Source organism: Lethenteron reissneri, chromosome 46, assembly GCF_015708825.2.
Source record: "Lethenteron reissneri isolate LAM-NWPU_2019-01 chromosome 46, ASM1570882v1, whole genome shotgun sequence".
Taxonomy (NCBI): Eukaryota; Metazoa; Chordata; class Hyperoartia; order Petromyzontiformes; family Petromyzontidae; genus Lethenteron; species Lethenteron reissneri.
The window spans coordinates 7,443,821-7,732,178 of NC_083824.1; the positions used below are offsets into that span (position 1 = coordinate 7,443,821).

Below are 288,358 nucleotides of genomic sequence, written 5' to 3' on the forward strand. Positions count from 1 at the left end.
GACCGCTTTGAAGAGAAACTCTACCAAAAATAAGTAGCGCATTTATGTAATCGTATTTATTTGAAGATAAAAAAACAATAGTGAAAAGCAAATAGCAAGTTCACAAGCATTTTTGTTTTTTAACGATGACGACGTCGACGACGACGAAGAAGACCACCATCATGGTCTCGGGGGGAACATAAAAATGCGCGAGTGGCGGTCTTCTGATACCACAGCAGTGTGAACTTTTCACTCCGCTAACAGCATAACTCACGCGCGCTGTACGGAAATCTCGAATGAACGAGCACGGCATTTGGGAAGGGGAGCAAATGAAGCTTACGGCGAGACCCCGGGGTCCCGAATAAACGAAAGTCAAAATCGTAATTAATAAAATTTATTTTGGCGACTCCGTCCCACAGCGCACATAAACGTCGCGACCCACCTGGCGCGGATCGTTCTGTCGTCGTGTTGTGTCAAAGCGCAGCGGCGAGGACGAATGCGCAGAAGAAACACAACGTTGATTAGCGCATCGTGTAGAGCTCGTCGAGAGGAATCGATTGCCGTGTCGTTCGCCTTCAACAGACATAAAATGACGTCGCAACGCAGTTCATGCGAGAGCCGTGGGCTTATGGGACCCTGGGGTCCCGCCATAAGGTTCATTAATGAACAATTATCCATCACTCACCTGCCGTTTTTTTCTCGCCCTCCCGCAACTTTTTTGCGACGTCCTTCTTCAATCATTGCATTTCACGAGGCAATAAATGGGCCACAATTGGCCGTGATTTAAATCGGTAAATAATTAATTAGCGTGCATTCACTCGCGCCTCCATTGGCAGTGCACTCACAGCTCTCCATGTAGTCTCGGTGTGAATGTCGCCGATTGAGGTGTGAAATGCAGGAGCAGCTCTTTAGAGAGCTAGCCGCATACCTCCCACGTAGAATGTCGGGATGTTGAGAGGTGTGAGCCGTTAAGCACCGTGACTCAAACTCAGAGTTGTCTCATTATTATTTTTGAGTGTTTCTGCTGCCTGAGTGCAGCTTGCAAGATCTGTCCTTAATATATCTGAGGTCAACAGGCAGCAGGTGAACGGGTAGCTCAAAGGTCAAGAGCCCTGAGCTCACCGCTGGAATCCTGCATTATTAACGGGGTTCCCAAGTATATTGAGTTTCACCAAGTTCTCCAACTCAGACATCGGTGCAATTTGGTTCCGCATATAATTAGTTTTAAAAAATTCCAGCTATGATAATTAAGAAAACAGATTGTTTTGACGATTAGGGGGAAAAACTGCTCCACCTTACTCCGAGAACCAGAAGGCCCTTTAAAGTGATCTCAGAAATAGTTTTGTAATATCTGCTTCTGTGGGCAATTTTATAACATAAAGGGTTTGCATTGGATTATTTGGAATCGTGACCATGGAACCAATAAAAAATAATTTTAAAATTTCGTGAAAATCATCTATATTTATATGACTGAGAAACTTTGAGGCCAGATGAAACCAGAAAAAGTAAGCTGCCCTTGCCATAAAAAAAAAGAAACCATGTTTTAGATGCCTCCATAGTTTGACTTGGCTTTGATACGAGTTAAAAATCAAAGCTTTGAAGCAAACACTGCCGAACAGTACGAGTTTTCAAGGCAGCCCATCTGATGTCGATGAAAGGAAATTAAAAGTTACCCGATGTTTGTTGAAATGTTTCATGTATCACGCAAAGTACAAAGATGAGAATGGGACTCTAAAATAATAATAAAAATATTCCGTGGGTGGCTTAACATGTTTAAAGTTATTCACGACAACATACATTTCATATGCTGGATGCTGTTAATGTTGAGCTCATAGCTTGCAACGTGTAGGTCACTGATTCGACCTCCTGGCAGGACAGTTGAAACAGCGAAGAGCTTGATAATTGTTTTTTTTTACCCTTTTATCTGGCAACAAAACTGACACCTTTTTTACAAGGAGTCATGTTTGCATAGTCCACAATACCTGCAGTCATTATGCAAACAAAAAACATAACTCTGATAATGTATGCACTGTCCTTAAAGTTGATTGGTCCACACCTGAGACAGCTTTCCTTAGAGCCTAGTCTCACATCTGGTCCAACACCATGTGAGACTAGGCTCTAAGGAAAGCTGTCTCAGGTGTGGACCAATCAACTTTAAGGACAGTGCATACATTATCAGAGTTATGTTTTTTGTTTGCATTATGATTGCAGGTATTGTGGTCTATGCAAACATGACTCCTTGTAAAAAAAATGTGTCAGTTTTGTTGTCAGATTAAAGGGTAAAAAAACTATTATCATTTTTTTTCTTCTGGCAAATGAGGTTCCAATGGAGCGAAGAGCTTCTTAAAATCCCCTCGCCTCTGTCCACCCAGCCGTGTAAATGAGGACACTATAGTAAGTCAACCGATGATAGGTTGCACGTGGAGAGGTAAAGCGTCGTTACTCTCATTTCTCTCCAACACATCTGGCCAGTATGGACGACTCGGCTAAAATACGCTGTACAGGGATTGAAAGCTCCTTCTGGTGGAGAACCTTCCAGCAGCAGTGACATGAGCAATGCAATTAAGGGCTGCACCTTTACCTTTGCACTGAATGTAAATCAACATGTCTCATTCTCGCTATGTGAAGTGACAAGAATCGCATCCGGGAGTTCTACAATGATGTGAGCAGAGCACAGACGTGCCACATCATTGGTGTGCGATACAATAGGCAGGAAAAGGTGCACGCGTGTAAGTGTACACACGCTTCAATTCCAAGGTTCATATTCGTCATCGATGCAGCAGGGCAGACGCACCTGGTATGGGTCTTCAACAGGTCAACTCTGTCCGAAATATACCCCCATCTTGATGTCTGACTGGAGTCTACTTGGACTCTGAGTTGTGGCTTTGGCAATCCAAGCAGTTTAACAAGCGTCACAAGAAAACCAACTGAGAGTACTGTATTGTAAAAGTATTTTCAATAGAGAGGCGGGGGGGCAGTGCTGGTGCGGTGGCTTGCATACACCGCTATTGACCTGGTGACCGGAGTTAAATGTGCAGCCACATCACGATCATTCGTGGCAAGTAATATCAGAACCGACCCTGGGTCCTCCCCATTCATGCACACACGCTGACCAGGAGAGTGAAGTACGATGATCAAACGCCCCCCCCCCCGTCCCCTGCCCGCCTCCAGAAAGCAATATGGCGTGGGATGTGCCTTCATCCAGCACAAAAGAGGCCTGTAAATTGTTATTATTTTCCAAAACAACGAAAAATTGTAGATAGAAGCCATTACTGCAACTAAAAGGGTCGGTAATTGCGTTGCGAATTATCGAACCTCCAGCAATCATCTTTTCATTTCAACAACATTTTCGAATCCAAAGAGTTTCAGCAATCTTTGCGGCTACTTTCCTAAAGTGACCGCCATTACTCGGATTGTGAATTATTCACGGCGGCATCTGCCGTATCTTTCCCCGGTTACATTATTCAAATTCTGAGTCCACCTAATCGTTCAACACTACAGCAGGCAAACCACACATCATCGCGGTGTGTAATACGCACTAAACTCTTGCCCAGCGTAAATTCTGCTGAACAACGCAAAGCCTGGGTGGTTGGTAAATATTTGAAGAGGGAAATAATGAGCCGCTGTACGGGACTATATTTTACATTTTCATTTAGGAACAGCTTACGGGCACCGAACGGTGAACAGAGTCTCATTTATCAGTCACTGTGATTTAAATCTCTCCACAAAGAACGGTATTTGTTAAAGACTCAAAAACAATATTGCGCAGAATTGAACTATACATCACCAGGGCAGTCTCGGCCCAGATACGGCACGGTTGAGATATCCGCACTGTTCGCCTGGGAATCTAAAAAAAAAAATTGCCTTCCTAATCCGCACAATAAAACGCCACATAAACACTCATAAATCTACTTTGACCTTGCCATGTCCTCTAATCTTGGAGCTTGTGCACAAACGTAATGAGTTCACTCACCGGTACGATGGCGTGTATTATTATCGTTGCTATTATTTAAAACAAAAAAACGTTTAATGGCACAAAATCCGTTCACTTGTGCGCGTGCGTCAGAATCGGGCAAGAGCGGTAGATCACGATTAGTGGTGATGAAGGCTCGCCGATCATTGTTTTCATCATCACCGCCGTGACAGCCGCCGTGTAAATACGATCGATAATTTATCATCAACCCCTTTGCCAAAAAGAACGGGCACGCACTTGAGCAACATCACCATCGTGCCACCGCCGCCGCCGCTGTCGCCGCAATGATCGTGAATTATAATGAGGATCAAAACAATACTTCACAGAACCTTTGTCGATCCACCGCTATACGAAGGCCTTTGCAGGATGTGCCGCTCGTGGATTTTGTCAGAGGAGACCGCACCAAGTTGTTCAGCGTAGGTTGGTGAATTGACGGAGACCAGGACCCAGGTTCCGGTGTCACTTGCCTGCGATGTTAGAAGTGTCCCGGAATCGAACTACGGTCCATGCGGGTTCGTAGTGCAGTGCGTAAACCGCTGAGCCACCGTTCGATCGCAACAATCACAATTATTTGCATGCAACATAATTGCCTGTATCATCATCATCATCATCTTCAAAGTGATAATAATGTTCATAATTACATTTTTGAAGCAATGGAAATAGCTTAAACGTTATATCCTGTCCACTCCAATCAACGTGATCGTCACTTCATCATTACCATCGTAGTCATCGTAGACGGCTGATAGAATTAACAATGGAGCAGCGGCTTCATTGTTGACAAGGAAAGAGAATAAAAACAAGATTATTCTATAGTTACTAATTATATATCGGCAATGTATGCAGAAAAATGCTGCAATTATTCAAAGGAAAGGCCGAAATAATGAGGACACGGTTAAGACACTTTATATTGGACTATGAAGTATTTTATCCAACTTGAAAGCGTACAAGTATTTTTGTATTTTTTTCCGAGCTCTTATCACCATAAATCATCATCAACATGGTCATCATTCATCCTCATCTGAAACATCAACATCATCAGTTCTCATCAGTGTTATTATTAACCTAAATTAGCATCAATCGGTAATGATTTCACGACCACTGAAGCAAAGAATGATCCAATATCCTCGCCATATTAAGAGTGGCAATTGCCTTCGGTTTAATTAATGTTCGAAATTAATTAAGCCGGAGTGGGGGGGGAGGGGAGGTGAATTCAATTGGGCAGACATACAACGAGGCAAGCGTTCGCTGATTTTCAAACTTTATTTTGACGACAACTCTTATAACACATTTCGAATTAGCGTGTGCTTTACAAGTGTGCGCAGTCGTAATATATTCAAAACTTCTGTTATTGTAGGAAAGTACTGCATACGGGACTGTATACAGAAGATTTGTTTTAAATACACAAAAGAGTCAATAATTTAATATTCTCTCATATATATACCGTATAATCTCGCACTACAAAGAGTCCAACAATCCGGGTTTTTTTTCTTCACAAAAAACAGATGTCATCCGCATCCAGGGAGAGAAAAAAAATCGTCGTTGGCCAGTCCAGCGGCATCCATCCTGCACCAACCCAGCCACCCACCCACCCATCCAACCACCCACCTCACCCCCCACCCGGCATCTCTTCTAAAACATTTTCATAAAAATCCGCTGGTGCGGCTGTGCCCCGGCCTGGGGCGTGGCGCTGCCCGCCTGCCTCTTGGGCACGTACGTGATGTGGACGCTCTGTCTGTGCTTGCCCTTCCCGCGACTCCACGTGAACACGACGAGCAGGCAGAGCAGCACCACGCCAAGGAAGGTGAGGCAGCCGATCGCGATCGCCACCAGCACCGTCTTGATGTCTCCGTGCGACATCCCGAGGCCCCACACGTCATCTTCCTCGCCCGCCGACCCGTTGTTGTTGCTGTTGCTGTTGGCGGAGGCGGCAGCTGCGGCCGCGGCGGCGCCGCCTGCCCCCGCGCCCGCCGCCGTCTCGTTGATGTAGAGCGGCTGCGGCGAGAAGCCGCGCACCGAGAGCAGCGTGCGCGCGCTGTCGTTGCCGCCCGCGTTGCTCGCCACGCACACGTAAGGGCCCCCGTCCGACGCCTGCGCGCGGCGGATCAGCAGCGTGCCGTCGTGCAGCACCGCCAGGCGGCCCGTCGACCGCCGCGCCGTCACCCGCTGCTTCCACGGCGCCAGCCACGCCACGTCGGGCGCCGGGTCGCCATCGGCTCGGCACGTCAGGTGCACCGCCTGGCCCTCGACGGCCGTCAGCTGCTGGGTCCGGCGAGGGGAGATGCGCGGCCGCCGGCACGCCAAGTAGCCCTTGGGCAGCGGCTCGGGGAGGTCGGCGAACTCGGCACCGCTCACGGCTTCCGGGGGTGTCGCACGACGGCTCGCTGCCGTCGAAGCTCAGCCCGCCCCGCCGGTTCAGCGCCACCACCCAGAGCAGGCGACAGTCGCACGCCAGCGGGTTGCCGTCCAGCCGCAGCACCTCCAGGAGGCCGGGCGACTCGAGCGCGCCCTCCTCCAGCGTGCGCAGGCCGTTGCCGGACAGGTTGAGCAGGCCCAGCTGCTCGATGCCCTGCAGCGCACGCGGCTCGAGGACGAGCAGGCCCAGTGCGCTCCATGCGCAGCTCGCGCAGCCGCGTCAGGGTCGCGAAGGCGCCCGCCTCGACGCTGGCGATGGCGTTGAACGACAGGTCGAGCGTGCGCAGGTGCACGAGCGGCTGCAGGGCGAGGCGCGGCACCTGCGTGATGTTCGTGTTGGTGACCGAGAGCGACGTGAGGTTGAGCGACGAGAAGCTGCCGGCGCCGAGCGTCTCCAGCAGGGGCCAGTGGTCGATCTCGAGCGAGCGGAGGCGCGGCAGGCGCTGGAAGGCGTGCGGCTTGACGGCGGCGATGCCCAGGTGGCGCAGTCGAAGCGACGAGAGCCCGTGCAGCTGCGCCAGCGCCTCGGTGGGCACCGACGTCAGGTTGCAGCGCTCGAGCGCCAGCTCGCGGAGGGCCGCGAGGCCGGCGAAGGCGTGCCGCGTCACGTACACCAGCTCGTTGTCGCCGACGCGCAGCTCGAGCAGCCGCCGGAGGTCGCGGAAGGCGAAGTCCAGCAGCACCACGATCTTGTTCTCGCTCACGTCGAGACGCGTCAGGTTGCCGAGCCCCGCGAACACGCCGGGCGGGATGAGCTTGATGCGGTTGCCGCGCATGCCGAGGGCGCGCAGGTGCGGCAGCCCGCCGAAGGCGCCCGGCTCGACGCCGGCGATGACGTTCTCGTTGAGCTGCAGCTCCTCCAGCTGGCCGTGGCTCGCGAAGTCGCCGGCCGAGAGGGCGCGCAGGCGGTTCTTGCTCAGGTCGAGGAGGCGCGTCTCGGTGGGGATGCCCTCGGGGATGGACACCAGTTTGCGGCGGTGGCACACGACGGAGCGCAGAGGCGCGGAGCAATCGCAGCGCGCGGGGCAGCCCATGGCGCTGCTCTCCAGCACGGGCAGCACCACCGTCACGAGCGCGAGCAGCACCTGCGAGCAGCCCGGCGGCACCGGCAGCATGGCCGCCCGCAATCGGCATGTCTCGCCTCTCCTCGCCTGCGGAGCAAGCAGAGCAACTGGCGTTAATACCCTTTCCCGTTCCGAGACGTCTGCAAGTTTGCAGGGTGTGGGCCCCGTTCACCGCTGAATCTGGGAACGCGCAAGCGACTCGGCAATTAATTATGTTTAGAGAGGTGTAGCGCCGTTGTAGCGGCACGAGCGCAATCTATAATAGCTGACGACAAACTCGGCCACCACGCCCTCCCGCATGGCCCTGCGGGAGCCTCGGCACCGATAAAGTTATTTTATTTTTATTTCCGGTTTCGTTTTGTTGACGTACACATACGTCATCGGAATGGGAAAAGGTTAAAGGGGCGTTCTCCAGATAGTTTGTATATATATACGTGTGTGTGTATATATAGCAATGATGGTCTTTACACCAGCAGTGTGCAACGCACAACTTGCAGGCCGTATCTGGCCTGTCATGTACTCTCACGTGGCCACATGAGGCCTTTTCTTCTTCTGAGCCATGGGGGATTGCCACTTATTTGTCTCTACGTACTCCTAGTCTGTGCCCATTCTCTGGTCACACCCACTGTCCTGACATAGATATCCACAGACTTACACAAAGACGCACGGACTCGCATACACTTAGATGATACGCAGCATTGCATAGGTATCCACATATGTATGCAGAGACCCATGAACTTACATTGACTTTGCGTGACTACCCATACACTTGTTCCGAGCCCAAAGTTCACATCATTGCATGCTGTCAGCTGTGTCAATTTTCTCGCTCACGAACTTTTTTCTCCTATGTGCCTCTTTTCTATCCGGTCCTCAGGAAGGAGATGGTTCTCCGGCTCTGCTTTAAAATCTAAATGCAGCATGAGGCAGCGCTTGCAAGAATAGCACCTCCTGCTTCTGCAGGGCTGGTTTACTATGCGCGACAAACATCAACGCTTTTGGTTTCAAACTTCATCTCGCACCAGCGCTTGTCCACGCGTGTGAGTTTTAGCAGCCGAGAGGGCGATCTGGCAAATTCCCTATCAACGGTCGGTGTTGATAAAAAAATCAAAGGTCGTGGCAAACAGCATACGCTCAGCCACAGTTGCCCATCCCAGTTGATTTCAGAATCCGAATCTTCATTTATTCTGGAGGAATCCGATGACCTTTCAAGCTCCTTTTCACAGATGTCCAGTAGGGGCAGGTCATAAAGTTACAACAACAAGCAATACAGAAATGTATGTATGTTGAACTTCTTTCACACCGTACATAACCAACCATGCTAATTGGAAGCGTGGAAAATACAACAGGAGTGCAAAGTATAGCAAAGGTAAGCAAATCACGATTTATTTACTGACCTATTTTATTATTTTTCCGAAGTGACCTGGCCACAAGTGATAGCTCAACGAAGTGGCTTATCATGTGGAATTTCCTAGCAGCCAAGCAATGGAAATAACCTGGCCCACCTCCCAGTCCCGCAATCTGAAATTGATGCCGTGTATTTTAATTGCCATCGGTTTAAGCAAGCCGGTCTTTAATTGCTTAGTACAATTCGATAGCACCCTCCGATGTGCCTTTCGCGCCGCACTGCGCGTTGTTCCGTCCGATACTTCGCCACACGCTCTGAGAGCTGCTACGTCGGGGAAGAGAATTCGTTTCAGAGATCTATGCCAACCTACGCGGCGACACGGCGTGATCGAATTCGATATTTTGTTTCTTCAAATTGTGAAAAAATCTAAAGACTGGGGGGAAATCTAAAGCGGTTTGGCGAGATGTCTACGGAATGGAGAAGGTGGATAGAATTCTACAAAAGTGAGTGGAAATTTAAAAGACATTATGATAACAGTTACGTTTTAAGAGTTTGATTGGTACTCGGTATATGCTCATGGAAAGCTTTTCATGTGTCACGACAAAAACTTGTAGACGGGTCAATTTTTCTCGTTTCATCAACGGCCCCACACGGTCATCTCTCTTTGCCATTCTAGATTTGAAGCTTTCGTGACTGCAAGGATTCATATCGGGTAAAGTCACGTAGGTAAAAAATGAAATTAAAATTAATAAAACAAAATAAAATTTATTATTTTATTTGATTAATTTTAATTTCATTTTTATCTCTTTGCCATCTGTCGAATTCTGAAGATGTGACGCCACCAAAAACACATCCGTGAACATTATCGTCGTCGTGGTCCCTCCACTGATAGTTGAAGATCTTCCCGACGCCATCACCATCCCTCGTGGTCCTAAAACGCCACCACAATCTATCTCGCTCGTGCCCACGAGCGGCTCCCGTCACGCCGCCATCTCCGCCACGTGTCCAGTGAAGCCCACTCACTTTCCTGAATATGCACACACGTAGGCTGAACTTCTTTCGCACCGTACGTGGCCAACCGTGCCAACTCGGAGGTGCGGGGGAAGGCCAACAAACAATAGGTGACATTCTAGATTTGAAGCTTTCTTGACTGCGAGGATTCAAAGTCTTAGGTTTTTTTCGGTAAAGTCACGTAGGGTAAAAAATTAAAATTAATAAAAGTAAAATAAAATAAAAAAATAAAATAAAAATCACGACGTTTCGGGGGCAACACAAGCTTCCGTCTTCAGGTGGAACCATCACAGCACGCTTGCTGTATTTATTTTTATTTTACTTTTAATTTTAATTCTTTTACCTACATGACTTTACCGAAAAAACCTAAGAATAGGTGACATTTTGGGAAATGGTCCTTCTTCATAGGACATGTCTGTCCTTTGAAGGCAGTGTTATTGACGAATGTGTCTGAGTTTTCTTCTTGTCAATGGTGCTTGTACAGCAATTGCCAATGCAGCGTAACCAAATAATTAGTTTTCAATATATTTCCCACTGCGTGGCAGGGTTTGAGCAGTGACAAATGTGGTGTGTTCTTTTATATCAATAATAATAATAACCTCGCTTGGGTGATGAGATCTCACTGTTTCAGGGTCACTATGGGGAGGAGGAGGAGGAGGGGCGATTATAAATCTCAAAATAGAGGTGATGATCTGGCGAGGTGTCATCACGAGTCACAACGTGTCAACGTGAGCGGCAACATGCGGGGAGAGTCTGGGAAATGAATAAATAAATAATAATTAAATAATAAATAAATAAGTCGAGACGGGTGGGAGGCAATGTCCAGCCGAGCGACAGGAATCAGCTGTTTCCCTCCCAGGCCCTGCTGCTGCTGATGATGATGACAGTTAGACTTCAGGAGACTTAAATGATTGCAGAAAATGTTGTGTGCACAGGTACAAATAAAAGTTGCGGACCTTCAATTTCCGTACTGTTTGTCTGTCCTTCCCCGCATCCCCAACGAGCACGGTTGGGCTACGGTACGGTACGAAAGAAGTTCAACAGACATTACCACGCCACTTCTGACAGAAGGGATTCCACTTGGGGGCCGTCCATAAATGACGTCACGCGATGTTGGACGATTTTGACCCCCCCCCCTCCTCGTCACACGGCGTCACAAAAAGTTAGACCCCCCCCCCAAATATGACGTCAGAAAGATCTGCCCCCCCATAAAAAATATATAAAAAACATGCTTTAAATCGCTTTAAACTATTGTCATTGTAGTGCGTATTTAATGTGCCGCTGCACTCTGATGTTGTAGCGGAAAACATTTATTAAAAAGTCGATTTAATTAAGTAGAACGTGTTCTCTATATTTATTTAAAGTTGCGCATTTTGATGTGACGTCACACTTCTCAAACCCCCCGTGTCACACATCGTCACAAATTTCTGACCCCGCTCCCCCCTAGGTGCGTGACGTCATTTATGGACGATCCCCTTGGAGCACTTAAGGGCTTGTCCAGCTCGTGTTGGCAGAGGAGGGAGTACCCACACCTGCCACGCTCCACGCAATCTCGTAATAACATTACTGGCCGAGACCAGCGAGAGAATCAAACGAAATTGAGAAGAATTCAAATTATTTCAACCGCTGTGAGAGCTACAGTCTCAGCGCAGCCTGGAAGCGTATTATTAAGTAATACACAACACGTTGTTATTACTTCTAGAGGAGTCACATGCTAAGCGGCTGATGACTGATCTATTACATAATTGCAATACCCCCCACCCACCTCCGCCTGTGATCTCTAAACGTGATGGGGTTCAACAATTATGACGTTATCCTGCACTATTTAACACCGGAAGCAGGTGGATGTCTTCACTATTCTGGCAAATCGTCCGATGATGCTGTATGTAATTACCAGCGAAAAGTCGTACTACTCAAATTGTCAATGTTGTGGATTCACTCTTTAACACACCGGTGGGCTGAAGTTTAAAACAATTTGTCTTTTTGTCAACGTGACACATTATTTTTACTGATTGGCCATATCTGGTGGTGGAGGGTTGCGACACATTTATAAATAACGCGATCTAACCCAAAAACTTTTATTATGAATAACACTGGTCGCGAAAGCCTACGTGTTAAACTGCACGCAATCTGCTGATCGACTAACCGTGAACAGAGGCAGGTGGGATGTCTTCTCGGACTTCCTGCCTATGCCTTCAACTCATCTCCAACAAATACAACATTCCCCAGCCCATATTTTTCACCTTTCCCACAATTCCCACACTTCTGCTTCCCCTTCCCAACTCCACTGGCTCCCTGTCTACGCCCACTGCCTTTTTAAAATTCTCACTGCTGAGCCTTCAAATCCCTCCATGGTCTAGCCCCGCCATGTTTTGTTTCTCTCATCTCTTACTGCTCTGTGCCTCCATCGACCTGCGACGAGTCTCGCTTCCATTTCCTTCTTGCTCCCCTTCACTGGAACCAACACCCACTGCATTTAAAATAATCATGTTCACTATAACCTGCTTCTGTTCTTCCCTTAAAACAACCCCCATTTCTTCTCCCTAGCCCATCCTGCTACTGCTACGCCCTCCGAGCTCGGACCAGGCCTAGCCCAACCTCTTATCACTTCCCCAACCCCTATTACTACCCAACCCCTATCACTACCAAACCCCAATCACTACCCCAACCCCTATCACTACCCCAACCCCTATCACTACCTCAACCCCTATCACTACCCCAACCCCTATCACTTCCCCAACCCCTATCACTACCCCTACCCCTATCACTACCCCTACCCCTATCACTACCCCAACCCCTATCACTACCCCAACCCCTATCACTACCCCAACCCCTATTACTACCTCAACCCCTATCACTACCCCAACCCCTATCACTACCCCAACTCCTATCGCTACCCCAACCCCTATCACTACCCCAACCCCTATTACTACCTCAACCCCTATCACTACCCCAACCCCTATCACTACCCCAACTCATATCGCTACCCCAACCCCTATCACTACCCCAACCCCTATCACTACCCAACCCCTATCACTACCCCAACCCCTATCACTACCCCAACCCCTATCACTACCCCAACTCCTATCGCTACCCCAACCCCTCCTTAACCACTACACCCTATTCTCCTCACCGTCACCATAGCTACACAACCATCCTTAAGAACCCCACTCTTTATTTTAACCACTAACATCTAATGTACAATTTCAATTTTTCTATTCTTGGTTCTTTCGGTAAAGTCACGTAGAAGGGAAAAAATAAAATAATAAAAATCTAAAGCAATAAAATTCTCACGATGTTTAAATCAAAATACAATGGCATTGTTACCGAAGAAGCGTCTTGGACCCCGGCGCAATATACATCGATGCAAGATAAGAGTCACAACTGCCGCGACGGGAGATCAAACTGACGACCTCTGGATTGCAAGTCCGGCACGCAGACCACTACACCAGGACAGCATCCAGTACGGGGCGCCATGGTGGCGAGATGGCAACTCCCTCGCCCGGTGTGCAGGAGGTCGTGGGTTATAGTCGTGGCCGTGACACCTGCTGTATATCTTCTTGGTTCTTTCGGTAAAGTCACGTAGAATGGAAATAATAAAATAATAAAAATAAAGCATAATAAAATAATTCTCACGACGTTTCGGCCACAACGTAAGCAGCCGTCCTCAGGTGAAGAACAGGTCTGTCGAGAAGACAGACAGACTCTGTCTGAAGAACAGGTCTGTCGAAAAGACAGACAGACTCTGTCTTCTCGACAGACCTGTTTTCACCTGAGGACGGCTGCTTGCGTTGTGGCCGAAACGTCGTGAGAATTATTTTATTATGTTTTGTTAATATTATTTTATTATTTCCATTCTACGTGACTTTACCAAAAGAACCAAGAAGATGAATCCCTGCAGTCACGAAAGCTTTAAATCGAAATTTAACCTGCTGTATACTTGGAGGTTGTATGTTCTCCCGGTGGTTGCGTAAATTTCTCCGAGTCCCCCGGTTATTCTCTCCACATTTAGAAACATGTGTTTAAGAGTATTTGGCTACTATATATTACCACGTGATAATAAGCAAATTCGTTGAGCTATCATCTGTGGCCAAGTGGCTTCAAAGTGGGCATTTTCTTGTAAAATAAAAGTATATTTTTTTACATCTCGAAACAGGTATTGAGATGTATCGATTTGTTTACTGGCATGTCTTCCCTATATATTCAAAGGGCTATGGAAAATAATCTATCACCTTTATCGACACTGAACAAAAAACTAAATGTTTCCTTGTAAAAAATGAATCTAACATGACAGCGTTACAATGATAGAGTGCACGATAATGTAGACCTGCCAAAATAAAAAAATAAAACGATCAACAAAAAAACAAAGACTGACGGACAGTCTTTATTTAACTGGTGATGGCAAAGTGATTTTTAAAAAATCAAAACGTCTTTAAACAGCCATGCTGAGACGTTACACGTTGTTGAATTATACTAAGGCGGTTCAGAAAAAAAAACGGCGTACATATCGAGAGGTCCGATTCAAGATTCACCTCCGCAACAGCCCGTGAGAGTGCAGCCTGATGCTGTAATCCATTAACGGCCAGGCGGGGCCTTTCGCATTGCACCCCACGACGCAGCACAGACGAGCAGAGGAGCCCTCTGGCCTCACCATCTCGCGCCCTCTGCGGCCTCGCCCGCTCTGCCCTCTTCCCAATTGCTCTACTTTACGCCGTGATTAAAGCCAACATCGATAATAAGCATCTTAATAATCGCGTAATTACCGCAAAAACGTACATTTCCCCCAGAACCGTGAAATTATCGTTACGGAGACGGAGCAAAAAAAAAATGCACAAATAGGTAAATAACCATAATCAGATTATTGCCATGGCTTTATTAATAGTAATGGGTTATAGATTGCCGTGCGCAATCTGATTTGCAGCAATGCGTCAGCACAAAACGACGAGACCCCCGAATGTGACGACCCCAACCCCACCCCGCTGACCAGAATCTCCCAGCGCGTTGGCCGCTTCCTCGCGAGCCGAGCGTGCCAGCTGCGCGTGTTGATGAAGACGTTCGATGCGGACTGCACAACTGCATAAAAAAGAAAATTCATTTTCGCGCGTGCGCCGATGTGTGTAGGAGGTGGGGGGGGTGGGTGATACTACGGTGAGGATGGTCAATGCGCCCGTGCGGTTACAGCAGAGTCCGCTCGTGAGCGCGAATGAAATGCAGCACGTGCCTTTTGGGGATGTCCGGAACAATATTCTTCATCGACATTGCTTAAGCAAGCAAACTCTGGACCGGTTTCAGCTGTCTGGATCTCGCCAGCAGCCACCATGCTTGTTCAACAAATGCTGCCGGTCTATCTCAGATTTCAATGGCAAGAGTAGTCCGTCTAACATATGCGGCGCTGTTTGACAAATTGAAGCGGCATTGTATGCACAAAGCCATTATGCGTTTGCCGGTGAAGTATTATGGGCAAACGCCTTTGTCTACATAGAAGGTGCAGTGGGCTCGCTCACTGTGCTATGCACCCGGTGACCTACGTTCAATTCACTGCCTTGGCGAACACCGATTTTGATATCTTGACCGGTCCCGGATCTCACCATTCACCAACCAATGCTAACAATCCCCATGACTGCCGATAATAGCATAAATGAGCCCCTCATCCAGCAGTGGATTGACAAATGGGATGACTATGAGTGTCCAGGACCGTAAGCTATATTGAAAGCCAAGTTAATTTACGCGAAAATATATCTGCAAATGCATTCCGCTGTATAATAAAACAATTGTAAGAATAATGCGCAGACCCAACAAGCATGCTAAAGCAAAGTGCCAACAATGGCTGCTATGAAATCCAAAAGCAGTCCCAATAATGGGCTTAGCATAGCAATACCCAACCTGATTGGCTGGCAAAATGACTGAAAAGCCTTAAAAATTGACAAAACGATAATGGCATGCCATTACCAACATCCATTCCGATCCCTAAATATGCCAGTGACTTTCATTACCTCTCCAATAGCCCCCAGTGACCCTTGCTTTGACAACGACTCGCCATTTCTTGAGTGTAATCACAATTGGTGCTTCAGGAGCTCTAGGGTAATAAAAGATAAAATAAGGTAAAGGTGCAGCCCTGCAATTGCCTGTTCACGTCACCCCTGGTGGGCGGAAGGGCTTCCACTAGATGGGAGCTGCAGAGTGTCCCATCCTCGAGTATGTTTTGGTCTACTCTTCCACCGCCGTTGTTTCAACTGTCGCCGCTGGCAGATCGAACCGGTGACCTCTGGATAACGAGTCCAGTGTGTTTGCACACTTGACCATGGCAGCATCCACCTGCCCCTTCTAGGACATCGCGATGATTTACGTCGCTCGAGTCACTCACGAACGTGGTAACAATATGGGAATCGCTGGCTGGGAGAGATGCCGTGATGTCACGGAACAGCTGGTTCAATTCCATCTTCTTACGCAGCTGGTGAAACAACGGCGCACGTTTATTTTCATCTCCCCTACCACCTCTGCTCACCCAGCAGTATGAATGGGTACGGCCACAGTTAGTCGATCGGCACGTCAGGTGCGGTGGGTTAAAGTGTGGGGAGCTACTCACCTCTTCCATCGCGTCTGGTCAACGTGGAAGAGGAGACCAAATACACTGTAGAGCTCGCTCTAATAGAAGCCCTTCCGCAAGCGGTTGGCATGGAGAAGTAACCACAGGGCTGCCACGGTGGCGAGATGTTAACTACCTCGCCTGGTATACAGGAAGGTTGTCGGTTTGATGCCGACCCTGACGCCCGCTGTATATTTGGACTTTGCATGTTCTCCCCGTGGTCGCGTGGATGTTTCTTCGGATCCTCCGCTTTTTCTCTTCACATTTCTGCTATTAATTTACACGTGATCAGCCACTTCGGTGAGCTATAATTTGTGATTAGGTCGCTTCTGAAAACGAGCTATATAGCTCAGTGGGCATTACCTGGTAAAATAAAAAAAAATGGCTCAACAGTGCTGGGAAATCAGAATTGGTCGTAGAAAGGACAAGCCTGGCTCCAGCGCCAGCATGAAGACACACAAGGCGAATGAGCACCGCTGAGGACTCATTAGCGTAATGGGAGCATCGTGACCTTCATCAACACCGTCTAATTACGTGTCTGTCCTGTCGGAATGCTAAAACTAAATCTCCGCCATCGCAACAATTTATTCTAAAGCAAAACCCCCGTACCGGTTGAATGAATAAAAATTAGATAACACGTAACTCAAGTTGATGGTCGTTTAGTATTTAGGCTTGCGGTGCGCAATCAAATCTCATTTTTGGATGAACACTTCAGATGCCGAGTGCCGGTTCTCCGCATGTCAATCGCTGTGAGCAGTGCAGACAATGACACTTCAGGTGACTCGTGGCCGGCTTGCCGGCGGTGACGCTACCAACGTGTGTGCAGTGAACCCGGCGCTCCGGCTGTAGCGCGGCCAACGCGGAAAAGTGGCTCCGCGGGCTCTCGCCCTAAGGGGCCGTCCATAAATGACGTCACGCGATTTTGGACGATTTTTGACCCCCCTCCCACCTCGTCACACGGCGTCACAAAAAGTCAGACCCTCCCCCCCTCAAATATGACGTCACAAAGCTCTGCCCTCCCCCCAAAATAAAACATGCTTCAAATGGCTTTAACTATTGTCATTGTAGTGCGTATTTAATGTGGCGCTGCACTCTGATGTTGTAGGAGAAAACATTTATTAAAACGCATATTTAATTAAGTAAAACGTGTTGTCTATATTCATTTAAAGGTGCGCATTTTGATATGACGTCACATTTCTCAAGCCCCCCCCCCCCCCCCTCGTCGCACATCGTCACAAATGTCTGACCGCCCCCCCCCCCCTTAGGTGCGTGAACTTCATTTATGGATGTGTGCGATCAAGCAACCGCGAATGCAGCAGATTTCATAGGACCTTGACAAGCCAAGCAGGTATGAACCTGCTTAGCTTCTAAAGCAGGTGTGAATCTGCAGGTGTAAACTTGCTTCGCTGATAAAGCACGTGTGTACCCGCTTAGTTTCTAAAGCAAGTGTGAATCTGCAGGTGTAAATCCCGCTTAGCTTCTAAAGCACGTGTAGGATCTGCTTAGTTCCTAAAGCAGGTGTGAACCTGCAGGTGTGAACCTGGTCAGCGCTCGGACACGAAACTGCTATGGAATACCGGGTGTTGATTATGCTTGGGCTCTGCGAGGTGGCCAGGAGATGGCCGTACAGCAATGTATTACTGAGTCAATCTCCCTGTGGAGATCAGAGTATTCAATCTAGATTTGTGACTGCAGGGATCCATACTCTTTGGTTCTTTCGGCGAAGTCACGTGGGTAGATCTGAAACACGGCAGAACTAATTCCTCCGCCGTGGCTGACAATTGCTACAACGCTGTGGGCTCTCATGATATTGTTTTTTTCCGAGACCAAGGTGCTCTGCTAACCTTCTGGCTACTATCAATCATTGGAAGGACGTTATTAACCAGGTAAAACCATAACTGCTTTTTGGCCTGCCTTCATATCCGCATCTCCAGTTTCCTAACCCTCCCACTCCCAGCCGCGCCCACTTCCCCTCCCCACCCCGGCATTTTTTGCCGAGCTTGAGTCTTAATTGTAGCCTCCACTCCCCCTACCCCACACCCCCTACCACACACCCCCACCCTCCCTGTCTCTCCTCCCTGGTTCCCCCCCCCCCCTTCTCTTGCCTATATGGACTCTTGTTGCAGCAGCTCCTTTTGCACACTTCAGCAATTGTTTCTTGCTGTGGTTGTCCCACCTGATGATGGACGCTTGTGTTGCGCCTGAAACGTCGTGATTTAATTTAATTTATTTTATACCTACGTGACTTTACCGAAAGAACCAAAGAGTATGATTACAGTATTATTGCTCCCTCACGTGCGTGGATTTTATCCGGAAACTCCAGTTTTTCTCAAGCATGCCAAACATTCATAAATGGAATCGGCCAAACATCCCCAATGCGAGCGTGATTTGGGCTTGGGCTGCAACGTGGCCAGGCGATGAAAGTACAGCGGGTGCATTATCGTAGATGCGTGTTGAACTTATTTAGCACCGTACGTAGCCGACCCGTGCTAATCGGAGGTGCTTGGGAAGGACAACAAACTAATCACAGCCTCTTCTTGGTTCTTTCGGTAAAGTCATGTAGAAGGGAAATAATAAAATAATAAAAGTAAAACATAATAAAATAATTCTCACGACGTTTCGGCTTGCGTTGTGGCCGAAACATCGTGAGAATTATTTAATTATGTTTTATTTTTATTATTTTATTACTTCCCTTCTACGTGACTTTACCGAAAGAACCAAGAAGATGAATCCCTGCAGTCACGAAAGCTTTAAATCGAAATTTAAACACAGCCTCTGTGTGTACAGAGCTCTGAGTGTTACCCTCTGGCATACTCGTGGTGCTCTGGTTTTCGCCACGACCACGGCTAAAATACTCCCGAATGGGGTCACGTTATCACTGGAACGCGTTCCGCGAATTTGTGGCGTTCTCTCGCAATTCGTTTCGCGATTCGCGTCACGCAGCAATCGGCCGAGCTGAGGAGGGAGGGAGGGCCTTGCGGACGCACAATTACGCGATCTTCAACGCGCCGAGTCATCACTAAAACTGAACAGAATTCGTCAGAAGCACAACTTGGAAAAGCGTCCCACCATAATGAGGCGATGCGCATGAACTCTAAAATTGGATCCGCACAAACGCAAACCACAAAATCGGCATTTTTTTGGGGGGTTTCTTTTCATTTCATCCCCTGCCGCTGCTGATTTCGTAAATGCCTCAAGGAAGCGCGATGATTGCGTTCGCTATTTTACATCAATCCTTTGAAAATTCCGGCATTTAGGCTGAAGGGAAAGACACAACCTCGCGCCATGCAAAGGCTCCTTTGAACGCCGTTGAGCTCTGAGGAAACTCTCACCCATGGAGTTTTAAATCCAACGGCGTTCCACCGTGCTCGGTTCACTTTATCCTTTCAGTTGCAATATCCTGAACACAGACCTGAAATGATTACATTACGCCCAATGTAATATAGGTTTAGCACCACGGCAGCTTTGAATCATGGAGCTCTAAGACAGCACACTGCGCTTTGTGCTCGGTGCGACGACAATTACGATGCCAACATCGGCTTTCAGTCATTTCTGTCGCGTGATGGATTTTTGACTGCAGGGTTCTCTTTGTAAAAAAAAAAAAAATCAGTTGCAACAAAAAGTAAATCCATTAATAGAGGAGATTATTTTTTTGCGGAATGTATTTATTGTCAGTAATCCGAGTGAAAATTTGTTCATTTGTCACTTGAACCAAAACTTTATCTGGAAAAAAACGACCCAGTGCTTGAAAAACATCCTTTAATTCACTGAGGCAATGATAACGTAAAATATTCACCGCTTTAGGAGTCAACAGAGGTCATTGTCTCCTTTGGAGACAATGACCTCTGTCATTGGAATGTGGAATTTTCTCCACTCATCCAAAGGTGACAAAAAAAGAATGAACACTGCCCCCATCTGCTCAATTGAGCAGGGAGACATGTTTACTCTCTGTAATCATGCAGCAGCATATCTAATATTGTCCACGGCTAACATCAGTTGCCAGTGATATCCAAACCAGTCCTGAGCCTTCCCCCAATGCCTTAACTAACCCACATTAGCCAGTGTGGTGGGGCGCCGCGGTGGCGAGATGTTAACTACCTCGCCTGGTAGACAGGAAGGTCATGGGTTTAATCCCGACCCTGAAGCCTGCTGCATATTTGGAGTTTGCATGTCTCTCTCCCCGTGGTCGTGTTGATTTTTTCTCCTCCGGTCTTTTCCTCCACATTCAGAAACATGAAAATTCGACTATTTGGCTGCTATACAGTACATTTCCACGTGATTAGCCACTTCATTGGCCTATTACTTGTAGCCAGGTCACTTCTTGTGGCCAGGTTACTTCTGGACCTTACTTGGTAAAATAAAAATCTTTGAATAGTTTCATATGTTTTTACTAACTCAACGACTGATACGGCGTGCGAAGCTCCTCTTTAATAATAATAATAGTTCAATTTGTAACGCGCGCAGATTTGCAGACGTAGTGGCCGCAACTCAGAGGCGCGGAGCCAAGCTCAGAGTCGCTCAAAAGCACGTGATTGTAGAGGTGAGTTTTTAAGTGTCTCTTGAAGGAGGCGATTGATGTGATGCTGCGAATGTGCAGAGGGATAGCGTTCCAGACTGTTGGGGCTGCCACCGAGAAGCGGCGCATAGACATGACCATCCTGGTTCTCTTTGAGCGTTCGATTGACAGAGAGCTGTAAATGATTGTTGTTGTGACATAATACACGGAGACAAGCTGGACTGAGTAACAGATGCAAGCTCCGATTATATTCAAGATGGGCTGGAATAGCTGATGGAAAGCCGAATGGCGGTCTAGCTGAAATTATCTGGCACAAATATATCAGCATCTTGCTTCTAAACGAGAACAATCCAAAACCCAACATTAACATTTTTTGCCCCTAAAGAAATGACAGCCGAAAGTTGAGTTTGTTTCACTCACGCGGAGGGACGACCTCAATGCTTCGAGTCTCGTGCATGATTCCCATCATCAGCACACCGAGTAATTTCACCTCTGGGGGAATGTGAGAGTGCGCTGTAAATTGGGCAAAGCCTGCTTACAGTAACCGGTAAACTATTACAATTCATGGGGGGGAGGGAGGGAGGGATGGGCTTTGTTGAGAATTCAGTTTTGTCATCTGCACAGTGGAACTGCTTCCACTTATCCGAGTCCCCCACCGCCCCCCCCCCCCCGAGGTTCTGACAGGACCGCTTAGAGGAGGAAGTGGAAGCAGGTGGCAGACTCAGCGCCCTACCTGCCCTTTGTGATCAACCAAGCCGGTTTCATCACCACTGCCCCCCCCCCACCCCGAGGCCACCGTCTCGCGGTTGTACGCACTGGACGCATCCGAAGAAAATCCCGCGGCATTGATGACTCAATCTACGTTGTCGATTAATTATTCTGCTGCCAGTACGCTCACTGAGTTTAATAACCATTGCTACAGTCCACATCATAGACTGCCAATACGCTCATCAGCTTAAAAGCCAGGCTACAGTCTACATTATAGACTGCCAGTACACTCACCGAGGTTAGGAACCAGGCTACAGTCTACATTATAGGCTGCCAGTACACTCACCCAGCTTAATAACCATTGTTACAGTCTACATTATAGACTGCCAGTACACTCACTCCGATTTAGAACCAGGCTATAGTCTACATTAGTATGTTTTTGTTTTTTTATTTTATTTTTTATTAACTTTATTATCATTAGTTTTCTATCTACGTGACTTTACCGAAAGAACCAAAGAATACGAGTACCTCAAATCTGTTGTTATTAAATATGATGTCATATTTGGACTCAAAACCACTGAAATCCTCCAGATTAAAACCGTCATAGGCTTAGGTTTCATATTTTTTAAGTTCAACATTTTTATTGAAAAATCTAACATTTTTGGGTTTTTGGATTTTAAATTGTAAGCGGAGACCCGGCTACATTTGTGCCAAATTTTTGATTTCTCGCCCTTCTGGTTGTGCAGCCGCTCAAGAAGCCTTCTTAGGACGATGTGCAATTTTAATGACTGCCTTTCAAAGCCACTAGTAAGCAACCCATCCATATGGGCACGGGAGAGCCGGCGAGTTAGACCCACGACGGCCGTAGCCTCGCGAAAACAGTTCAACAGAAGTATTGGGCATTTGACTGAAATTGAATCGGACTTGTCAACAGTTCACAATACGAGGCACGGATGTGTCCGGGAAGCCATCTAAAAATGCAAAGCGGCGTCGTGCGGCGCGGGCATGCGGTCCTCCCGAGAGATGAATAGCAATGCATCGAAATCCACGCGAGCACGTCCACTGGTGCTTTGAGCCCCAGCGCACGGGAAAGGAGAAATAAGGTGCATCGAAACAACAGACGCAGCCGTCGCGCAAATCCACAGCGGCGGTGGCGATGGCTGCGGCACCATCATCATCATCATCGCAAACACGCCGCGCCTTGCATTCAAATTCGTCACCCGCTCTCCGGCTGTCAATCACCCGACGATTTAAGCAGAGCAGGGTCTGTGATGAAAGCATTTTTTTTTCTGTCGGTGCCCCCTGCGAGCAAAAAAAATAATCCAAGGCTTAGCAAAAAAAGCCAGCCAAGAACTGCAATTATCCAGCCATTTCAAATAATGGTTTTAGATAAAATGTACACTGCTGGCTTATTTGTAACTAGGGAATTTGTATTGTCATTCCATCACCCTTTTGTTACTGTAAGAGCTCAAGCCACCGTAGGTTCATCCCTACCCCACTACACACCGAAATTAGGGTGTAAATTGAATGTAATTCTGCATAATGACACGTCCAGCTATGCTGCAGAAACACAATGGCTTTAAAGCATTTGAGAGCCTTATCTTTGGGAAAGTCTTTTTTTTTGTGTTGGCAATCGCCGAGTGAGCCAACATCAATTATCAAGGAAAATAACGGTGCCGTCATCCACGATGAAGAATTATTATGCAATGTAACAAACAGTTGTGATGGAAAAAGAGTGGCAACTGAATTATGCTATTAGTTTAATTTAATAGTTTTTTTTTTACATACAAAGGAGAGAGAGCACTGGGTATTTAAGAGCAGAACAACTACTTTTAGCACCACATCCCAGTAAGTGAAAATGTTCTAAGTGAACGCTACTTAGCAAAATGAGTCAGATTATGAAGACAGGCAAATTATCAAGAAAGCGTTCTTAGCACTGGTGGTAAATACTGTGTGTGTGAAATGCTAATGCTTTATCCTGCAGTTAAGCTGTTTAGCGGGCTTAGCAGTTTAGAAGCAGCGTCATCTCATAAATTAAGGTTCTCTCGGCTCAAAACCACAGCATCTGCGGCCCTAAGAGAGGTTGAGGTCACGCTGTGTAGAGAATCTTTCAGAGAAAATAATTACACAATGGACCTCGTGTGGAGAACTTCTCAGCGCGTGGCAGCGATTACGCGAAGTACCTGCTTTGTCAAATCCGGGTCCTAAAATATCCACTTTTAAGAAATTACATGTGAACCCTTCTCGGGGGGTGCTTACGGTTCAAAAGCAGGGTCATTAACAACAACAACAACGACGACTGAAACTGAAAATGTGCACAAAAAGGCGTGGAGAGATGCACTCGAACCCGCATTGCGAGAAAGGCAGAGGGGCACGTGGATTGGAAAACATGTTATAGGCTACTTGACATCATTAAACCTGTGAAGGCAAACGTGAGAGGGCTTGGGCGGCACATATCGTTGGAAGGGATGACGGTCAAGAATATATGTTAAAGCGGCAGACGAGGAATGGAAAGCGGTCGAGAGGGCACGTCCATCGATGGAGATGGAGCAATGAAATCAGCTCGTGCCGCAGGCACTGTGGATCATCACATCGCCCTGATCACGAGAGAGGTGGCAGCAGATTTCGGGAGGCTGTCATCCAGCAGTAGATTGCCCGTTGCCGATTTAACAGAGCGCAGTGATGTTATGGTGTCAGTGTGACAAAATGATTCGAGGATATTTACAACAGATTTGGACTCGTTTTACTGGTTTATCATGCCCAGAGCCAAGGGGATGGTGGTGAATGCCAGAGATCCAGAACTTTGGAGGCAAGGGCTGTTGGATCGCAACAACATATTCGTGAAAATCTGAAACCGGGCTGCACTGTGAGATAGACAGATGATGGAAGTACCGCAAATTGCTTGAATTATTTTGTTCTGCTGCGCTATCTTCTGGCATGCGTGTTTTTTTTATTTTCTCTGGGCACTCCGGTTTCTTCCGACATGCCAACCACTTATTATTGGAGTTGATAAGACCTCCCAATGCAGGGCCCTCCTACAAAAGGAATCTTGGAACTTATAGATAAACGAAGGGTATTATCGTTTATTAGAGTGCGAGACAAACTACCGGCAAGGACATTCAATTGTAAATTGTTGTGGTTTCACGCTTCAACACACCGGTGGGCTAAAGCAGTGAACTATTTGTCTTTTGTCAACGTGACACTTTTTTACTGATTGGCCGTGTCGGGTGGTGGAGGGTTACGACACATTTATAAATAACGCGATCTAAACCCAAAAACGTTTATTATGAAGGACATTCATGTGCCTGTATGAGGCAGTACAGCAACTAGGATCTTGACCTACACATCGGATTTAAGTGTTCTCCTTGCGTATGGATAATATAAAAAGCACATTAAATCAACTTTTAGATGCCCATTGGCTATCTCTATTATGCAATGGCATTTAAAAACGAGCCACTTCACGGAGAAATAAAGGGCTGAAGAGTAAACCCGAAGAAGCTAACCAACAGCGAAAACCTTCATGAAGGAGAGCTTCACTGAGTCTTGGGGCTCACTCTCAGGAGGTTCCTGCAATTGGAAGTTTGGCCAATTCCATATTAATGTGCTTTGTCATCTGGGAGGAACCGAAACCAACAAAAACCTCAGCTCTAAGCCACATCGCAGCCGAAGCCGAAAACACATGATATTTACACGCAATCCAATCGCGAACCGGGCATGAACCTGCTTAGCATCTGAGATCTGGTGAGATCGGGCACATTCAGGGTGATCTGGCCATAGACAATGCAATACCTTGCCTGCTGTGATATTCATGCGTGTAATAAGTCGTAACATGTGAGTCTCCCATATATATTTAAGATACACAGTAGGCGAAAATAACTTCAAATCACAGTCGTGAGGCACGGTGTCAATTATATAAGCAATATTTTGCATTGCATAAGCAACGTTTTGCATTCTATAAGCGTCATCTTTTGCATAATACTTCTTCCGTGATTGCCAATAACACCTCTGTAACCCTCGCTTAGCGGTGCCTCGCTGCCCGTGAGGCCTGCGTAAGCTACGAGGAGGCATCGCAGAATTGCTTCCAAGACACCGCGGTGCCACGGTGGTGACATGTTAACTACCTCGCCCGGTACGCAAGAGGTCGCGTTGGGTTCGATCCCGACCCTGGCGCCTGCTGCTGTATATTGGGAATTTGAATGTCTCACTTTTTGCATGCGTTAACTACCTCGCCCGGTACGCAGGAGGTCGCGTTGGGTTCGATCCCGACCCTGGCGCCTGCTGCTGTATATTGCGAATTTGAATGTCTCACTTTTTGCATGCGTTAACTACCTCGCCCGGTACGCAGGAGGTCGCGTTGGGTTCGTACCCGAGCCTGGCGCCTGCTGCTGTATATTGGGAATTTGAATGTCTCACTTTTTGCATGCGTTCGCGTGGATTTTTCTCCGGGTCCTCCGTTTTTTTCCCCTCCGCGTTTAGTACCAAGGTGCGTTCTAGAGTATATTCATATTCTTAGTTTTTTTCGGTAAAGTCACGAAAAAAAATAAGAATATGAATCCTTGTAGTCACGAAAGCTTGAAATCTAGAACGTTTTAGAGTAATTTTGCTGCTCTACGTGTTCACGCCGCGATGAGCCACTTCGTTGAGCTATCATTTGTGGCAAGGTCGCTTCTGAAAAAGAGCCCTACAACTCAGTGGGACTTACGCAACACAAAACTAAAGTTTAGTGTTTCAAGTCGGGTCAGTGACGTGGCCCAATGGCAGGTAGCGTGCGTTGCCGAGGTTTAATAAATACACACCTTCTACTGCACGGTGGACGTTAAAGATACCCTGACGTCATTCAAAACGAGGAGGTCACAGCGCGCCGGTGTTATTCTCTCAACCGAGATTGAATTGTTCAAAATTGGGGTTGGTTACACAAAAAAATTATCGCCCCACCCCTACTAGTGCCACTCATGCCCGCTTGCAGGCCAGATGCACAGAGACACCTTGTGCCCACGGGGGGGGGGGGCAGCTTTCTCACTGGGTACGCACTTGCAGGGGGTGCCGGACAGCAATTGGCGATCTTCTAGAGAACCTCTTTTCATTCCTGGTGGCTGATTACTGGATTTGGACCCACGTTCTCAGCCGCCCTGCGCACCTCTCTCTGAGCACGTGACGAGATGAAGTCCCGAATGCTCGCATCGCTTCCAAGACTTCTCTGGCCAGCGGTGAAGAGAAGGCCAATACCCTCTCGAGGGTATTTACCCTCTAAATGGTAAATGGCCTTCGCCACACCTACGATTAGCACAGTTGGCTACGTACGGTGTGAAAGAAGTTCAACATACATACATAAATACAGAGGGGTGCTCCAGCATTGTCCTGCCAACAGTGGCGTGAGCAGGCAATTGCAGGGCTGCTCCTGCACCCTTTAAACTATTGTTTCACGGTACGGTGGTTTATGAAACCAATAATTTTCCGTGTTTCTTTTTGGCACAGACTATCATCACAATGGATATACATTAATAGATGAAATAATTGTTTAAACACGAGAAGAGGGAGTTTAGTTCTCGTCCACCAGCGGCTCGTAAAATTGTTGAAGTCAAACGCACAAAGCGCGTTGGTCGGAGACTTGTGGGGAAACACAGCGAAGTGGTTTAGGAATGGGGTGAATAATGGGGGGGGGGGGAAGGAATGTGGAGGGGCCTGCCCCCCCCCCCCTCCAGCTCCTCGGCTTGTATCGATGATGCTTGATGGGCTTGACAACAAATCAAGAATAAGCGGGCCGCAGCGCAGTTGTGTCACACGTGGTGCAACACGTGGTGCTCAGGCCCTTGGGGGCAGATGCGTGACCACTGCGCCCCAGGAATTCAGCTACCGAAGTCCACCGCCGGCAATGCGTGTAATGGGCGAACATTAAAGAGGTCGAAGGTCAAATGAATGAATCAAAGTACGGGGCAAAGGTAAAAGGATGGCGTTTAAGGGAATTTACTGTACTTGTGGCTTCGCGTGCTGCTATGCCGTGGCGCTGCCATTGAGTGTGGAAGAGCGATGCGTTAGTGCAGACGCGTTGCCTGTGCGTGCCGGGAGTTGCACGTGCAATCCACGACGAGGACGTGATGATTTGAAGGGAGGAAATAATTAGGGCTTCGTGATAGCGTCGTCAAGAAGTTAAAGAAACATTAATTAGGCGTAGAGGAAATGGCATTTCTTCTTATTCGATAATAATAATAGGTGTTGGATTTCGTTGTAAAGCTAAATTATAGACTTGTTCACACTATTAGTCAATTACACTTGCAGTTTACTTTTAACCTAAGCATATGTATGCAAGTATATTGAACTTATTTCGCAGCGTACGTAGCCCAGCCGTGCTAATGTTCATTAAGCGAAAGGGAACTAACTTATGATGAAAGCACACTTCTGATATAAGAAGAGCACTTGCCCTTACTCCCAAGGGTTAGGATTGCCATCTTTTCCACAGAGCAATCCTAGATTTCCAGTCCTGTATTTGTCAGCCACGAAAAAATATGGCCTATTACTATTATTATCAAAACTGCTGCAGTTTACTGCAATAAAGTTCGGCACAATACCGGTACAAGATCTTGGTACCAATCGATTCCCACCACCCGAGCAAACATGCCAATTCCTGGACTCAACCGGGGCAATCGTACACAGGTGGCAACAAAAAATACAAGAAAACCCCCAAGGGGTGGGCTTAGATCCAGCTACTTGCGTTTCACACGTGTTTTTTTTCCTCCCCGATTTTCCCCACTCATTTGACGCGGCGATGATTTGTATATCCTGGTTTCGCGTAATGCAAGACACCCATCCTTGTATTTCTCAGAAACCTTTCAGGGTGAGCTAAATACAGGGAGAGAAAAAAATCTAAAACCTCCAAGCTCATACCGAACACCGCCGCTACTTTATTCCACAATGTAACGTGAAATCTTCACAAATTCGTAATTGCTGACAGTCAGTAATCTCTGATTACAGTTTTATAGTGAATTTGATGCATTGCATCGCAGCCCTCTGCACATTTAATTTCGCCGACGAGACATACACAATGGTAATGTGACCTTTTATTTCACAGCCCAAAGGCTCCGTAAGTAGATACGATCATCTCGCGAAGATCATATTTCTATACGCTTGAAAGAAAGCCATCAGATTAAAAATGTGGTCCGTTAGCCTAATATAAGTTGATGTAGTAATGAAACCCACAAACCGATGTACGGGTGTGCGCAGTGTTGACCCGAGGTGAGGAGGTCATCACAGCCAATGCCGTTGGTGCCACCACACCTCGAAATCGCTCCCTTCATTCTGCTAGATCCATCAGCTGTTGTGGACGTTTGACGCCCGACTTCCGATGTCTGCCCTCACAGTCCCATTACCACCACCGTTTGTCTGGCTTGTGGTCAACAACTTCTGGGTGCCAAGCAAATGCCTGACGTGATGGCAACCTGCCCTTCCTTCATCCTGCAACACATGGTGTGTCCCACCCATCACAACTTCCTCTTCCTGAGTACATCTGCAGAATCAGCATCTTAATTTATTCTGGACGAATCCGATGAGATATGAAGCTCTTTTTCACAGATGGCAAGCACAATCGGCAACACATTCTTGCCATGTGCTATTCCGAATTGCCAAGTTGCTTAACGTATTATGCCATTCACTGCATGTGCTCATCCACCATACACTTATAATCATGCACCTTCTATGCTTTTAGTTTCACAAAGCAGTGTTGGATTAACACGGAATATGTTTAATGTATTCATACAATTTCACATTTAAATTGCTTTTTTATATATGAGTAGATAATAATAATGATGCGTTGGAAGGCTGCCAGGCAGTGACCGGCACCAACAACTCCGCAAGCTCTGCAGTCCTCTCTATATAGTATTATGTGTTCAGCTCAATCACTGTGCCAATAAGAGCAGAAGTCTCTTTCAAAGGCGGTGTGGGTGAAAATAAATATAATATATCGGAATAGCAAAGCAAAGGCTGTAGTGCAACACAATTAAAAGGCAAGAGTTAAACATAACAGCAGGGACCCCCCACCCCCAGCACCCCCCCCCCCCCACCCATGTTTCCCTTTAACCATGTGTCCCTTTTCCTCGCCTTTCCTTCCCCATATGAAATTACAAAAAAAAGAAAAACTGGCCGCATCTCGCTCGCAAGTCCCAACGTGAAGTGGGGCAGTGAGCCCCAACCTCTTCCCCGTTGCAGAACCACTCAGGAAATCTGACTTCGGTCGGAATTTCTGTAACCCCCCCCCGTATTCTCTTATTACAGTTCGTGCCTTTTACAATGCAACAACTAAAGTAATAAATAAATAAACCGTCAGAGCAGGAATCGTAAGCTTGGAAAACAAAGTTGTGGACAGCTACAAATGAAAAATTAATAATTGAACATCACAAACAGTAACATCATGACAGAAAACAGAGAAGCGCAACAATAATTTTTTTTCAAAAACAACAACGCGCATTGAAATAATTAATCACCCCATACATGATGAAACCGCCATTACTTTTGATGACTTTTCTGTCGTATTTGTATAAACTAATAACAACAAGCATAAATCAGCTCAGACATCAAAGCAAGCAAGCTTGTGCGTGGGTATATATATATATATATGCGGTATATATAAGAATAATAAAAACTGCTTCTACATTAGCACGATCGTAAATTAGTCTTTACTCTACGAGCATTACACTCCCAGGGAAAAAAAATATACGCGACAATATTGAGAGCTTGCGGAGAGATGAAACAAATTGCTGCTCACAATGCTTCCACTGGCAGCGAACACGAAGTCAAATGAAAGTTGATAGCCAGGCACCGCTCCACACTCCGCCTTCCTCCGCAATTGCTCAGCCATTCGTTTGACGGCGAGCACGACCCTGGGATGTGCCGTCTCGAGTGGAGCTCATTCCAGGACCGAGTTGACCCCGGCGCAGCCCGTGGCCGATGCTGGTATCGCGGCGGGCAGGGTCACGACAGTCACGTGGCCGTAACCCGCGTCGCGCCCATCGTTCTTCGCACTAACGCAATCCACTCGCCACTGGGTTACGAGATGGGATGCGAGAGATAAGCGAGGGACGGATTGCGCCGGGCGGTAGCTTGAGACACGGGGGCCAGAGTGGGAGTAGATGTTGTCTCGCCGCGAGAGATAAGCGCTCCGCGGTGGAGATAGCGTGGACGGCGAGAGTCAGCTCCAATGCCAAGCTCGACCATGACCACAACGTGAACCGTCGCGCAAACTCCGGCGGGCCGTTTGGCGAACTAATGAATCGGATGCGCTTCTGCGGCCGTGCTGGAATGCTCTTCCTGTCCGATGTTAGGAAAGCCACTGGAGCTATGTGCTTTTAAGTCATCTAGATTGTAAACTCATTTCTATAGAATTGCTTTTTTGTGTTTTGGTGCGTTGTCCTTCCCCCGCATCTCCGATTAGCACGGTTGGCTACGTACGGTGCGAAAGAAGTTCAACGTACATTCACACACTGCTCTGCTTAACAGACAACACAGGCGCTTATAAATACGCGTATAAAACAAGAAAATAAAGGTGCAGTCCTGCAATTGCCCGCTCGCCCCACTGTTGACGGAAGGGCCTCGGCGAGAGGAAGCTCAAGAGAGCCTCTCTACAGAGTGTTTGGTCTTCTTGTTTTTTTCGGTAAAGTCATGTAGAAGGGAAGTAATACAATAATAAAAATAAAACATAATAAAATAATTCTCACGACGTTTCGGCGACAACGCAAGCATCCGTCTTCAGGTGAAGAATGAGACACTGCCAAGCTAGGAGCTTATATATAAGCTGGGTTGGAGGTGGAAGAAGAGCGCCTTAACAAAAGAATGTGCATATCAAGAGTAAAATCTTAAAACGTACTTTTTTCAACTTGCTTTTACTTCAGATTGTTTTATAGTGTTATTTTAACTTTTTTAACATGCCTTTGCTAGCAATTTATTATAATGCGATTTTATTTTGTCTGGAAATTGATTTGTATTGTTCTTGCGATGTAGTCTTTTTACAATGTTTTTATTTTACCTGTACAGCAATTTGAATTGCATCTTTTGCACGAAACAGTGCTATAGAAATAAAGACTTGATTGATTGATTGACCTCTGAATTGCAAGTCCAGTGGGCTGACCATTGCCACCAACAGGGGCTGTATCATTTAATTATATTCATGCACCGTTGGAGCGGTACGTTCTCGGAGGACATTCTAACCACGTTAATAATTAAAAGAAATAACATGAAATTCACACATTGTTAAGTATACTAGGCACCCAATAGCCGAATACATGTTAGGTAATGTCTTGCATTACAAGGTAACAAATGGCCTAAAAATGGTGCACATTTCCAAAAATGTGCAAAATGCAAAATTTGCATTCTAGCGCAGCCCAACATATACCAAACATTGCTCTTGCAAAGGGATCCCATTAGTACGGCAAATTAGTGAGACAAATCACCTGGCCGGAGTTTGGAAGCTAAGCTGGGTTGACCTTTGTTAATGTTACGACACGTAGGTTTTCATAGCCAAAAACAATAATCCACGTTTTTTTTCCGGGCGTTAGGCCACGTGGTAGCAGTTGGATGCCCAATTGCGGTCATTAACCCACCACCGGCCGACAAGACTGTCACGTTTACAAAGATATCATTAGTAGTATTATTATTTATACTTGGCCAAAGTATCGGTCAAATTGTGATTGATAAAACTCCTCCTCCATCTAGATTTGAAGCTTTCGTGACTGCAAGGATTCATACTCTTAGGTTTTTTCTTCGGTAAAGTCCACGTAGGTAAAAAAATTAAATTAATAAAAGTAAAATAAAACAAATAAAAAAATCACGACGTTTCGGAAGCAACACAAGCCTCCGTCTTCAGGTGGAACCGTCACAGCCATGACAGCTGTATCAAGTAAATGAGAGATCACAAGAAATACTACCCCGTATATATAATGGTTGAGGGGGGAAGGGCCAAGAACGGCACACTTTTTAAATCCTTTATATTAAGTTCGCGTGCTTGCTTGCTTAGGACCGTGCAAATCTTTCGGTCGTTTTTTAACCCACTTCCCGTGATCCAATCGAGCTGACATTTTCCACACAGACTCGTTGTGCTAGACAATTATTGTTCGTGAAAAAAAATTCCCAAAATTTTAAAGTTTTAGGCAAAAAAAATGTATTTTACATATATTCAAATAGAACGCATTCATGGCTTTGGCTGAACATCACAGTGCAAGAGCCCAGAGCGTAACCCCTCCACAGGCCGTGGTGGAGTAGCGCAGTTAGTAGCGCCCTCGCTTCCCATGCTAAAGGTCGCGGGATCGATCCCTGCGTCCTCCACAGGCGAATATATTTTTAAATCCTTTATATTAAGTTCGCTTGCTTGCTTACGACCGTGCAAATCTTTCGCTCGTTTTTTAACCCACTTCCCGTGATCCAATCGAGCTGACATTTTCCACACAGACTCGTTGTGTGTGACAATTAATTTTTGTGAATTTTTTTTCCAAAATTTTACACTGTTTAGGGAAAACTAATTAAATATTTAATTAACAATTGCTTAATACTGGCAGACAATCATCTGACCCATAGATTGCAGCCATCTCAAGCCAGAGGACGAGAGAACTCTAGCCGCCACGCATATAAAGGATTTAGAGTGAAACACTTTGTTTTTACGGGTTTACTTGTTTATTAATATGGTAAGGTGATGCTTAAGACCTCCTCCTCCTTCTCACCAGCGGCCTGAGACTTTGCACGACTGAGTTTAACGTCAACGCACAGCAATGACGTCTCGCTCAGACCCGCTCTGAGCTTCAGCGGGTGGCGATACCCCGGGAATTGAGTTGGAAGACCGTCTGGAAAAGGGGTCAGGAGGTGGCAGTACGCCATGGCATTCTTGAGAATCATCTGCGCGGAACTATCAGTGTCGGACCCTTCGCGTGCACGGGATTCACTGTGGATGCCACCCCTGGTTTCCTCCTCTTACGTGAAGCAACAAATTAATGAATTGGCCAAACGTCGCAGTGCAGCATCCTCCTCGAAAGGAGTCTTGAGGCTCAGCGAAGCAGTGATAAATACACGAAGGGAATTGTGTTTTTATTAAATCCTTTATATTAAGTTCACTTGCTTGCTTGCTTGCGCGCTTACGACCGTGCAAATCTTTCGGTCGTTTTTTAACCCACTTCCCGTGATCCAATCGAGCTGACATTTTGCACACAGACTCGTTGTGCGTGACAATTTATTTTGGTGAAAATTTTTTTCCAAAATGTTCCACTTTTTAGGAATTTTTTTTTCATATTTAATTTAAAATACCAATGTGATAAAAATGAAACTCTTACTAAAAAAAAACAGAAATGAATAATAAAATAAAACCGATGCCACGCATATAAAGTATTTATAGTGAAAAACTTTGTTTTTACGGGTTAATTTTTGGAGATTGTTTACTACACAGCTAGCATTCTAATACCTGTACTGCACATTGAATTCATAAAATTATTCACGATGCATGGCAATTGAAAGGATGTCAGGCCATATCATCAGTCCTCAGAATGCCAAACTATATTCGTCTAAATTATGCCATCACTTGTTACAATGTTATGGGTTTAGCTTTTTGACTTTCCTCAACTTTGCAGTCGTTCAGCTCGTAAATGAATAGGACACGCACCCGTGACTAAACCTTCGGTAAACCAAGCTTCTAAATTCAAGCTATAAAATCTCCAAAATCGATAACGTCTGCGCAAAAAAAAGACCGTTAAAAAAAACATGCGTTGCTGATCACAAATCAGTTCCCAAATCTCACTTCCTGGACCCAACTTTAGTTTTTATTCGATTCCGAGAAAAAAAAATTGACGAGCTTTTTCGGAAACAATTTTGATGGAGTTGTTCATCAGGCACGTTGGCCACATCAACAGCATTGCCGACAACGCCAATCATATATCCAGGGAAGCGTCACTGAGTCTCAAGAATGGTTTGCATTTGGATGCATATCAGCAATACCGTTAATGAGCGTTCGGCGCGTGGAAGAAAGCCAGAGAACCTGGAAAAACGTCATACTTATGAGGGGGATAACATCCAAAACAGATTAATATAACACTCCATTTATTCTGCAAGGGTCCATACTCTTTGGTTTTTTCAGTAAAGTCAAGTAAATAAATAAAAATAAATTGAATAAAAAATAAAATAAATCACGACGTTTCGGAAAGTCGTGATTTAATGTATTTTTATATATTTTTTTACCTACGTGACTTTAACGAAAAAAACAAAGAGTAACAATCCATTTGCCGAGCTAGTTACTAAAAATTCCCACGTGATAAGCCACTTCGTTGAGCTCTCATTTGTGGGCAGTTTGCTTCTGAAAAATAACTAATAGCTCAGTGGGCTTTACTTGGTAAAGCAAAAATTAAAATGTTTTTGTTTTTAAAATTGATTTTAGTGATTTGCTTATCTTTCCTATGCGTTATGGGGACCTCATTTGCCAGTAAAAATATGATAATTGGTTCTTTACCCTTCTATCTGGCAACAAAAAAAGGTGTCAGTTTTGTTGCCAGATAGAAGGGTAAAGAACCAATTATCATATTTTCCTATGCGTTTTTTGTATTTTTATTGTTGTAACTTTCAGCCCCACCTTCTGGACAGCTGTAAAAAAGAGCTTCATAGCTCATCAGATTTCTCCAGGATTAATAAAGACTCTGATTCTGTCACCGGCCACTGCGAATTAGGGAGCTTCATGAATCTGCATGACACACCAATCAATTTATTACATTTTTGACATGCATTTTTCTGGATTTTGTTGTTATTCTGTCTCTCACTGTTCAAATAAACCTACCATTGAAATTAGAGACTGATCATTTCTTTGTCAGTGGACAAACGTACAAAATCAGCACGGGATCAAATACTTTTTTCCCTCACTGTACGTTCAACCTTTACAAGTCTCAGTGCCGAGAAGAAGAAGGCAGGAATATTTGATGGCCCTCAAATAAGAACACTCATCAGGGATCCACACTTTGTTACAACAATGACTGCGGCAGAGGCTTGAGCTTGGAATGCATTCTCTGATGTGGTGCGGAATTTCCTTGGGAACAAGAAAGCGAACAACTATCGAGAGATTGTGGAGGAGCTGTTCTTGAGTTTCCAAGCACTTGGATGTAGAATGAGCATCAAGGTTCACTACTTACATAGTCACTTGGCCCAGTTTCCAGAGAACATGGGTCACGCGAGCGAAGAGCAAAGTGAACGTGTCATCAAGACATTAAAGTTATGGAAGAACGTTACCAAGGCCGATGGGAATCAAACATGATGGCAGATTACTGCTGGTCCTTGATGAGAGACATTCCACAAGCTGTACATCGGAGATCGTCAAAGAAGAGGTCGTTTATGCAAATGTAACATCAATATTGTGAATGACCTTTTTGTACATATTTTTCTTATCTTCACAATTCAATTCTTACATGGTAATATGCATTCACTCACATTGATATGCAGTCACTCTCACAACTTTGTGCTACGGCTCATTAAATGTTTGTTTCATTATTATTGTATATTGTATCATATCTTATTATTGTATGGATGTCTGTTTGGCTAGTCGTAAATGAGCATAAATTTGCAGTTTTTATTGTAAATGCAATATTTGATATCTCAAAAACCTGATGTGATAGACAACAACTGATGTCAGATTTGGAATCAGCACCCAAAAATTACATTAAACCCGTTGGAATATCTTATGCCAGAAAACGTGTGTTGGCCAGTCTTATTTGAGTTCGGTTCCTCGGATTTCCTTTTTTGTTGCATGCACTTCTGATGTTATACCTCTATTCTCGTCACGTTCACCACGAAAGATACAACAACAACAACAACAAAACGTGAAAAATTGCGGGTTTAATATGCAGATTAAAAGATTGACAAAGGGGATTTGATGGAAATAAATAAATCAGCAAGATAAGCGTGAGCTGTAACACTTACGGCTGCGCGCGTTTTTTGCAAAGGCACGCTGCTCACAAAAGACACCCATGAGCCGGCTCTTAGCAAAGACGATCTCCTGTTGTGCACTATTAGGGTACCGCCATTCAGCCTCCCCCAGAAATCCTGAATTTGCACAGAATTTTCTAAAGAACTGCAAGAGAAAGGATCCTGTGGAGTTTTTTTTTTTGCAGTGAAAAAAACATCACTGGATGACACTTCTGAATGTATAATTCACGAGCATCACCCCGTTGAAATACAGCAAAGTTATTTCTGGCTTTCGGCGCTTTAGCACATTCAGCGCACAAGTGAAATACATCTTCGACAAAAAACTAAAATCATGATAATAGTCCACTGCATCCGAGAACAATTTACTTTTTGGCCAAACACACTGTAGTTAAAAACATCTCTATTTCTCCCAAAGGATCGTACGGGTCAACTGCTCGCGAGCGCATATTTGGCTTACACATTGCACAGGGGGATTGGAGGTGGTGTAGGTAGCAAAGCTTCTGTCTGGTCTTACTGGATTTATTTTTGGTAGATACAGCTCAAACTCCCATGCACAATGTGTCTGCCCTTGTGCTTGACCAGGAATTAAAGCTAGATTAGTGAGATTGCATGACAAAACACTGATCGCCATGCCACCAATTTCACATTTCAACACACAAAGACAAAGATCCCCCGTATAGCCTCAACAGGCTGCCGGGGCAAGTGCTGTTAGCGAGCACCTATGAAGTCCGACAACGGGACACGAGGGTGGTGGGTGGCCAGCACCACGCCCGGCCGCCTTTGTCTTCCACACACCTCACAAGGTACTTATTTGAGGCTGAGTCGACCTCGGGGAGGCCCAGGACCAGTTCAGATAATCATCATTGTTGTTGGCCGCTAGTTGAAATCAAATTCGGGTTGTCGGATTCGTAGCACAGGGGCACTTAGCGCTGCGCCACCGCTCCTTACCTTTAAACACACAGCCACACACTCGCAGACACAGGTCCCACTCTTTAACTGCACAGACTTCAGTGCTCACATGCTCTCATTACTCGCGGTATAACGATGCATATAAAACATACTCTAGTTTTTTGCACGTGGGAATGAGGTATGTTGCCTGAATATGTATGGAGCACATTATCGGAATTGTGTATATATATGTGTTAGCATGTGTGTATTTCATATATATGTCATGATGATAATAAGTGCTTGCGAACAAATACATTTGAGGAGAGCAACGGAAAAAATCATCATTGCACCACACTCGGAATCGCGGCAACCTAAGTTCAACTTCTGGTCACGGCTAACATCAGTGGCGAGCGATATCCGAACCAGTCCTGGCTTCCTAATTCCCACGAGGCCGCCTCGGCCTTCGACGAGTGTCTGACACGGGTCGGTGTGAAGACACCAGCACTGGGGAGACAAATGCGGCGGTGTGTTTTTTCTCCTGGCCTTAATAGGAGCTTGCTAACATCGCCCCCCAACCCACACCCCCCAAGGCAGTAGTAGGTGAGGGAGGCAGGGGAGATCTTTTCATACAACGCGGGTATCCAATTGTGCGCGTGACAACAGCGCCAAGTCATTGATTAATTGTGCAAACCTGTGTGGTGGCATGAGAAATGTTCTGCAGCTGCATTTAAATGGATTGCACGAGTCAAACATTATATTCTCATTCGACTATAACCGTCATAATGGATCCAGCGTACACTATGTTCTCCTTCATCAAACCAATTTGATCAAACCTTTCATTGGAAAATCCTTTAATGAAATCCGTCATGCTTAGCCAGGGAGTTGGCATTCATTCGTGGCTTCCCAGCTGCCAACGTTTTTATTCCCTCCCCACCCACCACCCCCCGTGATCGTGATGGGAAGTGGACACATGCTCCTTTCTCGTCGTTTCATTGTAAGGTATTTCACAAATAAATCACACGCAGCTTCACGCATAGCATCATTGCCACCAATCTCTCCCCACCGCTGCCTGATGATTCCAAGCGTGGACCGCCGCACCAGGCGAGCATTCAGATCCGAACTGAAATGTCCCACGAGCAAATCACCCGTTGGACGAAATGTAAACCCCTCTGGGTTGAAAAGACGCGGCGATGGTCGGAGAGAAACGAGTTGAGAGACCACGGCTAGGAGATGTAGCCCGTGAATGACCTAAATGGGGAAGGCCCAACAAACAACTCAAGAGGCCACGGCGGAAGAAGAATCCGGTGATGGGACCTCCCTTGCCAGTATCAAAATACAGGGTGCCTCAAACAAAAAGCGTATAACACTTCTGAGAGTTTAACACGTAGCAGGCTTTCGCGACCAATATTATTCATAATCAACGTTTTTGGGTTTAGATCGCGTTATTTATAAATGCATCATCTGGCGAATTGCCCGATGATGCTGGATGCAATTACCAGCGAAACGTCGTACTCAAAAATGGTAAATGTTGTGGTTTCATGCTTCAACACACCGGTGGGCTAAAGTAGTGAACTATTTTGTCTTTTGTCAACGTGACACTTTTTTACTGATTGGCCGTGTCGGGTGGTGGAGGGTTACGACACATTTATAAATAACGCGATCTAAACCCAAAAACGTTGATTATGAATAACACTTCTGAGAATTTGCAACAACACCACAAGAAATGTGCCTCCGGGCTCTGGAGACCACCTGGAAAAGATTCCAGGCACGTGTTGACAATGATGGCGAACAAATGGAGACTCTTTGACTTTTTGAAGCTATTAACATACATTTTGATTTGAAGCTTTCGTGACTACAGGAACCCATACTCTTTGGTTCTTTCGGTAAAGTCACGTAGGTAGAAAAATAATAGATAACTACATTTCGATCGCCATACAAACTATCGTCTTCAGGTGGGAGAGAGAAACAGGCTGCTGAAACAATTCCTTATTTCTAGAGCCGAGAGGGGGCTCTATATCCGTTCTTTTTCCATTAAAAACGATAGTTTCATGTAAATGGTAACATTTTTTTTGAAGCAACCTGTATAAGAATAGGTTTTACCATTTCTGGTTAAAACACCAGATGTTAAGATGTTAAAACACCAGATGTTAAGATGTTAAAACACCAGAGACAGCTTTCTTGAGAGCCTAGTCTCAAACAGTGTTAGACCAGAGCACGCCACAAGGTGAACAGCCTCTGGTCTAACACTGTTTGAGACTCGGCTCTGAAGAAAGCTGTCACTGGTGTGGACTAATCAGTTTCAAAGACAATGCATATTTTACCAGAGCACGTGTTGTTTGCATGTTCACCACATGTATGTGTGGTTAATGCAGACATGATTCCTTGCAAAAGGTTTTTGTTTAGTGCTTTAACATCTTAACACAACTGTTTTATTGCCAGAATGGGTAAAACCTATTCTTACAAGAAGCCAGTGTTGCTAAAAAACGACTGCTGTTGAGCTTACCACCCCAAGATGTTTAATATGAGTCAAGTCACAATGCAACATTTGAACTTAACAACATTCCAATGACAAGCCGGGCTCTCTCTCTATCTATCTATCCGTTGCGTAACCGTAACCAGAAGTTAAAGAGTCTTCGATCAATTTAAATTATCTGGCAATCAGCAAAACGTATGTTGTACCAAATCACCCTGAACGTGCCTGGATCTGTGGGCTATTGGACGCGAAACAGGACCTGGTTAGTGGTTGGATGGACGCGAAACAGGAGTTGAACCTATACTCTTTGGTTCTTTCGGTAAAGTCACGTAGGAATAAAATCAAATTAAATCACGACGTTTCGGGCGCAACACAAGCGTCCGTCATCAGGTGAGACAACCACAGCAAGAAACAATTGCTGAAGCGGGCAAAAGGGGCTGCTGTAATCCACATAGCAACGCTCCACTCCCCCGACTCTACACCCCCTCTCTATCTCTCCTCCCTGGCTCCTCCCCCCCTCTCTTACCTATATGGCCTCTTGTTACAGCAGCCCTTTGCCCACTTCACCAATTGTTTCTTGCTATGGTTGTCCCACCTGATGACGGACGCTTGTGTTGTGCCCAAAACGTCGTGATTTAATTAAATGTTATACCTACGTGGCTTTACCGAAAGAACCAAAGAGAGGATGGATCCCTGCAGTCACGAAAACTTCAAATCAGGAGTTGAACCTGGTTAGTGGTTGGATGGGTGACCCATGGTGCTTTGCAGGTGTTGTCAGCGGGGCGACTGTGGGTGCTGGGTGCTATCCCTCTGGGACGCACGGCGTATGGGTAATTTGCTGTAATTGCGCAACACTCACAGGTTCACTACATTCGTAAACAACGATGCCGTGTCTTGTTTTTGGACGTCAACGGTACGTTATAATTACACTTTTAATTGTTTTCCCTTTAAAACTATTCATGGCCCGGGCGAGTCAATTAGTTTATAATTTCATTATCGGCTGCTAATTTATGCAAATTGCACATGTACGCAGAAACGGAATGGACAATTTTAGAATCGTAAATTTAATTTGATCTGGCCCCATGTCAGGTTGCATTGCCCAGCCGTTGACAATAAAACAAAAACCCAGACTGCTTTGAACAAAAATAAACACAGGTCCTGCAAAGGTATTGTAGATATTTTTGTTACAAATCCTTAGCTTATTCATTCCCACGCTAACGTGCTCTTTTAAGAACAATTCACAGCCTTTTTTGCAAATCCACTACCGTTAATCAGATGCAGTGACATTCATGCAGCTCAATAACACACGTGGTTACACAAACCATGAAGAGCCAATGAAGACGTTACTCCGATGTAGCAGCCTATGACTAAATCACCTTGAATTTTCATGATATCACGAGTTGGCAAAAATCCTCGTTTGTACTTGCATGGGATAATCGCCAGAAAAAAATAACATAAATTGCAGACTTGGTCTACGGAGGAGGCCAGGTGATGCATAGATGCATTCTTGAATTCATCTGTATGGGGTGTGCCGTGCTATGCCATTGTATGCGTGAGTTTTCTCTGGATGTTCCAGCTTCTGCCCACCCATTCCAGATTTGAAGCTTTCGTGACTGCAAGGATTCATATTCTTAGGTTTTTTCGGTAAAGTCACGTAGGTAAAACATTAAAATTAATAAAAACACAACTTGCTTTTAAGGGATTACATCTTGAATCATTGCCTCACTTGATGCAGCAAATCTGGCTGTGACGGTCCCACCTGATGACGGAGACTTGTGTTGCCTCCGAAACGTCGTGATTTTTATTTTATTTTACTTTTATTAATTTTAATATTTTACCTACGTGACTTTACCGAAAAAACCTAAGAATATTCTTCCCACCCAATTTTAATGGAAAAGTCTGCAAACGCAACGAGGGCTTCTTCCCCGTATAAATGATGGAAGAGAATCCTTAAAACACTTCACAGCTGATTTCAAGTAATCTGCTTCGAGTAAAATAAAATGTGATACTCTGAAACTAAAAATTACTCCAATAGAAATTAATAAATGCGGTAATAAATAAATAAAACGGTTCCATGTAAAAATAGAAAGACCTGGTTCTCAGCTCTTGTTTACAGGCCTTAGCTGGTGATGGAAATTCCACATTCCCATGGCATGGGTCAGTGCACAGTAAAACCACTCTTAAGTTCCCACAAGCGATTATAACAGAATGTCAACCCACAACCGGAGTTTTAACTTGCAAACTGCACGTTGCAAGCTATTTGCTGTCGCCAAAATGAGCATGAATACAAATCAGGCAGACTTTAAAGATACGCTTTCTCTTTAAAGTAACGGAGAATAAAATCGACAGCTGTGATGGACACAGGAAGTTCATTGAAAAATGGTCACACACAGAGCCAATAACGACCCTCAATAGAAAATGTTTTAGACAGATTCCTGGCACCGCTAGCCTCACCAGCTGTTTCATACAAATGATTTCCGCAATCGCTATTCTTCTACCAACCTCGTAACCCTTCTGTAGGGAGACAATATAATCAATAAATAACTGTAATAGCAAGTGCATAGAAAAAGATTGAGCGATACAACCGGTGCTGTTCCAAATGGTACAGAGGCGTTGGGTACTGTTCTCATGAAGAAACGAGAGAATGCATGATAGGGCAGAGCTAATAATGCTGAGATGGCTGTTGGGGACATCTCAGAGGGAAAGGAGGTGGAGTGAAGAAGATGTTAAAGCCTTAGCTGGGGTTAGTAATACTCTTGAGTTCAGCGATAGGTTGGGCTTGTGGTGAGACAAAGAAGATGCACAGAAGGACTTGGAGATGTCAGAACAGGGCAGGGGGAGTAGAGGGAGACTGTGGATGTCGTGAAACAATGTGATCCATAATATAATGTTTTTTGGGGGTGGGGGTTAAATCGCATGAATGTGTCGTTAAACCCGCCACCACCCGACACGTACACAAAACATGCCAATTAGTTACTACCCAAGCACACCGGTGTGTTGGAGAGTATACCCACGGCATTGACAATTCGAGTAGCGTGACGTTTCGCCCTTCTAATTATAAATGAGAAAAGGTACAGTATACAGGAGAAATAAAACAAAATGAAAAAAATCACGACGTTTCGATCGCAACACAAGCAATCCTCATCAGGTGGAACAACGAGAGTAAGAAAAAATGCTGAAGTAGGCTGTGGTTGTTCCACCTGATTGAGGATTGCTTGTGTTGCGATAGAAACGTCGTGATTTGTTGAATTTTGTTCTATTTCTACCCACGTGACTTTACCGATAGAAGCAAAAAGTATGGATCCCTGCAGTCACGAAAGCTTCAAATCAAGATCGCACAGTAGAAGTTGATGGGGAGAGAAAGAAAATAGAAGCAGCCGACTTCATGCAGCGATGCGACTTCTCCCTTTGAAGACGAAAACGAATGTATGATGACTGCGGGCGACCTCCCAGACACACGCTATCACAACCTTGGCTGGCTCTGGCTGTCGGTGTCACTGGATGTTTGAATGCTTCAAAGTGACAGTGGGGGGGGGGGAGGTCTAGTGGGGGGGGGGGGGGGGGTGGGGCACTTAGCCCCAAGGCACGGGCTACCTTTTCGCTCACGTTGAAGTAAAATCGCGCTCGAGAAATGCCCCAAAAACCAAGACTCTCTTTTAAAAAAAAACTTGTGCCGGAGTTTGTTTTCATTTTCTCAGCAGAGCTAAATCTACTCCCGCCCCCTGAAGGCTCGCTCATATAATCAGGGGTTAAATTGCAGTGCGGCGGGGGGGGGGGCTGCTTTTGAGAATTGCCCGAGTCTAATTTGAATAACTCAATCTGAACGCATTAAAACAGGAGCCGGTACACAAGCGAGCGTCTCCGGCACGATTCATTGCGCTTCAGGTCTGATGAATCCCAAAATGTGCCTCGATGGGACTAAGCTGGCAACGTCCGGGGTATCGTGGGAGGCAGTGGGTTTGAAAAAAAAACACGCCGTGTGCACATCGTTGCATGGCGAGGACGTACGCAGAATAATAGTGTTTGACCAGGGTGGTGTAATGTTGCGTGTGTGTGTGTGGAGCAGTAGTAGTGGAGCGGGTAGCCTCGCTACGAGCCTGCGATCCGAGTTTGATTTGCCCTCACGGCAAAGAACGGTGACGATTATTTGAACCGGTCCTGGGCCTCCCCTAGGGGGGCGTTCATAAATGACGTCACGCGATTTTGGACGATTTTTGACCCCCCCCCCCCCCATCGTCACACGGCGTCACAAAAAGTCAGACCCTCCCCCTCGAATATGACGTCACAAAGCTCTGCCCCCCCCCCCCCAAAAAAAAAAACATGCTTCAAATCGCTTTCAATTATTGTCATTGTATAGCGTATTTAATCTGGCGCTGCACTCTTATGTTGTAGGAGAAAACATTTATTAAAAAGTCTATTTAATTAAGTAAAACGTGTTGTCTATATTTATTTAAAGTTGTGCATTTTGATGTGACGTCACATTTCTCAACCCCCCCCCTCGTCACACATCGTCACAAATGTCTGACCCCCCCCCCCCCCAGGTGCGTGACGTCATTTATGGACTGCCCCTAGATCGACTCACCATCAATTGAGTACCTGGTGTCATATGTAAAAACATTGTCACGAGGGAGACAAAGGCGGCCGGGCGTGGTGCTGGCCACCAACCCCGTCATGTGCCGTGCCGGCCTTCATAGTTGCTCGCTAACAGCACTTGCCCCGACAGTTTGTGAAGGCTACACTGGTGATGGATCTTTATTTTTATATTCACACACACACACGGTATACGTCACGATTTTACTCTAAATGCAATGCAATGTCCTTCCATTTTCTAATCAGGTGTAGGTTCACGATGGCTCGACGGCTCTTTTGGGAAGAAAAAAACACCCAGCTAAATAAACATAGATCAGCGTTGTGATTTTAATAATAATATCAAAAGGAAATAGCGGTACAGTCGTCCATCGGTTAACGTTTTTAATCCGTTCCGCGAAATTTACTGTTAACCGAAATAACTGTTAATGGAATATAGGAATTACATGTTAAAATAATTACTCCGTTCCATGTTCAGCCCGCTTATGAGCACTCGAATTGGCCAAAATTGGCGCCCGAGTGCATAACGCAAACTTACCGTTAATCAAAATTTTAACGTCATCCGAAACCATGGGGTCCTACGGGAGGCGAAACGTTCACCGAAAAACCATTAACAGATGTCACCGTTATCCGAGGGACTACTGCACAGCAATGAATGTTACAGCCCTACGTCAATCCACTGCTCGATGCGGCCCTTCACCGCGCCATGCCCAGTCACGGGGTCCATTTGAACATTGTTCATCACGCTGGCAGTTTGGATGTCAGGCCCCCAGGCTCCCGATGCCAAGCCGAGTGACGGCTGGGAGGCGACCAGGCTGAGGCGAGTGTCAAAGAGCAGCCCAGGGCATGCGGTGGCGGAGCCACGTGCAAGGCGTGCAATGTCATCGCATTGATCGGTAAAGCCGAAATCCTCGAGGCATCCGGATTTAATCGTCAAGTTAAGGGGCAAACCCTTCGATGAACGTGGCCTGTTTTCTGTTGTTGTTGTTGTTGTGTGTGTCTTGCGGTATTTCACTGAGGGCAACGTGGTCCACTCCCTCTTACATTAACGCTTCTAGCCCCAAGTTGCACGTGAGAATTTTGAAAGCCCACCGGGTACTTGAAAGTCCTCGGAGACGACGAACGCCCGGGGCTAGAGAGCCCCCGAGGGGCGAGGTCAAGGGAGAATATTCTCAAGAGGGCCGTGAGGCAGATGCGCCGAGAGGACCCAACACCGCACGCTGGCCAGGCAAAGAGCCATTGCCAGGCATCTGGGGTCAAGGTACCGTCCCCACATGCACCCCTCCCCCCAATCCCAATCCCGCCCACCCGTGACCCACCTACCCCCACGAAATATGTGACACAGCAGCCGCCGCTGCACCTCCGATTAGCACGGTTGGCTACGTACGGTACGGAAGAAGTTCAACGTTCATGCGTACTGCACGCTTCGCTTCCATGAATCCTCAAATTGGGCTACACATTTGGGTGCCTGCCCCCCAAACCTACCCAGCCCCCCCCCCCCCCGAGAGAGACGCCCGCACTGGCCTTGCTGGTCTGCATGAGCCGGTGGAGCGGCCGATTCGGATACGATCGCTGCTTCCACTCACAGCCGCCCCTACCCCACGCCACTCGCAGCTTAGTCCCTCGGTGTGGGAAGGATGGAAATGAAGAGCCCTCGTTGTTTTCACACCACTACATTTTACGTCTAATCACAATGTGATGCCATTACGATGGGTCCCCGGAGCCCAACTTGCCTCTGAAGAGAGAGGTTTTTTTTTTTACGAATGTTTGGAAAATTACTTTCCTGAATGCCACAAAGTCGTTTTGCAAGTTGGGCAAGCGCACACTTTTTTTCTTTTGTTGCGGAGCCAGCCGTTGCTGTTGGTCTGGGTTTCCATGCTATTTTCCAGTGCATTGTAATTATAATTATTATAAAAACTAGCAGCTTGCACGTCGTTTGGAGGCGACCGTCTGTCCATCCTCTCCTGCCCAGGCAGCGAGCCAGTGAGCAAAACTTTTTTCAAAAATAATACGATTATAATTACACAGCAGTTTGAGCTCGATCAGCATGTCTACACACACCTACACATTTGGTAGTACCAGTTCCCACACAACAAAGCAAAGACAAAGATCCCCCGTATAGTCGCTAACAGACTGTAGGGGCAAGTGCTTTATGCGAACCCCTGTCAAGGCGGCACGACACACGAGGTGGGGGGTAGCCAACATCACACACGGCCGCCCAGTGGTGATGTTTACACACCGCACCAAGTACTCATTTGAGGCTGAGTCGACCTAGGGGAGGCCCAGGACCGGTTCTTATGATCGTCACTGGTGTTGGCCGTGAGCGGGAATCGAACTCGGGTCGCCGGGTTTCTAGCGCAGCGACGCTAACCACTACACAACCGCTCCCCACCATTTCCCACATACACACTCACGCACACAATTCACTGCGAAGCCCCTTTTTCCATCAATCTGCCCTTCCAAACCCTAAAACCCATCGCTCATAACACTAAAAAAATAACCGTTAAAAACTGAAATTAATTTTTATAGCTCACGTTAGACTGACAATTCGGCCGTATAAAGTACTTAAATCTTTTTTTTTTTAAACTTAGACATCCGAAGGCATGCTGCGGCAGTGTCATAGTCAGCACAACTGGACTTGGAATCAAAAAGCCGCCGGTTCCATCTCCCGACGAGGCAGTGCGAGCTTCTCGGTGGATGTTTCACTTCCACGTGAAAACGAGGATGTCGCTATTGATTGATGCATTTCCCGTTACTCATTGTCACGAAGGTTATCATCAAACCAGAGGGACGGCCCCAGTCGCAAACACGCAGATTGTTTCAACGCATTACATTTCCAAGCCTTTGTCAATCCATTGATTGATGTAGCCCTCTCTGTGCCTTATCGGTCATCGGGGTTGTTTGACCATACTTCACCACACTAGTCCAATGCAGTATGGTAGAGGGGGGGGCAGGATCGGTTCACCACTGATGTTAGCCGCGACTGGGAATCGAACTTCAACGGCCGGGTTCGGAGCCTCGCGCGCTCACCACTGCGCCACCGTTGCCAGTTTGATGCACTTATGTGAAAATAGCTCAGACATGTGGGGATGTCTTAAACCCACTTAGGCTCTGTGGGACATTTAAAAGAAAGAAAGAAAAAACATGTTTGGCTCTGTCCCATACTCGTGCAATCGCCATCACAACCTCCAAGTCGGCAGATGGGACATTCCCTCCGAAGAATAGTGCGTTCACTTGATGGGGTCTCCTGCCGTGCATTGGCATTGGCTGAGACTGGTTGCTGTAAATGTGGTTTCAACCTCCCCGTATCCCTGTGGGAGACATTCGCCACGGTGACAAAGATCCTTTCAGGACAAGATGCACTCTGGGAGCGGTGCCCGACCTTTCGTTCGCCGTGTAACCGCCTACCACTCGTGCCCACTGTTTGCGTACATCGACCAACTTGCTCAGAGGTGGCTCGGTGGCTCAGAGGTTGGACATCAGAGGTCGCAAACGGATTTTGATTCCTTACCCGTACCCATACCCGGCCGCACCAGGGTCGCAAACGGATACCCGTACCCTAACCGATACCCGGCTACCCGTACCCGGCCGGGTATCGGGTAGGGTACGGGTACGGGTACCCGATTGCGACCTCTGGGATGAAGCCATGTTGCAGGCGCGGGTGGGTTGATTCTATGAACTTGAATTGTGAGAAGAGACAAGACGTTGGGAAATGAGGGGCAAACGGTTACTCACCAGTGACTCACGGCTTACCCGTACCCGGCTGCACCAGGGTCGCAAACAGGTACCGGGTATCGGGTAGGGTACGGGTATCGGGTACCCGATTGCGACCTCTGTCGGACATTGAGCAAGCGCCCGCTGAGATCCTGGGTTTAAGTCACGGAAGCCACCCGTGATTGAACTGAGTGCTCAAGCGCGGTTACTAATCACTCTCCAAAAGAAAACCGTCACGATGAATGTGGTCGTGTGCCGAATAGGGATATGTTCAGTAATGACAATCAAACCATATTGGGGCAATGCAATGCGATTAAAGCTGAATGAAGTTAAAACGGCGCTGTGCCAATCAAAAAATGGGAAAAGGGGGGCATATTTACAGCGCAACGGTGGCGAGATGTTAACTACCTCGACTGGTATGCAGGAGGTCGTGGCTTCCATCCAGAACCTGATGCCTGTATATTTGGAGTTTGCATGTTCTCCCCGTGGTCGCGTGGATTTTTCTCCGGGTCCTCCGGTTTTTCCCTCCACGTTAAGTAACACGCTTTTAAGAATATTTGGCTGCGATAAATCTCCACGTGATAAGCCACTTCGTTGAGCGATACATTGTGGCCAGGTGGCTTCTGAAAAAGAGTAAAATTGTTCATTGGGCCTTAAAATAAAACAATAGCTTTTTTTTGTTTTAATATTAAATTACAAAAATGTCCTTAGTTTAAAGACATGTTTGGGATGACTGTATGAAAAGTAGTTGTACACTTAGGGTGTGTGAAGACTAATATCCTCTACCACAGCGACATTGGTGCCCTTCTGATCGCTATGTCCTAGCATCACGACTGGCGCTGTCCCACACTCGTCTGAGAAGAGAGACACTTGACCTTGACGTTCATAAGACAAAGGTGCAGACCTGCAATGACTCCACTTGCTCACAAACAGTCCTAGCTAGAGGGCTTCCACTAGAGAGCTCCTTTCGAGAGGGTATTTGGCCTACCCCTTCACACTGGCCAGTCTTGGAACAGGTACGAGTACTCTTCCTTTACCCCACCGCGTATGACCTCTCGTTCAACCGAGTGTAATGTATTCATAATCAACGTTTTTGGGTTTAGATCGCGTTATTTATAAGTGTGTCGTAACCCTCCACCACCCGACACGGCCAATCAGTAAAAAATGTGTCACGTTGACAAAGACAAATAGTTCACTGCTTTAGCCCACCGGTGTGTTGAAGCCACAGCATTTACAATTTGAGTACGACGTTTCGCTGGTAATTGCAACCAGCATCATCGGGCAATTCGCCAGAATGGTGTAATGTAACCCACTTGTACAGCCGTACGGACAGAGTTAAGTTGGAATCGAACCGGCGACCTCTGAATCGTATGTCCAGTGTGCGGAGCATTTAGATTGCGGCAGTGGCTGTGACAGTGACCTGCGTTTGGAGCGGACGATGAACAGCCGCTAATGAAAAAAAGGAAATAGTATTAGCCAGGGGTCACGGGGTCCGGTGCTACCATCCCGGGCTGCTCGCCTCGGCGTGATTGCGTGAACAGTACCGCGCGGCGGTGGGATGTACGTGTGTACGTTGAACTTCTTTCGCACCGTACGTGAGCCAAACCACGCTAATCGGAGGTGCGAGGGGGGGGGGGGTGAAGAACAACAAACCAAACGCAAGAAGCGGTTCCAAATAAACGAGTTTTCAGTTGAGATTTAAAAGTGCATGGCTCCCAGGCGGCTTCTTAACATCGGAAGGAAGGGCGTTCCAGACGGCCACGGAAGCGCATCTGAAAGCGCACGATGCGGTCGGTGACAGCCGTCTTTTTTCGATGGCTGAGCCGGAAGTGGCTGCTGAGTTCGCGTGATGGTGGTTTATGCTCGCGCCTAAGCCCCACCGAGCGTGCGTTCTTTCCCCCCTGTAACGACGCGCCTGTGACAGTGATTGCCCCGATTGAGATGCCAAAATTGCGACGGCATTCGCATCGCGAGCAAAAACCCGGGCGACAGCGATCGCACACACGTGCGCGCGCGATGCGGAATTGCCCGCGCTTGCCGTGGGGCTGTTGTTTAAAAAATCAGCGGCTTGAATTCGGAGTGATTGACTGAATACCGCTCCGTTTTAAAATCACGCGAAATATTCTTCACCTGCGATTCCGTTCGAAGGGCGCTGCTGTTATGCACAGCTGTAGCATTCTTTAGAACTCCATGCCGTGCCCCCGACCGTATCACCCTAAATGCACCCGGTTGTGTCGGATCTTGGAAGCTGAGAGTCAGTTGAGTCTGGTTAGCATTTGGATTGGTGACCACTACCAATGATGGCTTTTTGCCCGCTGTTGTTCGTTTTGATTTGCGAGGTGGCCAGATGATGGCAGTGCAGAGTGTCACCCACTCGTGTGCGTGGCTCTTTCTCTGGACGTTTCGCTTCTGTACCACAAAACAAACGCTCATTTGTGGAATTGGCCAAACGTCCAAGCAGCAAGACCCCTCAGCAAAAAAAAAAAAAACTCATTTGGCTTAAAGAAGCTTTTCTGTTTTTTTTTTTTTTTATAAAATATTTGTTATTTTACATCCTCTCTCATGTCATACTTTGCAACATCCTGAAGTTCGGGACGGCATTACCAGGGGCATCAACGGTATCAGGCAAACTGGGCTCATCAAAGCGGACAGGGCAGGCGTGGAGGGGAGGTTGGCCAGGTCATTGCCCTTCTGGGCTCAGGTTCCAAAGATAGTTCTAAGGTTTAGGAATGGACCCCATGTACGTGTGTATTCTTCTTCCTATAGAGGCTTTTTTGAATAACACATTTTCTTTATAATTCAATACTATATTATCACAATCGAGCCACTGCCATTTACTTAATTGCAATAGGGATCAAGTTTCACCATTTGTATTGCAAGGGAGACCTGGAAATGGAAATTGCAATTGAATATCCATTATTATTGTGTTGTTATCATCATCATGATCGCAAATAAATTACTTAAATGAGTCCAATTTTACATGTTTTAATCTTGGAATGTGTGTCCTTCATAGTATTGTACTTCTGCACGATTTCCCAGCGATGTATATGGAGCATCTAATAAAGTAAGAATTTGGCCAGGTGACTCAGAGGGTATGGCACTGAACTTGCGCGACTAAGATCATGGTATTTAATCTGGGTTTGAGCCAGATTAGATACCATGATCTTAGACTGAGTCCTCAAGTGTGGTGAGCTAATGACCTCAACCAATCACTATAGAAACCAAACCATCATGTTAAATGTCGTTTGTTGTTTCACTTAATTTGCCTAAATTCTGGCTCTGAGAATCAAAATATGGGTCTGCCTTCTGTGCAACAAACATTTCTCTTTGTAGCAGGGCATGTGAGAAAAACGATACACTCCCATTGCACAGATAAACATGTTCAAAGGGACCTCAGACTCAGAAGAGGTCTTGTGAAATCTTACTTCCGCAGGCTATTTCTCGAACACATGGGCCAACGCACTGCTGGGCAAGAGATCTGAATGGACAATGTGTCTAATGAAATGACGCCGATGGCACAGTTGGAATAGTATTGATAAAATAAAATAAAAAGATATACAGGAGCGTATTCATCTCAGCGAAGGATATCTTCACTGCATGGTTTGGCCCGTATCTACCTGCAAAACCGCATCTCCCTGCACTCCTCGGGCGCATACAACACACTCCGTTTCACGAGGGCTTCGAGAGACTTTGCCCAGCCCACGAATGTGGCTACAAACATCTGGAACAGCCTCACCCTGCCTGCATGCCTGCCTGCGACCGGACCGCCCAAAACACGCCGGGCGTGTCTCTCAATCCCGTGGTGTGTGCGAAACTCGCCTCTCCGCAGACTTTCCTTCCCGTAGCATCAAAACATCTAAATGAAGAAAAGTAACAAAAAGTAAAAACGATCTCTTTACTTTTGATTTATTTGTATTTACAAGTCACCATTCTCACGCCATTCGTTGCGAATCGGTGCACTTAATTTTTTGCGCGCTGTTTGCAATTTACTCTGCTCGGTTGGTGTTAGCCACTGAGGTCGTGACGTGTGTATTTTTTTAATCCTTTATATTAAGTTCACTTGCTTGCTTGCTTGCGCGCTTACGACCGTGCAAATCTTTCGGTCGTTGTTTTAACCCACTTCCCGTGATCCAATCGAGCTGACATTTTGCACACAGACTCGTTGTGCGTGACAATTTATTTTCGTGAAAATGTTTTTTCCAAAATTTGACACTTTTTAGGACAAAATAAATTATATTTAATTACCAATTGCTTAATGGTGGCAGGCAATCATCTGACCCATAGGTGGCAGCCATCTCAAGCCAGAGGACGAGAGGACTCTAGCCGCCACGCATATAAAGGATTTATAGTGAAAAACTTTGTTTTTACGGGTTAATTTTTCGTCATTCCTGTTGACTACGATGCCCCCTGTACCGCACCCGTTCTGCCGCTACTGTGCGCACTGATGCCCACTTTTTTTGAGGGCGATATTGGCACGAAAAATAAAGATCGCTTTGACGATGCCTGCAACGGAACGCAATCGTACACCGTGGACGTATTCTTTGCTCGTTTTTGCCTTGCGCTGCTACGTGCTGCGAGGAGACACCGGGGAGAGAGAGAGAGGGAGAGAGACAAAGAGAAAACGTTACCACGGGGGACAAGCGCTTGTGGTCGCGTGCACTGACGAGACTCTGCCGAATTGTCAATACCTGCACTATATTTAGCAGGCATTTGTCTTTCAGACACGGTTAATCTATCAGCTGATCGGATGGGGTGGGGGGGAACAACCCTGTTAACACGATGTTTACAGCAAAAGTAACATTGTAAGGGCAGGTCGTTTAAACAAGCACGTCCTTTCATTACTACATTTTACGTGATTAAACAGTTAATTATGGGTGGAGCAGCAGTTGCTGGTGGTTCATGTACTGCGCGATGAACCGTTTATTAGTATTATTATTCTGCTCGTTTACCCAAAAAAGCCTCAATGAGCCTCAAGACTCTTTGCAGGAGGGTCCTGCCAATTGGAGGGGGGGGGTGGGGGATGTTGCTCGTGTATGATTCCAACTGGGGAATTTACAGGGATATTTAATCAAAAACCAGTTACATTGTACGCGTTGTTGTTGTTGTTGCTATGGGAGGAATCCAGAGAATCTGGAGGAAACGCATGCAGGGCAAGGGCAGAACACACACAAACTCCACGTGGAACGGTACCTAAGTTGGGAATGGAACCCAGGTCCTTATTACTGTGAGGTACACCTCCGATTAGAACTGTTGGCTCCGTACGGTGCAAAAGAAGTTCAACAGACATACATGCAAGTGTGACCGCTCCACCACTCTGATACCATTTGAGACACTGCGGCATCTCGAAGGGCATGATATAACAAGGCCACGAACCCCCGACACCTGAGTTTGATCCCCGCCACGAATAGCACAAGTGGCGTATCATATCTGATGCAGTCTGGCTGCCCACCCCACTCGCTGAGCCCAACTTACTCACCAGACCGTGTCTGGAAATATTATCATTCAGTGTATATGCCAAGGGCTCCAGCAGCCAAGCTAAAGAGACGTATCTTATCGAAGATCCTGCGAGTAACGGGAGAAACGTCCCAAGCCATCTGCGGCACGGCTTTCTTCGCCACAGCAACGGTGGAGTGAATATCTTGATGGGGCACGAGCGGCATTGGAAAAATATGTTGGCTAAGCAAATGCCACTGCTTGGCTTAGAGTGACCGCCTTTTACGTTGCCCTTGCAATTTATTTAATTCCAAGATGAGACTGATTGTATTACATTGTTGGCGTTTTGAGTGGCACTTTTTGCTAATGCCCCTGAAAACGTAAAATAATTTTATTTAACCATCATTGCCATCATCACGAGCTCAAAAGGACTGCGCAAACATTTGCATGCTACTGAGCACGTATCCATTGGCCAGCATGAGAGGGTGGTAGAAATTCCTCATTCCTATGGAGTAGGAATGTTTATTCAAAGAACAACAAAAACAGCAATTGGCTGTGCTTGCGACAATTTGATTTACCTGGAACAATAGGCAAACAAAATCACCCACTATCACTCATTTTTCGCAGCGCGAAATAATACAAAAAACATTTCTGGATGTCCCCGCAGCTGCCACCTCACAATAACGTATAGGCTTGACCTCTGAGCCCATCCGAAAAAATGAAATGATCGCTATCGTGATATTATTCTGAGTGACAAAGAGGCCTGTCCATGGCTTTGGCAATGAATGAGTTGCTACGCCAGCGCGCGGCTCTCCCCCGCCCATCGATAGCAGGACGCAGCGTTCACTTGTGCTTTTATCTGGCATTTATTGACGTTCACATTCTCAGGGATGCTGCCGCTGCAGTGAATGCGGGTGGTCGGCGCGCTGGACTTTGCGATCCACCGATCGCCGGGTTCGATTCGTTTTAAAAGGGGCGCGGCAGTCAGAACAAACGGTGCAAGTTTATTAAACCCTCCGCCTCTGTCGCCCCTCGTGAGTGCACGTGATGGGCCACTCACGGCTGGTTGACCAGCAGTACCGTCGCTTCCAATACGTCCGGCCAGCGTGGAAGAGTAGGCCAATCATCCCGTAGAAGGAGTCCAATTAATACATTTCGACATTTCTGACCTCCGACTCTCTCGAGGCTCGCTCTGTTGGAGGTCCTTCCATCAGCGGTGGCGTGAACAAGGTAATTGCAGGGCTGTGCCTTTAACTTTTTACACGGATGTCCCAGGTTAAACCGGAGCGGGCCACAGCTTTCAACATGTCTGTATTTCATTAGACCTCCTTTGCCAGTACCAAAATATAATAATAAGGGGAAAAACCCTATTATTATATTTTGGTACTGGCAAAGGAGGTCTAATGATGTAGATGCTCACCCCAAGCCTTCATTACTTTGATAGTGCATTGTCTTTGAGCTGTACGCTTTTTGGCGTCCTCTGGTCGAGCACCAATTGAAACGAGGCTCAAAATAAAGCTGTCTCTGGTGTGAAGTAATCAGTTTCAAGGACAATGCATTTATTATCATAGTGTGTTTTTCTTTGCATTTTGACTGCAAGTATTGTGGTTAATGCAGACATGAATCCTTGTAAAAAGGTTTCAGTTTTGTTGCCAGAAAAAATGGCTGGATTTCTCATCAGATGTTATCTCCCTCGTCCTGTATGCAGGGTTCGATCCCGACGCCGACGCCTGTGCGTTTGGAGTGTGCATGTCCTTCCTCTCCGTGGGCAGCGTGGATTTTTCTCCGGGAGAAAAAAAATGCCGCTTCGTCGAGCTCCCGTTTGCGACAGCCAAGGTCGCTTCTGAGAAAGAGCTGCATAGCTCAGTGGGCCCTTGCCTGGTTAAAAAAAAACTGTTTTACTTTAATGGTAGATGGCAGCCGTACAACTGGGAACGGAGAGTGGCTCGGGGCAGCCGCTCTCCGCGGCCGTAATTGCGGTCACGCGCTTAACCGCAGCGGCCGCCCATCGAACGGAACGCAGCATCGGACGCGGCGTAGGGGGACGGGCAGGCGGGCGGGCGGGCGGCAGCCACGCGGCATCCGTAGAGGGAAAAGCCACGGGCAAAAAAACGAAGAGCGCAGCAGTAAACCCCGCAGCGGTTGACAAAAACACCGATCCTGTCCCCAATTAATGATCCACTGCTGGACGATGAAAATATTCCCTCCACCCCTCACCCCTCCCTCCACCCCCATGACGTTGGAGATTGTGGGACTCGTTTGACCATACTTCACTGCGCTGGTGCAAATGTTTAGAACCTTAGCGGGGCACCCAATCGATATGATTGAATTATTAATTCTGTTATCGGAGAATATGTGCCGACAATACGCGACCACTGCCACAATGTATTGCTCAATACTTTATAGCCATTCGTCAATCCACTGCTGGATAAGGCCCTCTGCCCATGTCATGTCAGTCAAGGGGGTTGGATGTCCATACTGCACCATGCTGGTCAATGCGGGTTGGTGAACTGGGGAGGGGGGGGTGTGTTGGGGAATCAGGACTGCTTCAAATATCTCCTGCTGGTCACGATAAAGACGGCCAATATGCATGAGCAAAGGGAGACGCTACAGTAAAAAAAAAATATTCGTGAATATTGCAAAAGCTGCGAATATTAATGATTTCAACTCTCCGCTCGCGCGCACTGTGGCCAGGAATCGAAACCCGCATCGCCAAGTATTTTATAGCACAGCGACGCGAACCCATCTTACAACTGCTCCACCCACCCAAAAAAAAAAAAACATGATAAATTACACGTAAAAAATTTGCATACTCTGCAACGAATAAATACACAGATCTCCGAATGAGCTACACGAGAAAATCACACGTGTATAATTGTGTTTTTTGAACCCGACAACTTTACTGTTATGTTGCCGAACATTAATTAAGGCCTGTCATTTTGCCAGCACAAGTTCAACGTTCAGGTCCGTGGCATCCTCGTGATTATAAATTACCTGTGCTGCTCTAAACAATAATAACGTTAATTAATCAACTCCGACGCACAAAGAGAGAGAGAGAGACGTGGCCGAGTAGTGCAGCACACCACCGCTCGCATTCCACAGCAATTAATTTGATTTTTTCATTGTTCTATGACAATGCTACAAGAGCTGAAGTCTACGATCTACAACTATCAATGTTTTGTGTACACACACAAATACAAAGACCCCCCCACCCGAATAGCCTTAACAGTATGTTGGGGCAAGTGCTGTTAGCGAGCACCTATGGGTGGCCAGCACGACGCTTTTGTCTCTACAGTGGCGATTTTTACACACCCACACCAGGTAGTAATTTGAGGCTGAGTCGACCTAGGGGGAGGCCAAGGACTGGTTCAGATCATCGTCACTGGTGGTATCTGTCAGCGGGAATCGAACTCGGGTCGCCGAGTTCATCGCGCAGCAAGCTAACCCTCTACACTACTGATCCCTACATATATACACACATAAAAAATTAACCCGTAAAAACAACGTTTTTCACTATAAATCCTTTATATGCGTGGCGGCTAGAGTCCTCTCGTCCTCTGGCTTGAGATGGCTGCCACCTATGGGTCAGATGATTGCCTGCCACCATTAAGCAATTGGTAATTAAATATTAAAAAAAATTCCTAAAAAGTGTAAAGTTATGGAAAAAAAATCTCACGAAAATAAATTGTTACGCACAACGAGTCTGTGTGCAAAATATCAGCTCGATTGGATCACGGGAAGTGGGTTAAAAAACGACCGAAAGATGTGCACGGTCGTAAGCGCGCAAGCAAGCAAGCAAGTGAACTTAATATAAAGGATTTAAAAATAAACACACACATGTGTTCATATGCACAGTACATATATGCATATATACATATCTCTCTCTACAACATAAAACATTGAAAAAATTACATGCTGGTACATCTGTCCTTTGGAAGTTTCACCTTCCAGTGGTGATTTGCAAAGCTCCTAAACCAGTCACATTTGAATTGTATTTGAGCGATTTGAAATTGCTGAATCCTGAGCGAACCCGATTATTTTAGTGCCTTCCCTGTGCGATTTTGTGACACGTATTAATAGGTGTCCCTGATTTATTTGAGCGGGGGCAGAACATCTCATGAATTACCAATCATGTGGTGATAATTATTGAGCTTCAATCAGGTGACACCGACACATTCAGATGACAGAGTTGAATATCATTGTTTTTTCATATATATGGATAAACGTGTCCCTGCCATAAGAATGTGGAATTTCCAAAACTGTCTGAGAGCCACGCAGCAGAGATGGACATCAGTGCCCATCTGTGCAAAGTAAAGCGGCGACTTTGCCTTGACTAGTTTGTCTCAATTCCAATCAGCATAAATCCATAAATAAACAGGTGACATGATCCATAAGACAATAACACTATGTAGCACGACTTTTTGTTCCTGGGTCAGTAAGTGTTATTTTTTTATTGCTGGTGCCTAAAAAGTATAGAAAATGACTATTATTCCCCATGAAACTTTGCTTTCGCGAACAGGACTTTACGTGAAGGAATTACACAAATGCACACCACGTTTTCTCATTGAAAATGGGTAAATTTCAAAATATCAATGTCCTGGTCACAAAAGCAAAATTTGTGGGAAACAATAGCAATTTCTGTACTTTGAGACATAAGCAATATGGAAATAACACTTACAACCCAGGGACAAGTTTTTATTTTATTACACAGTGTTATTGGCTCGTGACACTGTTTGGCCTCGATAGATGAGTGGCAGATTGTCAAAGTGTTAAATAAATCACAAAGCAAATTAAATTAATGCGGGCACCCTATTATCCCTTGGTGCGCCTACAAGTGCACCACACAAGTAAAGTGCGCGCGAAAATAAACCGTCAAATCATTTCAATTGCCATCATCGCCAACGCTCATCAAGCCCCGCACTGCGATAGAAGTTGTTCGCTATGAGTAGGGCGCTCTAGCTGTTCCATTAGGGTCTTACTTTTTGCCATTCCTATGCTGTTAACATTTGCGCTACGGCGGCGCTATGCTGCTGATGCGGCGGTACAGGGAGCCGATGGTAGAGGCGATGGCTCAGCCCTGCAATTAGCTTGCTCGCGTCACGCGGCTGACGCGAAGAGCCTCCCGTGGAACGTGAACTCCAGCGAAAGGGGCACGTGGTCTGCTCTTCTTTCGCTGACCGACACGTGTTGGGAATGCGTGGGCGTACTCACGGCTAAGCACCCCCCCCCCCCACCACGCCACACGTGACCTAACGCATGGCCATACCACACGTGACCTGACAAATGGCCTTCACCACACGTGACCTGACAAATGGCCACACCACACTTGAACTGATGCATGACCACAACATACATGACCTGACACGTGACCATCTCATCCCATTGGCATCGAGGTGCCATACCCTGCCCAGCCAGGAGAAAGCGCAACAGCAGTGAGTGTTGAGTCCGGCTGTCCCCATCTGTATGAGATTTAGTGTTGGCCCCTGGCACCCGTGGGGCTTCTCCGGGCGCTCCAATTTCCTCCCAAATATTAATGCTCATTGACTTACCAATAACATTTCGATTTAAAGCTTTCGTGACTGCAGGGATTCATCTTCTTGGTTCTTTCGGTAAAGTCACGTAGAAGGGAAGTAATAAAATAATAAAAATAAAACATAATAAAATAAAATATTTTATTTTATTATGTTTTTTTTATTTTATTATGTTTTATTTTTTTATTTTATTACCAATAACACCTTGCTATATAGAGGACCGCAGAGCTTATCTGTGGTCCCACCTCCCTCGTGCCTCCGAGTCGCTCTCTCTCCGTATTCCAGAGTGAACGAACACCGAGCGGCGGATCGCAAGTCGAAATCATTCATGTGGGCAGATTGTTTGCAATATATATGCACACACGCATATTCATTACTGCAGCGTCTCCCTTCAGCTAATGCACATTTGGCTGCCTTTATCGTGACCAGCAGGAAGTGTGCCGTTAATGAAAGGGGCCTGAGTGGCAAAACAAACGGGGGGGACGCAGCTGTTGTACGCGGCGCATTTTCCATTCTCCACGAAAGCGAATGTCTACAAAAAAGGAATTTATATATTTTTTAAAACGCCAATAACAGAGGCGGCGTGTTCAAAGAACAGCGCCACGGGGATGAGCGTTGACAAAATTATGAAAGCATTTTTTTACATTGGCGATCTTCGCTAGATTCATTATTCTGCGGTCCTAAAAAAAAAGAGGCTTCACGCCGCGCCACGCCGAACACAAAAGCACGTGGAGACACAGCGTGGGTAGAAACCAATGTTGTAGTAATAATTTCATCTTGTATAGCGTCGTTCATGCGAATAGCATCCCATAACGCTGCACATTAATCATACATATATGAGGGCCATATTCCATATAAAGCCGCTATCAATAAAATGAAAGCCCTACGACTATCAAGAAAAATCTAAAATGAATAAACAAATGAAGAAATGGCACCAAAACAAAGAGCACAAGCAACAATAGTCATCGCAACTCTATTGCCCCCCCCCCCGCTTGAGCGGACATAGAGTAAATGGCATTCAATATTTTTCATATCGCATGAATACGACACAAACGGCCTCATAACTAGTTCATAAAAGCCAGACCATGTGTCCTTCAAAGGGGCAGTGTAATCAATGAGCCACCAGGATACCATATCTTGGGCTGCAGTAGTTAAACTGTTCAAGGTCATAAAGTCCCAAAAAGGTGTTAACTAGGATGACTCCCACAAGGTAGTGAATAGTAATACAGTACCACATCGCATATTCCGTCACATATCCTCCCTCATTAGTTAACCACCCACACGCAACTTGGTATTTGTGCATGCCGTAACTGCCTATTTTATCAAAATAGATGTTCACAAATTTGAACTTTTCAAATATCAGAATCAAAGTGTTTATTTATACCGGAAGAAATCCGATGAGCTATGAAGTTTTTTTTTCGTAGATATCTAGATAAATAAATCCTCAACACCTCGGATGTGCTATATCGTACTTTCAATTAAAAAATCCCAGCCCAATATTTGTTTCAGTCTACTGCCTACGTATTGGCCTTTCAAACGCATGCTAACCAACAGCATCTGTTTAAACATACAAACTCTGCATCGGTTTCACCATTTAGGGGCTAATTAGCGAGAATCAGGCAGCCCTCACAAAAAAACTTCCGGTTTAACCGCTCAATCAATTGAGTCACGTCTCATCAGTGATGTCCAACAGGACAGCACCGCTGACATCCTCCGTCTCACAGAGGCTGGACCTACCTACTGACTTTTGACACTACAAACCACTCCATCTTCCTTGAGAACCCTCCATAACTATGTGGATATCTCACACTTGTCTTCCTGGTTCCACTCTTACCTCTCAAACGGCTCCTCCAATATGTCCAATAATGGAGACGCCTGTGCTACCGTTAGCCTCCACCCTTCTCAATGTGTCTTATCTTGCTTGGCACACCCATCCAGTTTTCACGTCGATCGCTACTTCTACGCTAATGACGCCCATCTCCGACATCACCATAAAGCCCCGTGAAGCCAACCACCCCGTGTCAACTCTCACACCCTGCCTGCCTTCACACCGTCTCGTCTTGGATTGGTTCTAACTCCCTCGAGCTAAATGTTGCCAAGACCTAAACGAAACCTAAACACTCCTCAGCGGCAAAAAAGTCCACCCTCATTAAGGCCTCCAGTCTGAGCATGCACCTCCTAAACTGGACCATTACGCTGGAAAAGTGTGTTAAACACCTCGGACCTGCTATTGATCATGAGCTCTCATTTGTCTCCCCACATATCTCGACTCTGCAGGACCTCATTGCTCCATCCCTGCACGATCCTCCACATCTGCAATTCCCTTAGCCCTGCCGCCGCAGAGACTCTCATTGACGCCATCATCAAATCCTTAGTCGACTATTGTTACTTTCTCCCCTACGGCCTCCCAACATCCCTCACCTAACAATTCCAGATGATCAAACATCCCGCTGTCAGACATCTCACGCGCACGTGCAAATGAGACCACCACACCCCAACGCTCTCAAATGCCTCCACCAGTTCCCAATCCAATCCCAGACCAATTTCAAGAACCTCTGTGGACTCACCCCCGCCTACCTCTCCCTTCACATCTCATTCTACTCCCCTCCATTCACACTCTCCGCTCCGGCGACCAAGGCTTTCTGTCAATGCCCCCAATGAAACTTTTGCTCAGTGGGAGGTCACTCATTCTGCTCTGCTGTCTCCATTGCCTGGAAGTGCCTTCCCCCAGCCATCCGCGCTGTCAAATCCCTGTCCCTGGTCATGTCCAGGATCAATACCTTGACTTTGTTTTGCTCTGCCTATGAACGACTTCTGCTTTGAGTTTTTCACTCTCAGTAAAATATACGTCCACTGTTTCTTGAGATGCAGTTTTCATGATATGACAAAACATGTAAATAACCTTTATGCATGAACCGTCAGCGAAAAACAAACAACATTTTAGAAAAATAACTCACCACGCACTACGGTGGAACATTTCTGGATAATACATGTATCCTCTTCTCTCGTTTTTAACATGTACAGTAGTTAAAAATTACAGACTTGTCAGGAGAGGTTGGTATAGGAAGGCCCAAGACTGGTTCAGATATCACTCAATCCCTGATTTTGGCCATGGCCAGAAATCAAATTAAGGCGTGTGAGTTCATAATTCAGTGCGACAACCACTGTGCTACCGCTCAACTCGAACAGATCGTTTTAATATGTCGATTTAATGTTTTCTCTGTACAATGTCTGTATTGGAGCGCACACTCGTGTAAAATGTGCATCATTGTCATCACCAGTCTTGGTCAATCCACTGCTAGATAAAGGCCACCCCAAGCTGCATTCATCCGCCCTGCACCTATGCACGAAATGCTTTCAATGCTCCAACTTCTCGGAGGAAAAACAAAAAAGTTTTGAAGAATTACCAAATGTATTATGCATGCACAGATGCCAGCGGGAAAACAAACCCAAAACCATTCCAATAATTCATCTTTAAGTGGGACATTTCTTTTTTACTTGGGAAGCATGTCGCATTATGTATGTCCAATGGCAGCTTCCCACTCAATCTGGACAAGATTGGCTTTTTCGTGCGCTCTGATTTTTATGAGGCTGCACCTATTTAATGTTTTAGCACATCTAAGAAAACGTTGGGCAGCTTAGGGCTAGAATGGTTTCCTACATTTGCATTCGTTTTCATAAAAAAAAAGAGTCTTACATATTCCATCTTCAGCAGCGAACGAAGGCGTCTCGCGCGTTTGGCGAGACGATTCAGTTCGAAAAAGGTCCCAGCTCTTGCACGAAGGCAACCGCCCCTAGTCGGGCCGGTCGCCTTCCACAGACGGCGAATGTAAACGCGGCTCAACTTCCATCGGCGAGGCTCCTGGGCCAAACCCTTCACCGGGAACCCATGGGTCGGACGCACCGCCCAGGGCCGACATGTGGCGAGCCAGGAAAGCAGCATGAGAACAAATTGCCTGCAGGACACGGTGGTATTTGTCAGTCCATCTCTATCTCAAGTCTGCCTCTTTACCCTGGTATACAGACAGGTCGTGGGTTCGATCCCGACCCTGACGCCTGTGTATGTGAAGTTTGCATGCTTTCTCTCCCCGTGGTCGCGTGGGTTTTTCTCCGGCTCATCCAGTTTTTTTCCTTCTTCACATTTAGAATCAACGTGCGTGTAGAGCATTTGGCTGCTATAAATATCCATGTAATAAGCCACTTCCTTGAGCTATCATTTGTGGCCAGGTCGCTTCCTGAAAAAGAACTACATAGCTCAGTGGGCCTTACCTGGTAAAGTAAAATAGTAATAGTGGAAGATTTAACCCTTTCCCATTCAGAATGGAATTGGTAGTAAAACGAAAATAAAAACAAGTTTGTCACTGCTGAGGCTACCACAAGGCCATGCAGGAGAGCGTGGCACAGTTTGGCGCTAGTTATCAGTGTGGTCGTGTCGCTATGGTTCTCTGCGGTGAGTACAATGTATTTGAAATCAACTGCACTATGCCTCTCGAAATGAATTTCACACTACCCTGCCACTTGCAAATGTCTCAGAACGGAAAAGGGTTCACCTCTTTGAATATAGCAACTCACGACCAGTGGTGCACGACAGTCAAAGTTAAACTACATTTAAATAAACAACGCGAGTAAACAAGATGTTCTTCATTTGCTTATCATGCATTCTGCTCTCACCCCCTCTGGGTACGTGGAAAGGCCGGCAGAAAAAAAAATCCACTGGTGTTAAACATCGGACCAACATTTTTTTTACATGACTGTAAAGAAATTATAAACTACTTGAATATGTAAGTCTCCAAGATGTTCAATAACAACGCAGCACCTTGGCGAACCGTACGGAATATGCCGCTCGCGACGGCATTAATACGCTGCGGGAATCATCCAGGCAAGCTGTGAAATGAGCTCTGGGTTTAGGGGAAGATTGTGAATGTGGCTCGGTGGCTTACAGGGTTAATGACTATGCCGTGGTGCACAGCCAGCAGCATCTTTGAGATACTCCACGAGTTGGCAAATTGATAGGACGAGCTGCCGATTGGCGGTGAAAGGGCTCGCAAATGAAATGGGCTCGATTATCTCGACCGATGCGAATCAAGACGATGCATCTAGCCGTCTGATTGGGCTATGAAACAGCAGCCCTCAGTCTGCCCCCCCCCCATCCCCGCTATGGAGGGGGGGGGGCAGACTGAAAAAATGTTGTTGGCCAAACCGAGACCAGATGTGAACTCTGCTCCTCTCAATGGGGACAAAAGATGGCGGCATCCAATCGGATTGCCGGCAGAGGTCACATGACCCACCCGAGGTTGTGTGATCTGCAGACCCAATGGCTGGGCAGAACTCTGTCACTCGACACTATTGATGGTGCAAGTTGCCATCGTTCATCATCATCATCAGCTATGATCAATTCACTGCTGGATGAAGACATCCCCATATCACCCGTTCCTCGTTCTGCTCTCTCAGTGTAATTCCGAACGTGCATCTCTCCCCGCCTATTGGTTCACTTTTCATACTTTTGCTCCGTGAATTATCACGAAGACTCCACAATGGCTCATTGGCAAATAACTTCGCGGCATCAACAATCGCCCTCGAATTGCCACAGGGTTGTGCCACGTCCTTTAAAAATGTCAGCGAATGTAGTGTTTGACGGCAGAGATTGTGAGCCGTGGGGGAGGGGGCGGGGTAGACGGGTGAGTTGGGGGTGCGCTGACTGAACGGCAATTCGATTGATTTTTTTTATGGAGCTCTTTGAGAAAACTGGAATTTGAGCTCCATCTGATTGCGCTGACCAATGTGCCATTCTACATCATTTCTGATATGGAATGGGCGGGAGGGGGGGGGTGTCAACGGTCCATCCTCCCGGTGGCAACCTCTCGGGATCCATACATGAAACTGAGGCGCTGTCATGAAAAGACCTTTAGATAGCTGTGATATTATTGCACACACGTGGAAACTTGCAGTCCGCCAACACTTGCACATTCACTTGATAGAGTCCGCGTTGCGCTACTCTGGGAATTTCTACAAAAGGTTGATTCATTTCTGTTCTATTTTTCTTTTTTACATCTTTGTCTTGTCTCCAGAGGCTCTCAGAATGTTTAAAGGCTTGTTACATGTACAGAATTAAAAAGGCTGGTGAGATGGACGGTGGACGCGGACGTCATTAATTTGTCGAGCCAAGAAAGGCGAATCGTGTCTGGCTGCCAATGTTGGGTGGTTCTCTCTTCCCTGTTTGCGTTGCTGAGCCAAGGGTGGAAATTCCACATTTCTATGGTGGATTGTAGTACATGTTATTTCCATAGCAAAGCGATGCTCATTTACTTCCGTAAGTAATAATAACACTACAACTGTCTAGTGCCCTACGAGCCAAGCAACCTGAGTTAGATTTCTGGTGACAGCTAACGTCAGTGGTAATATCTGAACCAGTCTTGGGCACCAAACTAAAATCTATTAACCGGCAATGACCAGTGTGGTGAAGTATGGTCAGGCAACCCCCATGCCTGATATAGTGCTCAGGGGGCCTTCATTCAGCAGTGGGTTGACAAATGGATATTTTTGTACGACAAAGACAAAGATCCCCCGTACAAGCAAAGCAGACTGTTGGGGCAAGTGCTGTTAGCGAGCACCTATGAAGGCCGGCACGGTACATGAGGGAGTGAGTGGCCAACACCACGCGCGGCCGCCTTTGTCTCCCCAGCGGTGATGTTTTTTCACACACCGCACGAGGTACTCATTTGAGGCTGAGTGGACCTAGGGGAAGCCTAGGACCGGTTCGTAGCACAGCGCGCTAACCGCCACGCTCCCCACACTACACTACCGCTCCGCAAAGGCAAGCACACAAACTCATGCACACACGTACATTTGTTAAACTCACAAACCTGCTGAGGCCTTGTAGTGGTGGCCAGGAAGATGGCAGTACAGCAAACGGGATGGGATCATGAACTCCTCTGTAAATTTTTACTTTGAGGGTTATGCTTCTAGAAGCCAGGTGTGTTTTCTCCAAGTATGTTTGTTTCATTCCCACACGAAATAAAAAAAATATCATAGCATAAAATATCGCAAAGCAGGAACCTCCTGAAAACGAGTCTTGAGACTCGGCGAGACTTGCCTGCATAAAAAAACGTCATTATTATTAATAGAAAGTTGTTTTAATAACGTTAAAATGAAGATTGTTAAGGTTACAGTGATTGGCGAACACGATTCGACTCGCTCCAACAATGAATATAAATTTAATGTATTGAAGTACGTTCGTTTAAAATTTCTTCAGAATTAAACAATTCAATTCTAAACGATCAAACGCAGGATTAGAAAGTAATACACTTCTTAACGATTGAGAGGTTGAAAATAAAATATTAAACTTGCATGACAAATTGTAAAATGAATACATTGATAACATTTGATATTACATTTTGACTTTTAAAATGTGTATAATGTCATCATTCAGATGCTTGAGTCTCGGTTAAGTTTTTTTTCTGCATAAACAAATGGCATTAAAGTATTACTGTGCTTTAACCATTTTAATTCATAGGATTTCACTGGTGCACATTATTTTTACAAACTCACATAGAGGAAAATCATAGCATTTTAGGAAGCTCATGTTAATGAATATCCTATATCTGCCAGATTCAACTGCTCACTCAAAGAAGAAGTCAGTTAGCGTGCAGGCACTGTGTGGATTGTTGCATCACAGAGTCGTGAGAGGTCGCAGTGGCTTATGGGAAGCCTTCATTCAGCAGTGGATTGACCAAGTCCGATGAAAATGATGATGATGATTGAAGGAAACTGAAATATAGCCCAGGTGGCTATGATGACGATGGCGTAGGTAGCACGTAATCAAGACGCATCGCTTGAAGTGTGACAGCGCCGAACGCGAAACATAATTTAAAGATAAATGATCCATTACGAGGCGACGAATACTTTCAGGTCACTTAGGAAACATTATTAAAAAATGTGGAAACGACATGTCTTCTAATTAAGGCGGGTCTTTTTTTTTTAAACCATGACTCATAGGATTCCTGAGACTAAACGAGAATGCCTGAGGCAGTGAGAAGGCGAGGCAAGGCGTGTGCCTAACTAATGAGACAGAACAACATGCGCGCGATACAAGAAGCATTTGTCACCGCATGGAAATGAGACATGTGCCTGCTCTCTGTTCCAGCTAACCTTCAAGTTCGAGGGGGCCCGTTACGCGGCAGCTGGCAACGTTTGCTCAAACCCAGCCACAGTCTATGTAGGAGTAACAAATACCGAAGACAAAGATCCCCCCATACAGCTTTAACATACTGTCGGGGCAAGTGCTGTTAGCAAGCACCTAAACGTCGTACTCAAAAACTGTAAATGTTGTGGTTTCACGCTTCAACATACCGGTGGGATAAAGCAGTGAACTATTTGTCTTTTGTCAACGTGACACTTTTTTACTGATTGGCCGTGTCGGGTGGTGGAGGGTTACGACACATTTCTAAATAACGCGATCTAAACCCAAAGCGTTGATCATGAACCTTTTTTTTTATGCCGGGACGGTACACGAGGTGGGTGTTTGGTGAGCACCACGCCCAGCCGCCTTTGTCTGCCCTAGTGATGTTTGTTTGCATACAGCACCAGCTACTCGTGTAAGGCTGAGTCGACTTTGGGGAAGCCCAGAACTGGTTCAAATATTCTCTTGGTTCTTTCGGTAAAGTCACGTAGAAGGGAAGCAATAAAATAATAAAAATTAAACATAATAAAATAAAAAAATTCTCACGACGTTTCGGCCACAACGCAAGCAGCCGTCCTCAGGTGAGGACGGCGTTGTGGCCGAAACGTCGTGAGAATTATTTTATTTTTATTATGTTTTATTTTTATTATTTTATTGCTTCCCTTCTACGTGACTTTACCGAAAGAACCAAGAAGATGGATCCCTGCAGTCACGAAAGCTTTAAATCGAAATTTGGTTCAAATATTACCCACTGTTCTTGGCCGAGAGTGGGAATCGAACTCGGCTCGATGGGTGCGAAGCACGTTGCGCTAACCTCTGAGCCACCACGCCTCAAAAATAAGAAAGACGAAGGACCAAAAAACCGTATAGCCTTGACGGACTATCGGAGCAAGTGCTGTTAGCGAGCACCTATTGAAGGCCGCCACGGCACGCAAAGGATTGGGTGGGCAGCAACACGACCGGCCGCCTTGCAAAGAGCACCAACCATCTGTCGTGCATCGACACAAATTCAACGTTTTTCAGGCACGTGATAGCAAAATTAAGAGTGCATCCCGAGCCGTGAAGCGCTGCACCCGTGCTCGCATGGCTCGCAATAAATAAACCCGCGTTTGGCAGGGGCGAGAAAACATTTTTGTTTTATTTCGAGCCGAAGAAAATAAATAAGCGAAGGTGCATGGGGTGAACGGATGTGTCCACGTTTTGATCGTTTATTTGCTTTATCTGTGGCTGTATCACAATGAAAAAAAACATTCATTCTTTGGTAATCCGTACTGTAGCTCGCCTATCCATCCGTCAATCCATCTGTTCGTACGTCTTCATGTTTTAATCCACTCAAGAGCGGCCGCAATGACCAAACCGGCGTATTTTCTATCTTCTTTAACATGAATACAGAGAGACACCCTTCGATCCAGCGCCCGCCGCGGAATGCGGTCACTGATGGGAGAGCTTGTGACATTTATTGCTCGGGATTTGTGGCATTCACAGAGCCGTTGGCCATCGACGACGCATCAAATGCCTCTGTGTTCACCTGCCTAGTCGACGAGCCGATGAACGCCCCGAGGAAGCGCATTGCATGCAGGCAACACGCAGGCACGCGAACTCCAAGGGCGTTGCCGCAAGAAAGCGGCTGCTGACACTGGCGATTGCGTCTCCCGTCCCGCTTGGGCGACTTCTTGGGGAGCAGTCCCCAGAGACTGCGGTGAACATTCCGCGCTGCTCTAAAAGGGGCACCAGCGACCAAGCCGCTGTGTTCACACAAATGCATTATTTTAATTCCGCACGCATTCTGTCATGGGTATTGCAAGCCGGACTTGCAATACGGAGGTCAGCCGGTTCGATTCATTCACCCCGATGCGGCAGTTGACACAATGGTCAGGGCCGGATTAAGATTGTGTAGGCCCCTGGGCTGCAGGTCCTGTGAGGTCTCCCAGCGATATGTTCAAAAGGAAAACAAAGTTGAAAAAAATAAAAAAAATTTACAATGCTAACAACAAATAAAATTCAGCATTCACACATGAAATAACTTTTCACTTCATCTCTGGCGGAGGCCCCTGGGCTGCAGCCACTAAAGCCCCCCGGTGCCTTGATCCGGCCCTGACAACGGCGCACGTGTCACAAATCCCTCAAGCCTGTGGCCACCCCAGCAGTATGAATGGGTGCAACCAGAGTTAGTCGTTTCAGCAGGTCGAGTGTGGTGGGATAAAAGTGTGGGCACTTCCACCTCTTACCAAAACATCTGGTCAAATACCCTCTAGAGTCCGCTCTAGTGGAGTTCCCGTCTGCCAGCAGTAGCGTGGGCAAGCGATTGCAGGGCTGCACCTCTAACATATTCTGCGCAATGGGCCATTCTGGCGAATTGCCCGATGATGCTGGATGTAATTACCAGCGAAACGTCGTACTCAAATTGTAAACTTTGTGGTTTCACGCTTCAACACACCGGTGGGCTAAAGCAGTGAACTATTTGTCTTTTGTCAACGTGACACTTTTTTACTCATTGGCCGTGTCGGGTGGTGGAGGGTTACGACACATTTATAAATAACGCGATCTAAACCCAAAAACGTTGATTATGGGTCATTCACTTCTGCGGCTAGGTAGAGACGCTGCCATTTACTGCCGTGTTTCGAAAATGTAAAGACTCCTGAATCAGAAAATAAATCATCGATATTGCTGATGGGGAGTGAATCACGCCCGACAATCCAAGCGCTCTAACAAGGCAACCGACAAATGACCTTCATTAACCAATGGAGAGATGTTTCCCATGCTTGAAGCGTCTTCAGGAGATGAATTAAATTTCTGCAGAAGCTGTCAGAGCTGTGGGTTTTGCGGGCATAATGTTACACATCATTGACTGCCAGAAACTGAAAAAACATTATTTATCCATCAGGAATACCTCATTGAGTCCCAAGACTCATTTTCAGCAGGGTGGTAACAATTGCTATGCATTTCGCAAATAAGTTGTTTATCATGTTCATTTATAAATGTTGGCAAATGATGCCGGCACAGAAGGGGCGACTCTTCTTCGAGTGACATCACGGGATCTTGAAAGTCACCCGTGAAGCAGACGTCCCGTAGTTTGTTGCGGTTAATACACCCAGGAAGTGTTAGCAAGGACGCCCTGCTCGATTCGAAACAGCAAACCTCGCGCTACCGCTGGGCCACGTGGCCGCTTTGCGTTGGGTAATCTAGGTGACCACTTAGTTTACGTTTTTATTATATATTTTTTTCAGAAGCGACCTGGCCACAAATGATAGCTCAACGAAGTGGCTTATCACGTGGAAATCTAGAGCAGCCAAATACCCTAAATGCATGTTTCTAAATGTAGAGGGAAAACCAGGAGGACCCGGAGAAAAATCCACGCGACCACGGCGAGAGAGAAACGCAAACTCCAAATATACAGCAGGTGTCAGGGTGGGGATCGAATCCACGACCTCCTGTATACCATGCGAGGAAGTTAACATCTCGCCACCGTTGCGCTCCCGGGGACGATACGCCACCATTCAAGAGGGCACTGCTGCATTGCTCCAGAAGCGTTGCGACGGGCGCAATTGTGAATAAGTGCCACAGCGCAGCGCAAGACTGCGAAGGAGCGCATGCGCTTACAAGGGGGGCAAACATGATCCCGCGGCCCTGAACGTCAACCCGCTCAGCCAGCCACCCCACAGTCTCGTTACAAAGCGACGTGCGACACCAGACGTGGATTCAGCGGCCGCGAGATAACGGCCACTTGTGTGCCGAGATCACACAAAGCGCGATCGGGGAGGGAATCTATTTGCGTTCGTATCGAAGCCCCAAACCCACACATGTTTTATATAGACACGCTGCACAGTGGAGTGAAAATGGATCCACATTGGTGTGTGTAGGGGGGGGAGGTCATATTTATCTACACCTGCCCAGAGAAATAATTTGCCAAATATCCGTGCAGTTGTCCACGGACGAATGCGGATAATCATATTAATTTACTGCCACTCCTTTTACCCCCCCCCCCTCCTCCGTGTAGGTAAGACTGTTTTGCCAGGCTTCATCCTGTTCGGCTAACGAGATCTCATGATCTTCTTGGTTCTTTCGGTAAAGTCACGTAGAAGGGAAATAATAAAATAATAAAAATGAAACATAATAAAATAAAATAATTCTCACGACGTTTCGGCCACAACGCAAGCAGCCGTCCTCAGGTGAAGACAGACCGAAACATCGTGAGAATTACTTTATTATTATTATTTATTTTTATTATTTCATTATTTCCCTTCTACGTGACTTTACCGAAAGAACCAAGAAGATGAATCCCTGCAGTCACGAAAGCTTTAAATCGAGATCTCATGAGTTTGGTCCCGTCGCGGAAGATTTTGTCATAGGCATAGACACGGATAATGGGATGAATTTGGGACCTTCGGAAGCCCATTTCTGCATGAGTCTTATTCATGAAAAACATGCGTACACATTTGCCACTCGATTCATCTTAAGCATGCCTCTTAGGAGTGGTATAATGATTGGAACACTCGACTTGAATTCCGGGCGCCACCCGTTTGATTCCATATTCCAGCACAGCAAATTGAAACAATCGTGGTACTTTATTAAATCCGACCTCGGTTAGTCAATCGACTGCTCGTGTGTGGCGAGGTAAAAAGTGTGGATACTGGAACGAGTTTGGAGTTTATAAACAGTCGGGTAAATGCCCTCTCTAGATGGCTCCTCATAGTAAAGGCCCTTTCCACCAGATGTCGCTTGAATTAACCATAATAGGGGCGGCACCTATTAGCTTTATTCTTATTGTAGAGAAGGAAGCATGGATAAGAGGGAGATTGTAGCTCTTCTCGGAGGCCACTTTTGGCTGAATTTTCTTATCCGTTTATGCAAATGTATCACGAAAATGCAATCAAAGATAACAGAAGTCCATTAAATCGACTAGGAGTGTGGATAACATGCATAACATAAAATAGGGTTCATAATCACCGTTTTTGGGTTTAGATCGCGTTATTTATAAATGTGTCGTAACCCTCCACCACCCGACACAGCCAATCAGTAAAAAAGTGTCACGTTGACAAAAGGCAAATATGATAATTGGTTCTTTACCCTTCTATCTGGCAACAAAACTGACACCTTTTTGCAAGGAGTCATGTTTGCATAGACCGCAATACCTGCAGTCATAATGCGGTCTATGCAAACATGACTCCTTGCAAAAAGGTGTCAGTTTTGTTGCCAGATAGAAGAGTAAAGAACCAATTATCATATTTTTACTGGCAAATGAGGTCCCCATAGAGTAGAAAAGGCAAATAGTTCACTGCTTTAGCCCACCGGTGTGTTGAAGCGTGAAACCACAACATTTACAATTTGAGTACGACGTTTCGCTGGCAATTGCATCCAGCATCATCGGGCAATTCGCCAGAATGGTGAATAATATTGGTCGTGAAAGCCTACGTGTTAAACTCATATAATAGGGTCACCAATAAGAAGAGTTTCACTCGGGATACATGCAAATGTACCCGTGGTATTGGAGAGCTTCACATTGTGTCATTGCTTGTAAAAGCAGACAGCAGCTGACAACATGACGTTCCACCAAAGATATCTTAATCATTGATACGCAGGCCTTAATGTGACTCTGTGGACTTAGCGTCGCGTCTGTCGCGCGCAGCGGCAGATGAGAACAAAGTGAAGCCATGTTCGAACTTCGTGACGTCGGAAATTTGATGTCTGGTTTTTTTTTCAACGAAATCCCCGATTTATTTCAAGACCCGCATTAACTCTGCGCTGAGATGTGACTTTAGCTGATAATAATAATAATAATAAAACGGCGCTGAGATTCCAAAGAACACAGGATGAGATGTTACTATCCTTTGTGCAAGCACTTCCAAGAGTTCATGAACAGTGAGCCTGGTGAAATTTGGGGAGCGCATCGTCAGTAGTGACCCTTTGGGTCCTAGGGTGTTTCGGCCTTTCATACTATACACCCTCCCCAAAGGCGGCCAGCGACAGGGTGATCAATCCTACGCTTGCGTCCCATTCCCAATTAGTCATAGGAGTTGCCTTGTTGTTGGTAGCTTCAGTTGGGGAAATATAAAAAAAATGACACTCGGAAAAAAAGAGCGATACAAAAACAAAAAGCTCGCGCAAAGATTCCATGTGTCCCGAGAAACCCAACATCGTTTATCAATCAATTCGTTTTGAACTATCACAACTATTGCCTTTATTAATTTAGAGCCGCCTTAGGGCGATCTACTATCAGCCCCGGCTTAATTACCAAATCTAAATTCAGCAAGACAAAATGTTGAGTCGTTCAATTTTTAGCATCACGTTAATGATAGGCTTTTGGGGTCTCGGAAGCAGAAACCCGCGGTGGTGGCAATGCGTCCCCTATCTAGAATCTCATTTGTGCCACACACAGATTTTGCTGTTACAAACGCTCAGCAAATGTATAAGTGAAATGAGCATTGAGGCATTGCTGCTCATCTGATGTATGTACCCCTGAGCAAGTGGTGGAAAATGTCACTATTCTGTGATGGGAACGCAGAAAACCACTTTAACACGTAGACTTTCGCGACCAATATTATCTATGACAGAGGGTTTTTTTGTTTTTAGATCGCGCAAATATAATTATGGCGGTCGCCTGATGATGCTCGTTGTAATTACCGGCAAAACGTCGTACTCAAATTGTAAATGGTGTTGGTTCTCCAACACACCGGTGTGCTGAACTAATATCTAATTGGCATGTTTAGTTTACGTAACAAACCTTGGCTGCATCACGTGGTGGCGGGTTTAACGACACATTTGTATTCATGTGATCTATCCCAAAAAAAACCTGTATTTGGGATAACCACTGTGGACTTTCCCGCAAAGCAATACTCATTTAATCAACCCGGAGGGGGTAAATGGAACTGTCCGAAATAGAAAACAATCGACATTTTCTTGGTTCTTTCGGTAAAGTCACGTAGAATGGAAATAATGAAATAATAAAATTAAAACATAATTAAATAATTATCACGACGTTTCGGCCACAACGCAAGCAGCCGTCCTCAGGTGGAGAACAGGTCTGTCGAGAAGACAGCGTCTGTCGAGAAGACTCTGTTACAAACGCTTTACTGAAAGAACCAAGAAGATGAATCCCTGCAGTCACGAAAGCTTTAAATCGAAATTTAATCGACATTTTGTTAACGGCTCTTCTTCTTCATCTCTCTGCTCTGAAAAAGGGTCATTGCCAGAAACGTCGTCTGTAATATATATATATTTCCTCTTCAGGAAAGTGTTATCGATACAAAAAGAAGTGTTCAGCGTAAACTGTAAGACTATACGCACAATCTTGAAACGCAATGTAAAATAAAACCTTCACAGATAAGCGCCACATGTTCTGTAATCCTATAAAGTGCTCCAATTCAGCTAAAAGCCTCGCTGTCACTCATAAGTGAAGGCTGGGCATGGTTTCATTCGTAACAATGAGCATGATATGTGAAACTGTTATTTTTTGTTCAATGACCATCTGTCCGTGAACACTGCCAACATCCGGATGCCAAGCCAAACTCACATTTCATGAGTCTGGCGAAACACAATAACTTAATTACTCCCTGGCAACAACCAATTGATGCCTGCGCTACACTCCGATGGTTGTTTGCGACAATTACTGGAAGCCTTTGTATAGCAACGCATTTTTTTTTTATCCTTTATATTAAGTTCGCTTGCTTGCTTGCGTGCTTGCGTGCTTGCTTGCTTGCTTACGATCGTGCAAATCTTTCGGGCGTTTTTTTAACCCACTTCCCGTGATCCAATCGAGCTGACATTTTGCACACAGACTCGTTGTGCGAGACAATTAATATTCGTGAAAATTTTTTTCCAAAATTTTACACTGTTTAGGGAAAACAAATTAAATATTTAATTGCCAATTGTTTAATACTGCAGACAATCATCTGACCCATAGGTGGCAGCCATCTCAAGCCAGAGGACGAGAGGACTCTAGCCGCCACGCATATAAAGGATTTAGAGTGAAAAACTTTGTTTTTACGGGTTATACTTATTTATATTTTCTTCTGCAACGCCCTTGACAAAAATACATTCTCGGAAAAGATGTCCGTACACTTTTGTCTGTACATTAAAAAGCCTTAACAGGGTTATGGGGCAAGGGCTGTTAGCGAGCACCTATGATGGCCGGAACGGTACACGAGGGGGTGGAATGGCCAGCACCACACCCCACCGCTTTTGTTTCCCCAGTGGCGATGTTTACACAAAGCATCAGGTACTCATTTGAGGTTTTATCGACCTAAGGGAGGCCCAGAAGTGGTTCCGATGATTTTCGTCACTGACGTTGGCCGTGGGCGGGAATCAAACTCGGGTCACTGGGGTTCGTAACGCAGCACGCCAACCACTATGCCACCGCTCCCCCATGTATGTGCATCTAACACACACACACGCACAACTATTACTCTGCAATGAATAATGCATTGTACATTTTTCATTAAATAAATATGTATTTGTACAAAAGCTGCCAATGTAAATATGCATCTCTACATGTTACACATTCCACATTTACACTATTAGATTGCACACTAAATACATACTGCACCATTTGAATGTTTGTGCAGGTGTGGACATACTGTAGAGCGTGGGGAGCGGTGGTGTAGCGGTTAGCGCCACGCTGCGTTAACTCACCGGTGACACACGATCGATTCCCACTCACAACCAACACCAGTGATGATTATCTGAACCAGTCCTGGGCCTCCTCTAAGTCGACTCAGCCTCAAATGAGAACCTGATGCGGTGTGTAAACATCGCCACGAGGGAGACAATGGCGGCCGGGCGTGGTGCTGGCCACCCACCTCCTCAAGTGCCATCCCGGCCTTCATAGGTGCTCGCAAACAGCACTTGCCCCAACAGTCTGTTAAGGCTATACTGGGACCTTTGTCTTGGTTTTCCTTTATAGCGGTAACACACATATCCATTTGTTCCCGGATTGACTAACGAGGCAACGTATATTTGCAAGCGACCATTAAGGCCGGTCCTGTACACGAAAGATAGCCATGCTCTGGCAGGTAAGTGTCTCCACAGCCCATACCATGAACACAAATAATCAGGATAGTTTACAGCCCTCTGTAAGTACACACACTTCCGATTGAAGGCATCCTGGCCCCGTGGCGGTCAATGGACTTACGCGTCAATACTCTTCAACCACACTCGCCAGCGTGGGTTGGTAAAGCGGTGGTGGGCAGCCAGGATAAGTTGAGATATCACTCGTCACCGATATTAGCGGCGGCCGGTAATCAAACCGAGGTTGGACGGGCTCGTAGCGCCACTGAAACCCCCCCCCCCCTTCTGCCCATATTAAATTAAAATCGAGAAGAATATCGTTGACGTTGTTCTACAATGAGACTCTCAAAGCTGTTCTTTAGATCTTCCGAGACCCGACACCTCTCTCAAATGACATCAACCTACCGCGCAGTGTCAAGAAGACTCACCAAATTGGCAGTGTTTCCATCACCATCATCGTTATTATTCCGTTATCATCCATGGGTGCGGAGAGTCCTCCCAAGACGCTTGCATCGGTATCATCCTCCCTCCTTCAACGAGCGAGCCACGGGGCCATAATCAACGGGGGTAGGGGTGATTTAGTCAGCCCCGGCGGTGGCACGGCGTGACTAAAATGGGAATATAATTAACGAATGACGACAAGGTCCCGTGGCTACCCACCCGGGAGGACTGCAATACCACCGGCAGGTTGGCATTGCCAAGTGTGGTCAGGCACACGGCCCGGTGGAGCCGTGGGGTCAATCCGCCAGGCTGCCAATGTTGTCGAGCGCGCGAACCGGTGGAAACGATCAACCACGCGGTCGGCCAAGATGGCTTTGCTCCATTATTTATTTTACCCCCCCCCCCCCTCCCCCCCCGGGGCAGCTGCCCAACTTTTTCGGCAAAAAAAAATTGGTGGAAATGTGAGCTCGCGAAACCCAATTCTCTGCGAGTTTAACTAAACTGTACTCGAGATGTTACGTGTCCGATGAATTATTAATGCTGCCATTCCTGTTGCAACGCAACCCAGCAAAGCAAATGATGCGTTTGCTGTACCGTAGGCATGTTTTATAAATTTTGCAGGACTTGGTCAAACGTTAATGCCTCGAAAGTTAAGCAACTAACTTCTACATCATACGCCAGATGCCGTTGCAATCACAACTGTCTGCTAAGGGTGAGTCGCGTGTTTATGTACAATGTTGCCAATTTTTGTTTAATCATTGCATTTTTGATATTTAGTTATATTGGATATCCGATTAGTTAAGTAATCGAGCACCCGACACATCTTCAGTTCGATTGCTCAACTCACCCTAGGACATGAAAATCGCGTGTCAAAAAAAAAGCCAAATCTATGTTCCCCACGTGTGCTACTGAACGGGACGTGACGGGACCAACTTGTTGACATCATCAGACGCGTCACGCTGAGTGTGACTCATCGGGGGTTTCCTGCCTTCGGGAGAATTTCCAGGCACCGTCCCATACCCACTCCCCCAAATGTCAATTAGTCGACCTCCCCCAATAAAATAGATTACGCTTTAGTCGACTGAACTGACTTATCGCCCCAGCGAGTGATATTTGAATGAGTCCCATGAGCAAAACTTTCAAACAATGCTACCCAATGGGGAGAACCCACGCAGTGTGCCCTGTGTATGGCTCTCCCGTTTTGGACATCGAAATTCAAACGCTCGTTGAGACGCGGTACCGGGGTGGGGTTGAGTAACCGTACGATCAAACAGCCTCAACATCTCAGAGCCAAGAGAGGGGGGGGGGGGGAAATGACAAAATGCAGAAGTTAATGCAGCGGCGCCATAATGCATTAGAAAGTTTGGAATGTCATGAGCAGGCAAGTCGGAAATTTATAAAGCACGCAAGAAGGTGCTCGCTTGTTCAGTAGTGACGAGTTGCTGTGTTGGTTTTATAATTTAAATACGTACACTGTCAAAGGCCGAGAAATATTAAATTTTTTATAGAATGTCTAGGACAATATGAGGAACCTGTGATCTAGTTTGATCCCATTAATATATAATGTGCTCCTGTCGTAGATCACAAAGCGTGGGTCTCCAGTATCACCCACCTTTATTCTGCTCTGCTGCTCCTTGTCACTGCGTGTGTGTGCAGGTTGTGAGGCGTGCCAAGTCACACGTGGCACGCCACCGACACCCCTGACGATTATCTCTACTGGTCCTGGGCCTCCCCTAGGTCGACTCGGCCTCAAATGAGTAGCTGGTGCGGTGTGTGAACATCGCCACTGGGGAGACAAAGGCGGTCGGACGTGGTGCTGGCCACCCACCCCCTCGTCGTGTACCGTGCTGGTCTTCATAGGTGCTCGCTAACAGCACTTGCCCAAAAAGTATGTTAAGGCTGTATGGGGGATCGATGTCTTCGTGTGCCAAGTCAAGTGTGCATCATTACTTTAGTTCAACATTACATATATTAACATTGAACTTCAATGAAACGTTCTTTACCTGTGTAATTTTCCCAAGATTTTGAACTATTTCCTAACTCACAGTGGCTATAACCACTCATTGAACAGTGTATTAACATTGTCATCGCTGGCAAGTGATATTTGAGCCAGTCCTAAGCCACACTTGCAAATATTTTCAATACAGTAAAGCCTCAATGTATGTATTTATATAAATTATATAGCAATGGTGAAGTAAGGGTGTGCTTGTGTTAGGTTTTATGGGGAGCAGTAGTGTATAGGTTAGTGCACTACAAACCCAGTGACCCGAGTTCGATTCCCATCCACAACCAACACCAGTGACAAATATCTGAAAAAGTCCTAAGCCTTTTCTAGTTCAACCCAGCCTAAAACGAGTGTATGGTGTGATGCATAAATATCTCCACGAGGAAGACAAAGGCGGCCAGGCGTGGCGTTGGCCACCAACCCCCTCGTGTGCCATGCCGACCTTCATAGGTGCTCGCTAACAGCATTTGCCCCAACAGTCTGTAAATACTACACAGTTTGATGTTTGCCTTTGTAACGTCTTCATCTCATCACTGCTCGTTTCCATTGTAACGCCGTGCGCTTAGCCACCACTGCAATGTCACATTTTAATGGGTGCAAGGTTACAGAGGGTGAGAGAGACAAAAGGGGCGGAGGGAATGGCAACAATATATATTATTTTACATATTAACCGTTTTCAAATCCATGCTGATGTATGCAATGCATACATCGACGCGACTGTGCGCCTCCGATAAAATATGCAGCGACGCGATATTAAACAAAACCTGCAACTGGATTGACGTCATGCACATTGGACTGCCGCGCAAAACGAACAAAGAATCTCCCATCATAGAGGGGGGGGGGGGGGGGTTTGGGTAAAATCGCATGAACATAAATGTGCCGTTAAACCCGCCGCCAATTAGCAAAGGTTCGTCACGTAAACAAAATGTGGCAATTCGTTGCTCGTTGAGCACACCGGTTGTGCGTTTTTAAAGTAAAACCCACAACATTTACAATTCGAGTACTTTTCGCCAGCAATTGCAACCAGCATCGTCAGGCGGACACGCAGAGTTGTGGAGAAATCCTCCTGCGTCGGTCTTAAAGATAGGGATGAACGTATTCTTAGGTGTTTCCGGTAAAGTCACGTAGGTAAAACATTAAAATTAATAAAAGTAAAATAAAATAAAAATCACGACGTTTCGGAGGCAACACAAGTCTCCGTCATCAGGTGGGACCGTCACAGCCAGATTAGCTGCATCAAGTGAGGCAATGATTCAAGATGTAATCCCTTAAAAGCGAGTTGAGGGGGGAGGAGGAGAGGGGGGGGGGGGCTCATCAGAATGTGGTAGCCAATGAATGGAACGTTCCATTCAATTGATGCAGCAAATCTGGCTGTGATGGTCCCACCTGATGACGGAGACTTGTGTTGCCTCCGAAACGTCGTGATTTTTTTTTTACTTTTATTAATTTTAATGTTTTACCTACGTGACTTTACCGAAAACACCTAAGAATATGAATCCTTGCAGTCACGAAAGCTTCAAATCTAGAATTAAGGGATGAACGTGACGTCGTCACTTGTGAGCCAATCACGTGCGACGGCCAGAGGGGGCGGGGCCAGTGCAGGATTTATCCCAGTAGCACAAGTAGCTTACACGTGTAACTATGAGCCCCGCACTTTCAAGGGCCCCGCTCTAAATGCTTTCAAGCTATCAATTCTGGTAAAGTCACGTAGGTAAAACATTTTAATTGATAAAAGTAAAATAAAAATAAAATAAAAATCACGACGTTTCGGAGGCAACACAAGCTTCCGTCTTCAGGTGGAACCGTCACAGCACGATAGCTGTATCAGCTATCGTGATAGCTGCAAGTTGGTGTTTCCATTTCAAAGCTGATCGCTGTCATCAATCTCGTCGTTTTCATGAGATGAGGGCAGTGTTTATTTGTTTGTATTTGTCTTTAATAAGACATCTTCTGGCGCAAACTGCATCACATTAATACACACGTGACGCCTTTGCCTCACTGATTAAGCATTATCTCTGTTTACCCAGGAGAATATCATGATAATGTCATGAGAATATCACGCTATTCATGAGAATATCATGAGAATATCATGAGAATTCCATGACTCGTTCTCAGGAGTGCCCTGCTCAGGGATGCTTGGCAAATTTCATTTGCGAGTGTTTTAGCTTCACGCAGAAAGAAACCGAAAACCCAGAGACATCCCGTGCATTTTTAATAACTCATACATCGACTCATTACAGCTACGTTTGAAACCTACCCGTGATACTATTTCATATCGACAGCCAGTTATACATAGACATTTAGACGTGTTATTTAAGCTGGAAGAAACCCGATGAGCTGTGAAGCTCTTTTTCACAGGTGTTCAGCCCAAGATGGGGGTGGGCCATTACAGAACACGTTACATGGGTTCATAAATGTAACTGTCGTGCTTAAACTCGAACAACATGCCTACTGGGTTAATCATACATACACCCTGTCGGTGCGTGTGTCATGCACGTTCCCTCTTTATATAATCCATCAATCCATAATTCAAGTCACCGGGACTTCTCACAAATAACTGCACAAAATAAAAGAAACCCCATCATATGACATGTGTGCCACAGTGGCGAGATGTTAACTCCCTCGCCTGGCATACGGGAGGTCGTGGATTCGATCCTGACCGTGACGCCTGTATATTTGGAGTTTGTATGTTCTCCCTGTGGTCGCGTGGATTTGTCTCTGGGTCCTCCTGGTTTTTTCCCCTCCACATTTAGAATCAACGTGCACTTAGAGTGTTTAGCTGTTTAAAATGTCAACGCGATAATCCACTTCGTTGAGCCATCATTCGTGGCCAGGTTGCTTCTGACAAAGAGCTGTATAGCAGCTCAGTGCGCCTTACCTGGTAAAATATAAATAGTTTTAAAGCTTTTAGTACGTTGTGTTTGTTAATTAATTTGTCGAAATGCCGCCTTCCAGACTCACAAATGTTGGTTTTATTGAGCAATCTGTTCTGGGCAAACTTTAAGAGGACGAGTCTCTAATGTGGATGAAGAGGATCAGAAATTACTTTTAAGACACGGCAAAGAAAACATGATAAAAAAACAGCATTACAAGGCGCCTCGTGCAGTGGGAAACGCCGGCGGGACGTGGGAAAACATGGTCACAGTTGATCTTGCCATCTACTCTCACCTCTGGTCGACGTTTCCAACTGCACGAGGCGTCTTGCAGTGCTAGTTTCATCACGAAAAGATCAACGGAAGCAACTCGGGAAGTAGTGACGTGCAACATCATTGTCTGTGCAATACTCCAACACAGAGTGATGCACTGCTCGCTGTAAAAAAAGTTTCCAAATGGGAATGTTCCCCATCTCATAATACAATGCCAATGATGCAATTTGAATACAGTTGTGGGGAGGAAACATTTTAAAACATAAAAGATATATTTAAACATTCCAAACGTAATATTAATGCTATTTGAAAATGCCATCTGTTCAAATACTGTTATAAAAGAAGCCATTACATTTCCGCTCCAAGTGTTAATATAAAAGCTCCAGCTGCTAAACGTTCAATCTTATTAAACGCTTTTGGAATGAAATGATAATCAACTTAATCTCACGGTTTTAATTAGTTTTTTTTCTTTATTAAAATTAATGGTTATTAAAGATTACCCATTGATATTTATCTATGGCCATGTTCTGTTTTCATTACCGTTATTATTATATTTAAAAAATTCAAAGCTATGTGTCACGTAAACCCACATGTAGTTTGCGTCAAAGTCCATATGAACACTGCTAATTAAAAAAGGCAAGTAGTCATAATCAGACATTTGGCAATCCACTGCTTGATGAATACCCCCCCCCCCCCCATCTTCTTGGTTCGTTCGGTAAAGTCACGTAGAAGGGAAGTAATAAAATAATAAAAATAAAACATAATAAAATAATTCCCACGACGTTTCGGCCACAACGCAAGCAGCCGTCCTCAGGTGAAGACCAGGTCTGTCGGGGAGACAGCGTCTGAATGTTTATTTTATTACTTCCCTTCTACGTGACTTTACCGAAAGAACCAAGAAGATGAATCCCTGCAGTCACGAAAGCTTTAAATTGAAAAATACCCCCCCCCCCCATGTCATGACCGCCTTATGCAAGGGTTGCCACTTGTCCTGGTTTTCCCAGGATCTTCCTCTTTTTGAAGAAGCAGCTGTCCTGGAAAATATGTAGTTTTCCCAGTCCTGGGAAATCTGTAGTCTTCCCAGGATATAAAAATGTTTGTATATGAACGTTCCGCTCCTAGTCACGTGTGTGTGTGTGATAATTCACCGCTGAAGACAATGCATTGACATTCAGTTCACTCTTCGACTGCTTACAATCGCATGCATACAAATATACTGGGTTTTTTGATTGTGTATTGTATGCTGTGCTATTTAGTAAATACACATGAATTCGTTTATAGGCCACTGTGCCCCAAGATAATAATGGGAGAGTGAGGATGATGAAATTACTTATAAATATAAACACTATAACATGTAAATATACACACTATTACATGTAGAAATATAAACACTATAACATTTACCCAAGACGAAACAAACAACAAAATACAAACATGTTATTGTCACTTAATAATCTGTTTTTCTGACCTGTGGATATAACAAAAAATGCATTTGTTTTCAAAAAACCCGGGAGGTAAAATATCACAGAACAAACCACCAACTGTGCAAATTATGTTCTGCAATAATAATTTGTTGTGTCGAGAAAAGTTGAACAAAATGAAAATCTTCTTGGTTCTTTCGGTAAAGTCACGTAGAATGGAAGTAATAAAATAATACAAATAAAACATAATAAAATAATTCTCACGACGTTTCGGCCACAACGCAAGCAGCCGTTCTCAGGTGAAGACCAGGTCTGTCGGAAAGACAGCGTCTGACAGACCTGGTCTTCACCTGTGGACGGCTGCTTGCGTTGTGGCCGAAACTTCGTGAGAATTATTTTATTATGTTTTATTTGTATTATTTTATTACTTCCCTTCTACGTGACTTTACCGAAAGAACCAAGAAGATGAATCCCTGCAGTCACGAAAGCTTTAAATCGAAAATGAAAATGTTAAATGAAAGGGTTCAATTACTTCGTGCGCCTGTGTGTGTGCGCACGTGTGCTGCGGCAGTCCGGCAAAAAAAAACAACCGCCCACCTCCTCGCTGGTGCCGGACAGTAACGCTCTCTCGGCTCTGAGCAATGCCATTTGGGGAAGGCTAATTTATAATCGGCGTTTTCCCCTTCATAGCACTCGTAGCCACCACAGACGCAAATGGGGCTCTGGATGGGTGCGAGGGGCTGATGACCCCTCCACCTTCAATTAAATTCCCACAAGACTATTTCAATATCAAATTAAGCTTGTGCCGGAGGCCCCGGGGGAACAGCCATCTATGACGTCTTCTGGCCAAACCCATATGGCAGAGCATGGAGACTCAACCCGCACCTTTGGGGTTGCTCCAGAAATGGTAAAAAGTCACTGCGAGTGACCACGTGGTATGTTCGAATGCTCACTGCGGAGGAGAGGCTGCCACTCCTCTTGTCGGGAACTGGACTGGTACCACCTAGATCTCTGTAGTATTCAGAAGGTCCAGATACAATGGGAGGCTGATCGATGCCCGAGTGTAGTCAAGGAATGGCTCCCAATTGGTTAAGAATACTATGTCGTGTTGATGATCTGTTGATTGCTGGTCGCTCAGAGAAGGAGTTGGAGGCGCTGCTGCTAAACCTGGAGTGTGCTACTAAGAAGTGGGGCCTTACCATCAGCGCCACCAAAACTAAGCACCTGCCTGGGTATTTTGTGTCATCAAACACTCCCCCCTCTGAACTTTACATTGGTGATGGGTCAGTTGTGAACATAGTGGACAGCGTACTTATGACCAGCTCAAGTTTTCTACAGCAGTGGTCTCACTCCAAATCAGTCGAGCGGCATTATCTTTTCATTGGTTGCATAACACTGTGTGGAAGCTACCTGGTCTTTCGCGCCACACGAAGCTTCGGATCTTCTCGGCCACAGCCGTGCTTACAAAACATGAACCTCCCCTAATTGAACATCTGCACTGGTTAGAAACATTGAGGCTGGTCTGCCTACGATCCATCTCAAGTTTAAACAGTCTGGATTGCTCACAAATCCTTGAAAGTTCTGGACACAGTCCCATCGGAAAGCTCCTCCGGCAAGCAATTCTGAATTGGCTGGTGCATGTAGCGGCCATGCCGAGCCACCGCATGCCCAAACAGCTTCTGTTTCGCTGGACAGAGCGGGCTAAATAGCCACAGCTCGGGCTAGAGAAGAGATGGACTGATGTTGTACAAGAGGATATGGAGCTGAGTGGACTTGTCAATGACTGGTATCAGCTGTGAGTTCAATTCCCGTCCATGGCAAAACAACAGTGACGATTATCTGAACCGGTCATGGGCTTCCCCTAGGTCAACTCAGCCTCAAACTGAGTACCTGGTGCGATGTGTACTCATCGCCATCAGGGAGACAAAGGCGGCCGGGCGTGGTGCTGGCCACTCACCCCCTTCTTGGTCGTACCAGCCTTCATAGGTACTCGCTAACAGCACTGTCCACAAATTTACATTAAGGATTTAACGGGGTATCTTTGTATGAAAAAGAAGAATATATTTTACCCTTTCTGGCAATACAACAGGTGTTAGGATGTATCTTTGTCTGTGCGTGCATGTGGTAGAAAGGAGTCTCGCAAAGCACACGAAGATGACTCAGATGGTTAAATAAAAAGACAACAATGGTGCATTGATACATGTGCGCGTACGACTGCGTATCTGGGAAAAACGTCGTTCACGCACTTCCACCAGTCTCACCAAGCATGGGTTTCAATTACTGACTACGCACATCAAAGCCGAAGGGCCCCGAATGACAGCTCTATCATTCTGCCCAAAAAGTGATGGATTTACAGGTATCTCCAGAAAAGATTGATATGACCAATTTTTTATATATATAATAATAAACAATTTATATCAGGCGCATATTTCGTGAATCGGGCACAATTTTCAATCGAGAAGCGTTTGAAAGAGAAATGGGTGCACTCGAAGCTCATCTTTATTAACTTGAACTCGACGCTCATCTTTATTAAGTTGAACTCGAAGCTCATCTTTATTAAGTTGAACTCGAAGCTCATCTGTATTAACTTGAAGCGGTTTGTGGTGGCTATGCAAGTGACTGCCTGCAATCCGGCACCGTAGAGGCAGCGGCAAGGGTCGAGGTCTCACCGCACAAACGTCGTGAAAGTCCCTTCCCGTGGACATCGAGGAGGTGCCACACCTTGGTTTTGCATGGAGAATGCAGTTGCAGCAACTTCTTGGTTCTTTCGGTAAAGTCCCGTAGAAGGGAAGTAATACAATATTTAAAATTAAACATAATAAAATAATTCTCACGACGTTTCGGCTGCAACGCAAGTAGCCGTCTTCAGGTGAAGAATGAGACACTGCCAAGCTTGGAGCTTATATATAAGCTGGGTTGGAGGTGGAAGAAGAGCGCCTTAACAAAAGAATGTGATATGCACATTCTTTTGTATAAGCTCCAAGCTTGGCAGTGTCTCATTCTTCACCTGAAGGCGGCTGCTTGCGTTGTAGCCGAAACGTCGTGAGAATATCTTATTATGTTTTATTTTTATTATTTAATTACTTCCCTTCTACGTGACTTTACCGAACGAACCAAGAAGATGAATCCCTGCAGTCACGAAAGCTTTAAATCGAAATTAAGTTGCAGCAAGTGGACTATTGCCCTCTTGTTTCCATCTGTATGGGGATGGAGCCTTGCCCCCCCTCCCCCGCCCCACATGCGTGGGTTTTCCTTGGGTGCTTCGGTTACCAACCCACGTGTACAAACACTCATCATCGATTGTCTGTAACCGTCTTAAAATAAACAGCCAGTGTAGGACACTCCTAAAAATACCGATGACTCGGTGTGTCTCTCTGGGACAAATGAGTATCGCAGATGATCTTACTGTGGCATTTAAGTAGCAAAATAAATAAACAGATGATAACTCGCCTCCTTCACACATCTGTTCCCTCCACGCATAACAAAAAATAACAATACATTTTTATACATTCCTGATTTATTTTATACATCAGACGCATGGCCTTCTGCGAGTGCATAATTTCCACATCACTGGTGTAATACAAGCAAACTCTGGGACCGTTTCAAAATTCAGTGTCTCATCACTCATCAGCAGAGTCAGGCTTGCTTGAACCAATGCTAGCAGCTGCCAAATGTTTATAGGAAAGGACCCCCTCTGTTAGATATGAGCTGTGTGGCTGATGTGGGATGTGTAAAATACCTTTAATATTCACACGGCAGGGACAGACATGTGAAGGAGGAGTATTGTATAGGATGATTACTGAAACGCTCTGACCCGCCCCGACCGTACATCTGTGAAGAAGAGCTTTTCAGGTCATCCGATTCCTCCTGCAGTATAAATAAACATTCTCATTGTGACTGGGCCCTTATTTTGTTCTTCATTCTCTGCAAAAACGACGCCCAGGGATGGTTTGTCGTGCTGCCGTGGCATTTCAGCTTGACGCGAAGACGCAGCCGCGTATTCTCCCAGTTAGCAGAGGTACACCTGCCGGCAACATTAACGGAGGGAGGAGTGATTCATAATTTACTTTACGCAGCGTCGCGTAAAAAAGGCTTTCATCGGGAAGCTCCGAGTTCCTGGCGAATGGCCACTATCTCCGCTCGCCCGGTAATCCGCAACTCGGAAAGAAGCCTTCGTGTTTATTTATTTCCTTTTTTCAAAGTGAAATTGTACCGAGCTGATGTTTAATTTTTTTGCCGCTCCCTGCTTTTGGTCATGCTGTACGGATGTGCTTTATCCTTTCATAATGTACTGGCAAAGCCCTGAAATTAGTTATGCGCCGAGCACAGTCGCCTCTGTGAAAACATATTCTCGCTCGCAAGGCGTATTTAATCAATGGTACAGGCATCCAAGTTTGCTTAATTGCTTTCTAAGCACCACTGGATGCTCCGGTTGAGAATTGTCAATGCAAGGCCTTTGGCACCACGTGGTGGACTTTGACCGACATCATCACGGCATGACTGAAAAGAGCGATACTCACTGGCTTTACTCAGTCATGCGGCCTAACGGTACGGCATGTCAAGGCTTTAAGAATCGCTCCTGCTATGCACAGGCAAGCCCATTCACAAGGCATTGGCCGCTCATAAATGTAATGACAATTATTCACTCATTACCATATTTAAAGCATTAATTCTGCATAGTTCCACTGAGATTCATGCCTCGCATTTGCACATTCTCCTCCATAGGCAATGAGTTTGTTTTCCATATCAATTGCCCTTCACCATATAATTTCCCACCCCCAATGTGAACATGCCCAATGTCATTGGAAGTCAAGAAAAGGCTGAGCCTGGTAAGTACCTAGATGGGAAGATGGATCTGACAATGCCACGTGTCGTGGACTTGGGCTAACACGTGGCCAGGAAATGGACCAGGGCAGTGGATTATTGAGTCTGTGCGGAGCTTTCGTTGTTACCACCTCGTTCATGAGGCTGTGTTTCTCTAGCTACTCTGATTTCATTGTAAATACTCTGATTTCCTTACACGTGCCAATCAATCAGAAAAAAATATTTGGTCAAACACCTCAATGCAGGACCTTCCTGAATTATTTGTTTGATTGAGACTCAACAAGGCTGTCCTGTGTAAATAGAGGGCATTTATTACATATAGTTTTTTTTATATAAAGCTATGAAAATAAAATTAAGCCATCACAGAAACCTTCATTCCAGGGTCAACTCAGGATTTTAGCCACGGGCACCTGGGTTAATGCGCACTGCTCTTATCAGAGATGAAAACAGGCGGCATCCCGTTAACGGCCACAGGCGAGACAGCAGCTCCGTTTCATCTCGTATGAAATGCAGCACCGATTATAGCACAATAGCCCTCATAACCGCAATGGGACATCAGCTCATATCTCTGGGATGAAAGTGGGACCCCCCCCCCCCTACTGAGCATACATCTTCATCATCTTACCGAGGCATTGCCCGCTGTGGTAAAGCCAGCTTTACTTGATGCAACTGAACAGACAGGCAACTGAACGGCCCATTGGTTAATAGTATTGCTACTGGGCCAATAGTTTGAGTGACAAAGCGTCCAGGCCATGTCTGCTGATTTACCAAAGCCCATCCTTCTGCTGTGCAGTAGACATGAAGGATCGCGGTGGAATTATTTCTCATGAAGCTTGAGCAAGCGCCTTAGTTGCCAACTCACGGCTGTGTGCACGAGGGCTCAAGCTGGCGAGACTTTTAGCTCTTCGGTTGAGATGACAATTAAAAAAAATAACTCCAAACAAACTTCAAACGTCGAGTGAACGTAGATACCGCATTGCCATCTACATCGGTGTGATGACGGCGTTTGAGAACTGTCCATGAGGTCCCTTGACTTGGGGCAACACTTTTTGCTCCCCGTTCGGCATATGAGAGCAATGCTCGTCACGTGGCAGTCTAAGCGATGCTTTTTTTCACATCTCAGAGATGGAATTTAAGTGCATTAAGTACTGAAGCACATTCATTGGCATATTAATTGTAGCCTAATGTGTATTATACTTAAATTCTCGTAAATAAATAAGTAGACATTTGAAAGCAAAGCAAAGTGACTTAACAACCAAAAAACTAGTGGGAAGGCAGATCTCATCTCTGTACATGACCCAGAGTCAATGTGCGTATTTTCCACATTTCTAGGACAGTGGTCAGTCTACCGAAATACAGTCGAACGAATGCATGGTCAATTAGGTGAATAAACCGGCAACTTCATAGGCAGAGGAACAATAGCTATGTTCGTGTATTAAAACAGGTGTGGTTTTGATTCTGCTTTTTACGACGCAACAAATGTGATTGGAGCATCGCATATCCGAGCCGGCCTGAACATTTCACCGCGCAAAAGTCCGGTGCAAGCATTCTGCGTGGTTCAACCACATTTTTGTTTGCTACAGACGCTTACATATCCAATTTCTTTCCAAGCAGTAACGTGTACTTCATCTCGCACACGAAGCAATCCTCCACTCCCCCCCACGTTTAAAGCATTTTGCGTCTTTATCAGTAGTCCGGTGACCTATTTGTGCGCGATGCTGTGCCAAGTCTCGAGTTGTCGGGAGACGGTCACGCGTTTCATATTTTCCCATATCCGTCCGTACCTCGGCAGAGTGGGATGTGTAACGCGCTCTTGCCACAGGCATCCACGAGTGGTGGGGGTTTGCACGACCTCTGGCCCCGCTTGATGGCCACATTTTGACTTTCAGCCAGTGGTGCTGAGCTCCTCGAAGAACTTTGAAAAACATAAGACGTGTCCGACCTCCCTCCCCAGCACATGATGAAAGCACAAATTGTGAATCTGTGGGGGCCTGCAAGCTTGAGTATAAAATTCGGGCAACATTCTCGAGTTATTTTTGGTGGTATCCAGCTCATTTGTTGGCGTTATTTTGGCACCGTTTGAAGTGAGTCTCTGATCAAATCAAAAGAGCAATCTCACGTGCGTTTCACATAAACTTCTGAACAACAAAGAAAGGCTGTGTCAATTAAGTTGATTGTATCAGAGAACCCCGGGATAAACAGACGAGTTGAATTTAGATTATTATTATTTTTATAACGCAGCACTGTAATCCTTCTTTAGATTGGTATTAGAAAAGCAACTGTTTTTTGTTTAATCGTTGTTGTTGTCCTTCCACCCCCGCACCTTAAATTAGCACGGCTGCCTACGTACGGTGCCAAAGAAGTTCACCAAATATATGAAACAGTGCGTTGGGTCCACCAGTGATAAATTCGACGACATGGGCTTGATGCTTAGCCGCTCGTACGTCCACTGCAAGCGTAGAACTTGCCAGCGGTAAGCGATGTGATGAGCAGCTTGCAATAAGCCACATTCGCAGCACGACGAACCTTTTTACACCGCACCGGGAAAAAAGCAACACGCCACGTGTGCTATGCAACAAATGCCGCGCGCAGGAATCGCGCGGCGATTGTGTGTGTGCACTTACATTGGGGTTTCCCAAAATGTTTAGGTTCGAATACGAAAAATTCTAATCACGAGACACAAGACTGGTGACAGAACGGCAGGCAAAGGAAGGGATCACATCCCGAGGTGACGACCAGCACGGAGATGGAACGATGAGATCGTCTCGTGCGCAGCTGCGGCGCGCACTGTACCATCGCGTTACTACCCACTCTCGCGAGAGTTATGCACGTAAGATTAACTTCTTTCGCACCATACGTACTCAACCGTGCCAATCAGAGGTGCGGGGGGAGGACAACACGTGGGTGACGATGACACAACGGGAAAAGGCTTCGTCCAGCGGTGGATTGATCAAGGCTGCTGATGATCACGATGCACTGCTACATTTAGGCTAATGGAGCGAATGAAACCGCAAACAATACAAAGAGACATGAAAACTATTACTGCTAGAATGACGGCAATGAGGCGGGGGGGCACTGAATTGTTACACCCTGCTCAGTATTCATAATATTCATAAGTATCCCTGAAAATAAATGTTTCGTTACGTAAAAGATTTAGCGCAAAATCGCATAACGGCTGCACATTAAGGTGTCAGAATTGACGGCGACAATCTTGAACAAGCAACGCGGATTGCATAATCCTCACCATCGGCGGCTGATATATTTTGTTTCAATCATCTTTTCGCTTTTTTGTTGCAGACTTTGCTAAAACTCTTCCACGGCCCATGACTGCCAATGGCAAGCAGCAGCAGCAGCGATTTATCTGAAATCGGGGGACACTGCAATAACAGAAGGCAGATTGCACAAGAAGCGATGATAACAACCGCATGTGCTCCTCTGTTTATAAATGCCCGGGGAATCTTCGCCAATGCAAGTTGCATGCATTTATTTTCACGAGCGAGCAATGGGGAGACTAAAAACGCGGCGCTGTGGATGCACGCGTCGCTCGCAAAAAATGTTGCGCTCGCTTCTCCGTTCAAAACCGCACCGTGGACTCCACGCAAGGTTATCTCGCCATCATCGTTCATCACCGTGAGACATCCTCATCATCGGCTCGCCATAAATCAGCGTCCCAATAGCTGCTGCTCATTGCCATTTACGACGGTGGCGCTAAACTGCGCCGTCTCTTTCTTTTTTATTTAACGCGCGCGTGCGTGCGTGCGTTCGCTTCGTCAACGCGTTCTGTTGTGCGGCCAGACACAGCACGTGTGTGTGTGTGTGTCCACATCCCCCCCACCCCCATCCCTCGCTGCCTGCCCGGGGAACACAATATCTGCATTATACCGAGTAAATACATCTGGAAAAGCACAAAGAGTACCATACATTTACGGGAATAAAAAGAAAAAAAAATTATCATTAAATGTCAACTACGTGGTAGACTTGCCAGGGCCGTGAGATTGTAAGGATGCCCAATGCACATGTGTGAGCTCACATAATGTAATTTAAGCAAGCAAACGAACTACGGCACAACGCCGCATTTCCGACCATCACACACGTCTGCAGGCTTCCTGAAGAATCCACGGCCCATGACTGTCAATGGCAGGCACCAGCGATTCATCTGAAATGATGAAAATCGCATGACGGACGGAAGAAAGCGCGCGAGACTGCCGCAAAAGCCGCGTGCGCTCTTGCGTGAACACAGGACGGAGAGTTTCCGAGGAAGCTGCCTGGGCCGGCACGTGGGGCGAAACGTCGGACGTTGTGCCGAGCAACGCAAGGTACAAACCCCCCACCAAAACGCATCGGAGAACCTCGTTGCGTGTCATCGGTAACATCCTGCGCGAGCCAACGGCGCGGTCCCGAAGATCCGGCTGAAGGTTCCCGCGTCGGCTGCCAAGCCACCTATTAAATAGTCCCCATTATGGAAAACAATCGGGGGGGAAAAGAGCCGAAACAATCAGGCGCACATGTACAGCCGCGTTGTAAAGAGGGGCTGCATTAGGCACACGGCACCTGGGCTAAAGGTCTTTGGGGGCCCGTTAGAGACATTTGCCAGGTCCCATGGTGCATCAGTGCGAGCTTAGCACTTTGCCGTTAAATGTACAAATGGGGCTGAATGCTTTCAGCAGCCGGGCCCAAAAGGCACACACACTCGTGCAAACAGCGATCTCTCTCTCCCCCTCCCATTATGTCAACCAAACCACCCTGTCCTTTGTACATTAGTACGAGCGCGTGGCTTTCCACACGCGTATGTTGCACGGTTTTAGTTAGCATCATCAATCGTAATTTTCGTACGAGGAATGTGTCATTTCACGAGAGTGTTGTAAATGCACAACCTGCTATATAGTATCGCATTTCAAAGCAATATTTAATGGTGTAAATACATCGTCGATAAAATATGCATTCATATTTCGAGACGCTTATAGAACTTTACACATTCTTAGATAAGGCATTCGGGGATTTAGATTCTAATCGTCGACATTTTGAACGTGTGTGTATATCCTTCACAGAATAAGTTTATCGAGTACAGGCTTTCATTTCTAACTTTATATTTTCCGGAACGTTGCAAGGCTCGCGAATAGGGGTTATCAGCATGAGGCACTTCCACTTGATCACCAGGTAAACCTCTCTGTAAGAATCCTATAATACTGTACCCTATATTCCTATAACCCTATGAACCGGTTGATGAAGGAAATAAGAGGACACTCTCCCGGCTCGGCAGCTGAAACAATGCTCCAAGTTTCTTAAATAGGGGCCGTCCATAAACTGACGTCACGCACCTAGGGGGAGGGGGTCAGACATTTGTGACGATGTGTGACGAGGGGGGGGGGGTTTGAGAAATCTGACGTAACATCAACATGCGCAACTTTAAATAAATATAGACAACACGTTCTACTTAATTAAATATACTTTTCAATACATGTTTTCTCCGACAACATCAGAGTGCAGCGCCACATTAAATACACACTACAATGACAATAATTTAAAGCGATTTGAAGCATGTTTAAAAAATATATAATGGGGGGGGGGGGGCAGAGCTTTGTGACGTCATATTTGAGGGGGGGTCTGACTTTCTGTGACGCCGTGTGACGAGGGGGGGGGTCAAAAATCGTTCAAAATCGCGTGACGTCATTTATGGACGGCCCCTTACCCTCCGCCTATTGTCCACGTAGCAGTACAATCGGGTACACGCACAGTCAGGCAGATCGGCGGGCCTTTGTGTGGTGGGGTAAAATGTGGGTACCCATACCTATTCAAAGAACGTCTGGCCAACTCTGAAAAGCAGGCCTATATACCTTCCAGATGGGGGGCCCTATAGAGCTGCCTCTGGTGGGGGGGCCTTCTAACCAGCAGTGGCATGAACAGGCCTTCTCAGGGTTGCACCTTTACCTTTTGACACAACCGTTGAAGTCTAATCAAGGGGCTCAGGTGGCAGGGTTCATTATACACGCGCGTGGCCAGGGGAGACCCGCTGCTCTGAAGGGTGATGCCCATGTCGAGAAAGGAACAATCCGGCAACCTCAGCTCAAAGAATCAACGTCGTCTTCCAAAAGCGGCGAGGATTTTTGGAAGAGAAGCCCATTCGGGCGACGTCCTCGACAAAAAAAAATCAACAAAAAATTACCGGCGAGCGTGTGCGGAATGGCGACGAGTGTGATATTCCCAACAACAACAATGAAAACCGTGCCCTCTTACACACTTCGGCCACAGGCAGCCGTGAGAACGCGTACGGCAGGCATGAGATGAGAATGAATGAAAGAAGGAAGTGAAGAAAGGAACCTCGTCGACTGCGTGCCGTTTTCACACTCTGACAGATCAGCGGACGGGGCGGCTCCGTTAATGCGACGCGCTCAATTGATGGCCCTGCCTGGTATCGAAGACTGCGAGAGTGAAAATGACCTCTTGATAGCTGTGACTGCTTGATTGGCACTAATCAGCAAAAAATTAAGTACCCGGGGGGAGGGAGGGGGGAGAGTGAAGAGTTAACGGTCGAAGTCACGATTTCCTCCCCGTAACACGGAGTCAGAGGAGCGGCAGGGAGGGGAGAGAGGCAGAGTTCCTTTGTTTTTCAAGCCAAGGGTTGATTGCCTCCATTGGGGTTACTGCCCATCGATCCGAAGCGGCAAGATTTTGTGATGCGCATTCACGAATCTCCCCCCTACCCCCCCGCAAAAAAAAAATGTGGTGTGCTACTGCGTTTGGGCTACGGGTGCGCGAGCACCAATAAAATACAATTGATGAATGAAGCTGCCCTCAATAACAATACATATGTAACAGGCATCGTTTGTGGCCGTGACCCTTTTCTTCTCTGCCGTGATGAATGGCCATCGCTCGAAATGTCGCCTATCCTCTATATTTTTGTTAGAGGATCGTATGTTGTCTCGAATTTTCACAAATCCACAGATTCATCTGCGCATTTCTGTGGACGCACGCAACTTGCTCGAAGCTCAAGTTCGTCGGTTGGTACAAATCTCAACGGGCTGCCTGGTTGATTCAATTTTTGTCTTGTGATCAATGCACGCACGCAGTGCATCCACATATACATCGTCAATTTATTAAGGAATCATAATTGAAACGGCATTTTGGGATAGGGCGGTAAAACCACGTACGCGCACACACCTGGCAGTGTGCGAATTTGATGGTGCAGGTGTCATCCATCTCAACCTCACTGTTCACACACCACCTCACTTGATGTCCAATCACAACGTGATTTCATTATGGTGGCGGACCCCTGAACATTACCAAGCTGCGGGCGTGTACCTGTACACGATTCTGTGGCACGTGCCGTGACGGGTACTGCAAGACCCCACCGTGTCCGTCCAGTGTTTGCCGAGCTGCATTGGCTTCCGGTTGCCGAATTCATGCATTCTAAGGTTGCACTGATTGCACACAAAGTGCTTGCCACGAATAAACTACAATACCTTGTTGATCTAGTCAGGCAGCATAAACCATCACGTGAACTCCGGTCTTCCTCGCAGCACAAGTAGAAATGGAATGCATTGCTCGCATTTCAGATGCACAGTGAAAACTGCGATCTGATTAGAATTCCATTTCAAACAATTATGCTCCCTTCATGGCCGGCCTGTTTATCAAGAACAAGGGCAGAAGAACCTCCAATGCGAGATATTTCGTGTTATCTATACTCATGAATAACTAATCAAGTCCCATGCCTAACGCTAACGCAGTATGAAGTGCGTCCGAGCAGTAACAGTGGGACATTCTGTTGCAAGTCGGAGGAGAGGATTTAAAATAACAAGCTCTGGCTGCCGGTTGGCTGAGCCGGCTCAACCTTGCATCAGAGAAGCCACGCTGGCAATCCTCTGAGGTTCAACATCGAAATTGAGCCCAGCGAGGTTTTTGATTTAAACTGGCAGTGCCCTCGATCGTAGGCGTCGGAAAGTTCCGGTGGACTGCTCTTTGACTCACCGAGAATCGCGTGTGTTGAGCTTACACAGCACAACAAAGAGCACGCACATCTATTATTATTTTAGTATATTTTTTATGTTAGCAGGTAAGGCCCACTGAGCTGCGTAGTTCTTTTTCAGAAGCGACCTGGCCACAAATTATAGCTCAACGAAGTGGCTTATCACGTGGACATTTATAGCAGCCAAACACTCTAAAATGTGGAGGGAAAACCAGAGAACCCGGAGGAAAAAATCCATCTGAACACGACGAAAACATGCAAACTCAAAATATACAGGTGCCAGGGTCGGGATCGAAGCCAAGGCGAGATAGTTAATATCTCATCACCGTGGCACCCCATTCGCGCAGCCACACATCGATGCCATCTACTTGTATGTATATCAACCATTGTGTGTGAACCACTCTGCTACTTACTCGCATTGATATACACGATGATTGCGTGGTGTACTGGTTATCGCACCGGACTTGCAAACCAGAAGTCACCGGTTCAATTCCATCTCCTGGTGCAGCTAGTTGAAATGAATGTGCAAGTTTTTTCAATCTCTCCCCACAAACCCCTCTGTGTCCACCACGCGGTATAAATGGGTACACTGGAGGTCGCGTACGGTGGAGTGAAGTGTGGGTACTTTGCCAGGATGTCTGGCCAACGTGGAAGAGTAGGCCATGAATACCCTTTTAGAGGTCCCCGCCGAGAGCTCCCTCTAGCGCAGACCCTTCCGCCGGCAGTGGCGCGAACAGATAATTGCAGGGCTGCACCTTCACATCAACGTCCACGTGTTTGTTCTCACGCCACTTCAAAGCCTAATGCTGTCGGGCACCGGAAGCTTTGCGCGGCTGGATTGCACGAGGAACCTCCAAGGAAATTAGCAATGGCGTCTGTAGATAGCGGCATCAAATGCAGTAAAGTTGAAATTCTGGGAGGGGGGAAAAAAATGGCTCCTTTCCTGTGGCCTTTTTGCTGCTTCGGAGTTCAAAACTAAACACGGCAGATTAAAATTAACAAGGCAATTACAAAAAAAATGGGGTGGAGGGGAAGGTTGCAACGAGACATTAATTTTGAAGCTGACGTCTCTGCTAACGAAGCTGCCGTTAATTTCCTGACCTTGCGCGACAAGTCCTCAGCTGCGACTCAAAAAGGAGGATGTAAACCGTCTGCGTGTCTCGGGGGACGCAACACATGTTTAGTTGTTTTCTTTTTTCACACTATTGTTATGTAGGCCAGACTTAGTCACAAACCGTACCTCTCCATAACAAAGGCTCAGCCTTTGTTATGCAGTCTATTCTTAGTCTTAAGCCTCACCTTACCATATTAATAAAAAGTGTGCCTTACTTGGTCCTTCCCCTCTCCAACCATTATATATACGGAGTGGTAGCTCTTGCAATCTCTCATTTACTTGATACAGCAGTCGTGGCTGTGACGGTTCGACCTGAAGACAGAAGCTTGTGTTGCCTCCGAAACGTCGTGATTTTAATTTTTATTTTATTTTACTTTTATTAATTTTAATGTTTTACCTACGTGACTTTACCGAAAAAACCTAAGAATAGAAATAAGGCTGCCGTGTTGTTTTTTTTTTTCACGAGGCCACCTCGCGACTGCCACTCCAGCCAAAGGCGTTTGGAGTCGTTGAAAACAATCCCGACAGGAATATCTTTATTCAGGGACGGCGGTGTTGCCTGTCAAACAACCCCCCCCTCGCCCCCCCCCCCGCGTCCTAAACACCTTGTCATCAAATCCCGCGATCATCTTCACAATTTGGGAAATGGAAATAGTTGCCCTTGTGTGGTGAGGCCCATTGTCTCAAACCTATTTATGAAGCCACTGGAGACATACCCTTTTAAAAGCTAGATTGAAAACTCGTTTAGTTTTTTAGAACTGCTTTTTGTGTTTAGTTTGCTGTCCTTCCCGCGCACGTCCAATCAGCAGGGTTGGCTACGTATGCTGCGAACGAAGTTGAACACACATGGAGACCCTTAGACTCGCACAGAAACCCATGGACTCACACGCTGCATCGCGCACTTTCAGATGTGCTTCTGCGGCCGTCTGAAATACTCTTCCTTCCAATATTAGGAAGCCACTGGAGCTACGCACTTTGAAACGTCGTTTGAAAACGAATTTCTTCACAATTTCGATTTAAAGCTTTCGTGACTGCAGGGATTCATCTTCTTGGTTCTTTCGGTAAAGTCACGTAGAATGGAAATAATAAATTAATAAAAATAAAACAGAATAAAATAATTCTCACGACGTTTCGGCCACAACGCAAGCAGACGTCCTCAGCTGAAGAATAGGTCTGTCGGGAAGACAGAGTATGTCGGCTGCTTGCGTTGTGGCCGAAACATCGTGAGAATAATTTAATTATGTTTTCTTTTTATTATTTTATTATTTCCATTCTACGTGACTTTACCGAAAGAACCAAGAAGATAATTTCTTTACAGCTGATTTTTACGTTTAGTTTGTTGTCCTTCCGCCACACCTCCGATTAGCACACTTGGCTAGGTACGGTTCAACGTACAGCACATACTGTGACCCCTGTGACCTCTATGACCCGCCAATTTGGAGGCTAGGGTTTGCTGGTCGTGATGGGGTGAGAGCGCAGTGCTGGGCTTGCGAGCAACGTGACCAGGAGACGGTGGCACTAGAAGTAGGTTGATGCACTCCCCTGTGAGCACTTGTGAGTATTTGCCATACGAGTAAATAACAACAACATTGGCGCCCAATATCTTGCTGGATTGGTGGGTGCTAAGCTATTATCATGAGTACAAGTCTTTTTCACGACTCCAAAATAACCAATTACAGTACAACATCGCAGATCTGCCCGTCACATATCCGCAGGACCCACTAAACCATCCCGGCAGAGTCAAGAGTTTTCGCGTGTTTAAAGCAGTTTGCTCGATGGACACGGTTAAGACCTACCTAACACACCTTCTGTAATGTGCCCCGATGTGGCAAAATTCTACCGTGACATCGTGGATTATTTCGACTGGATCTGCGGCACTGAACTAAGCCTCTCAATTGACTCAACTCTGTGGGGCCTGAAGGCCAAGCGGGGCGTCAAACATCATCACAATCGACTGCAAACCTTCCACATCGTAACAAAGAAAACCATCCTAGCCAATTGGAAAAAATTAAAAATAACACAAACCCCTTTCCTGGAGACTAATGCACAATCCTCTCCTTACTCTGGCAGGAATGGAGCACAATCAGAAATGAACTTAAAGAAAAAGAACTGGAGTATGAGGCTGGATGGTCCCGGTTTCTACGAAACCCAGTGTGAGAAGACAGGTAAATGGGGGGGGTGCAGGGGATGAACTCTTGACACGACACTTTCTCGGTAATCACGTGGTGGCCATTGCTCCAGGGGATCTGTTACGAATTTACTAACTCAAGTTGGCGTGTGTGTGTGTGTGTTGTTTGTTTGGTTCTGTTTGGTTATATTCTTTCTACGTCTCTCCTCCTCCTCTGCCCCTTCCATAAAAAATATATCCTGTCCCCGATGGTCGCCCCTACGGGAGTTGGGGCAGTGAGCTCCCAGCCACCTTTGGCCGGTCATTATTCCGAGGGCGCCTGGTCTCGGGATTTGTATTCTTACCTCCCCCGATGTGCACGCTCTGTATTTGACTCGTGAATAATGAAAAAAAAGTCGTCTGCTCTCTACTTTTTGCCTGGTAGTTGCAAGGGACGGTGTAACTGTCAACAATGTGATGCCCGTACAACGTCGGACATGCAACATTTTAATGTATATATTCTTAGCTTTTTTCGGTAAAGTCACGTAGGTAAAAAAATAAAATTAAAATTAATAAAAGTAAAATAAAAATATGATTTTACTTTTATTAATTTTAATAAAAGTAAAATAAAAATATGATTTTACTTTAATTAATTTAAATAAAATAAAAATTACCTACGTGACTTTACCGAAAATTCTAGATTTTTAATTAATAAAAGTAAAATAATATTTTTTATTTTACTTTTATTCATTTAAATTTTTTACCTACGTGACTTTACCGAAAAAACCTAAGAATATGAATCCTTGCAGTCACGAAAGCTTCAAATCTAGAATTTTAATGTATCTCATTTGCTACGATTAAATTCGGAGTCCATGGAAGTGTAGGTTTAGAGGAGGACTTAAACTAAATGATGAGCTCAAGCCTCCCACCCACAGCACATCATCACTCCATGCCCACCCATCTCATTTTGCAGAGATGTTCACACATTCGACCTTTACACACATCCCGAGCGAGTCAAATATGTGACATTGTCAACTGAGCTCTTGGCTCCATTGTTTTCCAATACATTTTTTTTTCTTTAAGGTAAGCAAACCCTTGACTGGTTGCAACTTTCTGATTTCTCATCAGCATGGCTGAGGTCAGTCATTAAAAAACTGTGATTGCTGCTGCGTTGCCTGACCAAAGACATCCATCGACATCACGAGGCCACCCCGGTACGCCAAAAAGGTACAACATCGCGTATCCGACTCGCTGGGGGCTGAGGTACAGAGGTGGATATATGAAAATGTCAGATATGTGAACGTCTATAGAAAATGACGGTTTGCACAATGCACAAACACCCCGCTGGTTGTGGGCAGTGAATTGGCCAGGGCGGATATGTGAAGGTTGGATATGTGAACGTCAGATATGTGAAGGTTCAGATATGCAAAACCGCACTTCATTATTCATCATCTCAATGGGTCGCGGGTTAAAATTAACCGGGATTTGCCGCTGTCCCAGGGGTTCCATAATAACGACAAATTCACCCAGCGCGTCTACGTTATTTTACTTTGCGGTTCTGTTTGAGTATACTTTCCCTGTCCCCCCTCCTTCCCTCTGCTTCCCCTCCCCTAAAATTACATTCCCGACCACTACCCCTACGTGAGTAGGGGGCAGTGAGCCCAATCACTCTTTCCTCCCCTTCAGAATCAGAATATGTATTTGTAGTGGAGGAATCAGATGAGCTGTAAAGTTCTTTGTCACGGATGTGCTTAGCCCGTAGGCACCTGGCCTCGGGCTTATCGTCCGCGAAATAATTGTACCCCTTTCCCCTATTGCTCATGCTTTGCAATGGGCTCTTGTTCAATAAAAAAAACTGACAAAAATATCACGGGAATTTGCCGACAAAAAGCAGTTTTTCAACCCAGTGGAGCTGGTCTGGATAACTAACTGGCACCATCATCACAACTCTATTAGAACTCATTTCAAGGAAGGAGCAGACACTTGTGAAGGAGGCGCCGAAATTGGACACTTTAAATTATTCACGGTTGACAATAAGTCGCCCTTGATGGCAAACATTGGGGCAAACGAAATGGTTGACATGCTGGATATTATTAAGTGATAGCACAATTATATAATTGACTGTGTCACCATATTACTTGGTTGGAAGATTGGAATAATTCTCAGGCAAATGCATACCTCTCTCCCACTGTAAAACGCGATTGTGATCACGAGGAAATTACATTTTCAGCTTTACTCTGAATTCCCAACTGTAATTCTCAAAGCCATTTAAGGGATGACATATTCTGTATTTCTAAACACGAGATTCTTATTTACAAAGTGCCATTGCAAAATAATTGAATTCCAGGTTTAAATTAAAGCAGGAAATTCGTTACTCATTAGTGTTAGGAGTCTTTATCAAATCAATAATTGATGAAAATGGGAGAAGATGCTGGAAACAAATTGTGAACAAGCTGATGTAATAAATTACATATTTTAATTACAGCAAATAAATACATTATAGGGGAGTGGTGGCGCAATGGTTAGCACATTGCACGATGAACCCACTGAAATGCATTTTATTCCTGGCCACGGCTATTATATCGGTGGCGCATAATGTCTCAATCAGTCCCGGGTGCTCGCCTTCCTTCACCAACCCACACTGACTAGCATGGTGAAGTATGATCAAACTGGTATCCATGACCCACGTGATGTTGGCAAGCCTTCATCCAGCAGTGGATTGATGGACTGCAAAATTCTAATTTATTTACGATTAACACAAATGTCTAACAAAGCGAAAGTGGCTGCTATCTGTCGTCTATAGGCAAGTAATTGTTTTGAGTTATTGTGCAAGTGTAATGTCTCGTCACGTTTACAGTCGTGCATGTGCAATCATAGGCAACATCAGTTTAACGTCCTTCCAATTAAGCTCCAATTAATTGGAAACAAAATTAAATAAAGTGTATTCATGCTATAAGTGCTTTCAACAAATGACCACAACATACGCACTTTTGTAAAAAAAAAAGGAATATTTCAAGGTGTGCAATATAATTTCGCTTTGCTATGCGCTCAGTAACCTGGGTGTGATTCCTGGTCACATCTAACATCAGTGGCAGGTGACATCTAAAGCTCTGGTCATCACCCCCCCCTCCCACCTTTGACCCCCTATCAATGACCAACGTTGTGAGGTATGGCGAATCAACTTCCAAGACATATATGACTTTGGGGGGTCTGAAATGTGGGTGTCGCGGCGGCGAGATGTTTACAACCTCGTCTGGTATACAGGAAGTCGTGGGTTCGATCCCGACTCTGACGCCTGCTGCTGTATATTTGGAGTTTGCATTTATCTCTCCCCGTGGTCTCGTGGGTTGTTCCCTCCACGTTTAGAATCAACGTATATGGATGGTATATAGTCACATGATAAGCCACTTCGTTGAGCTATTCATTGTGGCCAGGTCACTTATGAAATGTAGCTACATAGCTGAAGTGGGCCTTAACTGGTAACAAAAAATGTTTTCGTTCATATATTCATGGTTATTATTTGATTTCATACAGTTAAACGATATTGCATTACACTTTTTCAACCCTGATTTCACTATCTCAAGCTGATCTAGCGTTTGATTAACAGGTACAATTTGATCAGCCTCCATAGAGAGCAAAGGAAATGGGCCTGCCTCCTGCACGGAATGAGACCACGTTGAAAGGCCTGAATGTATCGATACACGCCGAAGTTACCACATAACGGAGTGTGGTACCCTCGGAACGTGACGTGTCATTTACGTGGGAGGGGGAAAAATGAGCATCTCATGTAAATGTTATGCAAGGTACAACCTACACGTTTCTAACCTGTACAATGACGGCACGAGGTCATGTTCAACCACGCTATCAAAGTGGTCGTGCATTGCACGCGAGATGTTTCATCTCATGTCCACCAATTTCTCAAAGCACTCGGTTAGGCACAGATGCCCTACATGCTTAAGTGCTCCGTTAACACATCGCTGGAGCATTGCTGCCATTAACGTAACATTAGAAAGATAATATTTATTAAATATTCATACAAGCAGCAACACAATTCGCATTTAAGTCACTCTGGAACTGATGCACATTAGGATTTGCCAACTAGACTATAACAGACATGTTCCCCACGGCAGTCTTCTTTCCTTATGTTACATTTTTTAAATGGACCAAGTCAGGCCTGCTTATCGTAAAAGAAACACATCTATTTGTTTAAGCTGGAGCCAGCCAAGTGACGTCACTGGCTGTATCCGATTGGCCCTTCCCACAGGCACGTGACTGCAGGGGTCTGTGATTGACCACCATTGTCTCAGTGCATTGAGCAGGACACCTAAGACACCCTCCCACCCCCATGTGTCAGGTGAAAATGTCAAGCTTATATTTGTTTCATTGTTTCATTACGTGTGAGACTTTAAGAGACCCAGAGAGAGTGTCTCGTTTGCATGAGCGAGCAACCTGGGTCGCCACAAACGACAAAAGTATCACAGATAAAGTAGAGCCAATGAAGCAAATGGAAGTCCTGTGTACCACAGTCGCGGCAGTCACAACGTGTTAAGACTAAAACGTTGTGAGCAGTTGAGGCCGTCTGTGTATGCTCGGTATTGCAAAAAAAACGCAACAAAGTTGCAGTGAAATCTTAACTTTGGAGCTTTCGTGAATGCAGGAATTATTCTTTGGTTCTTTCGGTAAAGTCACGTATAAATAAAAAATAATAAATTAAATAATAATAATAATGTGTTGACCGACTCTCTGTGTCGTTTTACATAACATTTCGATACTTTACTAGGTTATTTAATTTTAGTGTGTCTCTTTCTCCCCCTATGCCTGCTCACTCCTTTTTGTTGCACTCATTGACATGTAAATTTTGTCTCTAACCCCTCCCTCTCGCTGCCTCCGCCCCCCTCTGTATATTTAAGGCCACCCCACAGAGACGATCACCCCTCTCTGTACCTGTGTTGCCCGCTGTGTGTATCTTGGTGATATCTGTCTGCTTATATGTCTGTCTATAAATTTTTCTGGTTAGATTTTATGTCGCTATTTCATTATACCTGATGATGATTGCTTGTGTTGCAATCGAAACGTCGTATGTTATTATTTAATTTATTATTTTTTCTTTATACGTGACTTTACCTAAAGAACCAAAGAATAAAGTTGCAGTGGTTAAATTTCGATTTGAAGCTTTCGTGACTGCAGGGATTCAGCGTCCGAATGTCTATTCGGACGCTGTTTTTCCGACAGCCCTGTTCTTCACCTGAGGACGGCTGCTTGCGTTGTGGCCAAAACGTCGTGAGAATTGTATTTTATTATGTTAAATTTTAATTATTTTATTATTTCCGTTCTACGTGACTTTTCCGCAAGAACCAAGGAGATGAAAGTTGCAGTGCTTAGCGCATCATTTTTAGTCTGCCATTCAGAAGAATGCAACCAAGTTAACGGGCAGCCAAGATTTCACCATTTAACTTGGACTTCACGCGTCGGGCTGACATGAAGCATCGAGATGCCACCTCTGAGGTAAACAACACCGGGACATATCATGGGAAGAAGAAGAATAAGAACATCTCAGAAGGGAACACTACATGGAATTGCCTTGTCTCCAGTGCTGTAAAATGTCCTGGGATGACTTGCAAATTTCCCAGGGCACCTACCTGCCTAAGAGAGGAGGTCAATCCTGGAGGAAGAAAAAAAAACAACCAGGACAGGTGGCAAACCCGGTGAAGTAACGAGCCCAGCAGCTTCCGGGCACACATCATGAATCCCCTTGCAATTCAGGCAGACACCTCGGCATCTATCCAAGAGCCCAGCCATAAGTACACAGGCCACGTACATAAATCCTTCCGACCCCACTTCCATCGCACCTCGAACAAACAAAGACGGAGACACACACACACGCGCGCGCGCGTGCGTACGAGTGGCCCTTAATCCAAAATAATTTCTCCCAGTTTAACGGTGTTTACAAACAAGCCCCGGGCCAAAGTGGGAGGAGGGCAATAAGTAGCGGGACTGATAATGATTACCTTTTGGAGCTGAGGCCGTAAAGGTCAATCGCCATTAACGCAGACGAAGCTTGTTTATAAACCGCTTGCAGAAAGCCAAGCCAGGTGCATTACATCCTGAGGGGCCAGCATTATCCACTATTGGCCGTTGCATATACTTGGAAGATAATACTTATTTAAAGTATAATCACATAAAAGAAACGGATAGTTTTTGACAATCCCACCGCTGAAGGCTGGATCTCCCCACTCCATACTTCACCCCGCTGGTCAACGTCAATTGGAAATAGAAAATTAAGTCACCTCTCTCAATCAAATGTATAATAATAATATACTGTGTATTGGCCGCAGAAGTGGTGTAGTGGCTAGCGCACTGTGCTATGAACACAGAGACTTGCGTTTGCATTCTCTCGCAGGGCTAACTTCAGTGTCGAGTGATATCTTAACCTGTCCTGTGGGTCTCAAGTATCTGCTGTGTTGTGTGAACACCAGCACTTAGGAGATAAAGGCAGATGGTGCTGGCCACACCACTCCGTTCAGCATGCCAGCCTTAAAATGTGACTGCCAACAGCAGTTGCACCAACAGTCTGTCCAGGATACACGGGGGATTTTTGTCTATTGTGCTTGTGCATGAGCAGTGGTGGTATAATTTGTAGCACACTACGCTACGATTCCAGTGACCTAGATTATAATCCAAGCTGTAAATGGTATCTGAACCTGTGCTGGTCCTCTCCTAGGTCTACTCAGCCTCAAATGTGGTGTGTGAACATCAAGGCCGTAGCCATGGAGTCAACACTGGGGGGGACCAAATCTTCCAGGGTGTCTGGGGGTCCCAACCCAGAAAAATATCTAAATTTGAAAACGAATTTCCTGCCCTAAAATATTGAAAAATGCACTAACACATGGGATGGACTATGGGAACCTCATTTGCCAGTAAAAATATGATAATTGGTTTTTTACCCTTCTATCTGGCAACAAAACTGACACCTTTTTACAAGGAGTCATGTTTGCATAGACCGCAATACCTGCAGTCATAATACAAACAAAAGACATAACTCTGATAATGTTCACTGTCCTTGAAGTTGATTGGTCCACACCCGAGACAGCTTTCCTTAGAGCCTAGTCTCGCATGGGTTGGACCAGATGACGCCTTTTGGCGTGCACATTATCAGAGTTATGTTCTTTTGTTTGTATTATGACTGCAGGTATTGCGGTCTATGCAAACATGACTCCTTGTAAAAAGGTGTCAGTTTTGTTGCCAGATAGAAGGGTAAAAAACCAATTATCACATAGGATGGACTTTTTTTTTTACAATGTTTAATAGTGTCTTGTATTACATTGCTCTGTTTTTACTTTTTTTTTTACCATTTATTGTTTCCTTGTAATGGCAGATATTAGGGATTAATAAAGTACAACCATAACCACAATCATATAAACTAAAATCTATGCATTGATTTATATGAAGACAAGTCCAGATAGTGTGGCCAAGGTTTAGCAAATTGCTATTTTTATTTACATAGCATAACAATTATTTTTTAATAACAATATATTTGGGGGGACATTTTGAGCATATTTAAATATGGGGGGGGGGGGGCATGTGTCCTCCTCAATATATATTATAATTACGGCCTTGGTGAACATCAGCACTTAAGAATTATAAGGCGGCACAGTGTTGTTTAACCTTCCATTGAATAACAATATAGTCGATCTAATGGATGCTTTCATAGATTCCTATGCTGCAGCTCCTGTATTTGCGTTAGCATCAAGTTATTAAAACTGGCACAGAAAACAATCTTAAACAACCAACAAAAAGTTGTTTACTCTTGCCATCTTGGGACCTGATGAATTTAAAAATAATGCATTCGCTCTTGTTTCAGGCTACCAAAACGTTTCCACAGCCAGTGACTGACAAGAAGAGATTTATCTGAAATCAGTAAGGCGCATAATGGAAGGAAGATAGCGCAGGAGCGACGATAAGAACCGCGTGCGCTTTTTGTGTAAGCAAAGAAGTCCCCGCATCAGTTGTGAATACAGTTCATAAAGAAGCTCCCGGCATGCGGAGCGAAACGTTGGACATCGTTATGAACATCGCGCGGTGCGACCCCAAGACACGTTGGAGACCCATACAGCAGGAACGAAAAAATCCGTCGCAGTTGTTGCTCAGTAAACATGCAACGTTGGGTCAACGTTGACACGCGGTTAGAAACGTTTGGCCAACAGTGGCCCATATGTTCGGTGTTTGATGGGTTGTGGCCATCAACTTACTATACAGGTTCTAGATTTGAAGCTTTCGTGACTGCAAGGATTCATATTCTTAGGTTTTTTTCGATAAAGTTACGTAGGTAAAAAATTTAAATTAATTTTCATTTGAATTTTTTACCTACGTGACTTTACCGAAAAAACCTAAAAATATGAATATCACTATACAGGTCTTGAGACTCCTGTTGAACCCTTTCCCATTCCGATGGGAAGGAACTGGAGGAAAAACTAAAAAATAATAATTGTATCGGTACCGAGGCTCCCACAAGGCCATGCGGGAGGGCGTCTGGCACAGTTTGATGCCAGCCATCATAGAGCGTGGTCGTGTCGCTACGGTTCTCTGCAGTGAGTACAATGTCTTTGAAAACAACGGCGCTACGCCTCTTTAAATCAAATTAACGCGAACGGGACCCAACCCTGCAACTTGCAGTCGTCTTGTAATGGGAAAAGGATTTAATCGCGTTTGGCAGAAACCCAGGTTCAAACCCAGTACCGGATCAGTGCCATGACCCAACATACTGCTTCGGCCGCAACATCTCCACTACCCCCTGTTCAAAAAAACCAGGATGCATCTCACGGTCGCAATCTGCCTCGGAGGGCGCCGCTGGTCGTCCGTCCGCTCAGCGACCGCCGAGGTCAGAAGCGACGCACGGGGAGAGGGCGCGGAAAGTTTCGTGATGGAGTGTCCTCCTTTGTTGAGGCACGAGGGTGCCCTTGGCCCACCCGAAGCAACGGAGCCGTGAAAGGAGGCCTCGTGTGTTTTTTGACAGCCCATTCCCATTCCCTCGCTGCTTGCCAGACCGGCTCGCCCCCAAGTGATTTAATTTTTATTTCCCCACCCCCAGATGAACGATCATCTCGGTGAGATTTCACCTTGCCTCTGATATCGCTGCTGCTGCTAAGGAGAAGGAGGAGTGGCTTGGATCCCAATTAGGTGCCTCCTTTCTAGAGGGCATGGCAACAACTTTGCATGCGACGAGAGTTTGGAAGCGTGGTGAGAATTGGATGTATGCTGACACGGGTCTGCTGCGCTCTGGCGTGGATATTCACGACGCACCGTGTTTGCATCAGAAACTTGTTCAATTGACCGCCGAATAACATATCGTCACGCGCGTCTGCATTTGACAAATTGCTTTCCCTTTGTTCCACTCCCATTAATTTGTGAACGTCATTGTTGCAGTTTTGTGAACACGTTCAACTGCTGTAGAAAGCGAACTATACACGCTTTTGTTCTTTTTTTGGCAGCAGTAATTCCCGCACTCACATTTTCATTGTTCCAAGGCGAGCACAACGGCTCATTTAAGCCGTTTAACTCGCCGTGTTTCACATAATCTAGTTTTTTGGGGATAATCCCGTGAACATAAATGTGTCGTTAAACCAGCCACCACCCGACACAGCCAATTAGTAAGCGTTGTCACGTAAACAGAACGTGGCCAATTCGTCACTAGTACAGCACACCGGTGTGTTAGAGAGCCAAGCCACAACATTTACATTCTGAGTACAACGTGTCGCCAGTAATTACAACTAGCTTCATCAGGCGACAACCAGATTTGTGGAAAACCCTCCTGTATCGTTCCTTAAATATAGATGTGATCACGTCACTTGTGTTTATTACACAGATAAACTGCAAACATATGCATTGCATAGTCTGTGCAAAAGAAATTGGTCCGATATCAACACCAGCTTCCCTCAAAAAAAGGTTTGCGTAGAGGTTATTACGATACCCTTAGTTGACGATTGTAGAATTAAGCAAATAGGCCATCATATACAGCAAGCCTTCACCAACCACGGAATTCATGTATACACGGTTTATTGATATGCATTTGTTCTAATTTTATTTTTTACGCTTGTTTAACCCAGGAAAGTGTTTCTGCAGTAAGAGGCTTGGGGTGCGGTTGGTGGGGGGGGGGGGCGAATTCGCGTTTGTGTAATCCCACTTGAGTGATATGCACAAATACTTCAACATTGTGATGTTTGGGCAGTACAGATACAATCCGCGTAGGTGTTTTAGTTGCTTTTAAAGCTCATGGGAGGAAACCGAAGAACCCAGAGGAAACCCATGCGGAAGAGGGAGGAGAGAGATAGAACACACAAACTCCACACAGAAAGGAACCAAATTCGCGAATCAAACCCAGGCCCTTCTTGCTGTGGGTCACAAATGTTACCACTGTGCCACCCTGACACCCATTATGTATATATATATGTGTGTCTACTCCATTGGTGCAAAATGTCAGCAGGTAATGGGAATAAGCAATGGATTTCTACAACAACACAAACCACCACAGGGAATGATCCTCCTCTACGGGAGACTAAGATTGAGATGAGATTCAAGAGTGTGCGGAATGTGAAGACTTCAACCACTGCTGGGTCAACCACACTCTCATCCCGGTCCTCCGAAGAATGACCTCCACTAAATTATGCATCGGCTCTATATCATCCCCATCGCTCTTTGTAGAGCAACACCATCGAATTACCTGGAATGAGCGTACGGGCAGCGTTCTTTCACCCAGAAGCCAGGAGGACGTCTGTGCATGTAAATAGCATCCCTCTAAGGCGGGGCAAACCTGTAATTAAACGTTATAGAAGCACAATAAGGTATATTAAAGAAGTTACGTATCTCTACTCAATAAATACATTAGTTGTGTGCACAGATTTTTCAGCCATCGATCGTTTTTATCTTTTGGGGTTCACAGCCCCCCCCCCCCCCGACCTCCCTCTTTTAACAACCCTCCATTTGAAAGGCCAAAAATCAATCCATAGCAGATGAAGGCAGCAGTCGTCTCCATAGAAGTGAATCTGTTTCTCTCACACATTCTAGATTTGAAGCTTGATGCAGCAAATCTGGCTGTGACGGTCCCACCTGATGACGGAGACTTGTGTTGCCTCCGAAACGTCGTGATTTTTATTTTTTATTTTTATAAATTTTTATTTCATTTTTTACCTACGTGACTTTACCGAAAGAACTAAGAGTATCTCTCACACATTTCATCTGGCTGTTGACCGTGTGCAGTGGAGCTACACACATCTATGGACGTGGTAGGGTAAACCGTGGGTACTCCCACCTCTTCCAAGACTTCGGACTAACTCGGAAGAGTAGGCCAAATACCCTTGAGAGCTCCCTCGCGTGGAGGCCCTTCTGGCACAGTGTCCTGAGCAAGCAACTTCAGGGCTGCGTGGAAATGGGCCGGAAGGCCCCGGAACGCAGTGTTGGGAGTGAACATTTGAATCTGACCGCGCTCCAAAAGGAATCGAGGTTTCATATTTTTTTGCATTCGTTTGACTCACAGATAGACCCACAGACGAGCAAAAAGACCAGCAGACACATTCAGAGACCCACAGACACACGTAGAGACCCATATACGAGCACAGAGGCCCACAGACACACACACAGACCCACAGACACACACATAGACCCACAGAGAGACACAGAGTGCCACAGCCACATACAGAGACCACGGACACGCTCACAGACCCACAAACAAGCACAGAGAGCCACAGACACGCACAGAGACCCCAGACACACAGAGACCCACAGACACGCACAGAGACCCCAGACACACAGAGACCCACAGACACACACAGAGACCAACACACGGAGTGAAGCTCCCGCCCCCCACCCTTAGATCGAGTGGGCGGTCCAGATCCATTACCTGCCCTGACTGCACCCTTATTTGTTATGCATTGCGGATAACAGGAATTTATGTGGATACAGCCAGGCCGAGGCTAACAGGGAATGCGGGGATAACAGAGTTGGAGGATAATACAAACTTTTCGCCGTGGGTCCCTTTCTCACCGTATTGCGGGACCTCTCCTATACTGCCCGTCCGATACGTGTCCCTCCTACACCCAAAGGTACAGCATCAGCATCCGCAGCACACAAGACGACGAAGACAAACACCACTTGTAGAGGCAAGTGGTGTTTGCGAGCACCTATGAAGTCCGGCACGGAACACGAGGGGGTGGGTGGGTGGGTGGGTGGCCAGCATCACGCCCGGGCACCTTTGTCTCCCCAGTGGCGATGTTTGCACACCGCACTAGGTACTCATTTGAGGTTGAGTCGACCTCTGGGAGGCCCATGACCGGTCCACTGGTGTTGGCCGTGAGCGAAAAATCTAACTCGGGTCACTGGGTTCAACAGCTGCACTACCGCATCGGCAGCACAACACACAGACACACACACACACACCTCCCTCTCTCTCACAAACGTCACCTGTGGCATGGCTTAGAGTAAATTCACAGTTCAAACTCATCGCACATGAGAAGCTTCCGAAACCTGAATAACATTTATTTCTTTCGGCTTTTCTTTTCACTTCTCCACCCACGGGGGCTTGTACTGTGAATGTCAAATGCCGTGCCTTTTAGAATCACGAGCGCGCTGACCCGTTTGTCCACCTCTGTGATAGAATCGGGATTAAGATTTGCCGGAAGAGTTGCTGTTGAATGCTATCGTTGTTTGTTCAAGCCAGGGCCGGCGGACGAGGCCAGAATATCTTGCCGACTCAAATAGACTCTAAGCCTTAAACGTTGGAGGTGGGTCAAGGATTTTAAATAGACCCCCGTGCCCTTCATGATCGGCTCATGCAAAGTAATTCCGGTGCCAATCCGATTTAAAATGCCTCTTGAAGTCACAGGTGGATCAGGTGTGCCCCCACGCGCACACGCGCACACACACACGCGCACACACGCACACACACACGCGCGCGCGTGCACACACACACGCACACACGCGCGCGCACAGACGTACGGACGCACGCGCGGACCTTTAAGGGCGACCCCCGTCACCTTTGCCTGTTCACATCCAAACCTAGAAATAATTCAGATCTGTTGCCATTCCTTAACCGTGCATCGCACATCAGTGAGGCCAACCTGACAGCAGCAGCATTCCCCCGTGGCCGACGCAAACAGAGTGCTCCATTCCGTGTGCTCAGCGGTCGAGCGAGTGGCTCGCAATCGGGAAAGACGCGAGTTCATATTCCGGTTGGGGAACGGGGGGCGGGAGCGGGAGGGAGCGGATGACTCAACCCATCATCTCGCCAGGGGGGTGGGCGATACATTAGGTACCACTTTATGGGAAATCCGACAGTGGTTGTCCTATGGATATACTCAGATGAGCACCGCCTCAATGCTCGTTTGAGAAAGAAATCCCTTTGACTCTTCCTTGTTTTTTAAAAAATGACCCAATTTCGGTTTCAGATTCAAACCTGGAAAATGCATTAAAACGCGCCTAAAACTGAACGCTTTTCCCATAGCCCCTCGACGTATTTGTGTTCTCCTTTGACTGCTTGTTAAATAAGAAACGTCTACTTTTTGCGTGGCTGCTTTCCGCATTAAATAGACGCCGTATGAAGCTCTGGGAGTCTTTTATGTGAGGCACACCGACTCACAAGGCCACATCGTATGCGCACCCACACGCTCGCTCAGCCACCCAAGCACTGCAATCATTAGAGTCAATACGAATCTACGAGAGCCCAAATTAGATTGACCTGAACTAATTCATTTCCTCTAGCAATTGGCGCAACAACGAAAAAAAATGCGTTGCCTAGAGTGTAAACAACACAGCTCTCCGCCCCGTCCGATGTCTACTCTGGCCGCGGCGCGTGTCGTTCGGCGGCGATGTCCGACGTTTCACACCACGAGCCGGAATTTTCTTCGCGAACTCAAACCCGGGCCGCGCGAGCGACAAACGACGGGGATTGTTGCCGAAGCGACACGTGGCAACGGCGCGGCGACGAATCGGAGAGATGAACGGCACGGACCGTTTGAAAGGTCCACGCGTCCGCGAATGTGCCGTGTTAAGCGAGAACAACAAAAAAGTTCGGCCGTTGCTTCTTTTGCGAGCAACATGCAAGAGACCTCGCCGACATCATTTGGCGACCTTTTCACCTGTTCAAAAACATCGGAAGGCGTGCAGCCTTCGCACAATGTAATTAGCACGTGAACAGAGTGCGCCGTGCGAGCACCATGCCACGTTTTAAAATTCATCATCTCAGAACGCCGCCGTTGCTCACGTGCCATTATCTCCCTGCCGCTGAATTATTCATCAACGCGACAAATTAGATTGTAAAGCCCGACTCGACGGATGCATCGCTAACTCCGAGGAGGAAACCCTGACGCGAAATGTCCATAAACTCTATACGAGGTCGGCGGAGAGAACGGACTTAGATTTATAGCGATCAATGAGGAACCCGCACCCGCACATCACAATGTGGCCATTAATGATATTAATTTACTCATTCACGCGTCAATCTGTCGCCGAGAGTCAATACTCAAGATTTTTCAATAAAGCCCCGCTTTGTATATATATATATCGTTTGTATTCTCGTTCACCGACAGCCCTTTTATCAATCCACTGCTGGATGACAGCCTATCCACGCCACGTGCATCATGGCTGATATTTAACCATTGATACCACGCTCGATCAGTGAAGTTTGGTAAAAGCGCGCAACATCGGTCTAGAATTGTAGAACTCTGGTATGAGCATGGATGTTGCTGCGAGACCTCGTATGCCCAACCCACGTTGCTCCACAGCCTACAACACCTGCCATGCATAATATCGGCCCATCCGAGCTCTATCTAGGCTCGACCCCGCTTAGCTCCCATTGATCAGACGAGATTGGTGACTTGGTCGGAGGCAATTCTTTGCTTAATTTTACAGAATATGTTGCCGCTGCTGTGTTATCGACGCCACGTCGTGAGATGCAAACATTTCGATTTGGAGCCATTTCGCATCACCTCTGCGCCAGAGGAAAGCTGCAGGATATGTATGTTGAACTTCTTTCACACCATAGGTAGCCGCCCGTTCAAATCGGAGGTGTTTCAGTAGACCTATTTATCAGCCTTTTGTGCACTAAAAATGGCACAAATGCCACTATTCTGTTCATATTTATTTTGGGGGGAAATCAGAATGCCTCGAGAAACACCCACTTATACGAGGGAATAGCACTGAAAATATCACACAGATAGGGCAGCAGACCCAGTAGACCGCTTCAATTCCATCCGGTACCTTTATATCGGCGACGCCCGCCACCCACATTTATAATTCAGCATTGTGAAGCGCAGGGCCGGAAAATGACGAACATCGGCAGACAGGGCTGAAGAGAAGTGTTCCGCTTTGTTAATCATGATCAAAAACCCGGGGGCCAGGACACCTTTGAGAAGGTGATGGGGGTAGGAAATAAAAGTGGGGCTTTACAAAAACAGCATTTATTTTGGGATTACGGAATAAAAAAAAAGAACAGCCTATACGGTCACGGCGGCGTGTTTTGTTGACCCATTTTATTTTTCACCTCGGAGAGTCAACAAAGATAAATTGGCGCTTTTTTGGCGGGGGTGTGGATTGTATCACCCGGCCCCTGTCCGTCTTCCCATTGCATACATTAAGTACAAAAAATGGAAGATCTTTATCGATGTGTTGTTGTCATTGCTGCCGTATGTGTGTACAGCACATGGGGCTTGCAGCTTGGAAATGGTAATGGGATGAGGCGAATATGACTGACCTGTGCAAAAAGTGCATTCATGTTTAAACTAGATCTGTTTATGTGTATAGATACATATAATAATGGGAGTGGTGACACAGTGGTTCATACATTATGCTACGAACGCGGCAACCTGACTCTGATTCCTGGCCACAACTATAACATCAGTGTGAGTTGCATTGCAAAACTGCCCTGGGTCTCCCCTGGATCGACTCAGCCTTAAATCAGCACCTGGTGCAGTGTGCAAACAGCATTCGGGAGATAAAGGTGGCTGTATGTGGCGCTCGCCATACCACCATCTCACGTGATGTCCTGGCGCTAATAGGTGCTCGTTAACAGCATTTGCATCAAGAGGTGCAATGGGTTTACAGTGGTGGAGGTGGATCTTTGTTATTGTGCATACAAACATAAGCGCTGGAATAATGGTTAGCAGATTGTATTATGAACCTGGCAAGCTAAGTCATTTTCCCGGCCTTCGCTAACATCTGCGGCAAGTGGTATCAGAACATTTCCTGGGCGTCTTCAAGGCAGAGCCATCCCTCGGGTATGGAAAATCGGGGCGAACGCCCCGGGCCCCGCGCTTTGGGGGGCCCTGCACGTCGACGTCACGGTGTCAGATTTAACACTTCCGGTTTAGTTTGAAAGCGTTGAGGGGGGCCAAATGGTGGGGTTTGCTCGGGGCCCCCAACACCCCCCACACACCCCCCCCCCCAGCACTTACTACAACAGTCTGTGGGACTAAATGATGTTTGTTTGGTCTCGTAATGTTTAAAGTGGGTAGATGTATCTATGGGTTGAGCGGTGGCTCGGTGGTTAGCGCGCTACGCAATGAACTTAGCAACCTGGGTTCGATTCGCAGCGGTGGATAACATCAGTGGCGAGCGATATCTAAACCCGTCCGGTGTCCCCCTGCTTCACCAACCCACACTGACCAGCTTGTTGAAGTATGGTCAAACAACTCCACAAGTGACAAGACATGGAAGGGGGCCCGTCTTCCAGCAGTTGAATGCCGAAAGGATGAACATTATTATTCTCATTATAATTATTACTCATCTGTCAGCTCGGAGTGTGAGAGTAATCCGACTGTCCTTCATATGAAAAAGCCATAGGCTTGGCCAGTGGGTTCAGAGGTCAGAGCAATGAGCCAGCACCGCTGAGATGCTGGGTCCAAATGTGGGCAGCAGCCGCCCTAATTAACCTGAGTCCTCAAGTGTGGAGAGTTCATAGTCTCGACCTGGTCACTAATGACTGCGTGCACGAAAAAAAAATCATTGCATTTGATTCATCTTCTTGGTTCTTTCGGTAAAGTCACGTAGAAGGGAAATAATAAAATAATAAAAATAAAGCATATTAAAATACAATTCTCACGACGTTTCGGCCACAACGCAAGCAGCCGTCCCCTTGCGTTGTGGCCGAAACGTCGTGAGAATTGTATTTTATTATGTTTTATTTGTATTATTTTATTATTTAAATATTTCCCTTCTACGTGACTTTACGAAACAACCGAGAAGATGAATCCCTGCAGTCACGAAAGCTTTAAATTGCATTTGATTCGTCACTTAAATCGGCTCCTTCCAGTCACGAGAATGAATGAAATATCGGCTTGGCTGACGTGCGATGGACAATCTTCACCGGATGTAGAACTCACTTGAGTCTCCCCAGATGTGAATCCAAAAAGGGCCGATTGATGTGACTTGGGAATTAATTATGTGACTTCATTTTCCGAAGCTGTTATTTGACACAGGGTGGGGATCGAAGCTGAGAATTGTGAGAACAACTCCATTATCAGAGAGAAATACAGCATTCCCTCGTTCTACACGAACTTGCTATTTGCGATTTTGGCCATCCGCGAATCGCATCCGGGACTTTGCACGACTGCATCGAGCGAGAGAGATGAGATAAAGTGACGAGAGATAAAGTGATGAGATAAAGGTATGTTCATTCATAAACTATCATTTAATACTTTCATATATTTTTGTATTTCCAATGTTATTATAAACAATGTTTTGTTGTTGTTATCATATATTTGACAGCTTATTTACGTATTTATGTATGGTAATTCATAAAAAGACAGGTTTTCGTCGGCCGATATCATTATCCGCGAAATGTTCGATTCACGAGCATCCCTGGAACGCATTCCCTTGCGAATAATGAGCGAACCCTGCTACTGCAGGGCTGGAAACCAGCAAGCTTTAATACCACACGCAAATAGTTGCACAACACACGAGGTCCTGCACGTGTAACTGTGTAGTTCCCGGTGGAAATGCGCTCACCTCATGGCACGGCATCAAAAGTACAATTGTAGCATAATGAAAAAGCGTTAAAACGTAAAAGTAAATATATTTTTGTTAAATCCATAAGCTTGATGCCCTTTGTCATGGCAGTCCTTTGAAATGCATATGTGTCGTTACCGTGTGTTGCTCCTGCTATTCCCATACGGAATAATGCGCAGTAGTATCGTCACATGTGAAGTCAGCAACTGCGTCGTCTGCTAACCTTTAAATCAAAGTTAAAAACATTAGCGTTTGAACTGCATTAGTCATTGCGAAGTGTGAAATGAATCGTGTGCGTGCGGTATTTTTGTGTGTACGTGTCACGACACTTTGAGTCACAATGTTGTGACGATACACACCATTATTATAATAATAAAATAATGATGGTGATGATTAGAATGATGATGCTGAATGGTTATAGTGTAGTATATGATGATAAATGATCATTACAAAAGATTATGACGATGAATTATAATCCCAATAATAATGAACAACAATCATTTGATGGTGGTGATTCTGGTGTACAAAATTATGATTATGGTGATTAGTGTCAATTATGAATTATTATAGCTAAATTATGATAATGACAATGACTCAAATATGATGGAAGACGATGATGAAGATTGTGTTGCATGGCATTTAAATGATGGTGGTAGTATAGTAACAATAATAACTATGATTGACGTCAATGATGATTATACTTAATAACAAATATGATGATAGTGGTGCCAAGAATATCAACGATACCGTGACTGCCATTGCATGGGCAGCGTGTACAACCCTGTTCTACACACAGCATGTACATACGGAGCGCGCGTGCGTACGTGCGTGTCAGCCAGACCGCTGCTTGGCCACACACAGCAGCATCAGCAGCACGCTTCACGATGCCGTGCAATGGAAAGCACTCGCGGAACGCACATGGGAAGCGAGCGTGCCACGCCGTGTGAATGCAACGGCCTACAGAGTGAGGCCAAGGGAGCGAAACATATAGTGCTGTGGCTTGCTTGAAGGACAACGAGCCGTCCCCAATTCCGTAATTAGCTTCGCGGAACAAATACAGAATAAGTTGACAGTGATTCCCCCATTGCATTTCACGCTATGAGATCCCCTTATGTGTATTTGTGTGTGTCTCTTGCTTACATGTGCATAGACATGTACGCAGCGTTTGTGTGCAGACTATCCATCATAAGTGACATGACCACAACCTTCTGGAGCACGGGACAGGTTCTGCAGATTTCGAATGATGTCCTGGTGGTCCCCAATAAATAAAAAAATGGGACTGTCCTGATTGCAACGACTATAGGGGCATCTCCCGCCTCAGTGTGCTGGGAAAGGTTCTGGCAAGGTTTATTCAACATCGCCTTAGCAGGCACGCTGAGCAGAGGCTTGCGGAGCCCCAATGTGAGTTTCAGGCCAGGGCGGTCCAGCAAGGATGGCATATTCTCTGTCCGTCTGCTATAGCACAGGCGCAGAGAAATTTCGACAGGACCTAACATCTCTGCTTTACTGCCCTGGTCAAGACCTATGATATCATCAATAGGCCAAGGCCCACTTGTCCCAACAGTCTGTCAGCATTAATGTGGAAAATGCAACGAAAACAATGCCCATTGTAGGCGTTTGATGAACCCCGTGGGTAACAAACAAATGACCTTACGTCGCTATGCTGGTGAGCGCGAGTTGGCGAAGTGGTGTGGGAGGGAGGAGGCGAGGTTCGGGTGCGACATCACTTACCGCTGACAGGAATCGAACTAAGATATTCCCCAACCACTGCCAATGCCAATACCCAGCGCCATTCGCCACGAAGTGACGGTGACATCACCACGACACATGTGCCAGACCAGGTGCACATTGAGGCCACGTGAAGCGTCGAAGGCTTCAGGAGGGTCTCGGGACAGACTCAGGTGCCATGGGTTGGCTGACTGAGATGGCTGCGACCAATGTCCCAGCTGGAACCCCTTCTGTGCCAACTTGTGAGCGTCGCTCCTCTGCCCTCCGTTGTTGCTGGAGGGCGACTGCCTCCAACTGCCAAGTAGCAGCGTCCTTCACGAGTCTGCTCCATACACCCCCCCACCTAACCCCTCTCCCCCCCCCCGAGACCCCCCTTCCTAAAAAAGAACCCTCTCGATGATTTGGCAAAATAATGATCTATTTGAGCGGCCCTCCGCTACTAATGACACGACCGCTGCCCGTGCGACAGACTGCTTGCGGGCCTGACGTAAAATGACAGCGGCCAGACGCATCGCTAATCGATGAGTGTCGAGCCCCAGGGGCATTTACATGCCCTGCGCACGCTGGGGCATCCACGTGCTCCGGAGGGGATCACCTTGAGGAGGTGAGGTGGCGAGAAAGAAAAGGGACTGGCAGGGATTCGTCAATGCACCAGCGGCCAACCAACAAACACGGAGCAGCGTGGTCACACTTTGCAACTTTTCCGTCGTAAGTCAGCAAATGAAGCCGACGGCAATAGGGCGTGCGACACATCATCCCTGTTGCTGCTGCGTTATACATCATCACAACTTAGCATTTATACCAACAACGACGACAACAACAGGCGGCTGTTAATCACTAAGTGGCGGTGACGTCGGCACGGCGCTTGTGCCATGCTAGGTGCACATTTATACCGCACGTCCCATGAGGTAGCATCTTGATGCACCCCGTGGCAGGAACACCCCCCCGAAACCCCCGGTGGCAGCTGTCCCTGTGTGGCACAAGGTGAACGCAGCATCGGCTAGCATGTGGATGCGAGCGAAGTGGTCGACAAGTCGTGGGCAGCTGTGTCTGCTCGACACAGTCACCGTCTGGGCTTCGTTTCTCACTCGTTATCTTCCTGGTTGCTGTTAGACTGGAAGAAAACAAAAATCCTTTAGAATCTTAATTTTGGAGCTTTCGTGACTGCAGGAATTATTCTTTGGTTCTTTCGGTAAAGTCACGTATAAAGATAAAATAATAAATTAAATAATAGCATACGACGTTTCGATTGCAACACAAGCAATCATCATCAGGTATTTTTTTTCTCTAACCCCTCCCTCTCTCTGCCTCCGCCCCCCTCTGTCTATTTAAGGCCACCCCACAGAGACGATCACCCCTCTCTGTACCTGTGTTGCTCTCTCTATGTATCTTGGTGATATCTGTCTGCTTATATGTCTGCTTGTGGTTTTCTGGTTAGATTTTGTGTCGCTATTTCATTATACCTGATGATGATTGCTTGTGTTGCAATCGAAACGTCGTATGCTATTATTTAATTTATTATTTTATCTTTATACGTGACTTTACCGAAAGAACCAAAGAATAATCCTTTAGAAGTTATTTTTGTGTAGGGTTTGTTGTCCTCCCTCCGGCACCTCTGATTAGCACGGTTGGCTACGTACAGTGCGAATGAAGTTCAACATCCACACACGTGGCACCTTACTAGCCACGGCCACAGCGAGAGACATACTCGATGTGGTGGTGCCAGGTGCAAATTTTTGGGGTCGCTCTCTCAGACGCCTGAACTTGAGCCTTAGGCATGGGTACATTTTAACTAACAAGCGCAAGTCACCATGCGCACCTTACTTGTGAGTTGACCTCGCCAGGAGTGAGCTTCCCGCACCTTCGGGCAGGTCATACGCAGGTAAGCTTGGAAGGCGTGCACAGAAAACGTGGCTTCAATTCAATCTTGCCCTATTGGGCTTAGACTGTACGCTGAGGAGTGGCGTCGCTGGGAAATGGGACATAAGCAAGACTCTCTTTGCTTGCATGTACCGCTGGGTAAATATTGGCTCAATGGCTCACGAAAACATTGGCAGGGCCCCATATCTACCCGTCAAGATGTTTACACAAAGTCAAGCCTTAGTCGAGCGCATGTTAATTGGTACTCCGGGCTTAAAGCTATATCCTGATTTGTGGCATGTGTACACTGCAGTGCTAATGGTGGCGGTGGGATGAGCGAGGTGGGAGCTTGCACGGAAACTTTTAATCTGCCACTGCAAATAGACTTTCTCTCTGCTCCCCTGGTGTTGAGCTAACGCAGAGCTATCACACATCACGGACATGAGAAAGGTACGATTCTAAAGAATAGCGCAAGGGAGTCACGAACGGATGCTGCTCGATGCAAATTGAACTCCTGGGGCGCTCAGCTTTTAAAAGTGAATGCTGAATCACAATAGAATTATGCGAAAAGTTGTTATTCCACTGTTCGATGCAAGGCTTTCTTGCAGCATTATTGGTCACGAGGGGTTGTTTGAGCCATACTTTAGCAAGCTGGTCATACTTTCATAAGTGCAACAATTAGAGGTGATTAAACAGGTTGTGGTACTCCCCAGACAAACATGAATTTCTGTGCAACAAATTAGTGTTTTTCTCCTGCTGCTAAATATGAATCTGTTGGCTATTATTACATAGGGGTTTTCAATTTAGGACTGGGAGAAAATATAATAATTTTAGTTGCAAAAAAATCTCAATTCTTTTGTTGCAGTTTTTCCACACATAACGTGACTTTTTTATGTAATCAACGCGCTATTAAAAATCATCCCCATTACAGATACAGCCTCAATTCACAACTTAACGTGCGAAAAAAACAACACTCATGCACACGAAAAAAAACTATTTTAAGATGAAACAATTTTGGTGAGAAGGCATGTCATACGATGAAAATAAAAGTAGTCTGACATTAATTATAATTATCGTGGGGCGGTGCTCATCTCATACGTAGAGTTCTGAACCATTCGTGCAAATTCCACGTTACGATGACACGCTCATGATGCACAGGGCGGTCATTGTCAATATCCCCAGAGTGGTATTCAATCCACCTCTGACAAAATAGCCCTAAACTGCATCCGTTCTCAGAATGTGAAAGGAGATTATCGCCTGGATGGGAGAATGCCTGGGACCTACCTAGTGCTGTAAGTTTTGGCTGCAATGTGAGCAGATGAAGAGTTATTGCGTATTGTCTCCTCACATGTCCTGGGTTTCTCTGGGCACTCTGGCTGCCTTTCATAACACAAATAAAAACAAAGATCCCCCGTATAGCCTCAACGGACTGTTGGGACAAGGGCTGTAAGTGAGCTTCACCTATAAAGGCCGGCACGGCGCACGAGAGGGTGGGTGGCCAAAACCACGCCCGGTCGCCTTTGTCTCCCCAGTGGCGATGTTTACACATCACACCAGGAACTCATTTGAGGCTGAGTCAACCCAGGGAAGGCCAGGGAACGGTTCAGATAATCGCCACTGGTGTTGGCCGTGAGCGGGAATCGAATCCGGGTCGCCGGGTTCGTAGCGCAGCGTAGCGCTAACCGCTACACTACCGCTCCCCGCAAACACACACACACACTAATTGAATGGCCAAACATGCAGGGTCCTCCCGGGAAACAAATAAATAAATAGTGAGACTCCATGAGGCTTTCCCTGGATAAACAAAGATAATTACCATATATATTTATTTATCGGCACCAAAGGGATGAAGGAATGTAGGGCTGAGTTGATCCCGTTGTGAGACACGTGCTTTAGCCACCGCAACACTTGGCCAGAGAATGATCTTAAAGAGCACATTTCCATATATATAATAAGGAAATATTAAACAAAACAGAGGGATGCGGTGGCACGGTGGTTAACGCACAACGCTGTGAAACCAGTGGCTTGGATTAAAATCTCGCCCAAGGCTGATTATCGGCATTGAGTGAAATCTGCACAAGACCCACGGCTTCGTCAACCTCCACTGCCCAGCATGGTGACGCGTGGTCACGCAGCCCCAACACCCAACATCGTGTGGAGGGGGTAGGCCTTCATCCAGCAGTGGATTGACAATGTGCTGTGAATGATTACCATTATTATTCACATACACTACATTCAACAACTAAAAAATAGCCAACCCGTTTGCGTGACCTGTGGCTGTGCACCACCGCCCACGCCGAATTAACCAAATAATACATCACTATTATTATTATTTATACACAACAGCTCATAACAACGAAGAGCGCCAACATTCCGAAACGGGCAGCTCGTTTCGTCGAACATTGCATCCACGCCACGTGATTCCTTCTCTCTCTCTGTATTCCCATTACGTCCCGCGACGTGCGTTAAGCCACAATAATGGCAATTTGCAGAGGTATGATGCATGGACGCGTGCAGGGGTCCAAGCATTGATTTTTAAGTGAGCCACAGCGAAGAGGCCATGCAATTTAGGAGAGCGTGCGCGTCCGTGTGTGTGCGTGTGTGTACGCGCGTGTGTGCGGTTAGCGCGCTGCGCTACGAACCTGGCGACCCGGGTTCGATTCCTGCTCACGGCCAACACCGGTGACGATTATCTGAACCGGTCCTGGGCATCCCCTAGGTCGACTCAGCCTCAAATGAGTACCTGGTGCGATGTGTAAACATCGCCGCTAGGGAGACAAAGGCGGCCAGGCGTGGTGTTGGCCACCCACCCCCTCGTGTGCCGTGCCGGCCTTTATAGGTGCTCGCTAACAGCACTTGCCCCTACAGTCTGTTACAGGCTATATGGGGGATCTTTGTCTTTGTGTGCGTATCCGCATAATATAGCAGTGAGAGCGCTGCGCTAAGAACCCGGCCATCCGAATTCGATTCCCGCTCACGGCCAGCACCGGTGACAATTATCTAAGCCGGTCCTGGGCCTCGCCTAGGTCGACTCAGCCTTACATAAGTACTTGGGGAGACGAAGGCGGTCGGCCGTGATGTTGGCCATCCACCTCCTCGCGTTCCGTGCCGACCTTCATAGGTGCTCGCTAACAACACTGGCCCCATCAGTCTGTTAAGGCTACACGGGGGATCTTTGTCTGTTTCGTGTGTACGCGCGCCTACTTGGGCGTGTGTAGATGAAACCGCCATCGCACGCACGCAATTAACACACGTCCCGGTCCCGAGACAGCCACGTCAACACACATGCCCCGAGTGCAGAGCAAAGCGCGGTACAGTGGTTCTCATAAATTCACAGCCAGTCAAGAGTTTTGCTTGCTTGAAGAAGAAAAAAAAATTGTGTATACTGTAAAACATTGGAATCATGGCACATTTCGCCGATGGCTTTGTTGACGGACCGAGTGAAGTGTTTTCCATTACAACAAACGATGTCACGTGTCCGACTCTCGAACAGCTCAGGTGCAGGCGGATATGTGAAAGGGGTTGGATGTGTGAACAACCCGCGGTGCGCACACACTGCATTGGGTGTGCGCGTTTCATGAGTCAGGGGCCGTCCATAAATGACTTCCCCCCCTCTCTCGACACACGGCGTCAAAAAAAGTCAGACCCCCCCCCTCAAAAATAACGTCACAAAGCTCTGTCCCCTCCACCCCCCCAAAACCATATTTTCATTTTGAAAATTAAACATGCTTCAAATCGCTTTAAACTATTGTCATTTTAGTGCATATTTAATGCGGCGCTGCACTCTGATGTTGTAGGAGAAAACATTTATTAACAAGTCTATTTAATTAAGTAAAACGTGTTGTCTATATTTATTTAAAGTTGCGCATTTTGATGTGACGTGACATTTCTCAAACCCCCCTCCCCCTCGTCACACATCGTCACAAATGTCTGACCCCCCCCCTTCCCCTCCAGGTGCGTGACGTCATTTATGGACGGCCCCTCAGCGTGGAGATGCAACAATATCCTGCAAGAATAAAGTAGTTATATGCACGGACAAGAGTCTGTTTCTACACACAATAAAAATCACGTTTGAAAGCCCACGAACCCATCGGCCACTTTAAACCAATCGACCGTCCAGCAGCATCTGTTTGCGCGAGTTAACCGTCAACTGGTTTTGAATTCTCGGCATCTCAACAGCAGAGCGGTGTGGCCTGCGCTGCGAAAAGCTGACGGGATTATCATATTTTACAGACAACAGCCCTCCACGAACACCACCCGAGGCATTTTCAGCCGCGGCACGGTAAAATATAGATGCTGCGAGGTCACGTCCCACTGCTTAATGTACAGCTCATCTCACATTCTGACGCACGTGTAACCCGCTCTGATATTCCAAAAGAGATATTTGTTTTAATTCGACGAAGCACTAATTTTGACGAAACACAACATTGCGATCGGGGACCGCTGATGCAAATCTCTTCCGATATTCGGAAGCCCACTGAAGTTGTGCCACTTTTAAATCTCGATTGAAAACACATTTTCTTGGTCACGTAGAATGGAAATAAAGACAACGACTTTACCGAAAGAACCAAGAAGATGAATCCCTGCAGTCACGAAAGCTTTAAATCGAAAGAAAACACATTTCTTTACAATTGCTCCTAGTGTCCAAGTTCGTTGTCCTTCACCCGGGCCTCCGATTGGTGCGTTTGGCTACGTACGGTGCGAAAGAGGCTCGTACGAAGACATCATTTGTTTTCATCGAAGGGCACCGCGCGCGTCACACAACGATCGGAGCGCGTGGCAACTTCCGTGTCCCGGGATGCTGAAGATTCAGCAGCAGCTGCAGGAAACCCGGCGGCCGCCTTTGGCGACTCGCAAGGAAAGACCCCCCCCCCTACCCACCCATCAGCATGCACATCGATGCGGGCATTCATTACGTGCTTGTGCTTCACAAGAGATTTAAAGAGTGACCTCAACTAATCCCAAGATTGTTCAATATCGATTAACATAAAATGCACCGTGGCGCCTTAATTGCCGTTTTTTGTGTGTGTGTGTGTGGCCACGCCGCGCATGCGAATTTCTCCTCCGCATTCACCCTTTTACTGATGACGACCGCCTGTGTTGCGATCGAAACGTCGTAGCTTTTTTGGTATTTTCTTTGAACCTATCTACGTGACTTTACCGAAGCACCCAAAGAATGCGCCACCGATTGTGCGGCTGGAATGACGTTGACAATTCAAATCGCTGCCTGCAATGATGACCGAGCGCGATTAATATTTCAGCTGCGAGTTGATAAATAATCCAACGCTGCATTTCCACGAACACAAAAAAAAACCGGGGATGGCCAAGTCCGCGAACTGGGCAACAAGCAAGTAGCTGGTTCCTGGTTAAAAAAAAAATGGGGGGGGGGGGGGGTGGGGAAACACGCCATGCTGAGCCGTTCCACAGATGACCAATTGCATATCCGATTAGCTACGTACGGTGCGAGAGAAGTTCAACATACGAGGCACTGCTCGGGGCTCGTTACGAATTTTCATTGGGATCTTGGTGGCGAGATGTTAACTACCTCGTCTGGTATACAGGAGCGTGTAGGCTCGATCCCGACCCTAACGCCTATATCTTTGAATGTTGCATCTTCTCCTCGTGGTCGCGTGGATTTGTCTCCTGGGTCCTCCGGCTTTTCCTTCCACATTTAGAAACATGCATTTGGAATATTTGGCTGCTATAAATTTCCCCATCACGATAAGCCAATTCGTTGAGCTATCTTTTGTGGCCGGGTCGCTTCTGAAAAAGAGCTACGTGGCTCAGTGAGCCTTGCCTGGTAAAATGAAGTAGCTTAGTTTTTTAGTCGTTTTTTTGTGTGGGATTGTTGCTACGAGTGGCAGGAAGGGTCGTGCTCACCTGCAAAGGTGCGTCAGTGCTGAGCGGTGCTTCCCAAACCGTGCTCCGATGTCCTTGCACGTGCGTCGCCGACCACCTGGAGCCAAGGGATGAGACAGATCAAAGCAGATGGTCACACGGGCAACCGAATGGTTGGGTGGACGTGAGCAATGGAGGTGAACTGCCACGTGTAATTCCACGACTCATCCATCATCGCATGCGCCAATGTTGAGTTCACTGCCGGAAGAAGCCCATTATGCTTCGTGGAGCATTCCTGATGGACGGATTTCTTTGCTTTGCTTACTTTTTTCTGCTTGTAAGCTTTTTATTTTGGTGCCATTTCTTAATTTGTTTTTTGCTAATTTTCGATTTTGCATTCGTTGTAGGGGTCTCCATTTGCTTGGTGTTGGGCTTCGTTCTTGCCACGCGTAGCCAGCCGCCTATATGGGATTTGCCCCTTATATAGAATTAATGTACAGCGTTGTGGGATGCTGTTGGCATTAATGATGCCGCTATATAAAATTTAAGGATTATTATAATTCCGCATTCCTACGGTGGGGGTTTGTCTATCGGTAGGGATCGGCTCATTAGTAGAAATGATGAGCCGACCCCTAACGAGGATTTAAACTCGCAACCTTCCGATTGCAAGCCATTCGTTCTCTCGCCGAGCCACCCGGCCATGCATCAAAACAGTGCTCTGCTGCTGGATGAGGGCTCCCCCACCCTCATCATATGTGGATCACGCGGGTTATTTGACCATACGTCGCCATGTGGCCTGATGCGGGTTAGTGAAAGTGGACTGCATAGAAGGGGAAGCATAGAAGTCCAATACAACAATGGATATTGCTGCACTCACCACTACATAGTTTTATAGTCCATAACAACGTGGTGTGCATGGTGACTAACTATTTCCCCAGACTAACCAGGCTCGACCCTGCTTGGCTTCTAAGGTATGACATTTTATTATTCCTGGAGAAATGTGCAACCACCATTGGAACCTCATTTGCCAGTAAAAAAATATGATAATTGTTTTTTTACCCTTCTATCTGGAAACAAAACTGACACCTTTTTTACAAGGAGTCATGTTTGCATAGACCACAAAACCTGCAGTCATAATGCAAACAAAAAACATAACTCTGATAATGTATGCACTGTCCTTGAAGTTGATTGGTCCACACCCGAGACAGCTTTCCTTAGAGCCTAGTCTCACATGGGTTGGACCAAATGACGCCAACCCATGTGAGACTAGGCTCTAAGGAAAGCTGTCTCGGGTGTGGACCAATCAACTTCAAGGACAGTGCATACATTATCAGAGTTATGTTTTTTGTTTGCATTATGACTGCAGGTATTGTGGTCTATGCAAACATGACTCCTTGTAAAAAAAATGTGCAACCACCACTCAATCAGCTTTTGTAGGCTGCTACCGGGGGCTACGTTGTCGTCAGAGGGCAGTGCGTCAAACATATTGTACCCTACTGTGCTCCAACGTCTATGCTCCCCGCGTGGTGGAGCACGGTGAAATAACTGCCGCACAAGAGCTGTTCACGTACGAAAAAAATACGTGCGGCTTTTTAATCGTTTGCCTGCGTGCGATTTGCTTTTCTTTTTTATTTCCTCGTCGTTTTTTTTCTTCTCGGCGTTTCCATTATCAGTGCGGTGAGTGGCAGGCGCGCGCCGCAGAGAATTGCTTCCACGGGCTCCGACCTCGCTTTCGCATCCTGTATTAAACCGTTAAACAGGCTAAGAATTCGGTGTTGTGGGACTTCTCCCAGTGGCTCCATTCATGCCGGTTCAATGGCGTTCACCTTGCGTTCAGAAAGCGCTGCCCTTAAATCCCCACCCCCCGCTCTCGGCGGTGAACAACATCAACGCCCAGTTCACCGGTGTTAGTTTTATTTTTTTGGTAATTTCCAATTATACACCGATGGCGTTATTTGGCGTCAGCCGCCGAAGCAAAGCCGTACTCTATTTGTGAGTCCCTGCAGACAGCGGGGGGAGAGTTCGTTGAGAGCGAACAGCTGCCGGGCGAGACATCGCGTAGTTTCTCCCTCAATTAGCTTCGAACGCAGCAGAGACTTTGCAAAAGTGCGCGGCAGTAAAAATACTCAAGCGCAGGATTCTTTCCGGTGCTGGTTCAGTGTTGGGTTGAAACTGATTAACCCCCCCACGCCACCGTCCCCAGAACCCCTTAATCCTTTCGGTTATTCAGTGAATTGCCACAATTCAGGGTCAGGAGCAGTAGCGCATTACCACTTCTCGCAGATGTTCGCGGTTCGAGCACAGCGGCTGCCCTGGTTAATACTACGAATGTATGAACCAGTGAATAAGTGAACCCCGTTTCACGTGAGACGCTAGGGAACAGATTCCAGGATGGTATCCCTAAGAGTAGACAATGTGGCGCACTTAACCAAATAAGTTGAACGGTCAAAATGACTAAAGTGTTCTTTGGTTCTTTCGGTAAAGTCACGTATAAAGATAAAATAATAAATTAAATAATTAGCAATTTTAATAATAGCATACTTTATTATTTATCTTTATACGTGACTTTACCGAAAGAACCAAAGAGTAATTCCTGCAGTCACGAAAGCTCTAAAATTAAGATTGACTAAAGTGTTCTCAATCTGTGAAAATGTTTGCGTCTCGGTTCTCAGCGTTTGAGTTTTAGCCAATATGAAGTCAGCTACGACATGAAAGTCACGATGTGTGTGCAAGGGGAGAGGAGATGCAGTGGTCAACACATTGCACTGCAAACCTCACCACTCATTACGAAGGCCGGCACGGCATACAAGGGGGTGGTGTGTCCAGCAGCACTTTGCCCGGCCGCCTTTCCCTCCCCAGCTCTGCACCAGGTACGATGGGGCGGGGAGCAAGACAAGCTATCTTGGCATTAGTTGTGGCCAGGAATCAAACACAGCTCACTGGGTTTTGCAGCGCGTTGCACTAACAACTACACCGGGATGTTTGTCGTTGTCTATTTGTGTGTGTGTATGCACATGCAGTCGTCACTGACTAGGCTAAGACCATCAAATCCGTGCTCCATGAGATCCTCTTCCAGAGTGAGGATGCAATGTTCATTTTTCAACTGTCGCACCCCACTGCTTAAACCCGGGATATCGGAGGCACTGGGCTGGCTCCGGCGACACGGCGCATTAGACTCCCGAGAAGCCAAGCCCCGCAATCTATCACTTTTGTGATTCATTCCGCTGTTCTCTCGGATATTACAGCAACTGGGATGCCACATTTAATTTTCTGAGGGATGGGTGGGGGGGAGGGCGAGTTCTCTTGAGAGCTGGGGGTAATTTTCGAAAGAGTTACTCCTCCTCGCGAACAACAATTCTCGATAAGAAAAAACAATTCACTCCTGAAAATGCATAAGCTAATCTTGCTTGAACGGAGTCTAGAAATCCCCTGTTGTTGTCACTTTGCTCTAAATTCCTCACTGCCCACATGTTATCCCCCCCGTCGTGAGGACTCCACATCGCTTGGTGTGGCGGTGACTTTTGCCAAGGTTGGAGACTTCCATAGAAAGGTGAGGGATTGTGTATTTGCAGTGAAGATCATTTTGATGTATTGTTTGACAGAAATATCCGATACCCTGGCCCTTACTTACTTGGATCGGCTCCTGTTTAGTTCACGTTGGAATCCCTCCCTGCGTTGCGACTAATGCCATCTTACCAAGGGTTCCAGTTAATGATCAATTATCCCACCAGTGTTATAATCATATGTGCCTATGTGAACATGTGTGTAATACAGTTTTAAAATGGCGTGTGAGACACAACTAGAACACACACATATATGTCTTTCTCGGAAGAAAAAAAAAATCCGATTTTCAAACTAATCTTAAAATAGGCCCTAGGTATAAAATGGCAGATAATCCAGTAAAAAAAATTGTTCCAGAGTCATCCGGGGTCATTTACATTACCGTTGGTAGGGCTATTTTAATAAACACAAGAGACAGGATGGATAAGTTCAAAGGTCTCGCATAATGCAGCATGCATAATGTACGTTGCCTCAGTAATCCACCCCCCCCCCTCTACATTGCGCAAGAGCGCAGAAGGGTAGTCAACACATCTACGCCTCTATATAAGGAACGAAATAGTAAGACTTCTCCACAAATCTGGCTGTCGCCTGATGAAGCTAGTTGTAATTACTGGTAAAACATTGTACTCAGATTGTAAATGTTGTAGCTTGGCTCTCCAACACACCGGTGTAGTGCTGCATTGGTGACGACTTGGCCACGTTCTGTTTATGTGACAACCCTTACTAGTTGGCTGTGTCGGGTGGTGGCGGGTTTTAACGACACATTTCTATATTTACGCGATCTCACCCAAAAAAACCTCTATGGACATCAACAACGAATTGAACTAGCAACTACTTGGCATGTTTTGACCACAAACTCCGGTCGTCCTCGCATAGGCTTTTGGCTAACCGTCGAACAAAGACGGTCACTGTATATGCACTTCTGTGGCCGTCTGGAACGCTCTTCTTTCCGAGATGAGGAAGCCACTGGAGCTATGCACTTTTAAATATAGATTGAAAAATCACTCCCTTAGAACAGCTTTTTGCGTTTAGTTTGCTGTCTTTTCCCCGCACCTCCGATTAGCACGGTTGGTTACGTACAGTGTGAAAGAAGAACAACATACATCAATACATCTCAACTGTCATTGTTTCAAATGCTTCCTTTTTATTTGCTTTTGAAGATCACTCACGCTTTTTACCGCAAAACAAACAATAACCTTGACCATCTACGTCAAGGTTAAGTTGCCAGCATTTCAAAGCAGGAGTTCAAACCACCGTCTTATGATGATGATGATGATCATTAAATTACGGAGGATACAATCATGAACACCATTGGTGTTTATTTTCCGTTAGCACACTCGACTTGTAATCCAGAGGTCACCGGTTTGATTCGATCTGTCGGCGTGGCAGATTAATCAATTCGGCAAACTTCTAAAATCTCACCGCCTCTGTCCAATGGGCAGTATATATGGGCACACCGCAATCGATTGGAAGGTCACCTGCTGTGGGGGAAAGCGTGGGTACTCTATTCCAAGACATCTGGCCAGCATGAAAGAGTGGGTTAAAAGGTATGTGCTTTGAAATTAGTTCGCACCGTACGTAGCCAACTGCGATAATTGGAGTGCTCTCTAGAGCTCCCTCTATTAGAGGCCCTTCTAGCAGCAGTGGTGCGAGCGGGCAATTGCAGGGATGCACCTTTAACTTTTAACCTTGAAAAGTAATGATGACATCACCTCCAGCGGAACTTTGCATGCTTTTTCATTCACTGTAATTTATACAAATACTTTTTTTTGCCCAATTATCCAAGAGGTTTGGTGCAAGATTGTCTTGTCAGAGTTCCATAAATTACTTGAAAGCAAACTACTTAAACTAAATTAACATGAAGAGTGGCCAAGACTTTACCAAATCATTTATCTCCAGAGGAATTTCAAATAAATGGTTTCTGGTCTCACCGATTTGCATGGATGGTTTATAATGAGTGCAAAGGAAAGTGAAAGAAATGGCTAAAGGGCATGATCCATAACAAGGCATTGGGGAAAATGAAATTATTATTTTCTGTGCAGCAAAGAGCCCCTGAAGAGAATGCGATTGAGGATTTCTAAATGACAAAAACATAGTCAATGGAATTGATGAAGTAAAGTTATTCTAATTTAATTCAACTGATTACAGAATGACAACGTGCACAAAATGGAAAAAAAAATATCAAAAGCCGGTGCCGATGTTTTATCGTGCACACATAATAGAAGGTTAATTGGAATTTGTTTTATTTTGCAAATGGTGATCCTGTATTCCATCGGCTCGTTTGAATATTTAAACAGAATATGAATGTGCTTGCGTGTCAAAGCGGATCGAGGCATGGGGCTATATGTGAATGAAGGTCACACATCGATCTTCGACGATTAATCAATTAAGTCGATCAATCGACTGTCAATTATAATCAACTACATTTGTGTTGCTCGATTATTAGTGCCACGCGATGCAGCTTGTGATGCATTGAGTTGAAAACTTGTTTTCTTTAGAGATGACTTTTGCGTTTCGTTTGTTTTTCCTTCCCCGCACTTCCAATTAGCACGGTTGACTATGTACGGTGCGAAAGAAGTCCAACATACACAGTATACGTGACATCACTGAGTCCCACCCATCACTTCCGGTTCAAATGGATATTTCGTGTTATCCGATTAGTAGAGAAATTGAACGGATATAAATGGTAGAGTAGTTTATTGCTGGACTTAATCATGAATCCCGATAACCCAGGTTCTATTACCATGTTTTTGTTTTACCGCAGAGAACAAGAAATATATGCAAAGGCCAGTTGCATGATACAATGAGGCAAGATGAGCCGTGATGATTAACGCGTACATCACAATATTGCTGACGGCGAAGTCATGTAGGTAAAACATTAAAATTAAAAAAAGTAAAATAAAAAAATAAAATCACGACGTTTCAGAGGCAACACAAGCATCCGTCTTCAGGTGTGTTGCCTCCGAAACGTGATTTTTATTTTATTTTACTTTTATTAATTTTATTTTTTTACCTACGTGACTTTACCGAAAAACCTAAGAATATGAATCCTTGCAGTCACGAAAGCTTCAAATCTAGAATTGCTGACGGTGGTCAAACGAAGGCAGCGAGGGAAGTTTTTGCATACGCCCAAACGCATTTGATGACACACCTGAGTAGTGGCGTAACGCTGCCCAATGGTGCAATGGTTACCACACTGAACTTGCAATCCAGAGCAAGTTTATCCTTATTACGCCCTCGTTTCTCAGATCAGCAGGGCCTAACTACCTCCACTTGCACGACACGCCCTCCCCCCCCCCCCGAGCCTCACGCGTCGGCGAGACCCTAACCCAGTGTTCTTCACTCATTCTCAGGGGGGGAGGGCCACCAAACCATTTGAAACCATTGGGGGTTTGACATCAACACGATGATGATGGGGGAGTGGTTTCACCATTTCTGTATTGTCGGGGACCACCAGGGGCAGCCAGGGGGCCGCGGGCCTTGCAATGGAGAACACTGCCCTAACCCATGCCTTCATCGCATCGACCACTGCACCGCTCCCGTCTATGTCATGCACACATTGCTCATCTGCAAACTAGGGATGGTGCGAAATCATGTTGCCATATCATCTTCTTGGTTCTTTCGGTAAAGTCACGTAGAAGGGAAATAATAAAATAATATAAAAATAAAACATAATAAAATAACGTGACTTTACCGAAAGAACCAAGAAGATGAATCCCTGCAGTCACGAAAGCTTTAAATCGAAATTCATGCTACCATACTTCTCACCCTCAACCACGTATAAGACCACATCGCCCCGATCCTCAGATCCCAGCACCGGCTTCCAAAACAACACCGAGTGAACTCAAAGAATGTCCTCGCCATCTTCGAGGTCCTCCGTGGACTCAGCGCCACCTCGAACTCAAATCGTATCTCACTCATGCCCTCACTCATACACGTCCTCTGGTCGAGCGCCTCCGATAAGCATGGTGTGAACCTCCGATTAGCACGGTTGGCTATGTATGGTGCTAAACAAGTTCAACACACACGCGTACAAAATACAGCAACTGAGGTCTATTCTTGAAACTCTCAGTCATAAGTCTGCTTAATGGCTGGTCACTCCTTGTCTGCTGCTTCCCCCACAGTCATGAAATCTCTATCTGGCCATCCGTGCTACTGCCTTCCAGTTACATTCCAGGTACATTCCAGGTGCAAGACTTTCAACTTCCCCTCTGCCCGTGACTGTCTCTTCTCCATGAAGTGTTTTCCATTGCAGCTTTCCTTTAAAAAAAAAATTCCCATTTTATTTTCGGGCGGTCCCGTCATGCACATGCCCCACTATTTTGTATGGCACCTCGACATGTAGTTGCTTTTAAAAAAAAAGTATGCTGTGAGACACAGCTGATGGGTGCCGTTCACGATTTTAACAGAACGACGAAAGGAAATTCTGCGATGTCTCAATCCGCGGGCAAAGCATAACTCATATTCTTAGGTTTTTTTGGTAAAGTCACGTAGGTAAAACATTAAAATTAATAAAAATATAAATAAAAATCACGTTTCGGAGGCAACACAAGCTTCCGTCTTCAGGTGATTCTTAGCTTCCATCTTCTCACCTGAAGACGGAAGCTTGTGTTGCCTCCGAAACGTCGTGATTTTTATTTTTTATTTTTATTAATTTTAATGTTTTACCTACGTGACTTTACCGAAAAAACCTAAGAATATGATTCCTTGCAGTCACGAAAGCTTCAAATCTAAAGCATAACTCACTTCTGTAGGCAGCCATAAGCCAGTGGTAGGGGTTCCGCATGCCTATGGCGGGTGCCAATCTCTCCGTAGCATGACCAACGTTGAATTTCCACTAAGTGGTACTTCATGGTAAATCCCTATTACAGGGAGACTTTCATGCAACTTCCTTTTTTTCTTCAACTGTTTGGTCACCGATGGCCACATAAACATGCGCGTGCCGTTGTCTCGTCAGATCTCGGAAGTTAAGGAAAATGTGAGCGTGCTCAATGAGTGCGTGGTTGGGAGAACGCCTGAGAAACACCACGTACTCTAGGATTTGGGGCTGCAAGGTGGCCAGTATATGAAAGTACAGAATTGCATGAATTGCATCTGTGCAGAGCTTTGAGCATTACCCCCTTCAAACGTATGGATTCTCTCCAGGCACCCACCTCACCCACACTTGCCTAACCCCAATTAATGGAACTGGCCAAACAGGCTCCATAAAGGGCCCTCCTGGAGAAGGTTGACGAGCAGTTAGTGAGGCTTTCTTGCATAAACAAATTACATTTCGCTTAAGAAGTTGCTGATTTAAGTGGTACAACTGACGCTGCTACCACAATTGCAGGAGCAAATTACGTTTTAATTGCTTTAATAACACGTTCTGAATTGCATTGCTCTCGTGCAAGAGTCTGAACAATTTCTCTGGTAGGATGGGAGATGATTTCGTTCAATTTGTATATTTTGCTCCTGAACATGTAAAAAATTACTTAATAGCTCATCCAATTCCTCCGGTAAAAATAAATATTCTGACTCTCATTCTGAAACGCGACAGTATTTCATTGAGCGCACTTGACGGTTAAACATTTCTGCAGAGCGAGACGTCTCTGGTTCGTGTCAATTAAAGCGTGTCCCCTGCCTTACGGTCACGAACGAGTGTCGGTGGAAGTCTTTATTTTTGTTTCTTTCTCCCGTTGATAAATATGCAATTGCAGAATAGCACATGTGCAATGAGTCATAGGTGCAAAACACAATTATTCATCCATTATCGCTTTTTTTTTCTAACCAACAGAAAAGCCAACCAACGCTGCACATAATTGCATTCGTCATAATACAATCCGCATTAGCGAGCGTGCGGAGGCTTTGGGCATGTGTAAATGTATGCAGTGTTTTCATTTTTGTTAAGTGAAGGGATTGTAACCTTTGAGAGAAAAAAAAGAGCCAAAGGCCATTTTTATATATATATTATTTTATTTCTGGACACATCTGCCAATGGGCAGAATTAAGGTTCTGCACATGAATAACCTACTCAAAGAAATGCACACTAATATATATATACATGCATATATTCCAGCAGGAATTTGATTTATCAATTCAGGGCAAATCTCTTGACTCGAGAATTTTTTTGTTACATTTTTTGGCACATTTTCAAACCCGCTTTATTTACATTCACATGTCGGTCGCTTTCGCTCTCAAATGAGGCGGACGCTCATTTCCGTGCAACTGAACAGGGGGAGGCAAAGTGTAGCACAGCGCAACACATTTGTCCACGCTGCGTAAAGCCAATTTCTGAGCATAGGCCGGACCAATTGATTATTTAGATGAATTCAACGGTGGTGGCTGTCATCTGTCGATAGTGGATGACACCCCGGACGTTCACGTGAAATCAAGGCGTTCATGTCTACGCAGGTTTATGCGCATGCAGCTATTTTTAAATCCTTTATATTAAGTTCACTTGCTCGCATGGCCTTGTGGGAGCCTCGGTACTGATAAAGTTTCGTTATTTTAGTTTGTCTTCTGGTACGTCATCGGAACTTGAAGGGTTAATAGTGCGCTAAAGTACCTCACTACAACAGTCTTATTCCTATTTAGAATATCTCCCAATGAGAATATCTTCCACTTGAGTTAGCGAAACGTCTCCTCGCTCTGCACCCACAGTGTGCTTTAGAACTGTCAGAGGACTAGTACTTGAGCATAATTCATTTTACTTGTTTGCTCACTAAATCTCCGTTCATTTTCAGGAGTGCCCTGCTAAGCTTTTGGGGGGAGGGGGTAACGGTTGTCATGTGTTGTCCCAATGAATTAATGAATACATTCGCCAGTAATTTTTCTAATTTGAACCATGCCGCAGGAACGCAATGTATGTATATGTATGCATGTTTGTTGAACTTCTTTCACACCGTACATAGCCAAGCATGCTATTCGTAGGTGCAGGGAGAGGACAACTAATTAAAAACAATGGCCCACTCTACCTGACCCACTGTGGAGCAAGACAGCATATTAACCAGGGCATCCTGTTGGATCGAACCACGATCCACTACAACATGTGGCGGCTGCACTATCACTGAGCCAGGTCACTGCCCCCGTTACTGATACATAAACTGAATATCAGTAAACACACATAGCTAAACAAAGTCTTCACACTTATATGTACTGAACCGCAGTTGAGAAACACCTAATTCATCATGAAAAAAACGTACTGGGAACAGAAACTTATATAACCTGCAGACGTTCTGAGCAATGGCCCTTTTCAAAGCACAGAGAGAAGTTGAACATTGTTCTTGTTTAATGCCATTTATTGACTCAGGAAAGCCTCACTGTGCGTCGCGATTATTTTATTATTATCAGCAGGGCCTTGCATTGGAAGGTTTGGCCAATGCCATTAATGAATGGGAGAGAACCAGAAAAACACCCACCCTTGCGAGGGGTGATATAGCACGGCACTGTCATCTCCTGGCCACCTTAGTTCCCAAACACCTAGAAACCCCAAGCAATTACTCAACTCTGACTAGCTTCCAACATGCGGTGATATCCGACGCATTCTGGGTAAGTGAAAACTATTTTAAACTCGTAAGTGGTCTATGGATGCAAACATTATCTCGTTTTGGAAAGTGAGAATCCGAATAAATGTCATGTTTTTTTTTCCCAGAGCACCCAAAGGGTGAAGTGTGACCTCCAACCCCGAGATAGACAATCTCTCAGCACTCTCTCCCAACCATAATGTTGCAACGGAAAATATGAAGCCAAAGGCAGCGCGAATGATAAACACGACGCGTTTGATTCGTGCCTGTGTTCCAATGCCATTGCAGTGCCTTAATTTATCTCTTTTGCAAACGTACATGAAGAGATGTTTTAACCAATTTCAACAGCAAAACTATAAATCGTGCAAATTATTTACGGCTGATGACCATTTACGCGGGCAGTCCTTCAATACTTAATTTCAGCAATTATTCGCCAAAATGAATGCAATTTTCACAGAATCAACTTCGCGGAAGCGTGGACTGCCCACCGCCTACTGAAGTCGTTAATGGCAAATTGTCAGCAGTGCGTCGAGAATGAGATTACCCGCGACCGATTTTCCCAGAGAATTCATCAGCATTCAGCTACCACCTTCCACTCCCCTTGACATTCACGTGCAATTGAAATAATATTTCAGCTGCCGCTTGTGTTAACGCAGCACGGAAAAGCACTTTCAGGTTATGTGCTTGAGTTGGTCTGTGCAGTGTCATGCTTGCTGTTATTGACTCGTAGGGTGCTTACAAAAATATATTCTTGCCTTTTCATTTCCCATTACCGGGAAAGCAGTAACTAATGGCAAACTGTGCCGCTGACGAGAGGCATATCAGCGTGGGCAGCAGGGGCCTCTGGTGCATGATATAAAATTCCCCCCCCCTTGAATTCCATCCATTGTTCCCGCACCTTGCCTTTCCAGGAAAGCTCCCGTCGATGTAGTTTTATGTCGAAATTGATGAGGATTTTTTTTTCTCCAATTGATGAGATTTTCCTGGATAATGTGCATGATTCGTAGGTAACTAAAGTTTAAAATAGTTCATATTCTTGGTTCTTTCGGTAAAGTCACGTAGAAGGGAAATAATAAAATAATAAAAATACAACATTTTAATGTTTTATTATTATTATGTTTTATTTGTATTACTTTATTATTTCCCTTCTACGTGACTTTACCAAAAGGACCAAGAATATGAATCCATGCAGTCACGAAAGCTTAAAATCGAAATTTAAAATAGTTCTAACTCTCACGTCGTTCATATACGTATAATAAAGTTGATCATTGATTTTTTACCCTTATATCTGGCAACAAAACAGTTTTGTTGCCAGATAGAAGGGTAAAAAAACAATGATCATATTTTTACTGGCAAATGAGGTTCCAATGGTATAATAAAGTTGCTAAATGATTTCCGGCCTTTAGTCAATCCACTGCCTGTGTGAAGAAGCCGCACCCACACCACGTTGGTGCTGGGGATACATTTTTTCTCACCACACTTCACCACGATGGTCAATGCGGGCTGATGAAGGAGGGGCCCCCAGGACCGGTTGACCATGGCCAGGAATTGAACCCAGGTGGGCGCACATTCATAGTGCAGCTCGCCAACCCGCTGCACAACCGCATTCAGAGGAGCATTAATCTTCAAGGGAGTGTGCTAAAATTAGAGTATTCAAATTGCACTTCTATAGCCCATAAATAAATGAACACTGGCCAATAATTGACAGCGCGAGTATGCGTGCTACACAGGGCTGCTCTTGATCTGGCGTCACTGCAGTGCAACGCATGTGAACAGAGCACTCTGCATCGGCCTCCGCTTGTACAATCCCCGCCCGCGTTGTCTCCGACTTATTTAACTCGTCTCACGGCTAAGACTCTGCAATCACCGACTGCAATCTCCAGATAGGAATTTGCCGTTTGAACATGTTACACTCGGGAGATAATGCCTTACGTGCCTTTAAAAAAAGAAACAAATAGAATACACAACAATAGCAACAACAACAACAACGGGTAGTATGTAAAACATTAAGCCCCCTTTGCCATAGCCGACGTTAAACAAATTAAAATAAATAATCTGCTGCACGAAATGAAACGAGTAATTTGCACTGTCTTCAGCTGGGATGTATTACTTTGCGGTAGCGTGTCATACATTGCAACGTAATTTAATATTCGTAAAAAAAAACTTAAACAGACAATCTAAGAGCTGTAAACATGGAATTACCTTAGACATATCGAGCAGATGTTTCAGCTAATTTGTGCTGTTAGACCCGGCAGTCCCTTCCAATGGGACAAAATAAGTATAACCCGTAAAAACAAAGTTTTTCACTCTAAATCCTTTATATGCGTGGCGGCTAGAGTCCTCTCGTCCTTTGGCTTGAGATGACTGCCACCTATGGGTCAGATGATTGTCTGCCAGTATTAAACAATTGGTAATTAAATATTTAATTTGTTTTCCCTAAACAGTGTAAAATTTTGGGGAAAAAATTCACGAACATTAATTGTCTCGCACAACGAGTCTGTGTGCAAAATGTCAGCTCGATTGGATCACGGGAAGTGGGTTAAAAAACGACCAAAAGGTTTGCACGGTCGTAAGCAAGCAAGCAAGCACGCAAGCAAGCAAGCGAACTTGATATAAAGGATTTAAAAACACAATCACCAAAGTGGTGCAGTGCATTAACTGTTTGTAACCCCCCCCCCCCAATACTCTCAGCAAAATGCTAAAATCAATTACTGTACCGCCACTCAATGACCAGACATTTCGACCACCATTACTGCGTATTCCGCCCGGTGCAGATCCCGCGATAGTTCCGGGGGAAGCCGACGAGTGACAGCGTTCAGTTCGCCCCGCGCACGACGCTGATGCAACTCAAAACGGCGATTCGCGCATTTTGTTTTTGTTTTCGCTCGGAGCAACGAGCAAAGCGCGTGATTGCGTAAATGGCTAATTATGTGGGGGGGGAGCAAGGGAAATTGGGGTGGGGAAACACAGGCGGATTCAATCAGTCGATCGACAGACTCGAAATACAAATGCACCCTTTAGCAGGCGGTGCTGTTAAGAACATCAACGCTGCTGCAGCCTAATGCACGGTGAAATTACAGTGTTGCACTCTCCGCAAACATGTGCTTCCTATCATCTTCGCACGGCCGATGTTAAATGGAGAACAACAGCTACAGCTTCACATCGAGCTGGTTGGAGCCAGATAATTGCTTCCTATTATATAATTAAATAATGCTGCATACAGTCCTGATGGTGGCCGGTTGGCTCAGAGGGGTCAAAGCGTGCGGCCAGCACCAATGAGAGCCGACACTCGAATCGGGATTTCAGTTGTACGTGATGAAAATTGGGTTTCGAAAGTGTTGAGAGCGGACTGGTCGCATTGACTGCACACAACAAAAGAGACTGTTGCATTGTTTTGTTTTAGTTTTACTTCGTATGGATAAATTATAGCCGTGAAAATCTAAAAAAATATATCAGTTTGACTTCCACGTGATACATATTTTTGTTTCTGTAAGAGGGCATGATGGGCAGCGCAGCGCCCCCTAGCGTGGGTCAGAGGTCACTTGAAGGGATCTCAGCCCCGTTTGTGCGACATCTCCTTCCAGAGCCGACCTTAGGGTAACACAGAGAATCGGGGAGACCGCCCCGGGCCCCGCACCCCCAATCCCCCCCCCCCATTTCCTTCCGTAGGCATTTCTCTAACACGGCGGGACTGAGCTGCTCTGCGACGGTGTCGAAGTGACACTTTAGCTCGAGTCATGATGCTCGTAGTACAATTATTATGAAATTTAAAAAAAAGTTGTATTATTACCGACTGCCCATAAATCTTTGAGGTATAAACAACCAATACAACAATCGGGATACATCATATCGTGGAAAGATTAATACTATCTCACAATCGCGGAACAGGGGGGTGACTGCGTGTAATTGCGTTGCCTTGAGTGGTGCAGCATTATTACGCAACTTAAAAAATAGGGATTCTTAATGTCCCTGGGAAGACGTGCAGCTTTACCAGGATAACAGCTGCCCCAAAATGAGAACGGCTCCCGGGAAAACCAGGACAGATGGTAACCCCGACGTGCATCTCACCTGCACGAGACTCTGGGTTTCTGCAGATGTCACTGTGTGGATGCCACACGCTACGTGAAACGAGCCGGACTTGAAATCAATATTGATGCATTCATACGATACCATTACTTCAGGTTTTAGCGATAGCAATATAAATACCTCATTATCTCTTTTTTTGTCATCGATATCGTGACTTGATTTTTGTTTGCATTATTATCATTGTGAAGCTATTCGGCATGTTTTTGAGCACATTAGCGGGATGTCACCTGAGTGATAGCTCTGGTGGCGTCATCAGTCTTAAGTTGCACAACAAACGTGGACAGCTGATCACACGAGGGCAACTCACGCAAGCATAAAATACAGGAAAACCTTTCCCAAACGCGGCTTTTGTCGAACGCGTGTTTCGGCTTTGCACAGTTAACCTGACGAGGTCTGTTTTCCGGAACACGGGGGGGTGACGTCTCGGCTGTTACGCAGTTTGACGCTGGTTAAGGTGCGTGTGGAGTGCCGTGAGTGCGCTTAGTCCGTTGGACGGTGTCGTGAATGTATCGACTGTCAGAACGATTTATTCAGCCGCGTATGTTTATGCGCACGCATTTTTAATTTCCGCGTGATAATTGAACGCACTCAACACCGCACATCGGCGCGACGCCAATGTTCACACATTCTTGTTGACTTACAAAGCAGTGAACCGTCTTGCGCAAGCCTCCACCGTGTGCATGCTGCACGCACAAGTCCTCTCAAGGTCCCTCAGATCTGGGGATGCAGATCTTTTCTCTGAATTCCCTGGTCGAGGCGTCGGTCTTCGGGTGACCGAGCTTTGTCCCGTGTAGCCCCCAGGCTATGGAATCGCTCTTCCCCGATGATATCAGCGAGTCTGTGGTCATTTTAAAAATGCGTCTTAAAACCTTACTATATTTTTAGTTCATTTAGTAAATGGATGTTCTTAAAATGGATTTATAACGTGATCATTTTTTTTATGCTGAGTTTCTAATTCTGCTGCTGTGTCCTATGCAGCCGTTTGAGATGCTCCGTAAAAAGCGCCATGTTAATGGAATTAATATTATTATTTCATCACCGCATGCCTCTAGCGATCCACGCGTCGAGTAAGTCAGTTAGACGGACCGCCTCGGTGGCGAATCATAAACGTGGTCAAAGGCACAACGCAAATGTCGATGACGGTGCCGCATGCATCAAGCCGTGCACTCGGTGAGGATGTGAGACTTGGACTGCCGCTGAGATGGCGAATCATGAACACACTGTAGATATAAGCACACCTTGGCCTTGCTCCCAAGTGGTGTGCTTACACACAGCATCTACTGTAGATTTAAACTAATATAGAGTGTATTTAATCCAGTTGTGAATCTATACTCTTTGGGTTTTTCGGTAAAGTGACGTCGGTAAAAAATAAAATCAATGAAAACAACTAAATTCATTTATTGTATTTTTTACCTACGTGACTTTACCGAAAAAAACAAAGAGTATGAATCCTTGCAGTCATGAAAGCTTCAAATCGTGAATCTATTTAAGTTGTTTTACGAACAAGAGAAACCTGATGGGTACATATAAGCTGGAAATATCGCTGATGCTGCATACATTGCCAAGCATGAACTGTAGTATATATAGTTAGCGCGTAATGATTTATAGACAATAATTAATTCTTATGCTCACCATGCATTTATCTAATGTCATATGATGTATGATTTATGAAAGTAATATGCTAAGTGTATGCTAATGTCACATTCAGGCGAAAAGGAGTGAATGAGAGAGTCCAAATGAGACGGAACGCGACAGTTAACGATGGCAAGGAAGTCGGCAAAAGCAAAGCACATTGTTCGAGGGACATTTCATCAAATCATGGTGGGTGGAGGGAAGGAATTAATCTCCTAACTCCAAATTAATGTACTTTTTTTTCAAATCAGATTGTACATCGCATTGCGAAGTTAGAACTATACTGGTGTTGTTTTACTTCGGCATCACGTGTACTACTTTATAATTACGAGCTCCTTAAAACAAAAACCTTCACGACAATAATTCGTAGTGTGAAGATAATGTATTAACAGGATTTTAAACGTATTCCAAAGTGTTTGCATCGGATAAAAAAAATGTACAGTCCTTTGTCAAAACGCTGCTGGGTTCATATTCTTAGGTTTTTTCGGTCACGTAGGTACCTACCTACGTCACGTAGGCACCTACCTACGTGACTTTACCGAAAAAACCTAAGAATATGAATCCTTGCAGTCACGAAAGCTTCAAATCTAGAATTACGCTGCTGGGTGTTCTTTCTGGGGGTGTTGGACCATGCTTTACCATCCTGACCACTACAGGTTGGTGAAGTGGGGGGAGGGGCGGGGGAGTGTTGATCGATTGTGAAAAGTTCACGTTCATGCCAGTTGGTGGTTGGGGAATGGTTCGTGTACTCAATTTATACATCGCTAATTGTGAAGAACTTCTGTGCTGGAATTTTTTTTACTTAAAAAAAGGTGAAAAGTATGGTAATTTGCATAAACTATTTTCTAAATTGAAAACTAATTTATTTAGAAGTACTTTTTAGTTTGTTGTCCTTCCACCGCACCTCCGATTAGCACGGTTGGCTACGTACAGTGCGAAAGAAGTTTAACATACGTACATTATTGGAATTTCATTTAAATACAGAAAAAAGCAACACATGCATGAGCGGATATACGTAAGTAAAATACAAGTTGGCTTAGGAAGGTCACGTCTCATGGAAGAGATTGATGGCTGATGAAGAAGTCGCAACCAAGAATGGTAATCCATCTGATAGGACGTCTCGCCACGGAGATGGAGCTATGAAATCGGCTCATGTGCAGGTGCGAGTTAGATTGTTGCATCCCAGAACCGTGAGGATCGGTGATGACTTTGAGAAGCCTTCATCCACCTAGTGAACTGATCACAGCTTATGATGATGACGACTATGATGGTGAAGAGTCACGTACTTATTATATCTACATTTGCTTTGGCTGCAATCTGTATCTACTTATGCGTTTGTATACCTGTGTAGTGACATTGCCGTATGTCACTGTGTAGTGCAGGCCCAAGAGAGACACGGCGTGCGGTGTAACATCGCGGACACCACGAGGGTGTGGGCTTGGTGAGCGCTGGTTGATAGCGCTAGATGACATCTCGCTTGGCGTGCAGTGCCAACCCTACAGGACAGGGTGTGGGAGTGCCGGCCGTAGGAATGAGGTTACTAAAGGCCATGGCACTCTGGTTGACACGTGACCAGTAAAGTCTACAAAGGGGCCCCAAGTTGGGGGCTAGGGGTGGTCACGTGGTCGGGGTCCAGATCCTGCTCGAGGGTTCTAGAAGGTGGGCGTGGCCAAGGGCAGAGCCGGCCACGCCGCAGAGAATATAAGCCGGGTTCCCCAGAGGGACCGGCGTTGTTGTTCATCCTGAAGAAACCTCCGTCTACGCTCTACGCTCTACGAGTCTCCAACACGTGGACCTGGACCCGAGCTGTGATCCCCGTCTGTAGTAGAAGTTACGTTGTAATTGGTGTAGTTAGCCTGGTGGTCACCACCAGGTTAACTACGCTAAATTTTGATTTAAAGCTTTCGTGACTGCAGGAATTCATCTTCTTGGTTCTTTCGGTAAAGTCACGTAGAAGGGAAGTAATAAAATAATAAATATTTTTATTATATTTTCTTTTTATTATTTTATTACTTCCCTTCTACGTGACATTACCGAAAGAACCAAGAAGATTAACTACGCTAGTTATGTTGTAATTGATGTAGTTAGCCTGGTGGTCACCACCAGATTAACTACACTAGTTACGTTGTAATTGGTGTAGTTAGCCTGGTGGTCGCCACCATATGTTGTTATTCTGTTAAGGGGCAGTTACCCCGTGTGTTGGTGTTAAATCATTGTGTTGCCTCCAAGTGTACGTCTGTGACTCAGTTGAACCCAATACACATGTGTACTGAGGCTCCTAAGTATTTCATCCTCGGAAAATCAATGGAAATTGTATTGCAATGATCTCCGCAGATGTAAGTTTGGCATGATTAACTTTCAACCATTGGCACACGGTAATGCATTCCGTACTTGCAGAAACCTAAGGGAATATTCAAGGTTAGTATTAGAATAATAAATGTGTACAGTGCTACGGGCTGAAATTACTGATCCACGTGCCAGATAATGCATGCTCTGGCCCATAAACAATTGAAAATACATTCAACGTAATTCTGTTATGATCTCAATAATTCCATTACACATTGTCTTACGAAGAGGACGTATCCCTTGTAAATTGAGAAACACAAATCCTTCCACACGTTTGATTACCGAATCTCTTTTGAGTTTGGGAGTTACCTTTATTTTTACACATTCGCAGCATTACCGCGTACTTTAAACCGGCCGGCGCGGAGATTAAAAATGCATTGGAAAGCCCTCCATTGTGACCCTTCGAGGGGCTGGTGAAAGGTGCTCTCAGTTTTTTTTTTGTGTTGAGAGAGTCTCTATACGTGCAAATTCTTCTCAGGTCTCTTGCATCAGAAAGGGACTGGCGAGAATGTCACCTTAAGAAGAGCGAATCATATTCACAATATAGCTTAAAACAAAGCCACGGCCATGAAATTGCACGAGAAAAAAGACAAAGATCCCCCGTATAGCCTTAACAGACTGTAGGTGCAAGTGCTGTTAGCGAAAACCTATGAAAGCTGGCACGGCACACGAGAGGGTGGGTGGCCAGCACCACGCCCGGCTGCCTTTGTCTCCCCAGTGGCGATGCTTACAGATCGCACCGGGTATTCATTTCAGGCTGAGTCGACCTAGGGGAGACCCAGAAACGGTTCAGATGAACGTCACTGGTGTTGGCCGTGAGCGGGAATCGAACCCGGGTCACCGGCTTCGTAGTGCAGCGTAGCGCTAACCGCTCCACCACCGCTCCCCACGTGAAATTGCACACACGCCGACACCCACACACACCGGCAAACGCAACACGACACGCACGCCCACACGCCGCGAGAGCCCTTGTGCAGACTTGCCAGTATGTGTAAAATAAAAAACTCAACCGGTATTAATAATAAAAAAATATATATCAATAGACCGATTTTTTTTCGTGACGCCTAAGCACACACGAGAGCTCTGAAGTGTGCGCTAGGCGCCAAAGGAACTCGTATCTCCCCACCACCCCCGCGAAATGTGACTGTCCGCGCCTCCTAAGGGACACGCGTGGCTGTCAATCTCTGCAGAAGATAAGCTTCCGCCCCATCAGCACCCATTAGCAGACACCGCCCTACCGAAACCCCCCCCCCCCACCCAATCTAATTTTCTGCATTCCACATTAGGCCAGTCAGCACATATTTATCTCGCCACAGTGGATATTGGGCCGAATTAATTTCGGAATGGTGTAGAGAGCTGCACGCCAAAACGACTCGGCGAACGGAACGCCGCCACGAAGTTGGCCGTTGACATCAGGGGGGGGAGCCCCAAGCGACGTTGCCCCGTCTGCACCTGCGGCCGAGCCACATTCCTCCATCAACGCGAACGGCGAGGGCGACGCGAAATGAACGAGATTCAATTTTTGCCAGGCATTCCAAAGCTACTCGGAGCGTCCATACACAATCCCTGCTACCCCCCCCCCCCCCCACTATTCTGGAGGCATTATCGCGACCGCAGCAGTGTGGCACCGCTTGGCACGCCGTTGTTTGTTGCCTGTCACGTTCGATGTGTGTGTTTTACAAGGCAAGGAAAACCCAGGCGATCGATGCCCGAGCATGCGCGTCGCTTGGCTTTCCGTGCTGGCATCGTCTAGATTCTGGGGTAGTCGGCCACATGGGGTGGTTGCACATTAATAACCTGAGCGCTGAGTGACTGGGGGTTGGTAGATTGCCCGTGGAAGGGAGGGCGTTACAGCTCCGCGGTTGTGCAAAGCCAAGCCTTGTGCGGCTGTGAACTATGTAGATTCGCTCTGGCCTTTGATGCTATTGGGTGTTTGAAGTGTAGCTCCAATCAAAGTCAAAGTCAATACCTCCTTGCTCGTATGACCAATGAGGTAGCACTCATCTCCCTTTGCAGCCCTCAGCCAGTGGCAGACATGTAAGATTAAGTTTTCACGTGAAGATGGATTTTGTAAGCCTTGGTAGCACCCGCAGTCACCACTGAGAGGAATATTCTCTGGGCATTCGCCAGGATGTGTAGACACAGCCTTCTTCTCTGCCCCACCGATACACGTGACCATAATACAGGGCCGGGGATATGCCTTTTCAAATGTCAGACATACACACAGTACACGCTCACGTGCGCATGAAACGGTACAAAGCACCCTACACTCTCGACTAGACAGGCAAGAGTTTGATCAGCTAGTCTGCGAGAGAGGGCACATGATGTGGCTATTTGGATGCCCCCACAGAAGGTCCCTCCATGAAAAGCCACGCACCCCCCCCCCCCCCCCCCCCCCCCCCCAGTTTCTAGAACTTAGACAGAAGCTAAAACTTAATTTGGAGCTTGCGTGACTGCAGGAATTATTCTTTTGTTCTTTCGGTAAAGTCACGTATAAAGATAAAATAATAAATTAAATGAAGTACTAGCATACGACGTTTCGATTGCAACACAAGCAATCATCATCAGGTTTAAATTAAATAGAAACACAAATCTAGTCTACTTAGAAATGTAATGTAATACAACAGAGAGTCGGATAACATAACAGTCAACACCCTACCTGGTTGATTACGTTCTTCCTGAGAATGCTAAATTTGAGAGAGAGATAAAACACAGAACCAGAGACATATAGACAGACATATAAGCAGACAGATATCACAGAGACACATAGAGAGAGAACAAACATAGGCACACAGAGAAACCACGCCTCTGTTTCGAGGCCTTAAATAGAGAGAGGGGCGGGGGCAGAGAGAGAGGGAGGGGTTAGAGAAATTGGCATATCCATGAGTGGTACGGTGAGTGGCAAGGTGTATTTTATCTTTATACGTGACTTTACCGAAAGAACCAAATAATAATTAGACAGAAGCTCCCTTCACTCTGCTCTTCGGATATGGCACTGTCCACGAGTTCACTGATTCCGGTCTTCAGGCCTTCAAATGCCGAGCACATTGGACGATCTCCTAACTTCACCACACGATCTTCTTGGTTCTTTCGGTAAAGTCACGTAGAAGGGAAGAGAAGTAATAAAATAATAAAAATAAAACCACGAAAGCTCCAAAATTAAGATTATTTTATTATGTTTTATTTGTATTATTTCATGACTTCCCTTCTACGAGACTTTACCGAAAGAACCAAGAAGATGAATCCCTGCAGTCACGAAAGCTTTAAATCGAAATTCACCACACGACTTATAGGACTGAGTCTTTGAGCTGCAGTGAACCAATGATTACGCCGATTAGATGTATAAATGTCTGATATGGCTATAGTTCACAATTGAACAACAGAAAAAAAATACGCACGGGCAACTAAAGACGAATCCACAATCGAGGACCAAGTCCTCGGCATAACTGAGAGATGGAGGCCACGCACAACATCTAAGATTAAGGTTCCCAGGTTGAATAAGCCTCCAAAGCTGCCTAGAAGCTTAACAAAACAATTCCAGAGCTCTGGTGTGTTTTCGGGTTGAACTGTGTGTTATTAGGCTCCACATGCCAGGAGCTTCTTCCGTTCCTGAATTCAGCTCCTGAAGAAGCGCTCAACATGTGGAGAGAAACGTTGGACATGTTTTTCTAGTTCAAGCTCATTTTACTTGTCACACGGACGATCCCATTTATCCAGTTTCCTGGCTATTGCAGGAGGGCGATCTGTGCTGCGTGAGCACAGCAGCAGCAACAAAGACAAAAACACATCAATATTGCAGAGGACGAGTACAGGGTCCAACCGTACCAAACAGCACGAAGTCACAACACGATAGGCATTCGAGAGCCACGCGGCACGACTGCGGATGCCTGTGCGATCATAATTTCTCGAGCTCCCACGGAAAACAGCTCCGAGTGGGAGAAGATAAGAACGGTGATTCAGAGGAACTCTGGCGGTGACGGAGGAGCTCTCAATCAACCCCCACGTGCTCTGCAGGGCTCTGTCTGGAAGGCCGTGACCATATGTTAAGTAGCCAACCGTTTGCCCTGCGGTGGTGGTAACTAATGCTTTTTCTGTTAAGTTTGTTGTCATTCCCCCGCACCTCAAATTAGCATGGTTGGCTTCGTATGGCGCGGAAGAAGTTCAACAAACATTCATGTAGCAGGTCTACGCGAGGCTGCACTCGTGGCAATCGGAGATTATTTGTTTGCTACACAGACTTGAGATTTATCAAATTACACCATCGTCAATTTGTGCAACTGCGCAAATACAATGTGCAATAGCGCGTAAAACAGCGCTAAAGTCCTGCCACGCATTGGCCCGCAGATACAATATGCATGAATTTACCTAAACTGTTTTCAAAATTTTAATAAACGGGATGAGAGCCATGTTGGCTTAGTTTGTTGGTCCCGAAACGATCAAAGATCCCCGCCCAGCCCCTGTCAGCTGCTAGTGACCACCTGCTGAGGACGTTACAATTCTCGCCACTGCGGTGTTCCAGCCCCTCTTAGATGGGTGGACGAGTTGGCACAGCAGTGGTGAGATGTTGACTCCCTCGCCTGGTATGCCAGGAGGTCGTGGGTTCGATCCCGACCCTGACGCCTGCTGCTGTATATTTGGAGTTTGCGTGTTTCTCTCTCATCATTGCGGTGGCTAGGCGATGTTAACTACCTCGTCTGGTATACAGGAGGTCGTGGGTTCGATCCCGACCCTGACGCCTGCTGCTGTATATTTGGAGTTTGCGTGTTTCTCTCTCATCATTGCGGTGGCTAGGCGATATTAACTACCTCGTCTGGTATACAGGAGGTCGTGGGTTCGATCCCGACCCTGACGCCTGCTGCTGTATATTTGGAGTTTGCGTGTTTCTCTCTCATCATTGCGGTGGCTATTAGATGTTAACTCCCTCGCCTGGTATGCAGGAGGTTGTGGGTTCGATCCCGATCCTGACGCCTGCTGCTGTATATTTGGAGTTTGCGTGTTTCTCTCTCATCATTGCGGTGGCTATGATATGTTAACTCCCTCGACTGGTATGCAGGAGGTCGTGGGTTCGATCCCGACCCTGACGCCTGCTGCTGTATATTTGGAGTTTGCGTGTTTCTCTCTCATCATTGCGGTGGCTAGGAGATGTTAACTCCCTCGCCTGGTATGCCAGGAGGTCGTGGGTTCGATCCCGACCCTGACGCCTGCTGCTGTATATTTGGAGTTTGCGTGTTTCTCTCTCATCATTGCGGTGGCTAGGAGATGTTAACTCCCTCGCCTGGTATGCAGGAGATCGTGGGTTCGATCCCGACCCTGACGCCTGCTGCTGTATATTTGGAGTTTGCGTGTTTCTCTCTCATCATTGCGGTGGCTAGGAGATGTTAACTCCCTCGCCTGGTATGCAGGAGGTCGTGGGTTCAATCCCGACCCTGACGCCTGCTGCTGTATATTTAAAGTTTAGCATGTTCTCCCCGTGGTCGAGTGGATTTTTTCTCCGGTTTTTCCCTCCATATTTAAGAAGCGTGCATTTTGAGCATTTGGCTGCGATAAATGTCGACATGATAAGCCACTTCATTGAGCTATCATTTGTGGCCATGTCGCTTCTGATAAGGAGCTACATAGCTCAGTGGACTTTGCCTGTTAGAATAAAAAAAATGAATAGTTGTTGGGGTCATGAGGCCACCTTTGTTGCCCTCCAGAGTTGATGTGGTCCACACTGCCATTCTGACTACTATGCATGCAACGATGCATCATTTATTTGATTCAAATAGATTCTTGTGTTCACGATACGTGCACATTGAATCGAGCATGTAAGATTGATCGTTGACACTTTCTGTGAATCCTTTACAAGTGACGTGCTCGTGTTACATATAGGCTCATGGCTTGAGTGAGCCATACTGTGCAAATGACACGGAAAAAAACTGATACAAACGGACTATAAAAATTAGACGAAAAATAACAACACTTTCCTGAATCGAATCATGATCCCCAAACGGTGAAGATCCCTCAACCCGCTGCGGAGCTGAACTTATACCATTGCAACTTGAGTACTCATTTTAGTTTAAGTTGACCTCGGGGAAGCCCAGCTTCAAGTTCGGATACCACTCGTGCCCCTGCTGTTCATCAGAGCCAGGCATGGCAATATTCTTAGGTTTTTTCGGTAAAGTCACGTAGGTAAAAAATTGAAATTAAATTAATAAAAGTAAAATAAAAAAGTGTGCCTTTCTGGGCCCTTCCCCCCTCAACCATTATATATACGGAGTGGTAGCTCTTGTAATCTCTCATTTACTTGATACAGCTGTCGTGGCTGTGACGGTTCCTCCTGAAGACTGGAAGCTTGTGTTGCCTCCGAAACGTCGTGATTTTTTATTTTAATTTTATTTTACTTTTATTAATTTTAATTTCAATTTTTTACCTACGTGACTTTACCGAAAAAACTTAAGAATATGAATTCTTGCAGTCACGAAAGCTTCAAATCTAGAATTAAGGCATGGCAACGTGCACATACGTTGCAGGGAGCAAATTGCGCGGCAGCGTTCATCATTAGCCGACCGTTTCCCCACGTGCACGTACTCGCACACACACCCATCCCGCACATACACGCAACAGCATTCTCCTGCCATATTTGCACAGCTGGAAACATACGAAAGGGCCTCAAGGTAGAGGTTTGCAATAAAGAGGATGAGCAGCACATAACCCCCTATTATTTTACAGCGATATTCCCACCGGTTGCACCCCTTTCCCCACTCGCAAAAATTGATCGCGCAACCACCGCAAGAGCAAAGGCTGTGAATTGATAGTCGTCCAAAATGTAATAATCCCCACACACACACAAATAGAGCAATGTCAGCCTCTGTGGCAGTGGCAAGTCGTGTAATATTTGGTTGCGACTTTTTATTTTGTATTCGCATTTTTTTTTCTATTCCCGACTCTCAAAAGTGTCATTATACGTGGCCACGAAATGAGCAGTGGCTCGAGGCCGAGCAGTCGATAGCAGCCTTCGTTGATTTGCCGCGTCATCTGTGAGCAAGAAGACAGTAAAGGAGTTGGCACGCCGAATTTAGACCATTGCCGCACGCTGTTAATGACTGGCGATGGCTATATGACTCAAGCCACGTTAATGATATCACCAAATTTGTCTCGTTAATACCCTCCACCACCCGACACAAATGACGAATCCCTTACACAAGCGTCTTAATCATCGTTGTTTCAGCTCGCCGCTAAGTTGAAAAACTATTCTTCCAACCAAAATATAGCAATTAACGACACAATTTTGGTCAGATCATTTCGCGGCCCAAAAACCAAAGAGTAAATTCCGAGAGGTATTATGAGCTGCGAACGAATGTATGTAGCTATGGGGGTCTGTTCAGCCCTTGTGCAATAATGGGAGCCCCATTATATTCTCAGAACAAGATGTAAGTCTATGGGTCAACTATGTCTCTATTTAAGTCTGTGGCTCGCAATATAATTGAATGTATATAAGGGGTCTCCATGTAAGTCTGTGGTTCACTATGTTTAAACCACGAGTACTGATGTGTGGCTTGGACCTCGATCATCAACGCGACCACATCCTTAATGGGTTTATTCTGACGTCCACGGGGCAGGCAAAACCCACGTCTAATGTCCCTGCAATAGAAGAGCACAGCCCCCTATAGCGCTGTGCCTTCTTTGAAAAATTCCAGAAGCACGGGGGGGGGGGAGGGGTGGGAAAAGGATAATTTGTTCTTTACGATAGCCCAGTGAAATCGGGGCCAAATAAAAATAAAAAGTTACCCTTCTGTTATTTTATTAGCCAGAACGTTCCATAACACTGCATAATGAGTTTATATATATATATTGTAGAAGTAAAATATCAGTCATATATACTATTATCGAGGGATTACACTATTTTTTTATGATATTATACAATGTAAAAATTCGAAGATATGGTCATTATCGCAATGTCAATTTCCTTTAATGTGTTGGTAATTGTTCTTCACATTTTTACTGCAATGGCTTTTGTGCGTTGCTGTACTTCCAGGAAGTTGTCAAATGCAGTTCACCCTGCATCAGCCTGCAATTCGCCTTGTAATCATTACAACATTACAATCTGCAAATCACATGTTGTCAGTTACATGATAAATAATTTCATAATACAATTAACTATGAAAATGACAATCTCATATCATTGTCATGCCCTCCATAACAAATCATAAATTTGAATATTTTATGAAAAAATTTTAATGGAGCAACAGTAATCACAATCTTACAATATGTATGAACAGGGATTTTGATTATTGTGGATCTTGTAGCATATATAATATATTGTAGTATTAGCATATCACAGCAATACCTACGTCTGTCAAAGCCAAATTGCCTCCCTGCTCAAGATGAGCAAAGGTGTGGTTCTCATCTCCATCGGTGGCACTTCGCCAGCCATTGATTCCTATGACTGGCCAATTCATGCACAGATCTGACAATGAAATAATTTATCATGAATTTATAAAAAAAAATGTCTTATGAGACAGTAGTAAATCAATACCAAAGGGTATGCTGCATCGTCTAAATAACAAGAAATAAAATAGTAAAATGAACATCGGCAAGAAAGATGAAGTGAGAAGGGCTGTTGAGATGTCACCGGTGCAGGCCACGAGGTGCAGAGGGAGACCGATGGGTGAGACGGGAGGATGCGGTGGAGCGAGACATGAGGGCGGTGGACGTGACGAGAGAGAAGAGGTGCAGAATCGACCTTCACGAAAAGAAAAGAAACCAGAACGCGACCCACCCCCCCCCCTCCCCCCCGTGCAATAGTGAAGCTAATTATTTCATGACACCGCCACGGCAGCGGTGCAAACGCATAAATAACAACAACAACAACATCCACACGTTCGTCAATAACGCTGCCATTTGTAAAGGGCAACAACCCTTCTTCATAGCACGCAAATAGAGAGGCCAGATAGATAGAGTGGATGATAAGAGTAGGGAAAGGCTGTACTTTACACCAAAGGGCCTGATAACGATGGTATCTTTCGCTTGACCGGTTGCATAGATTCTTCACGGTCGATCGAGGAGGCGCCATGCTAGACCACTGTCGACCACCTCTTCGGGTTACTTTGCGAGCGGCGTGGAACCTCGTCGTTTCATTGGCTTCGGTATTGAAATCTCCACGTCGCTGGACAAGCAATGACTGCGTGAAGGGCATTGCCCTCTTTCTCTTTGTGCGGACAGGTGTGGCACGATGTGTAAGAGCGGCGGGGAGTGCGACTCTCTCGGTTGGTATGACGGAGATGTGGCGGGTGGACGTTTTCCCTGCGCACTGGTGGGATAAGAGACCCAGAGCTTGAGCGGAAGCTATCGGCCGCACTGTGGGGAAGAGTTGCTGCCAGAGGTCGCAAACGGGTTTTGATTCCTTACCCGTACCCGTACCCGGCCGCACCAGGGTCGCAAACGGGTACCTGTACCCGTACCCGGCCGCACCAGGGTCGCAAACGGTTACCCGTATCCGGTCGTACCCGTACCCGGCCCGGTACGGGTAGGGTGCGGGTATCGGGTACCTGATTGCGACCTCTGGGATGAAGCCATGTTGCAGGCGCGGGTGGGTTGATTCTAGGAACTTGAATTGTGAGAAGAGACAAGACGTTGGGAAATGAGTGACAAACGGTTACTCACCAGTGACTCACGGTCTACCCGTACCCGTACCCGGCCGCACCAGGGTCGCAAACGGGTACCCGTACCCGGCCGTACCGGTACCCTACCCGTACCCGGCCCGGTACGGGTAGGGTGCGGGTATCGGGTACCTGATTGCGACCTCTGGGATGAAGCCATGTTGCAGGCGCGGGTGGGTTGATTCTAGGAACTTGAATTGTGAGAAGAGACAAGACGTTGGGAAATGAGTGACAAACGGTTACTCACCAGTGACTCACGGTCTACCCGTACCCGTACCCGGCCGCACCAGGGTCGCAAACGGGTACCCGTACCCGGCCGTACCGGTACCCTACCCGTACCCGGCCCGGTACGGGTAGGGTGCGGGTATCGGGTACCTGATTGCGACCTCTGGGATGAAGCCATGATGCAGGCGCGGGTGGGTTGATTCTAGGAACTTGAATTGTGAGAAGAGACAAGACGTTGGGAAATGAGTGACAAACAGTAACTCACCAGTGACTCACGGTCTACCCGTACCCGGCCGCACCAGGGTCGCAAACGGGTACCCATACCCGGCCGGGTATGGGTAGCCAGGTATCGGGTAGGGTACGGGTATCGGGTACCCGGTTGCGACCTCTGGTTGCTGCTCGTCTGCGGGATGGAAATCGTGTTGTTGTGCCGTCGTGGCTGCTGGTGTTGATGCTGATGGGCTTTTTTTTTGTGTTTTTTTTTCCCTTCAACCGCCTTGACAGAGTCGGCTACAGAAACTTCCCGACTGCTTGACTGACATTTCCACCGATGTGTCCACATCGATATTGGCTAGACGGGGAGCGTCTTTCAAAACAATCCTTTACCTCACGGTTGAATTATTGGACATGAAGAGCATCTGCTGAGCGGCAATGCCTCCACTTCAGAGCCGCTGCAACAACAACAAAAATGCAACGCGTGTAGCCAACTTGCGTTGGTCGTCAGATGTTAATGTCCTTGCCGTTTCGCGATGGATGAAGTCCCAAGTGGGATTTAATCCGCCTGCTTCGGCTTCAAAAGAAGATGCTTGTTTTTTTTTTAAACGAGCAACCTGAGGCTTGAGATGGGCATGGACATGCCAGCGCAAAAAAAAACTTAATTGGCAGGGCTCGTACGGTGCGGAAGTGTGACACCGTCACACTCCACGTGACATTCCATGTGATGGTGTCACGTGGAATGTGCGAAGCAATTCGAGGTTGGGGATCGGTACAGAATCCGTACACAAGTCTCCTTGTCCTTTGTAATGGTTTCTTTTTGTTTCTTAATTTAGTTTAGCCAAGTAAGAACTCAAGAAACCAGGATAGTCTCAATTTCATTTCAACAGTAAACCTGGGGCTTTAGTCTTGCCAGTAGCGGAGCGATGATTGCTATGTATATTCATAGGTAAAACGTTTTTAGGTGTGATTTTAGATTTTGGCATATTTCCCCAAATTTGGAGCCTGACGCTGACATCAGGGGATGTTTAACATCCACGGTGAAGCGGACGGCACGTAGTCATATCATTATGGTTATATCACCCACAGCAATGTACGTATGTTGAACTTCTTTTGCACCGTGCATAGCCAATCACGCGAGTCGGAGGTGCAAGGCAAAGAAAACGAAATAATAAGGGTGACCGGCTGGATTTGAACCATGAACCTCTGGCCCTGAAACCATCGACGCCGCGGCAATGTCCCTTCCTTCATTAGTACGAAACAGGTTTATTTATTCGAGCACCATCATCTCCAAACACCGCATCCACTTACTTCTAGCCCCCCCCCCACTTTCCCCCCCCTCCCCTTATCCCCCTCCCACCGCACCTCTCTGATTTATATAAACGCCTTAACTCCGGCTTCTTTCCCACTTCAGTAAACATTTCTTGCTGTGGTTGTCACACCTGATGACGATTGCTTGTGTTGCAATCGAAACGTCGTGGTTTAATTTATTCATTTTTATTCTTATTTTATTTTTTCACCCACGTGACTTTACCGAAAGAACAAAAGAGTATGGATCCTTGCAGTCACGAAAACTTCAAATCTAGAACAAATTTAGAAAGAAAGGTTTATTTAGGTTGCACATTACTACGTGGTTGGAAAAATTATCAGCGCAATACACTGAAGAGCTCCGTTTCTTCCGTTAAACACAAGTGTCAAAGACCGCGTATTCCGTTTTTTTGTTTAATTTGCGCTTATGCACCCACTGCCAAAGCAGCCTCAGCAGATAATTTATATAACCGACACCATTAGCAGCCTTGCCACAGCTCACGTGTCTGACACTGTAGAACCCAAACCAAAACGTCTTGGGATTACATTCAATCCTCTGAGCTTCCCATGCCGATTAATTTATCGGATTGAATTTTAATATTTTACGCCAATAAACGTCGATTTAAGAGGGCTGCGCGGAGACATTCATAACCTGGAGCACAATGGCAATGGTGTAAGACCAAATAATTCTAAATCATACACTTCTCACCCAATATTGACACCCAAGCAGGGATACGCATGGTTAGTACTTGGATGGGAGATTCCATGAAAGTACGACACACGTTCTAAGTTTGGGCAGCGAGCAAGCCAGGAACGAATTAATGCATCTATCTGTGTGTGCGTTACGCCCTTCATCTGCATGGGTCAAATAGAGATACGTGGAACTGGAAGGAAAAAAACATTCCAATGCAGTTGCCGAACGAAAAAAATAGTCTTGAGACTCCGTGAGGCTGTCTTAGTTCAATAAAGGACATGAACATTATCAAACTTTTGTGTTCAGCTTGCAAAGGTAAGACACCACAATGAAAACATGAACACATCATGAGTTATGGTGCATCGTTATGGGTAATGGTCTACGTAAATAAACCTCCGTTTTATGTATACAGTACACACAACATCTGGCAACTCAGCAGTGGTTTTAACAAGTCTGACTTTGCTGATGGGACCCTGAAGGTCAAAACTGCCCGAGGCTTTGCGTCTTTTAAATGAATGCCGCGGTAGGATGTCAATCTGGGCAGCCCAAAAGCCGATGGACGAAACAATATTTCTAGATTTTTGTTTTTAACGGAGAGATCAACAATGTTCTATTTACTCGTGTAATGACTCGTCGTGCTGCACAAGGGCACAAAGTGTTTCCGTTGACGTTGTGTCACCACAAACGGTGGCAGTATTTGCTTCAAAAGCCTGACTGCTGATGAGACCCAGAAGGTTGAAACTGGTCCAGGTTTTGCTTAATTCCACAAATGCCCCCGGATAACATAATATGTGTTTATTTATACTCGAGTAATCCGATGAGCTATAAAGCTCTTTCTCACAGATGTCCAGTATATCAGTTGGGCTGAAGAACAGAAACGTGTTATTGTCACATGTACAGACAGACCGAGGCGTATACACTGTATTAATGTTATTGCTGAACCTGACAGAACTGCTGCCTACGTGTAATGGCCAGCACCCTAGACTTGAATTCAATGTCCCGGTCTGTGTCCACTCAGCAGTGTAAATGAGTTCACCACAGGGGGCACATCACTGATCAGCAGGTCACGTGTGGTGGGGTCACGTGTGGTTACTCTCACATCTCCCAAGGCGTCTGGAGAGCGAGGAAGAGTAGGCCAAAAAATATGCTCTATCATCATCACGATCCACGGGAAGATAGCCCGTGGGTGTACACTGCAATTTGTTATTTGTTTGCCAATATTCTCAGGTGGTGCCACATCTTTCTTGCACCAACCTCTTGTGTCGTCAAGCCTAAAGGGGCTCCATAATTGCTCCCTCTAGTGGAGGTCTTTTATCCAGCAGCGGCTTGAGCAAAGGATTGTAAAGATGCACCTTGAAATTTGTTTAAATTAATCCGAGTGGCTTTGGGTTGAAGTTGTCATGGACGGTAGGAAATGTATCCACCGTGAGACGCACTTGTTAGAGGTTAAACACGCAACGCTTCATCGATATTGAACACGTGCTAATCCCATATCCGCTGCACACGAATGAAATGGAGGAACCGAATATGAATGTTGTAAATTATCGTTCCCTTTTTTTCAGGAAGAAATTCAGTTATTTTACGTTATCAGCTGTGGGCAGTTTGAGGCCACAGGGCAGTGGTTGGAAATTCCACATTTCCATGGTGGGGACAAGTCTACGTATTGGTCAACTACTGTTCAGGCTTGGTGGAATTTAGCCCTGTGGTTCTGCGTTTCATCATGTGAGCAAATATACGAGTCACGAAAACATGGCATCAAAATCAAGATAGTTTTTTTTTACGGCTTAGATTATACAAGTAAAAAAAAGAACTAGAAGCAGAATTTTATGGAAATATGAATAACATTTCATCACGAAGTGTCAGTGCTTCTGCAGATTTCTATGAGCATCCCATAAGAGCCAACTTAGTGACAAAACATGTGATTGCAGTATTTTCTCGAAGGAAAGCTATACTATACTCTCATGATGCTCATAATTGCATTCATATCTCGAGAATAAAGGATGTTTGCGACGTTAAAATAAATCAATGCTTAACCAATCCCAAAATGACTACACGTACAAAGGCTACATGATAACCGTTATCACAAATCACTGTCGATCCACTGCTGGATGATGTCCTCGCCAAGCAATCACCACCGCTCATGCCACAATCCATCTCAGCCATGCATTGATTTGATCTCATCGCTCTGACCCATTTCCCCACTGGTTGTCCTTTTGGTTGCTTTCCCAACCTTTGGCTGCTATTCCCATCCACCGGTCTTGTCCCGTGACCATCATCCTTCCTCGCCATGTGCCCTGCCCCAAGCCCGCTCGCTATTCACGAGAGAATTTGGATATCCCACGATTCGTCTTTGATACCCTCCAGATCGACGCGGTTCCTTTTTGTCTCCCGGTGCATCGTAGTGGAATAATATCGCCCCGGTTGAGAAGATTCTTCTTCTTCAGGCACATTGGTGTGTTCGGCTTATAAATTATATTATCAATGTCACTTTCCCCGAAGCACTCTCCCCTCCTCTTGTTTGCCACTTTTTAATGATTTCGGTCCGTGTTACATAATTTTCCTGGGTTATATATTCCAAAATAATTCAGCTGAGTTTTCCAGTTTCGTTCCTACGTACATACGTGCCTGCGGGTCAACGTATGAATTGCTTGTGCATGAATATATATGTTCCACCTTTTTTCGCACCGTACGTAGCCAACCATCCCGATCGGCTATACTATAGAATGTTTCCACGTATAAGAATGGGGTAGAATAGGAAAGCGGGGTGGAGCAGTGGCACGCTCGGTAGCATCGCTGCACTATGAACCCGACAACCTGAGTTCGAATCCCAGACACGGCTACCATCAGTGGCGAGAATTATCTCAACCGGTTATGGAACATTCCTCGACAGCCCACTTACCCCATAACGGTCAAGCATGGCGTGGTATGGCCAAACAAACGCCACGACTGTCACAGATTTGGGAGACCTTCATCCAACTGAGGCTTCACAAACAGCTGAACATTTTGATGATATTATTGTCACGATGCTATAAAGCCTCCAGCCGAGTAGAGCAATGGATAGAGCGCACAGCTCACAATCGTAATTTCGCGAATTCATATCCTGGTCAGGGTGGACTCGGTCAACCATCCCTCCGTGATCAGTAAAATCAGTACCACGTCATGGGAAGGCAACATTGGGTTATTCTTTTGGATAAAAACCTCACCCTCGCCATAGATATGTAGAATTCCGACCGCTGCCTTGGCGTTGCAAACACTCGGTTGAGAAGGCGATCACTTCGCCTTTGAGAAAACTGCCAACGCAGTTAATCGTCAGTCATTGTCTCAATTGCCTTCTTGAAGGTCAATGATCCACGATTAGCATCACAGTATGTGTGTGCCCTCATTAGACAGGAATTTACGTCTACTTACGAAAGGGTAAAAGTACAGCACTGCAATATCTTGTTCAAGCCACTGCTGGCCAAGGGGCTTCCACTAAAGGGAGCTCTACAGATGCCCTCCAAGGGGTGTTTGATGTACTCATCCACACTGGCGAGACATCTTGGCAAAAGGTACAAGTGCCCACACTAAATCCCATTACATGGAACCTGCCAATAGACTGACAGCGATTAACCCATTTATTAAAAAAAAACTTAAAAAACTAAACAATTTTTTTTATATGTTACCAGAGGTAAGGTCCCACTGAGCGATATCGCTCTTTTTTTCAGAACCGACCTGGCCACAAACGATAGCTCAACGAAGTGGCTCATCACGTGAAAAGGCATAGCAGCCAAATACTCTAAACGCACGTTGAGGACCCAGAGAAAAGCCCACTCAACCACGGGCAGAGAGACATGTAAACTCCAAATATACAACAGGCATCAAGGGTCGGGATCGAACCCACAACCTCCTGCATACCAGGCGAGGTAGTTAACATCTCACCACCGTGTCGCTCCGCTGAGCAGAACAGATGTTGGAACAACAACAACAGCAAAGAAAACTTGCAAGACTGTTTTAACCGTCGTACTGGGAGATCGAAATCGATCCGGTGATCTCTGGATTGAAAGTCCAGCGTGTGAACCGTTAAACCAGGGCATCAGCAGCATGCAACATCCCTCTTCTGCTTACGCGACACTAAATTGCCGGGCCTTCTTGCACGAGCAGTGCTCACGGTGTGCAGCCGAACACTCATTTTTGAGGAGCATATTTTATTCAAGGGGAGATGTGCACTGTACGTGATTCATGGAGGTGTGCTCGATGAGCCGGGGTGCAGGCACATAGCGGCAGGTTCTTGGAAACCGCGCCGTGGAATCATTAACATTGACACGGGGGGGGGGGGGGTTGTAGCGTTATCATGGCCCTGAAGTGGAGATCGATGGGACCTTTGCTGACACTATGGCCAGAAAATGGCTTTGCGGAACAAGGATCAGCAATTTTTGTTTCCCTCCCCCACCGCCGGTACTATCCAAGCTTCGGTTGCTCACATCCCTGTGTCACAACATTTCTGGCCTTTAATGTCGCATTGCTGTCTGTACGTACGACGCTTCTGGTGAAACTTAAATACAAAATACAGACGCATGTCAGCGACATGGTCACATTACAAAAACCCGGAATGATAAAGAAATATCTGTAAGTGAAACAATCAAACTAGTGCCCTCTGAAAGGTCATCCATGTTGGTCACGGGGTTTGTTTCACCATACTGCAACGTACTGGTTGGAGGAGGTAAGCTGACCAGAATTGACTTAGATACGACTCGCCAACCGATGCCGGGAATCAAACTCGGGTAAACTCGGCTCCACAATTCTAGATTTGAAGCTTTCGTGACTGCAAGGATTCATATTCTTAGGTTTTTTCGGTAAAGTCACGTAGGTAAAACATTAAAATTAATAAAAGTTAAATAAAAAAAAATCACGACGTTTCGGAGGCAACAAAAGCTTCCGTCTTCAGGTGGAACCGTCACAGCCACGACAGCTGTATCAAGTAAATGAGAGATTTCAGGAGCTACCATTCCGTTTATATAATGGTTGGAGAGGGGGGGGGGGAAGCGGCAAGTACAGCACACTTTTTATTCATATGGTAAGGTGAGGCTTAAGAGGGTGAGCCTTTGTTATGGAGCGGTACGGTTTGTGACTCAACCTGTGACAAGGAGAAAACAACTGAACATGGTAAACCTGTAATAGTTGTCTGTCAAACAAGATTGGCCAAATAAGTGTAGCTCCACAACCCCGGCATCCCACCACGTTCCAGGAGAAGGCGACATTTAACAACGAAGCATCACCTCGGCGCTCTCGGCGAGTTCCGTAATGTAACTCGTGTAGAATTAGCTTCATAGGCGACATGGCAGCCGAGGCAGTCCACTCCAATTACAGGCTCCTCCGCGCGCAAGGTGTGTGTGCTAACTCTTCATTGTATTCATCGCATTACTGCCTGGATCAAGTTTGCTCGTGATAATCTCTCTAAAGTCATCTATATTGTTACCATCCTCCCTTACCCGATCACACATTTCACACCGGTAACTATGAACAATGGGCTCCGCAACAAATGTGAACCACCGAATACTGCATCCGTTTCTTTTGAAGAAGGAAAAAAAATGATTCTCATTAGAGAGTAAGAATGAGATTGTGCAAAAAAAATGTTAAGTCCGATCTTACTGTCGTCCTTCACATGTTCAACTCTTTCTTGTCCCTACATTTACAAGACACTGGTTCAGATCATTATCTCTCATTCAGGAGCCTTTACAAAAAAAAAATCATCACTACCGCAGTGAGGCCATCTGCATTAGATAAAGGCACAGACTTGCAATTGCTTGCTCATGCCACTGCTGGCGGAAGGAACTCCGCAAGAGGGTGCTCCAGGGAACCCCTTTGGAAGCGTCCTTTGGCCTACTCTTCCACGCTGGCCAAACGTCGTACAGTACCCACACGCGACCTACTGATAGACTGACTCATCTGCTTTATTCAGCTGCAGAATGCAGTTTTAATCCCATTCAAGGGCAGTCGCTGCGTGCATACAAAGCACAAAACCAGCCAATTTTGGAATCCCTCCGGTCATATCTGGGGAGGAGCACCCAGATCATGCTTTACTGCATCGGACGGAATTCCGAGCAGAGCAGTCGTTTTGACTGATGATTATCCAACACTCTAGATTTGAAGCTTTCGTGACTGCAAGGATTCGTATGTTTTGCCTCCGAAACGTCGTGATTTTTATTTTATTTTACTTTTATTAAATTTCGATTTAAAGCTTTCGTGACTGCAGGGATTCATCTTCTTGGTTCTTTCGGTAAAGTCACGTAGAAGGGAAGTAATAAAATAATAAAAATAAAACATATTTTATTTTATTATGTTTTATTTTTATTATTTTATTACTTCCCTTCTACGTGACTTTACCGAAAAAACCTAAGAATATCCAACACTCGCCGACTCACTCGCTCACCAAGCGGTTCGTCGCCTCCTTACCACTCTTCTATTGCTGCTACTACAACTACCACGGCGGTTACTGCGCACAATTGACTTCCACTCATTGATCGCTCTCTCCGTGTGTAAGACTACTCGGTCCAACAGCCCATTTCGTCTCGTCCACACCGCGCTCAACCACCGTACCGTACCGTACCCGCAGATTCACAAACACTTCACCAACATTAATTTTCCATCTACGTGACTTTACCGAAAGAACCAAAGAGTATGGATTCATGCAGTCACGAAAGCTTCAAATCAACACTTCAAAAACACTTCTCTTCCGCTTGCCTTGCACTCCTACACTTAATAATAACCCCCCGCTTAATTCAACGTGTACTCTTTAACGCCTGTCTATTTTTACACCTTTCAACAGTGCTGTCACGCTACTTGACTCTTGCCCGGTTTTTTTTGGTTCATTTGGGGGGGGGGTCTGTGCTCGTCAACCGCGGAGGAAAGAAAGACTTTTTTTTTAAATCCCACGATTTGCCAACTCCGTCGCAAAGCAAGGGCCGGGAAGCAATTCTCTGGGGTTGCATCGAGCCGGCGGACCCAGAACGAAGCGCTCGTTGCCGCTCGCTTTCTCCGGGTGAAATGTTGACAACGATAAGTGGTGACAACGCCGCCAACGACAAATTGTACATTAATATTGGCTGATGGCGGGGGAGGGGGGGGCAAACGGGATGGGATTTCAGTTTTGGTTGAGGGGAAGGGATGGTAAGGAAGCATTGATGGTAGGGAATGGGAGGGCTGGCGAGGTTAGGAAGGGAGAGGATGACCAAGGTGTTAAGAACGCGGACAGGAAGTAGTGGAGGGATACGCTATTGAAAAATGATGAAACTGCACAAGCAACAACGGGTCAGTGGGTACCTCGAGGCGACTCATTGGAATAATTATCTGTGCGCTTGCACCCATAAGCACACACACACACACCACACCGCACCTCCGATGAGAACGGTCGGCTACGTACGGTGCAAAAGAAGTTCAACTATACGTACGTGCATACATACACACGCTGGCTCTGCGAGCGTGACGCGGTGGAGGAGTGGTTACCTCGAGGTGGTGATAGACACACAGCTCAAATATTGCCACAAGGATCTGGGATGCAGGCGTGTGTTGACATATCAAGATTTAGAAATGTGGCTCGAGCATTAGAGAAGCACTTTAAAACCATTTAGCATGCCTTTAACCTTCAGGATATATCGAGAGGGTCGTAATAAAACATTAACGCAGTTTAACCCCTCACCCATACTAAATACGAAAAGGGATTTTTTTTTATTTTGTATTGATATTCATTCTGAAAAAAAATCAGGTGACGAGAGACAAATGACGTGTTGTTGTTTTTTTCAGTTTAAACAGGGAAGAAAACAAAACAAGGGGCACTTTATCCATTCCTGACAATCACCTTTGAAAAAACCCATCAACAAGCCAACAGTGAACGCTACTCACGTGCCAGAATTCGCGAACGACGCCGCGTATAAGAGAGACGGTTTCGGACGCAAACTTCGCTCGTCCCAACACACACGCGCGCGCGCGCGCAACCGTTGAACATCTAAAAACACACGCGCGCGTACCTACGTGAACCAATTTATCCCGAGGACGCGGTTGGAGAGAAGACGCCGGTCGCGAAGTCACAGAGAGCGAGCGCCGCCACCGGCGCGGATCAAACTCGGCGAGGAGGAGAGGAGCGCTCCGCTTGCTCCGCTTGCTCCGTGCCGTAGCAGCCGCAACTCGATCAGCAGCAGCAGCAGCAGCAGCCCCGCCGACGCACGACTGCTCCCTAGCAGATGAGGAGGAGAGTAGCACCGTGGCACGACAAACAGAGCGTAGGTAGAAAAAAAATTATAATGGGGGTTGGGGGGGTGGTGGAAGTAAGCCGCGGGGATGGGGGCGAACGCATGGGACGAGGGGGGTGAAGTCGGCGAGTGGGCTGGGCTGGGTCCTGTGACGGGCGGTGGAAGGGGAGGAGGAGGCGGTGGTGGTGGTGGAGAGGTGGTGGGGGTTTGAAGGTCCTGTTGAGCCGTGCGCTCTCAGCTTCCCGGTGATCGCTCGCTCGCTCGCACGCGGTCTCGCGTGCTTTTTTCCGGCTTCCAATGCCTCTCTGCTCGCCCGCCTGATTGTTTCTTTTTTGCTGCTGCTGCTGCTGCTTACTTGTTCATTCGGTCCAGCGCACATTTCTCTGCATAATTCGTTCGGCTGTCAGAAAAAGAAAAAAAAAACTGAAGAAAAAACTGCGCGCGACCACTGCCACGCGGAATAAAGATTGAGATCCAGATCACGGGTTACGGAGCCATAAAATTACATTTCGGATCGCTGGATACAAAAAATAACTGAAACGACTGCCCTGAAGTAGCGGAGGGCCTTCTGAAGCTGCCCAAATGTTACCGCGCTGTCAATCCGATGTGAAACATCATCGGTGAGCTGTCAACTTGGGATGAGAACAACAATGCATTTTAATGTAAGCCACAAACAATGACCCTTGCTGCGATATCAAGCAATCCAGCCAGATGGCACTGCGACAGAGCATTCGTCTCACATTCAAAAGGTTAAATGAGAGATTTTTTAAAAATGTGCAGCCCTGCAATTTCTTGCTCACATCACTGCTAGGCGGAAGGAGCCTCCACGTGAGAGCTCTGGAGTGCCCCTCGAGATGGTAATTCGGGCTATTTTTCCACACTGGCCATAGATCTTGCAAGAGGTGGGAGTGCCCATACTTTACCCCACCACACGTGACCTACCGATTCGACGAACTGGCAGGTGAAGAGAGGTTAGGCGGGGGGGTTAAAGAAACGTCCCCTGCTGTTTCAACTGCTGCGCTGGCAGATTATACAACTGATCAAACCCTGGACGGGGCTTGGCTCGTATCATGTAGCGAGTACCACACTGCGGGAGGCCAACATCGGTTGTTCCGTACGGACTGGGCCCCGGCTAAAGGTTCATGGAATTTCCACCAATGTCTAAGGGCCACTGAAGGAGACAATTGAAGCGCAGAGGAAATGGCATTAAGATTTGACCATCGCGGGTGTGAAAATATTGTAGAAGCGTAAAAAGCGCGTGACCAAATGAGGACTATTACGGGAGATTTGTTTTTATTCACGGTGAGCGACATGCGTTAATATAATTGGGACCAATTTGTGGGCCCTGATGTGGAATTCGAAACTGCGAGGACAGCCCTGAGCCAATGAAAAGCAATTTAAATAAAGCGGGGGGGGGGGGGGGACATGGAATTGTTCGCACTTCACATTTCAGTAAAATGTAATAAACTAGAAGACGCACGCTTATTTAGTTGCTTATTTGGCATTCAACGTCTGTGCAGGATCTCTGCCCCCCCCCCCCCCCCTCAATGCTCTCTCTCCCACCCTCCTCCCACCATCTTCCTCCTCTCCCTCCACCCCTCGCGCCATCACCTCCGCGCACCTCCCCCCACGCGGATGAGCGAAGGCGGCCGCGGTGTCTGGGCTTTGAGGTGCCGCCTCGCCTCAACGCCCCCCTCTCCTGACTCGCCCGGCCGCTGACCTCTCTCGCCGATCGCCCACCGGGGGAGGAAGAGGAGGAGGGGGGGTTATGATCGTGGCGGCGGCGCGCGTCTACAACAACGCCGCTCTCGGCTCTTGTGCACGATGGAAACTATCCCCCGAACCAAACCGACGGCCACCACCAATCAGCTCCAAACCCGCTCGCCGCTTCTGCCCGCGCCCATCTCTCGCCCATCTCTCACAATCTTAAACAACCCCCGGAGAGGGTGGGTGGGTGGGCGGTGGGTTTTGCATTCGTTTGAAAAGCACCCCCAAATGACCCACGTTTTTTTTCGATGACCTTTCCACAAAAAAGCCAAAAAAAATGCGCCTACGCTTCGCAGACGGGGGCATGTGAGGCGTCACTCCCATCGTGCCTTGCATGCGTGACACGTGATGGCCACGTGGCATGGTGCGGTGCTCCCTCAGCCTTGTCTAAGCCACTAGCTCCAAAGAGCTGAACGCGCGGCCGTGTTTCTGCCGCCACCCCTCAATGTGCGCAGGAGCAATGATGCGGCGCTTAATGTATCCAACATTCGTCGAACTTCTTTCACACCGTGCGTAGCCAACCGTGCCAATCCGGAGGCGCTTCAGCCGAAATATCCTACCAAGCGGGAAAAATATGGCAGCATCCTCCCGGTGCTCTCCTATTGGAGATATTGCTGCCAGGGTGGCAACAGCGATAGAACTGGGTGCTTCAAAAAAATGTGAACACTTCGGAGAATTTGCAACAAGACCACGAGGAATGTGCCTCCGCGCTCTGGAGACCACCACAATGATGGCGAACAAGTGGAGACTCTTTGACTTTTAGATGCTATTAACAAAAAATTGTTATCATGTTACACTGTATTATCGAGTATAGTAATAGGTTTTTACCCTTTCAACTGGTACAAAAACTGACACCTTTATACAAGGCATCATGTTTGCAATAACCACAACACACAAGCAGTCAAAATGCAAACAAAAAGAAACAACTCTGATGATGATAATGATATGCACTGTCCTTGAAGTTGATTGGTCCACACCCGAGACAGCTTTTCTTAGAGCCTAGTCTCCATTGGTGTTGGACCAGATGACGCCAAAAGGCGTACAACTCAAAAACAGCACACTATCAGAGTATTGAGAGCTCGGGGTAAGCATTTACACTATGAGACCTCCTTTACCAGTTGCAAAATATAGTAATAGGTTTTTACCCTTTCAACTGGTACAGAGTTGTTTCTTTTTGTTTGCATTTTGACTGCTTGTGTTGTGGTCATTGCAAACATGATGCCTTGCATAAGGGTCTCAGTTGTTGTACCAGTTGAAAGGGTTAAAACCTATTACTATATTTTGCCACTGGTAAAGGAGGTCTCATATTGTAAGTGTATTATCCGTTCTTTTTTCCATTAAAAACGAAAGTACCATGTGAGTGTTAACATTTTTTTGAAGCGCCCTGCATAAGCATCGGCGCCGTCTAATGCTCCGCCTCACAGCATCACCGAGTTGGAAATGCAATCGATGGTTACAGGATTGTGCACGGTAAATAAAAAAAAATGCGTTAACATTGGTTGCATGCTCCTAACGGTCGTGGATGGAGGTTACGTGAGGCGCATGCCTAACGTTACTTTTGTTAAGAAGTAACTCCTTCCCGTTCGGGTAATATAAATGACCAACTCTGACCAACAATTGTATGGAACGATAATTAGTTTCGACATTGATTGGAGCAGAGGTACACGCCGGATGGGATGTTTAACTGGAACAAAAGGCGAATCGACGTACAAAAAAAAGGTCACGCTGAGCAATGCAATCCCAATATGCGATCTCGCCTGCTCGTTTATTTACACAAACGAATCACGGTAGGGCGGATGTATCTTGCAAAGTGCGGTGTGAACGACCACGATGTTTTTGTGCGGTCGTGCTTCGACAAAAGACGTGGCCTTACGTGCTTCTGTTATTTGCAATTTTAATCCAAGTGTGTCTTTTTTGACAAGACGAAGGGTTAAGTCTCGTGTTCGAGAATGACCCGCAGAAGCTGACATCGCAGAGCCGCTTGCGAGATTCCGTACCCTTCTTGGTTCTTTCGGTAAAGTCACGTAGAAGGGAAATAATAAAATAATAAAAATAAAACATAATAAAATAATTCTCACAACGTTTCGGCCACAACGCAAGCAGCCGTCTTCGGGTGGAGAACAAGTTGCTTGCGTTGTGGCCGAAACGTCGTGAGAATTATTTTATTATGTTTTATTTTTTATTATTTTTTTATTTTCCTTCTACGTGACTTTACCGAAAGAACCAAGAAGATGAATCCCTACAGTCACGAAAGCTTTAAATCGAAATTCCTTCCCCTGTAAGGCCCCTGAGCCCCAGCATCAGGCGGAGCGCTTTCCACGCAAATTTTCGGCCGCAAAGAAAAACGTCCGTCACGTGACAGGCAAACGATCGGTGTCAATGCAATTCCGAGAGCAAGAATGCAAATTTGACCAAATTGTTCCAAAACCAGGGGCAATCAACTCGCAAAACGTGAGATCCTAGTTTAGCCCCCTTAATAATGAACAGATGTAATAATGCCACGCACCTGAAACACGGATTCGAACCCAGGGTCTCAGCGCAACCGGCCTCCGCACTCAGACATCCACGAGCCATTGGGTCACCTCTTGAACCTGCCAGAATTTGATGCAGTGAGAGCAGCGCGCATTATTTGTTTATAAATGACCCCGAAAGATGCACGTGACACGCGCGATGCATGGACAAGTCCGAAAACGACCGTGCGACTGAATTGCAAGTGTCGGTGGAGAACCGCCCTTCATGTTATGACTCATGAACGGCCGTGCTGCGTGTATACGTCTGAGTAGACACCGCTGGCTAAAGGTCACTGGGTTTGTGGTGAATGCTGTCACTAATGTTTGGGTGCCTGTCTCCTACCACATCTATTCTCTGGGCCCCGGGAGATTATGTTACCTGGGGCGGGCTTTTATCACAATGCAACAGGAAAAATAAGAAAAACCACGCACAAAGCAAAATACTATTTGTGCAATTCACATCCGAGAATAACACCGCACGCACACGCGTATACTCACGCACTGGCGATACACACATTCATATACATTAATGCACACAAAGATAATCCCCGTATAGCCTTTACAGACTGTTGGGCAAGTGCTGTTAGCGAGCACCTATAAAGGCCGATACGGAACACGAGGGGGTTGGGTGGCCAGCACCACGCCCACCCGCCTTCGTCTCCAAAGTGGAAATATTTACAAACCACACCAGGTATTCATTTGAGGCTGAGTCGAGCTAGGAGAGGCTCAGGACCGGTCTCAAATAATAGTCCCTGGTGGTGTTGGCCGTGAGCGGGAATTGAACTCGGCTCAGCAGGTTCATAGCGCAGTGGGCGAACCGCTACACTACCGGTCCCCACAGTGCACGCACACCCACACAAACCCAAGTGCTATCATTGATATATTTCTTCTGCAGCCCATGTGTGCGATCATGTTTTTTTTTTTTGCGGGCCGGACAGCTCACGAGGACAATGCTCGTGGCAGGGTATATCGGACGCGGCTGCGGACACCTTCACAAATTATTAAATTACGGTACGTCGTCAAGATCCTTGAACTGGCATTTGTTTATTTTGTTCTTGCTTAGCTCGGAGCCATGAATACCGGCCACGAGAACATATTTTTCGAATCACTCTCCCAAATGCATAGCACACCGCACGCGTCGAACAGCGGTCATCGTTTTAGAGCCACTCCAACAGAGGGAGCTGTGTGCATCCTCAGGTTCAACGTTGCCGAGTGGCCACGTTGCAGCGAGATAGTCATATCTCACGACATCTCTTGTCTTGAATGACGATCATCACTACATATATATCGGTTTCCTGTACACATGGTAAAATTGTATTTCACATTTGTATTGTATCCTTAATGTGCTTTAGCTGTTCTTCCAGCACGGATAGATGACGTACTTTAAAATAAGCATTCCGTGAGGCTTCTAAAGCCAACGAAACTTGGCAATATGCAACGCTTATAACGCACGTGCTGTCAATTCACGAGAGGTAAAATATTAAAATTTGACTTTTACACGAGCCCAGGCTCACCTGAAGTTGTGCTGCAGAAGAAGAAAGAAAAAAAAAAACACAAGAATATTCAGTGGGTACTCGTGGAACTATTATATTTAAAATTCGAATTATTGTTTGTTATTTCCCAAATACTTCGTCAGGAATAAAGATGTTTAAATCATACATTGAGAAAAAATATGTATATATTTCGATTTAAAGCTTTCATGACTGCAGGGATTCATCTTCGAGGTTCTTTCGGTAAAGTCACGTAGAATGGAAATAATAAAATAAAACATTAAAAGATAATTCTCACGACGTTTCGGCCACAACGCAAGCAGCCGTCCTCAGGTGAAGACCAGGTCTGTCGGGGAGACAGCTTGCGTTGTGGCCGAAACGTCGTGAGAATTATCTTATGATGTTATATTTTATTATTTTATTATTTCCATTCTACGTGACTTTACCGAAAGAACCAAGAATATGTATATACATAATGGGATTCTGCAAAAAGGGAGATGTGATTAGTGTGGCTTTAGTAGTGACCGACACATCGTAGTATCGCCAGCGTTGGTGTACGGTGCTTTTTCTGCAATATTTTGCTGTCTTTTCTTAGATTTTCTGTTTGCACATAATCACTTTAAGATGTTTTTTTGTTCATGTTTTTGTTTTTTGTTTGTCGCGATTGCACCCGATTCAAGGGACCAATGGCTCACAGGGCTCTACCTAATAAATGAACTTGATAATAAATGAACTTGATGAGCGCAGCAAGCCTCGGGAGTGTGAGATGGTCTTGAGCTGCCAGTTTGCTGTTTGCACAACCGCTGCTGCCTCGTCCACAGGATTAATCCACACGGCAATTCCAGCGATCATTCTAATCTTTTGTGAAACGGTAAAAATGCACTTCAGTTTGAGAACCATCTTCCTGCGAGAGCCAAGTTGAATTCCCATAATTGGGTTTCGGCCACTGCATGAGTGGCGGTGACAGTGGTTAACACGCTGCGCTTGGAACCCGGAGACCTGGGTTTGTTTCCTGACCACGGCTAACATCGGTGGCGATTGATATCTTAACAGGTCCTGGGCTACCTCGTTCACCGATGCACTTTGACCGATGTGGCGAAGAGCCTCAACAACATTCCTGCTGTGCAGAGGCCTTGATCCAAAGGCGGATTAACAAAGAGCTGCACATTGTTTGTTGTGAACATCCATTGCGCGTGGAAGGCATGTGTAGTTTATTTATCCAGGAACGTATCATTGAGCCTTGCATCGGACTGCATTCGCCTGCATTGGGATGTTTGCCCAATTACTTTTCAACATATATGTAGTGTACTAATTCAGAGACACGAGTAGGAGGCACTTTCTCTTGTTTATTCCGGCCTTAACAACCATAGGGGAGAACTACACACCGAGTCAGGACAGCCAACACGCTTCCAGACCCACAGCTCGAAGAGGCGATGACCACGACGCCGGCAGCACGACGAGTTCCACTCCAGATGGCAGCAGCCCCGACTGCGAGTCGGAGCTCGCCTTTTATCCTCCCCAGCGTGGCCAGGCTCCGCCCTCTGCTCCGACCCTTCTGGATCCCCCAGAAGGCCCCGGGCTTGGCCCACGTGTCCAACTGGTAGAACGGGCTGCTACCCCCAATCCCATTGGCTACCAATCTCCCAGCGCCACGCGCTACAGTGACTCATTCAATGTCACTACACATATACAACATTACTTTACATGCATGTGGAAGAAAACTAGAATACGCGCAGAAAATCCCGCTCATAAATAAGATCACAATGATGAACTTCAGTTCGCATTTCAAATGAAGCCGAACGATGATTAGAAAACTGGGTCAAACGCTGTGATTGCGTTGTGACTTATTGCTGCCACAGGCTTTGGGAAAATAAAAAAAAGTGGCAAATAGTTTTGTTCATTTCTTTGCTTCAGTGGAGTAGTGCTCCTGCTGATATGACAAACGCCACGGGTTTCATTTTACTGTCAACTCAGGGCAGGCCGGCTCCAGAATCTCTTGGATGGGGGAGGGGGGCAGTTGGCGCCACGGTGGTGAGATGTTAACTCCCTCGCCTGGTATACAGGGCTTCTGGTTTTGATCCCGACCCTCTGCTGTATATTTGGAGTTTGCACGTTCTCCATAGCTCGGTGTGTCTTGCCTGATAAAATAGAAATAAAACATAGTTCACGATTTAGTTTAGTTTCAATTAATGGGCGACGTGGCTTACGCCTGGCGGTTAATTCGCAGGCATCACGGACACAATGGTTTGAGATACGGTTCCCATTCTTCTCGCTTCGTTTTGTACCGAGTAAATGTGCAGAGCGAATGGGGCTGTGTTATTGCACGGCATCCACATTGGCGTTATTGTAATCACGGCTCGACGAAGCCAGCCATCGAAGCAATCGTATAAAGCAGCGAAAAACGCTGGCCTTTTCTCCCTGTCAATAACTGTGGGATTATACGGTTATATATTGTAGGGGCTCACACCCCAATAGCCGCAGCTTTTTTTTTTAATGGACATTTTTTTCTATTGCATCGTGATTTAGAATATGCCATTCTGTCAATTATGTACACTGTATGCGCTCCCACAAAGTAACAAATGGTCATAAACATATACTGTCATAAATATATACTGTCAGCTGCAGCCCAGTATTTTTCTGGCAACCGTTTTCATTTCTCAACCAATTCTTTCTTTAGTTATGCTCTTGGCATCGTGCCCTGAGATGACGGGTCCATTCGTAACTGTCGCAGAACAGTGCATAGCGCCGTGGGTCAGACAACGTCCTGCAGAAGATGATAACGCTGAACTACTGCAGAGATCCCATCAGGTTACATTTGTCATGTCCGCAATCGAGGTGTGGCACTTTCCTCCACAATTTGTGTTGTTGTTGCTGTTGCAGTGAAATGTTCATCTCGCAGCAGTCAAGCCCACATTTTTCTTTCTTAAATTAATTATCAAAGCTAGAACAGAGCCAAACCAAGTGTTGACTTACCGCACTTTCAGAAACCCAGTTTAACCACAGACAGCTGAGATCCAAATTCAAATCCCAGGGTCTCAGTGGTGGCAGTTCACTGCTCTGACCCCATGACCTACCCGGTCACCTTTATTTTTGTCTGGTTAGACTGAAAGCAGCAATAGAGTTAAGTACAAATGTGTTTAACACCACAACAGTGAGCAATGTGCCTGCATTAACTCGCACAAAGAGCCAGGCAATGCCATTGTCTGGGCAGAGCTTTGCAGTGCTTTGAACACCGGGACTGCCAGTAACAATAATACGATTTAAATTGAAGATTTGGAGAGCGTACACCATGACCACAGAAGTCATCTGGCGCAGACTCTTAAGTTCGGGTGACATTCATTTTCACGCGGGCGAAACTTGTAATTTTAAATGGCAAACACTGCGTTCTCTTCTCGCGGGAAGTGATGAGAGGTGACTGCACCATTGTTGCATTCTCTTTTCCCCCCATGAAGTCTGCTTCATCCCAAGTACTTGAGCGCCAAATTCGACGCGATGCACCGAGAATATCAATGACTCCGACATCGGAATCTTTACTTCGACTGCTGCAGGAGGAATCCGATGAGCTATGAAGCTCTTTTTCACAGATGTCCAGTATGGGGCGGGTCAGCAAGTTACGACACAGACAGCAAATGATCGGAGTACAAAATAAAGATAATGGAAAGCAAGCTACAATATAAATAATAATTATTCATTAAAATCACATTTATAAAGATTTGGCTCGGCAGCAGAAACAGCAACAAAACAGTCCCAGTCCACACCAAGATAACAACCGCACAGCAGAAGTCCCTCAACAAAATGCCACATTGACATTGAACTATCGACACTGCACAGGTAACGATCAAAAGTTACTAATCACAATTTGCACATCCAGCGCTAATCCGGATAATCGTTTTTTTTTTTAAGGAAGATTTCCGATGAAAATAGTTTTTTTTTACCCTGACAAAAGAACTGACAAGGAGTCATGTTTACATAGACCACAATACCTGCAGCCGATGTTACGGCAGGAGAACGAGGTTGTTCCAAAATGTTGGCGCTGCAACGGCAGTGGCAGTGGCTGGCCAGCGTTTGTCATGTCGATAGTCGGTCTCCGTGAACCCACGCTCTGCCTTCGTTTTGCACAACGAGTCCATCTGGGCCCGACTCTCTAGCGGGTCACTGTGCCATTCGACAGTTTCGCCGGTAAATCTGATAATCGTATTTAAATTACATCGCGAATGTTACCGGTGTCTCGAGATGAACTTCTCAAAACATGGCAACGCAGCCGAACACGACGCCCCCCTTCTAGGACATCTCGTACATTTTTGTTTACGACGATTTTTTTGTACACGTCAGGGCACCTTTAAGTGGCACTTTATCGTTCCACAATAGGCGTTGCTGAATTTAGCATTTTCCCAATGAAGCGATTTAAAAAACATGTACCTGCCATCCGCTCTTTCTGTTGGTGCTCCTCTGGGTCAGGGCCGGCGAAAATGAGGGCTGCTTTCTTGGGCCCTGCACTGCCAATTCTCCATTGGGCCAAAACCCAAGTTCACGCTGTCCTTAGCGATGAATCACCGTGATCACGGTGGTGAATCACCGTGATGATTCTCCGGTAAAACCCACACAGCAGCTCAACTAAACTAAACTACTAAAACATTTTTTTAAATTTCATCAGGTAAGGCCCACTGAACTGTATAGCTCTTTTTCAGAAACGATCTGACCACAAATGATAGCCCAACGAAGTGGCTTATCGCGTGGCAAATTTCGAGCAGCCAAATACTCTCATCGCACAGTTGATTCTAAATGTGGAGGGACCAAAAAAAATGGAGCACCCGAAGAAAAAAATCCACGCGACCACGGGGAGAACATGAAAACTCCGAATATACTGTACAGGCGTCCGGGTCTGGATCGAACTCTACGGCCTCATGTATACCATGCGACTTACAATGCGCGGAGCACGCAATAACAGTGCTCTTATACTCTCTATGGCTTGTACTTAAATTTCTATATCATAGTTCTGTATATAGTATCTCCTGTTTGCTTGTGAAAAGGAGACCTCCCGAGTTGCCGTTGAAACTGAACTTCACTTGCTACGTGGTTTTATCCAAATAAATAAGTGATTTGTGATTTTAGTTTGTTTTGGGGCAATCTGCATTTTGACGCTGGGGACACGTGGCCAATTCTATTTGTGACAAAGCATCACGGCATCAATAATGTCAAGTGTTAACCAGGACAGCAGCGGAGCTGGAACGACAAACAGGGACAGGGACAATAAGTGGCTAAAGTGGTTCCTGCAGAGGTTCTTTGCATGAAAATGCATGGCACCAAAATATATAATTTTACAATATCATTCTTTCGGATGTATCGAGCATCTAAATGCAACAACATTCGTATAGAACAGCATTTTACGCAATTTTAAATATGAATTGAAAGCTCATTTATTTAGAACTGATTTTTGTGTTTCGTTTGTTGGGCTTGCCCCGCACCTTCAATCAGCACGGTTGGCTACGTACGGTGCGAAAGAAGTCCAACATACGTACAAAACTGCAGGGGGCATTCGTATCCTTGGGAAATCATGGATATTTTTTCAAGAGAAAAAGAGACAATCAGTCAAAGGCAAACACAATAAGACCGCTGCGTATACAAAGAAGGCTATGAATACACATCACCTCTCATCAGTTTAATGGGCATTCAGTAAAGAGAACAACATTTTTATAACCGCAAGTGCTATTGCTACCCTCGAGGTGCTGATGGGCTATTTAGGGGAGGCAATAAATACATATATTTTTCTCTAAGAAGAGAGATTATGGAAAAATGTAATAATAAGTTACTGGTGCAATGCGCATTGTATATTTTCAATTAACTGCCTCCAGGGTGAATTCATCTTAGTTGCAGATCATTAACATTCGACCGAGTGCAGTTTAAGTTTCATAATTTCAATTTTAATTCAAACCGAATTATAAATGCATATTTACTAAATACATTATTTTGGCTGGCCAATGGTAGCTCAACGGTGAGTGAACCCTGAAAACTGAGTTATAATCTTTACCATGGCTAACATCAAGCGTAAGATGACCTCTGAACAGATCCTGGTGGCCTCATCCTTTCACCATCCTGTACTGACCATCAAGGTGAAGTGTGGTCAATTAAACCCGATGATGATGATGATGAAGCGTCTGAGTGTCAACCGCTTGTTGGTGTAGAGGGCTCAGTTTTCCTCCCAAATGTCCAAACGTCTCAATGTAGGCAGGAGCCTCCTGAAAAAAAAGCCTTGAGACTATCCCGGGTAAATAATAATTTCCGGTATTGTCACCGTAGATTTTTTTCCCGATGTGAATGACCAATGCGGTGTTTTTCTGTTGTTTTGTTATTATTAGTTGTGCCTGCTCACAACAGCCAGCCCAGTCCCGTAATCGTGTTGTTGTCTAAGCGAGTTTGCTAAGCATGCCACACGTGTCCACCCGTTCATTATATTTTATTTGGGGCCCGTGTGTCCGGTTTTATTTTCACGAGGAGCACGGTCAGATTAGATTGAATTATGCATGTCTCAAATTCCGGGAGGGCAAAATTGATAAAAACTTTTGGTGAAATTTTTCTGCACACACATCCACGTGCACAGTGACAAAACTTACAAATGTCACGAATGGACTGCAAACGCGGATGAATCGAAAGGGAAAACGTGTATGAACAGCGCAGACAAATGTTCTTCTAAAGGCACCAGCAGAATGAGAAATCATGTTTGAAGCATCGCGGGATGCGATGGTGCAGTGTGGCCAGTGCAACTTGGAGTTGTTTGTACTTGTCCACAACAAAGACTCATTTCCTGGCAGCGATTTAAGCCGCACCACATCTACATAATAATAGGCTCAGTCAACCATTCTACACAACAAAGACTAATTTCCTGGCAGCGATTTCAGCCGCATCATCTTTACATAACAAAAAGGCTCAGTACCTATTACACGCACCTTTACATCAGCCGCACCTAGTTTACACAACAAAGGCTCATTCCTAACAGCTGCTTCAGCCGCACCGAACCTCACAAAAATAATATTCAGGGCCTACCTTGGCTCCTCCCACCCTCAACCAGTATATATACAATACTGTGTTCTTGGAATTTCTCTTACTTGATACAGCTATCGTGCTGTGACGGTTCCACCTGAAGACGGAAGCTTGTGTTGCCTCCGAAACGTCGTGATTTTTATTTTATTTTTTATTTTACTTTTATTAATTTTCATTTTTTACCTACGTGACTTTACCGAAAAAACCTAAGAATATGAATCCTTGCAGTCACGAAAGCTTCAAATCTAGAACTGTGCACCACTGCCAACGCAGTTCCTGTTCTCTTCGCTCGATTGTGATTGGATGGTCCTGCCACGGCACCACCGGGCCAGCGTACGTAGTAGACATTCGTGTAAAATAAATAACCGGGAAATAATGGAAATAATAATCATGAGAGTAAACTTGGTTTTCTGTCGCGCAATTCACACAAAGACTCAAATCCAAGACAGCTCCTTCCCGTGTCTCTCCACGTAATTTTTAAATTTTATTTTTACACATCCCACCAACCCACACAGCCTTCTGGGAGTGCACATTTGGTCAGCAGCATTATTTTAATGCAAGAAAAGCTCTGGACCGGTTTCACCGATACGATGTAAGTGGTTTTATATGCATACGGGAAGGCGTATTGTATTTTTTATGTTTCCCTCCATTGCCCGCAACGACGCTCGCAATGATTTCCGTGTCATACATCTTCAAAGACAGAGATGGAGAACGCCGCTCATCTGCATGGATGAAGGAAGCAGTGTCACGCCATTGTGAAGGCTGAGGGGCAACGAAGGGGAATCCGTAGGCGGTGTCGCTCCAAAGGTCAGCCGCTCAGCGTGACACAATGTTGTGCCGCGTGTCAGGGATTCTGAGACGGGTAAGCACAGCCCCCTCTGTCCCTTGATGCCGATGCGGTACAATAAAAGAATAAAAAATATATAGACCCAAGAAAACTAGATTTGTCTTGAAGTCACCTTGTTAGAGAGCGCCCGAGTGACTGCCAGAGGTTTGTTTCGGATTAGACATGGCCCCAGGCCAGCAGGAAGGCGGTTGAGATTATTGTGATACTGATGCGGTGCTCACGATTTTTTTATTTTTTTATGATAAATATTGTTGAATAAATTCGTGAGCGAGCACAACAAGACCGAGGCGGTGCGGCTGAAACATGAATGACGTTGCATGCAGTGATTGGGGGGGGGGAGGGGGGGCATGCACACAGCTCGAGGTGCCGGCAGCGAATGACGGCACGTGACATCAACGCCGGTGCTGTGCAAGCCCAGGTGCTGGACCATCGTCGGTGGTGGCGCCGTTTTTGTTGTTGTTGTTGCTGTTGTGTCTAGTTTGTTGTCCTTCCCCCGCAACTCCGATTAGCACGGTTGGCTACGTACGGTGTGAAAGAATCTCAGCATGCATACTACACTTTAAACTACACTATACACCACATTACACACAGTACGCTATACACTACACCACCATATTTGTTGTTGTTATTGTTGTTGCTGTTGTTGTGTTTAGTTTGTTGTCCTTCCCCCGCAACTCCGATTAGCACGGTTGGCTACGTACGGTGTGAAAGAATCTCAGCAAGCATACTACACTATACACTACACTATACACTACATTACACACAGTACGCTATACACTACACCACAATATTAAATTGAAAACTAATTTCTTTAAAACGGATTTTCGTGTTTAGTTTGTTGTCCTTCCAGCGCACCTCCAATTAGCACGGTTGTCTAAGCATGGTGCGAAAAAAGTTCAAATACACATATGCACGTACATGCATGTCGTTCGACAAGGCACCACTAGCTGTAAAAAATAAATAAAAATCCTCACCGAGGAAGCCGACAAATGGCAGGGACGCAAAGAAAGAGCAGCGGCCTGACATCAACAGACCCCCCCCCATCCCCAGAACCTCCTCCTCCTCCTGCCGTGTGTGTGTGTGCACGCTACGGAGCTTGCACATCTCAGAGGTCGGTCCGCGCAGAGCCCTCTCCGGACGCACCGATGATTCCGTCATCTGCGGAAGCCACCCTCGTACCGGAGAGATCGCCAAGCTGAAGCGAGCCCCCATACCCCTCCTCCCACCAACTCTGGAGGGTACGTTCACTTGTTCTTCCACGTCGCTGGCTACACAACTTGGGATAGGTTGGGAAGGACCTACAACACTTCACCCCCCCACCACCACCACCACACGTGACCTGCCCATTCGTACTGCCACATGGGAGCGGATTTGCGAAACCTGCACCGACGTTGAAACCGTCACACCGAGGACGACCAAATGGGAATTTCGCGACCCCTTGGATAGCAAGTCGAGCGCGAGCGAATAAACACCACAGCTCCTTCGAAAGGGGTCGTAGCAAAAACCGAACGCCTTAGAAATCCGTGCGAGAGCTTAATTTCGTGTCGTGTCCATCCCTCGGAGGATCGCTGCGAGCGGGGGACATTCGCTGCTGGGAAACGGAGTTCATTGATTGAATATTGTGGCTTGCAACGCTTTGGTTTTGGGGGGGGGGAGCTGACCCTGGTTAGGCGGGCGTGATTGACTCCCTGTGAGGTGAGGCTTCGAGTAATGCAAATTGGGTTCCGCTTATTTAACCGTCTCAAGAACTGTGTGCATCGTCTGCAATGGGGCTAAAAAAAATCGGCGCAAAAGGCGACATGCAAACACGTACATCTAAAAAGGACGACGGAGATAGGAAGGGCCAAAATAAATACGTCAATAAAATCTCCACAAAATATTTTTATTCAAATGTAAAAAAAAAAATTCCCCCTCAGGCAGGCATGGTGCGTTTGAGATTACGTCCGGTGGGTAGAAAATAACATTTCCCGGGGTCGGTTCCGTTCCTGAAATTGCACCGACGCATGCATTCGTGCCAGCGGCGGTATTCTGAAACCGCATCGGGTGCCGCTGGGCGATAAATGGCAAAATCCAGTGGTGGGACATGGTGCCGCACAAGGACTGCACATGCTAAATTCGATGGGTTGCAGCGTGCGTAATGCGCCGTCGTGGTTTTGCGTTCCTTGATAATGAAATGGATTGAGACCATTCATCAACCAGCTCTGAGCGCCGTGGTGAAGCGTGGTCAAAGCACCCGCCCCCCCCCCTACATGACCAACACAGCATGGGAAGGTTGTCATTCAGTAGTGGATTGTGAATTACTGTGTAACAAAAACAATTGGTTCCTGGGTAGTAAGTGTTATTTTATAATTGCTTATGCTTCAAAAGTACAGAAATGGTGAGTATTCCCCACAAACTTTGCTTTTGTGACCAGGACACAAAACAAAGGTGATAATTCACTCTATTAATTCTAGATTTGAAGCTTTCGTGACTGCAAGGATTCATATTCTTAGGTTTTTTTCGGTAAAGTCACGTAGGAAAAAAATTAAATTAATAAAAGTAAAATTAAATAAAAATTTAAATAAAAAATCACGACGTTTCGGAGGCAACATCATAAAAAACTCCTCTCCAGGGGTCTTACCCTGGCTCCTCCCCCCTCAACCAGTATATATATACAAGGTCGGGTCTTTTGGAATTTCTCTTACTTGATACAGCAATCGTGCTGTGACGGTTCCACCTGAAGACGGAAGCTTGTGTTGCCTCCGAAACGTCGTGATTTTTAATTTTTATTTTATTTTACTTTAATTAATTTTAATTTTTTACCTACGTGACTTTACCGAAAAAACCTAAGAATATTCACTCTATTAATAACGCTGTGAAACAAATTTATTCATTTTTTGTGCCTCGGTAGTTAAGTTCCCCACAAACTTTGGGTTTTTTTTAGGCATAAGCAATTAGGAAATAACACTTACTACCAAGGCACAAAAAATGAATAAATTTGTTTCACAGCGTTATTAATGGAGTGGATTATCACCTTTGTTTTGTGTCCTGGTCACAAAACAAAAGTTTGTGGCGAATACTAGCTATTTTCTATACTTTTGATGCATAAGCAATTAGAAAAAAACACTTACTACCCAGGAACAAAAATCGTGTTACATAGTGAACTTTTGTCTTTGCTATGTTAATCAGTGACCGGCACACTCGGACAAAAATCCGCCGTATAACTTTAACAGACTGTTGGGGCAAGTGCTGTTAGCGAGCATCTATGAAGGCCGGAACGGTACACGAGGGGTTGGGTGGCCAACACTACGCCCGGCCGCCTTTGTCTCCCACGTGGCGATGTTTACACACTAGGTAATCATCTTGTTGGTTCTTTCGGTAAAGTCACGTAGAAGGGAAATAATAAAATAAATAAAATAAAACATAATAAAATAATTCTCACGACGTTTCGGCCACAACGCAAGCAGCCATCCTCAGAATTATTTTATTATGTTGTATTTTTATTATTTTATTATTTCCATTCTACGTGACTTTACCGAAAGAACCAAGAAGATGAATCCCTGCAGTCACGAAAGCTTTAAATCGAAACTAGGTAATCATTTGAAGCTGAGTTGACCTAGGGGAGGGCCCAGGACCGGTTCAAACAATGGTCACTGGGTGTTGGCCATGAGCTGGAATCGAACTCGGGTGGCCGGGGTTCGTAGCGCAGCGCCAACCACACATGCGCGCGCCACGCTGTGTTCCGCACGTGCGTTGTTCTGCTTCCTCGCCGCCTTCAGCTGTAACCTGCTGACCCCCGTACTCGTATTGGACATCTGTGGGGAGAAAAAGCTTCACAGCTCATCGGATTCCTCCTCCTGGAGTCTACAGAAAAAAACTCAAATATGATTCCGAGTTCAGTGACTAGGCGGACCACACTGCCCAGTCGAAACAATGCGGTAAGTTTCTGAAATACCCCCCTCCCTCCCCTAAGAAGTACTTTTGCGTGGGCATCTACCAGAAGCAGTAGGAATGGGTACAGGACGGTTAGTCGATCGGCAGGTTGCGTGCGGGTGGGGTAAAGTGTGCGTTCTCCCATCGCTTGACACGCCCCTACCGGAAATCTGGGGGGATAAAAAAGAGCCTCATAGCTCGTCGGATGTCTCCAGGATGAATCAAAATGTCCCTTCTCTCATCTTTCACCGCACACCTCCGATTAGCACGGTTGCCTCGCGTACGGCGGGGAAGAGGTTCAACGTACGTATACACATCTTCTCTCTGGCCAGCGAGGGAGAGCAGAGCCCGGCTATCATACGGAGGGGATTCCTCAGAGTTCCTTCTCGTGAAGAACCCTTCTGGGGGAAGTGGTGTGAGCAAGCAATTGCAGGGCTGAACCTTTACCGTTGGCAGGGAATGCATGTACGTCGATGGCGTGATGCACAGCCCTGCCAAGCTGCCAGTGTTGCATTCATCGCTGGTCGCAGCCCGAGGGCACAGCACGCGAGCATGTTTACATTTTGTCATTAAACTCCAGCTATCGACTTCACATTCCCAAGCAGTGCATCTCTGGATAATTAAGGGCGCTCTTACACAAACGGATGCTCGGTGTGCATCAGTAACAAGTTCGGGGCCAGGTGTATGCCCCAGCTGACATGAACACGGCCATGCCGCTTAAAAGCCTTACCCCCCCCCCCCCCCCCGGATATTCAAGCCCCATTGCCAACCGGCATAATACACTTACCCGTCTTCTCGTGTGTGCGTGTGTTTAGAAGAAGACGAAGAAGATGAAGAATCAAATGCAAGCTACGTTTCACGACTATGTACAACCGCCTCCAAAATGTAAGAATAGTTTGTGTAATGATTTCGTTGCGATAAGGTATGAATTAAGGCAATTGAGAGATAAGGCGGGAATAATTCATAGCCAGAGAAGAAGTGGAATGTAGCGAGATGGTAACTACCTCGCCGAGTATGCAGGAGGTCGTGAGTTCGATCCCGACCCTGCCACTTGCTGTATATTTGGTGTTTGCGCGTCTCTCTCCTTATGGTCTTGTGTTTTTTTTTTCTCCGGGTCTTCTGGTTTTTCCCTCAATATTTAGGATCAACGCGCGTTTAAGAGTATTTGACTGCAATACATTTCCACGTGATAAGCCACTTCGTTGAGCTATCATTTACAGCCAAGCCGCTTTTGAAAACGAACTATCAATAGCTCAGTGAGCCTTCTCTGGTAAAATAAAAAAACAATTCTTTTGTTTTAGTTTATGCGGCGTGGGGCTATTGAGGAGTGTTCCACAACCGGTTCAGATGTAATAGTTTTAATAGGTCATTGAGGCTCGATGGAACAGAGGCAGGGGGCCAGTGGCATGAATGGATGGGGCAGAAGGATTTAGCAAACAGACACGACGTGACCTTTGGGCCTTGCGGTAAAGTCACGTAGATAGGTTTAAAGAAAATAACAAAAAACTGCGACGTTTCGATCGCAACACAAGCGGTCGTCATCTGGAAAAGGGGATTGGCTTCTAAAGGCAAACTGTTTATAAAGGTTTAATAAGTAAACCCGTAAAAACAAAATTTTTCACTCTAAATCCTTTATATGCGTGGCGGCTAGAGTCCTCTCGTCCTCTGGCTTGAGATGGCTGCCACCTATGGGTCAGATGATTGTCTGCCAGTATTAAACAATTGGTAATTAAATATAATATTTTTGTCCTATAAAGTGTAACATTTTGGAAATTTTTTTCACGAAAATTAATTGTCACGCACAACGAGTCTGTGTGGAAAATGTCAACTCGATTGGATCATGGGAAGTGGGTTAAAAAACGACCGAAAGATTTACACGGTCGTAAGCAAGCAAGCAAGCACGCAAGCAAGCAAGCGAACTGAATATAAAGGATTTAAAAATGAGTCAGACTCCGTCTGACTCTGTCTTCTCGACAGACCTGTTTTCACCTCAGGACGGCTGCTTGCGTTGTGGCCGAAACGTCGTGAGAATTATTTTATTATGTTTTATTTTTATTATTTTATTACTTCCATTCTACGTGACTTTACCGAAAGAACCAAGAAGATGAATCCTTGCAGTCACGAAAGCTTTAAATCGAAAATCTTCAATGATTGCAATGGTGTCAGGCACATGGAACTTTGGTAAACAAAGAGACTGCATCGAAACTAATGAGCAAATCACTTGGAGATAGTGAGATGTCCTTAATTAATGATACCAAGTGAGCTGAGTTAAGTACAGCTAAGGCGGACTTACCAGAGAATGGTTTGTAAGGTTCTTTTCTTTTAACCTATCTACGTGACTTTACCGAAAGACCCAAAGAATATGAATTCCTGCAGTCACGAAAGCTTTAAGTCAAGCAGAAACGACGTGACCTCCCATACCGTCTCCTTGCCTCCACGGCAGTCTTGACTCAGGGTCTTGACGGAAGGTCTTGATAGCCCGAGTGGGAGGCAGGCAAAGGAGACTGTCCAGTTACTTATTTGATGGGAGGACACCAGTGCGCCTGGAGATAACCCACACACACACACGGAGGGGAAAGAGGGTTGCAATGGCGATGATTGGTCAGACACGCACTCTCTGTACCGCAGTGATGTATCTACTATCATATTTTTTCCATGTTTTGTTGTTGTAACGTTCCGACCCTGTGCCGCTACTGGCCATCGGTGAAAAAGAGCTTCATAGCTCAATGGATTCCTCCAGTATAAATACATATTCTGATTCTTATCTCACACATGAAACCAAAATGTAATCCGCCAACCCTACCTCCAAGTGTCTTGGAGGGTAGGATTACAAATAAATAATTCGAGGATAAAGGTGGAGCCCTGGAATTGCATGGTCACGCCACTGCTGGCGGAAGAGCCTCTAATTATCGGTGACAGGTCTCCAGGCCCCCCCCCCCCCCCCTTCTAGAGGCGAATTTGGCTCCGTCACAGCCAGCTGGCTAGGCACCTTGATAGAGGTGGGAATGCCCCACACTTTACCCCACCGCACGCAACCTGCTGAACAGAGGTCGCAACCGGGTACCCGATACCCGAACCCTACCCGATACCCGGCTACCCGTACCCGGCCGGGTACGGGTACGGGTAGCCGTTTGCGACCCTGGTGCGGCCCGGTATGGGTAGGCCGTGAGTCACTGGTGAGTAACCGTGTGTCACTCATTTCCCAACGTCTTGTCTCTTCTCACAATTCAAGTTCCTAGAATCAACCCTCCCGCGCCTGCAACATGGCTTCATCCCAGAAGTCGCAATCAGGTACCCAATACCCGTACCCTACCCGTACCCGGCCGGGTACGGTTAGGGTACGGCCGGGTACGGGTATGGGTACCCGTTTGCGACCCTGGTGCGGCAGGGTACGGATAAGGAATCAAAACCCGTTTGCGTCTCTGCTGTTGAACGACTAATTGCGCAGTATTCATTTGTACTGCTGGATGGACGGAGTTGCAGCATTTTAAATCCACTTGCAAAGTTGTCTCAACGGTCGCACGGGGTAAGGGGGGAGTAATCGACACGACGGTCCATGAATGGCAAAGTCAACCGTGCGCTAACCAATAACAACAACCACTGTAGAATTCCCTACCGCACCCTATATTTGGATTCCACAAATGCATCAACGGCAGCTCCAAACTCTTATTCTTCATTAAAGTCCAATTCACATGTGTGGCTATGTACATCCCAAGACTGAAGCAACGAAATCAAGTCAGTCGCACGAAGAAACATCCCAAGATGAAGCAACTAAATCAAGTCAATCGCGCAAAAAAAAAAATGCGCAGGGCTCCGAGCTCGCAGCTCAGGATGTGGACCCATGAAAGCACCTACCACATCCCCCCCACCCCAGCTCCATATTTTTTTTCCTTGCATCCACGGGAAAACAAAGGTGCTGTGCATAACTTGGGAAGAGAGCTAAGCCACGTACGCACGTGCGTGCAGGTCGGAGTTGCGCAGTGCGGGGGGCGGGGCGGAGGAGGAGGAGTGAAGGACACCAAACTAAATACAAAAAGCGGTTCCAAAGAAACGAGGCAGGAGCCTCGGCTGAGGCAGCGTGGGTAAAATAGCCGGTGACGTCTGCTGGCGCGTAGGCGACGCCGGCGCATCATGCACGCGACTCTTGCGGAGCGGGAGCAACTCGAGCAAGTTAACAACGCGGCACTGCTACGTGGAGTAAGCGGGGGGGGGGGGGCGAGATGCACGATTGGAATGTTAACAGTGAGAGAGAGAGGGAATATCTAGGGGATAAGGAATAACGTGACGCAAAGAACGTCAAAGGCACGTGTCGTGATGGGGTACCGCGAGATCCGACCGTGTTCGTCCAACGCATTCGTTCGGTTGCCGAACGAATGCTTGCCACAAATGAACCACAATGCCTCGCTGATGTCGTCAAGGAGCATAAACCAACATCACGCAAACTGCGCTCATCCTTGCGGCGGCAGCTTTTGACTGACCATTGAACAGAGACGGTTACCGCATCACGCGCGCTCTCATATGCACCTCCGCGGCCGTCTGGAATGGTCTTCCTTCTGATACCAGGAAGCCATTGGGAGCTATGCACTTTTAAATCGAGATTGAAAACTCGTTTTCTTTAGAAATGCTTTATTGTGATTAGTTTGTTGTCCTTCCCCGGCGCATCCGATTGGCTACGTTTGGTGCGAAAGAGGTTGAACGTACGTACATACATACATCATTAAAACTGTGAAGAAAAGCGAGGGTACAGGACTGCGTCACGGCTAGAAGGGGTGATGGCCATGATAGAGACTCGCGAGGGAGCGGCAGCCAAGGGATGGAACGCGTCCCCGAGAGTACGTCACAACGAGGAGATGGAATGATTAAATCAGCTCGTGCGTAGGCGTGAGGTGGACTGTTATGTCGTACGATTGTGAGATGTGGTGGCGGCTTGGGGGAGCGGAGGGCTTCATTCAGCAGTGGATTGACCAAGGCAGATGATGATTAGGATGAGTGGGCTGCAATTATCTGCACTGTCCATGTGTATATATATATAGTAAGAGATAATATTGGTATGAACTGGTTTTGTTATACCATTGGAACCTCATTTGCCAGTAAAAAATAAGATAATTGTTTTTTTACCCTTCTATCTGGCAACAAAACTGACACCTTTTTTTACAAGGAGTCATGTCTGCATAGAGCACAATATCCTGCAGTCATAATGCAAACAAAAAACATAACTCTGAGGACAGTACATACATTATCAGAGTTATGTTTTTTGTTTGCATTATGACTGCAGGTATTGTGGTCTATGCAGACATGCCTCCTTGTAAAAAGGTGTCAGTTTTGTTTCCAGATAGAGGGGTAAAAAACTATTACCTGGTATTGTTATTTTTCCCTTTTGGAATTTCCACAGTTATCCGACTTAACCTGCTCGCCACATTTTTTTAAATATCATAATGAATGGGGGGGGGGGAGCAGCTGAATGTGAAATTATTTTCTAAAATTGTAAAAAAATTGCTTCGGTGCATTCAGCAGTTAAAATACACAATAGTTATCCGGCAGTGAAATAGCTGGAAGCTAAACTTTTCGTTTGAAAAATCATGCAAGATTAAAGAGTCTAGAAATATTGCATTAAACAGTCAAAATAAGTTTGCATTTTTGTTCTCAAACCCAGCCACTCTTTGAGCAGACTTAAAACAAAAGAATAAGCGAAACTACCTTATCTTACACCAACCGCATGCTGTTTCGTAGCCGTACACAATAACAAAAAGACAAACTTTCAATTGATAATAAAAGCCAAAAACATTTACACATGGCATTTTGTAAAAAAAAAAACCACTCCGAAATTGATTCTTAAACACGAATTCGCCAAGTCATTTTTTTTCCATAATAGAGGTGTTTTGGGTTAGATCACCTAAATATATAAATGTGTTGTTAAACCCGCCACTATCCGACCCAGCCAATTAGTAAGGTTTGTCACGTAAACACATGCCAATTCGGGTGGTGGTGAGTTTAACGACACATTTATAAATTTACGCGATCTAACCTCAAAAATCTGTATTACGTATGATATTGTTCGCGGTAGCTTACGTGTTAAACTGCATTTTTTTACAGCCCTTTTATAAATATTATACTTTGTCAAGCAACCAGCCCCCCCCCCCGCCACGCTGTATCACCATTGGCAACACAGTTCAATGTATGTGTGTATGCATGTTGGCACGGTTGGCACAGTAGGGGGCACAGGTGGTGCATCGGCCAGTCATCTCAGTCAGTCGACCCATGGCACCTGGGTCTGTCCCGTGACCTGGCCTTAACGTGCACATAGCCTGGCACCGGCGCCGTGGTGACGTCTCCACCACTCAGTGGTGAATGGCGGTTGTTGTTGTATGCATGTAGTGTGGGGAGCGGTCGTGTAGTGGTTAGCGCACCACACTACGAATCCGGCGGTCTGGGTTCGATTCCCGCTCGCGGCCACCACCAGTAACGATTATTTGAGCCGGTGCCGAGCCTCCCCTAGGTCGACTCAGCCTCGAAATGAGTACCTGGTGTGGTGTGTAAACATCGCCACTGGGGAGACAAAGGCGGTCGGGCAAGGTGCTAGCAACCCACCCCCTCGTGTGCCGTGTCGGCCTTCATAGGTGCTACTCAATAACACCACTTGCCCCAACAGTCTGTTAAGGTTATACGGGGGATCTTCGTCTTTGAATGCGTTGTGAAGAACTTTCCAGACGGCCGCAGAAGTGCATCTGAAAGTATGCGACGCAGTCACCGTCTTTGTTCGATGGCTAGCCAAAAGACGCTGCTGCCAGGATGACCGGAGTTGGCATTTTGGTTTATGCTGCTTAAACGAGATAAAGCAAGGCATTGTAGTTCATTTGTGGCATGCACTCTGTGTGCAATGAGTGCAACCTTGAAATGTATTAATTCGGCAACTGGAAGCCATGCAGCTCAGCGAGCACTGGACGGACACGGTCAGATCTTGCAGCGTTGGGCTTTGAGCATTCGGACAAAACCACCGTTTCACTGCTACCTGTTCGTCGGTCACACTTGCAAAATGCAAACCGTTGGGCTTTGTGAGCCAGAGGCATGGCAGCCAGCTGCAGTCAAGATCAAGATGTCATCGTGACCAAAGATGGTAATGCCACCAAACCCCACCAATGCTTTCAACCCTTCCGCCAGACACGGCAGCTGCTGCGCTGTAGACATGCGACCTTACAAGTTGGTGCCGTGGTGACGAGATATTAATTACCTTGCCTGGTATACAGGAGGTCGTGGATTCGATCCCGACTCTGACGCCTGTATAATTGGAGTTTGTGTGCTCTCACCATGGTCGCGTGGATTTTTCTCCGGGTCCTCCGGTTTCTCCCTTCACATTTAGAATGAACATCACGTGTTTAGTGTTTGGCCGCCATAAATTCCCGGATGGCAAGCCACTTCGTTGAGCTATCATTTGTGGCCAGGTCGCTTCTGAAAACGAGCTATATAGCTCAGTGGGCCTTACCTGGTAAAATGTTCAATGATTTAGTTTCGTTTTAGAATGTGCAGTGGGAGGCTGTTGAGGAGTGTTCCACAACCGGTTCAGATATAATAGTTTGCATAGGTCTTGAGGCTCGACTGAACAGAGGCAGGTGGCCAGTAGCATGGATGGCCAGAGCAGTAGAATTCAACGCCGTTAGGTTTCAGCAAACAGAAATGACGTGACCTCCCATGCCGTCTCCTAGCCTACACGGCAGTCATTGACTCAGAGTCTTGACAGAAGGTCTTGTTTGCCCGAGTGGAAGGCACGTGAAGGAAATCGGCCTGTTTTCCTTATTTGATTGGAGGAAAACAGTTTGTCCCTGACAGTCTCCCAACAATCTGCTCTTAGGATCTTACCCCAGCCCCACCCCGCCCGCCCCCCTGTTCATCGGACTTGTGGAGAGTGATCCACACCCGCCTTTGGAACTAGCTCTCCTTCATCCTGCACACGTCCAGCGCAATTAACCCTATTTTACCGAATACATGTGTAGCGACATCGCTGGATGTCAACATGCTGGGTGCAGTGCCGGCCCTAGAGGAGCTCGGCGTTTGGTATAGCGGCATCGCGGATACACAGCAGTGTGGGTGTAGTACTGACCCTAGAGGGGCCCGGTGAGCACTGAATGATAGCGCTGGATGGCACCACGCTTTGCGTGCAGTGACAGCCCCTACAGGACAGGGTGTGTGGGTGCCGGCCAAAGGATGAGGTTATTCGAGGCCATGGCACTCTGGTTGACCCGGGAGGACACGTGGCCAGTTAAGTCTACAGAGGGGCCCCAAGAGGGGGCTAGGGGTGGTCACGTGATTGGGACCCAGATCCTTCCCGAGGATTCTGGAAGGTGGACGTCGCCAAGGGCTAGCCGGCCATGCCACAGAGAATATAAGCCGGATCCCGAAAGGGACCGGGTTTGTTGTTCATCCTGGAAGAAACCCTTCATCTACGTTCTCCGTTCAACGAGTCTCCAACACGTGAACCCGGGCCGAAGCTGTTGGTCCCGGTCCGTAGTTACAGTTATGTTGTAACTAGTGTAGTTAGCCTTAGTGGTCACCACCATAGGTTGTTATTCTGTTAAGGGGAAAGTTACCCCGTGTGTCGGAACTGAATAAATGTGTTGCCTCCAAGTCTACGTCTGCGACTCAGTTGAACCCATTACACATGTTTAAAAATGCGTACCTGCCATATTCTCTTCCGACAATACATTTTCGAGCTGCTGATATGTAGAGTCGAGCTCTCTGATTCATGCTGATGTAATGACAACAGAGCCTGCATGCGGTGTGAGGGGACTAGTGGCTACGGGAAGTAATGACAGGGGAGTCAACCTGCAGTGCGAATGCACTAGTGGCCAGGGGAAGGGCAGGGGTATCAGTTGTGAGCGCGAATGGACTGGTGGCTACGGGAATGTTCGAGAAGGTAGCGTGGTCAGGCGACGGAAGAGGACGGTGGAGTCTGCCGGTGGAGCGAGCGTCCAGAGTCAGCGAGAATGATCGAGAAGGGGGGCGTGGCCTCGTGTCGGTATATAAAAGGGAGATGCGCGGGAGACTCGGGGCTGTTGCAGTGGGGGTCTCCGCCTGATGTCAAGTGAACGTGTCTTCAATGAAGTGTCATCTTAAGAAAAGTGTGTCAAGTCGTCATTACACTGAGATAAAGAGAGACACTGGTGCCTTCAAATACCTTCTTTCTCACACTCAGAGCCAGCGTAGGGCGTGCAAAAGATCCATTGTGCAGAAGGAACCAAGGTGACATATTCATTCATCTGGTGGGAAAGCTGGGAGAGGAAGTCCCACTCTGTCAACGTTCAGGAGATATTCAATAATTGCACAAAAAGTTCTCGACGAGGTTTCTGCAAGTGGAAAAATAAATCGGACACCTGAGCTGCACGGGGCTACCTTCGCACGGCCCTGGCGCGGTTTGGTTACGCAGTGGAAAACAGGTATAAAGTGACTCGAGGCTGGCGTGGTGGATGAGGTTCCAAGCTGATCAAAAGCTTTTTCGTAGTTGAATAAGGAAAAACCATGTTTATGCATTTAATGAGTAACTAATTATGGTTTAATTGACAATCATAATGGACGATTTTAAAATGTTGGTGTGTAAATATACTTCCACTTTTGTTGGTAATTAAAAGGGTGTTTATTGCCTCTGTGCTGTGGGATGGGAAACTGCATCTGTGTGATGATGATGATGATGGTTGTTAGTGATATAGTATAACATCCCCGAAGGACGATAGTCCCAAAATAATACTTCGTGTGCCTTTTGCATGTTCAAAACATTCACCGATCGTCTCCAAAAAGGAACTTTAAATATATATGCATACATATTCAGATAACGGCTCACGCTTTGAAATGAATGCTGAGAAATGAGGCTGGCAATTGTACGCTTATTGTCAGAGATTCTGGTGGCAGTTGCACAGCAAATGGTGTTTTCGTTCGGGGAAGGGAGCAATTATTTCGTGAAAAACGCTCCCAAAATTGGCCCGTGGCTCTATCTCTGAGGAGCTCATTTTATTGTTGGGGCTGGTATGAATATTTCGCCACCGCTATCTCATGAATCAGCATATAAGACGCGTAAATGAAAGAGGATGCGCGTTTGTTTTTATACACTCGTGTGCGCGCACACGCACGCACACGCGCACCCACACGCGCACCCAGTCGTTTGTTTATTCGGAGACTGACATGTGCTATTAAATATATTCTTATCGGTGTATATTGGTGGGGTGGGGTGGAGTGGGTGGGTGGGTGGTGGTCTGTCACTGGGGAAAGAAAAAAAAACCCGTTGTAGTTTGCTGTGGGCAATTATTGTTAAACAATAGCGTTTTTTTTCATCACTGAATAATTAAACGATTAACTCGGGGCAACAACAAACAAAAAAATATATTAATCCTCAACGTTTATCCCAGATTGCACAGCGTTGAATCTTAATTGCGAATGAAAAATGGTTCGCCCGAGTGTGTGCGGACACACGAATCCAGAGGTATTGCTCACTCCCTTGCCCCACGTGGGCTCAGCCAGTGCCGCCCCCCCCGACCCCTAACCCCCTTGCCTCCTCCCCCAAACCTTCAGTGTCCCCCTTGCCAAATAAACGCTCACACCCTCGTTATTTTAACACGGAGGCTTTCGCGACCAATATCATCCATAATAGAGGTTTTTTTTGGGGGGGAGGGGTAGATCGCGTAAATATATAAATGTGTAATAAACCTTCTCGAGACGGCTCTTGGAATCAGTTCTTTATTTTCCACTTCCACAGTTACACACACTCCCCGTTGCTGATAGGCAACGGGAAGCGGGGTGACAAACCGGCTAAGTCACTCGCGCACGTGGCACCCAGAGGCCCGTACGCGCGTGGCTCCTGCTCTCTTCGTTCCCTGGTCTGCTCCCGACTCCCTCGTCTCTCCCCCTCTTCATCCCTCGGTCACGTGGTACCCCTAAGCCAATCCTCCGTAGTCAGCCCAGCCCGTTCCAGATCATTCCCCGTCAATCCCGGGACCACGCCTCTGATCCGGCTTCCCATTAGCTGAGGCCCAAATTGGCCAAGCCAATGACCCTAGCTAACATGCCGTGATCACGCCGAGGCCATGCTCCCTGGCTCTCCCCTTATTGGCTACAAAGCGGGACCGGCAAGCCGATCGCCACGTGAGCCATACATGGCTCTTATTACAAATGTATCGTTAAACCCACCACCACCCGAATTGGCATGTTCTGTTTACGTGACAAATCTAACTAAATTGGGTGGTGGAGGGTTTAACGACACATATTTTTACGCGATCTAACCCAAACAAATAAACTCTATTATGGACCCTCTTCATTGTAACTCTTCACCACTGCAGCCCCCCCCACCCACAACCCACAACCTTTCCGAAAGCCTCCAAAATTACCCCCATCGCCCTCATCGTTGGGTTGCCACGAGACTTTTAATGGCCAAACATCGGGGGAGCTCAATTTGTCGCGCAAGGAAGGCGTTCGCCACCATATGTGGTTCGAAAAAAAAGGTGTTTCGGGGGTCAGATCTGGTCAGTTATAATTGTGGCATATCGCCTGATGAAGCTGGGTGCAATCACCAACGAAACGTCGTACTCAATTGGAAATGTCGTTGTGCCGAAGTAATAGCTAATTGGCACCTTACTAATTGGCTGTGCCGGGTGGTGGAGGGTTAACGACACATTTACATTTTACACGATCTAACCCAAAAACATCTTGATTATGAATTTGGGGGAGCTCGTTCAACGATTACAATAAAAACGAATTAACTTTCTCAATTGATATCTTCACCAAACAGTGCATGCGGAGCTCGCCACGGATACTTTCAGAGCAGAAGACCTCGTCACAACACCGTTACAATGTCGTAAGTTCGGTTCGTGATAGCATTTCTCGTAGCTTCGAGTAAGCAAGGGAGTTATATGATATTAGGCGCTCGTACAATGCTAAGGGAAATATATAATGAGAATTGTCTGCACTTTTACCCCAGGGCATTGCCTAAGTCCACAGTGGTTGAGGGGAATGTACTTTATTTGGGCCCTTCACAGAGCGAATACATTAAAATGTGTTCTATCGATAGGGTGCCTTGTACACATGCAGAGGCACGTAAAACATGTATAATTATCTAGAACACGTTATGCACATCTAAATGCTCAAGTAACAAATACTTGTATATGATCCATTCAAATCCAATGCAAATAGTATCTTTCAGATAAAGAGTATGGACACTCCTGCCCCCTGCAAACACATCTGGCCAAGCACGGAAGAGTAGCTCAAAAACAGCCTCAATCTTGATTTAAAGCTTTCGTGACTTTACCGAAAGAACCAAAAATACAAAAACACCTATCTTAGAGGGCCGCTTTTGAGCTCCCTCTCGCGGAGACCGATCTGTGACGATTCACAGAACGACAAGAGGTAAACGGAGGAGTATGAGGATCAAATGCACGCCAGCACCAATGCCTTGACAAGGCAATGGGTTGGCCTCGGCTAAGCAAATTGGTTTCCTTCTTAACTCATTACACCACGATTGGCCACATTATGAATGCTGATTGACTCTCTCCGCGCCCGAGTCCGATTGGCAGCCCCCTATTCCGTTACCATGTGGTTGAGTTGGCCATTGCCTCGGGTGCGTAACCTCAATATGCCGATTCTTGCCAGCTCGATTCTGTCCTATAGAGTTTTTTTTTTTGCCGTACGACTGCAGAGTTCCATTAATCATTTCATACGTCTCGTGAAAAAGCGTTTGGTAACTTTTAAAAACTCATAACACTAAGGCGCTGCGATTACAGTGCAGTTTATAATGCAGTGCTGGACCTTAGCAATGGCGTGTCAACATCATTCAACGTGAAAAATGAATAATACAGCACAATGGTTTATGAACAAATTTACGTGGCCGTGTGGCCTCGTGTGATTCATGAGATTCTGCCTCTACCCCTCCCCCCATCCACCCGCCTTCTACATCAGAGCAGAGTAGAACAGCTCAAGAGGGAGGAGGCCTGTTGCATTGTGGGACAAACTGCACTCCACTTGCCATTGTTTATGGGACTGCAGCAATGGCTGCGTATATTCTCATGACTGCCGTCCCAATTGTTAACATGAATAATTGATAAAACATGTCGAGTGGCCTCAGAGTATTCATTTTCACTGCGAGGGATTATGCCAGGCTCACTTAAGCACGCCTTGAATGTGATGTGCCTGGGCGCAGGAGTGTCATTCACAGAAGCGACGAACATTTGGAGTGCCATGATGAGACAGGGGGATATAATAGGCTTAGACAAAACCACGATCATCATCATCATCAGCAATAGCCGTGATCATTCCACCGCTGGATGAAGGTCTTCCCCAAGCCGTCCCCATCTCCCGCTAAACCACAAATGCAAACTAACGTACCATGCTCCCAACATGCTGGACACACCGCGTGACACACACAAAAAAACGTTTTTGAAACGGCCCCTCGATAAACCATTTCGTGAAACATCAGCCGTATATAGTCGAATGAAAACTGTCTTTGCAGTGTTTACATTGACCTCTCAACTAAAACACAAGTTAAAAATTGTCTCACTGAGCACAGGCCCAAAAGCCCAACACATAAATGCGGCCAGGAACAAACAGCACTAAGTTGTAATAGATAAGAGGGCATCACATGTTTCTTTAATTGAGCAAGTTTATTTGAAGAGCGTGGGGAAAGTGACGATGGGAGTGAACTGATTGTGAGGGGCGCAGCGCTTACCTCCTGCATACAGCCCTGAGCCAATGGTGGACATTCCACACTCCTATGACAGGGTCCAAGTTCATCCACATGACAACCACTTCCCCTACAAAGTGGCTCGACTAATATGGGCAAAACATTTACACATTTTTGGCAAATGTACGTCAACTGTTTAATGTTTATAAATTCTGAGGAATGAGATTGCATGTTTTCATGAGCCCGGAATTAAACCACATGGGGCATAACGTATCCAGTCTTTTTTCCCCAGAAAGCTTAAATAGCCCCGCGGTTTATTCAAAGTCTAGGCAAGGCGCGGCACTTAAGCGGACAGACGAAAAGAAGAAGAAGACAAAAATCCATAATGTATTTTTTGTTCACAGCTGTTGGTGAAACTCATAACAGCCTAATCTGTGGACGTGTCGAAGCACGGGAAGAAATTAATTTTCTCCGTATCACATGAAGTAGGCCTCGAGCTTAGACAGGTCTTTATTATTTAAGGAAAAGTTTGCTCAACTACATTCAAAGAGCTAATGCTTTTTTTTCTTGATTTAAGCTCATTATATTTTCACAAGGAATTTCACGATACTGCGACAAGTTTCCGCTGCTCAGTCTTTTTCCCATCACCCCCCCCTCCTCTCCCAACTTCTCCCATCCCTCCCGCAAAAGCAAAAAAAAATAACAATTCCGCGAACAGTAAAAGACTAACTGTGCATGTTATACGGCCCAGACTTACGCAGTCAGGCAACGTTTAATTTAGTTACCATAATGAAACAGCTGTTTCTCACGCGTGCTGAGCTTCGGTCCGTGCGGAGTCGTGGAACGACCGACGGTGTTCTGCGAGCGTCCGTGCCGTGCCTGTCCGTGCGCGGACTAGACTTCTTGAACGTGTGCGCTTTGTCGCTTTGTAATTCACGAAGTGCCCATTGACGAAAAAGCTCGGCTTAATCGGAATGAAGCCGCTGCGGGGGCGTTCTCGTTGGTGCCCGATTGTAATCGACGCCGAGAGAGCATTAATATTGAACACCTTATATGTTTTAATTCGCCCCGAGTCCATTAACTTGTTTAATTGTGGTGGTTTGGGGTATCTCGGTGGGAAGCCCCCCCCCCCCCCTCAATCATGTGAAGGAAGCGACCTTTTACCGATAGTGTGGGAGGCATAGTAACCCAAAGGCATGTACCCATCACAGCCAAACTCTTTCCAAATTGGCCAGTGGCCTTGATATGGTATTGGTGAACAGTACGCGTGCAGCACTACCATTTATTGCTCTCACCACTGCTGGCAGAAGAGCCTCCACTAAAGGGTGCTGAAATGAGCCGCTCGAGAGGGTATTTCGCCTACTCTTCCACGCTGGCCACACGTCTTGGAAGATGTGAGAGTACCCACAATTTACCCCACCAACCACGACCTACGGTGTATACTTCACATTCGATTAGCACGGTTGGCTACGTACGGCGCCAAAGAAGTTCAACATACAATGCTGGGTGAATTTAGGTGGAGTGATTTAAGAAACGTGCCCCCCATGATTTCAACTGTCACACCGGTTGATTAAATCGAACCGGCAATCCTCTGGATTTTAAGCCCAGTGTGCGAGACGTTATTCCACGGCAGAATCCCATTGATGTGGAGTTAATGCATTTTTTATTGCAAGGGCGCTCCTTAAAAAAAAATACATTTCTCTAAGCAACGTGCGATCAATCTTTACTCTGCATTTCAACGCTGCCTGATATAAAGCATTGGCAGCCTGTTGACATTCACCTTCCAAGTTCAAATCCCCGGTCGGGAGTCAAATCAGTCCATCGTTCCTCCAGTTTCAATCAAATGAGTACCGCTTTATTGATGGCGAACAGTAATCTTCCTGTGGATAAACTGGCGAATATAGAATTGTTGTACAGCTTAGAAGCACCCACCGTCGTTAAAAAAAAAATGTGAGATCAAAATCTACAGCTCAACATTGGAATATGTACTTAGAGGAGATGTCATTAAATGAGTGATACTTTAGGGGTAGTCAATCGCCGTGATCCTATAAATATGTATTGGCCCTGCCATGGGAATGTGTAATTTCTACCACTGGCCGAGGACCCTTAGGGAGATAGCTCATGAGCAAAGCTTTAGAGATTATGAGTTTATGACTATGGACTATAGGCTAGGAATACTGGGTTAGAGGTCAAAAGATAGACATAGAGCAAAGCAAAGTGTTATGATTTAGTGTGTAATGGTAATGACTGGAGGTGGAGGTTAAGGGTTACTGTAACAGCTATTAAGGGTATCTGTTGAAAGGTTAGACGCATTGGGTTAGGGCCGTTATACAGGTCACCCAATTAGCATTTTCCAGTGCAAACAGCCTCTCGAAAATTGCCACTCTGCACCAAACTTTATAAGCAGCATCTCCAATTCTAAACGGCACGCTGAGCATTAAGTAAGGCGTGTAAATTGTCTGGTCATTAAACTTGACTGGGGTTTTAAAGGCGAGTGTAGAGGACATTTGTAGGTGTGTAGAGAAGAAAGCTGAAATGCCTTTGTTCCATTTTATTTATTATTCGAGGTGGATTCTTCTTTTTCTCCCAATTTTCTTTCATTCCACGGTGAAAAAAGAAACCCATCCCATATGATATGCAGGGTGACCCCGTTGTGTCCCAGAAGGGATGTACAAGAGAGACGTCATATTCTTAGGTTTTTTCGGTAAAGTCACGTAGGTAAAACATTAAAAAGTAAAATAAAATAAAAATTAAAAATCACGACGTTTCGGAGGCAACACAAGCTTCCGTCTTCAGGTGGAACCGTCACAGCCACGACAGCTGTATCAAGTCACGAAAGCTTCAAATCTAGAAGCTTCAAATCTAGAAGAAGAGAGACGTCCTTCCGCCGGCCTTGACACGGTACGTTATGTTGACATTCTTTCGCACCGTACGTAGCCAACCGTGCTGATCAGTGTGGAGGGGGGGACTCACACTTTTCCACATATTGTGCTACTGACATTTGTATTGATTGCACGAGTCCATGGAATTTAGCGAAAACTAATCGGAAAAAAACTAAATGCCTACGTGATTTTAACCTTTTTTTTTCTCTCGTACAGTTATTGGTGATCAATGCACTTGAGATACCGGGTTTTAATCGCCGTTGGCTGCCCTGGATTCGAACCCAGCAATTTCACCGTCACTGGCTTCTGCGCCCTGACCTCTGAGCCATTCGCCGATCACCTATTTTATCTTCTGAAAAGCAATCCTTGCACTGAGATGTTGAGCTTTTAAAGAATGCCCTAAAATCCACTTCATGCTCTGTGATTGCCAAAGATTATTTTTCTTTACAGAAATGTTTTACATAAAGTGCTTTCAACGTACGAGGGAGGTGGTTATTATTTTGGAAGTTTGAACTTTAACGAGATTAGCTACAATTCTGTATTCTGCGCCGCACTTAAAGAGTCCACGTGCACCATCTTGCAAAAGTTGAATTAAACTTATACCATAAGTTGATAAAAAAAATACATTATCTGATAGCATGGGCTCTATTTATACGACGTAAGTGGTCAGCAGTTTTAAAGTCCACGGGATTTTATTTTTAAACACACTGCGTTTGCATTGGTCATTACGGGGTGGCAATGTATGTTTGCATGCACATGGCCAGTACACATAAATGTAAGTATTTATGTAAATGCATTGCAACAAGCAATTAAATTGTTGCTGCATCAGCCATGTGAATAATGGCTCAAGTGAAAAAGCATCAGCAGAATTTGTTTTCGTTGCAGAGGAAAAGAAAACACTGCGATTGTTTTAATGACCAATTGTCCTCAGTTATATGCAGCAGTCCCCCTACTCATTTGGGGAGTGTTGGAGCATCACATTGTTTGAAGAGGCTGCGTAAAAAAAAAAAAACCTCAATGTTAAAGTGACTTTTGAACAAATGTTCGACTCATAAGCAGAAACAAAAACGTAAATATTCCAGAGAATGAGCAAAAGGTCCTTAATAATATTGCACAATTGGCTGATGGTCGTAACATAAATACACGCAGACAAACACACGAGTCAATATGAAAGGTTGGGCACAGGTGCAGTAAGCTCGATATTTCAGTCAAACAGTTACAGCGAGATACATTCCGCAAAATTCGCTCGGGAAGCGAACACTCGTTAAACGATCATCGTTTGCCCACTGACTCCCCCCATGTTAAAAGCTGAGCTAACGTTTCAGCCCCCCCCCAAAAAAATGTTGTACTCTCGAACAATTTTTTTTGAACGTGAGAAACACTTATTACCAGTGGCGGCTCCTGCAAAATCTCTCAGGGGGTCAAATGTCTGGATGATTGATAAGGATAAGGTCCACCCATGCAATGGATAAATTAACAGCTTAAGCATGTAAAGGCAACTTCTTGGTTCTTTCGGTAAAGTCACGTAGAAGGGAAGTAATAAAATAATAAAAATAAAGCATAATAAAACAATTCTCACGACGTTTCGGCCACAACGCAAGCAGCCGTCCTCAGGTGAAAACCAGGTCCGTCGAGGCGACAGAGTCTGAATGAAACAGCACATGAGCTTGGAGCATATATATAAGCTGGGCGCATTGACAAAGGAATTTGCATATCAAAAGGAATTTAGCATATTTATGGGAAATGCAGGAATGTGATTAGTACTGCATATGCATGTGCATTATGCAGGATTAACAGCATCAAAGGGAGCTGCAGTTACTGCTGCTGCAGAAGTTGCTGCTGCTGCTGCAGTTTCTGCTGCTGCTGCAGTTGCTGCTGCTGCAGTTGCTGCTGCTGCTGCACTTGCTGCTGCTGCTGCACTTGCTGCTGCTGCTGCAGTTGCTGCCTTATCCATTTTAATATAACACTATGTATTATTCTACCCACCCTAATGTGTATCATACTGCTATATGTTTACTGTACAATTACGACACCATACATTACTCTGCACACTGCACCATGCCAGTGAGTGGAACGCGGTCTGAAAGTCACCGTAAACGTGAACACAATCAGTTAAGATCCGAAATGGTTTATTACGTCCTTCCAATGATTGCTAAGCCAGAATCCATCTTCTCGGTTGAAATTGTCTCTGTGTTTGTATATGTGGATCGCCTCATGAACGAATCTCTCATGATAGCCAGATGGCTTGCAGAGAACCTCTGTCTTGGAGAAGTCAATGTCATGTGAGCCCACTGAATTGTAACAGTGATCTGCCACGGCTGAGGTGTTTGTCAGCCGTGGCAGATCAGCTCGTGTGCTGTTTCATTCAGACTCTGTCGCCTCGACGGACCTGGTTTTCACCTGAGGATGGCTGCTTGCGTTGTGGCCGAAACGTCGTGAGAATTGTTTTATTATGTTTTATTTTTATTATTGTATTACTTCCCTTCTACGTGACTTTACCGAAAGAACCAAGAAGATGAATCCCTGCAGTCACGAAAGCTTTAAATCGAAATGTAAAGGCAACTTCACTTCTTTAATATTAATGAAAAATAAAGTGACTCTTACAATACATCTTGTTTGTTTCTATACTCACTATTAAAACAAACCACTCAAGTTTATTTTATTAAAGATTGCACTAGGTGGCGATAAATTATATTGTTGGATGAAACGTGCTTACGTATGATGACGTTAGCACGTATGATGACGTAAGCACGTTAGTGCGAGCCCTCCCGGAAGCCATAGAGAATGCATTGGAGCGCCCGCCGTTCGAAAAAAAACATCTTTCAATGTAAGTCTATGGGGCCACTCGGGGCGATTCTCAGCTGGAGGGAAATCGCCCAAAAAGAGGCGGTACTCCACAGAACGTGACATGACGCTGATTGGACCATATCCAGAGGCACAGTGATGGCTAGCGTGACTCTGTGGTTCAATGACATTGGTGGTGCGTCGCCCAATCGCCCTAATGAAGAAACCGCCCCTGCTTATTACATTTTTTATTTTAATGAAACATCGAATGTAACACTTACCAAACATGAAGAACCACACTTCTTGCAGGTGCCTGGCACTTCGGCACTTGGGCTATCGAGGCGGCTGGGTGTAGTTGCCTCCTCATTGCTCCGATCATAAATAAAGTGCTCTAACCAGCGTGCCACACAGCCACGTGTGCAGCATGTGTGCATGGTTATGAGAGAGAATAAGTATAACCAGTAAAAACAAAAATTTTCACTATAAATCCTTTATATGCGTGGCATCGGTTTTATTTTATTATTCATTTCTGTTTTTCTTGAGTAAGAGTTTCATTTTTATCACATTGGTATTTTAAATTAAATATGAAAATTTATTTTTCCTAAAAAGTGGAAAATTTTGGAAAAAAAATTCACGAAAATAAGTTGTCACGCACAACGAGTCTGTGTGCAAAATGTCAGCTCGATTGGATCACGGGAAGTGGGTTAAAAAACGACCGAAAGATTTGCACGGTCCTAAGCAAGCAAGCAAGCAAGTGAACTTAATATAAAGGATTTTAAAAAAACGTGCAACTGAGGCAGCAGGGATGATGTAATGACTCCGCAGTGTGTGCAGGCTGAGGCGCAGCGTGCATTGCACCCACCATGCTCATCCCGTATACCCAGAAGAAATCATGAACAGGACTCCTTGATTGACTCCCTGCCTCGCAAACCCACCTGCCAGCCCGCCTGTCGCTTACACAACGCTCCACGAAAAAGATCCGATGTTCGTCTTCATTAATGAGTTGATGCGTTTATCAATTGGCCTTTCTCCATTTCCAGTTGTCCATCAGCTTTGTGAGACGAAACTGTCTATTCGATGCTCTCATCGAGCAGTGCGCATCAACCCACGTTTGTTAACGGTTCCACAGAAGGCAATTTCATAGAACCACTTCTGAGTTCCCACAAAGTGAACTTTGACCCATGCACTCGGAGACGACGTACCATCCCACGTGTCCTGCCACGGTGGAAAGTTCACAACATGACAATAAAACATGTTCTTTGTTCTTTGGTTCTTTCGGTTAAGTCACGTCTAAAGATAAAATAATAAATTAAAATAATAGCAAATTATTTCATTTTTATCACAACTTAACCGAAAGAACCAAAGAATAATTCCTGCAGTCACGAAAGCTCCAAAATTAAGAATGCTCTTTGTTTTTTTCGGTAAAGTCACGTAGGTTAAAACATATAACAAATAAATTAAATCACGACGTTTCGGAGGCAACACGAGCTTCCGTCTTCAGGAGGAACCGTCACATCAAAATTACTACAACAAAATCACTGTGATGGTTCCACCTGAAGACGGAAGCTTGTGTTGCCTCCGAAACGTCGTGATTTAATGTATTTGTTTTCTTTTTTCACCTACGTGACTTTACCGAAAAAACCAAAGAGTATGGATCCTTGCAGTCACGAAAACTTTAAATCTAGAATAAAACATGTATTCGTTCGTGTTCAGATCGGAAATTTACCTGAATGTGAAAAACTAATTCCGGATTACTTTGTTTGTGTGCAGTCATTGGTGACTGGGCTGAGGTGATGGATTCGCTGTCATGTCATGCGCTATCGGTGTCACGAGTTGACGGGTTTCCACGTGTCACTCTCGCAGAGAGCGGTGGATCACCATGTGGCACAGAATGTCCCCCAGACAAGTAATGTCACGAAACTATCTCTGAAGTCACTTCAATTGAGTTCATTGTCCACACTTAGAGCAGCAGATCGTCACATTGCATACAAATATAATTCCTCTCACGTCAATCCAATCCCAAAAGAAATAGTCTAAGTCTCTCAGAAGTAATAACTCAAACTCAGAGAAAACACAACTTTTTTTGGGCCTTATTTTCTTTGCGCGTGCAGTCTTTGGTGACTGTGCCGAGACCATCAATTTGCTACTTGAAAGCCCGGATTAATCACACTTGGCTGAACCCCAGATTCAAACTCAGCATCGCAGCAGTGCCGGCCCAGCGTGTCTGACCCCCAGAGTTACCTGGCCACCTCCCGTTGAAAAAAAGATTCCCTCTTTTGTACTCTGGGCTGCATGTACGAAGACGCCAGTGCAACTCAAACCATGAATCGTTAATCAGGCAAGCGGCTGTCCCATTTAAGGGTTCCTCCAGATGGTATTATTTACAGCGAGGCATGGTGAACTGGCACATGTTGAAAGCACAGGTTTCTGTGCCCCATTTCGGTGTTCGGCGATGTCCCAGTTGGCTGGCGCGTGACGCTAATTGGCACGGCGGGGTGGGGGGGCATTGAGGTGGCACAAAGTAACACTTTGTGCCACTTTGTGCCACCGCTCACACGGCACGGTCTGCTGCGATTGCCTGCGCGCTTTGTGAAATGCGACGGAAGCACTGGTTGATGGGAGAGACTGACTGCTGTAGCAGCTACGGTGAACGCGTTAAGTCGATTCTAGATTTGAAGCTTTCGTGACTGCAAGGATTCATACTCTAAGGTTTTTTCGGTAAAGTCACGTAGGTAAAAAATAAATTAATTTTAATTTTTTTCCTACGTGACTTTACCGAAAAAACCTAAGAGTATGTGTTAAGTCGAATTAATTGCTTGCGTTGTTCAAGTTTTGTGCACATCGGTTAACTGCGAACTGAGATGGTGTGTATCTATACGGCGTGATGCATTGTGTCTCAATCAATAAACAAGTGAAATGAGAATTTAAAAAAATCGTGCATTTTGTATGGATTCTCTCGCATGTTCCAACATGCGTTCGTTTAACTAACGACAATAACATTACCTTCCGCACGACAGAATAAGATGACATCACTGCTATCATGGAGAGGTGATGCGGGTGCATGGTCTAAGATGTCATCGCCTTGGCCAAAAAGGCTTGTGACTTGAGTGAGAGTGTTTTTTTATTGCCAGGATTTTGCTTAACCCCTATCGATACATTTTGCCGGTTTCCATAAGATCCCTGATAGCAATGCAACGTTTCCCTAAATCCTCGTGAATATCGTATACCCTTTACGGGAGGTATCACGACGCACACGTCGCAGACCGACAGATGGACAGAGAAATGCACTGACACTTTCAACCTTAGTTGAAAAGCGTTCAAATTAAAACGTCAAAAATAGTTTCCCGTTCAGTCGTGCGTGGGGCAGCACGCGTCTCCTTCAAGTCCCGAGCCAGCTGTGAACATTTCACATTCCCATGACAGGGTTAAGGGTGTCCACTGTTGGCTTCCCTCTAAAATAGTACGTATGTTATTGACCTCATAAGGGCTCGAGATCTGGAATCTGAACTCACAACCTTCCCATTTGCGAGCCATGGGCTCTAGCATTGCAAACTCCCAGCTATAGAAGTTAGAAGTGGTAGTAGGGGAAGGTTTATACTGGTAGGAACCTCCTGGTTACACCAGCCCACAGGGGATTATTGTGTCCGTCCGTCCGTCGTGCAGGGAGGGGCTGGGTGGGGACGGAGTGGCTGGGTGGGGAGGGGAAGGTGGGGAGGGGTTGGGTTGGGTGGGGAGGGTGGGGCTGGGTGGGGAGGGGAGGGTGGAGAGAGGCTGGGTGGGGAGGGTGGGGAGGGGCTGGGTGGGGAGGGTGAGGAGGGGTTTGGCTGGGTGGGGAGGGTGGGGCTGGTTGGGGGGTGGGAGGGGTGGGGCTTGGTGGGGAGGGGCTGGTCACCCCGTGGTGCCCTTATAAAACTCAAGGTTTAACCTACTCACGCCGGCTTGTGCCCGCCCTCACAGTCGGGCATATATGCGGAATACACCACGCCGCCGTTGACCCTGGCCATTGCCCGAGCAACCCAACGTTCCTACCAGCTCCCTCCGCAGGAATGTGTTAATCAGGGAGACACCTAAAAGCATGTTTGCCTGTTTGACAAAGTAAAACTACGTTTAAATATCCACCGTATCACTAAAAGTAACTGATGCAAACAGAATAGATTTTGGTGAAAAACATAATTGGAAAAAAAATACATCAGCTCACATTTTCCATTCCTTTTTCAACCTTTTAAGTACAAATTTTCGTCAGTATTTTCGCCACAATTTCCAAACAAATTGTTTCCACAAAGCCTACTTCCAGTAGTTTTACGGCCAAGTTTATTTTGTGAAAGAAAGTGTGGGCTCTCATCATTATCAGTATCAGCCATGTTCAATCCACTGCTGGATAAAGGCCTCCCTTAAACCCGATTCATCTCTCACGGTTCTGCGCTGTAATAATCCACCTAACGCTTACGCACAAAGCCTCGTCTCGTTTAAATAACCTTTCCCTACCCACATCAGACCAATTATATGGCTGCTGCAGCTACCATTTTCTGTCACGGTTCACGGACACAAGTCCAATGGCCCACAAATGGCAAGTGGACAGCAACAGACAGCACTATTGAAGGTATCATACAGTCGGTAAACGAATAGATAAATCGACAATGAAGGACAGCACGATGTGTGAAGTGAGAATGGATCCCGAACCATGGGACACATAACGAACCACTGCCACCCATGATCCTCCTACTGTGTAACAGGCGAGCTTTTAGACACTTCAATATGAAAGGAACTTTAAAAATAGAGGTTATTATTCATTGGATAATTACCCGAAGCCATAGAATTGATGACAAATATGTGCGCGAATCATTCACGTTACTTTTCAAGTTTCCACATGTATCAAAAGTGTGCTGTTTGGAGTACACCAAAACTATTGGCCATCGCGGGATTTTCCATCGGTAATTTGACCATTGAAGTCAAGCATATTGAGGCACAGTTCACCAATCACATACTTGTGGCTCGACCTTCCGTGGTTAACCCGCACGCATCATAACCCGCACCTTCAATGAGCACAGTTGGCTACATACGGTGCGAAATAAGTTCAACGTACATATGCACGACCAAGATTCCTGTGCGCATCGTAACTGCACTGCTCGCGATGATGATGCTGCCGTGGAAAAACACACGTGCTGTCTTGTCTCCATCTCATTGACTAAGGGCGTAGATTTGAGTTACCATAAACCACTGAGGGCGTTAATAGGTTAAAACTGACATTATGGGTCTATGATCTGTTCGTCACCATATTGGAGGTTAGGCCCTAGGGTGAGTGAGTGGGACTAAGTGATGCCTCATCCCTGTCACGTGATCCAGATGGGTATAGCTCCCCACCCTCTCTCTAGTAGGGATGGCTGCACAAATTACGTGGGAATCAATATACATGAATAGAGCTAATTAACTCTCTAAACACACCTCGAGTTTTTTTCCGCGTGATTTGTCTTGAAATTTATACTCAAATCATCGTGTGAAAATGTCATAGATCTTTCCTCAGGTGAATACGTTATCACTTGCGATCCCCTGTGTGGGGGAAGCCAGATTGCTGTGAAGTTTTAATGGGTCGCAACAACCTCTTACGTGCTGCAGGGAAATACTCACAACACATATGTGACCGTGCACGCCATAGCGGTCGCATAAAGTGTTAGATCACGAGTCGTGAAGACAACGTTGTCAAAAGATTAATCGAGTCTGTTAGCCAGATGCGCGAAGAGACTGGGCCACATATGTAAAATAAAACTTGTGCTACATCAGACTCTTAACACAGAAGCCCCACGGCTGTGGGAGCTTAGTGGTTCATATTCTTAGGTTTTTTTCGGTAAAGTCACGTAGGTAAAAACATTATGAAGTAAAATAAAAAGTAAAAAATCACGACGTTTCGGAGGCAACACAGGAAGCTTGTGTTGCCTCCGAAACGTCGTGATTTTTTATTTTTTATTTTACTTTTTAATGTTTTTTACCTACGTGACTTTACCGAAAAAACCTAAGAATATGAATCCCTGCAGTCACGAAAGCTTCAAATCCAGCTTAGTGGGTTAGAAGCTCTGAGATAGTGTAATGGGTTCAATTTAGGCGCACACACTTCTTGGGAAGCAACACTCATGTATTAATGAACACAACGGTTACTCAACAGTTACTCCTACTCTACACGTAGGGTGGTGACCACCGACCTACGATAGCTAACACACACACTTGTCTCTTAGCCACTCCAGCTTGACCCAGCCAGGTGGCTGCTGGCAGTCCGCTCACTGTAGGCCTTCTCTTCTTGGCATCTTCACGAGGCGTCTTCATTCTTCGCAGGAACAGCCCCGAACCGCCTGAGGCGGCTGCTTATATGGGCCCCACCCCGGCCACGCCTCACTTCGAGCACCTTCTCGAAGCTCCTCCCCCTGCTAGACACGTGCCCCCCGAGGTCCCCCTGCACCCCTGGCCCCCACTGGGATCCGGTCACGTGTCCAGCACCGGCCCTGACGTCATTCCCGCCTCCAGCCGGGATGACGTCATGTGTGTATGTAGACCCACATGGTAGTGAGGCTCCCGGCACAGTGACGTCATACGTGTGCACACAGTAATGATATCACAATCATTACAATAGGAACCAAATGACCTGAGTTGAACAGGAAACACCAGTGTGAGATCAGTGAATATGTGATAGTCATATTCTTAGGTTTTTTTCGGTAAAGTCACGTAGGTAAAAACATTAAAAAGTAAAATAAAATAAAAAATAAAAATCACGACGTTTCGGAGGCAACACAAGCTTCCGTCTTCAGGTGGTACCGTCACAGCCACGACAGCTGTATCAAGTAAATTAGAGATTGCAGAAGCTACCACTCCGTTTATATAATGGTTGGAGAAGGTGGTGGGGGGTGGGGCATTATATAAACGGAGTGGTAGCTTCTGCAATCTCTAATTTACTTGATACAGCTGTCGTGGCTGTGACGGTACCACCTGAAGACGGAAGCTTGTGTTGCCTCCGAAACGTCGTGATTTTTATTTTATTTTACTTTTTAATGTTTTTTTACCTACGTGACTTTACCGAAAAAACCTAAGAATATGAATCATTGCATTCACGAAAGCTTCAAATCTAGAATTATGTGATAGTCATTTGCCCTCTGTTCTGGCTTATTACAAAACGCACTGACCAATAAAAATATCAATAATAAAAAAAAACCCACGTGAAAAAACACGGCATGGGGAGGCATTCATCCAGCAGTGGATTGATAAAGGGGCCATGATTTTATTATCGTAATAAAATGAAGCTTATCTTGATATGATCGAGTGATAAAATAAATGTTCATTGTCTGTACAATTATGTTCTTCTAAAGTCATGCGTTTAACATTTCAAAGCGAAATTGTATTCGTGTGCATTGCCAATTACTGTGTATAAAAATTTTAAATTGTGATAATTATGGGAGAAATGAAACGGCAAAGGCTCATAGACCAAAGTATTAGCAACGTAAAAACAAATATCTAATTATCTATTCCGTAATAATTTTGGTTGGTCAAATTTTATTACATTTCTTGGGACAATTCCTCGGCATTGGGTGGCTATAGACTGACACATTTCAGGGCCTTGAATCAGAGCCACAGTCCAATCTCAAACGCTGAACATTCTTTGACCCTGATAATTGGTTTTATACCCATCTATCTGGCAGATGAGGCCAAAAGGCGTCATCTGGTCCAACACCATGTGAGACTAGGCTCTAAGGAAAGCTGTCTCGTGTGTGGACCAATCAACTTCAAGAACAGTGCATATATTATCAGAGTTATGTTTTTGTTTGCATTACGACTGCAGGTATTGTGGTCTATGCAAACATGACTACTTGTAAAAAAAGGTGTCAGTTTTGTTTGCCAGATAGAAGGGTATAAAACCAATTATCATATTTTTTACTGGCAAATGAGGTTCCAATTCTTTGACCCTGTTGATAAGAGTTGGGGGTAAATGTGCTCCGAAACCACGGGACCAAATCGCATCTCACCACAACAAGAAAGGCTGCGCACTAACCACGCATTGTAACTTACGCGGAAAAATCAAGTACACTGTAATTCCCTTTTGTCATTGATCTTGCGTTCCGTTGGTTAATTGCCGCATTTGTAGAGTGTGTTTATTTTGATGCGGGTCTTCATTTAAAATATACATTCACATACACACTGCTTTGTAACGAGCTCTCTCCTCACTCGTGACTTTGAGTGGATTTGATTTGTTAAGCGGATGATCCCGTTTAGCCAGTCGCCAGGCTATTTTACAAGAGATACCCGTGGCACGTCAGCACAGCAGCAGCAACACAAACAAAAGACAAAAGAAACGTCAATAGTGCAGGGAACGACTAACATAGTCCGAAGGAACATTGCACAACCAAACCAAACGAGATGCTGTTAACAGCCGTGACCTGCTTCTAAATATGTTTGTATGTGCACCAATGCGGCTGTGCGCATTCACACACACAGACACACAAAAGGGAAAAGCAAGTAAACCCGTAAAAACAAAGTTTTTCACTATAAATCCTTTATATGCGTGGCGGCTAGAGTCTTCTCGTCCTCTGGCTTGAGATGGCTGCCACCTATGGGTCAGATGATTGTCTGCCAGTATTAAGCAATTGGTAATTAAATATTTAATTAGTTTTCCCTAAACAGTGTAAAATTTTGGAAAAAAAATTTCACGAACATTAATTGTCTCGCACAACGAGTCTGTGTGCAAAATGTCAGCTCGATTGGATCACGGGAAGTGGGTTAAAAAACGACCGAAAGGTTTGCACGGTCGTAAGCAAGCAAGCAAGCACGCAAGCAAGTGAACTTAATATAAAGGGTTTAAAAATAGAAACGTATGATTGTGTTGTGAGTGAGCACCTATCCAGGCTGGATCAGCACGAACAGGAGCGGTGTGACCAGCTCCACACGCAACCTCGTTAGTTTCCCCGGTGCTAACGTTTGCACAACGCCCCGGGTATTCCTTTTGAGGCTGAGCCGACCTAGCGGAGGCCCAGGAGCAATTCAGACATTACACCAGACCGAGTTTGACTCCCGGCGCACAGGAATCACAATGTAGTGAGGACTGAGATGAGCGGTTTCGTAAGGCAGTGTTCTTACCACTGCAGTACGGCTATTGCACGGTCTCAAACGTAGCCGCAAATAAGAACACCGGTTTACACACGCGCGCATGCGCCCGCGCGCATGTGCCAAATGAAAACAAGCAAAGCACGTAACAGATGAATGTAGGAGTATCGTCCTAAATAAATGAAGGCCGTAATAAACAAACACCTAAGGTGCGCCTAATAGAGTGGGACACGTGGCGAGGCAGGCAGAGGTGGTACACTTGTAGATGAATAAATAAAGCGACGCGGCGCATTGCAATCACTGTGGAATTGGATTGGGAACACGGGATGCGGTTGTCCGCTGAAATCCGCATACATTTGCATGGCATTCTGGAGCGCCCGCGTGTGTGCATCTCCCCCTGCACCGGCCTCTGTGTGTATTAAAAAAAGGCTCCGCAGTGAATGCCGTTACCGGTGAGTGATAGTGACAGCGGACGAAGCGCATTGCTGGCGCGACCTCGCATCCGCAACGCACGAAGCATCTCTGCCCCCGCCTCTGTGCCACCACTCGCGACTGAAAATAAGGGCGCAGGAGCAAAACACTTTCCCTAATGCAGAATTTCGCGCCTGGCTTGAATGCCTGCGAAACGGTTTGCGACCAAGTCAGCAGTTCGTTTTATTAAATGTAGGAAAACTAACAAAGCTGGTTGTTCGGGGTTTTATGTTGTTGTTGTAAAGTTGCAATATTTCATTTGAAAAAAAAGGAATCAAGATGTCAACATGGCCAAAGCCATCGATGCGAGCGACATTTCGCCCACGCTGTGTTTCACTTCTTGCCAGGACCCGCAGCTGGATGCACGTGGCCTCCAAGACCTACCCTGACAAAAGCTTAAGGCTGTCTTCACCTTGGTCGTAGATTTCATTGAAACCCATGCCAATGCCGGTGTTGATAACAGGCCATCTGACATCCTCCGATAAAGCACGGTTGGTTACGTACGGCGCGAAAGAAGTTCAACGTGCGCACATTATCCACGTTGTCCGACCGATACACGCAACAAGATGCATAGAATCATTGCTGAAAATCGATTCGAGTCGCACGAGTAGTACAGCACAGTAATCAATGTTTTTCAACTTGTGTGTGATTTGCGGAAATGGTTCACATTCACATCACTGCAGCCACGAGAGGGGCTAACGTCCGCCACAAATGTTGTACAGTACTCATTTTCTCTTTGCAATGTTATGGAAATACAATCTCATATATAGTGGATTGCTGTTAGAGAATAATGCATGCGTGTAACTATCTCCAAAATATAAAATATATATATAGAATTTTTAGTCAAATCGTATCTCAACCGAGAATCATGGGAAATCTTCAAATCACCGGAGATGCCCTGGGGAGTAAATCATCACAACTAAAATAGAATTACGGGGTACTTACATCCACAACTGAGACTCTAAATGAAGTCAAGAATAATTAACCACTGTGTACCTCTCCCATTAAAAAGTGGGTTTTCAATGGCGAATATATTGACAGCTCGTTTACCCCATGCCCCCCCCCCCCCAAAAAAAAAAAAACTTCCGTGTGATGTCAACATTTTTCGCCGACCGCATAAATATTCATCGGTTAAAGAAATTCGAACCTCGTGAAACTTTTCGTGCGATCAAAGAGCTGAGCGGCGATAGAACACGACCGGTCAATGCGGCTGTAATTCGCCCATGTGGGTGGTAACGCGTTCGACACAAACAAATTCTGCCGTTCTTTGAGCACGAGCACGCCCAGGCCATGTGCAGTTAATAATAACACTGGTCAACACACTTTTTCTGGCATAAGGTATTCCAACGGTTTTACGGTAATTTTGGGGTGCTGATTCCAAATCTGGCATCAGTTTTTGTCTATCACATCATGTTTTTTGAGATATCAAATATTACATTTTCAATGAAAACTGAAGAATAAAATATTAAATAAATATGGATATCTACATAAAATGATATAAACACACTATCCTAAAAATACAGCACCTATATTTTAACACTAAAGCAGTCACTGACTCGCAACAACTTGCAATCATAAGTGACAGTTAATTTCGGGTAAAATCAATGAAAATGGGGTATGCCGATAGCATAAAAATGATGTGATAGAGCAAATCTGAGATCAGATGTGGAATCAGCACCCTGAAATTAGTCTAAAACAGCTGCAAAAGTCCAGGTCAGAAATTGTTTTTATTTTTTTTGTTGACCAGTGTAATTATCAGCGAGCCTTTTACAAGGGAGCCAAGGGCTTCAATCAGACGCGAATGGGAATTAACAACGGCTCGGGACGCGTAAGGGTCACGTGATCGCGTTTGAGCGCAGATTGAAAACCAGATCAAGAGTACCTGCTCCTGACATTTGAGGCCTTTGTAGGGCAGGATGTGAAAATGAACAATGTAACCGGGTAGCCAAATTATTATTATTATTATTATGTATTTCTACAAATGTAACTCCAACAATGAATAGGCATGTGCAGCGAGTATGAATTGTCAGTTTAACACGTAGGCTTTCGCGACCAATATCATCTATAATACAGGTTTTGTTGGGTTAGATCAGCGTAAATAATGATCAGAAATGGTATCGGGCATATAGTGGCCTACGTAATGTTCGAAATAGCATTTTCTGAAACGTTATATTTTATAGTTAGGCTTCTAAAAAAAAAAGAAATGAATATGCAAGCGAATTAAATGTGCGGGGGAAATTAATGTTGGAGTCACAAGACATCTGTACCACCCTGTGATAGAGCTTCCAGCAGAGCATTGCAGGCAGGGCGGGATCAAGGCGTGGGGCTTCAGGGGCTGCAGCCCAGTTACCTCCGCCAGCTGGAGACCCTCCAGAGATGAAGTGAAATGTTATTTCATTTGTGAATGCTGAATTTTATTTGTTGTTAGCCTTGTAAAAAAAAATGTAACTTTGTTTTCCTTTTGAAAATATTACTGGGGGCCTCACAGTACCTGGAGCTCAGGGGCCTACGAAATTTTAATCCGGCCCTGATTGCAGGGCAGCACCCCTGCCTCGGGTGTTGTTGCTCTGGAGACCGGGACATCGATGATCGGATGTTCTGTAGCCGCGTTGATGTCATTCATCGTGATTTATCACTTAACCAATACAGACGCATAACGACGCAATGCCCCGATCCACAAATACTCAGGAGCCATCGCAGCGTTGGTCCACTCCGCTGTTTCTGACGCGGTTATCTGGCTTGACCACCCGAATGTGAAATTGCATTCGTTATTGCACTGCGTCTGCCTCGGCCACGCGAAAGAAGACCTCTACCGCATTTGCACGAACATCGCTGCGATCAAAGTAGCAACCAACAGCACTCATTGGACAAGCTCGCTGAATTATTGGCTCAATTATTGAACGGTTCGAGAACTTAAATGGAGAAACCACTGCCCCCCCCCCCCTTCCCCTACCACGGAAGCTCATAACGGGTGAGATAATTTCTCAGCGAATACGTCAGCCCCCATCAGATCGCGTTAAGGGCGTTAAGCAGGCACATGAGTTAATTGGACCGCGTGTGCGCTTCGATCTTTCACGCCGGCGATGTCCTGCAGCCAATAAGGGGCCTGCCTTGCTCAATTAGAGGAATGCAGAATCACTTGCAATTCCAGTCAATCGTAGCATACCAGCTTACAGTACCGGGTGGTACGGTGACCGCCAAATTAATTGACCCCAAACATTTTATTTTCCTTTGTATATTCAGTTCCGTTTTCAGTAAACCTTACTTAAACTAGCCTTTTGCCCGTCCTAGGACGGAAGCTGTAATATCTACGAAAACATTGAGCAGAATATAATTGTATCTTGTCTAAATTTAATGGCAGTGAATCTTGCACGAAAGTATGTCATCAAACACTTCACCACATTTCACTGAAACACTTTATTAATGGCAGTGAATCTGGCACAAAACGAAGTCATCAAACACTTCACTGCATTTCACTGTAGCACTGTATTAATGGCAGTGAATCTGGCACAAAATGAAGTCATAAAACACCTCACTTCATGTCACTGTAGCACTGTATATAACTGACCTTCAATTTGTTCAAATTCACTGCTCTGGTACTTTATTCTCCTCTGCTTTCGGTCGCTGGGGTTGAAATAAATTGAAATTCGATACAATATCTGAAAAAGCACCGAGAAATGTCTATTTTACCATAATGTAGAAGCATCAATTAGACTTACCTTTTGTCTCAAGGGCTGAAGAAATAAATAAATACACCAAATCCACTTTGTTGCTGCGTATAATAATTTATTAGATTCACTTTCAATAAAGAAACGTGAAACTTAAAGCGAATTTGCAAAAAAATGTCTTTCCGCTCGACCTTCTGCGTGAGTGTAAAAATCCACCCGCTCATGAATATTAATGAAGGGGAGGGGGTGCGGCATGTTGAGTGACGTCACACGCTCATGAATATTAATGACGGGAGGGGTGCGGCACGTGGAGTGACGTCACGAGCGTTACACACAAACAGACATTTTTTGGCTCATTATAGTAGCAATATATATACACAATTAAGTTTTAGGGAATTAAATGGGGGTCACGAAACATCTGGGCCACCCTGTGTATATTCTCAAACCAGAGGGCACGACAGGATTGATGTTGCGAGCGTGGGTTCCTACTCCACGGGCACACGCACGTGGACAATAGATTATATCGAGACTGAACTGCAAAGAATGCCAACTAGGCATGTATTGATGCATCCATCCATAAACGTCTATTAAGCTCGTGAAACGTGCATTGAATTGCGTGTGTGTGAAACATTGATGATGCATCAATGATTTACCAGTTGTATAAGTCGTATGTAATGGCTTCGTGTAATTACAATGTAACACACAATAATAAATTACAGTATTGAACCTAAATATTTACGACCCACCCAATAGGAGCAATTAATCGAATCGCAGGGGGTGTGACAGTGCGTGGTAAGATAGCAGTGGGGAGCGGTGGTGTAGCGGTTAGGGCGCTGCGCTACGAACCCAGCAACCCCAGTTCGATTTTCGCTCACGGCCAACACCAATTGACAATTATCTGAACCGGTCCTGGGCCTCCTCTAGGTCGACTCGGCCTCAAATAAGTACCTGGTGCATCCCCACCAGAGAGAAAAAAGGCGGCCGGGCGTGGTGTTGGCCACCTTGTGTCACGTGCCGGCCTTCATAGATAGGTGCCCCTAGCAAACGGCACTTGCCCCAACAGTATTGTCAGGCTATACGGGGGATCTTTGTCTGTGTTTGGTGTGACAACATTGCAGGCCCCCTCTAGAGAACATTCGTCCTACTCTTCCACGCGGGCCAGACGTCGTGGAAGAGGTGGGCGGCTAACTGTATTTCATTCCGCCGAAACACGACCTACCCCACCCATCGACTGCGGTGCAACCACTTATACTGCCGGGTGGACAGAGGCAGAGAGAGAGATGGAGGGATGGGGGGAAGGGAGAGAAGGGGCAGGGGAAGGGAGATGGGGGGGGGGGAATGGGAGAGGGGGGCGGGGGATGGGAGAGGGGGGGTGGGAGAAGGGGGGGATGGGAGAGGGGGGGTGGGAGAAGGGGAGGATGGGAGAGGGGGGAGGGGGCAGGGAGAAGGGGGAGATGGGGAAGGGATGGGAAAGGGGGGAGGGGGTGGGAGATGAGGAGGATGGGAAAGGGGAGGGGGATGAGAAAGTGGGGGATGTGAGGGGGGGATGGGAGGGGGGGGATGGGAGAAGGGGGGATGGGAGAGGGGGGGGATGGGAGAGGGGGGAGGGAAGATGTGGGAGGAGGGAAGTGGTAGGGAGGTTGAGGAATTGAATAATGTTCGTTTCAAATGCCGCACCGCGAGATCAAATCGAACCAAATTGGAGGCCTCCACTGCACTCGCCATTCAAGCGACGTTCCGAGAAGAAGAAACAAAAAATAAACCGGCGTGAGATTTGATTTAATCAAGGGGGGTCACGGCCGCACTTGCTCGCCTGCCTAAATAGCGGTCGGGCGGGCGAAGGAATTGAATTGTACGAAGGAGGGGTCATTAGTTTGGTATCATCCGCTGCGATTGGCAACGCCGATTGCAGTGGACATTGAGCGCCAATGGATCCCACTGTGGAGCGGTTACCCAGTACCGATCAATTAGACGCCTTCTTGCTAAAAAAAAAAGTCTAATTTCTCTCTCTTCAGCGCTTTGAAGGGTTGCACTCTCGTAATTGCCACGTCTCGCTGCTTCATATAAAGCCACCAAGGTGCACGGCCCAGATTAAATTGCGTAATACATTTTATAAAGAAAAATGTTAACCTAACGCTGCACTTCTGTGAACGGAGATGTGTGGAGGCAGGCTTAATAGCATATTAACTGGTGGCCGTAATCTATTTTCCACGGTAATAAAGCTGCTGGGAAGAAATAAAAGATAAAATGGCATGGGGGAAGAAAAAAGAACACTGGAGAGACACAATAAACATTCATTTGAGTACCGAACAGCTTGAGTGCCTTTGTGGAATTAAGTCAAACATTAAAAAAAAAATTCAAAATGTTAATGTTTTTTTTGTTTGTGCAAGCATTCGCAACTCAACAGGGATTTATAAAGATGGGGGAAAACGGCCTCCAATTAGAATGTTTGTTTTATATAATTCTGGAAGCTGTCGTGGTGTAATAGTTGGCATCACAATCGATGTTCACACACCTCAAGAGGGGGGCTTTCTTGAGATTCCTTTAGTGGAGGCTCTTCTGCCAACAGTGGCATCAACAAGATCTGACCGTGTCCGTCCAGTGCTCGCCAAGCTGCATTGGCCTCCGCTTGCCAAACGAATACATTGTAAGGTCCCACTTATTACACACAAAGTACTTGCCACAAATGAACCACAGTACCTCGCTCATCTCGTCAAGGAGCATAAACCATCAAGCAAACTCCGGTCATCCTCGCAGCGGCTTTTGGCGAGCGATCGAACAAAGACGGTCACTGCATCACGCGCTTTCAGATGCGCTTCTGTGGCCGTCTGGAACGCTCTTCCTTCCGATATTATGAATCCACTATGCAATTTTAAATAATATATATGGAAAACTCGTTTCTTGAGAAATGTTTATTGTGTTTAGTTTGTTGTCCTCCCAAACCTCCGATTAGCACGGCTGGCGACATAAGGTGCGAAATAAGTTCAACATACGTACATGCGGCAAAGTAAATTGCAGGGGCTGCACTTTAAAAAAAAATCCTTTAAGAAATAATCGAGGGAATATGGAAAGTGTGACGATCGGGGTTTTGCATCGCGTTGGTGAAAACTTTGGCTCGCAACAATGTGCCAGTGCTGCTGGGTTGACATTTCACGCAACGCGGTTGTCAATGCGGACTCTACATCACCAGCCTCAAGCTTAATTCCGTGTGAAATTCATTTTTTTTTGCGTGACCGTAAACATTCAATGATCTGAGAAATTACCCGACCTTTACCATCACACCAGACAACAATGCGACACTCTACTGCTATTGCTCACACGCCGATGAGCGAGCACAATGAATGACATTAACAACAAAAAATGCACTCTTACATTTAAAAAGAGCGCATGGAAATGACGGGTGAATTTTCGTTGAAGTAACAGCGAATGCAGAATTAAATATATATTCTGTGAAAGCACGTGAAACTTATTTTTTGTAAAGTTAGCAAATGCATATGTTGAAAAGTAACATAATAAACAAGTAGACATAATACCTCCTTTACAACGTAAACATGGCGTAACATTACACCATCACATAACACCATTTGTATTCGCGTAAATATATTTTACACAACCGATCAGCCATACGGCCTTCTGGGAGTGCATCTTTACAGCTGCATTGGTTTAATACAAGCAAACTGTGGACTGACGTCGACATGAAATATCTCATTGGCAAGTTTCAGGCTTGCTTAAATTAATGCTGGTCAACCGCGCAATATAGAAAAGGTTACATTTTCATTGAGAAAATGGGTCACCGTCTCGGCGCAAGACTATAAAATACCTTCCTTAGTCAATTCCGTCAGAAGAATGGTTGGATGACGATGATTTTGATTTGTTCCGTAAAGAAAGTGGCTCGTGGGAATTCAAGGAGATGCTACAGAGCGGGAGATACGCAAAGCGACCGGCACTCGTAATCTGGGCGCATCTAACAAGATAAGTGGCTCTATTATTCATTAGCGGGTGTTTAAAGCGTGTTTTATAGGCAGTCTCACTAAAACTACCTTTCATTCCAGATAGCGATGTTTTTTTTCCAACAACAAAAATACTACTTGGTAAGAATGTCACGTCCGGCTAAGCGTTTGATTTAATCCGGACGAATATTAAAAGTGGATTAAAATGTACTGTGAAGCAGTATAATTCATCACAAGGCAATACAATTGGACGTCACGAGAACAATGTTATACAACACGGAACATATTTTACGTGTGGTGATTAACGCAAGTTTCGACAGGTTAATATGAAATGCCGTACAATAGTTTGTATAACTCTTCCCGATAATTGCAATTCTAATGTTGTGGTACCGTCGTATTCCATTCGCAATAGGTACTAAAAAATACAGCGTGTTTGCGTAGTCTACTCATTCCTTCTAGATTTGAAGTTTTGTACTCATTCCTATCCAACAGCAGTGTTTATCGTATAATTCCATTGCGGTTGCGATCAGCATTGAACTGCAAACTCCGTGTTCACGTAACAGATGTCTGCGATAGGAATTACCAGAGTTGCCATTTTACTGTAACCGCGTGCGGAGGCATTGTGACGGGGGTCGTGGTGGCGGCGCTATTGAAGCGATCACCGCGGACGGAGTTTTAACGATGACATCAGCTCTTGAGCTACAAAATGTTCATCACTGTGCTGTACAATATCAATATCTCCAATGTAGGTCAAAAGCATCGAGGCACATATTTTATTTTAATCTTGATTTGGAGCTTTCGTGACTGCAGGAACCCATACTCTTTGGTTTTTTCGGTAAAGTCACGTAGGTTTAAAATAAAATAAATCACGACGTTTCGGGTGCAACACAAGCGTCCATCATCAGGTGGGAAAGCATGATGATACCGAAAGAACCAAAGAGTTTATTTTATTTTAGTTTTGCTATTAAGAGCAACACATTGCCATTGCCATGTTTTGGGGGTCTTTCGGTAAAGTCACGTAAATAGGTTCAAAGAAAATAACAAAAAACAACAAAAACTACTATTTTCTTTGAACCTATCTATCTACGTGACTTTACGTAGACCCAGAGAATATTATTGCTGCAAGTCACGAAAGCTTTAAGTCAAGATTGACATGTTTTCCAACTGTAATCAGTCCACAACCGGTTTATGTGGCATAGGATTAACGCGGTCTGAGATGAATAATACAGCAACATTTTTCTATCAGCAAACTCTTCCCCTTGGAGGCGAAAACAATATAAAATACCGAGCAAATTACTTGGCAATATACATCAATGATCGGAAGCAAGGCCGTAATTATAATATTTATTGAGGGGGACACATCCCCCCCCCCCCCCAATATTCAAATTGCTATAAAATAGATTTCGGTTTATATGATTTTGGTTGTGGTTGTACTTTATTAATCCCTAATCGCTGTCGTTGCATACAATTAAACAAGAAAAGATAAAAAAAGAAAAAAACTGGGCAATGTAATACAATCTATTAGACATAATTATTACTATTAGACATAATTGTAAAAAAAAGTCCATCCCATGTGTTAGTGAATTTGCTAATATAGACAGGAAATGGCAGGAAATTCGTTTTCAAATTTCGATTTTTTTTTTCTGTGGGTAGACCCCCAGACCCTCTGGAAAATTTGGTCTCCCCCAATGTTGACTCCATGGCTACGGCCTTGATCGGAAGAAACTTGGCAGTATACATCAATGATCGGATGCGGTGGTGCGGTAGTTAGCCCACTGCATGACTAATCTGCCAGTGGGAGGTTTGATTCCTGGCCACGTCTAACATCAGTCTCTGGGGTAAAGTGATTGTGCAGTGGTTTTACACTTTCTGGCAATGAAACAGGTGTTAAAACACCAAACTGAAACCTTTTTGCAAGGAATCATGTCTGCATTAACCACATATACTTGTGGTGACCATGGAAACAAAAACATTATCTGGTATGTAGTATATGTTTTATTGCCAGAATGGGTAGAACATATTCTTATATTTTGATACTGGCAAGGGAGATCCCATGATAACCATGGCTTAAATAATGACAGGGTCCCCCCCCTCATCTCACCAGCCCTCACTCACCAACATTGTGAAGTATGGACGGGCATTCCCCATGACCGACAACGGCAAGGGGAGGCCCTCGTTACAAGGTCGCACTCATCACACACAAAGTGCTCGCCACAAATGAACCACAGTACCTCGCTGATCTCGTCAAAGAGCATCAACCCATCACGCGACACTCCGCTCATCCTAGCAGCGGTGGCTTGTGGCTGCTAGCGGCAGAAGCGCACTTTCAGATGTGCTTCGGCGGCCGTCTGGAATGTTCTTCCTTCCGATATTAAAAAAATCATTGGAGCTGTGCACTTTTACTTATAGATTGGAAAAAATGTACAATATCATTCACTTTGGATTAATCGAGCATCTAAATGCAACAGCATTTGTATAAAAAAAGCATTTCATGCACTTTTAAATCAAAATTAAAAACTAATTTCTGTAGAACCGCTTTTTGTGTTTAGTGTTGTTGTCCTGCCCCCCGCACCTCCGATTAGCACGGTTGTCTACGTACGGTGCGAAAGAAGTTCAACGTTTTTACAGTACATCCACCAATAGATTTATCAAGGGCCGTAACTTGTTCATTATATTATTACATCAGCGGGTTTATTTGATCCCCCCTCCATCGCCACCATGGAATGTAAACACTTTTTTTTCAATTAATATTTTTCGAGACATCTGTTATTCACCTTACAACTTATTTCCCCAAGGCGACCAAACAAGCATGCCTCGGCGGGGAGGTCCGGGGGGGGTGGCTGGGTGCCTCCTAAACGACAGAGCTACAATTAACGGTGTCTGCGGTGACAGCACCGAAGAAACGAGGGTGGTTCGTACAATCGCTGGCATCACGGCTCGTTCCCCCCTCTCATCGCCCGTCGGAGAGCGAGCCAACAACGGGCCGATGAATTCGCCGCCACCACCACCGCAACGTTCGGGCGCACATCAGTCGGAGGAGCGCGACACCCAGAGGGCTTCACCATTCGTGACGGAGACGGCAAAGGCGTGGACCCATCACGGTGGGCCCGAAGCAGGTGGATCGCTGCATTGTTCTGGCAACTCGCCCGATGATGCTGCATGTAATTGCCAGCGAAACGTCATACTGCTCAGATTGTAAATGTTGTGGATTTACCCTCCAACACACCGGTGGGCTGAAGCAGTAGCTAATTGGCGTTTTGTTTACGTGACAAATCCCTTACTAATTGGCTGTGTCGGCTGGTGGAGGGTATACGACCTTATGGGATCTTGACCCAAAAATCTTTATTATGAACTCGCCTTTTGCCCGTCCAAGGATGGAGTATATTTCAGTAAATCTGAAACTTGCAAGCGAAAAGCAGTGCATCAATTCGTGTGCAATTTGCAAGGCCGCGGTGACACAGACTTATTTCATGTAAAGATTATCATCCCTTATTCATCATGACGTCCTTTTTACTTCTATGTCTCAACAGCGTTACGGAGATCACGTGACGTGAGGGTTCTGCCTTTGTAGTGAAGGTTGTCAGTTGACGCCGAGGAGGGGGGAGGAGGCGCCTCGCCCCACCCCATGTGGAGTGACGTCACCTGCTAAATATTATTAATGGTGAGGAGTGTCCATTTCGAAGACATCACCACTTCATGATTATTAATGAGGGGAGCTATTCGATGTGGAGTGACGTCACCTGCTCATAATTATTAATGAGGGGGACTGGCCAACGTGGAGTGACGTCACGCGCGGGACACACAGACATTCTTGGCTCATTATATTATGAATAATATTGGTTGTGAAAGCCTGCTACGTGTTAAACTGAAGTTGAAAGGGCTCCACCATCGTGCCATTCGGCCAATTGCTGCGCGCCCATTGCGCCCCGTGTCAGCCACTCGATTTGTTGTCATTCGCCGCGACCGCTTTCGTCGCGCCTTCAACGATCCGACAATTGAGGTTGAATGCCGACCATTAAGAAAAAAAAAGAGGGCCCGCGATGATTACATCAATTCTACATAACTGGCCTGCATGTTAGCTGCCTTATGATGTAACAAATGCAATAGCCTCCAGTGTAACGCTTGCTTGGATGCTTAATCTATCAGACGAAGCAGGCATCAATAAGCCATGTGAATTGAGTTCGAATGCAATTTACTTACTAAAGGAGCGCCATGGTGTGTAGGAAGTGGGGGTACGATCCCGACCCTGACGCCTGCTGTAATATTTGGAGTTTTAGTGTCTCTCTCCCCGTGGTCGCGTGGATTTTTTTTCCTCCGGGTCCTCCGGTTTTTCCCGTCCGCATTCAGAAACATGCATTGAGATGATTTAGATTATTTTGCTGCTATAAATGTCCAAATGGTGAGCCACTTTTCTGAGCTATCATTTGTGGCCTCGTCGCTACTGAAAAAAATAAGTTAAAACCTCAGTGGGCTTTGCCTGGTAGGATGGGGACAATTTCGTTGCATTTGTAAGTGTTTGGGTGATTTGTTTACATTTCTTGTACTTTGCGCTCCTATCTGATGTTTGTATTGTTTGTTGTTGTAACGTTCTTACCCGCCCCGACTGGACATCTGTAAAAAAAAAGAGAGTTTAGTTGTAATTACTGGCGAAACGTCGTACTCAGATTGTAATTGTTGTGGCTTGGCTCTCCAACACACCGGTGTGCTGTACTCGTGACGAATAGGCATCTTCTGTTTACGTGACAACCCTTACTAGTTGGCTGTGTCGGTTGGTGGCGGGTTTAACGACACATTTATATATGTACGTAACTAAAATAACTGTACTCTTCCGTTTTTTCGGTAAAGTCACGTAGGTAAAAAATTTTCATTAATAAAAGTAAAATAAAACAAAATTCACGACGTTTCGGAAGCAAGGCTTGTGTTGCTTCCGAAACGTCGTGAATTTTTTTAATTTGTTTCATTTTACTTTTATTAATTACAATTTTTTACCTACGTGACTTTACCGAAAAAACCGAAGAGTATGAATCCTTGCAGTCACGAAAGCTTCAAATCTAGAATTAAAATAACTGTATTATGGAAAAAATTTGCTTTTTAGCTCATCGGATCCCCCCGGTATAAATAAATATTCTGATTCTGGAAACTTGCAGCGGTGCAGAGTGCCGCGCACCGCGCTATGGGACACTGATATCTTGAACCCGTTTGCGGGCGCCCCTTCACCAACCCACACTGGCCAGCGTGGTGAAGTCTGGTCAAGCAATCTCCGTGACCGACACGGCGCGTGGAGACCAACATCGAGCAGCGGATTGAGGAAGGGCTGCGACTTATTTTTCAAGCAGGAAAAAAATATTGCCCATCGGCAAACCCGTTATCGGGCTTTCTTGGTGCCGATTTCATTAAGGTTCAATTCACCACACCTCGCAACATTCAAGACATGGATATTCAGATGGATTTTTGATGCAATGTTAGTGTTACCGTAGCCTGACGAATGCGTCCGAGAACGTGCAGGGATGATGAAGCGGATGGTTGCAACGCTGGGCTCGTCGTGAAGGATGTCGATGACACCGGGGCGCCTTCATCAAGCAGTGGGCAGACGATGGCTGATGACGACGGTTATATTATCATACAGGCTGCTTCAAAAAAAATGTGAACACTTCCGACAATTTGCAACAATGCCACGGGAAATGTGCCTCCCGGGGGGGCTCTGGAGACCACTTGGAGAAGATTCCAGGCATGTGTTGACAATGATGGCGAACAAGTGGAGAGTCTTTGACTTAAATTCTTGGTTCTTTCGGTAAAGTCACGTAGAAGAGAAATAATAAAATAATATTAATATAAAACAATAAAAATTCTCTTTTTCAAATTTCCTTTCTGTGGATTTCACACCTGATGATGATTGCTTGTGTTGCAGTCGAAACGTCGTGAGAATTGTATTGCTTTATATTAATATTATTTTATTATTTCCCTTCTACGTGACTTTACCGAAAGAACCAAGAATATGAATCCCTGCAGTCACGAAAGCTTTAAATCAAGTCTTTGACTTGTTGAAGCTATTATCATGTTACAGTGTATTATCCGTTATTTGTTATTGTTGCCTCCTAAATAAAAAACGATAGTGCCATGTAAGTCCATAATCAACGTTTTTGGGTTTAGATCGCGTTATTTATAAATGTGTCGTAACCCTCCACCACCCGACACGGCCAATCAGTAATAAGCATAACCCGTAAAAACAAAGTTTTTCACTATAAATCCTTTATATGCGTGGCAGCAAACTTAATATAAAGGATTTAAACATGTATTCGCCTGTGGAGGACGCGGGGATCGATCCCGCGACCTTTAGCACGGGAAGCGAGGGCGCTACCAACTGCGCTACTCCACCACGGCCTGTGGAGGGGTTACGCTCTGGGCTCTTATACTGTGACGTTCAGCCAAAGCAATGAATGAGTTCTATTTGAATATATGTAAAATAATTTTTTGTTGCCTAAAAAGTGTAAAATTTGGGGAATTTTTTTTCACGAACATTAATTGTCTGGCACAACGAGTCTGTGTGGAAAATGTCAGCTCGATTGGATCACGGGAAGTGGGTTAAAAAACGACCGAAAGATTGGCACGGTCGTAAGCAAGCAAGCAAGCACGCAAGCAAGCATGCGAACTTAATATAAAGGATTTAAAAAGGTGTCACGTTGACAAAAGACAAATAGTTCACAGCATTAGCCCACCGGTGTGTTGAAGCGTGAAACCACAACATTTACAATTTGAGTACGACATTTCGCTGGTAATTGCATCCAGCATCATCGGACAATTCTGGCGAATTGCCCGATGATGCGATCTAAACCCAAAAACGTTGATTATGAATAATATTGGTCGTGAAAGCCTGCTACGTGTTAAACTGCCATGTGAGTGTTAACATTTTTTTGATGCACCCCGTAGATTGTGTCACGTCTCACTGACACACTTGCATGGTGTACACCAGGGGTCGGGAACCTTTTTGACTGGGAGAGCCATAAAAGCCAAATATTTCTAAATATATTTCATTGAGAGCCATATAGTAGTCTGGTTCATACGTGGTGAGGTTGATCTTCATGCAGGCGTGACCCGTGAAATGTATCTTCAAAACTAATTTTTGTTTACTTTAAAATGACACAGTATTATTAAACAATATCACAAGTATTTGAAAATCAGTTCCAAACTGATTTTTTATTTTTTTATTATTATTATTTTTTTCAGCTAAAAATTATCTGGGAGCCATATGCCGTCACTGAAAGAGCCATATATGGCTCGCGAGCCATAGGTTCCCGACCGCTGGTGTACACGCACGATTTGATGGCTGGCCCAGGCCATTCAAATAGTTGAATCAGTTTCACCGCAAGACGCCGCCTCCGTCAAACGCATCACAATGAGACGCGTGCGTTGCAAGTCAGCGTGCGCATTCACCCGTCGCCGAGGGGAAAATTGCGGGTCTCCTGGGAATCTTCCAGCCCACCTGCTCCAGAAGGGCACAAGTGAAGCATCCTCTTGGGAAGACAAGGGCGTCATCTCGTGCTGTGGAGTGATGGCTGCGTATCCATAATCTTCAGCGATGGAGCGAGTGACCCCCCCCCCTCCTCCTTGTTGCGGCTAATAATCGTTGTGAGTCAGGGGTCACGATTTCATTCAAGGTGTAGTTTTACAGTGTGGTGAATGGTGGTGCCTCTGGATGTTGCAGGGGTTTATTTTGCTTTTGGGCGGCGGCGGCGGGGGGGGGGGCGTGAACTCGTTGCTTACAACGGACACGAATGGAGATGTACTGATTCTCAAACGGGCATTTCCATCCACGTTTTTTGATCGCAGAGAATCCGTGCGAATCAATGGATTGCATATACCGTTGAAACCGGAATAACTATTGAAATCTAGATTGAAAAGATAATTTCTCAAAACTTTTTTTTGCGTTCAGCTTGTTGTCCTCCCCCCGCGCACCTCCGATTTTCACGGTTGGCTACGTCCGGTGCGAAAGAAGTTCCACATACGTGCACACATACAAGATGCTTTCAGCAAATTAATGATGAGTGTTAATACACGTTGGAGGAAACCGGAGCATCCGGGCCAAAATAAACTCACGCATCCGACGGGCGCAACACTCTGCGCCCTTTCAGATGAAAACAGATGGAGATTAGTCCCCTTGCTGTACCGACTTCTACTGGCGAGCCAGGGTATATGGCGTCTCGTCGACGTGCACGTGGAGTTGGTGCGTGTGTATGTTGAACTTCATTCGTACCGTAAGTAGCGAACCGTGCTAATTGAAGGTGCGGGAGAAGGGCAACAAACTAAACACTAAAAAGCAATTTCAAAGAAATTAGTTTTAAATAAATTTCTATTTAAAGCTTTCGTGACTGCAGCGATTCATCTTCTTGGTTTCTTCGGAAAAGTCACGTAGAAGGGAAGTAATAAAATAATAAAAATTAAACATAATAAAATAATTCTCACGACGTTTCGGCCACAACACAAGCAGCCGTCCTCAGGTGAAAAGCAGGTCTGTCGGGGAGACAGCGTCTGAATGAAACAGCACACGAGCTTGGAGCATATTTTATTATTTCCCTTCTACGTGACTTTACCGAATAAAATAAAATAAAACATAATAAAATATTTATTCTTATAATTTTATTATTTCCCTTCTACGTGACTTTACCGAAAGAACCAAGTAGATGCACCCAATTTATTGCAACAATCTCTGACGAATGCATTCCTAATTTATCGAGAGCAGGGGATGGTATCAGCCACGGTAACGGCTTACACAGTGATAAACAGCTTTAGCACCTCTATAGAGAAAAAGTGTTACAAACACCAGCCCCTATACGATGCTGAGACTAGAAACCGCTTTCTTATCAGAGCTTTTTTGTTCACAGCAAGCAGCTAAACTCTGAAAGAAATATATAGCACGACACACAAAGCAATTTAATACTCGCGAATGCACCTTTTCCTCCTGCATCCAGGCCGCTAATATTTTTTTCCCAGTATGAGATATAAAAACCCTACGGGGGGGGAGGGGGCAAAAAAGAAGTCTTAGCGCACTTGAAAATGCGAGAAAAAATTTCAAGTCGTTTTTTTTTTTTACACAATGTGCGGCAGGAAAGCTGAAAATGAAAACAAAATTGAAAACCAAATGTCGTTATTGATTAGCATAAAGGCGCACGACTTGTGAACTCCCAACGTTCAAAAAACCATCTACGTAACTTTACCGAAAGACCCAAGAATATGAATTCCTGCAGTCACGAAAGCTTTAAGTCAAGGTCCCGACGTTATATTGCTTTTTAAATCTTTTATATTAAGTTCACTTGCCTGCTTAGGACCATGCAAATCTTTCGGTCGTTTTTTAACCCACTTCGCGTGATCCAATCGAGCTGACATTTTCCACACAGACTTGTTGTGCGTGACAATTAATGTTCGTGAAAAATTTTTCCAAAATTTTACACTTTTTAGGACAAAAATATTATATTTTATTTACCAATTGCTTAATGGTGCCATGCAATCATCTGACCCATAGGTGGCAGCCATCTCAAGCCAGAGGACGAGAAGACTCTAGCCGCCACGCATATAAAGGATTTATAGTTAAAAACTTTGTTTTGACGGGTTATACTTGTTATGTGCGTGCGCCGTGGCTGCGTCGGCATACACGACACCCCGTGCGCCAGGGATGAGTAAGGTCCCACAGGGTAACGATGTGGGCACTCGACTGCACTGGCAAGGGGGCAATTCCACTGAAGAGAAACGCTTTCTTTCTGACCCACATACTTGTGGACGCTGCCCGCGGTGTAATGGTTGACGCGATGGACTTGCGATCCGATCTCACGGCGTGGCAGCTGCAACAAAGGGAACATTTGAACGTATTGGCGGTACACCGGTAGTGCCCGGTAAAAAAAAAATATATAAAACGAATATAACAATATTATTTTATTTTCTCACGATTTGCTACCCCGGTCAGAAAATATTGCAGGGTGGTGGTGCGTCTAAATCAGTTCCCGTGATGTCAAAGCAGTCGGAATACGCATGTCATAAGCAACTCGGCACGAAGCTTCGCAGCCTGTTCCACACAGCCTAATGACGATTGGCTGCTCCGTGTTCCAAAGGCAGATCTGAATCGCGCCCTAGACTCGGGTCGGACGGTTCCTCGATTTCATTTCCAGATCCATTTGTTGGCGGACAGTGGCATCAGCAGATTACGACTCACGGTGTCACACGTTCGAATAGGAAAGCGGCTGCTGAATGTAAAGTGCCACTTCTGATGGAGATTCTGCAGCTCATTCAAGGGCAACAGCGAGATTGTCCGACTATAACTTTTTTGAGGATCGGTGTGTTATGGTGCACCAGTGTACCACCAATACCACCCCTCCCCCCGCAACCCCTTCCTGCCACCTGTCGTGGGGCAAACAACGCCGATCATAACGCGATCCACAACTTGGAAACGCACGGTTCAACGCAACTGATGTGCAGGAGAATTCCATCGCCTTTATTTAAAAAGTCTCCCGCATTGGGACGTTTGAGCCATCTCTACTAACGAGCAATTTTGCATTCGATGCGCGAGGAAACCAGAGGACGCGGAGAAAACCCACGCACATCGATTCAATGCACTGCTGTACCACCACCTCCTCCTGATCACCCCGCCTCCCAAGCCTACACAAGTCTTCCACACAAGCAGCAATTAGGGATGATTTTGTCAATTAGGAGCGGGTTATTTCTGAGGTGAGGGTGGCTTCTCTCCGCCTCGTGTTAGATTCACGATCCACCGAGCAGCGTCTGAGCGAACGTGTTCTTTTCCTCCGGCTCCACCCGCCCCGTTTCAGGTTTTCGCACTTCACATTCTCCAAAACAGCCGGTAATTTCGCTCCTTTCAGAGCCGTGCCACTGGAGCCTTGAAGTGCTGTGGGCTGCTCAGTCAAGTGACGCCGTCACAATCTCTGGGCCATTTTGGTGGCACGGCTGAAAGCGCAATCCCGGCTTGGGTTTTCGTAAAAAAAAAAAACTTCGCCGCACGTGGGAAAATTAGTGGCTTCGGCATCGTGGCTAATGCACCGGGGGTACGCCGACGAAAGCCCTCGTCTCGTGAAGTGACGGCCCGGTCTTATCCGACGTGACAGGCGTGCTCAATGTGCCCCGGATGAACGGGCTCAAGCCCAGCTGGCTCTGCCTGTCCGTCGCGTGACCGACGGGCGAGAAGGGAATTTGGGGGTGTTTCGCAAGGCGTGTGTCCTCGAATGCTGCCAACACAGCGGGGCCTTTTTGTTTTTTGCTGCACGGACGTAAAGAAGTATGAATATTCACTCATCCACATTGGCAACATTTCATCTCAGCCTCACGCGGAGGTTAAACTGACCCAGCCGCAACAGTGATTGTGGTTGGAGGAAAACTTCAGAATCAACATCCGAAAATGTATTCATGCTGGAGGAATCCGATGAGGTATGAAGCTCTTTTTCACAGGTGTCCAGTAGGGGCGGGTCAGAACGTTACACCAAACAATACAAGAACACGATAGGATAGCAAAGTATAGGAAAGGTAAATTTCGATTTAAACCTTTCGTGACTGCAGGGATTCATCTTCTTGGTTCTTTCGGTAAAGTCACGTAGAAGGGAGATAATAAAATAATACAAATAAAACATAATAAGATATAATAATTCTCACGACGTTTCGGCCACAACGCAAGCAGCCGTCCTCAGGTAAAGAACAGGCCTGTCGGAAAGACAGCGTCTGAATGAACACCACCAAGCTTAGCAGCGTATATTTAAGCTGGTATAGGAAAGGTAAGCAAATCACTAAACAATTACAAGGAAAAACGTCTCACATTCACATGCTAATCTCTCACATTGACATTTGCGGGCAAATTCCTTCTCTAGCCCCGCCCACTTACCCTTGGGTTGAGCCCACCAAAATCCGATATAAACTCTTGTTGCAGCAGCTCTTTCTCCTATGTCAGCAGTTCTCCTGCTGTATCTGTTCCACCTGATGACGGTCGCTTGCGTTGCGATCGAAACGTCGTGATTTAATTTATTTTATACCCACGTGACTTTAGCGAAAGAACCAAAGAGTATAATTACACGGAAAACTAAATTGTGTTTTATTTTAGCAAGTGAAGTCCACCGAGCAATTAGTTTCTTTTTCAGAAGTAACCTGGCCACAAATGATAGCTCAGCAAAGTGGCTCACCACGTGGACATTTAAAGCAGCCAATGAACAGAGGTGCTCCCATTTGACTGATTTTGCTGCGATGTGGCGACAGTACCGTACATTGTAGGGTAGAAGGTTCGCGATAATTGTTGAGTCCGTTTTGAAAAACATCATCATATCATGATTACCCTGGCTGATATATTTTTATATATATGCATGAATAATGTATGAAACATAAAAGCACAATGCTGTAATTAAAGTTTTAAATAAAATGCTATTACCCATTAAATAAGTGCTTTGCAAAATGTTTCCCGGAGTAATTGCCAGTGTGGTGATTATATGACCCCATGATTTTAGCAGTAAATGCGATTATTTAATTATTTCCTGCGCTCGTGACAGCATGTCCATTAGAACAATTATAGGTTGCAAAGTTTCAATGATCAAAATGCATATGCCAGATGTATTTTAAGTAAATTGCAGTTGAGGAAACGTTTAAGTCATGTTTATTTGTACTTGAGAGCACAGCAAAGCACAAAAACTATTCAATAAAAATGTGAACGGAAATTAGTAAATGGAAGGTTAAAAGGTTTCATTCTAAATGCCACGTCACACCCCACTCAATCAGGATGCCAACACATTGCACGAACAATTTCATTGATAAAATCGGAACGATAAAAATACGCTTAAGGGGAAGTAGTGAGTTCAGCGAACTCTCATGAACACGCAGAAGGACTCGAAGCGCATCGGACCACAGGGTCGGGATCGAACCCACAACCTCCTGTATCCAGAACAGAGGGTTTTTTTTTGGGTTAGTTCGCGTAAATATATAAATGTGTCGTTCAAACCCACCACCACCCGACACAGCCAACTAGTAAGGTTTGTCACATAAACAGAACATGCCAATTCGTCACTAGCACAGCACACCGGTGTGTTGGAGAGCCAAGCCATAATATTTACAATCTGTCGCCTGATGAAGCTAGTTGTAATTACTGGTGAAGCGTCGTACTCAGAATGTAAATGTTGTGGCTTGGCTCTCCAACGCACCGGTGTGCTGTACTAGTGACGAATTGGCACATTCTGTTTACGTGACAACCCTTACTAGTTGGCTGTGTCAGATGGTGGCGGGTTTAAACGACACATTTAGATATTTACGCGATCTAACCCAACAATCCTCCTCTATTATGGATGATATTGGTCGCAAAAGCCTACGTGTTAAACTAACCTCCTGTATACCAGGCGAGGTAGTTAACATCTCGCCACTGAGGGACAGCGGGCAAGGCCTTGCAGATCCTAGGAGCGGCGATCGAGAAGGCCAGGCCACCTCGGGTCGGGCACAGGATCCGTGTCTGGGAGCGCCGGGCCCGGCACTGAAGATCGCAGGATAGTAAACCATTTTTATTTTTTTAGTTGGTAAGGCCCACTGAGCTATGCAGCTCTTTTTCAGAAGCCACCTGGCCACAAATGATAGCTGAACGAAGCAGCTTATCACGTGGAAATGTATAGCAGCCAAATCCTCTTAACGCACATTGATTCTAAATGTGGAAGGAAAAAACCCGAGGATCCGGAGAAAAATGCACTCTACTGCAAGGAGAGAGAGACACGCAAACTCCAAATATACAGCAGGCGTCAGGGTCGGGATAGAACCAACGACCTCCTGTATACCAAGCAAGGTAGTTAACATCTCGCCACCGTGGTGATATGTTAACGAGATGCCTATGAGCGACCAATCAGGCCCACGGGTACGCAGGTCCAACATCGTGCAGACCTTTTCCCGACAAAATGGGCAGCTTGTACTGGATACGGAAGCTCTTTACTGGAAGGCAGTGGAGGTTGCGGAGAGTGGGAGTGATGCGATCGAAGCCGGCTACGCACCTCAGCATTCGAGCCGCCGCGTCCTGCACTCGTCGAACATGACATCGTCACAATCGTCATAATGGTCAAAATATCGTATCGTGTACAACAATACCGCGGTAACCCCTACAACTTCCCCACCAATTCAGAGGCAGCTCCTTGAGGTGGCAGGGAAGGCACTCATGGTGCGGATAGGGAGGACACCACGGCCAATGCTGTTGTCGACACCACACATCGATATTGCGTCTTTCCTTCTGTCAGATTTGGCAGCAGCTGCAATGACAACAACCGACCTCGAAAGAGGTGGCTTAGGGATGCCTTGATCCAGCAGTCGACTATTTCTGATGTTGATGATAATTACCACTGCTGAGTGACTGTTGTATTGTACACATTGTGTCAACATCTTTGGCTATCACCCTGCTCGTGGGAATAGCTGCCTGTGACCTAAATAAGGCCAGCCGATATAGACAAGCAACACATGTACACGCTGGAGAGAGAAAAATGGCAAGTTTTGAAATCCAGTAACCAAAGTAGGTCAAACTGATCAAAAGTTACATTTGGAAAGGAAGTTTGTGGTTGCACATGCGTGGAGGGAGATTCATCCATCAACGTCCCTCTGTGTCACGTTCTTGCTTGGGGGGGGGGCAAGGGGTGTAAGGGGAGGGATGGGTTCAGGGTTGCGATTTCCGCATGGAAAATGCGGAAGGAGGGTTCAAATTTTCCCGCATTTTTGCTAAAGTCAACCGCAAACGGTGGAAAGACTACTCCTATGACCGCGCGCTTTTAACAACACGTTAATGCGTTCTATTGGAAAGGATACATGTGTAATAAAAGGACTCGAACACTTCTTTCTGTCTTCGTGTCTTTATTCAGGTTCACGTCTTTACCCACACGGCACTCTGTTATAACTCCTGTATTTGTAGCCCCCGGCTATTCACTGCTATTATAGCTTCCTCACCCCTCTGACTCTCTGCTTCATCTACTGTAACCTCCTCCCTGCAGACTTGCTGCTACCCCTATGTGCAGACCCTCTGGCTGTCACTGTATGCAGACCCGCTGCCCACTCTCTCTGTGCAGCCCCGCTGCTGACTGCAGCCTCCTTGCTGCTTCGGGTCGGTCACCGCTGGCCAACGGTGCCGATCCTCGCTTCCCCCGTGTTCGTGGCGATCTCGCCACACCCCGCTTCGCCCTACGTGGCCTTCCTCTGTTCCTGGCTCCCAGTCACTCCCCCTGCTCTTCCGGTTCCCCTCCTTCTATACTCAACCCCTCTCCCCCCACGTGACCTAACTCCTCCCCCCCTGATGGCACCTCAGAAGGGCCGTTTACAACCGCATTACATCACCCTCCCCCCTAAAGAAAATCCAGCCGACCTCGGCTGAATTGCAACCTGAAAAGCAATGCGGGTGTAAAGGGCCAACACGCAAAAAGACACGAAGCATTGAAGAACATTATAACAATAACACAACACAACACAATCTAACGAAACGTGAGGGATTTCGAGCGAGTACGGGTAGCCGGGCCGTCCCGGACGGTCGGCGGCCCACCCGCCGAGCGGGAACGTGGAAGGGTTTTAGGGGCGACGGGCGCAAGTTCTTCCGTCGCCATTGGAGGCCCGCCACTGTCCCGCTCGCGTCCAGAAACATCCCGTACTCGCGTCCGCGGAGGGATAGGAAGAGCTGCAGGTCCCGTGGGTTCTGCGGCTCCGGTCGGCGTCCCACAAGCGGAAGGTCCTCCTCCCTGCGCTGTCACGGCCGGCTTGTCTGTGAAGGGTACGACAGGCGCTCTCGCAAGGTCAGCAGACACAGGCAAGGGCGAGTCGGCAGCAACAGACCCCGGCAAGGCAACTTGGGGAGATGACGCATCCGGCCGTGGGGCAATGTATGGCTTCAACCGGGACGTGTGCACGAACCAACGCCGTGCACCAACCTGAACACGCGCCGACTGTGGGTTGGGAACCTCAATGAGGCGGACCGGACCCTGCCAAGGTCGATGTAATTTAGGAGATGTACCTGGCCGCACCTGTGGGCAATGAAGCCAGGCCAGGTCCCCCTTTTTCCAGGGACACTCCCCCTTTGAACGTCGGGCACACCGCTCATTCCTGGCCTGAGCCTTGGCAGTAGCCATGCGGGCATTTTCCCTCGCCTCAGCGACACGCCGAACGTTGTCCTTAATATACTCAGGAAGAGGCTTAACAGGCCCCCTCGCACCGGTTCCCAACTGGTCATGAATCGGCGGCACGTTCTCACGGCCGTACATAAGGAAAAACGGCGAGTATCCAGTAGCCGCGTGCGGCGTCATGCGATACGCCGAAAGCACCCCAGGGATATGCAAATCCCAATCAGATTGGTTTTCCCCGACTGTATGGCACAGCATGGCGGACAGAGTCCGATTCAACCGTTCCACCATACCATCCGTTTGCGGGTGGTAGGGGGACGTCCGTATCTTTTTAGTTCCAAGAGCCGCACACACCTCCCCCAACAATTTAGACGAAAAGTTACGTCCCTGATCCGTAAGGAGCCTCTCCGGAGCCCCTTTGTCCATTACATACCCAAATAGAAAGGCGTCCGTGATAGACGCCGCTGACTGGTCAGGCAAGGGCCAGGCCATCGGCCAGCGAGAGAGGTACTCCACCCCCACCAGTAAATACTTATTTCCTTTAGCTGATGGCGGAAAGGGTCCCAAAATATCTAACGCCACCAACTCATTAACCCGAGATACTTTAATCGATTGTATCGGCGGAACATATGGATGTTTAGGCGGCTTACGGCGGGCACAATCGGGACACGCGCGAACGTGACCGACGACATCCGTCGTCATGCCGTGCCAATAATAGTCTCGTTGCAGCGTCAATAGGGTTTTCTGCACCCCCAGGTGTAAAAGTGTGTCACAGTGCAAAGATCTAATCAACTCATAGCGCAATGACGCAGGCACAACGAGACGCCAGTGTTCCTGTATCCCTTCCCTCCACATCAGTAACCCATCTCGGAGAGCAGTTTCCGAATTACCACCCGCACCGACTTCCTTACCCGCCTTCTCCGTTCGTTTCCGTAACGACACCAAAGAATCGTCCAACATTTGCTCCCGAATCCACACAGACCTTGGAAGACGCAAAATCCCGTCAGCCGGTCCCCCTTCAACCGGTCCCGGTGTAAGCGGAGGTTCGAGAACATCCACTGCCCGCGCGACAGGCTGAGGGGGGGGCTGAGCCGGTCCACACCTATGCGTCCCCGACGCACACGCACAAGGGGATTGTTGCGGCAACCTGGACAGTGCGTCCGCGTTAGCGTGACGCACACCCTTCCGATGGTGAATTTGGAAGGAGAATTCTTGCAACGTGTCCAGCCATCTCGCCAATTGTCCGGATGGCTGGTCCATCTTAAGAGCGTACTGCAAGGCCGCATGGTCCGTTCGGACAATAAACGACCGACCGTACAGATACGGTCGAAATTGGCGGAGAAAATACACAATAGCCAAAAGTTCCCTGCGAGTGACGCAGTAACGAGTTTCCGCGGGAGACAAAACCCGACTCCCGTACGCCACCACACGCTCAACACCACCTTTTGACTGGGACAACACCGCCCCAATCCCGGTGTCACTCGCATCAGTATCCAGAATGAAGGGATGTTCAAAATCCGGATAATCCAACGTCGGCGCAGTAGCCAGTAGGTCGCGCAGGCTCCGAAACGCCGCCTCCTCCGGCGGTCCCCACACAAATTTGTGCCCCTTCCCAGTAAGGAGATGCAAAGGCCTGGCGATAGTAGCGAAATTCGGAACAAACCTCCGGTAATATGAGGCGAACCCCAAAAACCGACGCACATCACCCACCGTGGCGGGGGTTGCCCAATCCCGGACACACGCAGTTTTCTCTGGATCCGTGGCCACCCCGTCCGCACTAACAATATGTCCCAAGTATCGAACGGAACGTTGCAGTAGATGACATTTCTTAGGCTTGAATTTCAAATTAGCAGAACGCATTCTGGCAAAAACGGCCTCCAACCGCAATAAATGCTCATCAAATGTGCGGCTGAAGACAATAATATCATCTAAATAAATGAGACATGTCTCCCACTGCAACCCCGTCAATACCAACTCCATCAATCTCTGAAAGGTGGCAGGGGCTGCATTCAACCCCATCGGCAGACAGTTAAATTGGAACAACCCCTGCGGCGTACGGAACGCTGTCTTTTCCCGCGAGGGCTCGTCAAGGGGAAGCTGCCAGAAGCCCGAAGAGAGATCTAGCGTTGAAAAAAACTTAGCCCCTGACAAGGCGTCGAGAGAATCGTCCATACGCGGCAGGGGATACGCATCTGCCACCGACACTTTATTTAACTTCCGAAAATCCACACAAAATCGTAATTTACCATCTTTCTTTTTAACCAACACGACAGGCGCACCCCACGGGCTATTAGACGGAGATATAATATCCGCTTTCAACATGTCTTCCACTGCCCCTCGAACGTGCTCACGCTCAGCCGGACTCATCCGACGCGAGTTCAAGCGGATAGGGGCCGCGTCCCCCGTTTCGATGTGATGAGAGAGCAGCGAGGTGCGTCCCAAGTCCAAATCGTCCGAGCTAAACACATCGGAATAGCTCGCTAATAATTTATGAATCGCACAACGCTGCTCAGCGGAAAGGGCCGAATTTTCCGCACATAATTCGGCGATCCAACGATCGTCCACCCCTCCGTTGTGTGAAACACCACCCACCAGCCCCCCGTCCGGAATGTCACTCTGAGCCGTAAACGCCGTAGTGGCGTGTGCCACAACGGTACCAGCCGGCACACACACGCTTTCAGAAGTCGCATTTAACACCTGCAAAAACGGGCGCTGATCCGGACGGACAATGGTTTGCGCCCCCACCAGTGCCAATCCGCCCGTAACAGCGGCGGACGGCGACAGCAAAATTCCACAAGCACTCTGCCGACCCGGAACCGGCTTCCGGTATCGTAGGGGAATGAGCATCTGCGAGCCAGGTGGAATATCAACTGAAACTTCCGATAACGCCTGCACCTGGGCAACCGGAGCCGGTCGCCCCCAGGTGGACTGTAAAAACGCCAATTTGCGGCCCCCTGGCAGTTCAATGCAATTTTCATTGATTCTAATTAAAATGGGCATCTTAGCCAAAAAATCCGTGCCCAACAAGCAAGGAACCGCCAGGGACCTCGAAATTAACACAACGCCCGAGGCCGAGACCCCCCCGATAGAAATATTAGCGTCCACCTGTCCCACGATGCCCATACTACCCCCGTTCGCAGCGATGCAGGAAGCGTAAGCCGGCCTCACGGCCCCCGGTGGGATGTTCAAAAGATGGAATATGACATCCGAAATAATGGTCGCGGACGCCCCGGAATCCACCAAAATACGCACGTCCACCCCTTGGATCGACCCCGGTACAGTGGACGAACCTGTAGCGGCCGCGACAACCCGCCGAGCCAACTTACGCCACTGCGTTATCGAGCGACAAGGCGCAGATACTGGCCTCCCATATTTTAGAACATCCGCGTCGCACAACAACGGCGATGAGTGAGGTGTCAGGCCTTGCCGGGTGTCTGGTGCGCACCGACTTGCCTGTGCCGGAGGGTCTTTCTTTGGGACGTCCGCGATCGAGGCCTCCTGCTGGGGCGGCCCCGGAACCCGGGCCCAGCAGTCCCTGGCATAGTGGCCCCGACGGCCGCAGCGGAAACAGTCGACGTCGGGTCGGCGCGCAGCAGGCACCCCGTCCCGACGTGGCCGCGCCGGCGGCGGAGCCCGCGGCCCCGGCTCGCTTCGAGCCGGCCACGGAGTGGAGGCGGCCGACAGCTCCTTTGGGCCGGTCGCATCCGGCACGTACACGGCCTTTGTAGGGTCCCACCCTACGGCCCCCCCATCGACGACAGGACCGCCCGTCCACGCCGTGACTTGTTTCCAGCGGCGGAGATTGAACTGGGCGTCCAAACACTTGGCCGCGGTCCGGGACGTGAGTTTCTCGTGACCGCACGCCGGCATAGGAATGCCCAGATCCCGGGATAACTCTAACATCTTCCCCAAGATGAGAGGTTCCAGCAGGTCAGGCTCCGTCTCCGGGTAAGCGGCCATCGCGAGTTCCAGCACGGCGCCCCTGTACGCTACAGGCGACTCCTCCGGTGCGCGTTGCCGCTGCACGAAGCGGCGATGGGCGTCATCCGGTGGCTCGTACGCGTCCGCCATTTCGTCGAACACTCCACGCAATGTTTTCTTCTTCGCAGCTTTTATAGAGCGAAAAAAACGAACAGACTCATCGTCAAGGAGAGTCGGAAGCACCTCCAGCGCCTCGGCGTCCGTCCACCTTGCCGTTCGTACCGCCGCCAAAAATCGACAAGCGAACGCACTCCAATCGCCCCCGATGGAGAACTCCTTAACAGTTGTAAGGTGACGACTGCGGCTCCTTGGCCTGCTTCCGTCCGTCACCGACTCTTCCGGCGGCAAGTTCAGCAAGGCGTCGCAACGCGGTGTCTCCAAGATGGCGGACGATCCTCGTGGCGGCCCCAAAATGGCGGCTTCCCGCCTTCCGTGGTGCGCCACGCCCAAGATGGCGTCTTCACGCCGCGTGGTCGATGGCGGCGCCATCGAAGACGACCCGGGCTCCTGCCGATCACCACCATCACCTACCAACGCCGCCCTTGGCGTGACAAGGTCACACAACTCCGTGATGACGGTTTTTAGGGTCGCCAGTTGCTCCGCCATCCGGGTCCATCTTAAATCTTCGTCCTTCAACGCAGATGGGTCGGACGCAGCGGCAACCTCCTCCACACCCGGGCCCTCACGGATCTCTCCCTCCGCCGAAGTGAAGCCGACCTCAGGAGGAAGATCGTCGTCGTCCGATGATGAAGCCGACGCCGGAGATGGGATATTCTTCTTCCTCAGTTGTTTCGCCATGCCGTTTCACTTCTGACTCCAGTGTAATAAAAGGACTCGAACACTTCTTTCTGTCTTCGTGTCTTTATTCAGGTTCACGTCTTTACCCACACGGCACTCTGTTATAACTCCTGTATTTGTAGCCCCCGGCTATTCACTGCTATTATAGCTTCCTCACCCCTCTGACTCTCTGCTTCATCTACTGTAACCTCCTCCCTGCAGACTTGCTGCTACCCCTATGTGCAGACCCTCTGGCTGTCACTGTATGCAGACCCGCTGCCCACTCTCTCTGTGCAGCCCCGCTGCTGACTGCAGCCTCCTTGCTGCTTCGGGTCGGTCACCGCTGGCCAACGGTGCCGATCCTCGCTTCCCCCGTGTTCGTGGCGATCTCGCCACACCCCGCTTCGCCCTACGTGGCCTTCCTCTGTTCCTGGCTCCCAGTCACTCCCCCTGCTCTTCCGGTTCCCCTCCTTCTATACTCAACCCCTCTCCCCCCACGTGACCTAACTCCTCCCCCCCTGACGGCACCTCAGAAGGGCCGTTTACAACCGCATTACACATGCAAGGCCCAGCATCACGTAGGGCTTTGAGTTACTGATTGGAATGAATATATGATTTCCGCATTTCCGCACAAGAACCACATACTTTATTCAAATGCGGAGCCGTGATTACGAGCACATGTACATGATGTATCCTTTCCAATAGAACGCATTAACGTGTTGTTAAAAGCGCGCGGTCATAGGAGTAGTCTTTCCACCGTTTGCGGTTGACTTTAGCAAAAATGCGGGAAAATTTGAACCCTCCTTCCGCATTTTCCATGCGGAAATCGCAACCCTGGATGGGTTTGGTGTTCTCTCTTTACAAATAAAAATTCCTAATGAAGAAGTTTCCACTGGGAAACCTCAGTAAGCGGTGCACCTCTTTTTGTCAAAGCACGGCCCGGGATGATGATAATGATAACATAGGCCGCTTCAGGAATATAAATGTCCTAATTTGTATTGATTATAATACGTCATGCCAAATATTGAGCCAGGAAATCTTCACCGATTCTAAAGATGCCGTCAGAAAGTTCCTCCTGCATCGGAATTTTTTGCCCAATACCACGTTCACCTCAAATCCAAAATGCACTATGGTTATCCATGCAAACATAACCAGGTTCAAGCCTGATTAGCTTCTGAGATCCCATGATATCCATTGGGTCATATCATTCGAGTACCATATAAAACATATTTATGAAAATCTACATTGAGACAGAACTTGTAAATTCACTGCAAAAATAACTGTTTGCTTGTCCAGTTCCACTGAACGCATTTTGATTCTCCCAAGTTTGGGCAAATCAAAAATTAAAACCACGATACAAAATGTTATTCTTATTTTCTTTTTTTTACGACGCAGTCGCCGATGATCAAGCTGACACTATCACATCCCTGCATTCGAGATCGTGGTTTTATCAGAGGCGGCTGAAATCCCGAATTCAGACCGCAGGATTCTCGACAATGTCAGCTCAGCGCTCTGGCACGGCATGAGCCCTCTGTGCCACTGGGCCAGAATCGCACCTCGCTGGGGTCCAAACGCGCGCCTAATTCCGAAGCGTGGCTGTGACATTTCCGCACGGAGGGGAAGAGCTGTACCCGGTGAGGATCGAGGGGACTAAATTCCCACATGTTGTGCCCGCATGCACTCTCACCGTGAGCTGAACCTGTCAGTGCTGACCGCTTTGGGGCCTCGAACTCCCTGGTGGGGTGGGGTGGGTTAGAGAGCATCCCTGCCACGGGCCAAGCGTGGAGACAGACTTTGGTTGTGCGCACTCAGCGGTGAGTAGACATCTATTGACGCTCACTGCTGTGCACGCAGAATCGGCCAGTGAGTACAGCAGTATCGGTTGTCACGTATTGATAAGGCATCCGCAGGGGGTGGGGGGCATATCGTGAGGCTGTGAGAAAGGCTGACTCGTGTACGCGCTTATTCCATCACGAACAGCCCCTGTCCACTCAGGGCATCCGGGCACGGCGACCGAACAGTGTGTTACGGGAGGTTTCCTACGGGCTATTTGCCGTGTGAGGCCAGGATGGTACTGTGCTGTGCTGACCTCAGAAGACGTCTGAATCTGGCTTGGGGTCAGGTGGTGGTGCTCATGACTACGCGGCTTCCTGCATCTCCGATGAGCGTGGTTGGCTTCGTACGGCGCGAAAGAAATTCATTGGAAAAACAACGTGGCAGTCCCTGGCTGGTACAGTACATCCTCAGCGCAGCAGTTCAATTGTACAGCCCAAACGAGGTATTATTATTATAATTATTGTCATGGTGCAGTGGTTGGAACGTATGGTTCCCAATCATAAATTCGCAAGTCTCAAACCACGGGTTGGCTCGGCCCTTCATCCCACCAGGGTCGATCAAATTTATATTAGCAATGGGACCCTATTGCCATGTTTGAAACATTGAATGATGAAAAAACGTAATCGTTCTCGGCATAAAAACTGTACTGCTCGCCTTTTGGCGACAATTTCGTCCAGCACTGATGAGATAAAGCCATACATGAGTTGCAGGCCAATCAGTTCAACTCTTGCTGACGTTATCAAATAACAATTGTGGGGTTTTTTTCGCAAAAGACATGCGTGGTTATTGCGGACGTGATGCCTTGAAATTGGTGTGTATTTGGTGTTTGCACATCTTCACACCTCCCGTATTTACGAAGGAAAAGTGAAAGGGTTTTTTTGTTATCATTCAATAAAATGTAAGACCACTATTTTGCCGTCTGGAACGCTCTCCCTTCCGATATTAGGACGCCACTGGAGCTATTCACTTTTAAATCTAGATGGAAAACTCATTTTCTTCAGAACTGCATTTTGTGTTTAGTTTGTTGTCCTTCCACCGCACCTCCGATCAGCGCGGTTGGCTAGGTACGGTGTGAAAGAAGTTCCACATACGTAAACGTCAACAATGGATTTACTGTGGACTCACCCCGGACCACAGGAATGTAGAATTTCCCCCACTGGCTCAGGGCTGTCATCGGGAGATGAATGATCCACCATGCTCAATTGAGCGTGGAAAGCACTCGCTTAAATTTCGATTTAAAGCTTTCGTGACTGCAGGGATTCATATTCTTGGATCTTTCGGTAAAGTCACGTGACTTTACCGAAAGATCCAAGCATATGAACCACTCACTTGTTTGATTTCCACTTTGAGAGAGAGCTCAATTCCCCAGCGAGGGAATCGGCAGACCGACACAGGCAAAAGTAAACAGAGGGCGGTCACCTGGACTCTCTGAGGTGTCCTGCCATCCCGCTGTGAGAGCACGTGAAGGCAAACTGCTGCCACCCCTCGCACCCATCCTTCTTATCGTAACGGGATTTCTACAGCGCCTCAACTAAGATAATTCAGGACGGTGCAACGTGTGAACGCGATGGTGGAGACGAGGCGAATGAAAGAGGTGGGAGGAAGCCAAATGGGCAAATCTGTGGCGATGATGCGGGAAATCGGTGAAAGGAGAAATTGATTACGGTCAATGATGACGAATGGATTGAATGAATGGAGAAGGAGTTTTCGCCGTGTCATGAATAGGAAATGTGTGGAGAATGAATGGGGAATGGCCTTAAATTGAGAATATGAAGAGGGAACAGCAACAGTGGTGATTAATGAGGGGGACATTAAGGGGGGAGCGAGGGAACAAGAAGTGAGTTTTGAGTGAGGAGCGGACACTTGTGAGCGAAGGTGACCGCTTAATGTGGATCGAAGTTTGTTCCAAATTTAGGGGAAAGTTTTCGATGCGCGTCAAAATGATGTCACCGTTCCGTGTCCCCAGTGAACGTGCTCACCGTTAGATTAGCTTACTAAACAAATTAATTCCGAACGTTTCATATTTTCACATGATCCTTCTTCAAATCATTTTGAAACGGGTAATTTTGATCAGTTTGTTTTATATACACATATATCTAATTCGTACGTCAATACTTTTAAAATACCTTTCGTATTTTAAATATTATTAACACCGCCAATGTAGTCATCGATTCGAATTGTTCTCATTCATACCATTTTTACAGTATTTTTTCAACTCTTTTATATTCAACAGTTTTAATTGTAATAGTGTTACATGAATTTTACATTCATTAAAATAACGTTGGGGGGGTGGTATTTTTTAATCTAGGAAAGCCACACTGACCCCCAAGACGTTGTTGAGAAGGGACCTTCACTGGGGGCTCTTTGATCAATTCCCTTTTAACGCTTTCCAACTGAGCTTGAAAGCATTCATGCCGAGGCTCTGTTCGTCTCTCCGCCTGTCTGTGCCTAGTGGGGAGCAGGGGGGGGGGGTTGCGATAACGCACGTAAAGTCGGTCCCAACATGAACGACAACGTGAGCATGACGTTGCCTCGCTGTTGGATGACTCGCCCTCGACAAAGCCGGCCGCGATGATCAGAGCTTTGCCCAAAGCTCCGCGATTAGAGGTTCAAGGCCACGTCGACCACAGCAACATCATCACACGCAGTACGCCACGCGATGTCATCTCACGGCTTGGCTCACAAGATGCGGTTGTCATTGTTGTTGTTATTATTATGATCGCTTATTTCCCAGGACCTACGCAACGCGGTCAAATACATGTTACGATATACATGTTACGCATATCGTTTATTGTTAAATTTCAATCACAGTTCCTATGATCAATGTTACATTGATTTGATAGCTTTATTTTGGTGATTTTGAAAACGTGTTGGTTTAGCCATGCTTGTTTGTTGTAGTACAGAGTTAGCCTGATAACTTTAATCTACATTGTCTTATGGTTGTTATTGTTTGACTTGCATCCCACTGGGATTTTTGCACACAGCGTTGAAATACGGTGAATTTTTTCTGGAAGACTGCTGTTTTTTCCTGGATTTTTCTGTTGCGTGTAGTCACTTTAAGATGTTTCTTGTTCATGTATTTGTTTTGTTGCGGTTACACCCGAGCCAAGAGCCGCATGGCTCACAGGGTTATATACCTAATAAATGATACTGAAACTGAAAGCGTTACAGAACACCATGCGTGTGCACGATTTTGGCTTCCGTGTTTTAAAATAAAAATCAGTGCTTCACTTCCTTTGGGAAGAACGCGGAAGAACGCGGAGGACAACAACCCCCGTTGCCTACGGTGGAATAACAACTCCAAGGGTCGACAAAAAATGTGACCTCCTGGAACAGACACCCCACTTGCTTGACCCCGATTTCCCGGCCAGCACTTCAAAGCCCAGCAGGTTTGTGAAACCTCCACGTGCTCCACGGACACTTGTCTCAAAAGCACGGGATCAGAGGTCGGCTGCTTGAGTGGCTTGCATGTTGCAACATGAAGCTCTCATACCCACACACGTACACACATGCACACAAAGCAAATAGAAAGATCCCCCATGCAGTCTTTTAGAAAGACTTTTATAAAGACTGCTGGGGGAAGTGATGTTGTAGAGTATATATTAAGACCAGCACAGAGCATGAGGGGCTGGTGCGGGCAGCAATCTGCTCCAGCCACCTTTGTGTCTCAAGTGATGATGTTTATGCGTCGCATCAGGCTGAGTCGACCCCGGGTAAGACGCAGTACCAGTATATCACTCCCCAAGCCTCGTAGACGCATTTGCCAAAATGATGCCGCATGTATGTGTGGACGTTGAACTTATTTTGCACCGTCCGTAGCCAACCGTGCTAATTGGAAGCAATATCAAAATGCTCTTAGATCACATTCGGAAAAAAAGATGTTTGGATGTTCTGAAATATAATATTAAAGTAAGCTATGTTTTATTTTACCAATTAAGGGCTACTTCGCTATTTTTGCTCTTTTACTATTTTTTGGGTAATTTACAGAATTTTACAATTAATCTAAAACTCGTGAACAGATTCTTATCATGATGTGTGTAACACGCATGCTTTCGCCACCAATATCGAAAATACAGGTTTTTTTGGGGGTTAGATCGCGTAAATATATAAATGTGTCGTTAAAACCGCCACCACCCGACACAGACAATTGTTAAAGTTTGTCACGTAAACAGAATGTGCCAATTCGTTACTAGTGTAATGACAGGGTGACACCTGCTGGCCTGTACGGGCAATTACGGTTATAGCTGCATTACATAATGCCTTAAGGGGCGTATCTGGGGGGGGTAACGGTCAAGGGCGGAGTCAGTCGAGAAGCTCCGAGAACCAACCCGAAGGTTCTGGAAAGGGGGCGTGGCCAGGGAGACAGAACCAGAGGTTCGGGGTTGTTAGAGTGGGGTCTGGGTCCTGGTTGCGTTGCTGTTCGTTGTCATCTCTTCGTCTTCGACCACGTGGTTCTTAATCTGCAAGACCAGCTCCATCGCTGCCGCCGATTTGCTCGTCAACCAGCCAGCGTAGCGCAGGACAGAGATGGGCTGCGTGTATCGCCCTGTGTGCTCTTAATAAATAAGAAGCCTTCTACTAGACGTGTGTCGGAAGTCGCTCGCTACACTAGTACAGCAACACTGGTGTGTTGGAGAACAAAGCCGCGACATTTACAATCTTAGCACGACGTTTCGCCAGTAATTACAACTAACTTATATAGCTTATATATTTACGTGAGATAACCCAAAAACTGTATTATGGATATTGGTCGCGAAAGCCTACGTGTTAAACTGAGTACATAACTGTTACCACTTAAAACAGTCGTCATTAACATTAACAGTAAAAAAAAATATCAACACAATAGTCAACACCACTGCCTTAAAATAAATGTTTATAAACGGCCACGTCTACGATACAAAAAAATATAATTTGCTTTTCGGGCAATGGCCGTTCATCATGGCATATGAAGAATTGTGTTTCATAATAGAGCAGGCTCTATGTAATGTATAGGCCAATGAAACTCGAGATTATACCTATGCTGCTTTTAATTATCATGCTGCTTTTAATTATCATATCCTGTATACACATAAGAGTCTTGCGGCCTCGTTACAGTAGATTTTCAGCACTGCTATCATGGAATTGTGGACCATCAATGTGTGCATTTCCCCTTGTATGAGTAACGTTAATTTATTATCTATAAAGATGCAATTGCCTCAACAATCTCCGAAGTTTCATCGAAGGTTTAACAACTCTTCTTTCGCTATATCTGTGCATAGAAATCACGAGTAAAAACCCCATAGTAACAGAATAACACACAGTGCAAGCTGGAAAACGGCAAACAATATAAAAGTGAGTGCTTTCTACCACATATTTGCGTGAAGTTTGAAATTTTACTAAACTGGTTGTAGTGTCTAATATGTTTTGTAGGGGTGGCTGCTGGCAGCTAAAATCTTGGTCACTCAGCAAGACCCCAGGCCAAGATGGGCTCCCCCAAGAATTTAAATAACTCTAGATTTGAAGCTTTCGTGACTGCAAGGATTCATATTCTTAGGTTTTTTCGGTAAAGTCACGTAGGTAAAAAAAAATAACCCCTCTTATTCCACAATATTGCCAACACACCGTTACCATCCAACTTTGGCGCTAAATGCCGAATGCAAATTATTTGCCAAGGCCCTGGCTCTGCATCCTGAAAATGTGCCACCGCAGCTATTTAATTATAATCAAACTGCTTCCATGAAATGTACGAAACCTGGCCTGTATTACGAGACCTATGAATTCAATTAGTATCCAACGACATCCGAACATCAAAGCGCATGCAGATTTTTTTGGATGGTGACAGGGGCCTTTGAATGGATGGGAAACAAGTAAACCCGTAAAAACAAAGTTTTTCACTAAAAAACCTTTATATGCGTGGCGGCTAGAGTCCTCTCGTCCTCTGGCTTGAGATGGCTGCCACCTATGGGTCAGATGATTGTCTGCCACCATTAAGCAATTGGTAATTAAATATTTAATTTGTTTTCCCTAAACAGTGTAAAATTTTGGATTTTTTTTTTCACGAACATTAATGGTCACACACAACGAGTCTGTGTGGAAAATGTCAGCTCGATTGGATCACGGGAAGTGGGTTAAAAAACGAGCGAAAAAATTGCACGGTCCTAAGCAAGCAAGCGAACTTCATATAAAGGATTAAACATATATTAGCCTGTGGAGGACGCGGGGATCGATCCCGCGACCTTTGGCATGGGAAGCGAGGGCGCTACCAACTGCGCTACTCCGCCACGGCCTGTGGAGGGGTTACGCTCTGGGCTCTTACACTGTGACGTTCAGCCAAAGCCATGAATGAGTTCTATTTGAATAAATGTAAAATAATTTTTTTTTGCCTAAAAAGTGTAACATTTTGGGAATTTTTTTTTCACGAACATTAATTGTCTCGCACAACGAGTCTGTGTGGAAAATGTCAGCTCGATTGGATCAGGGGAAGTGGGTTAAAAAACGACCGAAATATTTGCACGGTCGTAAGCAAGCAAGCACGCAAGCAAGCAAGCGAACTTAATATAAAGTATTTTAAAAAAGATCATCCTCGCTACTGTCTGCATCACACGCGGTTAGGGCTTACAGATTTTCAACAACTGCCAAAGCTTGCATTGACAAGTCACCCGCGATGGCATTCGCCCATGGTTTCACCTCCCCTCATCTGCATCTATCTAAGGGGCACCCAGCCGCGGCTACTCATCGCCCCAGCTCCTCTCTATTACCGCCACAGAAACCTCAGAACGTTTCGGGTTTGCCACTTTTTCTTCTACAGATCAATGCCAGGCGTCATTTTTCGTTGGCCTAGGCCAGGGGTCAGCAAATCTGCGACGTGGGAGCTGCAGGTTTGTGGCAGATAAACTCTGAAAGTTTGCCCTTGGGGGTCAGGACTTCCAAGACACTAACCATCTTGACTCAAAACGTATCTGCTTTAAATGGCTTTTCTCTCTCGTTATTTTCAAACGTCTTTCTCTCACTTCTCCTTTCCTTCGTCGATGCTAAACTATGTCTTCCTTCTTCTTGGTTCTTTCGGTAAAGTCACGTAGAAGGGAAGTAATAAAATAATAAAAATAAAACATAATGAAATAAAATAATTCTCACGACGTTTCGGCTACAACGCAAGCAGCCGTCTTCAGGTGAAGAATGAGACACTACCAAGCTAGGAGCTTATATATAAGCTGCGTTGGAGGTTTATGTTTTATTTTTATTATTTTATTACTTCCCTTCTACGTGACTTTACCGAAAGAACCAAGAAGATGAATCCCTGCAGTCACGAAAGCTTTAAATCGAAATTTATGTCTTCCTTTTTCTAACGCATATGGTGCCCTGAGAATGCTTGTTTAAGGAGGGCGCTTTATGAAGTTTTATAATTATTATTTGGCTACCCCCTTGCCGCTCGCTAGCTGCCCTCTTTGCGGGCAGCCATTTTTTTTAAAGAAAAAAACCCTTAAATCTTAAACATAATTTTGCCCAAAGACAATTAGCAATTTGTGAAATACCACAGGGAATTGGTCACTATGAAATGTCTTAGAAGCGACAAAATGTACAGTATTGTTCAAAAATATTAAAAGGAGACAAAAATTTAATCGAAGCAGTTTATTCCATCACCTATTTGTTTAATTTAAGTCAGAATTTGTTTGTCATCTGCTGTATGCCCGCTGCTGTGTTTGTGTACAGGTAGCTCTGCGTGTGATACAGCTCTCGAACTATGTTGGCCAAATAAAAAAAAACTAAACAAAAATGGCACCTCTTCTTCTTTGAAAGATTGCCGATCCCTGGCATAGGCCTATCAAAACTCTACAGTGTACAGTTATAACATCTATACTATGAGACCTCCTTTACCAGTGGCAAAATATATTAGTAGGTTTTTACCCTTTAAACTGGTACAAAACTGACACCTTTATACAAGGCATCATGTTTGTAATAACCACAACACAAGTTGTCAAAATGCAACACCAATGGAGACTAGGCTCTAAGGAAAGCTGTCTCGGGTGTGGACCAATCAACTTCAAGGACAGTGCATATTATTATCATCAGAGTTGTTTCTTTTTGTTTGCATTTTGACTACTTGTGTTGTGGTTATTGCAAACATGATGCCTTGTATAAAGGTGTCAGTTTTGTACCAGTTTAAAGGGTAAAAACCTACTACTAGTCATAACATCGGTACCAGATCTCGGTACGAATACATTTCTTGCCACCCTAAAGCTGATGCCAACTCCCGGATTACGCTCGTCAAAGGCAGACAGCAGGTAACCCCAGAGCACGTGCTGCAATCTGGGACGTTGGGACGTCCAGGGGGTCAGATTTCATGCGATGCATTACAATATAAGCACGATGTGGAGGACATCCTGATAAACCATTAGGGATGAAGCGAAATAAACCCATGTCCCTGTGACCTTGATTGACCAATACAGTGTTACCTTACGGTTTAAAAGTGAATTCATGTTAATATGGAATCCTGCCTTTTTTCCGACCTTTTAATATATTCTACCTTTTGAGTGTAAATGGTTAGTGACCTGAATCATGTATTTATGCATAACTCTGTTCAGACTCTCCGTGCCACCAGGACCACTGCAAAGCCACGTTATTAATTCAATAAACCTTATTTGTACAATAAATCTCACGTAGATGATGATTCTGCCAAGAAAATATAGCACCTTATGCTGCTCCCCATTAGTGTTATGAACTCTTTTATCAAGCAGCTACATTAAAATCATCTTTCACTTGGCAAGACAAACCAGTGTGAATTAAGCTCCACTTTCTTGACTGATCTCAAAAGCCACGAGGGATCGGTTACTCTCAGATTTTTTGAAGTATTTTCTCGCAGATCGTGCGTGGGATGTTTACTCGTGACTGGATAAATCCAACAACCATATGGGAGACGGAATGAGAAAAGCGCTGATCCTTCCATGGCCTCATATCTTCCCCTTTGTTTACACCAAGATAAATATTCGGGATGTGCAGATTATGTTGTAATTGTTGTTGGTAGAATAAAGTTTGCGTCAAACAACATTTATATATTTTTTTGTCTATTTAATTTAGCTAAATACCAGCTTGAAGAATTCATAAATAGGTTTGATAATCAATATTATCAATGTAATATCGAGTAGAGATGTAATGATGAATCCTACCCATTTTCACGATTCCGGGCTGTGATTCAATTTAACAATCTGCTTTTTTTTTCATTGGTACCATCACAGTTGCATTGCTTTGTCCCATTCGTAAATGTTGCGCTCTAATTCACCTTAGTGGAACATTTACGCATTATTTTCACGTAATTTATCATCCGTCGGGAAAATGTTTTACATTATTGGACATGTAAATGTAACGCATGCGCTGTGAAGGAAGCTCTCTGCACGTAGATCAAAATCTTATCACGGAGGAAATCCGATGAACTATAAAGCTCTTTTTCACAGGTGTCCAGTAGGGGCGGGTCAGCGAGTTACAACTACAAACAATTCAAAAACATGATAGGAGTGCAAAGTATAGGAAAGCTCAGCAAATCACAAAAAATGTACAAGTAAAACTAAACGATGTTTTATGTTTTCAGGTAAAGTCAAAGAGGTAAGCAAGTCGCTAAAATGTATATATGTGTTAAGTATATAAGTACGTAAAATGCAAGCTTGGGGCAAGGCAGCAAAACAACAACAAAAACGGCCACAAGACAACAATATGCAGTAGCATGTCAATAAAATTGCACCTTAAAATCAAACTCTCCATACACGGGTAACTATCGACATACGGGCGAGTGTGGAACATTGTGGCAGACAACCTGCGGTACAAATAGAAAACACCAGAGGTGGGACAAAGTCATTGTTATGCAAGTCCAAGTCGAGTCTGAAGTCATCAAATTCATGACTCGAGTCTGACTCGAGTCCAAGTCACATGACTCGAGTCCACACCTCAGAGGTGGGACAAAGTCATTGTTATGCAAGTCCAAGTCGAGTCTGAAGTCATCAAATTCATGACTCGAGTCTGACTCGAGTCCAAGTCACATGACTCGAGTCCACACCTCAGAGGTGGGACAAAGTCATTGTTATGCAAGTCCAAGTCGAGTCTGAAGTCATCAAATTCATGACTCGAGTCTGACTCGAGTCCAAGTCACATGACTCGAGTCCACACCTCAGAGGTGGGACAAAGTCATTGTTATGCAAGTCCAAGTCGAGTCTGAAGTCATCAAATTCATGACTCGAGTCTGACTCGAGTCCAAGTCACATGACTCGAGTCCACACCTCTGGAAAACACAAATGGAAGCCGTGCGTACAGTGCCACCGCGAAAACGTAACGCAATCGGTTTACAGGGCCGCCAAAATCCAAGATTGACTCCTCACTTTTGGGAAACTTGACAATCAGGGGAGTGATGCTTGTGCCCTCGCTAGAAGAGATAAAATCTTGCATTCTGCAAAGGTTTTTATAAAAAAAATCTACATACAAAAGAAGTTATTGCTGCCAAAAGTAATCAAAGTGGTTTTGGAATAGGAAGCGATGATTCCAAAGGTGATTCAAAATAAGTTTTGGCCAGCCAATGCATTTATTAAAAAACAAAATTTCACATCTTTCTCTTCCAGTCAGTCTTGTTTGAAACAGGGAATGCCTTTGCGAATATCTTCGCCTCATGCAGCCTCAAACATCTTGCAAACTTAATCTCGTCAGTATTTAAGAGGCCCGATTTCTGCTGATAAGTTCCACAAGGGAAAAAGCAGTCTGAACAATTGTCAGTGTGTGCTCAAACAATTGTCACTGGAAAACATAAATAAGGAATGTCAACAGAATAGCAACCTACATTTTAAAAAAATGCGTAAATACAGAATGGCAGGTGATTTTTTTTTCACCTTTCTATATTATATTGCTGAGATTAGAGGAAGCAGAAAGGACCGAAGCCTTCCAAAAACCTTCTAATTAAGCTGGGCCTCATGACATTCTGCGACACCTGAACCCAGTGTCAAGCTCCGAGAGAGGGAGATCTAGAGAGCCCCTCCAAATCATATGTTTGCCCTCCTCTTTTGGCACTGGCCAGATGTACTAGACGGGATGGGAGTACCCACACGTAAGAAGATGTTTGTTTGCATGTTCACCACAAGTAAGCATGGTTAATTCAGACTTGGTTCCTTGCAAAGGGTATCAATTTGGTGTTTAAACATTCTAAGACCTGTTTTATTTTTTTGTTATACTTTAATATTGGGGAGGGTGAAAGGTGCCATGAGAGTACGCACACGTTAGCCCACGAAAGGCATCCTGCGGATCAATAAAATTGGTGTACCCCTGTATACTGGGTGGGAGATTCCCACTCACAGAGTACTCCTCACGCCGGGGTCACAGGCACGAGGAGGAAGGGTCCAGAGGCCCTCTCGTGGAGCACGAGGAGCCGGAGGCCCAACCGGACGGCCTAAGCTGGAAAAACCAAGTGGCTGTCTGTTTACTGAAGGGGACACACCTTAAGTGCCCGCCAGCAGAAAAAGGCTTCCACGTGCCACGATTTTTTTTTTGCCACGGCGGTGCCATGCGGTGGTTGCTTTAGCGACTGTGGCTCATATTAGTGGCATCGGTGGCTGAGAGACTCTGGGATCCATTGTTAGATTGGCTCACCTACCTAACCCATACGTAAATAAATAAACGAACAGACAATACACCTCCTTTCCATATCTGTCCCTCTACATTGAAACAAATACGTTTGTTTTTTTTTACATCCCATCGCACGGCCGTCTGGAAGTGATGTTACTCAGCAGCAATAGCCTAATACAAGAAAACGCTGGATCAGTTTAAACATTGCCAATGGTAAGGCAAGAAGAGTCGCATAATGAAAGTCCATGGAGAAAGAATATCTTGTGTTGCTGTTCATTCAGACGTGATTAAATGGTTATCACACTGCGACGCACAGTCCAGAGTTCACCAGTTTGATCTCCCGGCTGAAAGTTTAAACCATTGCCGACTTTATTAAATCCCACCACGTCTGTCCACCCAGCATTATATAGATAGGCACACCGTAGTTACGGTAGTCAATCGGCGGTCCTCGTGCGGTGGGGCAACGTGTTGGTACTCGCCTCTCTTCCAAGACATCTGTCCGGCGTGGAAAAGTAAACCATGGCACCGCCTGGAGGGGCACTCTAGATATCTCTCTCTGGTGGAGGCCTTTCCGCCAACAGTGGTGTCCACCTGCTATTGCAGGGATGCGCCTTTATCCTTTAATTCATCAAGCCACACACAGAAGCCGCACAGAGGCGGAATTGACAGCAGGGCTCGTTTGGGAAGAAGACGTCCCATGCGGAGTGGAGATTGACTCGTGTTTTAAGCGCCTAATGCGACATTGATCAGTGACTCATCTCCAAAGTAAGCCATCCCCCGTGTGCTACGGAATGATAATGCCCGTGTTTCCATGCCCATCAATTATATCACAGCCCACTGTTATTATTCCAATATTATGATTCCAAAATATAATTTAGAGTAAAATGCATTAGATTCTCAGTGGAAGGAGGATTCTAGATTAATTCTGTAGTGCCTTGCTATGCATTCTCTCTCGTTCCTAAATTATCCAAGTCCCAGGGAGTAAATCCATAATGTAAGACATAGGACAGCCCCAGCGCCCGCATTCTAAATTAGATTTTTTTTCCCATGATTGTATGCAAATGTGCAATATAATACAATTAGAAGACAATGAAAGATGTATTATTCATATCCTGCAGACGGTAACTATATTAAAACGCATTATTTGATGCATAACTGTGGCTAACATGGTTTAAAGGGGCAAGGCCGTTTTTCAATGCAAATCTAAGGTCAATATGGCTCAAATAATCCACCCCTACAAGAAAGATCCAGTCATCCTGAATTAATGATATCATACACTGTACCTGTGCTAAGCAGTACACATATGCAGGCACACAATGGCATTCTAAACACGTTTCAGAAATAATCGCCTTCACAATGTACTCGTGAGGACTCTATGAACGTATTGAGGACGAGACAGTATATATCCTAGCAAAGCGCAATATTGTTTCCATGTTTGAGAGACAGGCTACTGATAATGATTCTCCTGATGTTGCCATGGTGTAGTGGTCAGCAAAGTGGGCTTGCAATCCAGAGGCCAACCGGTTCGTTTCTCCCAGTGATGGCGGTTTGGAAAAAAAATGGCCGCGTTTCTTAAATCCTGACCCATAACTACCCCCCACCGCCTCTGTCCACCCAACAGTTGTAAATGGGTTCAGAGCAGCGAGTCGATCGGCAAGTCAAGCGTGGCGGGGTGAAGTGTGGTAACCCAAACTCTTCCAAAAAACCTCTGTGCCAGTGTGGAGAATTAGGCCAAAACACCCTATAGAAGGAGTCTCTCTCGGTCACCCTCTCGCGGAGGTGCATCCACCGACAGTGTCGTGAACAATTACTGAAACTAATACCACTATTGCAATACTATTATCCCCATAAGCTGAATCTGCTCGGGGAGAAAATATTGCAAGCAATGACGGCGGACCATCAAGCAAACAACCACAAGTGAAATGCATGTTAAGCTTGGGGGATGAAACGAGCTGGTTAATCAATGTTTGAGCCAAGAGGGTTCATCAAGCTAGGTAATCACGACGTCGGTATATTGACCATGACTCTAGCATGCATGTTAGCTTCCCAGCATGAGACTAATTTGCTCTTATTTTGTTTTTGTTGCCGACCATACAACAACAGCGCTTTGTGGGAGGAGGGGCTGGGGCGGAACAAATGTTATGCGTTCTAATAGCACAATGCCAATGTGTCGGAATATAAAGGTCTGCAATCGTTGGGCTTCGCCAACCGTAACAAATGCATCAGTATCGCGGTCACTGATGAAAGTAAAATCGTGCAAGATGTTTAAAGAGCGTCACGAGGGGACGCGAGACGTCTACTCCTATAAGTACAAAGCGACAAAAAAGGGAACGCACGGATTCTAGAACGCGCAAATGTCTAGCCTAGTAACAGTCATTTATCACTAAAAAGGGTGATGTTGATGATGACCATTGGACAAGACTGACGAGAGAGTGGCAGTCAAAGGAGAAAATCTGTCCGAGAGGATGACCGCTCAAGAGATGGAAGGATGAGGAGTGGTCGGGAATTTCCCATCGCAGGACCATGAGGGATGGTGACAGCATGTGGAGGCCTTCATCCAACAGTGGATAGCCACGGAATTATGATGATGATGATGAAATGGCTTGGTGCACGTGGTGCGTTTTGATGCAGCCGTTCTAAATCTCACCGCTCACAGTGTGGACTGCATGCCCATTCACGCACGGTGCACTCGCGAAAGCAAAATACGCCGTTTCTTTAAAAGCCGCAGACCTCCATTCGTACGTGTATCACAAAGAGAATGTTGCAAAATATATGTATGGATATACTACGTATTTTTGAGTCGTGTTATCATTTTGCATTACCTAAATGTATATAGAATAAAAAGTACGTCATGAAACTTTAACACTGCAGGGAAACTTTTGCACGTGTATATAGTTCTTTGTTCGATAGACATTAATGTAAAAGCGCATCTGAATCGGTCCGTCCCTCCCTGACCAAAGTGGTGAAGTATGGTCAAAGATCTTTTGTGACCGGACACATCCATCGTTTGGCAGTGAATTGGCAAATTATAATAATTATAAACATTGTTTAACAGGACACTTTGGAGCCCACGATTCTTAAGCTCACATCCGCGCTGCGCCCCTGATAATTTCTGGCAAGAACATTAACGCACAAGCTGTCTGCTAATTAGCTCGGATGCTAATTATCTAATTACATTGTAGTTTTGCAAGGTCATTGAGTCCCAGTGTCATGACAAAATTGAAGAAAATTCTCGTAATTAACCAGAGTTGCTCATTCAACACCTCCTCAAAGAAAATTGCTCGTAATATGAAGTCAAAGCCCACTGCTCATTTGTCAACTTTTTGTTGTTGCTGTTAATGTCCCACTTTTCCCCAGGACCTAAATGTCCGTATAAAGTGTGATCTCAAACTATGGGCGACTCAACCTCTCTGCCCTGCGGAAAGGCCGGTGCCTAAAACATTTAGCCTACCGTAGTTACGTACATTTGCAGGCTTGCAAGTACTCGCGCATGGCACTGCTGACAGAAGGGCCTCGCGATCAAGAGAGAGGGACATATCAACAGAGAAGGCCTCGAGAAAGTCTACTCTGCCACGCTGGCCATACATCTTAGTTGAGATAGGAGTACCCACAACTTTATCCCACCGCACATGACCTGCTGATTGACTGACTGCGGCTGTATCCATCTATACTGTTGGGTGGACAGAGGTGGGCAGATTTAAGGAATCTCCACCCGTTGTTTCATGCGGTGCCGGGAGATTGGACCCCGAGTTTGCAAGTCCAGTGATGCTGATGACCATTACAGCACGGCAGAATCACCAAGCCGCGCGTAGCGCTAACGGCAGATGCGGTGAGTTATTTTGAGAATTAATTCACGATACCTATATCAATTAATAACTTACTCTGATGATGGACGCTTGTGTTGCGACCGAAACGTAGTGTTATTTTTATTATTTTTAAATCCTTTATATTAAGTTCACTTGCGCGCTTGCTTGCTTACGACCGTGCAAATCTTTCGGTCGTTTTTAACCCACTTCCTGTGATCCAATCGAGCTGACATTTTGCACACAGACTCGTTGTGCGTGATAATGTATTTTCGTGAAAAAATTCCAAAATTGTACACCTTTTAGGAAATTTTTTTTATATTTAATTACCAATTGCTTAAAGGTGGCAGACAATCATCTGACCCATAGGTGGCAGCCATCTCAAGCCAGATGACGAGAGGACTTTAGCCGCCAGTTTACCAAATGAACCTGAGAGTATGGATTTCTGCAGTCACGAAAGCTTCAAATCAAGAATGAATAACTTGGCATGCGCAATATTACCGATGAGTGACTTTCATACGTGACGAGCGCGTGTTTGCGTTTTTAGTTGCAGCGCAACGGTTAAATATACCGTAGTTTTCTGTGCGGAGACCGACTTGGAAAGAAGTAAAAAAACGCGCACAAGGTCCTTCGTAAGTTACTGAGAGAAGATTAAAAGTGACGTTATTTCATTAATTATTTCTGGGTACGGGGAGGGGGGTGGGCGTCCATGACATCAAGAACATTATGACTTTGCCGAAGGAAGTGCATTATGCGAAGCTCCCAGGCTTGGGGAGCTATCCTCAGCAGACGCACATCATACCCAACAATTCCCAGGCTCGGAGCCCATCTCCGTACAAGCTGTACTATGGTACCGTGCACAACGTCCAGGCGCCGTTCGGCAACTGTTGACTCATTCATTAACAATGGCGCAAAAGTTAATGAAAGGCGCAGCAGCGTGTGGGATGGAACGTTCGCTTATAGAACGCTAATTTAAAGAGTGCTTTTCCATGGCAAGGCACGGACAGAAGTCAATGCACCGGCGGAGAAAGAGATTGTCATTGGGGGCAGAACAAAGTGACCTTCCTGGGGTCGCGTGAAGGTGGTGCGTAATTAAAATATACAAGGTGTCCCAAAAGTCAGAACACATCGAGTTATTATATTCATTATTTTTACACTGACATTACAAATGTAAATTATTTATTTTTGAAGCGACTATTTTATCTATTATTATTATCAGTAATGTCTATGTTTATTCTTCCTTTTCAGATGGCATTTAAAAATGGAAAGAACAGTGGCTGCATTGAGACAAATCGTAATTGTTGATCGTTCAAATGTTACAATTGTAGTCTTAAAAACATTGTCTTAAATTAATTTCAAAACAGAATTCATACGTGTATTAATGTTAATGGAAGTCAGTTTGAGTATTGTTAAGAAATGTTTAATAACCATATGCGATTTGTTAAAACAAATATAACCCTGTTTCCTGACTTTTGGGCCACCCTGTACTGTGTATGTATACATGTGTAGTGGGTTCTAAATAGGTGCACGCCGAGTCTTGGAGGCAACCGGCTAACATAACAGATAACTACGCCACGCTCCGAGGTTAACTATGTACATCGCGGGTTAACTATGTATATTACGGGTTAACTACATCGGGTGGTGGCCACCGCTCATAACCACCTAACCACTTGAACGGGATAACTACATGGTTGGACCAGGACAGCTAACACGCTGCCTAGCCCTCGTGCGTGAAGACCGAAGAGCGAGGATTGAAGAAGGCGGCATCATTACCGGGTCAAACAACCCAGCTCCCTCTCGGGACTGGGCTTATATTCGCTGCAGCGTGACCAGGCCCCGCTCCTGGTCACGCCCTCTTCTAGATTTTTCGTGGAGGCTCTCAGTCCATACCACGTGGTCCCCTCACCCCCTTCTGGGGGTCCCCATGCCCCCTCGTCCGGTCACGTGCTCTCGCGGGTTCACGCCCGGACCCTGCCCTCTAGTGAGCCCCTTAATGCAGTACACACACCGGTGCCATAGAACGGCAACCCGCATACAGTACCCACTCTTCCCTTGATACTGTCGCTACACATGTGTAGTGATGTAAAATGGATCACTACGGCGCGTAGCGCTGAGTGCAGTATAACAAAGAAATAGTGGAACAGTGGTGAGCACACCATGCAGTACCACAGTGGGTCACTAGCAGAAAGAGGCAATGGAGCCCTTCCGACAGAATAGGGAGTAGCAGCCACTCCGCCAGCGCCACGAGTAATTGCCGCATAATTGGTCGCGAGGGAACGTGGTGCAGGCTGCCGGCGGAGGGGGGATGTGAGGACGAGTCACTCCGGCTCTCGGTAAAGCGCGTGATGGGCTGGGGTGAGGGGTAGGGGGAACAGGTGACCGAGGAGACACGGGTAGTGTAGCCGAGAAGCTTCTGGAGAGGTCCTGAGGGGGGCGTGGTTTAGGGCGGAGCCTGGCAGGTCGCATGTGCGAGGTTGTCGGGAACCTTCCGGAACGTTCGAGAAGGGGGGCGAGGCCGAGGGTGGAGCCAGGTCATGCCAAGAGGGATCAAAGGGGAGCCCCAATCGCATATCGGGGTTGTCCGTGGGTGAAGTGGAACCGAGGTGCTACGTCTACGTCTTCGACATGCTGGGTCAGACAGCACGTAGCGGCTCTGACCCGATTGTAGTTATCCCGTATAAGAAAGAGATAGATGTATTGTAGTCCTGTGGGTAACAAGCGTGGGAGACAGGCGTATTAGTACCAAGTGTAACGGTGTTGTGTGAAGTGTAGAATAAACGTTGTTAACTCCTAATAGTGTCTCTGAAATGATTCACTACACATGTATACCGTGAGATACTGTCACCCTATTACTAAACTATAAAATAAAACTCAATTATTTTTATTTTTGCAGGTAAGGCCCACTGAGCTATATATATTTATATATTTTTCACAAGCGTTCTGACTACAAATAATAGCTCAACGAGGCGTCTTTATCACGTGGAAATGTATAGCAACTAAATATTCTAAACGCATGTTTCTAAATGTGGAGGAAAAATCCAGAGGACCCATAAAAAAAAATCCACGCAACCACAGGGAGAAAACATGCAAACTCCAAGTATACAGGCGAACAGCAAAGCGTATTTATTTGAACTGTAATATCACCGCCACTAAAGGAGGTATCCAAACATTGTACAATAAATAGAATGCAGGCGTCAGTGTTGGGATCGAACCCACGACCTCCTGGCTACCAGGCGAGATAAATAACATCTCCCCACTCTCCGGAAGACTGCCAGAGCACTGTGCCACTCACCACCCTCTCCTCTCATTCCCCCACCGTAATGTCAGACTTTCACGAATGCACTTAGTAAAATTACAGTTATAGCCCAGTGCATGCAAGTGTGTCACGGTGACATGCTACAATTGAGCAAAAGTGGACAGAGAACCGCTTGAAGATTCTCTTTTTTTGGACTTGACCACTCGTGATACGAAGACAAGCCAATGCTTCAGAAAGTCCATCCAATCAATTGGTCCATTGGCAGCCTAAACAACTCCAATGCCCAATAAAAGTCGAAGGACAGGACAATTCAAGCATATACAGAATTTGATGAACTACCGGCCCACATGGCAGCTATGAGCTCCGGATTGGAAGGGTGACAAACACCAATCTGAACTATCCAAGCACAGCTGACACACGTACAGGTGTGTTGAGTTGACAATTGTAAATGTCGCAGGCAATGTTAAATGCCGAACATTGGGGCTCTCCCCAGAGCATTGTTCACGTGGCAGCTGCGTGTAATTCACGGCACCATTCGGTACAGAAAACATTGGTGCAGTCACTCCCCTTCACGTTATAAATATATATAGTTTTTTAAGCTGCAAGTCCAAGACGCCAAAAAGCGTGCGCCAACAAATCAACATTGTACATCAGCGGTGGCATGAGGCTGAAGAAGAAAAAATTGTTTAAAAGTTTAGGATCCCAAGCAACTCAAGATTTGTGGGGAGTGCGGGGGGGGGGTAATCGGGTTGCTGAAAATATCATCTTGAACTCAGGTCCTTATAGGATTAAGAGATCATAATTCTGAATAAAACTATTTAAACAATTTTAAATCGTCTGTTAATACTCTCTGCTTATTTCAGTAAAGTCACGTAGATAGAAAAAAATAATAATAAATAATAGTATTAACTTACGTATTTCACACAATTCTGGCAAACAAAAATTACGGTGCGTGTTCATCGCGTAATGTTTGCAATCACGCCACAATGTTTGCTTAGGGTCTTCGATGGGCTGGCAACCACGATCGTGGTGTCCGCCGTACAGTAACCGACCGCAATATTCAAGGGGTGTTGGGGGAGAACCACGCGGAATTCCCAGGACGACCTCTTGGGACAATTCGGGGTAAAATAAAAAAAATGGAAATAAAGCACGGGCAGGTGACAGGCGGCTCCAGCATGGAAACCTCCTCGAAGCAGATCCAGGAGCTCCGAGGCTCTGGTGGTGTGGGCACGAGAGTTTGACTATTGAGTCTGCCTTCAATAGCATCATTGCCATTCAAGCCGCCGCCCCTGGCTCAGGCAGGGCCGCTGCCAAGACCAAGCAGCTGGCATGAGATTCACTCAGCAGGATAGGTGGAGGAGACTAACGGATGCCCCCCCCCCCCCATCTCTCGCCCGTTCCCCACCAAATGCAAGGCTTTCTGTAGTGTAAGCCATTGTCTGACAGCCATTCGTTGCAGAGGTGGGATTTCATAAAAAAAAATGATTTTTCTGTCGCCCAATTAACTTATGCTGCGTAGGAAAATATGATTGCGCGGTGTTTTTGTTTTCTGGGCTGTGCCCTTCTTTGATCAGCACGATGTGCAACGTTTCGCCCCATGTGCTTGGGAGCTTTGCGACCTGAACGAACGTGGGGGGCGAAACGGCATCATGTACAACCTTGAAAGCGCATCGGAGAACATTTTAACTTATTTTGGCTTCCTCCCTCTATCTATCTTTGTTCTTCTCCCCGTTTCATCTGCGCTCCCCATCGTGATGTCCTTCTCTGTGCGACTCCTGGAGAGTAAAGCAAAGCTTACCTCGGCCACTAACCATCCATATCGCATCCATCCCCAGAATGCAAAATGCCACCCCAACCACCGCCCCCTGCCGGGATTCCCATGGAAACTACAAGTGGATTTCCAGATCAAAGCACAACCACGAATTGATAGAACTTTCTCAGAACTGTTTTCTTGCACGAAAAGAAAACACATCGATTGAATTAAATAAAAAAGAAGGTGCAGCCCTGAAAATTAACTTGCTCGCACCATTTCGGGCGGAAGGGACTTCCCGTGAAAGGTGAGCTGAAGAGCCCTCAACTCACGGGTGTCTTGGTCTACTCTTCCTCGCTGGCCTCACATCTTGGTAGTGGTGGGAGTCGACAGGCGGATTAACGGTTTAACACGTAGCAGGCTTTCGCGACCAATATTATTCATAATCACCGTTTTTGGGTTTAGATCGCGTTTTTATAAATGTGTCGTAACCCTCCACCACCCGACACGGCCAATCAGTAAAAAAAGTGTCACGTTGACAAAAGACAAATAGTTCACTGCTTTAGCCCACCGGTGTGTTGAAGCGTGAAACCACAACATTTATAATTTGAGTACGACGTTTCGCTGGTAATTGCATCCAGTATCATCGGGCAATTCGCCAGAATGGTGAGGCTCTGCTGTGTCTCCCGTTCTTATATAGAGCAGCAGCAGGGTGACATCATCATTAACTCATTAACTCAAACACGTGACTTGCCGATCGACTCGTTGTGGCGTGCCCATTTATGTTTTACTGCAAGACAGACAGAGGGCGGAGGGATTTGAGAAGCTCGCTGTCATCGCTTCAACCGGGGGCGGTGACAAGGCTCAGCAGGAGCTTGTTCACCGCTTGCCGCAGACGTTTGTTGGTTCAAATACGCCAGGCAGCCCCGGTTATTACTGCGGGTGTATTAATCACACAAATGCACGCTCTCTGCTTCGCATTGGCTGTTAAAGACCCCCCCCCCCCCTCCGACAGTCAATTAAAAACAACGAGGGCCATTGTATGTGTTTGTATTTGCCGTGGCCCAAATTTAACAGACGAGGAAAAACGTGCTCGCAAAGCAATCGATAACATTCCACGAGACAAACATGGCTCCCTACCGGCGTACCGCACCCATCTGTGAAACGCGACGCATGTCTCCGTGAAAGCCCCTGCGCTGCATAGAATGGCGCGACAACCACAAGCGCCTTCACGTCGTTAGCACTCATTATTATCACCGCCATGCGGGGAAGATTGAACCGGCGTCCTGTGTAGCCATCAAAAACAATACAAATCCCGCGATGCCATGTGTTAACAACAACAACGACAACAACAAAAATCCTTTGTTCAAATCACATTCCCAACTATTTTTCTCACACTTGGCAGGGCGCCTGGGTGGCACGATGAAGAGTGACAACGCCGCGACTGCGTGGAAAGCGTGCAAATCGACGCCAGGTGTGGGCAGGCGGTTATTTTCGGTAAACAGAAAATCAGCGGGTAACGGGCAAACGCGCGCATTAATAAACACGGGGTCCCACGGACGGCGTGCGTCGGATGTGCCGCGCGCATGATGCGAATGCACGAACGCGAGTGAGTTGTCGGCCGCCGCGCGGACCGAGAGATGGAACCGGTTCGCGTGTGCGCAGTTGGCCTGGAGGTCGTTGCGTGGCGGCATCATGAGAGGTGGAGGTGGCTCGGCGAGACCCACATCCAACAAGGGGATTGACCGTGGCTGATGACTATGAATAAGAACTGGAAAATGCATTTATTAGACGAGAATTTTTTATTTGGGCCAGCAGCTTAAGAGGCTGAGTTTGTTGTGGATCAAGCAGGGAGTGTGAGTCATTGTAGCAAGAACCATCATCTTTGTAAATATAAATATCCCTTCTGACAATACTGAATGATGAAGGCCTGCCCATGCTTTGGATGCATTAGCTGGTGAATCAGACAGATTTGCCAAACTCATAAACCCGCCGGGAGCTGGGACCGAAGATGGCAGGAAAGAAAAATGAGTTCATGAATCCATCTGTGCAGAGCTTTGTGTGTGATCGCCCCTGTGTGTGTGATGGGTTGTCTCCTGGGTACGGCATTTTCCTTCCCCATGCAAAATATTCGATCATGAAATTTCCCAAACATCCCTCCTGAAAGAGTCGTGGGACTCAATGAGGCTTTCCCAGATAAACTAAGAAAGGCATTATCATCTTTTCATTAATTCATTCACAACGTATGCAACATTTTTTCGTCGTGAAATCTGGTGCATGCTTCTTTGGACACGATTCAGCATGTTGTATGCTCTTTGCCAATGTCTATGTTTCTCATCCATGTGTCATTGTAGAAAATAAACTCTCTTCTTCGGGCACTCTGGAAGTATTACCTTTCATCATGATGGTTAGCATTCCAAAAAGCACGCAATTCCGCGAGATGAATGATTGCGACCGTGATGGGATGGCGATGGCTTGCGGAGGCCTTATAGACCTGTATAGCAGACAAATACTCCAAACACATGTTGATTCTAAATTTGGAGGGAAAAACCGGAGTACTCGGAGAAAAATCCACGCGCCCACTGGGCGAGAGACATGCAAACTGCAAATATACAGGCGTCAGGATCGGGATCGAACTCACGACCTCCTGTATACTAAGCGAGGTAGTTAACATCTCTCCCCTGCGGCGAGATGCTGGGCGGCCAAAGGAGTCGATTTGAGGAACGTGCATCGTCGTCTTACCTCCGATTAGCACGGTTGGCTACGTACGGTGCGATAAAAGTTCACCATACATTACAATACAACTGCTGAGCCGGAAGATGTTCCAGTGTGCTGACCATTGCACTGCGGCAGCGTGCCTGTCTCAAAGTTCGATGACATCGCGGGTGGCAGTGAAGGCTGAAAAAATTAACCCGTAAAAACAAAGTTTTTCACTAAAATCCTTTATATGCGTGGCATCGGTTTTATTGTATTATTCATTTCTGTTTTTCTTGAGTAAGAGTTTCATTTTTATCACATTGGTATTTAAAATTAAATATGAAAATTTTGTTTTCCTAAAAAGTGGAAAATTTTGGAAAAAAATTTTCACGAAAATAAATTGTCACGCACAACGAGTCTGTGTGAAAAATGTCAGCTCGATTGGATCACGGGAAGTGGGTTAAAAAACGACCGAAAGATTTGCACGGTCGTAAGCAAGCAAGCAAGCAAGCAAGTGAACTTAATATAAAGGATTTTAAATAAGTATAACCCGTAAAAACAAAGTTTTTCACTCTTAAGTCCTTTATATGCGTGGCGGCTAGAGTCATCTCGTCCTCTGGCTTGAGATGGCTGCCACCTATGGGTCAGATGATTGTCTGCAGTATTAAACAATTGGTAATTAAATATTTAATTTGTTTTCCCTAAACAGTGTCAAATTTTGGAGAAAAAAAATTCACGAACATTAATTGTCTCGCACAACGAGTCTGTGTGCAAAATGTCAGCTCGATTGGATCACGGGAAGTGGGTTAAAAAACGACCGAAAGGTTTGCAGGGTCGTAAGCAAGCAAGCAAGCGAACTTAATATAAAGGATTTTAAAAAGAGTTGGTGCATGTTTATCTTATTTGAACGTCACTGACGTAATTGTTCATACATAGTTACCGTTCTAAGGGAAGTCTCAGCAATGCGCTCCGCTCGTTATTGTCTCGCAATTGCTGAGTCAAATAATCATTGTGAATAAAATTACCCGCGTAATCGCAACGCTTACTTTAAGCTCGCTTTGACTCGGGTGAGTTTGAAATTGGCATTGACATTTACCTGCTGTTTAAACGCTATCTGCTTCGCGAACCACGCGTGAACTTTAAACGATGCACGCGAGTTGGTTGGTGATAGTTCTTACTCCCTGCTCTGTTGTTGTCCTCACTATTATATTCAGTGTGCAATGAAATGTTTAAGCTCCCCATGAATACCACTTGGTCTGTAATTGCCTCTTCTCCCCCAACAAAAGTGTTGGCCGCATTAATTATCCAAATTAAATCTTTAATCACGGCGCATACTTAAGGGCACGGTCTGTATACGTGTAAACGTGCATTCAGGTATAACAATAGGTTGGTTTTACCCTTGCTGGTAATGAAACAGGTGTTAAGATGTTAAAATGCCATACAGAATCATTATTCAAGGAATCCTGTCTGCATTAACCACACGTACTTGTGGTGAACATGCAAACAAAAAAAACATGCTCTGATAATATATGATGCGTTGTCTTTGAAACTGAGTGGTCCACACCAAAAATAGCCAGAAAGGGTAAACCCTATTGTTTTATTGTAACACTGGCAAGAAAGTGCAGCAGTATTATGTGCAGCTCGCTTGACAATCCACTGCTGGATGAGGGCCTCTCCACGCCATGCAGGCCATGGGGGGGGTTCATCTTCTTGGTTCTTTCGGTAAAGTCACGTAGAAGGGAAATAATAAAATAATAAAAATAAAACATCATAAAATTATTCTCACGACGTTTCAGCCACAACGCAAGCAGCCGTCCTCAGGTGAAGAACAGGTCTGTCGAGAAGACAGCGTCTGAATGACACACCCCAGGCTTGGAGCGTCTATTTAAGCTGGGGTGGAGGGGGAAGAGCGCCTTGACAAAATAATTTGCATATCAAGAGGAATTTAGCATATTTATGGGAAATGCAGATATGCGATTAGTACTACTTGTGAAATGCGTAGGAGGTGGGCGGGGGGTTTAAAGTCATATTATGCCCGTGCATTATGCAGGATTAGCAGCATCAAAGGGAGGGGTTAGGGGTAGCAATTAATAAAGCTTTAAATCGAAACATGGGGGGGTTGTTTGACCATATTTCGCCACGCTGGTCAGTGCGGTGACAGTGAATTGAGTGGAGTGCAGAACGATGGATGTTGCTGCAGTGCCCATAACGCCTGTAACACCTGTGTGTATCCGCATGGTTCGTATTGTATATTCAAGAAACCGGTTGACATTGGTATAATAGTGACACTTCACTTACTAGGAGATTCGGTCGATTTCCGTGAGAAGTGCTCGCAATTGGCTTTCATTAATCGAGTCTGGCTCATCGCATGTGAATGGAGTGATATTATAAAGTGCTTACACAATTTAGTTGTGTATTGTGCGATTTCATGAGTGCTGTTGTCATGTCCACGCGGCGTTAGAGCTCACAATAGCAGATATTCAAGAAGATCGTGAGCAATTCTTTACCGCCAAGCAAAAACATCGACATCATTACTCTCACACATCCTGCCAAGGCCTCCTGGATGATGCGATTTTAAATGATGGTGTAATTTTAAACGATTATGTTATTTTAATCGATGATGCTATTTCAAACAATGATGTTATTTTAATCGATGATGCTATTTCAAACAATGATGTTATTTTAAACGATGATATTATTTTAAACCATGATGTTATTTTAAACCATAATGTTATTTTAAACCATAATGTTATTTTAAACGATGGCCCAATTGTTGTGATAAAAAAAACATTCCAGCGAAAAGATAACTTCTGTGATGACTAAAGCACAACCTTTTACATTTCTGATTGAAATGTTGCCACCTCTAACTACTACGGCCGTTGCACGTGTTGAGTCTTAACAATGGGATCACTGTGACATGGCACACTCTGCGATGACACTTGCGGTTGTACCAATGAGTGTGTCAGCGGTAGAGATGAAAATGTTGCTGCACTATAACGCTATTCTGAGTTTGCACGCATTTTTGTTCGATTTTTGCCGTCAAAACGCCTTTAACATGAACCCTACGACGCCTTTAACACAACCCATACGACACGAGAGTTAAATTCCCAGCCATGGCTAAGATCAGCAGCAAGTGACATCTGAACTGGATCTGCCCCCCACCCCCCCCCCCACCTTCACAAATCAGCACGACCAGCGTGGTGAAGTATGGTCAAACAACAGCGTGATGGGTGCCATCATCCAGCAGTATATTAACAAAACTTACCATTTTAAATTAAGCATACTCTTTAATATAAGTCGTGAACCTGACATGCGCTAAACATGATTTTATAAAAAAATTAGTATTTCACAGTTAACAATTAACGTCTCACTTTGTTCAGATTAACACGAGGTGCACCTTGCCTGTGGAAAGGCGAATGGTTCAAGTTCCGCTTCACAGTAACTCTAATCGGAAGTCCCCGCGCAGTGACAAGACGACGTACTTGAGAGGGGGGCATTTAAATTTAAACAAGCTTGCACGCACGACAATGTGCAGCGGATGCTTGATTCAGCCACTTTGCCGATCGTGATGTCGATTACGCGGACGAGACGAGGAGGCGTCGTGGGGGGTGGAGGGAGTGAGACAGACACAAATCTATATAAATAGAGACCCTAATCTGTATGTGTGTGTATCTTAAAAAAAACATCCACGGTACTTCTCGACAAGGTTGAAAGCTGACATGTTGTACATAGGTAGCTTTTAGGACACAAATAACAACAGGAAAAATCAGAAAATCCGAGATTTTCATTTTAAGGCCCCCAAATCTGGATGTTTAGTGCCTCATTAACAGGTTTGTGCGTGTGATTCAGAAAACGTAAAAAATATAAGATTACAGGTGTTTTCATTTGATAGAGCCTTAAACAGCAAACAAAATTTAATCGAGAACCATTGGGGTTCTGTTTTTATTGTCTTTGAGCTAGTTCAGATTCAAGCGAGTTTGAACGAAAAAAATACGCATTGTATGATTTTCGAATCTGAATAATTCGAAAACGGTAAAAGATAGAAGCTCCCCCTCAGAGCGTATTGATTTGATACATTTTTATTCTTCGATTAAAGCTTTCGTGACTGCAGGGATTCATCTTCTTGGTTCTTTCGGTAAAGTCACGTAGAATGGAAATAATAAAAATAAAACATAATAAAATAATTCTCATGACGTTTCGGCCACAACGCAAGCAGCCATCCTCAGGTGAAGACCAGGTCTGTCGGGGAGACAGCATATATTAGATAGACAGCATATATTAGATAGACAGCATATATTAAATAGACAGCATATATTAGATAGACAGCATATATTAGACAGCATATATTAGATAGACAGCATATATTAGATAGACAGCGTCTCCCCGACAGACCTGATCTTCACCTGAGGACGGCTGCTTGCGTTGTGGCCGAAACGTCGTGAGAATAATTTTATTATGTTTTATTTTTATTATTTTCTTATTTCCATTCTACGTGACTTTACCGAAAGAACCAAGAATATTTTTATTCTTTCCAATAAAACAGAATGGAATCTTTAAATTGAGCAGTTTCCGATGGATACGTTTTTAAATATAAGAAGTTGAATCAAGCCATCAACAATTTTATTTTTTTTGTTTGCGTAAAAATACTAATTTGTGAAGTAGTTGTTAATATCTGATCGTAGATGAAATGTTGAAAAAATCACATCAGGTTAATTCTTATATTTATTGAAAACGTTTACCTGGCGAAGACAGGCTTCATGAACGAATACATAAATATATTAGATAGATAAATAAATAAATAACGAACAAACAATGGGCGTTAAGGACTGAAGAATTCTATTGGCTTCCGATAAGGGGAGACCCGGATAGCATCAGGAGCGGGTGAGCGCTCTGCGGAATTTATGGCGCCGTGTGCCACATCGCGCAGAGAATTCAATTTTAGCGGTGCGCAGGGCTCTGCCCGATGATTCGAATCTCCCCCCGGACGAGCGAGTGCATTCACCCTCACCTGAAGTATGCTGGGAGAATAATGACGTTCAGCTGCTCCGCGATACATTTAAAGGGCTCTACGGCACACTCGAGTCACGACATCGCCAGCACGGTGGCGTGTAAGCGCAACTCACTACTCTACGGGTCGTCTGACAACTAAACAAAAAACACATTGACAAGCTGCAGGCGTGTTTACAAAATCCTCTGGCGCGTGTCGTGATGGGTACTGCAAGATCTACATCGTATCCGTCCGGTGCTGCATTGGCTTCCGGTTTGCCGAACGAATACGTTATAAGGTGGCACTAATTACACTAACAAACACTAATTACACACACAAAGTGCTTGCCAGAAATGATCCCATAATGCCTTGCTGCTGATTTCGTCAAGGAGCGTAAACCATCGCGCAACCTCCAGTCATCCTCGCAGCAGATTTTGGCTGCTAGCCATCAGTCAAAGAAGGTCACCGCATCGCGCGCTTTCAGATGCTCTTCTGTGGCCGTCTGGAACGCTCTTCTGATAGTAGGAAGCCACTGGAGCTATGCACTTTTGCATCATCTAGGTTGAAAACTAAATTATTTCCAACTGCCATCCATGTTCGGTTTGTTGTCCCTACCCCGCACCTCCGATTCGCACGTTTGCCTACGTACGGTGTGAGAGAAGATCAACATACACACATATACATACACTCGGATTCCTATGAGTCACCTTTTCCCCCACGTCCCCCCCTCCGCCCCCAACCTCGATTGCCGATGAATCGTTATTTGTCATTCGGGGTCACGATCCATTCTCGTTTGTACATGGTGATCCATTTATAGATACCCTACCGATTTCTGATTCCCTTTCCTCCTTTCTTGTCAACGGACGATTGAATGTTGCGAAAGCGATGGCTACGATTGGACAAAGTGTTATCGGGAGAACGTTCAAATAGTTAAACTCGTGAATTGAGCTTGGTGGGAGACATTTCGAGGCTTTGAATTAAAATTATCTTTTCACTCGAGTGGCGCCTCTCGTATTTCAGTGGGGTGTCTAGAAATGGATCACCTTGTGTTGTCTCTCATAGCTGCCTCATTTGTAGTTTTGTTTGCTCCATGAGCCTAAACGTCCATCGTGAAAGAGACGACGATCGTAAGGGGACTACAATTATTTTAACCGACAAACCTGTGCATTGTTGTTGCATTCCTAACCACCACAGCAATTGGAAAACGAGCGTGGAATGGCCACACATTAACATTTCCCAAATATTATTTGTATCTTATTTGTTTTTTTTTTGTCTTATTGAGACGTGTACATTATTCTGAGATAGAGATGCAGCTCGTCCATTATATTGTAGGCCACGGCTAGCCATTTAAGTTCAAGGGCTGTCCAACACGAGCTAGAAATACCTTTAATGAGAAAAAGAGACCTTTAACTTTCGGTCAAGTGTATCATTATGGCACTCGAGTGATATCATTCTGAGGTTACTCCCAGAGGTATCTTTTATATTTTTGGGTCTTGTTTCCATTGTATTCGAGCGTCAAGACATGAGATCATGAATCCACTCGGATATCTCACAGAGCAGTGTGTCCCGTGCGCCAGAGAACGCCTGCGTAAGAGATCTTTCAGAGGATTCTCCCCAGATAAAAAAAAACAACTTCAAGTGTCATTGTTCTCATTTCGTACAGCAGGGATAGCACAAATCCCTTAATGGTCTTGCCCCACAATATCTTGCCACGCTTGCATCTTTCTACGTGCCTTCTCGCCCTCTACGCTCTCAATATTTGATGTCTCTCTCTCTCCCTCCTCTCCCTTGTGCTCAATCCACGCTTCATATTCTTAGGATTTTTCGGTAAAGTCACGTAGGTAAAAAATTAAATTAATAAAAATAAAACAAAAATTAAATTAAAAATCACCACGTTTCGGAGGCAACACAAGCTTCCGTCTTCAGGTGGAACCGTCACAGCACGATCAAGTTACTTGATACAGCACCTGAAGACGGAAGCTTGTGTTGCCTCCGAAACGTCGTGATTTTTATTTAATTTGTATTTTACTTTTATTAATTAAAATTTTTACCTACGTGACTTTACCGAAAAAACCTAAGAATATGAATCCTTGCAGTCACGAAAGCTTCAAATCTAGAATCAATCCACGCTTTTCGTTCTCTTTCTCTCTTCTCGCCCACCACCTTCACCAGAACAAAATTCCCCTCCACATTAAGCGGTCACCTTTGCTCACTAGCTTACGCTGGCTGCTCACTCACGAACTGACTCACTTGTGTTTTTCCTTAGCTCGCCCCACCACCCCTTACTCTCCCCCTTATAACCACCACCGTCACTGCTCCCTCTTCATATTCTCATTATATGGCTATCACTCATTCCCCATTCCATTCAATCCATTCATCATCGTTTATTGTCATCAATTTCGCTTTCACAGAATCCACGCATCACAGATTCGCCCCTATTGCTTCCTCTGATCTATTTCATTCACCTCATCTCGACCAGTACATTCATATGTACCATTGTTAATTCCTTGTAAAGCACCGTAGTCAAGACACTCTATAAGTTAATTTAAGATAAGAAGATAAGATAGCACTTTCCCATACCATCCGCTGTGACACTGTGTGTTACGTCACAGCCAAACTGATCATATCAATTCCGTAGAGCTGATATTTATACAAATTAAATGCGAAACCATATTTCGTACGATTGTTTGTGCCTGGCTGAAATAATCATCTCACAACATGGATTTGAACCCAGGTTCAGCGGTATTTGTCTCCGAGTGCTTTGATCAATGAGCAGTGACATCGCCATAACACTTCAACAGAGCGTCATACCATGATTAAATTTTTTTTCATTCCATCTTTTCCAAAAAAATTGTATCGATAAACTACACCTGAGAACCCTGGCTTTGAAGTCGGTCGTAGTGGCTCAGCGCTTTTTGGGACACCCAGCCACATCCAGAGCGTGATTTTAAATGTTTTTCTCTCATTGACTAAGCTTCAAACGCATTAAAGACAGCGTGGGACACCCCGCTGAAGTAATGTTTATACCATATTCTAGTAGGGGGCTTTGTAAATGCAATGGGAAAAAATAATTATTTATAAAAAAAAAATTGCAACTTTTATCGTCTCAAGTTTGAAGTCCTGGTTACTGAAACAATTTCCACGGAGTGTGAAGTTCAAGTTCCAATGTCTCTTGGTAATTTCTGTACTTAATTGCCAAAGTGTGGTGGATTGTTCAAAAGGATATGGTAAACATTGCTTCTGGTTTCATCTTTTTGTATTTAATTAGGGTTGCTGAGCACAGGCCAAAAGCCCCAACACCTTATGCGGTCAGCAAGAAACGGCACTATCACGTGTGTAAGAGATGATTATTGAATGACTCTCGATTCTTGAATTGAGCCAAGTTATACGAACTTGGGGAATAAGACATCGGGAGAAAATTCCAACGTTGTGCATTGTTAGGAAAGTGTTGTGACCCGCAGTGTGGAGGTTGAACCACAGTGTGGGTGAGTGGGTGCGTTGGTGTCACCCGCAGTGTGGAGGTTGAACCACAGTGTGGGTGAGTGGGTGCGTTGGTGTCACCCGCAGTGTGGAGGTTGAACCACAGTGTGGGTGAGTGGCTGCGTTGATGTCACCTTCCGTGCAGTGGTTGAGCCACAGTGTGGGGGGTGAGACGGAACAGCCAGTGTCTCGTAGACGGAGTCCTCAACACGGGTGGAGGACTCAACGAGAGAAGTCCATGGGAACAGTAACCCTGGTGGTAGTGAGAGTTGCGTGATCAGGACAGGACTGAACACGGGTGAGCGAGGGACTGGACTGAATCATCGAGTGTTGGGTCGTCAATAAACCCGACAGCTTGGCTTTAATATTCATCAAGTGAGTCAGTGAGGTAGGATCTGGTTGTTTTAACCCCAGAATATAAAAAATGGCCAGCATGTGTTTGTGATACGGACAAAGTTGGAAAACGAAGTAACAACAACATTAAGGAAACAACATCGTCACATATTAATAAAAACATTTCGAGATAAACACACTTGCTCACACTTCACTTGCAAGAAATGATGAATTTCTGTTGATTCTTCCGCAGCGATACAATCATTATTTCCATGCTTACAAACAAAATGCAAATGCATTCGTGAGCGGCTCCCTTTTGAAAAATGACATTTCAAACTCACCCTCCACTTCCTCCTCCGCGCTCGTTCCAAACGAAAACTTTTTTTCGCGTCCAATGTCTTCCTTTTAATAAAACGCCAGGGGTCTGTTTTGTTCGAGCGACGTTATTAAACTGCGACGCTTCCACAGTGTCACGTGACAGCAGACTGGCCTTCCACAGGGATGCTGGGTTCCAACTCTCAACAACGGGCAGTTGGAACAGCGGTGCAGCAGAAACTCTCTGCAACACCCACCACCACCTATGTCCACTCAGCAAATATAGATAGGGACGCACCACAGTTTATCAATTGGCATGTCACGTGTGGTGGGGTAAAGTGTGGATACTCACACCTCTTCCAGGACATCTGTCCGTCGTGATAGAGTCCTTCCGGCGTGACTCTCCGTCGCTCCCTTTATGTGGAAGCTCTTCCGCTGGCAGCGCCACAGATACGTAATTGCAGGGCCGCACCTTTACCTTGAGTCATTCGGTAAAAAGCGAGCCGAGGGTTCAGGATGCTGGCGATTAGTCACGGAGGGGCGCACCCGAATGCCAAACCATCGTGAATGCGAACACTCGTCAACGCTTCCTGCCGTTGACATTTGAAATTCATTTGAAATCTCTCTCTCTCTCTCTCACCTGAAGACGATTGCTTGTGTTGCGATCGAAACGTCGTGATCTATTTTTTTTTATTTACGTGACTTGACAGAATGCTCCCATGAGTATATATTTGAAATCCAGTGAGGGCCAAGCCTCCAACCTCCGTCAAAAGTCATTCCCGCCCGTGGCGGCGTAACGCTTCTCGCAACTTTAAGCCGTGATTGAGCTAACTTCATAAAGGGCTTTAATGTAATAATACCTCTGTCGCAAAAACATATCAAAGGGATGAAAATAGCAAAGGAGTGGTGAAACGATAACAGTGGTGGCAGCGCTGGCGGGTGTTTTTCTTCAGTTTTTGGCGATAAAAAACAGCATAACTCTTCCGTGACCGCGATAGAAGTTGCGGGCGGGAGGGGTTTGACAAAAAAGGAATCCAACCTCCATATTTTGTATGAGTTACGCCCGTGCCTCGATTGTATTAAGGTGAGCGGAACCCACAGGATTTCCGCGGTAGAATTTAGAATCGGAATACAGCAGAGCAGACGAGCCAGGCGTGATTTTACAGAACCAGGGGTGATAATAAATGGCAATTATTCTAATTATTAGCGTACGCTCTTTGCCAAGCCACTTCATCAACAGCACGGAGGGCCCTGAGACCGCAACGAAGTCGAGTCATGGGGCTCTCGGCAATTATAATGCGAAATAATAATGCCCTTGATTTGCACAGGGGCTCTCAAGGCTTTTCACGATCATTCTGCGTCGTGATGTTTGGCCAGTTGCGTTAATGAGTGTTCGGCACATGGGAAGAAATCAAAGTATCTGGTAAATGCCCATGCATATAAAGAAATAACACTCAGAAAGGTCTAAATAAATGCAATAATCTTTTGCGGCACTGCCATCAAGCCTACAGCAACTATTATTTACAAAGGGGTCTCCCATCTATTGCCTACCAGTAACCAGCCGGATTAGCATCAGGTGTATGATGTTGCAGGGCACACTCGGGGTGAAATTGGGCACGATGGATGTGCTGCAATTAATGTGCAAGAGAATCAAAGGGGGGCATGTCAGTCATTCTCAAGTCTTTGATTTGTTCAAATTCCCGTACAAAGTCGCAGTTGCTTTATGCATGTGGTGAAGGCACACAAGAGGCGCAACCTCCATTAACAAAACATTGGTATGACGCCAAAATGAAACGCGTTTCATTTGATATCCTTACGTGATTCACAGCTCTAATTCTTAGCCCCGGGTAGGGTGAAGATTATCTCGTACCATTATACGTTGGAGGGGGAAAAGGCAATTTTTGTCATTTGCTGGTCTGCGGTGAAATTTTTTTTGTTGTTTCATGAAAACCCAAATTGAGAGATGGAACTGTCTCTATCCCGCACGCTGCTACCGCAGCTGCCTTCATAGTGGCGAGGCGACGCACGGAAGCAGAGGAGGGGGGGGGGGTCTTCGTTCGGGCAGATGGGAAATCACAAAAAAATAAATGACTTTTCTGCAGACGGAGACTGCATGCTTCACTATGCCTAAATGCCGGCCTTAACTCAAGCGGCATTTACCGCGCGCCCACAATGCAATTCTTTACACGAAGTTTATGAAGACGTTATTTCGTCAACGTGGAATAAGATTGTGATTGACGATTGTGCGACGCTGGAGGACGGGGGGTGTGGTGAGATTCTGTCTCCTCCACCCACCCGCATCTTTTCAACAACGTTCATTTTCTAGCCTTGAGAACGGTATAATGGCATGCTTCGAGCACCGCGAAATGAGAACGTGTTGTGGCCCTTCTGAAGGATGCGCGCGGCACTGGGATGGGAAGAGAGAAAAAAATTAAGACGCTGCCTGAAGGATAACAATTCTCGCCACCACCATCACATCCCCATGCAAACGCCGCGTTGCATGAAACGAGGGCGCACGCTGTCGCGTTACGCAGTGAAGAACCACTGAAAGATGTGACCGCCTGTGCTTTGTCCATTTTTTGCCTGCACATAACACACAGACGGAGTTTGACTTCTATATTGGGGGTGGGGGGGGCAGTTGTTTGCTTCGTCCCTCACATTAAGAATTGCGGGTGCATGTAATAATTTGAGGCCCGTACCGTGAATCTAAACATTTTTGTTATTTTACCAGGTAAGGCTCACTGAGCTATATAGCTATTTTTGCAGACGCGACCTGGCTACCACAAATGATAGCTCAACGAAGTGGCTTATCGCGTGGAAATGTGTAGCCGCCAAATACACTGGACGCGTGATGTTGATTTTAAATGTGGAGGGAAAAACCGGGGGACCCGGAGAAAAATCAACGCGACCACGGGGAGAGGAGAGAATATGCAAACTCCAAATATACAGCTTTTTTGGGTTAGATCAAGCAAATATATAAATGTGTCGTTAAACCCACCACCACCCGACACAGCCAACTAGTAAGGTTTGTCACGTAAAGAGAACGTGCTAATCCGTCACTAGTACAGCACTACACCGGTGTGTTAGAAAGCAAAGCCACAACATTTACAATCTGAGTACGACGTTTCACCAGTAATTACAACTAGCTTCATCAGGCGACAGCCAGATTTGAGTTGGGTGGTGACCGGGTTTTAACGACACAGTCATATTTACGCGATCTAACCCAAAACAACCTGCATTTATGGATGATATTGGTCAGGAGAGCCGACGTGTCAAACTCCAAATATCCAGCAGGCGTCAGGGTTGGGATCGAACCCGTGACCTCCTGCACACCAGGCGAGAGAGTTAACATCTCGCCACCGCTACCGATCGGCCACGTCACAGCCAAGCAATGTGCCGACTAAGAAGCGACCAGGGGCGGTTTCTTCATTAGGGCAATTGGGCGACGCACCACCAATGTCATTCAACCACAGAGTCACGCGAGCCGTCACTGTGCCTCTGGATATAGTCCAATCAGCGTCATGTCACGTTCTGTGGAGTACCGCCTCTTTTTGGGCGATTTCACTCCGGCTGAGAATCGCCCCGAGTGTTCCCATAGACTTACATTCAAAGATGTTTTTTTTCGAACGGGGGGCGCTGCAATGCATTCTCTATGGCTTCCAGGAGGGCTCGCACTAACGTGCTTACGTCATCATACGTAAGCACGTTTCAGTCAACAATTGTATTTGTCGCCACCTAGTGGAATCTTTAATAAAAGAAACTTGAGTGGATTGTATTAATAGTGAGTATAGAAACAAACAAGATGTATTGTAAGAGTCACTTTATTTTTCATTTATATTAAAGAAGTGAAGTTGCCTTTACATGCTTAAGCTGTTAATTTATCCTTTGCATGGGTGGACCTTATCCTTATCAATCATCCAGACATTTGCGCCCCCTGAGAGATTTTGCAGGAGCCGCCACTGGAAGCGACACTCATCCTCCGTCCCATAATCCATGTCGACTGCTGTCTGTCCTCAACACAGGCTCACTTGCGGCCGAGAGAACTATCGCTTCATTCCAACAATCGCCCGGACGTCGGGGAAAGCGGTCATATTTGAAGCTACAATTTCCAATTACACCGTGGAAATTCAATTACGACTCCAGACTAATTCCACGGACGCTCGTGTTTATATCGACCGCATGGATCGCTGGACATTCGCTAACCAGGAGCGGATATATTCTGCCCGAGGCAATTGGGTAATTCTGGCGCCGTCTCCGAGTTCAAATGTACTCCGCCTCCCCGGGGGGAACTCATAAATACTGGGATCCGGAAACCCGTAACACACCGACGCAGCCAGATCACAGGGTACCCCTCTTGAACACAGCTTGCCATGTTCGGTTGGTGGTCAAGTGATACGGCTTGGCACAAAGCTTTAAGCTGTTTTCTTCTCGACAATTCACACAGCCTGACATTTTACCAATAACAGGGAGACACGGCAAATGATGGGTGACTCAGCCACGAGATTACCGGCTTGCCATTTTTGGTCAAACTTTGTGGACAAAGTGTTGCCGTACGAAATTCACGTGGAATGTTAGTTTTTAAGTTATTGTAGACTTAATCATGAGGGCTACATGGCAAGGTACCGTGAGCTGTCACAGTTATACAGTTCATCCTGTTTTTTGCTGAAATATATATATATAAGCACTGCACACGTGCCGCATCAGGGCATATTTTAGGCAACAGCATTCCAACATACTGCTTAGTCTGTAAATCTGCATGCAAACGGGCTTTGCACTGAAACATTTGCGCTAAATGAACTGGGACGAGGCACTCACTAGAATTTAGCGCACACATAACACTGCCAAAATAAGTTACCCATGCGTGTGGCGGCATGTGCACACGCACACAAAGATCCCCCGTATAGCCTGTAACAGACTTGGGGCAAGTGCTGTTAGCGAGCACCTATGGGGGCCGGCACGGCACACGAGGGGGTGGGTGTCCCAGCACCACACCCGACCGTCTTTGTCTCCCCAGGGGCGATGTTTACACACCGCACCAATTGCTCATTTGAGGCAGAGTCGACCTAGAGGAGACCCATGACTGGTTCAGATAATCGTGACCGGTGTTGGCCATTAGCGGGAATTGAACTCGGTTCGCCGGGTTCGTAGTGCAGTGCGCTAACAACTACACTACCGCTCCCCACACGCACAGACACACGCACACGCACACATTGGCACTGGTGAAACACGCACGCTGACTGGCACACGTGGGCACAGGCGGGGGGGGGCATATAATGACTTCCTTTATTTCATTAAACATTAACAAAATGAGCACAATTTGCACTTGTTCCAAAAAAAAATCCCCGACGGCAATCAAATCTGTCAAGAGGAGCGTGTGGGATGTTGCCCGTTGCACTAATTCCTGGGCCGATTTTGCAAGGCTGTCGACGTCAGTCGAGAGGCAAAGACAGCGCGATCATGCAACCGTGATGGCTGGGCATGACCAAAGCTCTCCCCCTCCTTCCATGTCACAACACAGCCCCTGTCGTGGGCAGACCCCCAAAAGGGCAGCCCGTCGCGGGGTGATTAACTCAGTAGCCTTCAGCGTTTGCTCGTTCCTGTTTCCCCTTTCGCCGCTCCCGCGATGAGAAGCTTCGTGAACATTATTCATCGGGATTTATTTCGGAGCTTCGAGTTTTCTGTCCATGCCGTGCAGGGGTGGTGTGCGGCAGAATGTCTGGATGGTGGTGGTGGTGGGCGGCTGACAAAGATTCACAACTTTTTCGGGAAGAAAATGAAAAGAGAACATTTTCTATAGCAGATTTTAAAATATATATTTAGGGTTAATTATCTGTGTTACCTTAAGCGTGGCTAAAATATGAATTTAACGGTCTCACAGATTATGTATGGGAGTGCAAAATGTAAATCTTGCTTGAAGACATGCTAGCCAAGTCTTCATATCTCAGAGTGTAACCCAGCCTCTGTACTGTGACTGATGTGATTATGCCGAGTGATGAATTTGCTGATAGACTGATGTTAGACATTGTCGTCACGGTAAAGCCTGCAGTAGATACAGTGTAGCTGTTTGGCCCAAGTGTATCCTGTTCACCTACATTGCTGCTCCTTCGTCGTCATAAATCATCACGAGCCATTATCTATCCACTGCTGGGCGAAGGTCTCCCCATGCTGCGACTACCCATCATGCCACAATCTATCTCTCACCGGTTCGCGAACTGATTTCATCAATCCATCACCACAGCCGCTTGTCCGCTCGGACGGATTCTCTCCTTTGGCTGCAATTCCATCATCGGTCTCGTTCGTATTCAATTAAAATCCTCAACCAATTTGGTATTTCGCAGCACTCGGGATCAACAATTTCCATTACCACCCGATGAACACCTCGGTGAGAGGGCACACCGCAGTGAAGCGTGGATTAGGGGGTGAATGAAGGGAGCCGAGAAGTAGTTACGTGATGCCATCTTCCAAAGGCCGTCCTTCTGACATGCGGTGACGTGTTCCGCTGCCCTGCGTTAAGAATTCCGAATGAAAATTTCGGCCGTCTCGTATCGTGTATCATGAAGGCGACACCGACCACACAACCGCTAATATAATTACGGGACGATGACCTCTCACCGCCGCCATCAGAGTCAATTGCGTTGGGTGGTATTGGCGAGCTTAGTGCACGTTCATCTGGAAGACGGCTCTAATCAGAGCAGCTTTGAGTATTCGTGTGATGTGTCTTCCGTTGCCCACTGAGCATATTCATTGCAAAAAGCTGCTCCCAAAGCCAAATTAATAGATGCACAATGCTGACATAACCAATAAGATCCGTAACCTCTCCCATGTATTCCTTCACACATTGAGTAGACGTCTTCTAATCGCAATGTTACGGGTTTAACCCAACCTCATTATCGCAAGGGAAGCGTGACCGAAGGAGAGGCAACGGGGGGAGGATGTCGAAGAGATGGGAAGAGGATCAGACAGAGCATTGCGAGTGGATGTAGCAGCTGTGAAGGACGACTTTCCGACACATACACACAAAGACAAAGAACTCCCCCCCCCCCCCCATATAGACACACACAGACTGCCGGGGCAAGTGCTGTTAGCACTTATGAAGGCCGGCACGGCATAAGAGGGGGTGGGTGGCCAGCAACCACGCCTGGCCGCCTTTGTCTCCCCAGTGGCGATGTTTACACACCGCACCAGGTACCTATTTGAGGCTGAGTCACTGGTGTTGGTCGTGAACGGGAATCAAACTCGGGACGCCGGGGTTCGCAACACAGCGAACTAACCACTCCACGACTGCTCCACACCAAAACCATTAACCCAATTTCGCCACTCAGTGGCGGTGATGTCACCACGATGATTGTGCCAGGCTAGGTGCACCTTGAGGCTACGCGAAGTGTCGAACGGCCGCTTGCAGGAGGTCACGGGCCAGACCCAGATGCCACGGGTCAACTGAGATGACTGGCTGATGCACCACCTGTGCCCCCCTACTGTGCCAACTTGCTGTGCTTTATCTACCCGGCGCTCCGCTTGTTGTTGTGAGCGTCGCTCCTCCGCCCTCCGTTGTTGCTGGAGGGCGACTGCCTCCAACTGCCCAGTAGCAGCAGCGTCCTTCACGAGCATCCTCCACTGAGCCCGATCTTGACACTGCTGGTACCAGTCATCGGCAAGTCCACTCAGCTCCACGTCCTCCTGTACCACATCACTCCATCTCTTCTCGAGCCCGTGGCGCGCCCGTTTAGCCACCCTCTACCACCCGACTCGAGAAGGCAGGACGACAGGGGATAGGTCTTGGCCACCAAGATGTCCCAGAAGATTTTTTTTTATCCTTTATATTAAGTTTCGCTTGCTTGTTTACGACTGTGCAAATCTTTCGGTCGTTTTTTAACCCACTTTCCGTGATCCAATCGAGCTGACATTTTCCACACAGACTCGTTGTGCGTGAAAATTAATGTTCGTGAATTTTTTTCTCCAAAATTTTACACTTTTTAGAACAAAAATATCATATATAATTACCAATTGCTTAATGGTGCCATGCAATCATCTGACCCATACGTAGCAGCCATCTCAAGCCAGATGACGAGACTAGCCGCCACGCATATAAAGGATTTATAGTGAAAAACTTTCTTTTTACGGGTTATACTTGTTCTTGAACTGCATCAGGCCCCTTTTTTACCCCCCCTGACTTCAAAAGCCCTGGAGTCGCGTAGTACCACGCGGACAATCGTGTGCCTACCTGTGATTACAGCCCGTTTATTTATTACTCGTCCTTGTTAATTCTGAATGACGCCCGACTACCGAATACGCACCCTGCGAGTGTGTATTCGGTATGGGGTTCGGGGGAGGTCGTGGCGCTGCGATACCCTGACCTCATGGTCGGCCTTCTCGCTGAATATTCCACCCCAGCCCCTCCCGATGTCGTGAATAGATCATTGCGGCTGGCCCGGTAAACCTTCGTACGCCCAAACAATATGAAGCCAACTCAGGGTCACCGCAATGTGACCTGTCCTGCGAGGGTCGCCCAATCTCCTGGCGCCGGGAAACCGCGGGACTTCCCTCCTCGGGACCCTTCGGATTAAAACCCGTCGTGCCAGGCGATCCCCCGCCAGGACAATACTACGTGTGTGTGTTGTGTGTGCGTGTGTGCTGTGTGTGCTGCGTGTGTGTGTGTGGTGTGTGCTGCGTGTGTGCTGCATGTGCTGTGTGCGCTGCGTGTGTGTGCGCGCTATGTGTGTGTGTGCTGCGTGTGTGTGTGCTGCGTGTGTGTTCTCAGTGTGTGTGTGGGCTGCGTGTGTGTGTGTGTTCGTTGCGTGGGGGTGCTCAGTATGTGTGTGTGTGCTGCGTGTGTGTGTGTGTGCGCTGCGTGTGTGTGATCTGTGTGTGTGTGCTCAGTGTGTGTGTGTTCGCTGCGTGTGTGTGTGTGCGCTGCGTGTGTGTGTGTGTGTTCGCTGCGTGTGTGTGCGTTGCGTGTGTGTGCGCTGTGTGTGTGTTCGTTGCGTGTGTGCGCTGCGTGTGTGCTGTGTGTGTGTTCGCTGCGTGTGTGTGTGCGCGCTGCGTGTGAGTGTGTTCGCTGCGTGTGTGCAAGCCTGTGCGGACATTGATGCGCGGCGTCAAAGCAGCAGCCAACTTCCGAAAAACGATCCACAACTTTCGAGTTCCTGCAGTGAAGCTCGGAGGCGTTACTCAGGCAGCGTTACGCAAAGAGCGTTACTCAGGCAGCGTTGCACAGACAGCTATGCACGGCTCAATGTCGCCACTGTGAAGGGAAAATAACAGTGGCATGCGAAAGCAACAACTGTTAGGGGAAAATTCGTTATCCATAACAGGGAGTTTGTTTTGTTGGGTTATATCGTGTTAATGTAAACGTGTCGTTAAACCCGCCACCACCCGAACACAGCCAATTAGTAATTTGTATCACGTAAACACAATGTGCCAATTAGCTAGGGCGGCCGTTAGGACCGACGCGCGAATCTAAACAATTTTTATTTTACCAGTTAAAGCCCAATGAGCTGTGGAGCTCTATTTCAGACGCGACCTGGGTATCACAAATGATAGTTCGACGAGGTGGTTTATCACGTGGCAATGTCTCGCCACCAAATACTCTAAAGCACGGGTGGGGAACGTGCTTTAGAAATCATTTGGTGTGGCCCTGCCAAGGCAACCGCAGACGGGACTCGAAATTCAATAAATCCAGGAGCAAACCTGGAAAAGCAGTTGCGAGTAGCAGCAACATCATCAATACCGGCTAACATCACACGCCTCACCAAAGAGATGCAGTTCCAGCCCATCACATTAGGGGTGCGGTAATGAAATGTTTGACCAAATATAACGGACCAATTTTTAAGTTGACAATTTTGTATGGCCCGCGAATGATGTTATAAATATCCAAATGGCCATTGGCAGAACAAAGGTTACCCACCCCTGGTCTGTAGGCATGTTGTTGATTCTAAATGTGGAAAGGGAAACCAGAGGACCCGGAGAAAAATCAACGTAACCACAGGGAGAGGAGAGAACACGCAAACTCCAAATATACAGGTTATTTTTGGGTTAGATCGCCTAAATATAAAAATGTGTCGTTAAACCCACCACCCAATTGAGTAAGATTTGACACGTAAACAGAACATGCTAATGAGTTACCTGTTCAGCACACCGATGTCTTGGGCAGTAACCCCACAACAACATTTACAAAGGTGTGCGGAACTCGTAACTAATTGGCATGTTTTATTTACGTGACAAATCTTACGAATTGGCCGCGTCGGGTGCTGGTGGGTTCAATGAGATAACCCCCCAAAAAAACTCTGTTACGGATAATATCGGTGGCGAACGCCTGCGACTAAAGCGTTAAACAGAAAGCTCGCTACTCCACGAGGGGGTTTACGCTGTTTGTTATTTGCCAACAATCCCATCAGACGCCTCCGCGTGTACAGCGAGCAAACCGTGTTTGAGCGTCACACGCGCCGCTCGGCTCAAGTGAAGCGAGCGACCGCGGTGACAGGAATATTCAAATCGGTTTGCGATTACGCTTCCATTAGCAGGGCCGAGAGGCCGACCGGCATTCACCATAGATCGCTTCAATTAACCGATGTGCGCGGCGAGGTTGCATCTCGCTCCGAGATGATGATGCCAAGGAGATGGTGGTACCACAGCGTTACATAACGGGGAGAGGGGGGACACACACGTGCAGCATGTTCTAGGATTATGATGCAGTTTTAAAACGCCTCGATTCGACCGTACAACCGAGATGCACCGGGGCCACGACTGGGCCGGCCCAGCGTGATGCTCAGGGAGACTCCAAGCTGTCTCTTCACTGCAGAGCTCAAGCCATGCTGCTTGACGACAGTGAAAACTGTGTAACAAACACATTCCTGCGGAGGGAGCTGGTAGGAACGATGGGTTGCTCGGTCAATGGCCAGGGTCAACGGCGGCGTGGTGTATTCAGCAAATATAGCCGACTGTAAGGGCGGGCACAAGCCGGCGTGAGTAGGTTAAACGTTGAGTTTTAAAAGGGCACCACGGGGTGACCAGTCCCTCACCACCCAGCCCCACCCCTCCCACCCCCCACCAGACCCACCCTCCCCACCCAGCGCCTCCCCACCCTCCCCTCCCCACCCAGCCCCTCCCCACCCTCCCCACCCAGCCCCTTCCCACCGTCCCCTCTCCACCCAGCCCCACCCCTCACATTTTTGGATGCACGACGGACGGACGGACACAATAATCCCCTGTGGGCTTGTGTAACCAGGAGGTTCCTACCAGTAAAAATATTTTTTGCCAGAGTAGTAAGTGTCATTTTCCAATTGCTTATGCCTCAAAAGTACAGAAAATGGCTATTATTCCCCACAAACTTTGCTTTTGTGAACAGGACAGTGATATTTTGATATTTACCTATTTTCAATGAGAAAACGTGTGCATTTGTGTCATTCCTTCGCGCAAATTCCTGGTCACAAAAGCAACGTTTGTGGGAAATAATAGCCATTTTCTGTACTTTTGAGGCATAAGCAATTAGAAAATAACACTTACTACCCAGCAACAAAAATCGTGTTACATAGTGAAATCATCTAACCCTGCCGCTGGTCCTGCTTGGCTCCAGGCCACCTTTCGATCTCGCGAGGCCAAAGTTCGCAGTTTGGAAAAACCACCACGAGGGTCCATCCCGCGAGGATGTGCCAGTGGGTTAGGGCTGCAAGATGTGACTCGGGTGGTCAGTGGGCTAATACTAGGCGTGTAACGGTGCAAGCGATTCGTCACTGATCTCGTGATAGGTGTTGCGTGTGTGTATAATTATTGCTTTTGTGCAACGGATTGTAATCACACGCCAATGGTGTACTAATGTTGCATTGAGGCTAACGAAACTGGTATTGCGCACAGCAATTAACGGCGCTTACCAACAGAACGGTAAGCGTGTGCATGCCAGGCTATGAGCCACCTTCTGCCACGCAAATGCAGCTGTCACTGGGTGGTAGCCTCTCAGATGCGACAGGAGATGTGACGTGGGTCGATTAAACTAAACAATGATTGTATTTTGACAGGTAAGGCCCACTTGAGCTACGTAGATATTTTCTTCCCAGAAGGGTTCTGGCCACAAATGATAGCTCAACGAAGTGGGCTTATCACGTGGACATTTGTAGCAGCCAAATACTCTAAACGCGTGTTGATTCTAAATGTCGAGGTAAAAACCGGAGAACCAAGCGACCACAGGGATAACACGCAAGCTCCAAATATACAGGCGCCAGTGTCGGCATCGAACTCACAACCTCCTTGTATACCAGGCGAGGCAGTTACCATTTCGCCACAATGATACTTTGCATGATTATCGCATCCAAATTGCTCTGAGATTCCACGGCATAATGAGCGCTCTATTAAAAAAAAGACATATTACTAGTTTAATCTTCTTGGTTCTTTCGGTAAAATCACGTAGAAGGGAAATAATAAAATAATAAAAATAAAGCATAATAAAATAATTCTCACTATTTTATTATGTTTTATTTTTTTTATTTTATTATTTCCCTTCTACGTGACTTTACCGAGAGAACCAAGAAGATGAATCCCTGAAGTCACGAAAGCTTTAAATCGAAAATTACTAGTTTAAGTTATCCAGAAGAGAAGGCAGCTTCACAGGATGGCTTGGAATGTTTTCTCTCACCAATGTTCGATCCATAGGTTGAGTTTCGTTCATTCTGTGCAATGTTGGCACCTACGCTAACCTGCCCCGTAGCGAACGCTCTTTGCAAGAGCAATTTTTTTTGTTTAAAACGAGCGCGGTCGAGCAAGGGGACATGAGGCTTATTGAAGTGTCATGTAAATCCATACACCCTGTCGTCTTCCTTGTCACGAGTCGACTTTAATGCAGCTCGGAATATCATTGAGAGAACGAAAGAGAGGGGTAATTATGGCATTCAACTTCGGGGATCTGCCTTCGCCCGTGGTCACCGCCCTGGCGAGCGCAAACTCAATTGTTGGAAACACTTTAATTTCACGATTAAACAAAACGTTACGTTCCCCCCGATGTGGACTTTGTTTCATTTGCCGTTGATGCGAGGGCTCTGTGTGACCTTTGCTGCCTTACCCGCAATACACGAAGCTCACTAAACATTTTAGTTGTATCAGGCAAGCCCCGGTGAGCTAGAAACTCTTTTTTTCAGAAGCGACCTGGGCTACACGATTGATAGCTCAACGAAGTTGCTGATAGTGCGGATTTTCGTTTTTAACCGACCAAATAGCCTAAACGCGTTTATGTTTCT

At 46.1% G+C, this 288,358-nt stretch overlaps 1 protein-coding gene across 1 annotated transcript; it reads right to left on the reverse strand.

Annotated features, from left to right (window-relative positions):
• Positions 1-5,581: 5,581 nt before the first annotated feature.
• Positions 5,582-166,186, reverse strand: LOC133354268 (leucine-rich repeat and immunoglobulin-like domain-containing nogo receptor-interacting protein 3). Its single transcript, XM_061570980.1, is given in 5 exon segments — positions 5,582-6,313; positions 6,315-6,554; positions 6,556-7,515; positions 126,811-126,886; positions 165,984-166,186. Coding segments are annotated over 3 exon segments (1,896 nt in total). The 5' UTR covers positions 7,480-7,515; positions 126,811-126,886; positions 165,984-166,186.
• Positions 166,187-288,358: the final 122,172 nt, after the last annotated feature.